The 288,358-nt window shown below is 39.0% G+C and overlaps 1 protein-coding gene across 1 annotated transcript; it reads left to right on the top strand.

The window, feature by feature from the left end:
* Window positions 1-12,437: 12,437 nt before the first annotated feature.
* On the top strand, window positions 12,438-202,020 carry MEI4 (meiotic double-stranded break formation protein 4; the record flags this gene model as incomplete). Its single annotated transcript, XM_082634364.1, has 4 exons — window positions 12,438-12,678; window positions 52,588-53,123; window positions 151,649-151,780; window positions 201,751-202,020. Exons 1-4 carry the CDS (start codon window positions 12,447-12,449, stop codon window positions 202,018-202,020), a joined length of 1,170 nt encoding a protein of 389 aa, XP_082490490.1. The 5' UTR covers window positions 12,438-12,446.
* Window positions 202,021-288,358: the final 86,338 nt, after the last annotated feature.

A 288,358-nucleotide genomic window follows, 5' to 3' on the forward strand; every position in this document is an offset into this window, starting at 1 on the left:
TTGACATATATTTATATTATCTCTTGGGTAAATAAATGAGTAGATTTCCTGGGCTATAGGGAGATTATATGTTCAGTTTTCTTAGAAACTGACTGTGAAACCTTTTCCAAAAATAGTTAAGCCATTTTACATTTCCACCAGCCATGTATGAGAGCCTCAATTACTTCATACACTTCTTAATTTTAGCTCTGATGGATGTGAAGTGGTATCTCGCTGTGATTTTAATTTGTGTTTCTCTAATAACTTATAACTTTGAATACCTTTTCATGTGGTTATTGACTATTTTTCTAGCTTCTTTTATGATATATGTTTATGTCTTTTGGCCATTTTTTAGTTGGGTTGCTTGTCTTTTTCCTTAAGGATTTTTAGCAGTTCTTTATAGAGTTGTATCCAAGTCTTTTGTCAGGTAAATGTATAGTGAATATTTCCTCCTAGTTTGTGGTTTTGCTCTTTCTTTTCTTAATGATGCCTTTGATGAGTAGCAGACTTAATTTTGATGATGTCTAATTTATCAAGGTTTTTTCAATGATCAGTGTTTTTTATGACTTTTATCAATCATCTTTCTCATTCCCTAATTCATTCTGTTTTCTTCTCATTTTAGTTTTTATGTTTAGGCCTGTGATTTAATTAGATGTGATTTTTGTTTAAGATCTGAATAGATGGCAGTGTTCCTTTTTTCCATATATTTAACTAATTGTTCTAGCACTGTGTGCTGAAAAGACTTTACTTTCCCAATTGCCATTGTCAAAAATGAATTGACTCTAAAAATGTGGATCTAGTTCTTTTTTTTTTTTTTTTTTTTTCTTTTTGCGGTACGCGGGCCTCTCACTGTTGTGGCCTCTCCCGTTGCGGAGCACAGGCTCCGGATGCGCAGGCCCAGCGGCCATGGCTCACGGGCCCAGCCGCTCCGCGGCATATGGGATCCTCCCAGACCGGGGCACGAACCCGTATCCCCTGCATCGGCAGGCGGACTCTCAACCACTGCGCCACCAGGGAGGCCCTTAAATGTGGATCTAGTTCTAAACTCGCTATTTTGTTCCATCGATATATTTGTCTATCATTATTCTAATACCACATTGTCTTGATTGCTTTGTCTGTATATTGTGTTGCAGTTAAAGCCGTTTGATTTGTCTGGCTTTGTTCTTTTTCAAGATTATTTTGGCTATTCTAGTTTTTTTTTTTTAATTTCAGTATAAAATTTAGAATTAACTTATCAAGTTCTACAAGGTAGTTGATTAGAATTTTGATTTAGGATTGTTTATATGGGTCAATTTGAGGAGAATTAAGATCCTAGTAATGTTAAGTCTTCTAGTCAATGAACATTGTACATATCTTGATTTATTAAGGTCTTCAATTTTACTGGACAATGTTTTACAGATTTCAAGGTAGAAGTCTTTCACATCTGCTGTTAAATTTATTCATCATCATCATCATCATTATTATTATTCTGACGTAAATGGATTTTTGCCTATTGACCTTGTGTCCTGAGACCTAGCTAAATTCATTCATAAATTCGAATAATTGTTCTCAGCTTCCTGAGGGTTTTCTGTAGACATTCATGCTCTATATTAATAAGTAGAATTTTACTTCTTTATTTCCAACCTATATATCTTCTTACTTTTTTCTGTATTCTACTCCCTGTTATATCCAGTAAAGTATTTAACAGAGTTGAGAAGAGTGGGTATCCTTGTTGTATTTCCAGTCTTAGTGGTAAGGCATTCATTGTTCATTCATTAAGTATAATATTTCCTGTGCACTTTTGTAGAACTTTATCACAGTGAGTAAGTTCTATTCTATTCTTTTGTTTGTTTTTGTTTGTTTATGAAGAAGTTTTTTTCTATCACGAATCAGTTTGCATTTTTTAAAAGTTACTTATGAAACTATTAAGATGATCATAAGTTGCTTTTAAAATAACTTATTTTGTTAATATGTTGAATTACAGTGATTGATTTTTGAATGTTAAAGTAATCTTGCAATCTTGGAAAAACTCTCCTTGGTGATGATGATTACTGTTTTTATAAATTGCTGTTTGATTTGCTAGTATTGCGTAAAGGATTTTTGAATCTTTGTTCATTACATATATTGGTTTGTAGTGTTTATTTTTTCCCCTGTAATATTTTTATAATATTAGTATCGGGGTTATACCAGTATACATATCAAATTATAAAACAATGTGTGGTGTTTTCTCTTTCTTCTGTTTTTCACAGAAAGAGTTTATGAAGTTTGTTCTACCCTACTTCCATTAGTTTTTTGTTTTTTTTTTTTTTGTGTGTGTGTGTGTGTGTGTGTGTGTGTGTGTGTGTGTGTGTGTGTGTTTTGGCCACACTACACGGTTTGTGGGATCTTAGTTACCTGACCTGGGATTGAACCTGTGCTCCCTGCAGTGGAAGTGCAGAGTCCTAACCACTGGACCTCCAGGGAATTCCCATAGCTTTTGAAAGAGATAAACTTAGTACAATTTATTCTTTCATTGTTAACTAGAATCTAGTAGTGAAACCATATGGGGATGGAATTATTGTATGAGTGTGAGTGAGGTTTTTAATAAACATTGAATTTCCTTAATAGGTATAGGGCTCCCCAGAGTTCTTTGTCTTCTTTTATCAGTGTTGGTCAGTATATTTTTTTCAACAGATGTATTTATTTCATCATAACTTCTCAAATTTATTAAAATAAATTGTTCATAATTTTGCTTTTTTAATGGTTGAAGGGATATATAGTGAAATCACTTCTGTTACTCCTGATCATGATATGATTGGTGTTATTTCTCTTTTTTCTTGATAATTCCTTCTACACATTTATCAATTTTAGTAATCTTTAAAAAATAGCTTTTGCCTTTAAAAAATTGTTTATTTTCTATTTAACTGCATTCTGATTATATCTTTATGACATCCTTCCTTCTATTTCCTCTGGTTTTAATTTGCTATTCTTTTTCTACTTGTCTAAGGTGGAAATGTAGGTCATTGAATTTAAACTCCTTTTCTTTTATAAAGATAAGTATTTATTTAAAATAAAATTTCCTTTACAGGCTCTTTTAGCTTCCTCCAAATATTGATATGCTGTGTTTTCATTATTATTCGGTTTGAAATATGCTTTCAAAGTACTCTAATTATATTTACAATTTTTTCTTTGTTCCCTATTTTATTTAGAAACGTATTGTTTATTTTCCAAATAGTTGAGAGATTTTCCAGAAAATTTCTAATTGTTTTTCTTATGGTTAGAGAACATATTGTGTAAGATTTCTGTCTTGAAATTTAAGGAGAATTATTTTGTCTCAGCATATGATTTGTCTTGTTGAACGTCCCATGTTAACTTGCAAAGAATATGCATACATCCACATTTATAAGTCGTAATGTTCTGTAAATACCAGTGAGTTCTAGATGGTTGGTAGTATTTTTCAAATCTTATATAATCATCATTTTATTCAAGGTCTACTTATTCTACCAATTACTGAAAGAAATGTGTAAAAATCTTCACATATGATTGTGGATTTGTCCTTCTCTTCCTTAAGTACTTTCAATTTTTGCTTCATATATTTGGAAGTTCTTTTATTGCTTTTATGTGCATACAGATTTAGGATTGTTAATCTTCATGATTAATTGACCTTTTTAAATTATTATGAAATGTTCCTCTACATCTCAGGTAATATTTTCTTGTCATGAAGTTTCTTTTGTCTGACATTAATATACCTGTTGCAGATTTCTTATGTTTACTGTTTGCATTTTCAGTTACTTTCAGCCCCTATTTGTTTGAAAAAAGTTAATTGCTTTAACCTACATATTTTCAATTTAGCCCTTTGGACACAAATCAAATAACTTTAGGTAGAGCATCCAGGTAAAAGTTTTACTTTGAGATAAATTGCCAAATATATGTGTAAATTAATGATCCTCCTTTATTTTCTTTATTTCAGAAAAATTAGGGAGTAAAACCCAAATCTTACAATTTTCTTATAGTAATTGAAAGGACAAATAGATACAGAAAGCATGATGAGTTAAAAATCTGAATTTATTTTACAGCCTGAGTTACTTTGGGAAATTCCTATGGCTTTAAACAAATGACTTTACTTGATTACCCTGGAGTAAAATTGAACTCCTGATACAGCTAAGTCTAGTTTTTGTTGGAGAATACCATTTAGAAGATGAAGTAGCTTGATATTATTTTCAATAAAAGGCCTCTTTCATGGCCACAGCATAGCATAATAAAAGAGGTTCTAGAAATTCTTAATACAAATGATATTACTAAAAGAAAAAAAAAAGATGCCTGTGCAGCTGCTGTTCTGCCTGTATTTTGCATGGGCACCAAGGTTCAGACCTGGCCATGGTGTCATCATGAGGCCAGTTCTTAGCTGTCATGACTTTGTTTGGGTTGGTAATCTCAGGTTGGTCAGGTCTACATTTTAAGGAGGAAGGCAAGTTCTGATGGTAGAAGAAATAGGGAGTTTGGAAAGTGTGGTATAGTTGCCTGGGCAAATTAGACAGCAGTCGTTAGGCCACAGGATCGCTGATGCCTTTGACCTTGAAAGGTTCCCGTTACATGGGTGGAGGTAGGTGTTGGTTACAATGATGGGAGGAAAGCCGGGAACCAATTCCTGCCCCATTCCCGCACCTGGTACCCAGAGACGTGTGCCTTATTCCGTCTTGTTCCCCTGGAGGGTCGCATGCTGATCTTGTGGAATGGCCTGCTGCTCCTTCTGGTATTGCTTAGTTGGTTAAGGGTCAGAGTCGTACTCAGAGGGGAAGAGGGGAAATAGTATGGATCCTGTGAATTGACAGGTTCTTGGTAGAGAAGAGCTTTATACTGACATAGATATTTGTCACTGTCTGATTTTGGAGGAACAGTAGGAGTAGGTTGAGAGTCTGGGCAGAAGCAGGTAGAAATGCACACTGTAGAGGAATGCATGGGGACCAGTCCTGAGTGACGGCTTCCCTACAGCAAGGGCTACATTGCCTCTGTTTTTGTTGTCTGCAGCAAGTTGAGGGGCTGAGTTTAAAGGGACAAAAGGGCAAAGAACATCAAGTGCTAGAGGATGTCTAGCATCAAAGTGCTCAGTATCTGTGAAACGGTCTCCCTTTTTTGTGGGCCATTCTAAGGCAAGTAAAAAAGTAGAACTCTAATCTATCAATATTTTAAATGCAAATCTAAGTAGAAAGTAAAAGAACTTTCTACTTAATAAAGACTTACTTGTGAAACGAGGCCCTGTGAGAGGCCATGAAGCGTTGTCAGTTGCTCTGTGAAATTTGTGGCGGTCTCCTTGGTGAGACTTACATGAGTGAGATAGATGGGAATCAGGGCACTTGTTCAGAGTTAAGATGAGCCTTAAAGAAAATGTTTCTGTGCTGCCGCTTGTGCTTCCTTGAGTTCACATTTCAAGTGCACAGGTGAAGTCTAAGATGGCGTGGTGAAAACACATCGTATTTCCTTATGTGTACCTTCTGCAGGGTACTCTGTGCACACCACCTTCCCTCTTTAGTCTTCTGTTTTCCTTGAAGCTCAGGCCCTGGCTCAGTGGTCCCAGCTGCTCCTCTCTCTCTCCTGGGATTGACTGATCCTCTCTCAGTTGCCTCTTCTGGTGGTTTCTTTGGTTTCTGGCTTCATTCTGCAGTCTTCCTCATTTTCTGACTAACAAAGATTCCAAATTTGTGCAGTTTGTGAATGTGAGTTATGTAGATTGTCAGACTTTTTAATAGAACAATATGATTGTTTTTGTGATAAGCATTATGTCTTTATCAATGTGTGAAGTAGCTAGGAACTAGGAAATACCTATAATTCTTCCAATTTATTTTCTAAATACGTGTCAACAGTACGTATCAGATCCCCATTCCTTCTGTGGATTTGCATAGTGGAAGATGATTACTAATTGTGATGAATATACATGACTCTACATTTCTGAATCAGTGTACTTTTTGCTGACTTATGAAATATGTGTGATGCACTTTTCCTGTGTGAAATTCTGCAGTATTTCTTGCCAAAATCCAGAGAAAATCTTTTCTAGGACAAAAAAGAGGCATTGAGGAATCAAAAGGTGAGAGTTGGGGGGTTACATGAAAAGAAAACCATGTTAAGACACTCTGTAGACAATTTAAATCTATGTTTAATTAATTCTTTCAACAAGAGGAAGATTACAGGTAGTTGGCCTGTTATGATGGGAATGAAACAGAAAGAAAAAAGGCACATATCCTTTTATCTTTCTAAGCCTCTTGTTATTCACAGACTCTTTGCTGAGAAGGCTTTAAAGACCCCCTTAATAATTAAAGTGGAGAGATTTGAAATCTTGAGGAACTCCTGATTCTTTTATGTAAAATTTCACATGATGTTAATCTGCAGAACAATTCACAGTACAGTATGTGCTGAAACTGTAACAGTAATTAGAGAATTTGTCAGCTGGATCTGATCTAAAAAGTGCATGTTAGGCCTTGTCCAAACTTTACTGAACCTATCGAAAAAGTTTTGTAATGTCTTACCATTCTGGCATTGCCATAGCTCAGCTGTCCCCAGACTGGTATTTGATAAATGCATATGGCGTATGGTCCTTGGGATCTCCTCCAACATCCGGGCTTATCTTATCGTAGTCAGCTCAGTCATTTAGGGAATGTTCAGCCAATGTTCTTCAGTTTCTTGCTTTACTGGGAAAACAAGTATTTATCATAGGGTTTACATGAGATAAAATCTGGTTTTCTTCCTTATAGCTTACCCTCTGACCTAAACCTGTGTATGAACTAGATTTTGTCTTGTATTTTCTTTACTCAGGAGTTATACTGGTGAAAGTTTAAGGGTGTACTCTAGAAAGGCATACGTTTAGAGGGGGTAGACTCATTGGAGGTAGTCAAGAAAGGAGGCTTTGTGAAGTGAAGAGAGACAGATGTGACCTTCAGGTTAACTAATTAAATTCCCCTCCTAATCCATTCTCCCTGCAGTGCCAGTCTCCCTGGTATGTAATTAACAAGGACTAGCGGAGCGCCGGGATAAGCGCTGGCCAAGCAGCCCTCTGTGACTGCCTGACCCACACCGATACAGTCACTCACTCATTCAGTCCTTCAGGTACTCAGTAGAATGCCTGCTATGAGCCAGTCAGCTATCATGGCACTGGGGATACTGTGACTAGTAGCTTGCTGCTTAGTCACACTGGAAAGTTTTTCTGCCCCCACTACCTCTAAAATCCACTGTGTATTTTGAATTAGAAGGAACACAAAACACATCTAACAAGAGGACATGCATCTCCTATGGACATGGAAAGATCTGAAGTCCACAGGCTAAGTGTTATTGAACCGAATTTGGGTCCACTCACCTGATGTGCAGCAAAGCCAATCTACTGACCCCAGGTTGTGAAGGAAAGCACAGCATTTATTGCAGGGCACCAGGCAAGGGAACGGGAGACAAGCCTCAGATCCACTTTAGCTTGGTCTTTGAGTTAGGGATGTTTTAAAGGCAAAGAACAAATGTGCAGGGATTAATCATTGTTTTGTGACATTTCTGTGATGTTTCTTAGTCCTTAATCATAGTTTCAGGGGTCAGGATGACTCTGCTTTATTACTCTCTGGCCAGATGGTCCACGGCTTAGGGGCCTGTTAGGAGAAACAACCTGAGTTTGTACGTTAATGATGATAACTGTTAGAGCAATTTTAGGACATTAACGCTGTTATTGGCAGCAGAAATCTCAGTCATCTGACTCTGGTTGATTAGTGTTCAGTTAGCACAGGACGGAGGTCAGAGGGGACAAGAAAGGGAATAAAGATTTGGATAGAGAGATTAGTAATAAACTCGGTAAGGGAACTCCGCTTTAGGGGGACTTGGTTTCATTAGTAGAATTTGGTGAAGGCTGATCAGGAAGGGAGACTAGAAAACCTAGGAGGCAGAATTCTCATTCCGTTGGCTGTGTTTCCTCAATTCTGAAAGAACTTGGACAGTTAAACATTTCTGAGCATGTTTAATGTGTGGTTATTTCTTTTTTTTCTGATTTTATTGCATTTACTCTTTTTTTATTTAACTTTTTAAAAATTTATTTATTTTTATACAGTTTTTAAACATTACACTCCATTTACAGTTACTACAAAATGTTGGCTCTCTTCCCTGTGTTGTACAATACATTCTTGAGCCGATCTTACACCCAATAGTTTGTACCTCCCAGTCTCCTACCCTTATACCGCCCCTCCCCCCAACTGGTAACCAGTAGTTTGTTCTCTATATCTGTGAATCTGCTTCTTTTTTGTTATATTTACTAGTTTGTTGTATTTTTTTAGATTACACATATGAGTGATGTCATGCAGTATTTGTCTTTCTCTGTCTGACTTAACTTCACTTAGCATAATACCCTCCAAGTCCATCCATGTTGCTGCAAATGGCAAAATTTCATTCTTTTTTATGGCTGAGTAGTATTCCATTGTATATATATGTACCACATCTTCATTATCCATTCATCTGTTGATGGACACGTAGGTCGCTTTCCATATATCTTGGCTATTGTAAACAATGCTGCTATAAACGTTGAGGTGCATGTATCTTTTTGAATTATTGTTTTTGTTTTTGGATATATACCCAGGAGTGGAATTGCTGGGTCATACGATAGTTCTATTTTTAGTTTTTCGAGAAACCTCCATACTGTTCCATAGTGGCTGCACCGATTTACAGTTCCACCAACAGTGTACAAGGATTCCCTTTTTTCCACATCCCTGCTAACATTTGTTGTGTTCTTTTTCATGATAGATGTTCTGACAGGTGTGAGGTGTTATCTCATTGTGGTTTTGCATTTAGTAGTTAACATTTGCAGCTGTAGTTAACATCATGTGGGAAATATTTTCCCATACTTTTAAATGTTTTCAAAAACATTTTCAATTAAATTGTATAATATGTGACAATTTAATTAATACGTTTCGATTGTTAGATGTTCAAGCTGGTGACAGGTTTTGTTTTGTTTTTGTTTTTTTTCGGTAGTTATAAATAATCCTGTAAGACCATCTGTGGGCATAAAGTTTTGTTGTAGTTCTGGTCATTTCTTTAAGATAAAATCTTAGGACTTGTATTGCTGGGCCAAAGGGGGATAAATGTTTTGAAGATGTTTGGTACATATTAGGAAAATATTTTCCTGAATGGTTATCTAATTTAAACTTCCATTATTCTTATATATGAGTGGTCTGGGGCTCTTCATAGAATTTTCATCAATGATCTTGGAGATGAACTAACTTCAGAATTCAGGATTATAATTTAAAACAATTTTGACAGTACAGAGAATTGGTTAGTTGATAACAAATTTAAGTTCAGTAGGGGAAAATGAGGATAGCAGAAGTAGGGTGGATAAAAATTGCTAAAATACTGTTTGCCAAGTAGCTGTTTCTGCACGTGTGCCTGAAGGAGAGTAGAGGACAGAGGGAAAATGACTAGATTTTTCCGTAGCCCAGCGGGGACTTTGTTATGGTGAGGACTGTTCCCAAATGCAGGAAAAAGAAAGCCCATTTGATCAAATGCACTATTCTAAAAAGACTGTTAAAATTTTATACTTTAAGCTATTAAGAATTCAAAGACACTAAATACCTTATTGAGGAACATTAAATGTTCATTTTAATTGTTTAGTATAATTATTTGAGCATAAATTGAATTTACAAAAGTCTTTCTGAAAGTTACTACTGATTTTTTTTCTCAGTTAAACAGAGGATATATCTAGGAAGCTCATCTTTTTCTCCATGAAATTTTAGGGGAAATAGAATTATCTTCACCTTGCAAATGGTACTTTGAGGATAGGAATGCTATCCTAAAATAAAGAATGTATATATTTATAATACACACATACAAAAAAACCCCCAAAGAAACACGAGGAAGGAGTTTAAAAGCTTGCTCTGTTTGGGTGTAGGTTGTGGTTCTGTGTGTGTTTTGAGTGTGATTTATACCATAGAGTCTGTACCAGAGATGTCTATTAGCAGTCGTATTCTGCTTATTTGTGATACATTTCTTTCTGATTAATGTTCAGAAAAGTGACCCTGGGATATTTATGATCCAGAAGCACTTTATAATTTGATCTTTTTTCCATTCACTGATACTCAGCATGGTTTTAAGACTATTAACAAATCACATATGATGACTTAAAAATCAGAACATTTAATTAATCAGCTTGCTTGAATCAATTAATTAAATATTTCTGCAAAGTGACAGGGAGTTTGCTGTGTTTTATTATCAGAGAAGTTTGTCCTCTTATGCTAATAAGCTGTTTTCTTTTTTTTTTTTTTTAGCCAAGATTCCCACCATTCATAATTGAATGTCAGATTCTTTTCTAACAGAAACACTTCAAATAGGTCACTTATTATTAATTACTATTACCGTTGTTATCTTCTGTCAGTACTGTTGTACATACGTGTTAACCTTCCTTAGGGAGAGGCATCCGTCCCTGTGCGCTTTCTGCACAGCGTGCCTTTGTGGAGCGCTGAGAGGTGGGTTCTCCTGCTTCCCGCGCCGACACAACAGATGGAGGATGAACCAGCCAAGTGAAAGGGGTGCTGTGACAGCTAAAATCAGTGGAGCTGTAACTCCTATTAGTCTGTCCATCTTAACAGTATCTAGTCCTTGGTGTATTCTCCAGCTGCGAAAGTTTGGAAAATGGCAGCTGTATTTTGCTTTTAGAAATCCATTTTTTATAAATTTTCTTCTGACTATAGTAGATACATATTCAATGCAGAAAATAAGGAAAATTTAGAGAAATATGAGAAAAAATCAGTAATAATTCTACAGTAGAGGGAAGTACTACTTAATTTTTGTACATAATTGGGTTTTACATATAATTTCATGAACTCACTGTTTTTCCCCTCAGCACATCATTAACACTTTCCCATGCTAATAAAAATTTCTCTGAAAATTCAGTATTTAATGGATATGTAATTATCATTTGTATGGTATATGATTATTTACTTAACTGGTTGTTGGTCCCAGTTTTAAATATTATAAATAATCCTGTAATGAACATATTGTACACACATTCTTGTGTTCATCTCTGATTATAATAAAACAGCATTATGCTACCTGTTAGATTGTATGTTTTCAGTGAAAATTTTTAGGATATCAGATAGATACTCATTGTAGAGGGCGGGAATACATCTGGTAAGATTGGATATGCAGCCTTTCAAGCTGTTCTTTGAAAGGTGTTGTACACAGGGCCTTGGCAGCTGTAAGACTGTCAGGGCGTCATAATTGGGGAAAATTCACGAGCAGAGAAGTGAATGGGAATGACCTTGGGCTGTGTACATCTATGTGTATGACTGTGATCCAACCATGGTGGAGAATAGCCTTGAGAAACTGAAGGAAATGAAGGTGGAAGTGTGGAATTTGAAATTATGTTAGTATGTAGATGTGGCAACTAAAAGTCCTGAATTTTCTGCACCATTGTACTTTTTAACCATTCATTAAAAATGTTTATGTAGCATGTTTTATGTGCAAAGCCCCTAAATTCAGTAAAGCATGGTGGAGGTCCACAGGGGTTTATGCTTCATTTGTATTAAACCAATGAATATTCATTCGTATTAAACCAATGAACTTAGTGTCATGTTGTCCTCATAATTGTCAGACTGTGGAACAGTGTTGGTTTGGAAAAGTATCCTCACGGTGGCAATTGCAAAGCTTTGGAGGTGTGGAGTCAGAGCAGAGTCATAGCTAAAATGATGCAAATATTTGGAAGATTGTTCTAAATATAGATCAGAGGGGCTTGGTGAGAAGCAGGAATAGTGGGTAAAGGTTCACTAAGGCCTTCAGGATTGCGGGGCACTGACTTCAAGACTTAGAGTGGGTTACAGGAGTAGAAGGGCTTACATTTAAACGAAGGATGTAATTTAGTGATTCTGATTACACAGTGAACTCTTTGTAAGATATAAAAGCCTCGGTCCTGCCCCAGATTTGCTGAATCAGAATTTTGGAGGGATGAGACCAGGTATATATATTAAAAAGCTCCCTCAGAGGGCTTCCCTGGTGGCGCAGTGGTTGAGAGTCCACCTGCCGATGCAGGGGATGCGGGTTCGTGCCCCGGTCTGGGAATATCCCACATGCCGCGGAGCGGCTGGGCCTGCGCGTCTGGAGCCTGTGCTCCGCAGAGGGAGAGGCCACAGCGGTGAGAGGCCCGCGTACTGCAAAAAAAAAAAAAAAAAAAAAAAGCTCCCTCAGAGATTTCAATGTGTGTCTCTGGTTAGAAACCACTAAATGAATTAATTTGTGTTTTTTGCATTCCAAGAAATTGTCAGATTATCCTCACCTACTGTTTTGAATCTTAATACACTTAATGTGCATGTGTTTGCATTTCTCTTCTGCGTGTTTTTTTCAAACTGTCTTCAGTTCCTGAGAAATTTTTCTGCTATTTGGTTTCAAGTTGTAACCTTATTAGTTAGTGTTATTCTGCGAAATCCATCTTGAGCAAATGAAATGTACTGCAAGGAATTTCTGTAACTTTTTTTTCTTATTACATGATAGGGACAAAAGCCAGGATGGATGATCAAGCATGGTATTTGAGAACTTCCAAGCTGGCTCTGGCCTTGGCAATTATCCACTCAAAACCAGCAGACAAAAGCAGCAGAGAACACACAGAGCATCTTGCAAGGATGGTGTCTGGGCAGGAATCAAAGTGGAGAGCAAAAGTCGAAGCCTTGGAAGCTGAAGTTCTGCAATTACGTCAAAAGCAACTTCTGAGCAGTATTTGTCCGGGATCATTTGAGAGTGGTGAGTGGATGAAACCTGGGGATGTATCAGTCTGTTTTATTTCAGCTTCACAGTTATTTAGAAATTTGTTACCAAGACACCATTGTTTAGTTTCCTAAAATTAGACTGCTTCTTCTTACCCTATAAAGATTTTTTACTTCTAATCATTCATGAAAAACTTATTGTCACTTTCTAATGGATGGGGCTGCATTACACCTGGGGATGAAGTTGGAGAATAAATTGTCTAGATGCAAAGGCAATAATACTTTAAGTTTAGTGGAGAAATTAATTTAAAAATCTCACTCATCCAGATTATTTTACTCTGTATTTTATGTTGCTTTTATATTACATAATTCATCCAGCAGCCCTGTATCAAGTACCAACTCTGGACCAGGCACACAGTGGGTGGTGAGGACCCAAAAACACATAGAGAGAGGTGCTGTCCTTACCATGAAGTACCTACCATTCCAGCAGGGAAAACAGACCTGTATATAGATAATTCACCCATAGAGTCAGTGACGAAGTGCGGAGCAGGAAGCCATTCATTCTGCCTGGTTTCTGGAAAGGCTTCCCAGGTTTGCCCCTCGCGGGTCTGTCCATCATAGGGAGGTGGTCAGAGCCTGCAGCAAGAGGCAGCAGTGTGAGCTGGGCAGCAGGGAGAATATCTGCCCCATTCACCATGGCCAGCGGGACAGCCCCGAGCCCAGAACGCCGTAAGGTAGAGATCTGACAGGTAGAGGCAGAGAGGGGAGTGGGGACCAGGCTCAGAAGGGCTGTGGATGTCAGCCTGAGGAATGTTCCTTATGAGTGAGCTGGCAAACGATGTGTGATCTCCATAGAACCCGTGAGAGAGAGCGAAAGGGGGACTGTGATAATGACACGAGGACAGCAGGGAAGACCAGGACCCGCTAGGACAAACCAGAGCACGTGGGCACCTCCTTCCTCAGGAGCCATTCACCTTTTTGACTCAGAGGACTGACCCTCACGTTGTGATTGTGAAATGTAACTCTGCCGATTTTTTGAAAATGTAAATCAGATCGTGTTACTCCTTTGCCTAAAAGCTTTCCCTGACTTCCCGTTGTGCCTGGCACTAGACTCCCCCTTATGGCTGTGGCTCTTGACGCCGTGGTGATCTCACTTCTGCTGCCCCGCACGCATGTACCCTCCCTGCTGTGCACACAGCTCCAGTCTCCCTGGGCTTCCTTCCAGCCTGGGCAGGCTCTCCTTGCCTCGGGTCTTTGCTATGCTCGTCTCTCTGACGTGTGGCTGCCTCATCCCTTCCTAGAGGTCTTATTCTAAGTGACCCCTGCTCAGTGATCACTACAGGTATAGCACCACGCACAGTTATTTTTTACCCCCCGCCACCGTGGGTTATGTATCTGTTTGCCTACTTGGTTGCTGCTTGATCTCTGTGACTTGAGTCTGGATTTGCTGAGGGAGAGGGTCTTTGATTTGCTCACCACTCTCTACTCAAGACCCACCCCAAAGCCTGCCTCACAGAAGGTGCTCAATCCATATTTGTCAAATGAAGTGGAGTGCAGAGGATGCTTTGGCTGTGGCAGTGCTTGGAGGCAAGGAGGCAGGTTCTAAAAGGGTTTACCAAGCCCACGTGAAGAGTGATGCGTTGGGGCTTCCCTGGTGGCGCAGTGGTTGAGAGTCCGCCTGTCTATGCAGGGGACGCGGGTTCGTGCCCCGGTCCGGGAAGATCCCACATGCCGCGGAGCGGCTGGGCCCGTGAGCCGTGGCCGCTGAGCCCACGCGTCCAGAGCCTGTGCTCCGCAATGGGAGAGGCCAAAACAGTGAGAGGCCCGCGAACCCCTCCCCCCCAAAAAAAGAGTGATGCGTTGAACTAGATCTGTAATAGAGAGAACCAAAATGCACAGTTTCAGAGTAGAAACTTCAGAAGTTTGTGAATGAGTTAAGAGGGGGTTTTAAGGGAGCTGGAGGCGTGTAGGATAATTGAGGTTTCTAATTCTTGTTCATTAAATTGATTGTGATGCTTTGAATCCAGATAGTGAACACAGAAGAAAGCTTATAGGATAACAGGTTGAGTCCAGGTCTGTCTGAGAGTGTTTTGAACATATCCCTGAGTATATAGGCATTACCTAGAAGGAAGGTGGAAGTATGGTCCTAAATCTCAAAGGGGATGAGCAGACTGGAAATATAGACTGACAGTAAGGATTTCCTGGCATTCAAGTGATAGTGAAGTTATCACCGTGGATGAGGCTACGGGGAGGCTGCAGGTTCCAACACTGCAGGGTGGGCAGAGGGCAAGGGGCCGTTGGAAAGAGCGTGACTGTCATATTAGGATGTGCAGGCGTAGTGGACTGGTGCCTGCCGTGGGTGCTAGTCGGGTACCTGCTAGACTCAGGCAAACCCTGCTAACCCAATACCCGTGGTGTCACTAAATCTCATCACTGTGTGAGCAGAAACAGTGTTACATGATTTATAGCCACATTTTAGTCTCTCTCGTCTTTCTAGGCAATGGCCTCTTTGAGAATATCTGTGAATGGCAAACATACTTATTTTTAACTTTTTTTGTGCAGTCATATGACTGATATAATGGCACACATGTAAAAATTCCCAGTAATATTGAACTGTATCATAAACATCCATGGTATCAGAACTGTTGTTTACCATCAAGGGTCTGTTTACAACACCAATACGGTGGGGTGTGTGATTTGTTCGGGACGTGAGTGGACCTAACGGTGAGAGCCTCCAGGGTGACTTGTTTTTACGCTGAAACCTTTCACTTACAGTGCCTGTGAGAGGAATTTTCAAATATCATGTAATTAAAATCTCTTTTACTCACAGCAAGAGTTGCAGGTAAAGTGTTTCAGTGCAGATGTTTGGAAGTAGTCTGACTCTCCATCTGTTAGCTTAACCTTGAAAAATGAGGAATAAAAGGATAGATTCAGACAAATAGAGTCAGTATTAAAGGGGAAAGGAAAAAAAAAACTAAGAAAGGGGGGGTATTAGATTGATAGGAAAATAAAGGAGGAACATAGTTGGTTTTTAAAGATGTATGACTTGAAAGACTGACATGCCTTGCTCTAAGAAAACTCCATCGCTGAAAATCAAACTATTTTATAGGTGTATTTATATTATGTATTTCTTTACACATGCATGTTCTCCAGTGTTCAGAGACCACAGGCCCTCAGAAAATGGTGAATGGAATCCTTCCTGACGGATTGAGAGGCTGGGGAACTTAATCTACAGCATCAGCTATCCATTGAAGCAACCGAACAACCCAGAATTAGATAAAGCAGAGCTGAAATGGCAAAGTAAACAAATAAGGAAGTATGATATGGTTTATACAGCATTTCAGGAACTCAGCTATTTCTTTATTCTGATTTACTTTTCTGTAGTTTCTTAAAGGGAAATATTCTTCTTTATTGTATTTATTAAGGGGCTAGACTATATAGAGAAGGGATACATAGAACTTGCTCTTGGAATTATGCCACATTTTAATTTTACCTAAATGCTTCTTATTAGAGGAAGGAGGGAAGGAGGATGGATGAAAGAAGCCCAGACATCCGGTGTCACATTTCTTAAAACCTTCTGGGTGACGTGTGACAGACAGGTTAGCTGTCTACTCGATAGCGAGCTTCCTTTGTCTTTACTAAAACAGTCCAATTTTGTTTTGACAGACATGTGCCCACGCCTAGTGGGTTAATCTATGAAAGGCTTAGACTTGTTTTGCCAGTATTGTTCTATGGTTGGGCAGTGGAAGCTAAAGAGGAATCTTTAGAGCTTTTGGTAAAGATTCACCTCATTGTATAAAGAGATTGAGGCCTGTGAAAGGTGGCAATTTAAAAATGTTTTTACCTCAACCACTTGCTTCCTGTATGGGCACTGCCACATGAAGATGTGATGCCTGGAACTGCGGTAGCTGTTTTACAACCATGTGGCAATATTGAAAAATGAATATCAATATGGTAAGGATGATAAGCAGGAGGGTGAGAAGAGCCTTGGTCCTTCTTGTCACTGCTGACCAGCCAAAGCAACTCTAGGATTACTTTATTAGGAATTTTGTTTTCAAAGATAAGTAATGGTTTAAGCCACTGTTATCCACATAATTCTCTTCCTTGTAACTGAACACATCCTAACTTAAAGAGTGGGGAAGTGGTGGGGATAATGAATAAATTAGAGAGCTGTTTTTTTCCCCAAGAATCTTCTTGATTTATAGGGGAGAAAACGAGAGAGAGAGAGAGAAGTGTTCTTTTATCTAGAACAGCTTCCTGTTAAGTGATGACCTTATAATGTTGCAAGGATTTAGGTAGGGTCTGAGTAGGTAGTTGAGGGAGACACAGAGCATAGAGACTGGCCAGGAAGACATTAGTGATTGTTCTTAAATGTTGACCAGGGTTTGAAAGGGATGTGACGACAGGCACAGGGCCTTGTTAGTGGGAAGATTGGCCTAGGACTTCAGTGAGCAGATTTAGATCTAAGCTTTGAGTGTGTGTGTGAATGTGCTGGCGGGACCTGGACGGTTGCTGTGAGACTTGCACAGTGCTTTGGCATTTACAGGAGGGACAGAGATGGATGTCCTGTCAGGCATATGCTTTTTCCCCTACAACATAGGCACTCAGTATCTTCATACATGTTACATAGGTTACTGGATGAGCAACGAGCTAAAGTAAAAAAGTACAAGAAAATCAAACCAAATTAACTCATCGATTTGTCTGTTTATTTAGTAAATACTCATTGAATCTGGGGCTCAGGTGTCACGGGCTTGGGGCTGGGAAGCGTGGTGGGCAGGGCAGCACCGTCGTTTTAGGTTGAACTCAGCTCTTCTCAGTTTGGGGTCCTGGGGAGCAGGACCAGCACAACCAGATGGCTGTGGAAGCTTCCCCATTCTTGCTGACACTGTTCAGGTTTGTCCAGCCTCCCCCGCAGTTCCCATTACTGCAGCACTGCCTACCCCAGACCCCACTTCTCATTCCCTGTAAGTCTGCGTTCAGGCAAAGGCTCTCAGCTGACTGGTGCTGGTGAGGTGTCGGAGCAGGGGCTGGATATCGCCACCACCCTGCTCGGAGCTTGTCGTGGCTGCCGGCTGCCACTCTTCTGGTCCCGCCTACTCAGCCTCTGTGCCCTCCCTTCCTTCTCACCCTGTTCCAGACCACATAATGGGGAGACACCACAAATAACAGACTTGCAGACACAGTTGTGGAGCTCAGCATTTATATGTTGGGGCCTTCCCTGTTTTACAGAGGCTGAAAGAGCATAGACTATGAAAGCATAGCATTTCCTTCTTCACATGAGCTCCTAGAGTATAAATTGTCAAATATAATAATAATGGGAATTTGCCTAAAATTGCAGTTGATTTAAAGCACACATGCATAATGTACATACACATCAGAGAATACGCCCTTAATTTAGTATGGATTCTAATGAAAGTCTGTAAAATAATTTAAAGTAAATTTATAATTGTACATTAGAAATGCTTTACTCATTATATATAAAAACTGAATTAAACTTTTGATATTAGAGACCACTGTCAACATGCAAAGAAATTAAAGTTAAGACTGAAAAAGCTCAGTATCAAATGGCTTTAACAGTAACAGCGATAATTTAGAAATGTGAACACCTTCCTTATCATCACAGGCGGTGGCTCTGGTGGGAATGGTGGAGATAGGGAATCAGGAGGGCCGCACAAGTCCTGGCACATGGATGAGGCCTGAGGGAGCCCCAGAGGCTGTGCCTGGGCAAGGCAGCCTGGCGTCTCACATGTGGAGTGTTCCAGGTAGAGGCCATCCGTCCTCCCATGCTCTTCCTGTACGAGGCTCCGAATGTCACTGTGTGATGCAGCCTAAGCTGGGTTTCAGGTAGGTATCTGGCATGGCCAGGCGATGCCCTAGTTGGGATGCATCTCTGGATTCCCTCCACTTCTCTGCATTCCCAGTACCACTGTCTTGGTCTTGTCTGAAAAATCCCAACTGGACTCCATGTCTGTGTTTGTAGCCTTGCTGTGTTCAAGTCCATATTGCAGCCTAGTCTCAGGTCCTCTCACTTACTTTAGGATGAAGTCCTCAACCCATAAAACGGGCTCCAAGCCTTTCCACAGTATGGCACTTGCTTCCCTCTCCAGCCCAGCCTCTCACCACTGTGTCCTCCACATTCTGCTTGGCAACAGGCGGAATTTCTTCCACTTACTTGAATCCACCTTGTTCTCTCTCAGCTCCAGGCTTTTGCACACGTGGTTTCTCTTTGGAGGATGTGTTCTCCCTCTCCTTTTGGTCTAGTTGTGCACTGCAGTATTCTTTTCTGCTGATGTAGTTTTAAAATCTCTTCTGCCTTCCTTGACTACCTCCCTAGACTAGATCAGATTCCCCTGCTAGGGGTCTCCATGATATTCTGTACTGTTTATGGCATTTTTGAGCTAAATTACAAGGGTTTAATAAGGTCTTCCCCGTAGGGCCTACACTCCATGCTTTCAGGGAGTGTGTCTTTTCTCATTACCACTGTACTCCTAGTTTAGCCCAGTACCTGGCAGGGAAGGGCTCCTTGGCGACATTTTTGAATGAATATGTTTAGGAAAGGTTTATGTGGGTGTTAATACCTCGAACAAAGTGGCCTGGCTGATCTGTCGTTTCTGGAGATCCACCAAACCCCTGTAACGATGGAAGGAGAATCAGAGAGTGAGGTCCAGCATCCTAGGAAAGGGAACCCACTCAGGTAGGGTGAGTATCGGGGCTCCTCCTCGGAGGGAGCTGTGCAGGCACACAGTCACATAATCAGAGCAGAATAAATGAAGGGTGACAATGTTGGGGGCCCCTCTGCGGAACAAAAGCTAAAACTGCTCAGAGTACTTGTGTATTCCTAGGTCTTTGCTCATTGTGATGTTTTTGGAATAGTTTACCCTGTAGCAAATTTTAATCTAGTCCTTTCATTTAGGATTATATTTAATTTTTTCAGGTTTTATTTGTGTTTTTTGAATGCCCTGCGGTTGGTTTTCAAATTTCAAGATTCTGTTAGAAATATGAAAGTACCTTGAGGATTTTGGATTCAATACTTGGATCCTAAACATCCTAAAATTTATTTTTCTGGATAAGTGCAGTGTGCAGTGAAGAGAATCCAGGTAGGTAGCTGTGGGCTACAGTTTGGAGTGGGAAAATTGATGGAATAATATCAATTCCATTATCAAAGCCAGGAGATCAGATGATGAAGGTAAATGGGAGTAGGCTTGAGCTTGTGCATTTCTGATGAGCTCCCAGGTGACGTCGTGCTGCTGCTCTGAAGACCACAGTGTAAGGAGCTGCGGGGCTGGGGAATCCCTGGTGGGGCGTTTGTCTGTGAAGGAAGGAGAAGTGATAGGTTGGCAGTTGGGGGCGGGGCGTGCACGGTGGAGGGAAAGTTTTCTCTTTAGGATGGAAAAGACATTAGCCCACTGGTACTTTGGTGGGAAGGAATTAGCAGAGAGAGGAAAGGGAAAGATACAAAAGGAAGATAATAAAGGAATCCCAGGTGGCTTGGGGCCCTAAACCTAGAAGAATTACAGAGCACACACGGAGAGACGGGCCCTGGGCCCCAAAAGGAGCCGCCCTCTCTTCTGAATGAGGGAGTCGCTGCCCCTTGATCTGTGTTTCTCTGAGTCATTCCTGGCAGCTCTTCAAGGAGTTCCTTCCCTTTAAAGCTCTCCCGTCCCACCCAGCGCCCCTGCTTCCTAATGACTTCTGGTTGTGTTGTTTCTTTTTTCAAACTGCCTTTGGAGTCTCATCCTCACATTTCTTTCCCTGCTGTTTCAACTCTGGTCTGAGTCCTCCCTACCTCTTTCCCTACCTCTTGCTTTGGTTGTATAGATAAAGGAATGAGGAAAGCAAGTTGGCTAACTTGCCTGAGGTTAAGTAAATGGAGTGGGATTCCTGTAGGATCCTTGAACCATGCCTTTCTAGTACTTGAAGGTGTTTTCTTAAAAGGTATTTCTCAAACTGTGGTCCCAGACCAGCTGTGTCAGCATCAGGTGGAGATATGACAGATTTACAGACCTCACCCCTGACTTGAATCAGAAACCTTGGCGGGAGAGCCAGCATCTGTGGCTTAACTAGCCCCCCTAGTGATTCTGATGAAAACTGAAGTTTGAGAACCACTGAAACCACTGAATTAAACACATAAACGTGAAATATATGTTCAGGGAGCATGACGAGACCTCTCCAAAAAAGGGCTCACACCATCTGAATGTCACACATCAAGGGATTTGTTGGCAAGACTCTGAAAGATTCCTTAATACCAGCTGATACCCTCAGTCACCAAAGAACTGACAAAGTGTTCATTTAGAGCCTGATTGAGCTGAGGCAGGTAGTAGAACTTAGAGAAAATGAATAAAAATATAAAATAGTAACATTAACACGACTCTAACAACCGTGTTTGATACTGTTCCATACCGTTCAGTGAAATATGTATGTAAGCATCATAGGAATACAAGGCATGAGTATTGTACGTTCTTGTTCTAGGAGAACGTCTCTCTTCCCTCTTTACCCCTCTCTCCTCTCCTCCTCCCTCCATCCTGCTTCCCTCATCTCTTCTTCATAAGCATCCTATGTGCAATCCTGAATATATGCCATGTTTTCTGTATATATGTACAGTTGTATAAGACAGCTCCCATTTTGGCAGGGGAAAATATTTCTTATATCTATTTCAAGTAATTTTGGAAATACATTGTAGGGGAAAATACTGCATAGGAGAAGCAATATACTCTATTCTAAAAACGAGTAGAAAACCTTAAATTCTGATAATATTTTACCAATCCTTCAAAAAGAATATAATGTAACATACCTAAAAAGAAATATATTGCCAACAATTCTAGCATGGTGCAGGCAACAAGACAGAAAACACTGAGTCATAAATAAAGTCTGTCACACATGTACAACTATAAACACAGGTACTTACTTACATTGTATTCCGGGTGATTCTGAGGGCCAAACCAGGTAACTTGGTTATCAAATGAATTTGAATGAATTCCTAAATGGAATATGGAGATACAGCCCTCATTCAGGAGGAAGGGCATTATTACGTATTTTTCATACTGCACCTAAATTGTGGTCTTTTCAATTGAATCTCCTGTTTTAGGGACCTCATTTCTGTGATTTTTAAAAATTAAATTTCTTGTAAGCCTTTCTTGGAGTTACTGTGAAAATTAAATCCATGGGCGAGTGCCTGGCTGGGGTGCGCGCTGTGAAGGGGACAACGAGGCTGGGAGCTGCTCTCAGCCGCCAGCAGATCCATCCTATCACATCGTCAGTTATTTCATGGTAAGCGTGTGATAATTTTTCTTGTTTTCGGTCTCTCCCATTTCTCTCAGAGTCAGAGAGGAATATTGCCTGTGTGTTCTTAATTCATTCAGACCACGTCTGCCAAGTTTTGTGCTTTGACGTAAACAAGAAAAAGATTGCTGCCAGAGCAAGCTAGTTCTTATGCTTTCAAAGCCCAGCTCTAAACATTCCTCGTTACTCTTTTAATTAATGTCACACGAAGAACAAAGACTAAGTTGCCTTTGTGTCCTCCCTTGGTGCTTCATTCAGTACCATCTTACAGTCGATTTTCAAAGACGCTCCTTGGCTTGATTTTTAAATTATTGACTCTGATTAGGCTTGTAAATATTTGTAGCAGAAATAATTTTCCAGCTAACGTGGGATTTTCTGTGTAAAATGTAATGTAATACAGACAAAATGTTAACATTTTGTATCAATTTGAAAAGTAACCACTTGGTGAAAAAGTAAAATGTTAACATTTTGTATCAATTTGAAAAGTAACCACTTGGTGAAAAAGAAACTGGTAAAAATTTAAGTAATGCCTCCTCTGATCCTTCTACTTCTACATACTTCTAATTGTATTTGGAGTTTTTCTAAATTATTAATAAAACAGAATATGCAGAATTTAAGCATCTTTCCTCCCTCCCTTGTTATTCTAGTAACAGACTATATCTACAACTTGCCCTTGAATTTAGTATAATTTGTCCATTCTTTTTTTTTTTGTTAGAGATATTTTCTTTGTTTTATTTTGTTGTTGTTGTTGTTGAATTTTTGAATTTTATTTTCTTTATTTTTTTATACAGCAGGTTCTTATTAGTTATCCATTTTATACATATTAGTGTATACATGTCAAACCCAGTCTCCCAATTCATCCCACCACCACACCCCCTCTGCTTTCCCCCCTTGGTGTCCATACGTTTGTTCTCTACATCTGTGTCTCAATTTCTACCCTGCAAACCAGTTCTTCTGTACCATTTTTCTAGGTTCCACATATATGCATTAATGTACGATATTTGTTTTTCTCTTTCTGACATACTTCACTCTGTATGACAGTCTCTAGGTCCATACATGTCTCTAAAAATGACCCAATTTCATTCCTTTTTATAGCTGAGTAATATTCCATTATATATATGTACCACATCTTCTTTATCCATTCGTCTCTTGATGAGCATTTAGGGTGCTTCCACGTCCTGGCTATTGTAAATAGTGCTGCAATGAACATTGGGGGTGCATGTGCCTTTTTGAATTATGGTTTTCTCTGGGTATATATGCAGTAGTGGGATTGATGGGTCATATGGTAATTCTATTTTTAGTTTTTTAAGGAACCTCCATACTGTTCTCCACAGTGGCTGTATCAATTTACATTCCCACCAACAGTGCAAGAGGGTTCCCTTTTCTCCACACCCTCTCCAGCATTTATTGTTCCTAGATTTTTTGATGATGGCCATTCTGACCAGTGTGAGATGATATCTCATTGTAGTTTTGATTTGCATTTCTCTAATGATTAATGATGTTGAGCATTCTTTCATGTGTTTGTTGGCAGTCTGTATATCTTCTGTGGAGAAATGTCTATTTAGGTCTTCTGCCCATTTTTGGATTGGGTTGTTTGTTTTTTTAATATTGAGCTGCATAAGCTGTTTATATATTTTGGAGATTAATCCTTTGTCCGTTGATTCGTTTGCAAATATTTACTCCCATTTTGAGGGTTGTCTTTTGGTCTTGTTTATGGTTTCCTTTGCTGTACAAAAGCTTTTAAGTTTCATTAGGTCCCATTTGTTTCTTTTTGTTTTTACTTCCGTTACTCTAGGAGGTGGACCAAAAAAGATCTTGCTGTGATTTATGTCAAAGAGTGTTCTTCCTATGTTTTCCTCTAAGAGTTTTATAGTGTCTTGTCTTACATTTAGGTGTCTAATCCATTTTGAGTTTATTTTTGTGTATGGTGTTAGGGAGTGTTCTAATTTCATTCTTTTACATGTACCTGTCCAATTCTCCCAGCACCACTTATTGAAGAGGCTGTCTTTTCTCCATTGTATATCCTTGCCTCCTTTGTCATAGATTAGTTGACCATAGGTGCATGGGTTTATCTCTGGGCTTAATATCCTGTTCCATTGATCTGTATTTCTGTTTTTGTGCCAGTACCATATTGTCTTGATACTGTAGCTTTGTAGTATAGTCTGAAGTCAGGGAGTCTGATTCCGCCAGCTCCATTTTTTTCTCTCCAGACCACTTTGGCTAGTCAGGGTCTTTTGTGTCTCCATACAAATTTTAAGATTTTTTCTTCTAGTTCTGTAAAAAATGCCATTGGTAATTTGATAGGGATTGCATTGAATCTGTAGATTGCTTTGGGTAATAGAGGCATTTTCACAATAGTGATTTTTCCAATCCAAGAACATGGTATATCTCTCCATCTGTTTGTATCATCTTTAATTTCTTTCATCAGTGTCTTATAGTTTTCTGCATACAGGTCTTTTGTCTCCCTAGGTAGGTTTATTCCTAGGTATTTTATTCTTTTCGTTGCAGAGGTAAATGGGAGTGTTTCATTAATTTCTCTTTCAGGTTTTTCATAATTAGTGTATAGGAATGCAAGTGATTTTGGTGCATTAATTTTGTATCCTGCAACTTTACCATATTAATTGATTAGCTCTAGTAGTTTTCTGGTGGCATCTTTAGGATGCTCTATGTATAGTATCATGTCATCTGCAAACAGTGACAGTTTTACTTCTTCTTTTCCAATTTGTATTCCTTTTATTTCTTTTTCTTCTCTGATTGCCATGGCTAGGACTTCCACAACTATGTTGAATAGTAGTGGTGAGAGTGGACATAGTTGTCTTGGTCCTGATCTTAGAGGAAATGCTTTCAGTTATTCATCATTGAGAATGATGTTTGCTGTGGGCTTGTCATATATGGCCTTTATTATGTTGAGGTAAGTTCCAACTTTGCCCACTTTCTGCAGAGTTTTTATCATAAATTGGTGTCGAATTTTGTCAAAAGCTTTTTCTGCATCAATTGAGATGATCATATGGTTTTTATTCTTCAATTTGTTAATATGGTTTATCACATTGATTGATTTGCGTATGTTGAAGAATCCTTGCATCCCTGGGATAAATCCCACTTGATCATGATGTATGGTCCTTTTAATGTGTTGTTGGATTCTGTTCGCTAATATTTTGTTGAGGATTTTTGCATCTATATTCATCAGTGAAATTGGCCTGTAATTTTCTTTTTTTGTAGTATCTTTGTCTGGTTTTTGTATCAGGGTGATGGTGGCCTTATAGAATGAGTTTGGGAGTATTCCTTCCTCTGCAATTTTTTGGAAGAGTTTGAGAAGGATGGGTGCTATTTCTTCTCTAAATGTTTGATAGAATTCATCTGTGAAGCCATCTGGTCCTGGACCTTTGTTGGAAGTTTCAATTTCATTACTTGTGATTGGTCTGTTCATATTTTCTATTTCTTCCTGGTTCAGTCTTGGAAGGTTATACCTTTCTAAGCATTTGTCCATTTCTTCCAGGCTATCCATTTTATTGGCATAGAGTTGCTTGTAGTGGTCTCTTAGGATGCTTTGTATTTCTGCGGTGTCTGTTGTAACGTCTCCTTTTTCATTTCTAATTTTACTGATTTGAGTCCTCTCCCTCTTTTTCTTGATGAGTCTGGCTAATGGATTATCAATTTTATCTTCTCAAAGAACCATCTTTTAGTTTTATTAATCTTTGCTATTGTTTTCTTTGTTTCTATTTCATTTATTTCTGCTCTGATCTTTATGGTTTCTTTCCTTCTACTAACTTTGGGTTTTGTTTGTTCTTCTTTCTCTAGTTCCTTTAGGTGTAAGGTTAGATTGTTTATTTGAGATGTTTGTTGTTTCTTGAGGTGGGATTGTTTTGCTATAAACTTCCCTCTTAGAACTGCTTTTGGTGCATCCCATAGGTTTTGGATCATTTTGTTTTCATTGTCATTTGTCTCTAGGTATTTTTTGATTTTCTCTTTGATTTCTTCAGTGATCTCTTGGTTATTTAGTAACATAATGTTTAGCCTCCATGTGTTTGTGATTTTTATGTTTTTTCCCCCTGTAATTGATTTCTAATCTCATAACGTTGTGGACAGAAAAGATGCTTGATATGATTTCAGTTTTCTTAAATTTACTGAGGCTTGATTTGTGACGCAAGATGTGATCTATCCTGGAGAATGTTCCGTGCGCACTTGAGGAGAAAGTGTAATCTGCTGTTTTTGGGTGGAATGTCCTATAAATATCAATTAAATCTATCTGATCTGTTGTGTCATTTAAAGCTTGTGTTTCCTTATTAATTTTCATTTTGGATGATCTGTCCATTGGTGTAAGTGAGATGTTAAAGTCCCCCACTATTATTGTGTTACTGTCGATTTCCTCTTTTATAGCTTTTGTATTTTACAGCTTTTATAGCTTATGTATTGAGGTGCCTCTATGTTGGGTGCATATATATTTATAATTGTTGTTTCTTCTTCTTGGACTGATCCCTTGATCATTATGTAGTGTCCTTTCATGTCTCTTGTAACATTCTTTATTTTAAAGTCTATTTTATCTGTTATGAGTATTGCTACTCCAGCTTTCTTTTGATTTCCATTTGCATGGAATATCTTTTTCCGTCCCCTCACTTTCAGTCTGTATGTATCCCTAGGTCTGAAATGGGTCTCTTTTAGACAGCATATATATGAGTCTTGTTATTGTATCCATTCAGCAAGCCTGTGTCTTTTGGTTGGAGCATTTAATCCATTCACATTTAAGGTAATTATCGATATGTATGTTCCTGTTACCATTTTCTTAATTGTTTTGGTTTGTTTTTGTAGGTCCTTTTCTTCTCTTGTGTTTCCCACTTAGAGAAGTTCCTTTAGCATTTGTTGTAGAGTTGGTTCAGTGGTGCTGAATTCTTTTAGCTTTTGCTTGTCTGTAAAGCGTTTGATTTCTCCAGCGAATCTGAATGAGATCCTTGCCGGGTAGAGTAATCTTGGTTTTAGGTTCTTCCCTTTCATCACTTTAAATATGTCATGCCACTCCCTTCTGGATTGTAGAGTTTCTGCTGAGAAATCAGCTGTTTAAACCTTATGGGATTTCCTTTGTATGTTGTTTGTCATTTTTCTCTTGCTGCTTTCAATAATTTTTCTTTGTCTTTAATTTTTGCCAATTTGATTACTAAGTGTCTTGGCGTGTTTCTCCTTGGGTTTGTCCTGTCTGGGAGTCTCTGCACTTCCTGGACTTGGTTGGTTATTTCCTTTCCCATGTTAGGGAAGTTTTTGACTATAATCTCTTCAAATATTTTCTCAGTTCCTTTCTCTCTCTCTTCTCCTTCTGGGACCCCTATAATGCGAATGTTGTTGCATTTAATGTTGTCCCAGAGGTCTCTTACGCTGTCTTCATTTCTTTTCACTCTTTTTCTTTATTCTCTTCCGCAGCAGTGAATTTCACCATTCTGTCTTCCAGGTCACTTATCTATTCTTCTGCCTCAGTTATACTGCTATTGATTCCTTCTAGTGTAGTTTTCATTTCAGTTATTGTACTGTTCATCTGTTTGTTTGTTCTTTAATTCTTCTACGTCTTTGTTAAACGTCCTTGCATCTTCTCGATCTTTGCCTCCATTCTTTTTCTGACATCTTGGATCATCTTCACTATCATTATTCTGAATTCTTTTTCTGGAAGGTTGCCTATCTCCATTTCATTTGGTTGTTTTTTTTTGGGGTTTTAACTTGTTCCTTCATCTGGTACATAGCTCTCTGTGTTTTCATCTTGTCTATCTTTCTGTGAATGTGGTTTTTGTTCCACAGGCTTCAGGTTTGTAGTTCTTCTTGCTTTTGCTGTCTGCCCTCTGGTGGATGAGGCTATCTAAGAGGCTTGTTCAGGTTTCCTGATGGGAGAGACTGGTGGTGGGTAGAGCTGGCTGGTGCTCTGGTGGGCAGAGCTCAGTAAAACTTTAATCCGCTTGTCTGCTGATGGGTGGGATTGGGTTCCCTCCCTGTTGGTTGTTTGGCTTGAGGCGACCCAACACTGGAGCCTAACTGGACTCTTTGGTGGGGCTAATGGCTGACCCAGGGAGGGCTCAGGCCAAGGAGTACTTCCCAGAACTTCTGCTGCCAGCGTCCTTGTCCTCACGGTGAGACAGAGCCACCCCCTGCCTCTGCAGGAGACCCTCCAACACTAGCAGGTAGGTCTGGTTCAGTCTCCCCTGGGGTCAGTGCTCCTTCCCCTGGGTCCCGATGCACACATTACTTTGTGTGTGCCCTCTAAGAGTGGAGTCTCAGTTTCTCCCGGTCCTGTCATAGTTCTGCAATCAAATCCTGCTAGCCTTCAGAGTCTGAATCTCTGGGAATTCCTCCTCCCGTTGCCAGACCCCCAGGTTGGGAAGCCTGATGTGGGGCTCAGAACCTTCACTCCAGTGGGTGGACTTCTGTGGTATAAGTGTTCTCCAGTCTGTGAGTCACCCACCCAGCAGTTATGGGATTTGATTTTATTGTGATTGCGCCCCTCCTACCGTCTCATTGTGGCTTCTCCTTTGTCTTTGGATGTGGGGTGTCTTTTTTGGTGAGTTTCAGTGTCTTCCTTTCGATGATTGTTCAACAGTAAGTTGTGATTCTGGTGCCCTCGCAAGAGGGAGTAATTTGTCCATTCTTTATCTAAAATAATATTTTTGTTAGAATGACCTTATTCTTCAACCCAGGTCATACAGATAAGATGGCATTTTGCATATTTAATATCTAATTTTGATGATCATTATGCCTTTACTAACTCTGCAGTTATTTCTATCTGTGTATTTTATGAAGTGTTTATCCTGACCTGATTAGTTTTGCCCCTGTGAACCACGGAGCGTCTCCTCATATCTGTAATTTCCAAGCAGGAGTTGGTCCAAAGTAGGCCAAGTCCATGCTGGTGGCTGTTCTGTGTGGTCACGCAGCTCTCTCATGTCTGATGGTGTGAGGGAGACAGAGGAGGTGGCCCGGAGGGCTCTGGGCCTCAGTGAGCTGTACTTTTCCAGGCCTTCTGAAGCTTTTCTTTAAAGAAGCACTTAGTCTATGCACAGGCATCTGTGACGGTGAACACAGTGGTGACAAACTTAGCTGCTCACTTCCCTTATAGACAGCAAATGCCACATGCACCTAGGCCTTTTGTACCCACAGGTCTGTGTAAAAAAGAAAAGTATGTTTAATCAGATGTGCAATGTACAGTTCTAAATTTTGTTTTTATTTTTAAGTGACTTTCTGAAAGGCTTTTCCTCTTCAGAGCTGGTAGACATCAGGCCAGAGTTCCTGGTAGTGGCTTAAATCTTGCCCCTGCATTCAAATCCCCTGGGAGCTGTGAAAATATCTTGATGCCTGGGTTGCATCCCAGACGGATGACATCAGAATCTCTAGGGGTTGGACTGAGGTATCCTTATTCTTTCACTATCCCTGTGTTATTCTAAAGTACAGCCAAGATTGAGAAACACTGCTTTAAGGCCAACTTTTATTTTCTGTGTTCAACCCAAATGCTCTTATTTCCAGTTTTCCTCACTAATCCCATGTAGTTTTAATGCCCCTGTTTTCTTGGCATATTCTCTGTGGAATGCTGCAGTTATTGACTGGAAAGAGTAGAACACGCTGATATTGGCCCTTTGGGGGAGTTACCTGGTGATAGATTTAGTCCACACTAATTTACTGTAATTATGGGATTTGGGAGCATGGGTGGTACCCGTGGAGGGGGTGGTGGGTGTGCATGCAACTGGGGAAGGGCTGTCCAGTTGTCTGTGTGTGTGTTTGGATGTGCTGGTGACCTAACTAGGATTGGAGCCAGCCCCTTGGTGGGGTTCGCAAGCTCTTTGGTGGGGACGGTGAGCAACTATTAAATGAAATGGCATTTTTTTTCAATCTCCTCTTCCTTTATTCTGTAAGGGCAGAGAGCAGTAGTAGTAGACAGCTTCTTCTAGCTCCAAAAGCAATATCACAGGCATATCATTTTTAAAATTAGGGAATACTTGTATTTCTGCTCTTTCTCCAGTATTATTTGTTCACTTTAGTATATGGCTTATTGAACAATCTGTGGTATGCTTTTAAAATGCTTCTTCTTAGGTTATTGCTGTAATTACTGTACTGTTCAGGGTCCTTGAATTAGCAGTAATACTCCGCAGTTCACGATGAGTTAAGGTACCTCTTAGGAAAGAATCAAGTATTATTCCTCCCTTTGACTAACATTTGCAGATGAAGTCTTAGCAATACTGTGGTATATTACTGAGAAACCCTATACCAGTTGGTGCAGAGATGTTTTCTATTGTATGATTCATAAATAACTATTTAATTAATAGAGTACTTAATATATATATGCACACAACTACATAATGCTTTAGTTAAAATTACACTAAAAACGTTGTGGCAGCATGGTCTTAATTCATATATTCTGCTTTTAATGCTGTGAACAATTTTACCAAGAATTCTCAGCTACGAAAATGAATTAATTAGGATGTTATCTTCCAGATAGTTCTGAAGTAAATGCTTTTTTCCCCCCAACTAGCTAAAATCTTCAATATTTACTGGAAGGTAGTAGATACTGACTTTTTGTGGCTTGACTATCATGGATTTATGTTTACCAGAAGGCATCTTATAAGCAAGTGGAAATGATGTGATTTTAACATCCATTCTGACATGTTTGAATAAGGAAAAGGGCAATGCCTAGAGCACCATGCTCGGTGTAAAACACCTGAATACACGAATGAGTGGTCATCATGCAAGTCTAGTACCCAGTAGGTGCTCAGTGATTAATTTAAGAATGAACATACATAAATGAATGAAAAAAGAACCAGCACAGGAAGAGGAGGTATTATTGATGGGGGGAAGGTTGCTGAGGACAAATTTTGGAGGTGGATAGCTTACTGGAAAGAGCATGGATTTGGGAATTAGAGGAATCTGGGTTGAATCTCAGTTCTGCCAACATTGGCTAAGTTCCTTTAGACAACTCACTTTCCTTCTATGAGTCTCACTTTCCTCCTCTGTAAAATGAGGAGGAGGAGGATAATGATGGGCAGTGGTGAGGTTTAATGGGGAATGCTTGGCCCCAAGCTTCTTGACACGTAGACAGAAAATAAATACTAGTTTTCTTCCTCGGCTTGATAGTCTGATGGGAATTGTCATTGATTCCTTAACAGCAGAACAACTTAAGTTTCTTGTTTTTTGTGTTTTGTTTTTTGACTTGAGAGTTTTATTGTTTAATTCTGTCTTGCAAAGAGCTGAATCTAGCTTTTTAGCAGGTTATTCTGGTGGGAAAGGAAAAAACAAAGGTTTAAGGGTGTGTGTAAGTTTTCTTTTTTCCAATAGTAAAATTGAATAATTGGCATCATTGCCATGCTTTCAGTTTGGTCCGGAAGCAAAAGTGGAAGCTCCTTGGTGTGCTCCAGGCCTGGAGGTCTGATTCTGTTAGGAGTAAGTAAACGCTTTAGAACACTCTGTAGGAATTAGCTGTTACCCTGTCTTATTAGTTTGGGAGTTACATTAATGGAACTGGACTTTCATTCTCTGCCCTGTCTCTGTATTGTTATTAAAAATTCTAATCTCGTTTCTATTCTTTTGTTCTCATTTCTCAATCATATAATTTTCAGTGTACTCCTTCCACAAGGAGCCCTGTGAGTTCTGTCTTTTCTGAAAACGTTATTTCTCCTTGAACATTGTAGGAGCACCCTGCAGGTCATCTACCACCCATTTTACCTCTGCGGTTTTTCCTAAGGCACAGTTAAGATCAGTTTTTAAGCAGTGATAGCATTCCATTGTGTCAGAACAGATGTAATTCAGGTCCTTTCCTGTCGTGAACCCAGAATTTTTTCTCAGCCCCACATGCACGTCTCTACGTGCCTCTTTGTTCCCTCTGCTCCAGCTCTACCTTCACACAGCCCTTGCCCACGCACCTGCCTCTGTGCCCTTCCTCCATGCTCCTTCCTTCTGCAAAAGACTCCCTGGGGAAAGCTCTGTGATCCCTTGACACTCATACCACATGAGGTCTTTCTGGCTTCTCCCTGGTCAGAACTGATTCCTTCAGGTTCCTGTAGCATCACAGGGACCTCAGTTGACAGTGATGCATTTTTGCCTGTGGTAGAGCTCGTTCTTGGCCTGCCTTTTTCTCATTCCCTGTTGGTAGGAGGCCTTGCCTTCTTTACCCTTTGAGTCCTCTCACCCCTTATTCTAGTGCCTTTACATTGTGGCACCCAACACATATCTGATGAATTAAATTGAATACAGTATAAGCTCTGTGAAATCCTCTGATCTGGCAAGGCAGGATATACTTAGTTTGGTTTATTTTCTCCCTGAAAAATGTGTGTTCATTTCATTTTTTTAATGGCAAAAGATTATGCTGCACTTTTGGTCAAGTTTATTTAATTTCCTAGACCACTGATTTTTACAATGAGTGATGGACGGATGAACTGTAATACTAAAGCTGTGCTGTACTGCTTTATAACCCAGCCTTGCAAGTTATGGAAACCAGAACTCCTGAGAGTGGACTTTATTTTCAGGAATATCACAATAGTAAAGAGCAGTGGAAAATGAGTTCTGCTTGGTTAGCAGTAAGGTGTCTGCAGAAAACTGACTTTGAGTTTTCCTTTTTACCAAAGAATAAATTTTAATCATAATTGACAGTGTAATAATTGACTATTTGAGCTCTCTCTGGTTATGCCTCTTTTATCAGAATTAAGACTATTTTTACTTTGTCTCCTTATACTAGGGAACAGACTCTACAGAATTAAGTATGTGACTTTTGGCCATATCCATATGTTCTTATAGAGTTGTCATTTGGGACTTTACTGGCAGATAGACTGTACTTAAAAAAAGAATGTTAGCTCTGAAAATGCATATGTCTCCAGACAGTGGCATGTGAATGACTCTTGGTCTTTGTAATAAGCCTATAATTAGTTCACATACTTAAGGCATATGATGAGCTATTATGTCATCCTTCAAATGTTTTATTCCACAGTGAAATGAAATTCAAAATTGGCCAATTACAGTTTTTTTTCTATTTCTGGATTGTCTGTCTGTCTAGGGCTGTTATTCATATTTTCAGATAGTCTTGTGAGTTGTTAAAGAAAAGAATAATTTATGTGATTCCATGATGAAATAATCTTTTCACCTCTGAGCTTTCCTAACCCTTTTCTTATAATGCTGTTATAATATCCATTTATCAGGGACCTCTGACCACCCACCGTGTGCCTGGCACTGTGTTGAGTGCTTAGGATATAGCGTAAGACTGATGTTTGGAGTTTACAGTCACAAAGAGAAGACAGTTAATGTGTAATAACAGGTCCTGTGGAGCCCATTTCAGAGGAATCTGATCTGATCTAAGCATCAGAGAAGGCATTTAAATTAAAATCTGAAGATTGAATAGTAGTCAGGATAGGTGAGTTTATAAGGGGTAGGAGAATGTTCTAGATAAAAACAAAACAAAACACAGAGGTGTGGAGGTAAATATAGTTAGAGGAGTGGTTTCTAAACTTGGGTGCACATTAGAATCACCTGAAGAGTTTGAAAAATGTCACTGCTTAGATCCCATTCTGAGAGACACTGTTGGATACTTGGAAAACCATTATTGAGGTATTTTCAGCAGGTGGGTGACACAGTCTGATTGTGGGAGGAGATCACTGGGCTTCAGCCTGAGACAGATTGCAGAGGGCTGAGGCTGGGTGGGCACAGACCCACTGAGAGGCACTGCCGTGAACTGGGCAACAGAGGGGAACAGCTCAGCATCAGCTGGGATGAAGAACAATGGTGAGAGTAAAAGTTGGTGTCTTAGACTTTTCAGGCTGTTATAACAAAAATACCACAGACTGGGTGGCTCATAAACAGCGGGCATTGATTTCTCACACTTCTGGAGGCTCAGAAGTCCCAAATTAAGGCACCAGCAGATTTGGTTTCTGGTGTGGGCTTGCTGCCTGGTTTATAGGCAGCACCTTCTTGCTGTGTCCTCACATGGTGGAAGGGCTGAGGGACCTCTCCGGGGCCTCTCTGTAAGGGCACTGATCCCACTCATGAGGGCTACACCCACATGACCTAATCACCTCCCAAAGGTCCCATTTCCTAAACCAGCACATTGGGGCTTAGGATTTCAACCTATGAATTTTGGAGGAGACATGAATATTCAAACCACAGCAGTTGGCAAACAGAAAAGAGAAAAGAGGCCAATTAGTTCTGAGAAAATCTGAAGTTAATATCACATAAACCAAATGAAGAGAGTAATTTGAGAATGAGGAAATGTATGAGGTGAGAGGTCAAGCAATGTGGAAACTGTTGACTGTCCATTTATTCAAGTGACCAGGAGGTCCTTTGTTCAGTCGCATCTTTGCCTAGAGAAGTAGAATATATATGAAAGACCCATCCACATTCAGTAGGCAATGAGTTCCTTGAATAATAATAGAAAAGTAACTGGTATAATGTGATCAGGAAACACTTAAAGGAAGAAAGAGCACGTGAGTGAGCCTTGAAGGACACGTAGAACTTCAGTAAATGGGAATACACAACGCAGGAAGAAAAGAACATCCTGTGGTGTGGGTGTGATGTGTCCAGGGCCAGAATATATGATTGCTTTTATCAAGTTCCGGCTTTATTTTCCAATAATGAGGAGACATTAAAAGTTATGCACTAGGACTGGTGTTAGTCCAGCAGCCAAGTATTGATTGCAGGAGAGGGGGAGAAGCTATACTGAGGGCAAGAAAGCCTGATAGGAGAAGATGGTAGATAAATGAGAAGAGCATGGCCTAGGATGCTGGAAGAGGGAATGAAAAGGGGCAAAGTGATGCATTTTGAAACAAAGATAATACAGCTTATCAAATAAGTGGCTGTAGGGAGAGAAGAAAAAGAGAGTGCTCAAAGTTGGATTCAACGTTTTGAAATTTGGTGGTTTGAAGAAAGAACTTTTTATTTAACAGTGATAACAGTGATACATGTATATGCTGTTTATTGATTTGGTTGATTATGAGGTCAAAAATATTTTGCATTTTGAGAGGGAAAGGAAACACGTATTTAAAGAACCAACATTGAAAAATGTCTTTTTGGTACCAGCAAGATCCATTGTCAGAGTCCTGGTGGAGTGACGTCTCCATGTGAAAGGGAGAGAGGATGTCTCGGATGTGAGTGCTGATTTCTGAGCCCTGCAGGGTCAGTGAGGGTCTTGGAGCAGAGTCCCCCCACCTGGGTCAACAGAATTTATGGGGACCCCCAGAACCTGGGGGACGATAAGTACATACGTCAAGGCTCTGGAAGGTACCAGTAGGAGGACTGGTGTGTTTTATGGCTCGTATTATAATCATCTGCCCTAGGGAGAAACATCATCTTTAGTCATCAGGACTGAAGATTAAAGGGGATTTTATGAATGTTTTGTGCATCCTAAGACTATGAGATTATGTCCTTGGAGAAGCCTGAGTTATTTGAAGATACATGTTTAGCAGTTATCTGGGGAAAGACTGAACTGTTACTGATTCTGAAGTAAATAAGAAGGGGGCATTGGAAGGCAGTATTGCCCATTATGGGCATAAATAAAATTATATTTTAAGTGATCTTAACAAAATTGCCTGAATTTTGTGGGTTTTTTCTTCCTTCTATTTCATCAAAAGCAGTTTCCTTAGTATCTGAGATTGTCAGCAAGGTTTTAGGGAAAAGAAATGATTATCTTCTTGCCCAATAAGTTTTTGATTGCTTCTTAATAAAGTCTAGATTTCACAGACTGGTTTTGATATGTCAGATGGAAACTAACAAATACAATAAAATCTTGAAACCAGAACCAATAGCCTATCTGAGGCAGGCTTTCAGAGATATCCTAGTCAGAGGAAGGCCTTATCTCCATAGATGCAGCTCGGACTTGGAGCATCCCTGTAGCAGTGTCCTGGCTGAGGTCTCTGTTTGATCTGAACAGGTGCATGTCAGTTAGACAGAAATGTGCTTGGCTCTGTATCAGGTAGATCAACGGCCACATCCAGGCAAAGCCTGCAATTGCAGACTCAGAAGTTGTTCAGCACCTAATAAGATAGATGTAATTTAGAGAGTGGGATTGAAGGTGGCAACATTGGAAGATGAATTAAAATAAGAGACTTTTTGCTCTGCTTGCTCAGGTGTGATACAGTAAACGTAACAATTCAGGTACATGTTCAGGGGTTGGAGGACTACAGGTAACTGAAATTTGGTTAAAAAAACACTTTTTTTTAAACATCTTTATTGGAGTATAACTGCTTTACAATGGTTAGTTTCTGCTGTATAACAAAGTGAATCAGTTATACATATACAGATAGATGTTCCCATATCTCTTCCCTCTTGCGTCTCTCCCTCCCACCCTCCCTATCCCACCCCTCTAGGTGGTCACAAAGCACCGAGCTGATCTCCCTGTGCTATGCGGCTGTTTCCCACTAGCTATCTGTTTTACATTTGGTAGTGTATATAAGTCAATGCCACTCTCTCACTTCGTCCCAGCTTACGCTTCCCCCTCCTCGTGTCCTCAAGTCTGTTCTCTATGTCTGCGTCTTTATTCCTGTCCTGCCCCTAGGTGCTTCAGAAGCAATTTTTTTTTTTAGATTCCATATATATGTTAGAATACGGTATTTGTTTTTCTCTTTTTGATTTACTTCACTCTGTATGACAGTCTCTAGGTCCATCCACCTCACTACAAATAACTCACTTTCGTTTCTTTTTATGGCTGAGTAGTATTCCATTGTATATATGTGCCACATCTTCTTTAACCATTCATCTGTCGATGGACACTTAGGTTGATTCCATGTCCTGGCTATTGTAAATAGAGCTGCAATGAACATTGTGGTACATGACTCTTTTTGAATTACCGCTTTCTCAGGGTATATGCCCAGTAGTGGGATTGCTGGGTCTTATGGTAGTTCTATTTTTAGTTTTATGAGGAACCTCCATACTGTCGTCCATAGTGGCTGTAACAATTTACGTTCCCACCAAGCGTGCAAGAGGGTACCCTTTTCTCCACATCCTCTCCAGCATTTGTTGTTTGTAGATTTTCTGATGATGCCCATTCTAACTGATGTGAAGTGATACCTCATTGTAGTTTTCCTTTGCATTTCTTTAGTATTTAGTGATGTTGAGCAACTTTTCATGTGCTTCTTGGCCATCTGTATGTCTTCTTTGGAGAAATGTCTTTTTAGGTCTTCTGCCCATTTTTGGATTGGGTTGTTTGTTTTTTTAATATTGAGCTGCATAAGCTGTTTATATATTTTGGAGATTAATCCTTTGTCCCTTGATTCGTTTGCAAATATTTTCTCCCATTCTGAGGGTTGTCTTTTGGTCTTGTTTATGGTTTCCTTTGCTGTGCAAAAGCTTTTAAGTTTCATTAGGTCCCATTTGTTTATTTTTGGTTTTATTTCCATTTCTCTAGGAGGTGGGTCAAAATGAATCTTGCTGTGATTTATGTCATAGAGTGTTCTGCCTGTGTTTTCCTCTAAGAGTTTTATGGTGTCTGTCCTTACACTGAGGTCTTTAATCCATTTTGAGTTTATTTTTATGTATGGTGTTAGGGAGTGTTCTAATTTCATTCTTTCACATGCACCTGTCCAATTTTCCCAGCACCACTTATTGAAGAGGCTGTCTTTTCTCCATTGTGTATTCTTGCCATCTTTATCAAAGATAAGGTGACCATATGTGCGTGGATTTATCTCTGGGCTTAATATCCTATTCCATTGATCTGTATTTCTGTTTCTGTGCAAGTACTGTACTGTCTTGATTACTGTAGCTTTGTAGTATAGTCTGAAGTCCAGGAGCCTGATTCCTCCAGCTCTGTTTTTCTTTCTCTAGATTGCTTTGGCTATTCGGGGTCTTTTGTGTTTCCATACAAGTTGTGAAATCTTTTGTTCTAGTTCTGTGAAAAATGCCATTGGTAGTTTGATAGGGATTGCATTGAATCTGTAGATTGCCTTGGGTAGTATAGTCATTTTAACAGTGTTGACTCTTCCAATCCAAGAACATGGTATATCTCTCCATCTGCTGGTATCATCTTTAATTCCTTTCATCAGTGTCTTATAGTTTTCTGCATACAGGTCTTTTGTCTCCTTAGGTAGGTTTATTCCTAGGTATTTTATTCTTTTTGTTGCAGTGGTAAATGTTATTTGTTCCTTAATTTCTCTTTCAGATTTTTCATCATTAGTATATAGAAATGCAAGAGATTTCTGTGTATTAATTTTGTACCCAGCTACTTTCCAAATTCTTTGATTTGCTCTAGTAGTTTTCTGGTAGCATCTTTAGGATTCTCTATGTATAGTATCATGTCATCTGCAAACAGTGACAGCTTTACTTCTTCTTTACCTATTCAGAATCCCTTAATTTCTTTTTCTTCTCTGATTGCTGTGGCTAAAACTTCCAAAACTATGTTGAATAATAGTGATGAGAGTGCACAACCTTGTCTTGTTCCTGATATTAGCGGAAATGATTTCGGTTTTCACCGTTGAGAGCGATGTTGGCTGTGGGTTTGTTATATATGGCCTTTATTTTGTTGAGATAAGTCCCCTCTATGCCTACTTTCTGGAGGGTTTTTATCATAAATGAGTGTTGAATTTTGTCAAAAGCTGTTTCTGCATCTATTGAGATGATCATATGGTTTTTCTCCTTCATTTTGTTAATATGGTTTATCACATTGATTCATTTGCATATATTGAAGAATCCTTGCATTCCTGGGATAAACCCCACTTGATCATGGTGTATGATCCTTTTAATGTGTTGTTGGATTCTCTTTGCTAGTATTTTGTTGAAGATTTTTGCATCTATATTCATCAGTGATATTGGCCTGTAGTTTTCTTTTTTTGTGGCATCTTTGTCTGATTTTGGTATCAGGGTGATGGTGGCCTCATAGAATGAGTGTGGCAGTATTCCTCCCTCTGCTATATTTTGGAAGACTTTGGGAAGGATAGGTGTTAGCTGTTGTTTAAATGTTTGATAGAATTCGCCTGTGAAGCCATCTGGTCCGGGGCTTTAGTTTGCTGAAAGATTTTTAATCACAGTGTCAATTTCAATGCTTGTGATTGGTCTGTTTATATTTTCTTTTTCTTCCTGGTTCAGTCTCAGAAGGTTCTGCTTTTCTAAGAATTTGTCCATTTCTTCCAGATTGTCCATTTTATTGGCATAGAGTTGCTTGTAGTAATCGCTCATGATCCTTTGTGTTTCTGCAGGGTCGGTTGTTACTGCTCCTTTTTCATTTCTAATTCTGTTGATTTCAGTCTTCTCCCTCTTTTTGTTGATGAGTCTGGCTAATGGTTTATCAATTTTGTTTATCTTCTCAAAGAACCAACTTTTAGTTTTATTGATCTTTGCTATCATTTCCTTCATTTCTTTTTTATTTATTTCTGCTCTGATCTTTATGGTTTCTTTCCTTCTGCTAACCTTTGGGGGTTTTTGTTCTTTTTTCTCCAACTGCTTTAGATGTAATGTTAGGTTGTTTATTTGAGTTGTTTCTTGTTTCTTGAGGTAGGATTGTATTGCTATAAACTTCCCTCTTAGAACTGCTTTTGCTGCATCCCATAGGTTTTGGGTTGTTATGTTTTCATTGTCATTTGTTTCTAGGTATTTTTTTAGTTTTTATTTGATTTCTTCAGTGATCTCTTGGTTATTTAGTAGTGTATCATTTAGCCTCTATGTGTTTGTATTTTTTACAGATTTTTTCCTGTAATTGATATCTAGTCTCAGAGTGTTGTGGTTGGAAAAGATACTTGATACAATTTCAATTTTCTTAAATTTACGGAGGCTTGATTTGTGATCCAAGATATGACCTAACCTGGAGAATGTTCCATGAGCACTTGAGAAGAAAGTGTAATATGCTGAAAAACACATATCTTTTTGAATACAGTACAGAGGATCTTCTAAAATAGCAAGAAATATCAACTTGTACATACTAAAGATGATATTTTCTCAGTACAGTGCTTGACTTTCAAGACTGGAAAAGGAGAAGAGGTTTACTTGGTGCCATTATGGGTTTATGGTATGATTAGAGAGGCAAGAGCTCTTGAGATAGTCACTTGTAAAGATACTACATGTGATGTATATAAATTTGTTTTAAGTTATATTTATTCATGTTTATTCATTCATTGATTAATTCATTAATTTATTTATTCCACAGAAACTTAATTTCTGGAGTGGTGATGAAAACAACAGAAGAAGTAGAATTTATATTCCTATGGAGTTGGGGGTGGGGGCAGACAATAGCAAGTAAAGCTATAAGCAAGAAAAATTCCGAGAGTGTTAAAAGCTGTGGAGATGCTAAACCAGGTTGAAGTGATGTCGTGTCTGGGGATGGTTCAGGGCTGCAGACTTAGACTGTGTTGCTAATGAGACCTCATGAGAAGGAGAGGCGATGGAGCTGACTCCTGAAGGAGCAGGGTCATCCAAGTGGCCCCGAGGCAGGAAGTGGCCTGTGTACTCAGTGAGCAGAAAGTGGATGGCATGGCTGGGGAGGAGAGTGAGGAATAGAGGGCGGGGGAGGAAGCCTGCGGCAGGGCAGGAGCACAGGTCATGTCGGGCTTGTTCCAGTGGGTAGCACTTTAAGGAGAGTGGAATCCTTTGGTAGGTATTGAGCAGGAGTTTTAAGCTTCTTGCACTGGCTGCTGTGTGGAGAACATGAGTGGGAGGAGAGGCAGGGCTGCTGGATAGAATCCAAGGCTGCGGTCCATAAGTCAGGTACCACTGTCTTTGGATAAGTCAGGAAGCAGACAGCTAGGCTCTATGAGGCTCTCCGATTACAAAAGAGAAAATTCTGTGGCAAAGGTGAATCCTGAAAAGGGAGCGGCATCCCAGCTGAACTCTGAAAGGTTCCACATGAATTAAACATGAACGTGTAGAGAGGAAGGAGAAAGGCCTTTCTAGGAGGTTGGAAGGCAGGGGTGGAGATGCCGTGAAGGGGGCACAGCCCACTCCCCTGCTCTCCTAAGAAGGCAGAACAAACATGAATTGATCTAAGGTCATGTTCCTGACACTGGAATCACTTGGGGAGTTTTAAAAAAAATATTAATATCTGGTCCCCAGCCCTGGAGATTCTGATGTACTTGGCATGGGGTGTGGTCTAGTATGCACGTCACTGTAATGTGCAGCAAGATTGAAAAACACTGCTGTAAGATAGTTCAGTGTAGCTTCTTAGACCCAGGCAGGAGGCTTTGAGCCTGGGAAAAAACTAACGAAGCGGGCTGAGTGCATGATTTAGGAGCACAGCAAAGCAGTGCTTTTGAAGCTTTCTCAATTATGGGACTCCTCTGAGATGTTCATGTAAAACCCAGGTTCCTAGAGTCCTCCCATGGAAACTCTGATTGCCGTACCTAGGAAGGCCTGTGTTTAGTGTGTTCCCTTTATGGTTGTGGAAACACTGAACTGGGTAACAGATCTCAGTGCTTTTGTTTTCTGATAAAGAGAGCGAAGAGGACACATCTGGTGGAAATGAATGTCAATTTCAGTTGTCTAGCAGGAAGGCTAGGGGACCAAGCCAGCTTCAAGGTGCCATCTCAGCAGTGTACCCTGTGAGCAGGGGGAGCCCTGAGGCCAAGAGCTGAAGTCAAAGCAGTGCTTTCAGCGGTTTGGTGGAAGACAAATTCAGGCAAATTCTCTTGGAAGAGGCTTGGTCAAGGAGAGATTGAAGGTATGTGGGATCTCAGCAGGAAAGGTAACAAACAAGGGCGAGATGGCAGAGAGCTGTGTGGTTTGGCTTCCACACTATTAGGAGGCCAGTGAATGTGGTGTATTGCTGACTTCAGTCATTTTATTGTTTTTCCCAGTTCCCCGTGGTGTTCATAGCACCCACCCACTGATGAGTGGAAGTTATGCCAGTAGAATCATCAGTTCCCTTGACAGTGAGTTGTCTTTTCATAGTTTTCATGTTATTCTCTGGGGCTGTGATACTGGCATCAGTAGAAGTATCCACCATCTCTCAGCCTCACACTTCCCATTTGTTAGGAATTAGGACAATACATATTCCCTATACTGCACGTCTCTGACCCCTAAATGATTGCATCCAAAGAGAAGGCACTTCTTATCAGCTCCTAATTTTATCCCAGTCATTCTTTTTCTTTGGAGAAATTCTCTTGTTCATTTAATCAGCCCCTTTTTATTCACTAGCTGTCAGTTACAAAGTGAAGATTACAGAGAGGGATAAGGTCTGAGCCCTGCTCAGTCTATTGGGAACAAAATCATATCACTTATTGTACCCAGTGAGACTCTGTGGTCCAGAGATTGATACTGATGTTCAGAGGAGAGAGAAAGTGATTTTTTTTCCTTAAAGAACTAGGACTCTTAAATGTCTTTTTGGAGGAAGTTGCTGACCTTGAAGGATGGGTAGGATTTAGAAAGCTATGGATACTAGAGTATTTCAGGCAAGAAGGAACAGTGTAAGTTAGGGACACAAGAATCTACTACTGGCAAATGGTTTAATTTGACTAGGGCATGTGGAGCATGAAGAAGTATTCTGGAAAATAAGATGAAAAAAAGGTTGGAGCCTGTTAAGAAGAGGTGTGACAGCCAGTGGGAAACATACTTTATTCTATAGGCAGTAAGGGGCCTTTGGAATTTTTCCAGCAGGAGAATAGAAGAGAAAAACCAACATTTATTGGGTGTGTGCCCTGCACGTGCCAAGCAGTATTCTTTCCGAAAGTGATTCCTCTAGGTGACCTGAGGGATAATATTATTCAGGCAATGTAATTGGGCTGCGTGTTTAGAATCGTTTGGGGAGGGAAGAGATTGGAGATGGGAACATCATTGTCACAGCCCACGTCTGGCATGTAATTATTTTGGCATAGAAATAAAGAGGTGATATAAAAAGATTTTTATTTACTGAATAATATTTATAGAACTCTTACTCAGTATTCCAGGCTCTGGGCTATGGCAGTAAACCAGGCAGTCCAAGACTCCTATAGAGCCCACATTCTTGTGGGTGAGACAGATTTTACCAGCAGGAAATGATCAGGCAGTGACAAGGAGATTCAGAGAATTAAAACGGGGAGATGTGACAGAGGCTGATCTGGTGACATCTTTAGATTGAGTGGTCGGGGAAGGCCTCCCTGAAGAAGTGACTTTAAACAGACACTTGAATGATAAGGAGGAACCAGCCTTGAGAAAATTAGGAATGGGTTGTGGGGAGAGCAACCAAGGCAGAGCGAATGTTTAGCACAAAGGCCCTACAAGGGGAACCAGCTTAGGGATTCCGAGGAGCAGAAGGGTGCGGCAGGGTCGTGTTATTTGTCAGTGGAGTGTAAAGGGGGGGTCAAGGAAGAAGACCGAGTTGACTCTTGGGGTTCAAACATTGGAGTCTGGAACGTCGTAGCATTGTTCAGAAGCTGGACCAAGTGTAGGTGAAGGTGACGATTTGTTTTGGACATTTGTGGTTTAATGTTGAGAGGGCAAGTCACATCAAGATATACCTAGGGGCTTGACCTTGGGAGAGGAGTAGGATTAGAGATAGAGATTTGAGACTCATCTGCCCAAAGGAATTCTTTGAGGCTGTAGGAAAGATGGGGATGTCCAGGAAGTTAGAGGGGGAAAGCCAAAGGCACAGCCATGAGGATGGCTTACTTTGGGAACTAGAGGATGACTTGGGAGAAAGAGTATGGGGATAACCAGGAAAGTCCAGAGTTTGAGCATCCGAAGGCAGGAGGAATCATACTGTCATATAGTCCTGAACCATCCAGGCACACAAGTATACTGTTTTGCTTTGTGAATCTCATGCAATGAAGACAGTCCAGCTAAGACAATTATTTCATTAGTTTATAATTTCATGCATTTGATATTACTGCCTGTCTTGGTGTATTCAAATTTAGAATTTTAATGCAGGCTTCGAGAGAGGAATTAAACAAAACTGCAGCCTTTTCTTGGTCAGAATTTCTTAAACATGCTTTGTCATATGCTAAAATATATCCTTCCAGAGGTAGAAGTCAAACAATTCCTTTAAACTGAAAATTGTCTATTAGAAGATGAATTCATTTTAAAATAACTTTTCCAAATTGGCCTCCAGGTAATGTAAACATTACTTTTAAGTTGTTCAATGTACAAGTGAGTGATTATTATTAAACTTAGAGATTGGTTCAAGATGGCGGAGTACAAGGATGTGCGCTCACTCCCTCTTGCAAGAGCACCCGCATCACAACTAACTGCTGAACAATCATCGACCGTAAGACACTGGAACACCAGAAAAGACACCCCGCATCCAAAGACAAAGGAGAAGCTGCAGTGACACGGTAGGAGGGGCGCAATCACAATAAAATCAAATCTGATAACCACTGGGTGGGTGACTCACAAACTGGAGAACACTTATACCACAGAAGTCCACCCACTGGAGTGAAGGTTCTGAACCCCACGTCAGGCTTCCCAACATGGGGGTCCAGCAGCGGGAGGAGGAATTCCCAGAGATACAGACTTTGAAGGCTAGTGGGATTTGATTGCAGAACTACGACAGGACTGGGGGAAACAGAGACTCCATTCTTGGAGGGCACACACAAAGTAGTGTGCGCATCAAGACCCAGGGGGAAGGAGCAGTGACCCCATAGGAGACTGAAGCAGACCTACCTGCTAGTGTTGGAGGGTCTCCTACAGAGGTGGGGCATGGCTGTGTCTCACCGTGAGGACAAAGACACTGGCAGCAGAAGTACTGGAATGTATTCCTTGGCGTGAGCCCTCCTCCTCCAGTCTGCCACTAGCCCCACCAAAGAGCCTGTAGGCTCCAGTGCAGGGTTGCCTCAGGCCAGACAACCAACAGGGAGGGAACTCAGCCCCACCCATCAGCAGACAAGTGGATTAAAGTTTTACTGAGCTCTGCCTACCAGAGCAACACCCAGCTCTACCCACCACCAGTCCCTCCCATCAGGAAGCTTGCACAAGCCTCTTAGATAGCCTCATCCACCAGAGGGCAGACAGCAGAAGCAAGAGCTACAATCCTGCAGACTGTTGAATGAAAATCACATTCACAGAAAGATAGACAAGATGAAAAGGCAGAGGACTATGTACCAGATGAAGGAACAAGAAAAAACCCCAGAAAAATGACTGAATGAAGTGGAGGTAGGCAACCTTCCAGAAAAAGAATTCAGAGTAATGATAATGAAGATGATTCAGGACCTCAGAAAAAGAATGGAGGCAAAGATCTAGAAGATGCAAGAAATGTTTAACAAAGACCTAGAAGAATTAAAGAACAAACAGAGATGAATAATACAATAACTGAAATGGAAAATACACTAGAAGGAATCAATAGCAGAATAACTGAGACAGAGGAATGAATAAGTGACTTGGAAGACAGAATGGTGGAAATCACTGCTGAATAAAGAAAAAAGAATGAAAAGAAATGAAGACAGCTTAAGAGACCTCTGGGACAACATTAAATGTACCAACATTTGCATTTTAGGGGTCCCAGAAGGAGAAGAGAGAGAGAAAGGAACTGAGAAAATATTTGAAGAGATTATAGTCGAAAACTTCCCTAACATGGGAAAGGAAATAGCCACCTAAGGCCAGGAAGTGCAGAGAGTCCCCTACAGGATAAACCCAAGGAGAAACACGCCAAGACACATAGTAATCAAATTGACAAAAATTAAAGACAAAGAAAAATTATTAAAAACAACAAGGGAAAAATGACAAATAATATATAAGGGATCTCCCATAAGGTTAACAGCTGATTTCTCAGCAGAAACTCTACAAGCCAGAAGGGAGTGGCACGATATATTTAAAGTGATGAAAGGGAAGAACCTACAACCAAGATTACTCTACCTAGCAAGGATCTCATTCAGATTCGCTAGAGGAATCAAACGCTTTACAGACAAGCAAAAGCTAAAAGAATTCAGCACCACCAAAACAACTCTACAACAAATGCTAAAGGAACTTCTCTAAGTGGGAAACAAAAGGGAAGAAAAGGACCTAAAGCAAACCCAAAACATTTAAGAAAATGGTAATAGGAACATACATATCGATACTTACCTTAAATGTGAGTGGATTATATGCTCCAACCAAAAGACATAGGCTCGCTAAATGGATACAAAAGCAAGACCCGTATGTGTGCTGTCTACAAGAGACCCACTTCAGACGTAGGGACACATACAGACTAAAAGTGAGGGGATGGAAAAAGATATTCCATGCAAATGGAAATCAAAAGAAAGCTGGAGTAGCAATACTCATATCAGATAAAGTAGACTTTAAAATAAAGAATGTTATAAGAGACAAGGAAGGATACTACATAATGATCAAGGGATCAATCCAAGAAGAAGATATAACAATTATAAATATATATGCACCCAACATAGGAGCACTTCCATACATAAGGCAAATGCTAACAGCTATAAAATAGGAAATCGTCAGTAATACAATAATAGTGAGGGACTTTAACACCACACTTACACCAATGGACAGATCATCCAGACAAAAAATTAATCAGGAAACACAAGCTTTACATGACACAATAGACCAGATAGATTTAATTGATATTTATAGGGCACTCCATCCAAAAACAGCAGATTACACTTTCTTCTCAAGTGCACATGGAACATTCTCCAGCATAGATCACATCTTGGGTCACACATATCAAGCCTCGGTAAATTTAAGAAAATTGAGAGAAAAGTCCTCCTGCCTGACTGGTTCTGAGCTGGGATGTCTGTATTTTCCTGCCTTTGGACTCAAACTGAACTGAAACCTTGGCTCTTCTTGGGTCTGGAACCTGCTGAATTTCAGACGGGAACTCACACCATCAGCTCTCCTGGGGCTCCAGCTTGCTGACTCTAGATCTAGGAATTTCTCAGTTTCCATAATCATGTGAGCCAATTCCTCATAATAAATTTACTTCTTTGTCTCTCTTTCTACCCTATTGGTTCTGTTTCTCTGGATTGTCCTGACTTACACACGTGCAGAAGGTAGAACCAACATAATGTGGCATTGCAGTGTGTGTGTAGGATAGGAAAAAGAGGGGGTGAGGCTGGTCCCTCTCCCCAGGCCTGGTGACTGGAGGTAGTCCTGCTGTCAGCTGACATAGATAGTACGTAGGAGAAACATAAATTGTGTTGTTTGTGTGTGCAGAGTGTGAAGATGACTTGTTCAGTTTTATAAACAGAGTTCATGGGGTTTGCAGGGTGTACAGATGCATTTTAAACAGCTGGTTCTTTTATAAATGAAGTAGGAACTGTGGAAATGGATGAGAAAAGGCATGAAAATTGATGTGGGTGTGAATATTTTGGGGGGGCAGCAGAATATATATTTACTGTTCAAGGGTGAGCATTTCTAGGGCAGGATGTCTGGCAAGAGGGCACTGGCTTTGTTTTGTTAAGTATGCTTGCGATCCACTCTGAAATGGTAAGTGGATTAAAGTGGAAGTTAACAACTGCAAGAAAATGGACGAGTTAAGGGTCCAGTAAAGTGGAATAGAAGGTCTGTGGGATCCAGTGTATGGCAGAGACTATAGAATATTTTAGGCAGAATCTGTAGTTTTAATTGCTATCTTATTTCATGTACTTTTGTATATGGTTTCACACTTCAGCATAATTTAGATTCTTGATGTCTATAATCATTTAACAATAATAGATAATATTTGCATTTCATATGTACTGGACTGTGCTTGATCAGTTTGTGTGTGTGTAGTTTATTATCTCTTTTAAATCTAATAACACACGTGTTAATTAGATCATATCCAGTGACTTGGAGGGAAATTACAGTCCTCAGTCCCTTCAGCCCAATAAGAAGTTAAAAAAGAAGCATCATTTGACTTCTGCTTTACCTTAATCCCTCCTGGAACGACAGGAATTACAAAAAGTTGCAGGAGCATGGCTTCATTTTCTCTCCTCTCCTTTGGCTATGATGCTTTGTTAGCCATGCTTTGCGATTTATGTTGAGAAAGGTCATCCAAGCAAATGAGTGAAATCTGATTGTGGTTATGTAAGATTCATTTAAAGAGACAGGGATCCTTTTCTGTTTCCATGCTCTGTGTTACCCAAATAAGGGTGGATATTTAAAAATCTTGTTTTATGAATAAATATTTCATTTATGACTATTGCAAGATTATAACCTGTTAATATATTCAGTATCACTGAAAATGGTTAATCCTCTCTAGGAAAGCTTTTTCCCCATTTGTCTTTTCCATTTTATAAGAATATATACAATAGGAACATTTGCCCACTATTATTTACTTTATTTAGTAGTCAGTGAGCGGTTTCCGCCCTGAAAGTGTTGGTTTCCAGTGCTAATGCTGTTTGCATTCTACACAGGTTCATCACTGAGGACAAATAGAAGAGGAAATTAATTGGTTATTGGTTACCAGAAGTAGTAGATACTATAAAAAGTAAATTATTGGCTTTTTGTTACGTGCTGTAGAACATTCAGTTATTATTGGAATAACCATATTTCTGTCTTTCTATCTGTTCTGTTTGATTTCTCTTATCCGTGTATGTAATTGTCGCGGGTTGGTGTAAGATCGTGGCGCGCCGTGAATATCGAGGGATGAGAGGGGGTCTGTCTCAGCCAGCAGCAGATTGTCGCCCTAAGCATTTCCCCTGATAAGGTGTCTTCTACAGATGAAAACATTACTCAGTGAGGGGACCACAAAGATGACAAGAGACAGGACTTCTGCCATTCAGGAGCCCAGAAACAAGTGGATAACATATAGAAATCGATGGGGGCTTCCCTGGTGGCACAGTGGTTAAGAATCCGCCTGCCAATGCAGGGGACACGGGTTCGAGCCCTGGTCCGAGAAGATCCCACATGCCGCAGAGCAACTAAGCCCGTACGCCACAACTACTAAGCCTGCGCTCTAGAGCCTGTGAGCCACAACTGCTGAGCCTGCGCACCACAACTACTGAAGCCCGCGTGCCCAGAGCCCGTGCTCCACAACAAGAGAAGCCACCGCAATGAGAAGCCTGCACACCGCAATGAAGAGTAGCCCCTGCTCACCACAACTAGAGAAAGCCCGTGTGCAGCAACGAAGGAAGACCCGATGCAGCCAAAAATAAGTAAATAAATAAATTTATTAAAAAAAAAAGAAATTGATGAATGCCATAGTGGAAATGTACAGAAGCTGTTTCCAGGTATGGAAACACACAGGCCTCTTTGCCGTGGTTGGAAGGCCTTGAAACAGAAGGCTTGGTTTTCCTTGCTCACTGTGTGGCTTTTCTCAGGCCTCTTCATCAAGTTGAGCCTGTGTTTATGTCCTTATTGGTAAATTAGGGATAACAGCATACTTTCCAGGGTTCCTCTGAACAATTGAATTATTCCCTGGAGCTACTTTGTAAAGTGAAATGTGAATATCGATTCCTTTCTTCGATTTGGTAGCATGACTTTAGTAATTGTCATCCTCAGCGTATGGCCTTATCACTCTTCTCTGAGGACACAGAAACAAACCAGAGAGGAAGAATCGTACTTGGTTTTGTGTATTCCTATCACCAGAGCCCATGCGTGATTAGAACTACTCCCTTCAAATTTGCACCTGTGAGCACCTGGAGATGAGATGGCATGATGATTACTTGCCCAAAGGCACCTCAGTAAGGAGTGAGTGAGAAGCAGAAACAAGAAAGTAGCTTTTGCTTCCCAACTTAGTTGTTGGGAGAATTCATTTCATGAGTCTTCCCTGAAATCATCACCTGTGAAGTTCAGCTTACTTTGCTGGAAAATTGAGTAGGTTAATAAAATATTTAAACTTATGTTCACTTTCTGAGTGGAGGACCTTTTTGAATTTTGTGAAAGAAATATGTAATCTACCTGAATAATGACCGTAGTACCCCCTGTTTTACTTGTGTGAAGAGTGAGATGAATGTCTTGAGAAGTTATTTCAAATGTTTTTCCTTGCTCCTAAGAAAAAGAAAGTGTCTGTTGGCTTAAAATGAACATGTTGTCTGCCTGTTTTAATATAGAAATAGCCACGTGTCGTTAAACATGTTGCTGACAGCCCACTGCTCTGGGTACCACCACATTTGGGAATTTGCTGCATCACCTCCCTAACTTGGAGTACAGATACTGTAGTGATAATTCCCAAGCACATATTTGCACATTTGTAGTGGTCATAGTAGACACTTGTTAAATGAATGCACGCTAAATTAAAGCTTAATCCTCTGATTCTGCCTCATCAGCTTCTCATTTTACTGAAGGAAAACAGAGCAGTAAATTAGATAGATCTCCAGTCTATGCTGGGTAGGGAGAGGGTGCTGCTTTTGCCACTGTTCTTATGTCCTGTTCAACCAGTGTCCCCCGTCTCCAACATAAGAAATTTTTTAAAAAGACTGTTGGGTGAGATCTCCTTTAACTTCCTATGTGCCAGGGGTATTTTTACATCCCTGTACATTCTTATCCTATTTCCTTCAGCCTGGGAGGGGGAAAAACTCCTTCCTCATCAGTAAGTGCAACCCACCCACTGGTCCTCGACTCAGTCTCCTTCCGCCTGCTCCTGAGTCACGCCCCACCTCTTTTCTCTCCTGCCTCCAGCTTTTGCTTCTCCAGCGTTTCTCTTCATAGTCTATATTTGCTCATGTTTCTCCCCGTGTGTCCGGCCATGTTTGCCTGCAGTTACTCTCTGTGTTAAACTGTCCCGATCCAGGTCCTCAGAAGGCTTCGCCACTCTTGACTGTCTTTGTGACTTGCCCCATCACTCTCCAGTCTGCTCACTGTGGCTTCTGCCCACCACCCCGACTGACCGAAGCTGCTCTGGACTTGATCGCTGGTGATTTTCTAGCCGGTAATTCCGACATGTATTTTTAGCTCTGTATTTTATTGGACTGCCCTCCTGCGTGTAATGCTCCTTGAAACTATTCCCTGGCCTTTCATGACACTGTTGTTTTTATTCTGCTTGTACCTCTTTAACTGTTCCTTCTCTGTCTCCCTGATGATTGTCTTTTCTCTACTCAGCCCTCAGATTGATGCTTCTCAGGGTCCCTCTTGGAGCCTCTGCTCTGGGCACTGCGCATCCTCTCCTGAGTGATCATTACCATTTTCATCCTTCCACATCCCACCTGCACACTGATGACTCCTAAAATGTAGTTTCAGTCTAGACCTCTTCCCCATCCTTCGGCTCATGTGGCCAATTTCCAGGTGAATATCTTCACCTAGATTTCCTCTGGTTGCTTCCAAGTTTACGTGACCAAGACTAGCTTCTTTTTGTTTCTCCTAAGCCATTTTTCTGTTTGTGTTTTTACTGATCAGTTGGTAGCACCGTCGTCCACCCGGTCACCTAATTCAGAATCACGGGATGCATTTATTCCTACTCTACTCTAATGCCTGTCAGTCAGCTGGCTTCCTTTTGTGTTTCCTTTCCAGTCTTCCACTGTAACTGCTTGTTTCATGTCTCTCATCACTTGGTATCAGGACTCATAGGAATGACTCTGAACTGATCTTCCAGTGTCTCATTGGGTCCTTCTCCAGTGTGCCATTCACAAAGCCCACAGAGTGATCTGTGAAATGAAAATACGACCATTTTCACTTTCCTACGTAGGAAAGTCGTTTACTGTCCTATTCCTGCTTCCACTGCTGACATCAGTATTTCTCAAACGTGGTTGCATAGGTATATGCATGTGTTGTAGAACATTCAGTGAGACTTTTGTGTGTACGTTTTACTGATAATCATTTTACAAACAACAGCCTTTTTTGTGTTTACGATGGCACCTCTGTCACAGAATGACCTAAAGTTACTAAGTTAAGCCTGAACTGCAGTATGTCTCAGCTGATGTCAGAAAATTCTGGTGGTTATATATATAGTTTCAAGGATCTGTGACATATGCACACACACACACACACACACACACACGTATATATACACATAGATATAAATAGATATACTTGAATAATTATAAATAAGTACACATACCTATATACATTGTATATTTATTTTTGTATATTAGGTATATGTATGGGTATATAGATAATTTTTCCAACTTAACTCACTCTACACTCTACGTATAAATCCTGAGGTCCTTCATATCTCTTCTAAGATCTTTTGTGACCGGCCTCTACGTATTTCTCCAACTTAATATCGTGCCGTATATTTTCTGTAAAAGGAACATGAAACTACTGGTGGGGCCTTATATATACAGTGCTTTCCTTTTCCTTCTTAGGTTGTGCTTTTGTGCGTACCCTTTGGTAGATGGAATTCTCTTCTCTTCCTCCATTCCCCCAACTTTTTAACTTGGAATTCTTGCTTATGTGTTATAAATTAGTTCTACCATCACTTCTTCCAGGAGGCACTGATCTAACTGGGGTGGGCTGTGCAGTGTTCCTCCTGCTTTCATAGTGCCCTGAGCATATCTCTATCTTACATACACCTGTTGTTTTGCAGGTACCTGTTGGAATCTATACCAGACAGTGACCTCCTTCAGGTTTCGTGGTCTCTCCTCTGTATCTTTCAAGCATGGCCTTGACTGGGAGATAGTGACTTGACAAAACATGGGTGAATCATCCGTGCTTTCTACCAGATAAAGACCTTGTCTGCAGTCAGTCTAAGCAATTTCATTCACAGTTTCTCCTCTATCAGTTTTTATACTACTGCTTTTCAAATGTTTAATACATATTTCATGCTTCATTTAGTATTTTAAGTTAGAAAAATCAATGTCTAGTTTTTATATGAAGAAATGTTAGGGACTTCCCTGGTGGCCCAATGGTTAAGACTGTGCTTCCAAAGCAGGGGACGCAGGTTTGATCCCTGGTCAGGGAACTAAGATCCCACATGCTGTGTGGTGCAGCAAAAAAAAAAAAAAAAAAAAAATTAGATACAGAAGGATAACACTTCTGTTGCTTTCTATTTCAGGAGGTTCATCTTCCCAGCTGCAAGCTCAGGAACCTAGAAGTTCTGAAAACACTTCGACTCCGCTGGAGGATTCTGGGTGCATTTTATCAAATGATCAGAGAACTGAACCTTCAGAAATGACCGAGCATTCTGGGGAGAGCTGCATCTCCACCCCCTTCCCACCACTGTCCATTGTGGACAGACCTTGTGCTCCTCTGGAAAAGCCTCTGTCTTCCCACATGGGGTTCTTGCAACATCTGCTTGGACTGAAGACCTTGACGGAGTCAGAGAGTCTGAAAACAGACTTACGCCACTTTGAAAACGCCTCTTCCACAGTATCCGATTCCGTTTTTCAGTTGCTGGATGGCTTGATCGCTTTTTACCGAGAACCCAGACTTCCTTGTTCAAGCTTTTGGATCGAAGCTGTGGATACTTTAGCTAGACTGATGAGTGATTGTAACTTATCTAATCATATTCTTAAAAAGTGTTCCAAGAAGTTGGAAGAATTTGAGAAGACCCTGCTACAGGTTATTTTAAGGAGCAGCCATATCAATCGGGTAAGTAATACATCTTTTCTGTGTATGAAATACCATGTCAGTAGTTTGGGTGAGCACGCCCACTGGGTAATGCCTGTTGTGGTCCCTTGGCCTCGTGGCTCAGTCACCAGTTGGACCTTGTTTTTCAGCCATCTGGAGTTCTGACCCAGCAACATCTGCTTGGGTCCTCATGACCCATCTGTGGCCTCTGATGCCACAGCTTTGTTCTCTCCATAGGTGCCTATGCTTTCAAGCTTATGCTTCTCCACTTTGAGTTACCTTCCCTGTTTTTTTATTGGTATCTTTGGATACTTCTCTTTTTTTTAATTAATTATTTATTTATTTTTGGCTGTGTTGGGTCTTGCTGCGCGTGGGCTTTCTCTTGTTGCAGCGAGCGGGGGCTACTCTTCATTGCAGTGTGTGGGCTTCTCATTGCCGTGGCTTCTCTCGTGGGGCACGGGCTCTAGGCACGCGGGCTTCGGTAGTTGTGGCACATGGGCTCAGTAGTTGTGGCTCACGGGCTCTAGAGCGCAGGCTCAGTAGTTGTGGCTCATGGGCTCTAGAGCGCAGGCTCAGTAGTTGTGGCACATGGGCTTAGTTGCTCCGCAGCATGTGGGATCTTCCTGGACCAGGGATTGAACCCATGTCCCCTGCATTGGCAGGCGGATTCTCAACCACTGCACCACCAAGGAAGCCCTGGATGCTTCTCTTCTGTTTTCCCCTGCCTACATTTACTTCCTATTGCTCAAAAAGTCTCAATGCTTTTCAGAACACCACTTATACTTATGGTTTTCCAATCTGTAACGTCTATGACCATTAAATTCCTCAGGATGGATTACCTGTACTGTATTGAGTTTGTTCTTTTTCTGGCATTGACTAGCAGATGCCTGAAGGTCAAGGACTGTTTTTCTCTTCTGTTAGAATTTCCCTTGTAAGTGACATAATATCCCATGGACCCACTGCAGATGTGGGTTAATAGAATACATTGGCTGAGGAACAGACACTATATGGCATTGTTTTTGTTTTTGTTTTTCTTATTTACTTAACATGGCTTAGAAAAGTTGACTCAGGGATTCTTTTCTTACAGGTGACATTGAGGCAACCTGAAGTTGTTTTGTTGTTTGGCTCTTGAGACATAATGGAGAGTTTCTTTTTGGTATTACTTTCTATCTTCTTCACTATCTGATCCTTCGGGATGGTTGTAAATGCCTTCATATTTTAATCTTTTTTAATTGACTACTAAAAATATCAGAGGAGACCAAAAGGTCCATTTAACTTATTTACTACATTTCATTGGGTAAAGGTTCACAAGGTTGTTGGACCTTGTTTTTTCTGATACCTCTCTGTCTCATGTTTGTTCCCAGCGTCATTATCTAATGCTCAGAGTTTTTGTACAATATCAGCTTTACCTGAATTTTCAAAACTGTGACAAAATTGAACTAATGAGCTAATTTGTTGCATGCCCATCTGTTCTTTCCTTCTCTATTAAGGTATGATTTGATCAATATTATAGAAAACTTTACAATTAAGCTGTTGGCATTTTGAAAGATCCTGAATTTTCTGTCTAGGGAACTGAAATTTTTTTCTACCTAATATGGTCAATCAAGAATCAAATATCAGATTTTCCACAGTATCTGTCTGAGATACATAATCAGCTTCTTAGCCATCAGTAAATACCTCGAACACTTAATATTCCTAAATCTGTTTTTTTGCATATGTTTGCTTTCTTCTTTTAAAACTACTTTAAACAGGTTTTGTGTGACTTGGAGCCTTCCAGATACTAGCATTCATATTCCTTATCAGTTACCAGATGATGCAAATATTTTTTTCAGTCTAGTCTTTCTCCCACTGAAGGATTAGCCTACACAAGAGTAGAGTTGGGAACTGTATGTATAGAGGAAACTTGTGATGGTACAGGTGGGTCAAAGTGTATTTTCATACCATTTATCATGGTACAAGCCCTTGCTGAATAGTTGGTCAGCAGTGGAAGAATGAGTGAACGAGCGGCTTTGTTGTTTAGCCAATATCTAATTGTTATCTTAGTCCTGTGTCTGTCTGGGAAGGTTAAGCTGTCCTCTGCTTGCAATTACCTCTACTTTTCTTGGAGAGGTCATTGTTGCCATGTAGAGAAAGTAGGATCATAAAATTGCTCACTGCATTCACAGTTAGGATGGTGGTTCATAAATAAGGTTTAATGACTGTATCTCTGGGGATTTTTCTTCTCCCCAGCAAAAGCATCTTAGACTAAAGCATTCAAACTTTTGTTGTTACTACTACCATCATTATTATTATCACCATTGTCATCTTGTTCCAGATATGTTCACAAAACTTCTTTAGCACAAAAAATGACTAACAAGGACTCTTTATAAATGCTTTTCTGTGGTTTTCTTCAGCTTTCCTTGAGTAATAAAATCTCAAGAAAGAATATATTCTGACATGAAATATAGGATAGCTCCTACTATTATGTTTTTTATTGATACTATTCTTGATTTATTAAAACAAAATATCCTAGTTTAGGGGAAGAAAGTACTTCTTTTGAAAAACCTTGTTTCCATAGATTGGAAGTGTTTAATTAAATTATACTGGTTAAAAACGTGAGCCCTGCTATTGATTTCATTAAAGTGAACCTATGTTTGTGCAATGTGATACGAAAAGGTGTGGTATGAATACTTTAATATTCTGACTGAGGGATTTCATGTATCTATAATTCATGTACAGTCAGGTTTTAAATAAAATCTAAATATTCAACAACATGTTCTCAACACATTCAGTAGTAAAATTATTCTGATCATAACTTAGTCTTTCTTTAATGATACCAGTAAGAACTTGGTATCTTTCAAAATCTTGAGGTCATCATGATGAATATCAGTTATATTAGAGCTGTGTATACATATATATATATATATATACACACACATATGTTCAAGAAATAGGAGATTGAAATGAGATATCTTAGAAATTATTTTGAGTAATTCTCTGATATTAGCTTGGTTGAAATTATTAATAAGTTTAGGGGAAAGTATATGATTTCTGATTTTTTTAGATTTGGATAAATCCTATTTATTTTTGTGCTTTTTTAAAAGGAACTTTATATTATGTTTATTTAATAACAAATTTTTTAGGAAGTGTTCTCTTAGTTCCATGTCTGTATTATATGTTTAGGATAACCATTAGGTAGGACTTGAAGGTATAACCTATAGTGTGACATTTGACAGGCATGGAAGATATATGTCTTGAAACCAGATGGCTTCCAGGGGTCTGCACTGGGCCTGTTCTAGGGGTCCTGGGATGCAATGGTGACTTAACTTGGGTTGAACTGTCTTCTACTTACAGGCTCCAGTATGGCACCTTCCTCATTCCTCTGGGTACTTGCTTCGGTTCAGGAAGGTTTCCCTTTGAGTTATTTAATGCCGTTTGTTTGACTGACAAACTGACCTTTCCTATACTTCCAGACTTTAAAATGTGCTTATTTCTATGATTAGAAACAGCATGAGCTAATCCTAGCAGTGTATGGCCAACTATTTCTACTATCATGGAAGTTTAACACTAGAACACTTATAGTTCTATTTAGATTTTGCAGTGGTATCTTTGTCTTAAATTTTCATTTGTTTTAAGGAGATGGGAATGATTATATTAAGTTAAATATCAAAACCTATAGTTATCATTGAGCTTTTTAGATATTTAGCATACATTGCTAAATCTTAGAGCCATAATAATGAGTTACTTAGAACACATATTCTTCAGATTTCTTATTTTTTTAAACCATAAAACAACTCTTAGACATATTAGTTGTGAAATAGAAAAAAAAACTGATTATCAAATAGACATTAAATTAGAATCTTTTGTATGTATTGTAAGCAGAATAATGGTCCCCCAGAGATGTCCACATCCTAATCCCTGGAGCTTGTGAATATGTTACCTTACATGACGGCAGGTGGGTGGGATTTCAGGTTGCTTATCAGCTGACCTTGGGATGAGGTTTTCCTGGATTACCCACCTGGGCCGAGTACCCACAAGGGTGCTTGTAAGTGAAAAAGAGTGGCAGGAGAGTCAGTGTCCAAATCAGAGAGAATTTTGAAGATGCTATGCTCCTTGCTGTAGAGATGGAGGACGGGGCCGAGAGCCAAGAAATGCAGGCTGGAGAAGGCAGGGAAATGGGCTCCACAAGGATCGCAGGCCTGCCAGCCCCTTCCCTTGGGCCCAGTGAGACCCCTTCAGACTTCTGACCCCCAGAACTGTAACGGAATAAATGTTTGTTCTTTTAAGCCACTACGTTTGTGGTAGTTTGATACAGCAGCAACAGGACGTAATAAGCTGTGTTGCCCATTTTCATACAGTAACTCTATGAGGTACGTGCGGTTGCCATTCTTATTTCCATTTGATAGATAGGAAAGATGAGGCTCAGAAAACTAATTAGTGGTGCTGTGCACACTAGCCCCTCGCATGAGGATGGCACGTGGCTGTGCTTGCTCGCTCCCTTCTCCTCACAATCCTCAAATCCGGAAGACAGACCCAGAGGTCTGCAGGTGTCGCCTACAGAGTCCTCTTCCCACCTGCTGCCGGCTCCCTGATGCTCATCCCTTCCTGCCAGAGTCCCGACTCGTCTGACCCCGTCTGATCCCCCGCCTCACGGCTGGGAGTGCGGCGGTGGCCCCGCTGGATCCGTGAGGAGCCACATTCCTCATCGCAGCCCGTGGGGCCCTTTCCTACGGCCTCGTCCAGCCTCTTTGGCCTTAGCTCTCTCCGTTCCATCCTGGACCTTCCTCACCCGGTCAGGCAGACGTGTTTGTGGTTGTCCGAGGACTTGCGGTTCCGTTCCTGCCCTCTGTGCTGCGGGACCTGCCAGGCCCTTCTGCGGTCCAGCCAGTTCCACCCGGCTTTCCAGACGGAGCTTGAGGCTCAGCTCGCTGGAGAAGCTTCCCTCATCCCCCGCCTCCGTCTCCCTTACCTTTGGCTGATTAAATACCCTTCCCATGAATTCACCGCAGCACACGTCTCACTGTGCAGGGGCTCCTGACTCGGATTTCTCCTCCATCAGAATCCAGGCTCTGGGCCAGTGCCAGGCTGTCCTCACTCTGTGTCCTCAGGGCTCCATGCGGTGCTTGGTGGGGTGGGTGTGGGGGTCTCATTGTAGCTGGTGCAGGTGGGGTCTAGGCTTCTCCTGTGGCCTTTGCTCCCACAGGGGGCTGGGCCACAGTCTTTTCCTGTGCAGTTTGGCAGCCTTAGGGGGTTGTCTTTTGAAGCTCTCCCTCTTGCTGGGATGCCCCTTTTCCGTCCTGTGGCTAGGAGGGCAGACTTCTATTGCTGTTGTTTTTGTCTGTAACCATTGGCATTTCTGGGTTGTTGCCTTTTTTAGTTCCAAATGTGGGATAAACAAGACAAAAAGGAAATCGGATCTATTTTTTGTTTTTTGAGGAACCTCCAAACTGTTTTCCGTAGTGGCTGCACCAATTTACATTCCCGCTTTTCTCCACACCCTCTCAATCCCACTCCTGGGCATATATCTGGAGAAAACCGTAACTCGAAAAGATACGTGCACCCCAGTGTTCATAGCAGCACTGTTTACAATAGCGAAGACATGGAAACAACCTAAATGACCATTGGCAGATGAATGGATAAAGAAGATGTGGTATATATACACAATGGAATATTACTCAGCCATAAAATGAATGAAATAATGCCATTTGCAGCAACATGGATGGACCTAGAGATTGTCATACTAAATGAAGTAAGTCAGACAGAAAAAGACAAATATCATATGATATCACTTATATGTGGAATCTAAAAAAAAATGGTGCAAATGAACTTATGTACAAAACAGAAATAGACCCACAAACATGGAAAGCAAGCTTATGGTTACCAAAGGGGAAAGGTGGGGAGGGATAAATTAGGAGTTTGGGGTTGACATATACACATTACTGTATATAAAATAACCAACAAGGAACTGCTGTACAGCACAGGGAGCTATACTCAGTATTTTGTAATAACCTACAAGGGAAAAGAATCAGAGAAAGAATATATATATATGTATATGTACATGTATATATATGTATAACGGAATCACTTTGCTGTACACTTGAAACTAACACAACATTGTAAATGGACTATACTTCAATTAAAACAAAAACAAAAACAAAACAAAACAAAACAAAAACTAAGTAATTACAGAAAAAAAAAAAAAGGAAAAGAAAACCGGAGAACTCACCACCTAGTCCTTCCTTTGGTCCTAAGGCTCATAGCCTGTCCACCTGTCAGTCTTCTTGGGTGTGTTTTAAATATAATGCCTAGGGTGTTTAGTACTTAGTGAGAGGATGAGAGATACACAAGTCCACTTCCCAGAAGTGGAAACCTGTATGTGTATTTTTAAAGCACGTACTGTTCCGTATTCTAATGACAGAGCTAGCACTCTGTCCTCCCCGAGACCACCATGGCCAGGTCTGTACTCCCGGTCTGCTCCCACTTACACCTGTGCTTTTAAACAAAAGGCTTATGCTGCTGTTTCTCAGGGTATTTTCTTTTTTATCTGTTCACTTTTTATCATAGAAGACAAAAATGTATGTCTTATGTGGCTGCTCTCTTCCAATCATACTCCTCAATCATAGCTTTGTCATAGTTTTGGTTAAATAAATATTACATATTTATATTATTATAAATATGTCATGACATATTTGTATTATTATAAACATGCCATGATGTATTTGTATTATTATAAACATGCCAAGACGTATTTGTACTATTATAAATATGCCATGACGTATATGTATTATTATAAATATGTTATTGTATATTTATATTATTATAAATATGTAATTTTTAACACCAACACATCAAATATACAATGGTTTCATTTCCTTTTTTTACAGCTTTTTTTTTCCTTAGGATTTTTTTTTCCACTTGCTTAGTTTTCTGCATACCTATAATTGATGCTTCTTTCAGATACTTTGACAGGGTTGTAAACATCCTCTCAGTATGGCCAAACAAATTAAGTCATTTATCAGTTCCATCTTTTATTTATTTTATGGCCAAACAAATTAAGTCATTTATCAGTTCCATCTTTTATTTATTTTAAGATACACCTTCTGGAGCCCTTCATCTTCCTGTTCTCATCTGGGCTGAGCTTCCTGTGTCTCTGATCAGCTTTACTCCATAGACTTCTTTTAATCACCACCCTGGGAATTCCCTTTGCTGCTTTTTTGTGCTGTGTCTCTGAGTCCCTAGATCTCATATATTCCTCTCCTTAGTTTATAACTTCATTTAGGTGATGCACATTGTTTACAAGCTCACTTAGAATGGATTCCTGGGATGTAAACTTTAAAAATATTTGTTTGCTTAAAATATTTTATTCCAACTTTTAACTTTATTAGTGGATTAAGATAGATTTTCTGGTTGGAAATCATTTTTTCTGTAGAATTTAAAACATTTTTCTACTAACTTCTGGATTCCAGTGTTTCTAATGAGATTTCCAGTGTAATTCTGATTGTAATTCCTTCAACATGATCTATCCCTCAACCTCGCACACCCACAGAAGCACTTAGGATCTCTCCTGTTTCCATTGTTTTGTAATTAGAGGATGGTGTACCTCAGTGTGGGTCTTTTTCTTGAGTCCTTGGTGGGTCTTTGAATTTGGGATTCCATCTTTCAGTTCTGAAAAATTTTTGAATAGTTTTCTCATATATTTCTGCCTTTTATCTTCTCTGTATTCTTTTTCTAGAACAGTTCTTGGTCTGATCCTCTAGATTTCTTATCTTTTTTTCTTGTACTGTTTATTCTTTTTCTTTTTCTTTTTCCTGGGAGATTTCCTCAACTTTTTCTTTTAGTCATTCTATTGAATTTTTATTTCTGCTGAAATATTTTTCGTTTCTATGAGTTCCTGTTCTCTTGATTGTTCCTTTTCATAGCTCCCAGTTCTTGTTTTATGTACAATAATGTGTAAAACTTTTATATTTTCCTTGTTCCCTGCTTTGCCTCTATTTTCTTCTGGTCTTGATTTCCCCATCTCAGTTGATCACTGTTTTTCATATTTGAGGCTTTCCAGTGCCTTGAACTAACCTGGAAAGATGGACAAGATTTAGAAGGGCCCCCTGAAAGATAACTTGGGGGAGGTATGCCAGCTGCTTGACGAGAGACACTGAGGCAGAGGGAAGCTTGGAGAGCCCTGGAACTGCTGCGGTCTGGGGGGTTCGGTTGGGAAGTAGTGGAGCTTTGGAAGACATGAACCTAATGTGATGAGAAGGTCCAGGTAGTGAAGGTTCTTGTATTGTTTTGTTAAATACTTGAGTTTCTTCTGCGACCCTGAGGTATAAGGTGTACAATTTAAAATCATGTGCACAATTTTGTGTGTAGGAGCATGTGCTTTTTTTCCTAGGAGGAAACTCATCCTTTTCATGTGATTCTGAAACGATGATGTGATCCCCAAAGTAAACAACATCTGGGAAAACCATTGAGACTGACTTGCACACCCCACCCAAATAAATACCTCAAAACATGACTCAAATCTTGCTTCACTCATAAATTCTTTCTTATCAATTTGATCCTGAAATGGGCTCCTCTTCTGAACTTCTGTAGTGACTGTTGTCTACATAATTCACTTTTCAGTTTGCCATATGCTATATTATTTCAGCTTATCTAGTATGGCTTGAATTTTTTTAATGTTTTATTAAACCTGTCAAATGTTTTTATCACAGAGATTAACAGCTTAGGTTAGCATGCCCAAACTTTTATTTACTGGTGCTGGCCTTAGATAACTGATATGGAGTTCCACATCTATAAAATGGGGACAGTAAATGTGATAACCTCATAGGGCTGTTGGGAATTTCAATGAGTAGATGCAAATGAAGTGCTTATTAGCTTAATATCAGATATCGTATGCTCTCCTGAGGAAGGGCCATATCCTATTTTCACTACTATTCCTGATATAATGCTGAGCTCATTCCAGGAGCAAAATGAAGTATTTTCTGAATTGAAAATAAGAGAATGAAAGTAAATGACAAGTTACACTTCATATACCCCTATATACTTAAATACCATCTTCTGTCTTTTGATCAAATTTTTCTGTGTATAAAACCTTCCCGAGGAGCAGCTCTGTCTTACTGACACTGTAATGACATTCCTGAAGCACCTCCATGTACTAGGCAGCAGCCTCATTTCGTGGTGTCACTAACTACCCTTCCAGTGGCCATGGCTTCCCGCTGACCGATGAGCTTATTGGCAGGTATCATGGATTTTTCTTCCTATTTTAATTATAGAAAATCCATTGTAGGGACTTCCCTGGTGGTCTCGTGGTTAAGACATTGCCTTCCAATGCAGGGGGTGCAGGATCAATCCCCGGTTGGGGAGCTAAGATCCCACATGCCTTGCGGCCAAAAATATGAAACATAAAACAGAAGCACTGTTGTAACAAATTCAATAAAAACTTTAAAAATGGTCCACATAGTGGGGAACTTCAAGGTGGCAGAGGAGTAAGATGTGGAGATCACCTTCCTCCCCACAAGTACATCAGAAATACACCTACATGTGGAACAACTCCTACAGAACACCTACTAAATGCTGGCAGAAGACCTCAGACCTCCCAAAAGACAAGAAACTCCCCACATACCTGGGTAGGGCAAAAGAAAAAAGAAAAAACAGAGACAAAAGAATAGGGCCGGGACCTGCACCAGTGGGAGGGAGCTGTGAAGGAGGAAAAGTTTCCACAAACTAGGAGCCCCTTCGCGGGCGGAGACTGTGGGTGGCGGAGGGGGGAAGCTTCGGAGTAGTGGAGGAGAGCACAGCAACAGGGGTGCAGAGGGCAAAGCGGAGAGATTCCTGCACAGAGGATTGGTGCCGACCAGCACTCACCAGCCTGAGAGGCTTCTCTGCTCACCTGCTGGGGCAGTGGGGGCTGGGAGCTGAGGCTCAGGCTTTGGAGGTCAGACCCCAGGGAGAGGACTGGGGTTGGCTGTGTGAACACAGCCTGGAGGGTCTAGTGCACCACAGCTAGCCAGGAGTGTGTCTGGGAAAAAGTCTGGAGCTCCCTAAGAGGCAAGAGACCATTGTTTTGGGGTGTGCGAGGAGAGGGGATTCAGAGGACTGCCTAAACGAGCTCCAGAGAGAGGTATGAGCCACGGCTATCAGCACAGACACCAGAGACCAGCATGAAATGCTAAGACTGCTGCTACAGCCACCAGGAATCCTGTGTGAAACCACAGGTCACTATCCACACCTCACCCCACCCCAGGAGGCTGTGCAGCCCTCCACTGCCAGAGTCCTGTGATACAGGGATAACTTCCCTGGGAGAACACACGGCATGCCTCAGGCTGTTGCAACATCACACCAGCCTCTGCTGCCACAGGCTCACCCCACATTCCGTACCCCTCCCTCCCCTGGCCTCAGTGAACCAGAGGCCCCTAATCAGCTGCTACTTTAACCTCATCCCGTCTGGGCAGGAACAGACGCTCTCAGGTGACCTACACGCAGAGGCGGGGCCAAATCCAAAGCTGAACCCTGGGAGCTGTGCGAACAAGGAAGAGAAAGGGAAATCTCTCCCAGCAGCCTCAGGAGCAGCAGATTAACTCTCCACAATCAGCTTGATGTACCCTACATCTGTGGAATACCTGAAGACACAACCATCCATCCCAAAATTGAGGCGGTAGACTTTGGAAGCAACTGTAGACATGGGGTTTGCTTTCTGCATCTAATTTGTTTCTGGTTTTGTTTATCTTAGTTTAGTAATTACAGTTTATTATCATTGGTAGATTTGTTTATTGATTTGGTTGCTCTTCCTTTTTTTAATATATATATATATTTTCCTTTTTCTCTTTTTGTGAATGTGTATGTGTATGCTTCATTGTGTGATTTTGTCTGTATAGCTTTGCTTTTACCATTTGTCCTAGGGTTCTTTCTGTCCATTTTTTTTTTCTTTTTTTAGTATAGTTTTTAGTGCTTGTTATCATTGGTTATTGGTTTGGTTGCTGTATTCTTTCATTCTTCTTTGTTTATTGCTTTTTAATTTTATTTTTAATACTATATTGTTTTTATTTTTTATTTTAATAACTTTATTTTATTTATTTATTTTTCTTTCTTTCTTTTTTTGTCCTCCCTTTTCTTCTGACCTGTGCATCTGACAGGGTCTTGGTGCTCTGGCTGGGTGTCAGGCCTGAGCTTCTTAGATGGGAGAGGTGAGTCCAGGACATTGGTCCACCAGAACCTCCCAGCCCCACATAATATCAAATAGTGAAAGCTCTCCCAGAGATCTCCATCTCAATGCTAAGACCCAGCTCCACTCAATGACCAGCAAGCTACAGTGGTGGACACTCCATGCCAAACAACAAGCAAGAAAGGAAAACGACCCCATGCATTTGCTGAGACGCTCCCTGGAATCATAATAAGTTCACAGAAACCTCAAAACACACCACTGGATGTGGCCCTGCCCACCAGAAAGGGAAGATCCAGCCTCATCCACCAGAACACAGGCACCAGTCCCCTCCACCAAGAAGCCTACACAACGCACTGACTGACCTTACGCACTGGGGTCAGACACCAAAAACAATGGGAACTACGAACCTGCAGCTGGTGAAAAGGAGACCCCCAAATGCAGTAAGTTAAGCAAAATGAGAAGACAGAGAAATACACAGAAGATCCAGGAGCAAAGTAGAAACCCCCACCAGACCAAACAGATGAAGAGGAAATAGGCAGTCTACCTGAAAAAGAATCCAGAGTAATGATAGTAAAGATAATCCAAAATCTTGGAACTAGAATAGAGAAACTACAAGAAACATTTAACTAGGACATAGAAGAACTGAAGAGCAAACCAACAATGATGAACAACATAATAAATAACATTAAAAATTCTCTAGAAGGAATCAATAGCAGAATAACTGAAGCAGAAGAACGGATAAGTGACCTGGAAGATAAAAGAGTGGAAATAACTACCACAGAGGAGAATAAAGAAAAAAGAATGAAAAGAATTGAGGACAGTCTCAGAGACCTCTGTGACAATGTTAAACCCACCATCATTCATATTATAGGGGTCTCAGAAGAAGAAGAGAAAATGAAAGGGACTGAGAAAATATTTGAAGAGCTTATAGTTGAAAACTTCCCTAATATGGAAAAGGGAATAGTCAGTCAAGTCCAGGAAGCTCAGAAAAACCCATACAGGATAAATCCAAGGAGAAACACACCAAGACGCATATTACTCCAACTATCAAAAATTAAATACAAAGAAAAAAGATTAAAAGCAGCAAGGGAAAAACAACAAATAACACACAAGCGAATCCCCATACGGTTAACAGCTAATCTTTCAGCAGAAACTCTGCAAGCCAGAAGGGAGTGGTGGGATATATTTAATGTGATAAGGGAGAAAAACCTACAACCAAGAATACTCTACCCAACAAAGATCTCATTCAGATTCAACAGAGAAATCAAAACCTTCACAGACAAGCAAAATCTAAGAGAATTCAGCACCACCAAACCAGCTTTACAGCAAATGCTAAAGGAACTTCTCTAGGTGGGAAACATAAGAGAAGGAACAGAGCTACAATAACAAACCCAAAATAGTTAAGAAAATGTTAACAGGAACATAAATACCGATAATGACCTTAAATGTAAATGGATTAAATGCTCCTACCAAAAGACAGACTGGCCGAATGGATACCAAATTAAGACCCATATATATGCTGTCTACAAGAGACCCACTTCACACCTAGGGACAGATACAGACTGAAACTGAGGGGATGGAAAAAGATATTCCATGCAAATGGAAATCAAAAGAAAGCTGGAGTAGCAATTCTCATATCACACAAAATAGACTTTAAAATAGACTGTTACAAGAGACAAAGAAGGACACTATATAATGATCAAGGGATCAATCCAAGAAGATATAACAATTGAAAATATTTATGCACCCAAGATAGGATCACCTCAATACATAAGGCAAATGCTAACAGCTATAAAAGGGGAACTCGGCAGTAATACAATAATAGTAGGGGAATTTAACACCACACTTTCACCAATGGACATATCATCCAAAATGAAAATAAATAAACACAAGCTTTAAATGATACATTAAACAAGATAGACTTACTTGGTACTTGTAGGACATTCCATCCAAAAACAACAGAATATACTTTCTTCTCAAGTGCTCATGGAACATTCTCCAGGATAGATCATATCGTGGGTCACAAATCAAGGCTTGGTAAATTTAAGAAACTTGAAATTGTATCAAGTATCTCTTCTGACCACAATGCTGTGAGACTAGATAACAATTACAGGAAAAAAATCTGTAAAATATACAAACACATGGAGGCTAAACAGTACACTACTAAATAACCAAGATATCACCGAAGAAACCAAAGAAGAAATCAAACAATACCTAGAATAAATGGCAATGAAAACACAATGACGCAAAACCTATGGGATGAAGCAAAAGCGGTTCTCAGAGGGAAGTTTATAGTATTACAGTCCTACCTCAAGAAACAAGAAACATCTCAAATAAACGACTTAACCTATGCCTAGCGCAAGTAGAGAAAACAAACAAAAAATCCCCAAAGTTAGCAGAAGGAAAGAAATCATAAAGATCATATCAGAAATAAAAAGAAATGAAGGAAATTATAGCAAAGATCCGTAAACTAAAGGCTGGTTCTTTGAGAAAATAAACAAAATTGATAAACCATTAGCCAGCTTCATCAAGAAAAAAGGGAGAAGACTCAAATCAATAGAATTAGAAATGAAAAAAGGAGAAGTAACAACTGACACTGCAGAAATACAAAGAATCATGAGAGATTACTACAAGCAACTATATGCCAATAAAATGATGACCTGGAAGAAATGGACAAATTCTCAGAAAAGCACAACCTTCCAAGACTGAATCTGGAGGAAGTAGAAAATATAAACAGACCAATCACAAGCGCTGAAGTTGAAACTATGATTAAAAATCTTCCAACAAATAAAAGCTCAGGACCAGATGGCTTCACAGGCGAATTCTATCAGACATTTAGAGAAGAGCTAACACCTATCCTTCTCAACCTCTTCCAAAATATAGCAGAGGTAGGAACACTCCCAAACTCATTCTACAAGGCCACCCTCACCCCCATACCAAAATGAGGCAAAGATGTCATAATAAAAGAAAACTACAGGCCAATATCACTGATGAACATACATGTAAAAAGCCTCAGCAAAATACTAGCAAACAGAATCCAACAGCACATCAAAAGGATCATACACCGGGATCAAGTGGGGTTTATCCAAGGAATGCAAGGATTCTTCTACATATGCAAATCAATCAATGGGATACACCATATTAACAAACTGGAGGACAAAAACATATGATCATCTCAATAGATGCAGAAAAAGCTTTCGAAAAAATTCAACACCCATTTTTGATAAAAACCCTCTAAAAGGTGGGCATAGATCAAACTTACCTCAAAATAATAAACTCCATATATGAGAAACCCACAGCCAACGTGTTCTCAATGGTGAAAAAATGAAACCATTTCCACTAAGGTCAGGAACAAGACATGGTTGCCCACTCTCACCACTATTATTCAACATAGTTTTAGAAGTTTTAGCCACAGCAGTCAGGGAAGTAAAAGAAATAAAAGAATCCAAATCAGAAAAGAAGAAGTAAAGCTGTCACTGTTTGCAGATGACATGATACTATACATAGAGAATCTTAAAGATGCTACCAGAAAACTACTAGAGCTAATCCATGAATTTGGTAAAGCAGCAGGATACAAAATTAAAGCACAGAAATCTCTTCCATTCCTATATGCTAATGCTGAAAAATCTGAAAGAGAAATTAAGGAAACACTCCCATTTACCATTTCAACAAGAAGTATAAAATACCTAGGAAAAAGCCCACCTAAGGAGACAAAAGACCTGTATGCAGAAAACTATAAGACACTGATGAAAGAAATTAAAGATGATACCAGCAGATGGAGAGATAAACCATGTTCTTGGATTGGAAGAATCAACATTGTTAAAATGACTACACTACCCAAAGCAATCTACAGATTCAGTGCAATCCCTATCAAACTACCTATGGTATTTTTTACAGAACTAAAACAAAAAATACCATAATTTTTATGGAAACACAAAAGACCCCGAATAGCCCAAGCAGTCTTGAGAAAGAAAAACTGAGCTGGAGGAAACAGGCTCCCTGGCTTCAGAGTATACTACAAAGCTACAGTAATCAAGGCAGTATGGTACTGGCACAAAAACAGAAATATAGATCAGTGGAACAGGATAGAAAGCCCAGAGATAAACCCACACACATACGGTCACCTTAGTTTTTATAAAGGAGGCAAGAACATACATTGGAGAAAAGACACCCTCTTCAATAAGTGGTGCTTGGAAAACTGGACAGCTACATGTAAAAGAATGAAATTAGAACACTCCCTAACACTATACACAAAAATAAACTTATAATGGATTAAAGACTTAAATGTAAGGCCAAACACTGTAAAACTCTTAGAGGAAAACATAGGCAGAACACTGACATAAATCACAGCAAGATCCTTTTTGACCCACCTCCTAGAGAAATGGAAACAAAAATAAACAAATGGGACCTAATGAAGCTTAAAAGCTTTTGCATAGCAAAGGAAAACATAAACAAGACGAAAAGCTCTCAGAATGGGAGAAAATATTTGCAAACGAATCAACGGACAAAGGATTAATCTCCAAAATATACAAGCAGCTCATGCAGCTCAATGTCAAAAAACAAACAACCCAGTCCACTAATTGGCAAAGATATAAGTAGACATTTCTCCAAAGAAGATATACAGATTGCCAGCAAACACATGAAAGCATGCTCATCATCACTAATCATTAGAGAAATGCAAATCAAAACTACAATGAGGTATCACCTCACACCGGTCAGCATGGTCATCATTAAAAAATCTACAAACAGTAAATGCTGGAGAGGGTGTAGAGAAAATGGCACCGTCTTGCACTGTTGGTGGGAATGTAAATTGATACAGCCACTATGGAGAACAGTATAGAAGGTCCTTAAAAAAGTAAAAATAGAACTACCATACGACCCAGCAATCCCACTGCTGGGCATATACCCTGAGAAAACTGTCATTCAAAAAGAGTCATGTACCACAGTGTTCATTGCAGCTCTATTTACAGTAGCCAGGACATGGAAGCAACCTAAGTGTCCATCAACAGATGAATGGATAAAGAAGATGTGGTGCATATATGCAATGGAATATTACTCTGCCTTAAAAAGAAAAGAAATTGAGTTTTTTGTAGTGAGGTGGATGGACCTAGAGTCTGTCATACAGAGTGAAGTAAGTCAGAAAGAGAAAAACAAATACCGTATGCTAACGCATATATATGGAATCTAAAAAAAAAAAAGTTCTGAAGAACCTAGGGGCAGGACAGGAATAAAGAGGCAGACGTAGAGAATGGACTTGAGGACAAGGGGAGGGGGAAGGGTAAGCTGGCACGAAATGAGAGAGTGGCCTGGACATATATACACTACCAAACGTAAAATAGATAGCTAGTGGGTAGCACTCGCACAGCACAGGGAGATCAGCTCGGTGCTTTGTGACCACCTAGAGGGGTGAGATAGGGAGGGTGGGAGGGAGACACAAGAGGGAAGAGATATGGGGATATATGTATATGTATAGCTGATTCACTTTGTTATAAAGCAGAAAGTTACACACCATTGTAAAGCAATTATATTCCGAGAAAGATACTATTTTTAAAAAGTGGTCCACATTAAAAAAAAAAAAATCTTAAAAGAAAATCCATTGTAAATTAACTATTTGAGTGTCATGGTTTCACTTACTCTTTGCACCCATCCCGTCCTGTCTGGGTTATGTTTCTGCTGTCAGATTTGCTAGCTGTTGATTCCCCTCAGCCTGTCCTTTTTGCTTAGATCACCAATGATGTGGCCTTCAGGCAGTTGTTAGGTAAATCTGAAGATGTGTTTCATGAAATCAGATGTGTTTTTTCACCAATGTGTGTTTCCTAGTTTTATCTGAAACTTAATCATGCCACAATCATATCAACCAATAAAACCTGTTAACTTTTTATTATAGTTCTGTCTAGGTAGCAGCATTTGTTTTACCTCTTTTTTGCTGTGAGTTAGGGCGTCATTGTGGTAATGACATAGGCTTTTGCTCCTTTGCTGACTTATCCTCTGTTTCTGTTTTTGTCATAGGTGTTCATCAGTTCCTTAAAGTTTGCCTCCCAGATTTTTAAGACTACTCACAGTCTGCTTTTTTTTTTTGGACACTCCTGGGTAAACAGAAGTTGTGTCTAAGGTTAAGCCTCCATGCCCCTTTGCATCTTTTTGCAGAGCTGTGTTTAAAAAAAAAAGAATTCTGAGCTAATGTTCCTGTGGTTGTAGTTTAACTTAATAAGCATTTACTGAAACAAGTTGTGTCATAAACTAAAATCTTAATACTCATTTGACCATTGCATCAATCAGACATTCCTTGGATTTTCTAAGTAGTGTTTAACTTGCAGCACTCATTCAGAGGAACCAGGAGTAGACAGAGCAGAACTTGGTTCAGTTTACCTTCAAGGTATAGTTTATCTCTTCCTAAGATAATTAACAGCAGTCTATCTTCATATTATACTTCATAGCTTGTGAAGCAGTTTCACATGGAGTTTATTATCTCTTCTGTCAGCAACTCTGTGTCGTGGCTGTTATTACTACCTTCAGTTTATAGTGGAAAAGATTGAGGATAGGTAGGTTAAAGGACTCAGTAAAGTTACTTAATTAACCAGTCATGGAAATGGAACACCTGCTTCTCAAACCTATAGATGTGACCACAAATTCTTCCCCTTTTCTACTGTATCTTATTTCCATCATTAATTTTAAAAATTATCCATATGTTTTTGTCCTAAATGCAAAAGAAGTAAACTGACTTCAATTTATGGGATAAAAAAATATTCATTGGAAATCAAAGACCTTAGCAATATTTCTTTCAATTTTATAAGAAGAATATGTATGGTTTGCTTCGGTGAGTTGCTGCATTTTATTCTGTACAAAGGTTTATGTTTATAGAAAGCAATAATGGAAAAAAAAACTGCTCTGCATTATAATATAGGGCCACTTGTTCCTTTTTTTCTTTATTGGCTATAAATAACAGTCTGTTGGAGACTTTATGATTGTATATTGAGTCGTATAGCACTAGTTTCTAATTGAGTATATAAACTGTGTGGTTTTGCTTGTGTCTACATAAAAATTAAAATATCTTCCTTCCTGTTTTAATAAGTTTTGTGAAATACATTTAAAGTTTGCTCTTTATAAATTTATAAATAGGAATTTGAAGCTATCATTTTTTTTTAGTTTATTTTTCCCACTGAGTTCAGAATCTGCTTAAAGTACCCACCCCACTTAGTTATCAGTACTCATAAGGGTTGGAAAAGCTTAAATCATAGCTATCAAATGTAAGACCTGGAAAAATCAAAGAATTCTGAGAACATTAAATTGTTTCCCCTTTATTTATAGGCAATGATGACTTTGAAGCAGAACATTTTACTCTGAGCATATAATTAACCATTAACTCATTTATTTGTTTTTCCCATGGTATTTTTTGAGTGTGAGGTCTCTAATGTGAAACACGGGACCCCTCTAATGGACTGGATTCTGCCAGAGATGCTGGATATACTGTGGTTGACTAATGAGACACAGTCACTGACTTAGGGAGCTAATAATCGAGATAGCCATAAACTGTAAACTAACGTAACAGGTATGCAAAAAAGAAATGAGCAGGGTACAATGGGAGAGGATGAAAGACAAGATCTAATTTAAATTGGTGGGACATGCAAGGCCTCATGGAGGAAGTAGCTTTTAAATAGAATGAGAGGGAGTTTGGAGTAAGGACTGTTGAGACAGTGGTCGCAGCATGTGCCCCTGAGACAGGATGGGTGAGTGATTGGAAGGTGGCGTGTGCTCACGTTGAGAGAGGGAAGGGCGGAGAGCTGCATAATGAGTTTGGGAAAATATGGACTGTAATGGATTGGTAGGATGCCTACTGTGTTTATTTCCTGGGGCCGCTGAAACAAATTGCCCTATTCTCGAAGGCTTAACAACAGAAATTTATTCTCTCACAGTTCTGGTGGCCAGAAATCTGAAATAAAGGTGTTTTTGTCTAGAGATGCTAGGGGAGAGTCTGTTCCTTGCCTCTGACAGCTCCTGGTGGCTTCTGGCATTGCTGGGTTGTGGCTGCATCCTGCTCTCTTTCATCTTCACGTTGCCTTCTTCACTGTGTGTCCAAGCACCCTGTGCCTCTTACTTATGAGGATACTGGTGATGGTATTTAGGGACTTCCTGAACAATCCAGGATTCTCTCTTCATTTCAAGATCCTTTACTTAATCACCTCCACAAGGACCCTTTTTCTAAATAAGATAGTGGCATTCACAGGTTAGAGGGACTTGATGTAGATATCTTTTGAGGGCCATGTTCTAGCCTACCGCACCTACCCACTATTCATTTCCACTCTTATTACCCTTTGATTTTATTAAAATGTCTATCCCTATCTATGTACAGGCCATGCACGTGTTCCTCTGGGCTTCTTGGGAAGTTTCTTCTCATTCTCTGAGAGATTCCTAGAAGCAATTCTCCATCTCTTCCTCTGGCTACTGTCTTGTGAAGATGTAAAGCTGGGACTCGCAGTCATCCTGCTGGCATTTGAAGGGCAGAGTAGCTACATAAAGGAGGGTCAAGTCCAGAAAATCACAGGAAATCCAACCAGAGCCGGTCAGCAGCCAGAGCAGCCTCCTCAGTCTCTGGATTTCCACTCACAGGAGTCAGTGCATTTCGTTAGCCTTTAAAGTGGTTTGAGTTGGGTTTTCTGCAACTTGCAGCCCGCAGCATCTTTTGGACAGGCTGCTGCAAGGAGTTTGGATTTTATTTGCTATGCAATGGAAGTCATTGCTTTAGGTTTCAAAACCTCACTCTGAATACCTCTGAGGTCATTGATTAGAAGGGGGACAAGAGGTGGAGGTAGAGAAACCATTTAGGCCGTGTTGCAGTCCAGGTGAGAGTGGATGACGGCTTACACTAGGTTGGTGGAGGTAGTAATGAAAAGAATTATACAGATTTAAAATAGATACTGGGGACAAATTATGTCCTGGAAGATTTTTCCTTAAAGTTGGTAGAGTGAGGACAGACATCTAACTTGGCTTCTACCTGATTAAAACAATAGTGAAGGACTTTTTAAAGGCATAAGCATATGGGGGGAATGGGAAACCAGACAATAGCAACAAACTGTTAGAAGCTGGAGAAGACTCAGACAATTGGTAAATGCCTTAGTGGATCCAAGAAAACAGAATTATAAAGGAGCATTTGAGAAAGCTATTATCCAAACTCGTTTACACGGTAGACTTGCCAAAGACCCAGAAATTAGCTCTGCTAGTTACCTTTGGAAGAGGAAATGGAGACCAGGTGACGGTAGGTAAAATAAGGAGGTTTGGTCAGAGGTGTGCTTTGGAAGCATTAGAGCCCTGGATCCCCTCCCCTACCACACATGGCAGGGATGTGCCACTCCCACAACCGGAAAAAGCCTGGGGATTTATCCTCTGGAAATAGTAGTAGTAATAATAATGATAAGGCATCTTATTCTGGAAATTAGACAGAGTTGAGGGTAAAGGTACTCTTTTTAAACGGGGATTAAATAAACCTACATGTACGGTTGCTGATACTTCCCCAACTTTCTTCTCCCGTTTGGCTCCAGAACCCTGGCAATAAGACCTTTACCTCTCAGACAGCAAAGGAGAAATCTTTTCTGGGGAAGTTGAACATCCCAAGAGGAAAAGCACGGACACACTGAAATCAAAGTTTCCCTAAAGGAAACAGCAGTAGATCCCGTACTAAAGCTTATAGTGCACTAGCCCCACCCACAAATGGGAGCATCCAGTCAGCTTTCAGTCGTGGCTCTTATGAAGCAGAATTAGCAGATTTCTGAGGAGAGTGTCTAATATGAAAGTCAGTGCCTGAAAACAATTTGGTGGATTCAGAGAGCAGGCAGAGAGGCAAAAGTTAAATTTAAAAATAAAAAATATATGTATATATGTTTGTGTACACACACATACACACACAAATATATGTATTTTATATATATATATATATATATATATATATATATATATATATATGTTTAATGGTCTCAGAAAGGTAAAAGCATGTTTTGTAACAAAAAAGAAAATGGTGCTTTAAAATAAAAATTTCAGGGAATAAATAAGACTTTTAAAATTAAAATTACTAAATGTTTGGGAGTTTAGGTAGGGAAATCTTCCAGAGTTTAAAGGAAGAAAGAAAATAGAAAATAATGGAGCAATAGAAAGGAAACTAGAGGGCCAATATTTGGAATCGAACATTTGAATTATAGAGTTCCGGAAAGAGGGAATAAGAAAATAAGAGGCAATCATTGAAGATACAATTTAAGAAATTTCCTAACAGTGAAAAACCTGTACTTTTAGGTTGTCAGACTACCAAGTACCCTGTACTTGGATGAAAATAGACTTAAACTAAGGCCATCACTGTGAAATTTCTAAATACTATCTCAAAGAAAAAAGCTGCTTCCAGAGAGAAGAGGAAACACATTTATAGTTTTGTGAGCCAAATGCCAGGAATACACATATTTCAGATTTTTCAAAAGCAAAAATAGTGGAAGAATTGAAGACAATGAAATCTTACCGAATATTTTCCAGGAAATTGATTTCCAACTCAGCATTTGGTACCTGATCAAACTATCAATCAAGTATAAGAGTAGGGCTTCCCTGGGGGCCGATGCAGGGGACACGGGTTCGTGCTCCGGTCCGGGAAGATCCCACATGCCGCGGAGCAGCTGGGCCCGTGAGCCATGGCCGCTGAGCCTGCGCGTCCAGAGCCTGTGTTCTGCAACGGGAGAGGCCACAACAGTGAGAGGCCCGCGTACCTCAAAAAAAAAAAAAGTATAAGAGTAAATGGAGATATTTTCAGGCATATTAGGTCTCGGATTATACCTCCCATGTATGTATTTTCTCTCAGGACACTATTGATGCTATTCTCTCACAAAATGAGCTAGTGAACCAGCAGTAGAAGGCAGGAAATACAGGAAACTGAAGAACAACACATGATGGAAGATGATGCTGAAGGCAATTTTAGGGTGGCAGCGTGGCACAAGGCCTAGAGAGCAACCTTGTGGAGTCGGTCAGAGGCTCCAGGCACAAGCCTTTAAGAAAGTAAGACTGACAGAGTGTGGAGTATGTAGGAACATCTTCAGAGCAGATTAAGACAATTGAAGAAGAGTGTGGGGGTGAATTTTCATTATGTGCATAAAAAATTAACCAATGAATAAAACTAGACAGTTATTAATTACAGGGAAAAATGTGCAGAAAAGGAAAAATGTATAGTAATCTACATGGTTTGGCTGTTCATGCATTTATGTAGTTACAATAATATAAACATAGAGTGGATATCTATCCAAAATGGATGGAAAGTGGATGTGTGTGTGAATATGTGTGTGTGTGTGTGTGTGTGTGTGTGTGTGTGAGAGAGAGAGAGAGAGAGAGAGAGAGAGAGAGAGAGAGGAGGAGAATGGAGATAAGTGCAGGGCAAAGAAAGATACTCCCTTCCATAGTGGAAAATCAGTGTTTTTTAAGGAAGTATGTTGTTTATAATCATGAAGGTAAATACCAAAAGAATCAGCTAGAATAGTTTCAAATGAGAATGATGGTGGAGAGGGGTAGGGTACCACTGTCTTTGGGATAAATGCTGTACAACGATTGGACAGTATCTGCTTGCAACACTTTAAAAAAATTAAAAACTGAACAAAAAGTATGTTAAAGAGAGAATCCACTGGATTTGGCTATTGACGACATGGAGGATGAGGGAGAAGTTGTCATTCAGCAGTATTCCTTGGTTTCTGGTCACTAACAACCAGGTGAATAGAAGTGCCATTTACAGATTCAAGGAGGACAGCCAGGAGGAGGGACAGGCTGAGACTGTGGGGTAGGAGTGGGACTGGGCAGACCAAGTGCCCTTTGGGACATACCGAGTTTTATGATGACTGTAAGGTGATGTGCTTAGCAAGGCAGTGGGCTTTATCAGCCTGGATCCCAAAGGAGAGAACTGGCCTGGAGATTATTGAGTCTTCATCAGCGTATAGAGGTTATTTAAAGCTGTGGGAGACAGATCATAAGCAGAAATTGCGCAGGGCCTAGGATGAGCCCTAGGAGCCCTGGGCGTTTGGTGTTGTAGGAGCGAGGAAGGATCCTGGAAAGGAGATAAAGAATCAGAGCGCTGAGCAGTAGCAGAAAAGTTAGCGAGTGTCATCATGGAAGTGAAGAGAAGAGCGTCTTTCAGAGAGAAGGGGTTGTTGTCTTGCTGCATGACGCTCAGAGCTTTGGGACGGGGAAGCTGAAAAGTGTCCATCATAAGCTCATGTTGTTCGTATGTAACTTGATAACGTAGTGCTGTTGCCATGCATTTACTGCGGATGCTCTCAAATCTTCATGTACTGGTGGTCACTTTATTACTTGTACACAAACACCTTGATTTTTGAGTTAATGCTGGGGAAACATACTATAGATAATTCAAAATAATAATTTAAAATTATGTATCCTTTTAAAATATGTTGTTATATTTGGATTTAACTTTTGGCGGGCTTTTGATTGGAACCTGTTGATTGCTCTTTCTGTGACTAGTGTGTAAGGAAAGATGTTACCCATTTACCACAGCTGTCTTTTTGTTGGTCACAATTTGCCGCTTTCCTGGGCTTCTATCAGTTCTCTCTGTCAAATGCTATTTTCACACACACACCCTTACTTCCACACTTTAATTCTTTGGTTCTACACTTTTATTCAGAAACTCTTAGAAACAAACAACAGAAGAACATGGCATTGAACTGGCTATAGTTGTTCATGTTCACAGGAAGGATTCTTAACACTTTCAAACAAAAAGTCTTATGTCTTAATGAAGAAACACCTATGACCGTTTTGGAATGGCATGGTAGCTACCTGAAGTTACTTGGGGACGTCTGGGCGTTAGAGTTTTAGGTAGTAGTCGCCTGATAGGGGTGTGTCCTGGAAGGTAACAGCCTTCTCGGGAGGTTGCGAGGAACGGAGACTCCTTAAAGCTCAACCTCAACCCCTTCGGCTCAAGGCAAGGTGCTTTCTGTGACCCTCTCAGGGTTGCTCTTTTCAGGCTATACAGGTGCACATCTGCTTCTCTAGCTCACTTGTAATTTTGGCTTACTGTTCATCTCTTCTCTACATATCATGACCTTTCCGTTCTGTGCTTGAAACTAAGTTGAGGGCTAAGCACAGTCCCTGGCATATTATAGTCTAATTGAATTAAATAGTTCTAATTCTAATATAGTCTTACTGAACTGAATAATGAATGAGTGAGGAGCTCATTTTCCTTCTGTTAAAAGTATATGTCAGGACCATCATGCCAGGATCATCAAATGTGCTCAAATAATCATCACATATGAAGATTAGTATTTATATGCAGAATGTACTCTTAAGGTAAATCATGGTAAAAATTATACTGATATTGTGTTGTGTGATAATTCGAGATTGTTTTTATAGAGCTGGACCGATATTGCCTTTCCTCTTCCGTGTTACTTTCCTAATGCCTTTGATCTGTTCACATCAGTGCAGTTAGATTTTCCAAATACTGTGTGCTGGTCTCCCCCATAGCACGTGAATGCTAAATACATTAAAGCCTTACTCCTCAAAGCCTGCTCCAGGGACCAGCCATGCTAACATCACCTGGGAGCTTGTTAGAAATACAGGCTCTCAACTCCCCTCCCAGATCTACAGAATCTGATTCTGCATGTTAACAAGATCCCCAGGTGATTCACACACATATGAAAGTGTGAGGTGCACTGAATTAAAAAATAAATTTTGATTCTAACTCCCCAGTAATGAAGTCCCGTATTTATTGAATTCTTGCTAAGTTCTTTGCATAGATCATTTCACGGAATCCTTATAACAACCCAGGAAAGGTGTTTTTATTATCCTTATTTTATAGATGGAGAAACTGAGGCATAAAGAGGTATAAGAGGGCTTCCCTGGTGGCGCAGTGGTTGGGAGTCCTCCTGCTGATGCAGGGGGCACGGGTTCGTGCCCCGGTCCGGGAAGATCCCACATGCCGCGGAGCGGCGGGGCCCATGAGCCATGGCCGCTGAGCCTGCGTGTCCGGAGCCTGTGCTCCGCAACGGGAGAGGCCGCAACAGTGAGAGGCCCATGTACCACAAAAAAAAAAAAAAAAAAGAGGTATAAGAACTTTTCCATAGACAGAGCTAGGCAGACCCTGGATCCGACCCAGGCAGTCCTACTCAGCAGGCTCTGTTCTTCATCAAGACAGTGGCCGCCTTCCCAAAGCTATAGTTTGCTTATGCCCAGCTCCTAGTAACCTGTGCTCCACTGGTGTGGTGTCTGTCCTCTAAGCTCAGAGAATCTCTTTCCTCCCCACACCCTAAGCACAGAAGTGTTTGAGGAGAATGTTCACCTTCCGTCTGCCCTGGGTCCTGAGGGTTTTGGAACCACATGCATGGATTGTGTACCTGCTGTGTGTTAGCCCTCAGGAGCAGGCAGAGTAGAGAGGGAGGAATGTTATGAATACGGTCTGGATTCTGGCATTTATAATTCCCTTAGGGAGTTGTTGGTTAGGCTTAAGGGAAAGATGAGAAACGAGGAGAGAGTCTGAGTCCCTTGTGGTCTAGATACCCTAAAACCATGGAAGTAGATGAATCTTCAGTATCAGCCTAAGACGTGATTTTACCATAAGGGAAAGGATTTCCACCTCAGAAAAATATCTTCATCTACTCAGGTTTTTAAAACAGCTTTACTGAGTTGTAAAGTAAACTACATGTGCTTAAAATATCCAACTTGATAAACTTTCATCTCTTCGGTTTTGTCTGCAATTCTTTTCACAGGAGGCAAACACTCTTATACCACAAAATTTAAAATTAGAATTATGTGGGAAAGTTTATACCACAGTAGTTGAGATCTTGGCCAAATGATATTGAATCTTTTTGTTTTGATAAGGGAAGAGGTCTAGAGGAGAGAAGTCACAGGCTGACTTCAAGGGGTGAGGAACAGGGTGCACCTGAAATTGGAATAAGGGAAGATTGGGGCCAGTTCTCTAATTTCACCGTTTTAGCCCATTTATTATCATGTGTATAAACAAAAGGGTTGTTGTATGTAGCTGTGGCTGAACTAGGAGCATGACCATTGCTCATCCATTGCTTTGCTAGTAAAAGTCACAAATTAATTATGAGTTTTGAATGAGTAACTTACTGAACACATGTAAACTTGCTTACTGTTTTTCACCAAAGGCCTAGCAACTTCAAAGTCGTATCAGTCTATTGCTGAGTTGGTATAGCACATATGGTAGGAAGCCTCCGTCTTAGTTGACTTTATTTCTCCTCAGGGCATGTACCTGAAGCTCAGAAGGAGTCATTATATTTCTGTGTAAATCTGTTGTTTTCTTGCACCCCTGTGTTGCTGTCCATGGCAGCTTTGCACTTTCAAGGGAAACCATGGGATGTATTTGTCTGGGAAACAGAAGATTTGAGCTTTCATGTACATTCCTAGGATCACTGTCTGCAAGATGGGGGCTTTCCTCCAACCTATTCCCTAGCAATCACAGAACAATGAATTTAGGCTCATCTAAGAGAAGGAGTTAGTTGGATGATTTGGAGTACAGGTGAACATATATGTAATAATATATCCTTAGTCTGTGATAGGTATATACCTAAGGGTATAAAAGGGGAAAATGGCAAAATAATTTTTAAAAAAACCCACGCCTTCCTTCATGATAAACAGCTTGGTTTACTTTTCAAATGCATTCAGTTTTTTCCATGAGTCTTGATAAAAGCCATGAAAAAATCTGATGAAGCTGATCTCTCAACATAAGGCAAACAGGAAATATAACAATAATATGTATTCAGATAATTGAAACCAGAAAAGGCTTAGAAAGGTCTCTTAATTTCCTTCACCAGGAGTTTTACCTTGTACTGTGGAAGAGAGTTATTCAGAAATATGACATAAATTTTTATCCAAAGTATTATTTTCTTTTATTTTAGCCATTTTCATGAATATCTGTTATTTTATGCAAAGCAATTATTTTTGAGAAAGAACACAAAATTGAGGAAAATACTAGAAAGTAAATATCACCAGTCTGATCTTCTTTTCATTGCTTCAGAGTAAAATCAAATAATAAAATAAGAACACTTGAACACTAATACATGCTACGTTTAAATGAAGATTTATACATAGTTACTTATAAATATGTTTACTAATGCCTAGTTTCAGTCTTTTGCTAAGAGATGAGTTCCCTAGAAACAGTACTGAAACTTCCTTTTTATAGCAAACTAATCTTAAATAATTGACGTGAGAGAAATCAAGTTGGACAGAATTATAGAGAACTTGAGTGTAGAATTCATCTTCACATAATTTCTACATGAAATTAACAATGGTCCTTGACCTGTTTCTTTAAAAAATACTGGTGCTTGAATCCCATGCCAGACCCACTGAAATGGAATTTTGGGCACCTGATGTCTTTACAAGTTTCACAGATGATCCTAACACTCTGTATGATGGAGAACCATTGAGCTAGAGGGGTGGTCCTTTTAAAAAACAAAATGCAGGCATGCGTGCACAGACATATACACACACACCCCATTTAGTAACTGATCAGATACATTTTTTTTTTAGATGATGGGGTGTGGGTCCTGAAGTTTTCAGATGCTGAAATGAACACTGATCTCTCAGTGCTGTGTTTGTGTGTCAGCTAGTTAAAGCTGTTACTAAGCAGCCACCGTGAGCCATCTCACGCTGGTTGGTTCTGGCAGCTACTGAGTTAACAAAACCTGAGTTAGCAACCAGGAGAGATTTTCTGTTCATGGACAAATGCTATTTAAAAATAGATTAATGTATGCCCTTGATGCATTTCAAGTTTATGAAGATGAGGCTTCATTCTCCATGAATTAATTAAATACCAAGGGATTTAATGCTGAAGAAACACTGTACATTCTTAGGTGCAAGAGTGTCAGTTAAAGCTGGCAGAGCAACAATTCAATCACAGGGGTTATTAAGAAGCTCTTTTAAACTCTGCCGTCTGGTAACTAACAGCAAACGGCTGGATACCGAGCACTGTTAAATGTAAATGTTGAATGAAATTGACTTGCCCTAGGTTGTTTTTTCAGAGTACCATATTTATATGCATTATTTCCTCCCTTTATACCCCATGATAAATAGAAGAGGAAATATAACTCACCATCTGGGTCCTCTTAAGTTTTCATTCTAGGCAACTCATAAATCCTACTTCTTCCTCTTACTTTCTAATGAGGTAATTATCCAGAATTTCCAAGAAATCAGTGGCAAGGCACATTGCTGACTCAGGATTGAGGCATATTAGAAATTGTCCATACTTTTTCCTTCTCTCCCAGTTACCTTTATGAATAACATCCTGGCTCTACAATTTCTCCAACAGATAGACATTTGGGTTAAGCTAGTATAGAATATAGGAAGTCACTAGGGATTTGGAGTGGGACGTGAGAGTTTTTCACGTCTCAGAAAGTCACGTAACCTCTGTGCCGTTGCATTTTGTCATTTGAAAATGGATTAGAGAAGGATAAGATGGTGTTTGTAGAGGCACTTGGTAAAGTTTTGAAGCTTTATGCAAATTCTGTTATTTTATTATTAATGCAGCTCTCTCTGGAGTGAGAGATGATACATAAAAGCCAATTCATCATTAAAATCCTTGTGAGGGTTTGTTTCAATGCACATCACAACTACGGATCATAGCTTGGGGATAATAGGCCTAAGTTGCTATCCAGAGGTATCATACTTTACATATTTGCAGTAAACTCTAAGGAATGAGGGAAGGCATAGAAGTAGAATAAGAGGTCATTGAGAAGGAAAACGGTAGGACACAGGCTAGAAATTTCTCACATTTCACTATTCCTTCATTCTTATCAGACAATGCTACATGATTCTATAAAGGAGTTAGGTAGAATGTGTCAGAGGTTGTGTATGCACGTACCACTGGACATCTGCTAGTTTTTTTTGTTTGTTTGTTTGTTTGTTCCTTTTTCGCAGTACACGGGCGGCTCCCACTGTTGTGGCCTCTCCCGTTGCGGAGCACAGGCTCCGGACGCACAGGCTCAGCGGCCATGGCTCGCGGGCCCAGCCGCTCCGCGGCATGTGGGATCCTCCCGGACCGGGGCACAAACCCCTGTCCCCTGCATCGGCAGGCGGACTCTCAACCACTGCGCCACCAGGGAAGCCCTGCTAGTTTATTTTTGTGAGAATATGGGAGAAATTACTAGTTTTGTATTTTGGGGGCAGGAGAGGTGAGTAGACTTTTCAGCTTTCTTTATAAGGAAGACCTTTGGCCCTAGGGTAAGAATAACCTAACAAATGTAGCTTGGAGGAAATGGATTAGGAGAAAGTGAAGAAATAAGCAGCTAGACAGAAAACAGGAAACTGAGCAAGGAGCTGTCATTCTTCCTGCAGTTGATGTAAGTCATCATCAGCTTTGTTGGTTTGCACAGACATCCCCAGTTCTCACTAAACCTCAGAATCGCCCTCATAGTTCCCATTACATATACAGTTTTAGGATCTTAGTACCTGGGGCATATTTACTTTTGAATGAGAGACACAAAAGCATCTGATGCATAGCCAGTATTTCATCCTGTTTCTGCCTTTGATGTCTCTTACTCAACAAACAGAAATGGCTCTTCAAGTATCCACTATTTCTGTTTCAAAGTAGAAAAAACAAACAAACAAAATTTACAGCTTGGGAACTATTTAGTTAAACTGTTTCCTTAATTTTTTTTAAAAGTTGGAACTGTGGGAGGAAATTCACTAAAGGGAGAAATAGTGGAGAGAGGAATTTTTTATGAGGAATATGTAAATTAACCAAATTTTGAGTGACTGTTATGGTGAGAAATGACAGTGAGTTCATGCATGATTACTTAATTATCAACAAACTCTTATTAAGAGAAAATTGTAATAGTGGTAAGCTTGATTGTAGAATATACAGAATAATATATGTTCAATAAATTATCAGCATCTTTCTTAAGAGGCAATCTTAATAAATCTTAACACATTAAGTTTTTTAAACATCTTTATTGGAGTATAATTGCTTTACAATGTTGTATTAGTTTCTGCTGTATAACAGAGTGAATCAGTTATACATATACATACATATATCCCCATATACCCTCCCTCTTGCGTCTCCCTTCCACCCTCCCTATCCCACTCCTCCAGGCGGTCACAAAGCACCGAGCTGCTCTCCCTGTGCTATGTGGCTGCTTCCCACTAGCTATCTATTTTACATTTGGTAGTGTATATATGTCAATGCTACTCTTTTACTTGGTCCCAGCTTACCCTTCCCCCTCCCCGTGTCCTCAAGTCCATCTCTATGTCTGTGTCTTTATTCCTGTCCTGCCCCTAGGTTCATCACAACCTTTTTTTCTTTTTTTTTTAGATTCCATATATATGTGTTAGCATGGTATTTGTTTTTCTCTTTCTGACTTACTTCACTCTGTATGACAGTCTCTAGGTCCATCCACCTCACTACAAATACTCAGTTTCATTTCTTGTTATGGCCGAGTAATATTCCGTTGTATATATATGCCACATCTTCTTTATCCATTCTTCTGTCGATGGACACTTAGGTTGCTTCCACGTCCTGCCTATTGTAAATAGTGCTGCAGTGAACATTATGGTGCATGTCTCTTTTTGAATAATGGTTTTCTCAGGGTATATGCCCAGTAGTGGGATTGCTGGGTCGTATAGTAGTTCTATCTTTAGTTTTTTAAGGATCCTCCATACTGTTCTCTATATTGGCTGTATCAATTTACATTCCCACCAACAGTGCAAGAGGGCTCCCTTTTCTCCACACCCTCTCCAGCATTTATTGTTTGTAGATTTTTTATTTTTTTTTATTTTTTTTTTAAAGAAGATGTTGCGAGTAGGAGTTTACCTATTCATCTATTTATTTTTGCTGTGTTGGGTCTTCGCCTCCGCGCCAGGGCCTTCTCTAGTTGTGGCAAGCGGGGGCCACTCTCCATCGCGGTGCGCGGGCCTCTCACTATCACGGCCTCTCGTTGCGGAGCACAGGCTCCAGACGCGCAGGCTCAGCAATTGTGGCTCACGGGCCTAGCTGCTCTGCGGCATGTGGGATCCTCCCAGATCAGGGCTCGAACCCGTGTCCCCTGAATTAGCAGGCAGATTCCCAACCACTGTGCCACCAGGGAAGCCCCTGTTTGTAGGTTTTTTGATGATGACCATGCTGACTGGCATGAGGTGATAATTCATTGTGGTTTTGATTTACATTTATCTAGTGATTAGTGATGTTGAGCATCCTTTCATGTGTTTGTTGGCAATCTATATATCTTCTTCGGAAAAATGTCTATTTAGATCTTCTGCCCATTTTTGGATTGGGTTGTTTGTTTTTTTGATATTGAGCTTCATGAGCTGCTTGTAATTTTGGAGATTAATCCATTGTCAGTTGCTTCATTTGCAAATATTTTATCCCATTCTCAGGGCTGTCTTTTTGTCTTGTTTATGTTTTCGTTTGCTGTGAAAAAGCTTTTAAATTTCATTATGTCCCATTTTTTTATTTTTGTTTTTATTTCCATTCCTCTAGGAGGTGGGTCAAGAAGGATCTTGCTGTGATTTTTGTCATAGTGTTCTGCCTATATTTTCCTCTAAGAGTTTTATAGTGTCTGGCTTTCCATTTAGGTCTTTAATCCATTTTGAGTTTCTTTTGGTGTTAGGAAGTATTCTAATTTCATTCTTTTACATGTAGCTGTGTAGTTTTCCCAGCACCACTTATTGAAGAGGCTGTCTTTTCTCCATTGTATATTCTTGCCTTTGTCAAAGATAAGGAGACCATATGTGTGTGGGTTTATCTCTGGGTTTTCTATCCTGTTCCATTGATCTATATTTTTGCTTTTGTGCCAGTACCATACGGTCTTGATTACTGTAGCTGTGTAGTATACTCTGAAGTAAGGGAGCCTGATTCCTCTAGCATTGTTTTTCTTTCTCAAGATTGCTTTGGCTATTCGGGGTCATTAGTATTTCCATATAAACTGAAATTTTTTGTTTTAGTTCTGTGAAAATTGCATTTGATATCTTGATAGGGATTGCACTGAATCTGTAGATTGATTTGGATAGGATAGTCATTTTCATAGTGTTGATTCTTCCAAATCAAGAACATGGTATATCTCTCCATCTGTTTGTATCATCTTTAATTTCTTTTATCAGTGTCTTATAGTTTTCTGCATACAGGTCTTTTGTCTCCCTAGGAAAGTTTATTCCTAGGTATTTTATTCTTTTTGTTGCAATGGTAAATGGGAGTATTTCCTTAATTTCTCTTTCAGATTGTTCATCATTAGTGTATAGGAATGCCAGAGATTTCTGTGCATTAATTTTGTATCCTGCTACTTTACCAAATTCATTGATTAGCTCTAGTAGTTTTCTGGTGGCATCTTTAGGATTCTCTATACATAGTATTATGTCATCTGCAAACAGTGACAGTTTTACTTTTTCATTTCCAATTCCTTTTATTTCCTTTTATTCCTTTTATTTCTTTTTCTTCTCTGATTGCTGTGGCTAAAACTTGCAAAACTGTGTTGAATAATAGTGGTGAGAGTGGGCAACCTTGTCTTGTTCCTGGTCTTAGAGGAGATGGTTTCAGTTTCCCACCATTGAAAAAGATGTTGGCTGTGGGTTTGTCATATATGGCCTTTATTATGTTGAGGTAAGTTCCCTCTATGCCTACTTTCTGGAGGGTTTTTATCCTAAATGAGTGTTGAATTTTGTCAAAAGTTTTTTCTGCATCTATTGAGATGATCATATGGTTTTCTCCTTCAATTTGTTAATATGGTTTATCATATTGATTGATTTGCATATACAGAAGAAACCTTGCATTCCTGGGATAAACCCCACTTGATCATGGTGTATGATCCTTTTAATGTGCTGTTGGATTCTGTTTGCTAGTATTTTGCTGAGGATTTTTGCATCTATGTTCATCAGTGATATTGGCCTGTAATTTTCTTTTTTTATGACATCTTTGTCTGGTTTTGGTATTATGGTGATGGTGGCCTTGTAAAATGAGTTTGGGAGTGTTCCTCCTTCTGCTATATTTTGGAAGAGTTTGAGAGGGATAGGCGTTAGCTCTTCTCTAAATGTTTGATAGAATTCACCTGTAAAGCCATCTAATCCTGGGCTTTTATTTCTTGGAAGATTTTTAATCACAGTTTCAATTTCAGTGCTTGTGTTTGGTCTGTTTATATTTTCTGTTTCTTCCTGGTTCAGTTTCAGAAGGTTGTACCTTTCTAGCATTTGTCCATTTCTTCCAGGTTGTCCATTTTATTGGCATATAGTTGCTTGTAGCAGTCTCTCATGATCCTTTGTATTTCTGCAGTGTCAGTTGTTACTTCTCCTTTTTCATTTCTAATACTGTTGATTTGAGTCTTTTCCCTTTTTTTCTTGATGAATCTGGCTAATGGTTTGTCAACTTCATCTTCTCAAAGAACCAGCTTTTAGTTTTATTGATCTTTTCTATCTTTTCCTTTACTTCTTTTTCATTTATTTCTGATCTGTTATTTATGCTCTTTCATTCTGCTAACTTTGTGGGGGTTTTTGTTTTTCTTTCTCTAATTGCTTTAGGTGTAAGGTTAGGTTGTTTATTTGAGATTTTTCTTGTTTCTTGAGGTAGGATTGTATTGCTATAAACTTCCCTCTTAGAACTGCATTTGCTGCATCCGATAGGTTTTGGGTCATCGTGTTTTCATTGTCATTTGTTTCTAGGTTTTTAAAAATTTTCTCTTTGATTTCTTCAGTGATCTCTTGGTTATTTAGTAGTATATTGTTTAACCTCCATGTGTTTGCAGTTTTTACAGATTTTTTCCTGTAATTGATATTTAGTCTTATAGGGTTGTGGTTGGAAAACATACTTGATGTGATTTCAATTTTCTTAAATTAACCAAGCCTTGATTTGTGACCCAAGATATGATCTATCCTGGAGAATGTTTTATGAGCACTTGAGAAGAAAGTGTATTCTGTTGTTTTGGGATGGGATGTCTTATAAATATCAATTAAGTCCATCTTGTGTAATGTGTCATTTAAAGCTTGTGTTTCCTTATTTATTTTCATTTTGGATGATCTGTCCATTGGTGAGAGTGGTGTGTTAAAATGCCCTACTATGACTGTGTTACTGTCGATTTCCCCTTTTATGGCTGTTAGCCTTTGCCTTATGTATTGAGGTGCTCCTATGTTGGGTGCATATATATTTACAGTTGTTATATCTTCTTCTTGGATTGATCCCTTGATCATTCTGTAGTGTCCTTCTTTGTCTCTTATAATAGTCTTTATTTTAAAGTCTATTTTGTCTGGTATGAGTATTGTTCTTCCAACTTTCTTTTGATTTCCATTTGCATGGAATATCTTTTTCCATTCCTTCACTTTTGGTCTGTATGTGTCCCTAGGTCTGAATTGGGTCTCTTGTAGACAGCGTATATACAGGTCTTGAGTTTGTATCCATTCAGACAGTCTTTGTCTACTGTTTGGAGCATTTAATCCATTTATATTTAAGGTAATTATCAATATGGATGTTCCTGTTACCATTTTGTTAACTGTTTTGGGTTTGTTTTTGTAGGTCTTTTCCTTCTCTTGTGTTTCCTGCCTAGATAAGTTCCTTTAGAATTTGTTGTAAAGTTGGTTTGGTGGTGATGAATTCTCTTAGCTTTTGCTTGTATGTGAAGGTTTTAATTTCTCCGTCGAATGAATGAGATCCTTTCTGGGTAGAGTAATTTTGGTTGTAGATTTTTCCCTTTCATCACTTTAAATATGTTCTGCCACTCCCTTCTGGCTTCAGCAGAGTTTCTGCTGAAAGATCAGCTGTCAACTTTATGTGGTTTCCCTTGTATGTTATTTGTTGCTTTTCCCTTGCTGCTTTTAATATTTTTTATTTTTATTTAAGTTTTGATAGTTTGATTAATATGTGTCTTGGTGTGTTTCTCCTCCTGTATGGGTGTCTCTGTGCTTCCTGGATTTGATTGGCTGTTTCCTGTCCCATGTTAGGAAGTTTTCAACTATAATCTCTTCAAATATTTTCTCAGACCATTTCTTTTTCTCTTCTTCTTCTGGGACCGCTATAATTCAAATGTTAGTATGTTTAATGTTGTCCCAGAGGTTTCTGAGACTGTCCTCAATTCTTTTCATTCTTTTTTCTTTATTCTGCTCTGTGGCAGTTATTTCCACTATTTTATCTTCTAGGTCACTTATCCATTCTTCTGCCTCAGTTATTCTGCTATCAGTTCCTTCTAGAGCATTTTTTATTTCATTATTTTTGTTTGCTCTTTAGTTTTTCTAGGTCCTTGAGAAATGTTTCTTGTATTTTCTGCATTCTGTGTCCTTGATTTTGTATCATCTTTACTATTATTACTCTGAATTCTTTTTCAGGTAGACTGCCTGTTTCCTCTTCATTTGTTTGTTGGTGGGTTTTTACATTGCTCCTTCCTCTGCTGCATAATTCTCTGTTTTCTCATTTTGTTTAACTTACTGTGTTTAGGATCTCCTTTTTGCAGGCTGCATGTTCGTAGTTCCCATTATTTTTGGTGTCTGCCCCCAGTGGGTGAAGTTCGTTCAGTGGCTTGTGTAGACTTCCTTCTAGAGGGGCCTGGTGCCTGTGTTCTAGTGGGTGGACTGGATATTGTCTTTCTGATGGGCAGTTCTGCACCCATTGGTATGTTTTGGAGTGTCTGTGAACTTAGTATGACTTTAGCCAGCCTCTCTGCTAATGGGTGGGGTTGTTTTCCTGTCTTGCTAGTTGTTTGGCATGGGGTATCTGGCACTGGAGCTTGCTGGCCTTTGGGTGGAGTTGGGTCTGTGTTGAGACGAAGATCTCTGGGAGAGCTCTAGCTGATTGATATTACGTGGGGCAGGGAGGTTTCTGCTGGTCCAGTGTCCAGGACTCGGCCCTCCCACCTCGAAGGCTCAAGCCCGACACCCAGCCAGAATACCAAGACCCTTCCAGCCACAAGGCTCAGAAGAAAAGGAAGAGAGAAAGAAAAAAACAACAAAAAGAGAAACAAAAAAAACGGACAGACAGAACCCTAGGACAAATTATAAAAGCAAACGTATACAGAGAAACTCACACAAAGAAACATACTCGTACACACTCACAAAAAGAGAAAAAGATGAATGGATAAAGAAGATGTGGCACATATATACAATGGAATATTACTCAGCCATAAAAAGAAACGAAACTGAGCTATTTGTAATGAGGTGGATAGACCTAGAGTGTGTCATACAGAGTGAAGTAAGTCAGAAAGAGAAAGACAAATACCGTATGCTAACACATATATATGGAATTTAAAAAAAAATGTCATGAAGAACCTAGAGGTAAAACGGGAATAAAGACACAGACCTACTTGAGAATGGACTTCAGGATATGGGGAGGGGGAAGGGTAAGCTGTGACAAAGCGAAAGAGAGGCGTGGACATATATACACTACCAAACGTAAGGTAGATAGATAGTGGGAAGCAGCCGCAGGGCACAGGGAGATCAGCTCGGTGCTTTGTGACCGCCTGGAGGGGTGGGATGGGGAGGGTGGGAGGGAGGGAGATGCATGAGGGAAGGGATGTGGGAACAGATGTATATGTATGACTGATTCACTTTGTTATAAAGCAGAAAGTAATAAAAAAAAAGAGAAAAAGGACAAAATATATATATATATATATAAAACAAAAGGAAAAAAACGGGAAGAGAGCAATGAAACCAATAAACAAATCCACCTGTGATATTAAGCACTAAATACTGAACTACGATAAACATAAAACCAGAAACAAGTTAGACGCATAAAGCAAACCCCAACTCTACAGTTGCTCCCAAAGTCCACCGCCTCAATTTGAGAACATTCGTTATCTGTTCAGGTATTCTTCAGATTCAGGATTTATCATGTTGATTGTGGGGATTTAATCTGCTGCTCCTGAGGCTGCACAGAGAAATTTCCCTTTCTCTTCTTTGTTTGCACAGCTCCTGAGGTTCAGCTTTGGTTTTGGCCCCGCTTCTGCATATGGGCCGCCCTCTGGAGTCTGTTACCCGCCCAGGGAGGAGGGGGTTAAAGCAGCAGCTTATTACGGCTCTCTTAGTCGCTCAGGCCGTTGGGGGGGAAGTGGTACTGCAGTCATCATTGGAACGTGGGGCGAGCCTGAGGCAGCAGAGGCCAGCATGAGGTTGCTCCAGCCTGCGGCACCCGTGTGTTCTCCCAGGGAAGTTGTCTGTGGATCTCAGGACCCTGGCAGTGGCATGATGCACAGGCCCCCACGGGGAGGGGTGGATAGTGACCTGCACTTGCACACAGGATTCTTGGTGGCAGCGGCAGTGGCGTTAGTTTTTCACGCCCATATCTGGCGTCCGTGCTGATAGCCGCAGCTCAAGCCCATCTCTGGAGCTCGCTTAGGCGGTGCTCTGCCTTCTGTGCACACACTGGGAAGGAGTCCCCTCGCCTCATGCACCCCCAAAACAAGGGTCTCTTGCCTCTCTGGCAGGTCCAGACTTTTTCCTGGACTCCCTGCCAGCTAACTCTGGTGCACTAGCCCCCTTCAGGCTGTGTTCACACAGCCAACCCCATTCCCCTCCCTGGCTTCTGACCTCTGAAGCCCGAGCCTCAGCTTCCAGCCCCCACCCACCCTGGTGGGTGAGCAGACAAGGCTCTCAGGCTGGTGAGTGCCGGTCGGCCCTGATCCTCTGTGCGGGAATCTCTCCACTTTGCCCTCTGCACCCCTGTTGCTGTGCTCTCCTTCGTGGCTCTGAAGCTTCCCCCGACAACACCCTGTCCCCGCCAGTGAAGGGGCTTCCTAGTGTGTGGAAACTTTCTTTTTTTTTTTTTGAATTTTATTTTATTTATTGTTTTATACAGCAGGTTCTTATTAGTTATCCATTTTATACATATTAGTGTATATATGTCAATCCCAATCTCCCAATTCATCCCACCACCACCCCCCACCACTTTCCCCCCTTGGTGTCCATACATTTGTTCTCTACATCTGTGTCTCTCTTTCTGCCCTGCAGACTGGTTCATCTGTATCATTTTTCTAAGTTCCATATATATGCGTTTGGAAACTTTCTTCCTTCACAGCTCCCTCCCACAGGTGTGGGTCCCATCCCTCTTCTTTTGTCTTTGTTTTCTCTTTTTTCTTTTGCCCTACCCATGTATGTGGGGATTTTCTTGCCTTTTGGGAAGTCTCAGGTCTTCTGCCAGTGTTCAGTAGGCGTTCTGTAGGAGTTGTTCCACGTGTAGATGTCTTTTTGATGTATTTGTGGGGAGGAAGGTGATCTCCACATCTTACTCCCCCGGCATCTTGAAGGTCTCCCTTAACATGTTATTGACTGGGGGATTTTTGCAGAAACTAATGCCTATGGCTGTAGTATGTCTCCAGTCAAAAATTTGTTAATAAACCTATATTAATAAACACTCTAACATTGTTATAAGTAGAAGTGTTTGATGATCAATTTCAAACATGCCTGTTTTAAAATAAGAAATAGTATCACTGCTTCTATACAGCATTTTAGTGGAGGTGCTAAGTAATGTAGTAAGACAAGAAAAGGAAATACGTACTAAGGATTAGAAGAGAAGAGGTAAAACTGTCCATATTTGTAGTTAATATGATTAATCTATGTAGTAAATACAAGAGAACGTACAGATTAGAAATATTAGAATTTGACAAGGTTTTCAGATGTAAAGTCAGAGTTTAAGAAGGTTCTTAGATGCAAAGTCATTATTCAGATTCAAAGGTTTTTATACTAGTAATGATTAATTAACAAATTGGATAGGAAAAAAGTCCACTTGCAATAGCAACAAAAAACAAACAGGAAGAAACACAGAAGATTTATGTAAGATCTCTGTGGAAAAAAGATTAACATTAACAAGGGAAGTAAAATAAATGGACAGCTACACCATATTCATGAATAATAAAACTCAATATGGTAAGGATGTCAATTCTCTCCAGTTGATTTGTAATTATGTGTATTTGTTCAAGATTTATGTTCTGGTTACTAGATTCATCAATTCATAAATGATTCCAGTTAAAATTTTGGGAACCACTTCTTACTTCTGCTAATGGAGGCTTTCTGTAGAAAACAATATAAATTTGATGAAAAAAACATTACCTTGCAGATTGAAGAAGCTCACTGAATGTCAAATAGGATAAATATAAATAAAAACACACATAGACTGAATATAGTCAAACTACTGTCAGCAAAGTCAAAGGGAAAAATACTTAAAGCAGCAAGAGAAGAAAGACACAATGACATGATGAACATCTGGCTTTTCATCAAAAATAAGAGGCAGGAAGGCAATGGAATGACATAGTCAAAGTGTTGAATGAAAAAAGCTGACAACAAAAATTCTATATCTAGGAGATAACAGAATTTTAAAAACGAGAGTAAAGATGTTTACAGATAAAGCAAAATGGAGAGAATTTGTTTTTAGCATACTTGCACTTCAGGAATTACTGAATGGACCCAAAAAGCTTTTGCACAGCAAAGGAAACCTCCACGAAAACAATAAGACAACCTACAGAATCGGAAAATATATTTGCAAATGATGCAACTGACAAGGGGTTAATATCCAAAATATATAAACAACTCATCCAATACACTATTGAAAAAAGAACCCAATCAAAAAATGGGAAGAAGATCTAAATAGACATTTTTCCAAAGAAGACATACAGATGGCCAACGGGCACATGAAAAGGAGCTCAACATCACTAATTATTAGAGAAATGCAAATCAAAATCACAGTGAGGTATCACCTTACACTTGTCAGAATGACTGGAGAGAGTATGAAAAAGAAAGAACCCTTTTACACTGTTGGTGGGAATGTAATTTGGTGCAGCCACTATTGGGAAACAGTATGGAAGTTCATTAAAAAACTAAAACTAAGGGCTTCCCTGGTGGCGCAATGGTTGAGAGTCCGCCTGCCGATGCAGGGGACTTGGGTTCATGCCCCGGTCCGGGAAGATCCCACATGCCGTGGAGCGGCTGGGCCCGTGAGCCATGGCCACTGAGCCTGCGCGTCCGGAGCCTGTGCTCCGCAACGGGAGAGGCCACAACAGTGAGAGGCCCGCGTACCGCAAAAAAAAAAAAAAACTAACTAAAAATAGAGCTATTATATGATCCAGCAATTCCACTCCTGGTTATATATACAGAAAAGACAAAAACTATAAACAACCCAAGTGCCCATCAACAGGCTTAAGAAGATGTGGTATATACATACAATGGAATATTACTCAGCCATTAAAAATAATGAAACATTGCCATTTGCAGCAGCATGGATGCACCTAGAGAATATTATGCTTAGTGAAGTAAGTCATACAGAGAAAGACAAATACTATATCATATCACTTATATGTGGAATCTAAAAATATAATACAAGTGCATCTATATACAAGACAGAAACAGACTCACAGACACAGAAAACAAACTTATGGTTACCAAAGGTAGGGCATAGTGAGAGACAAATTAGAATGTAGGATTAACAGATACAAACAATAGCTTAGCAACAAGGATTTACTGTATAGTACAGAAATTATATTGAATATCTTGTAATAACCTATAATGGAATATAAATTGAAGAAATAACTGAATCACTGTGCCGTACACCTGAAACTAACATGATATTATAAATCAACTGTATTTCAATTAAAAAAAAAAAGAGAATCACTAAAGGCAATTCTTCAGGCTGAAAGGATGTGACTACAGATGTAACTGGGATCCTAGGAGGAATTAAGAGTACTGGAAGTATCAAATGTGTGAGGAAATATATTTATAGTTTTCTTCTGTTAATTTCTTCTGTTAATGACTCAGTAAAGTAAAAATTATAAACACACACTTATGTACAAAATACTATAAATGTGTTTCTAATATAAGTAAATATGTATGTTTTAACAATAGTACAAGAAGGGGAAAATGGAGCTAAACTGGAGGAAACTTACTGTATTGTACTGGAAATGTCAGTAGTAACTTGAAGGAGATCATGGTGAGTTATAGAGGCATATTATAATTTTCAGTATAACACTAAAAACAAACACATAAATGCCACTAAAAAATTGACAGGTAAATAAAAAACTATACAATTTACACAAAGAAGGCAATAAAGAAGGAATAGTAGAACAAAAAAGAGATGAGACAGATATAAATCAAAAAGCAAGATGACAGTACTAAATCCCAACATCTGAATAGTTAATTAAATAATAATTTATTTTATATATTTAATATCATTTAACTATTATATTAAACATTGAACATAAATTCATTAAATATTATTAATAAATAACCTTAAATACATTAAATGTGAAGGACTAAACATCCTAATTAAGAGATTATCATTCTAGACAAAAATGTAAGATTCAGCTATATGGTATCTATAATATAAGTGAGGCACTTTAAATTCAAAGACATAAATAGTTTGTAAGTAAAGATTAAAAAAGATACACTATGCTAACTGTAAGCATAAAAGACCCGGAGTGGGTACGTTAATGTCAGACAAAATAGACTTTAAAGGAAGAATAATACTAGAGAGAAGAGGGACATTTCGTAATGTTAAAAGTGTCAGTACATCAGGAAGATATAACATTTATAAATGTATATGCACCGAATAACGGAACCACAAAACTTTCAGAATTAAAAAGAGTAAGACAAGTTAATACTCCTCCTGCAATAAATGATAGAACAAGTAGGTAGAAAATCAATAAGCCTATCAAACACCAACCCCAAGTGACTTATATATAGAAAACCCCATCCAACAACAGCAGACTCCACATTCTTTTTAAGTACACCTGATACATTCATGAACATAGGCTATATGCTAGACTATAATAGTGCTTGCTTGTGAATTTTCATAACAACCCCCAAATGGACACAGCACAGATGTACATTTGCTTGTGAATGAACAAATTGTGGTATATCCACACAATGAAATACTGTTAAACAATAAAAAGGTACAAACTACTTGTATGTTACAACATAGATAAATCTTAAAAACATCATGTTAAGTGAAAGATTCCATACAAAAACAGACTACATATTGTATGATTCCACTTATATGAAATTTCTAGAAAAAGGCCAAACTGTAGTGACAGAAAGAAGGCCAGTGGTTACCTCAGGATGGTGGTGAGGGAGTGTGGATTGAATACCTTATGTCTTTAACAGAACTCTTTGGGATAAAAATGATTATTTTGATACTAAGACAGTCATGAATTTTATAAAATTGTCTTTAATAGTCATTACTTGCAGGTTCAAATCAATGAGACTAGTCTTACTGATTTGCTCCAACCCCTCTCCTCAGTTTTAGATCAGTTTTTAAAAATTGTCTATGATTAACTTACCGTATGTATGTCTTTTTCTTTTAGTATCAGTTTTGTACAAATATTTCTTTACTGTTTTAGTAGTATTATTTTGTTTTTATTTCTGACATGGTTAATGGTGTTACCAAATTCAAAATAGGAAGATGTCACTCACATTGGTAAAAAAAAAAAATTCAGCTCAAAATATACTTCTTATATGTTTTAGAAGAAATTGCTTTAACTGTGAGTAACTAAATTCACTTACCTCTTAAGTCATTTCTTTTTACCTTTCAGAATATACAGGTTATGTGTTATCTTTTTCCATAATTTAAATTATTCACTAGGGATCTATAGATTTTTGACACTTTTATTCAGAGTGATCCCATTTACCTATTATTGATGAAACCAAGTTGGCAAGTTTCTGAACATTATTCTGGATTTAAGAAGGGGGAGGGGTAAAATATAGGTAGGGGATTAAGAGGTACAGATTACTATGTATAAAATAAATAAGTTGCAAGGATATATTGTACAGCACAAGGAATATAGCCAATATTTTATAATAAATTTAAGTGGAGTATAATCTATAAAAGTACTAAATCACTATGTTGTACAGATGAAACTAATGTAACACTGTAAATCAACTATACTTCAATAATTAAAACAAGAAATATGTAGGTGGTAAAAATTCCATGCAGTATTTCCAAGCTACAAACCAACTTGAAAGTGGGAAATTAACATCTTTTATATATTACATTTGAGATATGTAAAAAGAAAACTTCTGGTTTTTAGTGTAGACTTAGAATAGTATGACATTTGCATTCTAGTTTCAGAAAGGTAGCCATGACTTGTGACACTTTGGGAAGAATATATGGTGAGTATTGAAAAGACTGTTAAATAATATGACTGCTTATTTCCTAGCTATTATTTTAGATGTTGTGTTTTTGCTTAAAGCTTTCTTTAAAAATGTTTTTATTTAAAGCTTCCAAACACGAGGAAGCTATAGTTTTTTAGGAAACAATTTTAAACCAAGATATGAGATAGTCAGGTTGGTCACATGTTCTATTGGAAACAGTGCTGATGAATTGGACAGCTTTTTGGGCAAAGCTCTCAGAATATCCACACACAAAAAAACAGGAGTTGGGTTTCCCTGGTGGTGCAGTGGTTGAGAATCTGCCTGCCAATGCAGGGGACACAGGTTCGAGCCCTGGTCTGGGAAGATCCCACATGCCACAGAGCAACTAGGCCCGTGAGCCACAACTACTGAGCCTGCGCGTCTGGAGCCTGTGCTCCACAACAAGAGAGGTCGCGACAGTGAGAGGCCCGTGCACCACGATGAAGAGTGGCCCCCGCTCGCCGCAACTAGAGAAAGCCCTCGCACAGAAACGAAGACCCAATACAGCCAAAATAAATAAACAAATTAATTAATTTAAAAAAATCAGGAGTTGATCATATCTGGACCAAGCATTTGAAACATTTTGTATTTTCATTATGTTCTGGTACGGTAACCAAAACTAAAATTGAAGAAAATAATTTTGGATACCTACATACAGCATAGAAAACCTATAATACAGTAAAATACTGATGCCTGGATAATAGAACAGGATTCCAGCACTGTCCAATAGAACTTTCTGCAGTGATGGAAATATTCTGTTATCTGCGCTGTCAATGTGACTACTTGAGCATTAGTCCACCTGGTGTACCAAAATTACAGCCATTCAGGTTTCATTCCAGCTTTATTGGACTAGATTTTATGCAGTTAGTAGGAGTGTAATGACTGAGAATATAAGCAGAAGAAATAAAAGCCAAAGAATCAAGCTAGAGGCAGTTGACCCTTGGGAATGCTGAACTATGGATGGACCAGTTGGGAACATTGCAGTTTGAGCTTGCAAAATTCAAGGTGATCATACATATTGTGCACTCTATGAGTTTTAGAGTCAGCCATAAATAGCAAAGTTTGGCAAAGTGGACAAACCTATTCAGGCTAAACCTGAATATATATAATATACTATTATATATATATATATATAATATACAATAATATGTTATACATAATATATATAATAATAAAATATATAATAATGTATATAATAATATATTCAGAATGGAAAACAGTCCTTATATTCTAGTTCATCTCTCTAACATCATTTAAGAAAAGCTTCCCCTATCCACAGATCATGGTGATGGATAGGTGTAGGTGGCCATGTTTGTACCTGCTTCGTTCTTGGTTACAACTAATAAATTGACCAGGAGAGAATGCTTAATTCAAGTGAGTAAAGACAGGTTTGCTCTCCAGGAATTTAGAACTGGAACAAGATACTGAAGTCAGCTGATGGTGAACACTAGAACTTTAGGGTTATACAATCCAAGGGTTGATCAGAATGTTGAGTTGTGGGAAAATGGTAGCAACCAGATTTTACAGAGGAGAATGGAGTAAACAGAAAAGCAGAAACAATAAAGGCAGTGGTTCCCAGCAGAGACAGAGAAACTAGCCATTGACAACTTCATTTCTCATTGGCCTGTCTATTCAATTCAGCACACTGCCCCTTTCTACCAGACCATTTCTTTCTCTTTTTTTTTTTCTCTCCTTCTTTCCTTCCTTTCTATTTCCATTTTTTAATATAGTGCTTTCTCTGTTATGTAGCTCCATCAGTGGTTCACATCCCTTGCTGTGTATTCGAATTATTTGGCCAATTTTTAAACATATTGATGTCCAGGATGCATCTCAGAGAAATCAAAATATCTGGGTGATGTGGTTCAGGTATCAATCTGCTTTTAAAAGCTTCCCAAGTGATTCTGAAGTATATCCAGGCTTGAGAGGCAATGATCTACACATGATAGTTTTCTAGTCTCCTATGATAGAATCATCTGTCAATTTTATTTCATAAAGATCCTATAAGATCCTATAGATCTTAATACTGGTATAATATGCCAATCAAATATATTTTATGGGTAATCGATCAGCAGGCTTTATCTGTACTTTCAGCATCACTATTAGGCATATGACATTTTAATGATAAAACACTTTGAAATCCTGTTGAGCAGTGTGTTATTTGTAACTTTTGTTATTATACAATAAAGTAGAATAAAATAATAGAAGATATTTTGATCTTGCATGAGAAAGATAAAGAAAATGTCTTCAGGCTGGAAAAGTAAAGTATAAGTAGTGAAGAATGATAAGACTTAGACACAAATAAGAATTCCTTCCCTCTGTCATCCCTTTAGCTTTCTGATTAACTCAGACAATGGTGTCTTGAATACGAATGAAATAGTATCTGCAAACTATCTCAATACCGCTATATGTTTTTTTTATTCAAGGTGAATCGTTATAACGTCATGTGCTTTCAGACCTCCTACTTTAGATAATGCCATGTTCATTTATTTTCAGTTAGATATTATTATATAAAAATGGAGAGCTTCCCTGGTGGCACAGTGGTTGAGAGTCCGCCTGCCGATGCAGGGGACATGGGTTCGTGCCCCGGTCCGGGAGGATCCCACATGCCGCGGAGAGGCTAGGCCCGTGAGCCATGGCCGAGCCTGCGCATCTGGAGACTGTGTTCCCCAACGGGAGAGGCCACAGCAGTGAGAGGCCCGTGTACCACAAGAAAAAAAAAAAGGATATTTGAAGAATCTTCTCAAGTTAAAAAAAAAACTTTGCTGGGGGAACATTATTGCTCAGGGGCTAAGCAAAAGATAGGAGGTGAATTTTAAATTCTAATTTTTAAAATTTCTCTTAAATAATAATTAGAACTTTACAGTCTGATGAATAATTCTTATTTTTATAAAATGTAGGGAAAGAAAGCCAGTATAAGCTGTTACTTAGTACTAGTACGTTAGACAAGAAAAATAAATATTTGGAATTAAGTTTCAAATACCTTGCAGTTTGGAACCAGGATTATTGCTTCAAGAAATGAAAAATTCTATAAGGATGAGGGCAGATAGGTTAGGGATAATTTCATACAGGTTTTAAACATATTCAGGTCTCTTACACAGGTAATACAAGCTGTTTTCCATTTCCCCCAAGAACAGAGCAAGAAAAAATCATTTTATTCTGTAGCATAAGGGACTTACGAAGATTGTTTTCTGACAGCAAAACGTGTTAAGCATTAGAACAGATTACCAGAGGAGTTTGTAAAATCGCTTTCTCTTGAGATCCCTAAAAATAGAATGATTTCTCCTTTTCCTGGTATGTTAGGAATGCTTCTTCCTAAGAGAAGAGGGATGAATAACCTGACTGTAACTGTCCCTTTCACCTGGCCTGTTTCAGGTTACTGAGTGTGAGGAAAAAACATGCTCAGAAACCTCATTAGGGTCTTGGCAAAAAAAAAAAAAAAAAAAAGAGGACTAAAGGAATAAGTTTAGAAAGCACATACATAAAGTGCACATGAGTCATGCTGTTAATTTCCATGAAGTCCTATTTCTGCATATATATATTGCTTTGGCCTTTAAGAAAGAGAAATAAAGTTCAATTTTATCAGTACTGTTTGGTTGTCTTTTCCTAGAAGAAGTGCAGTATCTAATCTGAGAGGCTGAAGTGGTACTGTCCATGATTCTATATTTATTGATGTTTTTAAACACCCAGAAATTCCCTTCAGAAACCCTATGATTACAGATTAACCAGGTCAGTGAGGGTGGAGAGAAGAACTTAAAGAATCTGTCATATGTAATAAGTACTTTCACAGCATTTTACATATCCATTTATGGGGTGCTGTTCACTCTACCAACATTCAAGGAATGTTTGGAATAGGGGGCAGGATTCACCTACAGAGTTATATTTGTTCTGGGTATTAGAGTCTTAACATGTGCTCAACCACAGAGTTACCCACATCTGTGGCAACATAAACACTGTGAGCTTCCAGACATGGGGTAGTAGTGGGAAGTACACCGGTCAGGGTGGTTTGGGGTAGTCAGGAGGCACCTTAGATCACTATTGTAAAGAAATGTGTTTGGTTTAATACAGGTCAGGGTTAGAAAACTGCCAGTGGGTCAGAGTCAGCCTGCCACCTTGTGTTATTGAAACACATCAACGCATGTGTTTATATATCATCTATGGCTGCTTTTGCATTATAATGGCAGAATGGGTCGTTGCAAGAGAGCTCTGACGGCCCACAAAGCCTAATATATTTATTATCTGACCCTTTACAGTAAAGGTTTGCCCACCTCTTTCACAGATGATAGTTTTGTTTTCTTTTCCCTGGGAAATGGCTTCATCGGATTTATGACTTATCACGTTGGCAGCCTTAAAAGGATAGTAGCTTCTTGTCATATCCTAGTTGTTTGCAAATAGATATGCTGCTTCATAAAGGCATTTTGAAGAATGAATGAGAAAATGAATGACTCTATTCATTATGGGATATTAGAGTGAGTTAAAAAGTAAATTCAGGTGCTTCCCTGGTGGCGCAGTGGTTGAGAGTCCGCCTGCCGATGCAGGGGACACGGGTTCGTGCCCCGGTCCGGGAAGATCCCACATGCCACGGAGCGGTTGGGCCCGTGAGCCATGGCCTCTGAGCCTGCGCGTCCGGAGCCTGTGCTCCGTAACGGGAGAGGCCAGAACAGTGAGAGGCCTGCGTACCGCAAAAAACAAAAAGTAAATTCAGATTTCAGGTGAGAGTTAATAAAAGCCTTAAATAAGGATAGTGGAAAGAGAGGTAGTAAAGAGAGGGTCTAAATTAAAGTTATTTGAGAAATAGAAATAGCTGGACTTCGCTTGTTCATTTTAGTAAATCAGTCATTTGTTTGTTTTTACCAATGGATCTTATTTTTTAAGCACTTAGTTATCAAAAGTTTTAAGTATATGCAAAAGTACAGTAAGTCCCCTATATAAGAAGGAGTTTTGTTCCAAGAGCATGTTCATAAGTCCAGTTTATAAGTCCAACAAAGTTAGCCTAGGTACCCAACTAACACAATTGGCTATATAGTACTGTACTGTGATAGGTTCATAATACTTTTCACACAAATAATACATAAAAAACAAACAATCACAAAAAATAAAGAACACATTTTTAATCTTACAGTGCAGTGCCTTGAAAAGTACAGTAGTACCAGCCTCATCACCGCTGCTTCTGGACATCCTGGGCTTGAAATAAAGATACTGTACTACTGTACTCTATACAGTCCTGTGCAGTAAAGTACACAAAAGCACAACCCCTTGTAGAGGATGCACACACGTGAAAATATACACCAGACACGTGAACTAACTTATGTGATTGGACATGTGTTTGCATCTTTGAAAGCTCACAACTTGAAGGTTCATATGTAGGGGACTTACTGTAAGGGTGGGCAGCCATGTAATGAGCCCCTGGTTTCAACAGTAATCAACATTTGCCAGTCATGTTTTATCTCTCTTCACTCCTAAAAAAATACTATTATTGCTGGAGTATTCTAAAGCAAAACCAAGCACTAGTCTAAGCATAATCAGTACTGCTAAGTCTGGTAATACTCTCACTGCAGATAAGGGTTCACAATCAATTTTAGTGTATTTGCTTTTAACTTAAAAAGTGGCTGAAGCAGTCATAGAGTTGTGCAGTGGTTCTCACCCTGGAAAGGTTTTCCAGAATGCACATGCCTGGCCCTATCCCCAGACATTTTGATTTTGTGGTTCTGGAAAGATCCTACGGTCATACATTTTGAAAATGTCCCAGCAGTGATGTTGAAGAGCACCAAAGGCTGTGAAGCACCAGCTCAGTTAAACACCGTGTCTCCCCGAGACATCTTGTCTTTATGGTTTCACACACAAAATGTATGTAGCTACTGCATTTGGGACCTAAATCAGTACTAAGAGCTGTGAACATTAGGACACTAGAACTAGCTGTAGGCATTCTCTAACTTCAGAAAGTTTGAAAACAATGTAGTGGACATCTTATACATAGACTGAACATACGTCTCCGATCGCCTGGGCTTGTTCTGCTTATTGTCTGTTGTCTTGGAGTAATTGTTAATAGCACTCTGTTACTCTCTAAAGCATCCCAGTTTGGGTAATTATTAATCTGATTGAATATGAAGAGCAAATGTTCACTGATATGAAAAGTATTCAGCTTCTTTTTTTTTTTTTTTTTTTTTTTTTGCGTACGCGGGCCTCTCACTGTTGTGGCCTCTCCCGTTGCGGAGCACAGGCTCCGGACGCACAGGCTCAGCGGCCATGGCTCACAGGCCCAACCGCTCCGCAGCACGTGGGATCTTCCCAGACCGGGGCACGAACCCGCGTCCCCTGCATCGGCAGGCAGACTCCCAACCACTGCGCCACCAGGGAAGCCCTCAGCTTCCTTTTAGGTCATGAAAATAATTTGAATTTTTATCTAAAAATACAATGGAAAGCCACTGAAGTAGAAGAAAAATGTGGTTTGATTTGTTTTTCAAAGATCAGTGGTTGGCATGTGAAGAATTAATTGAAAGGCAGCAAGGGTGTCCCTGCTTCCAGATGACAGTGCCAAATGGGGATGCCATTCAGATGAAGTGTACAAATGTGAACTTCAGAAGAGCAGTGTGGATTAGAGAACAGTGTGGGAACCCTTAACATCAAGAAATATAGAAATGGTTGAGATCGACTAAAGAGAGAATGTAAAACAATTTAAAAAATAAAATAAAAAGCAAGAGAACCAGGAGGACTGGCTCTGGTAATTCTGGCACCTTCATGTTTGTAAGAGGGGAAAAGAGAACTGGCGAAAGATGAAAATCTTGGGCGGCGCTTGTTTCTAAGAGGGAGTTTCATCTCTGTTAGAAGCTATTGTGAGACTATCGCAGGTTGAATTCTCTGGGAAGCAAATTCTGAGAAGTGTAACGTGCAGGATGTCTATCCAGGAGGTCTTTAGGATCAGAATCTGTGGAAGAGAAGATCAGGAAGGAGGGTTACAGGAGAAGTGGAGCCCCTGTGTAGGCCCGATAGTAACCTCGGCTGACCCCTCAGTGGAGCTCCGCAGCTGGGATGGTCCTTCAGAGCTCTCCCAGGCTGGGCCAAAAGGCCAGGTCATCGTATTCCCACTGGAGTGTGGGCACCCAGAGAAGGGCTGATACTTTGGGTGAGGTAGCTCCCTGTAGCCGAGGCAGTGTCTGAAGACACTGTCCATTGAAGGCTATCTGCCAAGAGCATTCCTCACAGCTGGGGCAACAGCTGTTTCATTGGACGGGGATCTGGGGACCCATCTTAGTGTCGACTACAAGGGACAAGCTAGATGAGGACCAATTAGTGACCTTTGTTTACTTACTTAGCATATTTATTGAACATCTCTAGTATGCCAGGCAGTGGGCTTCGTGCTGGTGGATAAATACGTAAAACAATTTCACACATTGTAATAAGTTGTAGTGAACAAAGGGAACAGAGATAAGTAATGGAGACTTCTGGGTTAGGATTTACTTAGCTTAGTTAAGGAGGCCCTTGTGACCTTTACAATAGTAGTTGGATGGCATGGTTTGGAGAGAAACAGACTGAAGTAGTTTGAGCAATTAAAGGGATAGTTTTATTTTCAAACAGGTAAGTTATGAATTGTTTCTATGTGGAAAGATAATATGTCAACTATTCTTATTAAAAACATACTGATTAATAATGACTCACAGATAAGGTTGTCTTATATTCAATTTTTAGAATTCTTTCACTTCTGTTCATTTAGTTGATTTTCTGCCCTGTAAGACTGACAGGAAAAGCATCATTCAGCCTATTTTATAAGGAAGACTGGAGTTCACAGAGGGAGGGGATAAACTGAGAGTTAGCATATGGGAAGAGGTGGAATGAGGCTGAGAAACCCATCTTTTGACATATTGTCCACTAATCTGTTAAATCAAGCTGACCTACTAACCAGGGCTTAAACATCTTTGATCAAATTCAGATAATCATGATGCCTGTAGAGTTACCAAATGAAAGGCAATATTTGGGACATGCTTATACTAAAAAACTATTCCTTGTTTACCTGAAATTCAAAGTAACTGGATTTCCTCTATTAATTTGCTAAGTCTGGCAGCTCTGGTTGTATGACACGATGGTATTTGCTGCCTTTACAGTCTGTGCCAAAAAAAAAAAGAGGGAGGGAGGGAGGAAGGAAGGAAGGAAGGAAGGAAGGAAGGAAGGAAGGAAGGAATTCCCTCACAGCATATGCAGTTGCAATGGGTGACATTAGAAATGTAACACCTGCCAAGTAGAAGAGCCATGTTGCTGGGCATGCATACATGAATGTAAGTTAGAGTGAGCTAAATCAGTGCCTGCTGAGCAAGTCCAGCTTGTATATGTTGCCTGCGATCAGATGTGGAATCTCATTAATGTCCACCGAACCTTCCCAGGTGAGGAGAGACATGACAAAATGGTTTTCATGAGTGTGGAGGTGTGCCTGGCAGATGGTCTAGCATTTTTAGTGCCAAGCAGTGAAACTCTGTGGTTAACATTTGAGTGGATCTCCAAATCTTCCTTCCGCCACCTGTTCGGGACTCTGGCAGCCTTGTTTTGACCTCAGAACGGTAACTGTCCTGGAAAGAAGGGAATGGGAGCGGTGTGTCTTGGTACACCATGATTGGACACTGATCTCTAGGCCAGCTGCTGCCAGGGAAGGCATCTTGAGGAGTATGATCATAGGAATACAGCTGTTTATGAGCTTGGCAAGAGGTAAAGAAGGCATTTGCCTAGTGCCAGCAAATAAAAAGTAAAGGCAAGTTATTCAATACATTTTGCAAGCATTTGTTTGAACATCATTGTTAATGTAAAGCTTATACGAAGCTCCTAGGCTCTTATTTTTGTAATGTAAAAAGTAATTAAAACTCAGATTTTGGGGGGCCATTTTAGTTTTGGCCCCATTAGTAGAGTCTTACTGCTATCAAAGGGAAAATACAAGTCATAGACACCCTGAATTCTTAATCATCAAAGGTCAATACATAAATAGGTCACAAAATATAGAAGGAAGGGTCCAGAAATGAAATACATTTTTTTTCTAGTGCACAAGCAGCAGAATCTATCCTTGTTTGTCCTTTGGATGTGACAAATGGTTTCCTTTTATATCGTAACAATCCATGATCTGTCTCCAAATTAATGCATTTGGATATATCTTCTTGATTAGATCTCTTGCTGTGAGCAGGAAGAGAAGGGAAAAAATCTATCTACTTAAAATCAGAACTGCTTATATTGAAATTGATTGCATGATTGGATATTCAAGAGTGTTTAATTAAAGCTCAGTTGTACTCTAATTTTCTTTTAACAATTGATTAAAGCTGTGTAAATAGGCATCAGAGACATCATTCCATTGTTTATAGATGCATCTCCAGTATTGGAAAACAAATTTATTCAAGCATACATATGTATTTGGTAGGTCGGCATGTAGTTAAGAAAAGAGACTCTTGTATCAGACGTCAGATGGTCTGGGTTTGAATCCTGGCTTCACCGTTTGTTCACTGTGTGACCTTGGGAAAGTCACTTCACCCCCTGAACTTCAATTCCTTAATCTTGTAAAAGAGGGAAAATCATCATATCTACTTCATAAGGTTGCTGTGAGGATTGAATGAGTTAATCTACAGAGGATACTCAAAATGCTATCTAGCATAATGAATTCTATACAGTGTATTTTGATGCTATTGTTTATGATAAGCTTATTGCTTTAGAGATGGTGAAGTAATTTCAAAATATTCTCTAGAAGGGCATTTAAAATAAGTCACCTTAGGAGTAAATCTTAATAATGTATTTTGGCAGTATGAAGATATATTTGGTAAAAATGCCTATGTAATATCTTTAAAACAGTATTTATGTATACAAGTAAGGATATGCAACACTTAGCTAATTTTTGCTACTTTTGGACATTCACAATAACTATTTAATGTGTGTACTTGATTTCTCAGATCTTTTTGAAGGCAGTTAATAAACTCTTACACTCTATGAAATTGTGCATTTTAGAATCCTGGGAGGTGTGTATGGAAATATATCTCATTCTTGTTCAAAAGGGGGTATTACATAATAACAAACAACCTTTTTCTGTGAAGTTAGAGCTAAAACATATTACTTATAGTTTTCTTTTCTTTATGTTTTCCCTGAGTAGTTGCTTTTCAGTTCCCGGTTAATATTTATGAATGATTTGGAAAGCACAGCAATGGAATATATAACAGCTGCTGTTAACCCATACAATAACTATTCTTTGGGGAATCCACAAAGAAACATTTCCTATATTCCTTAATTATCAAAAGTTTAAATATGCAAGGTACTAAGTATTATTTTGATTATATAATCCATGCTGATCACTGATTATTAATGAATTAATTTGGGTGAGAAAAAAATGTAAGCAGATAGAACTTTTGAAGGAGAAAATTAAAAGATATATTAAACAATGTGCCTAAGGTTTACACTCTTAGTAACTTTAAAATATGCAATACAGTATAAACTGTAGTTGCCATGCTGTACATTGCATCCCTATAATTTATTTATTTTATAACTGGATGTTTGTACCTTTTGAATCCCTACACCCATTTCACCCACTCCCCACCCTTCACCTCTGGCAACCATCAATATGTTCTTTGTATCTGAACTTGGGTTTTATTTTATTTTCAGATGCCGCATATAAGTGAGATTATACAGTATTTGTCTTTCTCTATGACTCATTTCAAATTTAGCACCCTTAAGGTTCAACCATGTTGTTATAAGTGGCAGGATTTCCTTCTTTTTTAATAGCTGAATAATATTCCTGTGTGTGTGTGTGTGTGTGTGTGTGTGTGTGTATCACATTTTCTTTATCCATTCACTTAGGTTGTTTCCATAAATTGGCTATTGTAAATAATGCTGCAGTGAGCGTAGAAGTGCATATATCTTCTTGAGTTAGTGTTTTTGTTTCTTTGGATAAATACCCAAAACTGGAATTGCTGGATCATACGGTATTTAAAACTTTTTGAGGAAACTCCTTACTCTTTTCCATAGAGGCTATACCAATTTACATTCCCACCTACAGTGCACAAAATAGTTCCCTTTTCTCCACATTCTCACCAACACCTGTCATTTCTTGTTTTTTTGATGATAGCTATTCTGACTAGGTGTGAGGTGATATATCAGCGTGGTTTTGCTCTGCATTTCTCTGATGATTAGTGATATTGAGCATCTTTTCATGTACCTGCTGGCCTTCTGTATGTCTTATTTGGAATAATTTCTGTTAAAATCCTCTGCCTATTTTTCAATTGATTTATTTTTTGGTGTTGAGTTCTTAATATATTTTGGATATTAACCTCTAATACATACTTTGCAAATGTCTTCTCCCATTCAATAAGTTGCCTTTTCTTTTTTTTTTTGATAGTTTCCTTTTTTGTGCAGAAGCTTTTTAGTTTGATGTAATCTGCTTGTTGAATTTTGCCTTTGCTTTTGATGTCAAATTTTAAAAAAATCATCTAAAAGACCAGTGTCAAGGAGCTTATCAATTATGTTTCTTTGTAGGAGTTTCATGATTTCAGATCTTACTTTTAAATATTTAATCCATTTTGAGCCAAATTTTACATATAGTGTAAGACAGTAGTCCAGTTTCATTCTTTCGCATGTGACTGTACAGTTTTTCCAACACATTTATTGAAGAGACTGTCCTTTTCCCATTATATAGTCTTAGCTTCTTTGTTATGAATTAATTGACAACATATGCATGAGTTTCTTTCTGGGCTCTCTCTTCTGTTTCATTGATCTGTGTGTTTGTTTTTATGCCAGTACCATACTGTTTTGATTACTATAGCTTTGCAATATAGGTTGAGATCAGGGAGTGTGATACCTCCAACTTTCTTCTTCTTTATCATGATTACTTTGGCTATTCATGGTCTTTTCTGTCCATACAAATTTTAGTACTGTTTGTTTATTTCTGTGTAAAATGCCATTGGAATTTTGATAAGGATTACATTGAATCTGTAGATTGCTTTGAGTAGTATGGACATTTTAGCAGTATTAATTCTTCTAATCCATGAGCATGGACTGTCTTTCCATTTATTTGTGTCATCTTCAATTTCTTTTATCAGTGTCTTACAGTTTTTAGTGTTCAGTTTTTTTCACCCTCCTTGGTCAAATTTATTCCTAGGTATTTTATTCTTTTTGATATAAGTGTAAATGGAATTGTCTTCTTTATTTCTCTTTCTGGTAGTTTGTTATTAGTGAATAAAAACACAAAAGATTTTTAAATATTGATTTCGTGCCCTGGAACTTTACCTAATTCATTTATTAGTTCCAACAGTTTTTTTTTTTTGTAGATTCATTAGGGTTTTCTATATATATCATGTCATCCACAAATAGTGGCAGTTTTACTTATTCTTTTCCAATTTAGATGTCTTTTATTTATTTTTTTGCTCAGACTAGGAATTCCAATACTATGTTGAATAAAAGTGCCAAGAGTGGTCATCCTTGTCTTGTTTCTGATCTTTGAGGAAAAGCTTTCAGCTTTTAACTGTTGAATATAATGTTAGCTGTGGTCTTGTCAAATGACCTTTATTATGTTGAGGTACATTCCCTTATACCAACTTTGTTGATAGTTATTATGATAAATGGATGTTGAATTTTGACAAATCCTTTTTTTTCATCTATTGAGAGGATCATATGACTTTTTAAAAAAATTTCTTTTTGAATTTTATTTAATTTTTTTTATACAGCAGGTTCTTATTAGTTATCCATTTAATACATATTAGTGTATACATGTCAATCCCAATCTCCCAATTCATCACACACCCACCCCATGCCACTTTCCCTCCCCCCTTGGTGTCCATACATTTGATCATATGACTTTTATCCTTCATTTTGTTAATGTGATGTATCCCATTGAATTGTATATTTTGAACCATCCTTGCATCCCTAGAATAAATCCCACTTGGTCATGGTGTATGATCCTTTTAAAATATCATTGAATTTAGTTCACTAGTATTTTTTGGAGGAATTTTACATTTATGTTCATCAGGAATATTGGCCTGTAGTTTTCTTTTCTGGTGGGTGTCCTTGTCTCATTTTGGTAGTGGGGTAATACTAACCTCATAAAATGAGTTTGGAAGTATTCCCTTCCCTAATGCTTTTTAGAAGAATTTGAGAAGGATTTGTATTAATTCTTCTTTGGATGTTTGGTAGAATTTGAAGCCATCTGGTCCTGGACCTTTGTTTGTTGGGAGAGTGTTAATTACTGATTCAGTTTCCTTACTAGCAATCAGTCTGTTCAGATATTCTACTTCATCATGATTTAGTCTTGGAAGATTGTCTATTTCTAGGATATTTTTTCATTCTTTAGGTTGTCCAGTTTGTTGGTATATAATTGTTTATACTATCTTACCATTGTTGATACCAAAGTACCATCTTATGATCCCTTGTATTTGTGTGGTATCAGTGTAATGTCTCATCATCTGTTTCTGATTTTATTTATTTGAGTCCTCTCTCTTTTTTTTCTTGGTGAATCTAGCTAAGTGTTTGTCAATTTTATATTTTCAAAGAACCAACTCTTGTTTTCAGTGATCTTTTCTATTTTTTTTCAGTCTTTATTTTTGTTCTAATTTTTGTAATTCTCTTCCTTCTGCTAACATTGTGCTTTGCTTGTTCTTCTTCCAGTTCCTTGAGGTGTAAAGTTAGGTTTTTCATTTGAGATTTTTCTTGTTAATTGAGGTAAGCATTTATCACTATGAATGTCCCTCCTAGGACTACTTTTGCTGCATCCCATAAGTTTTTGTATATTGTGTTTCAATTTTTATTTGTCTCAGATTTTTTTTTATTTTGATTTTGGTTTCTTTGTTGATCCATTGATTGTTCAGTAGAATGTTTTTTAATCTCTGCATATCTATGAATTTTCCAGCTTTTTCTTCTAATTGATTTCTAGTTTCATACCATCTTTACCACAATGGTAAAGATGCTTGATATGATTTCATTCCTTTTAAATTTGTTAAGACTTGTATTTTGGACTATCGTATGATCTATCCTAAAGAATGTTCCAGGGCACTTGAGAAGAATTTGTATTCTGTTGCTTTCGGATGGAATTTTCTGTATATATGTGTTAAGGTAATCTGTTCTAATGCGTTATTTATTATGTGATGTTTCCTTATTGATTTAATGTCTTGATGATCTATTCATTGATGTAAGTGGGGTGTTAAAGTCCCCTACTATTATTGTATCGCTGTTTATTTCTCCCCTAGATTTGTTAATATTTGCTTTGTATATTTAGGTGCTCCTGTATGGGACGCATAAATATTTACAGATGTTACATTCTGTAGTTGGATTGACCCCTTTGTTATTATGTAATGCCATTCTTTGTTATTACAGTCTTTGTTTTGAAGTCTGTTTTATCTGATATTAGTGTAGCTATCCCAGCTTTCCTTTGGTTTGCATTTGCATGGAATATTTTTCCATTCCTTTACTTTCAGTCTGTGTGTGTTCTTACATATGAAGTAAGTCTCTTATAGGCAGCATATAGATGGGTCTTGTTTTTTTTTATCCATTCTGCCACTCTGTCTCTTGTTTGGAGAATCTAGTTCATTTACATTTAAAGTAATTACTGATAGGTATGTACTTATTGCCATTTTGCTCATTGTTTTCTGTCTGTTTTGCAGTTTCTCTGTTCCTTCTCTTGTTTTCTTCCTTTGTGGTTTGATTACTTTCTTTAGTGGTATGCTTAGATTTCTTTCTCATTGTCTCTTGTTTATCCATTGTTTTACCTTTGTGGTTAATGTGAGGCTTCTATATGAAAACTAATATTTATAAAAGTCTATTTTAAGTTCATAAAAAACTTAAATTTGAACACATTCTAAAGTTCTACATTTTTCCTCTCTCCCCAACCATGCTTTATATTTTTTTAATAAATCTATATTGGAGTATAATCGCTTCACAATACTGTGTTAGTTTCTGTTGTACAACAAAGTAAATCATCCATATGCGTACCTATATCCCTATATCCCCTCCCTCTTAAGCCTCCCTCCCACACTCCCTATCCTACCCCTCTAGGTCATCACAAAGCACCAAGCTGATCTCCCTGTGCTATGCTGATGCTTCCCACTAGCTAACTATTTTACATTTGGTAGTGTATATATGCCAATGCTAGTCTCACTTTGCCCCTTTCACCTTGTATATCCCTTAACTGTGTAATTACAGTTTTACTAATTTTGTCTTTTAACCTTCATACTAGCCTTATAAGTGATTAATACACTATATATACTATATATTTAACCTTATCAGTGAGATTTACACTTTATATATTTTCTTGTTACTTATTAGCTAGTCACCTTAAGGAAATCCCTTTAACATTCCTTGTAAGGCTGGCTTAGTGGTGATGAACTCCTTTAGCGTTTGCTTGTCTGGAAAACTGTTATCTTTGCTGGGTAGAATATTCTTGGTTGGAATTCTTTTCTTTTAGCACTTTGAATATATTGTGTCACTCCCTTCTGGCCTGCAAAGTTTCTCTTGAGAAATCTGCCCATAGTTTTATGGGCATTCCCTTTTATGTAACAAGATGTTTTTTTCCTTTCTGCTTCTGTTCTTGTCCTTAAATTTTGACTTTTTCATTATAATGTATCTTGTTGTGGGCCTCCTTGGATTTATTTTTTGGGGGACTTGCTGAGCTTACTGGATCTGGATGTCTTTTTCTTTCTCCAGGTTATGGGAGTTTTCAGCCATTATTTCTTTAAATAAGTTTTCTGCCCCTTTCTCTTTTCACCTTAAGGGACTCCTGTAATTTGACAGTTAGTCCTCTTGATGTTGTTCCATAAGTCCCTTAGGCTGTCTTCACTTCTTTTCTTCCTCCCCGCCTTCTCTCTCCCTCCCTCCCTTCCTTCCTTTTCTTTCTTTCCCTTCTTCTCCCTCCCTCTCTTCCTCCTTCCCTCTCTTTCTTTATTTCCTTGCTCTGATTGGGTGAGTTCCTCTGCCTTCATGATCCTTTCCTGGTTCATGTAGTCTGCTGTTCATATAGTCTACTGGTTCATATACTCCTCTAGTGTATTTTTCAATTCAGTTATTGTATTCTTCAGGTCTGTGACTTCTGTTATGAACTTTCTCATATTTTCTCCTTGTTGAAGTTCTTAGTGATTGACAATAGTTCTGTACCCATATAACCATTCTGTTTTTCACTTTCAGTAGAGTATTCAATAAACTACATGAGATATTCAACACTGTATTGTAAAACAGGCTTTGTGTTAAATGATTTTGCCCAACTGTAAACTAATGCAAATGTTCTGTGCACGTTTGAGGTGGGCTAGCATAAGCTATGATGTTTGGTTGGTTTGGTGTATTAAATGCATGTTTGACATAATGATATTTTCAACTACAATGGATTTATTGGGATGTAACCCTATTGTAAGTCAAGGAAGATCTGTAATAATGCACAGAATTATAATGGTGCCTGGGAGTTTATGTTGAATAACAAAGTTAATGTTTATTTTTTATTCTCTGTAGTCTCTAACCAGGTAATAAGTAGAGTCTTTGATTTTTTGTGAAAAAGAGCAGTTATATGAATTATAGCCTGAAGGAGTAAGCAAATGTAGTCTTTAAAAGATAAATATGATGATGACAGTATTCAGATGATGGTGAGAATTTCATTAGGACAAGTTGGAATTGAACATTAAACACTAGAGTATTCCAAGCATTGGTATTCACAATTGCAATAAGTTTACAGCTCAAAACATCACTTAGGGAATAAACTGTTTAAATGCTTACTTGAAGTCATGTTAGAGTACTTGTATTGACAATCCATCTTTGGCTCTTATTTGATGTAAAGCTTTGATTTAGTATTCTAAATAACAAAATCAAATTGGATTGGATTGAATTGGATATGGGTTATTTAATTATGAAATGATAAATTTTAGGCTCAAAATTTGCCAACAGTAGTTTAAATATTTACTATTAATAATTTAAAATATCTACTTACAAGAGAATGAATAAAAAGCCAAAGTCAGGTTGACAGTGTATTAAAACATCTAGGCAAGGTAGTATTTTAGCTTAGTTCAGCTACTTATATTATTTAGGAAGTTAATTGTATTTACAGTTAAGTGCCTACAGAAGGGAGAATAACAATGCACATTGCTATGTATGGGTAAGGAGGAAACAATAAAACTGAAGCTACCTAATGAAGGCAGCAAGATAGTATACAGAAATTTTGAGAATGGAAAGGAGTAAGTGATGAGTTGCTACACTAGAATAAATGGAAATCAAGGGCTTCCCTGGTGGCGCAGTGGTTGGGAGTCCTCCTGCCGATGCAGGGGACACGGGTTTGTGCCCCGGTCTGGGAGGGTCCCACATGTCGCGGAGCGGCTGGGCCCGTGAGCCATGGCTGCTGAGCCTGGGTGTCTGGAGCCTGTGCTCTGCAACGGGAGAGGCCACAGCAGTGAGAGGCCCGCGTACTGCAAAAAAAAAAAAAAAAAAGGAAATCAAGAGCAAAACAAAGCAAACTTTTATAAATAAGAAAGGGAGTTTCATAGTCTAAATTACCACTAAGAAAAAGAAGCAGTAACACTTTTTGTTAATAAAAATGTCTTGGTCATAAAATATTAGCTCCATACTTAAAGTGTTCAAAGATGTGACCTAAAAGGTATTATGGGGACACCCTACAGGGCTCTGAGCAGTCCTGTACATAGTGAGGGCACATTTGGATATTAGTTTTGGCCTCTGATGGACAGTGAATCTCCTTCAGCTCAGTAGAAATCAGCCCACAGACCAAATTAAAGTGGAGACCCAGATGAGGAGAAACAAAATCATATCAAGCCCCAGGAGTCAGAGGAAATCATCCCAGGCATTCCCAAGCTCCTCTCCTGACACAACCTCCCAGACTGTTACTGCTGTTACCTTTGACCCCAAACTCTGACTTTGCTGCATCCTGGATACATAAAAGAAGTTATCAGTACCTTAGAGAAGCCAACATCGCTTCCGTTTCTTATAATCACTATCAGTTTATCTTTTGTTTTCTCATCTATAGAAGAACAAGGGGCCAATTACAGGGAATGCTGATTAAAAGGTGGGTGGAGTCTTAAAAAGAGCTAGACCGTGTTCCAGCTGTGAACAGATTCCTAGTTGCTCCCTTTCCCTGTGTGGTGGCGGAGGGACAGTGGAGTGGCTAAGTGAAACAACACCATGTCGGCCAAAATTCTAGATTCAGACCATGGGCAAAATCTGTCAGAAGTATCCAGAAGAGTGTACACCCAAACATCAAATCTGTACATGCTTTTCCCATATGGTTTTCTACTTGAGTTCACTAGACAGGACTCCTATTTTATTCTCCTCATTAAAATGGTGCTCAGTGTCATCTCACAAGAAGACTCACTGTCGAATGTGCTAAAGGCCCGGGTCTTCTACCAAGCTTCTTAGTGGCTGGCCCTTTATACTGACCCGCACATTCCTGGGCTCAGTTTCTGTCATGTTCTCTTGAATTTGCAAGAGTATGATGACGGCATTATTCAATTTTAGGCCTCTTCTTTCCAACTAACTTATATACAGAAAAGTGCTTTGTTATACACACACACACACACGCACATTCACACTTTAACAGATGGTTAGAAAATGAACACCCATGTAACCACCACCCCAGGTCAAGAAATAAAATTTAACTGGCACCCCCTCTCCACCAGACATAGACACTTTTCTGACTTTTACACCAATAACTTTCTTTTTTGAAATAGTTATATTACCTATGCATGTGTTTCTAAAAATATAGTTTAGCTTTGTCTGTTTTTGAACTTTTTGCAAATAAAATACCGTAAATATTCTTTAATGTGTTGAGAAAAATGTTATGTGTGTAAGATCCGATCATGTTATTGAGTGAAGCTGTAATTCATCCTGTATTTGTTGCTGGATGACACTGGGGTGTGTGTGTGTGTATGTGTGTGTGTGTGTGTGTGTGTGTTTGCTTGTTTATTTTACTTTTTAAAATATTCCTGCTTTCCAGCATTTTATCTGTAGCTCAGTTTTATTATTACTCTATGTACATTATCCTTGGTATAACTCAGGTACTGAAAAAGATATAGGCAATAAAGGCAACACTTTCTCGCACCCTGTGGGGTAAGTTGTCCTTCACGGTCTCCTGCATCCTTCTGAAAGATGTCTCCCTTGTGTGAGGATTGAATGCTAAAGTTCCCTGAGGGGCGAGGAGCATCCATGAGCTTAGGATCCCTAGATTTCAGTTCTTACCTCCAGGGTAACCTTAGCCACCTGATACTGAATCCTCATCAGAGTTGCCTTTCTGTTTACACCTCTGCAGACCTGAGTTCTGATTGTCATTAATGGCCAGTTGGGTTGTCTCTGGACTTGGCCTGCTCTCTGTTCATTCCCCATGAATCTGTACCATCTTGAAGGAAATTTGCCATATGCCGTATTCAAAGCAATAATTAGCTTAGCCTTTGTAGGCTCTACAACCTCTTCTTATTTCTCTAGTCTTACTCTTAACTACTCTGACAATGTTTTGGTTCTTCTTGAAAAACCATTTTACTTTTTCACTCTTTTTCTTTTCTTTTCCTCCCTGAAATAGGCCAGAATAATGCAAGCAGACTGGCTTTTAGGGCCCAGAGCTCAGGTAACATGGGAAGAGATCTCACATATCCCGTGGCTTACCGTGCTCTTAAGGGCTGCACTAGGCAGTGCTCCTGTCCCTCACTCGGGCAGCGCCGTCTTCCTGCTGCTCACTGGCCTTGTCGTCTTGATAATGACTTGAGCCTCATTGCTCACGGGCTGCAGAGCCCTTAGCCAGTGTGTAAGAACCGGCTCATCACAATCTATAAACCAAGTCATTGAAGCCAACAGAACAAGGCTTTTTCAAAGTTTTATTCAATTAGAGCTTGTCTTGTTTTTTTTTTAAATATGATTTCTGCCACCTACCCACTAGTCTGGAAAATTTACTTTGCTGCATAGCCTATGTTTCAGGACTTTCATTATGTTTTGGTGCTTTGTATGTTTAGTACCTTAAGTTTTCATTTGAAACTAGTGTTTATAATCAGTGTCCCTGGAAAAGTTTATTTTATATCTAATTTTCCTTTATATCGTATTTGGAAAGCATTAGAGGATCTGTCAAAATAGGAGTCTTATCTTTCATATCTTTTCATAAGGTAAACATTTGTATGTCTCAGATGTACAGCAGTATATGAGTTACATTTATATCAATCTAATTGGTTTCTTAAATTCACGATTTCTTGAGCTTTTTAAACAGAAATGTCAACATCAATACAACTCTCAAATTACACTGAATTAATTTTCACAATCCTTCTTCTTTAGAAACTTAAAATTTCCTTCCTGGTCATTTTAATATACACACATTTTAAAAATTTATTTTAAAAACCATCAGTTAGTTTTTTACACCATTATTTTTCATACTTTTCTGCTGTGTATTAGTATTCTGTGTTATTATATAATTTTAATATTTATGGTACTTATTTAGTGGATACAACCTAATCTTACTGTTCCTACATTGTTGGTTATTTAGCTGTTTAAAAAATACAGTTTCAGTGTAAATATACAGTATTTTCATTCATTCACATTAAATATTATATTCCAATTTAATGAGTGTGATACCTTGTTTTAATTTAAATTTGGTTACTTTGAGGTGTAGAACATTTTTTATATATATTTACTGTATTTACTATTTCTGTTTCTTCTTTTCTATTTTTATTGGCATATAGTTGATTTACAATCTTGTGTTAGTTTCAAGTGTACAGCAAAGTGAATCAGCTATATGTATACATATATCCACTCTTTTTAGATTCTTTTCCCACATAGGCCATTACAGAGTACTAAGTAGAGTTCCCCCTGCTATACAGTAGGTCCTTATTAGTTATCTATATATAGTAGGGTGTATTATCTCTGTTTACTTCTGTATGAATTATCTAGTGACATTTTGCTGTTAATCATTGGGTAATCAATAATGTTTTAACTGGTTTAAGTGCTTTTTGACTAGCACCATTAACTCTTTTGTCATATTTAGTAGATTTTTTTTTCTCACAATTGTTTTTCACTTTTAGTTTACTTAAAGTTGTGGTACTGTAGTTTAAACATTTTATATAGGTGATTTTTTTGTCTTAATCATATTACTGCTCAAAACTTAGAAAAATTATTACCTGATCAGAACTCTAATGGATATTAGTATTACATTCTGGTATTATTCCTAGGATTAAAACATTAACTCCTTAATCTACTCTTAATTCAATGTGATGGGGATATTATGATTAACCTTTTTTTTGATAATGGCACTTTTATTTTTTTTTACTTTATTTTTTAAATTTTTTATTATTTTTAACATCTTTATTGGAGCATAGTCACCTTACAATGTTGTGTTAGCCTCTGCTGTAAAACAAGTGGATCAGCTATATGTATATATATATATATCCCATATCCCCTCCCTCCTGTGCCCCACTCCCACCCTCCCTATCCCACCCCTCTAGGTGGTCACAGACCACCAAGCTGATCTCCATATTCTATGCAGCTGCTTCCCACTAGCTATTTTACATTTAGTAGTGTATATATGTCCATGCTACTCTTTCACTTCGTCCCACTTTACCGTTCCCCCTCCCCGTGTCCTCAAGTCCCTTCTCTACCTCTGCATATTTATTCCTGTCCTGCCCCTAGATTCATTAAAATCGTTTTTTTTAGATTACATATGTGTTAGCATATGGTATTTGTCTTTCTCTTTCTGACTTACTTCACTCTGTATGACAGACTCTAGGTCCATCCACATCACTACAAATAACTCAATTTCATTTCTTTCTATGGCTGAGTAATATCCCACTGTATATATGTACCACATCTTCTTTATCCATTCATCTGTCGATGGGCACTTAGGTTGCTTCCATGTCCTGGCTACTGTAAATAGTGCTGCAGTGAGCAAAGTGGTACATGACTCGTTTTGAATTACGGTTTTCTCAGGGTATATGCCAAGTAGTGGGATTGCTGGGTCATATGGTAGTTCTGTTTTTAGTTTTTTAAGGAACCTCCATACTGTTCTCCATAGTGGCTGTATCAATTTACATTCCCACCAACAGTGCAAGAGGGTTCCCTTTTCTCCACACCCTTTCCAGCATTTATTGTTTGTAGACTTTTTGACGATGGCCATGCTGACTGGTGTGAGATGGTATCTCATTGTAGTTTTGATTTGCATTTCTCTAATGATTAATGATGTTGAGCATTCTTTCTTGTGTTTGTTGGCAATCTATATATCTTCTTTGTACAAATGTCTATTTAGGTCTTCTGCCCATTTTTGGATTGGGTTGTTTGTTTTTTTTTGATATTGAGCTGCATGAGCTGCTTGTATATTTTGGAGATTAATCCATTGTCCGTTGATTCATTTGCGAATATTTTCTCGTTTTCTGAGGTGTGTCTTTTCATCTTGTTTATGGTTTCCTTTGCTGTGCAAAAGCTTTTAAGATTCATTAGGTCCCATTCATTTATTTCTGTTTTTATTTCCATTTCTCTAGGAAGTGGGTGAAAAAGGATCTTGCTATGATTTATGTCATAGAGTGTTTTGGCTATGTTCTCCTCTAAGAGTTTCATAGTTTCTGACCTTACATTTAGGTCTTTAATCCTTTTGAGGGTTTTTTTTTGTGTGTGTATGGTGTTAGGAAGTGTTTTAATTACATTCGTTTACATGTAGCTGTCCAGTTTTCCCAGCACCACTTATTGAAGAGGCTGTCTCTTCTCCCTTGTATATTCTTGCTTCCTTTATCAAAGATATGGTGACCACATGCATGTGGGTTTAGCTCTGAGCTTTCTATCCTGTTCCATTGATCTATATTTCTGTTTTTGTGCCAGTACCATACTGTCTTGATTACCATAGCTTTGTGGTATAGTTCGAAGTGAGGGAGCCTGATTCCTCCTGCTCTGTTTTTCTTTCTCAAGATGGCTTTGGCTATTTGGGGTCTTCTGTGATTCTATACAAATTGTGAACTTTTTTGTTCTTGTTCTCTGAAAAATGCCATTGGTAGTTTGATAGGGATTGCATTGAATCTGTAGATTGCTTTGGGTAGTATAGTCACTTTCATAATGTTAATTATTCTAAACCAAGAACATGGTGTATCTCTCCATCTGTTTATATTATCTTTAATTTCTTTCATCAGTGTCTTACAGTTTTCTGCATACAGGTCTCTTGTCTCTGTAGGTAGTTTTATTCCTAGGTATTTTATTCTTTTTGTTACAGTGTTGAATGGGATTGTTTCCTTAATTTCTCTTTCTGATCTTTCATTGTTAGTGTATAGGAAGGCAAGAGATTTCTGTGCATAAATTTTGTATCCTGCAACTTTACCAAATTCATTAATTAGCTCTATTAGTTTTCTGGTGACACCTTTAGGATTCTCTATGTATAGTATCATGTCATCTGCAAACAATGACAGTTTTACTTCTTCTTTTGCAATCTGTATTACTTTTATTTCATTTTCTTCTCTGGTTGCCATGGGTAGGACTCCAAAACTGTGTTGAATAATAGCAGTGAGAGTGGACATCCTTGTCTTTTTCCTGATCTTAGTGGAAATGGTTTCAGTTTTTCACCATTGAGAATGATGTTTGCTGTGGGTTTGTCGTATATGGCCTTTAATATGTTGAGGTAGGTTCCCTGTAGGCCCACTTCCTAGAGAGTTTTTATCATAAATGGGTGTTGAATTTTGTCAAAAGTTTTTCCTGCATCTATTGAGATGATCATATGGTTTTTATTCTTCAATTTGTTAAAATGATGTATCACATTGATTGATTTGCATATATTGGAGAATCCTTGCATCCCTGGAATAAATCCCACTTGATCATGGTGTATGATCCTTTTAATGTGTTATTGGATTCTTTGTGCTACTATTTTGCTGAGGATTTTTGCATCTATATTCATCAGTGATATTGGCTTATAATTTTCTTTTTTTGCAGTATCTTTGTCTGGTTTTGATATCAGGGTGATGATGGCCTCATAGAATGAGTTTTGGAGTGTTCCTCCCACTGCTATATTTTGGAAGAGCTTGAGAAGGATAGGTGTTAACTCTTCTCTAAATGTTTGATAGAATTCACCTGTGAAGCCATCTGGTCCTGGACTTTTGTTTGTTGGAAGATTTTTAATCACACTTTCAATTTCATAACTTGCGATTGGTCTGTTCATATTTTCTATTTCTTCCTGGTTCAGTCTTGGAAGGTTATACCTTTCTAAGAATTTGTTCATTTCTTCCAGGTTGTCCATTTTATTGGCATAGAGTTGCCTGTAGTAGTCTCTTAGGATGCATTGTATTTCTGCAGTGTCTGTTTGACTTTTTCATTTCTAATTTTATTGATTGGAGTCCTCTCCCTCTTTTTCTTGATGAGTCTGGCTAAAGTTTTATCAAATTTGTTTGTCTTCTCAAAGAACCAGCTTATAGTTTTATTGATCTTTGCTATTGTTTTCTTTGTTTCTATTTCATTTATTTCTGCTCTGATCTTTATGATTTCTTTCCTTCTACTAACTTTGGGTTTTGTTTGTTCTTCTTTCTCTAGGTCCTTTAGGTGTAAGGTTAGATTATTTATTTTATTTTATTTTTTATTTGATAAGGTTAGATTTAGTTTATTTGCTCTAAACTTCCCTCTTAGAACTGCTTTTGCTGCATCCCATAGATTTTGGATCATTGTGTTTTCATTGTAATTTGTCTCTCGGTATTTTTTGATTTCCTCTTTGATTTCTTCAATGATCTCTTGATTTTTTAGTAGTGTATTGTTTAGCCTCCATGTTTTTGTGTTTTTTTATGTTTTTTTCCCTGTAATTGATTTCTAATCTCATAGTGTTGTGGTTGGAAAAGATGCTTGATATTATTTCAATTTTCTTAAGTTTACCAAGGCTTGTTTTGTGACCCAAGATGTTATCAATCCTGGTGAATGTTTCATGTGCACTTGAGAAGATAGTGTAATCAGCTGTTTTTGGATGGAATGTCCTATAAATATCATTTAAATCTATCTGGTCTATTGTGTCATTTAATGCTGTGTTTCCTTATTAATTTTCTGTCTGGATGATATGTCCATTGGTGAAAGTGGGGTGTTAAACTCCCCCACTATTACTGTGTTACTGTCAGTTTCCTCTTTTATAGCTGTTAGCATTTGCCTTATGTATTGAGGTGCTCCTATGTTGAGTGCATAAATATTTACTGTTGTTATATCTTCTTCTTGGATTGATCCCTTGATCATTATATAGTGTCCTCCTTTTTCTCTTGTAACATTCTTTATTTTAAATTCTGTTTTGTCTGGTATGTGTATTGCTACTCCAGCTTTCTTTTGATTTCCATTTGCATGGAATATCTTTTTCCATCCCCTCACTTTCAGTCTGTGTGTGTCTCTAGGTCTGAAGTGGGTCTCTTGTAGACAGCATATATACTGGTCTTGTTTTTGTATTCATTCAGCCAGTTTGTGTCTTTTGATGGGAGCATTTAATCCATTTACATTTAAGGTAATTATCGATGTGTATGTTCCTAGTACCATTTTCTTAATTGTTTTGGGTTTGTTATTGTAGGTCTTTTCCTTCTCTTGTGTTTCCTGCCTAGAGAAGTTCCTTGAGCATTTGTTGTAAAGCTGGTTTGGTGGTGCTGAATTCTCTTAGCTTTTGTTTGTTTGTAAAGGTTTTAATTTCTCCATTGAATCTGAATGAGATCCTTGCTGCGTCATCTTGGTTGTAGGTTTTTCCCTTTCATCACTTTAAGTATGTCCTGCCACTCCTTTCTGGCTTACAGAGTTTCTGCTGAGAGATCAGCTCTTATCCTTATGGGGTTTCCCTTGTGTGTTGTTTGTTGCTTTTCCCTTGCTGCTTTTAATATTTTTTCTTTGAAGTTAAATTTTGATAGTTTGATTAATATGTGTCTTGGCCTGTTTCTCCTTGGGTTTATCCAGTATGGGACTCTCTGTGCTTCCTGGGCTTGAATGACTATTTCCTTTCCCATATTAGGGAAGTATGGTCAACTATAATCTCTTCACATATTTTCTCAGATCCTTTCTTTTTCTCTTCTTCTTCTGGGACCCCTATACTTCAAATGTTGGTGCATTTAATGTTGTCCCAGAGGTCTCTGAGACTGTCCTAAATTCTTTTCATTCTTTTTTCTTTATTCTACTCTGTGACAGTTATTTCCACTATTTTATCTTCCAGGTCACTTCTCCGTTCTTCTGCCTCAGTTATTCTGCTATTGATTTCTTCTAGAGTATTTTTAATTTCACTTATTGTGTTGTTCATCATTGTGTGTTTGCTCTTTAGTTCTTCTAGGTCCTTTTTAAACGTTTCTTGTAGTTTCTCCATTCTGTTTCCAAGGTTTTGCATCATCCTTATTATCATTACTCTGAATTCTTTTTCAGGTAGACTGACTATTTCCTCTTCATTTGTTTGATCTATTGGGTTTTTACCTTGCTCCTTCATCTGCTGCATATATATCTGTCTTCTCATTTTGTTTAACTTACTGTTTTTGGTGTCTCCTTTCGGTAGGCTGCAAGTTCTTAGTCCCCGTTATGTTTGGTGTCTGCCCCCAGTGGGTTTGTGCCTGTGTTCTGCTGGGTGGACTTTAGCTTGTTCTTCTGGTGGTCAGGGCCATGTCCAGTGATGTGTTTTGGAGTTTCTTTGAATTTAGTATGACTTTAGGCAGCCTCTCTGCTAATGAGTGTGGTTGTATTCCTGTCTTGTTAGTTGTTTTGCATGGGGCGTTCATCACTGGAGCTTGCTGGCCCTTGGGTGCAGCTGGGTCTTTGTGTTTAGATGAAGATCTCTGGGAGAGCTCTCACCAATTGATATTACGTGGGGCCGGGAGGTTTCTGGTGGTCCAGTGTCCTGGATGTGGCCCTCCCACCTCGAAGTCTCTGGCCCGACACCTGGCTGGAGCACCAAGGACCCTGCCAGCTACATTGCTCTGAAGAAAAGGAAGAGGGAAAAGAAACAAACCAACAAAAGAGAACAGACAGAACCCTAGGACAACCCTAGGTTTGTAAAAGCAAACCTCTACAGACAAAATCACACAAAGAAGCTTACACATAGACACTCAAAAAAAGAGAAAAAGGAAAAACACTATATATATATATATATATATATGTGTGTGTGTGTGTGTGTGTGTGTGTATACATATATATATATATATATATATATATATATATATAAAGGAAGAGAGCAACCAAATCAATAAACAAATCCACCAATGATAAAAAGCACTGAATACTATACTAAGATAAATAAAAAGCCAGAAACAAATCAGATACATAAGGCAACCCCAACTCTACAGTTGCTCCCAAAGTCTACCACCTCAGTTTTGGCAACATTCGTTGTTTATTCAGGTATTCTTCAGATTCAGGGTTTATCAAATTGATTGTGGGGATTTAATCTGCTGCTCCTGAGTCTGCATGGAGGCTGCATGGAGAGATTTCCCTTTCTCTTCTTTGTTCGCACAGTTCCTGGGGTTCAGCTTTGGATTTGGCCCCGCCTCTGTGTGTAGGCTGCCTGCAGGAGTCTTACCCGCCCAGACGGTAGGAGGTTAGAGCAGCAGCTGATTAGGGGGCTCTTGCTCACTCAGGCCAGGGAGAGGGAGGGGTACAGTTGTCCAGTTGAACTGCAGAGCAAGCCTGAGGCAGCAGAGGCCAGAGTGACGTTGCAGCAGCCCGAGGCGTGCTGTGTGTTCTCCCGGGGAAGTTGTCCCTGGTTCCTAGGACCCTTGCAGTGGCGGGCTGCACAGACTCCTGGGATGTTTGGATATTGACCTGTGCTTGCATACAGGATTCTTGGTGGCAGCGGCAGCAGCCTTGGCATTTCATGCCCATCTCTGGGGTCTAATCTGATGGCCGCGGCTCGCACCCATCTCTGGAGCTCACTTAGTTGATGCTCTGCTTCTGTGGGCACACTGGGGAGGAATCCCCTCTCCTCGTGCACCCCCAAAACAAAGGTCTTTTGCTTCTCCACAGGTCCAGTCTTTTTCCCAAACACACTCCTGGCTAGCTGTGGCGCACTAGCCCCCTTCAGGCTGTGTTCATGCCGCCAACCCCAGTCCTCTCCCTGGGGTCTGACCTCCAAAGCCTGAGCCTCAGCTCCCACCCCCCACCTGCCCTGGCTGGTGAGCAGACAAGCCTCTCAGACTTGTGAGTGATGGTCGGCCCCAATCCTCTGTGCAGGAATCTCTCCACTTTGCCCTCTGCACCCCTGTTGCTGCATTTCCTTTGTGGCTCTGAAGCTTCCCCCCATCCCCGCCAGTGAAGGGGTTTCCTAGTGTGTGGAATCTTTTCCTCCTTCACAGCTCCCTCCCAGAGGTGCGGGTCCTGTCCCTATTCTTTTCTCTCTGTTTTTTCCTTTTGCCCTGCCCAGGTACGTGGGGATTTTCTTGCCTCTGAGGAAGTCTGAGGTCTTCTGCCAGCGTTCAGTAAGTGTTTTGTAGGAGTTGTTCCACATGTAGATGTATCTTTGATGTATTTATGGGGAGCAAGGTGATCTCCACATCTTACTCCTCCGCCATCTTGAAGGTCTCTCCCCTGTAGTGGCTCTTTTAAAGAGCTAGTGAAGATTAAAGCCAAAAACAAGTACTTTTGGTGCTCATGCTTGTTACGAGATCTTCTCTGAAGGGAAAAACAAACTTGAGAAAAATAAATGCAGTAGTCTAATGGGATCCTCTTGAGTTGGTCCTTCTGTCTGGTGTTGCTTGCGTCAGTAGAGTGAGACCAAGTTCAGTTCAGAAGCAAAGGAAAGCTTTACTCATGGATCAAAGAATGAAGAGGTGCGAGCTCCTGCTCTAGACTCCAGGCTCTTCCCCAAAAGGCTGTCTATATTTATCCATTGATCACCCCAAGTTCTTTCCATCCAAAGTTTTCTTCACTTTGCCCTTGTCTTCCCCCTATGAACACATTAACCTGCGATGTGGGAAATACTTTTAAGTGATGCTTGAGAACTGGAAATTGGCTGGTAGCTTTCCTCCATTAAAGAGATCCAACAACTGCCTTAGGAAGGAAATAATAAGAGCCTTTCTTTTTAACTGGGATTTAATATTTCCTACATATATCTTGGTGTTGGTTTCAGTGTATCGATTTTGTTTGCAAGAAGAGGTCCTTCAGTTTCCTATATCTGATCTTTTGTTTTTTTCTAGGAAGATTTACTTACTTTGAGCTTTGAGAATTTATTCTGATTCATTTGTTCTATTTTCTTCTTCAAGAAAGTCTGATTTTCACAATATCTAACCTTTATATGTACCTGCTTTTCTTATTTTCTTTTCTTCATTTATTTCCTCCATGTATTATTTAAGTTTGTGTTTGCTTTTTACTGAGCTTTCTGAGAACATAAGCCTTATTTATTTTTTTTACCATGTTATCCCTTTTCTCACTATGCAGTGTGTGGCTTTACTTAACACATCCACCGAATGTCAGTATTGGGATAAGCTTTCTTTTGATGCAGGTTAAAATGAATATAAAAGTATGTCTAAAAAAATAACTTTTAAATAAATAGACATAAGAAAATGGAAACAGACCTCTTCAGAATACTAAACAAAAAGAGACTCCTGGGACCATTTTCCTTTTTCTTTAAGTCCAACCTTCAGAGGTGCCTTCAGTACAGTTAAGTGTTGAAATCATGTTTTAGTCATTAAAATTGTCTTATTTTCTCTTTGTTCTTGAAGAATAGTTCTGCTAGGTACACAGTTATTTCTAGGTATCTTGAAGATAATATACCAAAGACTTATGGCTTTAATTGTTGCTATTGAGGAATTACGTTGTCAGTCTGTTCTTTTCTGTTAGTATACGTTATGCTTCCCTTATCTATAAATTCTTGTTGTTCCTTATGCCTGGAAAACTTTCTTCCTTTATATTTTCCTATATTGTTTCCTGTCCAGATTTCTCTCTTTAAAAGAAAAAGCAGGGGCTTCCCTGGTGACGCAGTGGTTGAGAGTCCGCCTGCCAATGCAGGGGATGCGGGTTCATGCCCTGGTCTGGGAGGATCCCACATGCCGCGGAGTGGCTATGCCCGTGAGCCTTGGCCACTGAGCCTGCGCGTCCGGAGCCTGTGCTCTGCAACGGGAGAGGCCACAACAGTGAGAGGCCCGTGTACCACAAAAAAAAAAAAAGCAAAACTCTATAAACATATATCTTGTCATTCTATTCTCTATGTCTCTTAACCTCTATTCACATATTAAACATCCTTTCTTGGGAATACCCTGGTGGTCCACTGGTTAGGACTCAGTTCTTTCACTGCTGTGGCCCAGGTTCAATCCCTGGTCAGGCAAATAAGATCCCACAAGCCATGTCATGGCCAAAAAATGTCTTCTATTTTTTATATTTCTATATTCTGGATGATTTCTTTATATCCATTTCTAACTTACTACCTTTCACTTTAACTGTGACTAAACTGCTATTTCTCTCATTAACTGTGTATAATTTTAATATTTTATTTTTCAGCTTCAGTTACTTTTATTTTTTCAAATCTCATCATTTCATTCATAGTTATTTTATAGCCTATATTTCATAAATCTAGTTATGTCTGAAGTCGTCAGAGATCCAAATTTGTTACGTTGTTATTGCTGTTTAATGGATGATGGCTTATTTTCAAGTTTATTTGGTCAGTTTTTATTATAAGCCCATATTTGAATTTAATCTGTGTTTATCCTGAAGAACTAAGTTGGGAATGTTTTCCTCAAGAGTGGTTTTGTAGTAGTTTCTCTGGTGAATTCTACCAAGTGTTTAAGGAATTAATGCCAATCTGTCTCAAAGTCTTCCAAATAATTGAAGAGGCTGGAGCACTCCCAAATGTATTATACATTAAAATACTTTGGGGCTTCCCTGGTGGCGCAGTGGTTGAGAGTCCGCCTGCCGATGCAGGGGACATGGGTTCGTGCCCCGGTCTGGGAGGATTCCACATGCCGCGGAGCGGCTGGGCCTGTGAGCCATGGCCGCTGAGCCTGCGCGTCCGGAGCCTGTACTCCGCAACGGGAGAGGCCACAGCAGTGAGAGGCCCGTGTACCGCAAAAAAATAAAATAAAATAAAATACTTTGGAGACTTCCCTGGTGGCACAGTGGTTAAGAATCTGCCTGCCAATGTTAGGGACACGGGTTTGAGCCCTGGTCTGGGAAGATCCCACCTGCCACGGAGCAGGTGCACCACAACTACTGAACCTGTGCTCTAGAGCCTGCAAGCCATAACTACTGAGCCTGTACACCACAACTACTGAAGCCTATGTGCCTAAACCCCATGCTCCACAATGAGAGAATCCACCACAATGAGAAGCCCGTGCACCACAATGAAGAGTAGCCCCTGCTCACCACAACTAGAGAAAGCCCTTGCACAGCAACAGAGACCCAACACAGCCAGAAATAAATTAAACAAAAAAATAGTTTGGAATAAGTATAACCAAGGAAGTGAAAAATCTGTACACTGAAAACTTAAAGATGTTGGAGAAAGAAGTTAAGATACAAATAAATAGAAAAATATTCTATATTCATTGCTCAGAAAAAATTAATGTTAAAATGTCCATACTACCCAAAACCATCTATAGATTGAATGGCATCCCTATTAAAATTCAAATGGCATTTTTCACAGAAATAGAAACCCCAATCCTAAAATTCTTATGGAACCACAAAAGACCACAAATAACCAAAACAATCCTAAGAAAGAAGTACAAAGCTGGAGGCATCACACATTTCCAAACCATGCTACAAAGCTATAGTAATTAAAACAGTATGGTTCTGACATAAAAATAGACACATAGACCAATGGAACAGAATACAGAGCTGAAATAAATCCTCCACATATATGGTCAACTAATATTTGACAAGGGAGGCAAGAGCACTCAATGGGGAAGGGATAGTCTCTTCAACAAATTGTATTGGGAAAACTGTATAACCACATGCAGAAAAATGAAATCAGACTCCTAGTCCTATCTTATACCACTCACAAATATTAATTTGAAATGGATTAAAGGTTTAAACATAAGAGCTAACACTATAAAATTCCTGGGAGAAAACAGGGAAGAAGCTCTTTAACATTGGTCTTGGCAGTGAATTTTTTGGATATGACACCAAAGCACATGCAACGAAAGCAAAATTCAACAAGTGGGACTACATCAAACTTCAAAGCTTCTACACAGCAAAAGAAAGAATCACCAAAATGAAAAGGCAACCTACAGAATGGGAGAAAATAAAGAACTTGTACAACTGAATAACAAAAAAACATACAATCTGTTTAAAACTGGGCAGAGGAACTGAACAGGCATTTTTCCAAAGAAGGCATAAACATGACCAACAGGTACATGAAAGAACGCTCAATATCACAAATCAACAGGCAAATGCAAAACAAAACCACAAGGAGATATCACCTTACACGTGTTAGAACAGCTGTCATAAAAAAGTCAAGAGATAAATGTTGATGAGGATGTAGAGAAAGGGGCCCTGGTGCACTGTTGGTGGGAATGTAAAATGTACAGCCAGTAGGGAAAATAGTATGGAGGTTCCTCAAAAAATTAAAATTGGAACTACTATATGATCCAGCAATTCCACTTCTGGTTATATATCCAAAGGAAATGAAATCAGGATCTCAAAGAGATATCCTTATTCCCATGTTCATTGTAGCATTATTCATAATGGCCAAGATAAGGAAGGAAACAACATAAGTGTCTATCTATAGATGAATGGGTAAAGATGATGTGGCATATATACATATAATGGAATATTATTCAGTCACAAGAAAGAAGGAAATCCTGCCATTTTTGACAACATGGGTGGAGCTTGAGGGCAGTATGCAAAGTGAAATAAGTCAGACAGAGAGAGACAAATGCCATATGATATCACTTAGAAGTGAATTCTAAAAAAGCTGAACTCATAGAAAGAGAGTAGAATGGTGTTTATGAAGGGCTGTTGGGTGGAAGAAACTGGGAGATGTTGGTCAAGGGGTACAGACTTTCAGCTATAAGATGAACAAGTCCTAGGGACCTAATGTACAGCATGGTGATTATAGTTAATCATATTGTATTATATACTTGAAAGATGCTAAGAGTGTAGATCTTAAACTTTTACTACAGAAAAAGAAACAGTGATTATGTGAGGTGATGGAGGTGTTCACTAACCCTACAGTAGTAATCATTTCACAATATGTAAGTGCATCCAATCATCAAATTATATATCTGAAACATACACAAGATTATATATCAATTATATCTCAGTAAAGCTAGAAAAAAAGTGTTTTTATATTTGCATCTTCTAGTTGCCAGAAGAAATTAGCTGACTTTCTCAGCTTGGGGTCCTGGAATATGCAGTAGTATAAATTTGAACTGCAGACCCCATGTAGACATAGCTGACTTTTCACGTCCTTAGAGGTGATTATTACTAGTTCTTCCACTGGTATTATTATTACTAATTTGGAAGTTTCTTTTGCTAGTAGATGTTTCCCAGGACGCCTTTCATTAGTACTTTAGCCCTTTAGACTTAATCTGGGGAATCTCAGGATTTCGCTTGCGTCAGAAGAGCCCAGTCATTAGTTGAGAATTCTGTGCTGTTACTACTTGTTTACTGACAAGGCAGCCCCAGCTTATCCATTTCTAAAAGTTAATTGTCTGATTTCATCTTTTTTCCCTTTATTTCCTCTTTGTCTTTTGGCCTCTGAGGATCCCTCCTTCTTTCTTAAGAATTCAACAATGCATTAAAATATACTGCTTTATCTAGTGTTAAGATACATTATCAAGAGCTAGAAATAAGATAAGAGGTCGACTAGTCATCCTCTCAGTGACATACTAGGGCCTTATCTAATAGGCTAACCCAAGGAGTATTGAAATGTCTGGGAATGTACTTCATCAGAGCCCTGACTCTGTAATGTTCCGTATTAACACATTGATTCTTGTCTAGTATAGATGCAAATGATTCTGTACAGTTGAAAAGATAAGCCCTACTAGGCACAACCATTTGTGTTAATGCATAAATGCATAAACTCTCTCAAAGCTTATAAAAAGAAAAGAAAAAGATTAGCCTGGAGGTTACGTTAGGGATTTATTCTGTAAGGTATTAAGCAGTTTTTTTTAAATTTTTTTTATTAGTTTCTGCTTTATAACAAAGTGAATCAGTTATACATATACATCTGTTCCCACATCCCTTCCCTCATGCATCTCCCTCCCTCCCACCCTCCCCATCCCACCCCTCCAGGCGGTCACAAAGCACCGAGCTGATCTCCCTGTGCTCTGCGGCTGCTTCCCACTAGCTATCTACCTTATGTTTGGTAGTGTATATATGTCCATGCCTCTCTTTCGCTTTGTCACAGCTTACCCTTCCCCCTCCCCATATCCTCAAGTGCATTCTCAAGTACGTCTGTGTCTTTATTCCCAATTTACCCCTAGGTTCTTCATGACATTTCTTTTTAATTCCATATATATGTGTTAGCATACGGTATTTGTCTTTCTCTTTCTGACTTACTTCACTCTGTATGACAGACTCTCGGTCCATCCACCTCATTACACATAACTCAGTTTCATTTCTTTTTATGGCTGAGTAATATTCCATTGTATATATGTGCCACATCTTCTTTCTCCATTCATCCGATGATGGACACTTAGGTTGTTTCCATCTCCAGGCTATTGTGAATAGAGCTGCAATGAACATTTTGGTACATGTCTCTTTTTGAATTATGGTTTTCTCAGGGTATATGCCTAGTAGTGGGATTGCTGGGTCATATGGTAGTTCTATTTGTAGTTTTTTAAGGAACCTCCATACTGTTCTCCATAGTGGCTGTACCAATTCACATTCCCACCAGCAGTGCAAGAGTGTTCCCTTTTCTCCACACCCTCTCCAGCATTTATTGTTTCTAGATTTCTCGATGATGGCCATCCTGACTGGTGTGAGATGATATCTCATTGTAGTTTTGATTTGCATTTCTCTAATGATTAGTGTTGTTGAGCATTCTTTCATGAGTTTGTTGGCAATCTGTATATCTTCTTTGGAGAAATGCCTATTTAGGTCTTCTGCCCATTTTTGGATTCGGTTGTTTGTTTTTTTGCTATTGAGCTGCATGAGCTGTTTATAAATTTTGGAGATTAATCCTTTGTCAGTTGCTTCATTTGCAAATATTTTCTCCCATTCTGAGGGTTGTCTTTTGGTCTTGTTTATGGTTTCCTTTGCTGTGCAAAAGCTTTGAAGTTTCATTAGATCCCATTTGTTTATCTTTGTTTTTATTTCCATTTCTCTAGGAGGTGGGTCCAAAAGGATCTTGCTGTGATTTATGTCATAGAGTGCTCTGCCTATGTTTTCCTCTAAGAGTTTGATAGTTTCTGGCCTTACATTTAGGTCTTTAATCCATTTTGAGCTTATTTTTGTGTATGGTGTTAAGGAGTGATCTAATCTCATACTTTTACATGTCCCTGTCCAGTTTTCCCAGCACCACTTATTGAAGAGGCTGTCCTTTCTCCACTATACATTCCTGCCTCCTTTATCAAAGATAAGTTGACCATATGTGCGTGTGTTTATCTCTGGGCTTTCTATCCAGTTCCATTGATCTATCTTTGTTTTTGTGCCAGTACCACACTGTCTTGATTACTGTAGCTTTGTAGTATAGTCTGAAGTCAGGGAGCCTGATTCCTCCAGCTCCGTTTTCCGTTCTCAAGATTGCTTTGGCTATTCGGGGCCTTTTGTTTTTCCAAACAAATTTTGAAATTTTTTGTTCTAGTTCTGTGAAAAATGCCAGTGGTAGTTTGATAGGGATTGCATTGAATCTGTAGATTGCTTTGGGTAGTAGAGTCATTTTCACAATATTGATTCTTCCAATCCAGGAGCATGGTATATCTCTCCATCTATTTGTATCATCTTTAATTTCTTTCATCAGTGTCTTATAATTTTCTGCATACAGGTCTTTTGTCTCCTTAGGTAGGTTTATTCCTAGATATTTTATTCTTTTTGTTGCAATGGTAAATGGGAGTGTTTTCTTCATTTCACTTTCAGATTTTTCATCATTAGTGTACAGAAATGCCAGAGATTTCTGTGCATTAATTTTGTATCCTGCTACTTTACCAAATTCATTGATTAGCTCTAGTAGTTTTCTGGTAGCATCTTTAGGATTCTCTATGTATAGTATCATGTCCTCTGCAAACAGTGACAGCTTTACTTCTTCTTTTCCAATTTGGATTCCTTTTATTTCCTTTTCTTCTCTGATTGCTGTGGCTAAAATTTCCAAAACTAGGTTGAATAAGAGTGGTGAGAGTGGACAGCCTTGTCTTGTTCCTGATCTTAGTGGAAATGGTTTCAGTTTTTCACCATTGAGGACAATGCTGGCTGTGGGTTTGTCATATATGGCCTTTATTATGTTGAGGAAAGTTCCCTCTATGCCTACTTTCTGCAGGGTTTTTATCATAAATGGGTGTTGAATTTTGTCGAAAGCTTTCTCTGCTTATGATTTTCTCCTTCAATTTGTTAATATGGTGTATCACGTTGATTGATTTGTGTATATTGAAGAACCCTTGCATTCCTGGAATAAACCCCACTTGATCATGGTGTATGATCCTTTTAATGTGCTGTTGGATTCTGTTTGCTAGTATTTTGTTGAGGATTTTTGCATCTATGTTCATCAGTGATATTGGCCTGTAGTTTTCTTTCTTTGTGACATCCTTGCCTGGTTTTGGTATCAAGGTGATGGTGGCCTCGTAGAATGAGTTTGGGAGTGTTCCTTCCTCTGAAATTGTTTGGAAGAGTTTGAGAAGGATGGGTGTTAGCTCTTCTCTAAATGTTTGATAGAATTCGCCTGTGAAGCCATCTGGTCCTGGGCTTTTGTTTGTTGGAATATTTTTAATCACAGTTTCAATTTCAGTGCTTGTGATTGGTCTGTTCATATTTTCTATTTCTTCCTCATTCAGTCTTGGTAGGTTGTGCATTTCTAAGAATTTGTCCATTTCTTCCAGGTCATCATTTTATTGGCTTGTAGTAATCTCATGATCTTTTGTATTTCTGCAGTGTCAGTTGTTACTTCTCCTTTATCATTTCTAATTCTATTGATTTGAGTCTTCTCCCTTTTTTTCTTGATGAGTCTGGATAATGGTTTGTCAATTTTGTTTATCTTCTCAAAGAACCAGCTTTTAGTTTTATTGATCTTTGCTATCATTTCCTTCATTTCTTTTTCATTTATTTCTGATCTGATCTTTATGATTTCTTTCCTTCTACTAACTTTGGGGGTTTTTTGTTCTTCTTTCTCTAATTGCTTTAGGTGCAGGGTCAGGTTGTTTACTCGAGATGTTTCCTGTTTCTTAAGGTGGGATTGTATTGCTATAAACTTCCCCCTTAGAACTGCTTTTGCTGTGTCCCATAAGTTTTGGGTCATCGTATCTCCATTGTCATTTGTTTCTAGGTATTTTTTGATTTCCTCTTTGATTTCTTCAGTGATCACTTCGTTATTAAGTAGTGTATTGTTTAGCCTCCATGTGTTTGTATTTTTTACAGATCTTTTCCTGTAATTGATATCTAGTCTCATAGCATTGTGGTCAGAAAAGATACTTGATACAATTTCAATTTTCTTAAATTTACCAAGGCTTGATTTGTGACCCAAGATATGATCTATCCTGGAGAATGTTCCATGAGCACTTGAGAAAAATATGTATTCTGTTGTTTTTGGATGGAATGTCCTATAAATATCAATTAAGTCCATCTTGTTAAGTGTATCATTTAAAGCTTGTGTCTCCTTATTTATTTTCATTTTGGATGATCTGTCCATTGGTGAAAGTGGGGTGTTCAAGTCCCCTACTATGAGTGTGTTACTGTCGATTTCCCCTTTTATGGCTGTTAGGATTTGCCTTATGTATTGAGGTGCTCCTATGTTGGGTGCATAAATATTTATAATTGTTATATCTTCTTCTTGGATCGATCCCTTGTTCATTATGTAGTGTCCTTCTTTGTCTCTTCTAATAGTCTTTATTTTAAAGTCTATTTTGTCTGATATAAGAATTGCTACTCCAGCTTTCTTTTGATTTCCATTTGCATGGAATATCTTTTTCCATCCCCTTACTTTCAATCTGTATGTGTCTCTAGGTCTGAAGTGGGTCTCTTGTAGACAGCATATATATGGGTCTTGTTTTTGTATCCATTCAGCCACTCTGTGTCTTTTGGTGGGAGCATTTAGTCCATTTACATTTAAGGTAATTATTGATATGTATGTTCCTATTCCCATTTCCTTAATTGCTTTGGGTTCGTTATTGTAGGTATATTCCTTCTGTTGTGTTTCTTGCCTAGAGAAGTTCCTTTAGCATTTGTTGTAAAGCTGGTTTGGTGGTGCTGAACTCTCTCAGCTTTTGCTTGTCTGTAAACGTTTTAATTTCTCCATCAAATCTGAATGAGATCCTTGCTGGGTAGAGTAATCTTGGTTGCAGGTTTTTCTCCTTCATCACTTTAATTATGTCCTGCCACTCCCTTCTGGCTTGTAGAGTTTCTGCTGAGAGATCAGCTGTTATCCTGATGGGGATTCCCTTGTGTGTTATTTGTTGTTTTTCCCTTGCTGCTTTTAATATGATTTCTTTGTGTTTAATTTTTGACAGTTTGATTAATATGTGTCTTGGCGTATTTCTCCTTGGATTTATTCTGTATGGGACTCTCTGTGCCTCCTGGACTTGATTAACTATTTCCTTTCCCATATTAGGGAAGTTTTCAACTATAATCTCTTCAAATATTTTCTCAGTCCCTTTCTTTTTCTCTTCTTCTTCTGGAACCCCTATAATTCGAATGTTGGTGCGTTTAATGTTGTCCCAGAGGTCTCTGAGACTGTCCTCTGTTCTTTTCATTCTTTTCTCTTTATTTTGCTCTGCAGCAGTTATTTCCACTCTTTTATCTTCCACCTCACTTATCCGTTCTTCTGCCTCAGTTATTCTGCTATTGATCCCATCTAGAGTATTTTTCATTTCATTTATTGTGTTTTTAATCAATGCTTGATTCATCTTTAGTTCTTCTAGGTCCTTGTTAACTGTTTCTTGCATTTTGTCTATTCTATTTCCAAGATTTTGGATGTTGGAAATAGAATCTTGGATCATCTTTACTATCATTATGCTGAATTCTTTTTCAGGTAGACTGCCTATTACCTCTTCATTTGTTAGGTCTGGTAGGTTTTTATCTTGCTCCTTCACCTGCTGTGTGTTTTTCTGTCTTCTCATTTTGCTTATGTTACTGTGTTTGGGGTCTCCTTTTTGCAGGCTGCAGATTCGTAGTCCCCGTTGTTTTTGGTGTCTGTCCCCAGTGGCTAAGGTTGTTTCAGTAGGTTGTGTAGGCTTCCTGGTGGGGGGGGGACTAGTGCCTGTGTTCTGGTGGTTGAGGCTCAATCTTGTCTTTCTGGTGGACAGGTCCGTGTCTGGTGGTGTGTTTTGGGGTGCCTGTGGCCTTATTATGTTTTTAGGCAGCCTCTCTGCTAATGGGTGGGGTTGTGTTCCTGTCTTGCTAGTTGCTTGGCATAGGGTGACCAGCACTGTAGCTTGCTGGTCGTTGACTGAAGCTGGGTGCTGGTGTTGAGATGGAGATCTCTGGGAGATTTTCGCTGCTTGATATTATGTGGAGCTGGGAGGTCTCTTGTGGACCCGAGGTATTAACCAGTTTTGTATCTAACCTAGCAGTCTTATTACAGTATTCTTTGTTTAAAGGCAATGCTCAATTCCTCAAATGTTCTTTACCCTCATTAATGATACAAATACACCACTGATGTGTTCACTCCAAATTTGTAGGAGTCACGTCTTAAACTTTTTGAAAAGAATCCTTTCACATCAGGATCAAGTCGGATTGCATTTTGAAAGCTTTTTAAATTATCTTGCCCACCATAGGCAGAAGTAACCACTAAAGCAAAAGTAATCTTATTTTATTCTTTATTGAATTCTAAGTGACAGTGGGGACTAGCTCAGTCATTTGCACAAGGTCTACACTCAGTCAAAGTTTGCTATAAAGAATGAATGAATGTACGACCATTTACTTTTGACTATTATAGCTTTAATTTTGTTGTGTCCTATTCTTTAGAATCATGGCATTTTCATTAATAATCTCCTACCTCATAGGAAATCTTAACACATGCAGTTGTTTAAAAAAAATCATTTTATGTAATTAATTGCAGCAGTAACTTTTACTCTAAACTGTATAACATATTTACTTTTGTAGTATATATTTTTTCATGAGTGAGAGCCTTGAAATTTTTTTACTGTGATTTACTTTTGATTGAGTTTGGATTGCTTACCATCACTCTTGTTGTGCTGAAGTTCTAAGATCTTTGTAAAACAGCTTCTCTTCCACAGATCGGCACTGCTCAGATCCTGGAGGGCTAGGGCGGTGGCAGGGCCCTTCATATGGTTTGTGTAAAGCCGTGGTTAGTTCCAGAGGTCAATTCTGTGGACATTTCTACCTCTAAATTGCTTGACTACTGTGGTCACCTCCATTCTGATAATCCAGATTTATATTAATAGCTACAGTTTATATTGCTGAATATTTTGGTTATTTCAGAAGTTTCATAGGTGTGCTTGTAACATTTATGGGAAGAGGGTTTTCATACCTGTTTATTTCCCCAGCTTTCCTGGAGTAACATTCCCTAGAATATATATTTTTTGTTCTACGTAGACTTTGGTTTTCTTGTTTTATATAATTAATGCATGTTAACTATAGAATACTAGGGAAATAAAGGGGTAAAATATAATGTTAGATGTTTCAGGAAGTAGGAAACAATTATCAGTGCATTGTCCACCCAGATTTAGGGCTGATACCATCTGTACCTGTGTATTTGAGTCTCTTTTCCCTTACAGTTCAGCTTGTTTCCAGTGTTGGTCTAGTAACAGAAGTCAATACTTTATAGTCCAGCAATTGTATCTTTAATTCAAAGTGGTAATAACATTCTTACCAAAATATGGCAAGTGGTTAAACATTCTCCATGAATGCTCTTGGAGGCGTTCAGATTAATTATGCCTCCATGAGAGATTGGGATATGATAGCTTTAGGTATGCAATGGTTAAGAGCACAAGACAATTCTGATTCTAATGTGTATTTGATCTAACTTTGAACAGACTACTCTCTCTCAACTGAATTCCTATTATTTAGATTGAGATTACACCTCCTCCTAGGATTGTTTTGAGGAGTAAATGATATAATATATAGACACTAAGCATTGTGCATAATGCAACATAAAAGCTTAATAAATTGCAGTGTATTTTTACTGATATTATTTTCTGCTACTCTGTTGCCATGTTATCCTGTAAGTTTTACTTTACTGGCAGCAGAGATAATAGGCATTCAAGTTGAAAAAAAAAATCTAAATCTAGTACTAGACTCTACCACTCACCATGTAACCTTAACATTTTTGAGTCTTAATTGCCTCATTTTTCAAATTCTTTTAAAAATGGGGAATGCCATTATCAGTGTTGTCAGGATACTAAATGGAGTATCCCAACTCTTTTGCCTAAATTCTTAGGCAGAAGAAACTAGCATAGTTCTTGTTGTTCTAACAGACATTTTTAGTTGGTTTAACTTAGTTTCCTTCATTAGTAGAGTTATACAAATAGATATCATAGAAATAGAAGGCGTGGTTCAGCATCCTAATGCCTATCCAAGGCAGTCCTTCCATATAACCAATCTCTACTACTTGTTTGGTTATTCAGTGATAATTATGTACCTTTGATCTCAAACTGTTTTCTTCAGATTGTTTCCCAGAATTCAGTGTGAACTTGCTAGCACTCACATGTTTGCTGTTATTCTTTTGTGAAGTGTGATATGATGTATCTCTTACTAGCATGTACATCTTTAAACACATGTCAGTGACTCAAGGATAGGAACCATTTGAATAAATGACAAAGCATAGAATTTCTACAACCCGCTCAGATCCTTTTGAGCATATAAAATGCCATGTTATTATTATTATTTACTTCTGACTTCCATTCAAATGTCACACAGTCCCCAGTGATAAGGAAATGAAATTTTGTTCAGTTAATCTGCTGCCTTTGAGAAGTTTCATAAATAAGCAAGATCCACTCTGCATATAGGCAGATGGCTGTTTTAAAGTTTATTGGGTAGGGTGCCACATCCTTCCAGATTCTCAGTCACATTGGCTTGAACAAAATGACAAAGTCTAACAGAAATCACTGCCTAGCCCATGTCTGAGCCTATGTGAGAAATCTTATAGGAAATATGAAGACCTTTATGAAGGTACCACTATTCCCTTTTGGGACCTTTTGGATTCTTCTGGATGTTAATTGTCCTTAGCACCAACCTGAGTAGGTACTTAGCATATTAAAAAAAGATATTTCCAATATCTATAGTTACAATTATTGTTTTCACCAGTTATAGGAATTTAAATAAACACAACTTTTCACATATCCCTATTAAATTTCACTTAATTAGGGCTAGTTATTGTAGCTGAGGGAGTTCATTTGAATCTTGATTTTGCTACCACAGCACTAACTGTCTGTTCCAGTATTACATAGTTTAAATTTTGATTTGCAAGATTTTGTTCAAATTATTCATTAAAAATGTTACCAGGGCTTCCCTGGTGGCGCAGTGGTTGAGAGTCTGCCTGCCGATGCAGGGGACACGGGTTTGTGCCCCAGTCCGGGAAGATCCCACATGCTGCAGAGCGGCTGGGCCCGTGAGCCATGGCCGCTGAGCCTGCACCTCCGGAGCCTGTGCTCCGCAGCGGGAGAGGCCACAACGGTGAGAGGCCCGCGTACCGCAAAAAAAAAAAAAATTTCAGCATAGTAATGTCTAGAATTGTCCCAGTATCCACATATATATTATTCTATGAATCAAGACGTCTACTCTCATATTTTTTTAAATCCGTGTGTCACTTGCCCATTTCTATTCCTTAGCACCTTTTTTCTGATTTCTCAACAGTTATCATGAATATATTATCAGTCATATTTACAAGTACCTTGTGTACTTTAGGATAAAATTCTTTAAACTTTGAGCTCAGTTCAAGTAGTTCAGTTCTCACAGTATGTCTTTTTTAATCACATCTGAAGCTTTACAAAGCACTTACATCTGCTCTACCCAGTAATCACTGAATTTGAACTTCTAATTCTGCATTATATTATCTTCTATTTATACTATTTTTTATTATCTCCAGATTGAAGATCATCCCTTTGAATGGGAAAAATGGGAAGTAAATGCATAGGGTTTTTTTTGGTCATCTGTTAGCCCTGTACCACCATTTTTTACTCCTTGCCCTAAACTTAATCAAACGTTTGCCTACCTTTTGATTGTTTTTAAAGCCTTGCTTTATTTTGAAGCTCCATGACACACGAAGTATTTGAGTGTCTTCACATAGTGGGACGTTGCCCCTTCTACCTATTTCCCCAGCAGTCAGTTGACCCATATCTGTGTGCTTAACTCTTCCTCAAGCCCTGGGCTCTCAGCTGTTCCATGGCGAGGATTTGAGGAGACCTGGATAATTTCATCTCAAATCAGTAGTGCTTCTAGAACTGCAGACCTCATATTCTAATCCCAGTAAGCATATTTTGTGCTTTGCCCGTGTCTGGCAGGCATGGGAACTGAGTTCCTGTCTTATTTCTCTCTGCTTGGTTCCCTGCATTGTCAGCCTTCCCAATTTCTTACTTTATCCTCAAAACTGAGATCCTGCAGTGTACAGCTGATCATGGATTTTCAAACATGACCTCTTCTCAGACCCTTCTTTCTTGTATTGAACTTGATTGCCAGGGTGCCTGTCACTTCTTGCTGTTCTTCTGACAAGGTCTGAACTTGTCTACTATTACTGTCTTTCTAAACACACTTGGTTGGAGTTATTCCTCCCGCCGATCAGTGTTATCCAACACTAGGTTTCTCCTTTGGAAACCTGCTAAGCTCTAGTTTGTAGATTTCTCCTTAGTGGCGCCTCTGAGGAGAAGATTTCCAGAATTCTGCCCACAGACCTATGCACTGTCTTTAGAGCAAAAGCCCTACTATAATGAAGGCCTACCTGTAACATTGCCTTAAAGGACTGGGATGTACCTGTGTCAGGCATATGTGCATATCTCTGGCCAACAATAGTGCTTGATCTAGGCATTCTTGGCCATACCTTGTTCCTCCTCATTGTCACCCTTTTTCCCTCTTTTTTTTTTTTTTTTTTGCACGGGCCTCTCACTGTTGTGGCTTTTCCCGTTGCGGAGCTCAGGCTCCGGACACGCAGGCTCAGCGGCCATGGCTCACGGGCCCAGCCGCTCCGCAGCATGTGGGATCTTCCCGGACCGGGGCACGAACCCGCGTCCCCTACATCGGCAGGCGGACTCTCAACGACTGCGCCACCAGGGAAGCCCTCTTTTTTTTTTTTTTTAACTGGGGTGTACTCTTAGTCAGGAGATAGGCACCCTCTGAGAGTCTCTTATCACTGCAGTCACAAAGACATGATGTTCCCTGAGAGCTAAAGCCAAAGGCACAGATCCTGTTATTTCTTCACCCAGCCTGTTCCTTCTTTGGCACTTCAGTCCAGAGCCCAGTCATTCCTGCACTTCTCCTTGAGAGAAGAAATAGGGTAGAGGAGATGTAAGCGCTTCATAAAGCTACATGTGGGATGAAAGAAAGACATTTCCATACTTCCATTTTGTTATCTTCTTTTCTTGGAGTTGAAAATAGCTGACATTTATTGGGCATTTCTACGTGCCAAGCACTATTACAAGTACCTATGTGTATTAACTCATCTATTTTTCAAAACAAGCCTATGAAACTTTAACTCTTCTTAACCCCCTTTTACAAGTGAGAAAACTGAGATGCAGAGAAGTGTGGTAACTTCCCAATGGTCACATAGGGAGTACTTTGCAGAGTCAAGTTTTGAACAGGCGTCTGGCTTCAGAGTCTGAACTCCTAGTGACCAGATTATCTCACCTCTCAGAGGTGGGGATAGTAGTAGAAATAGCTATAAGTATCCTAGTAGTGGCTATAGCAGCAGCAGAGGGATAGGCAAGTTACACCCCAAGTTACGGGAGCCTCCTGAGAGGTTAGGTGATGGACATTTTAGAGAATATAGAGATGATTACAGAATCCATAGTGTTGTATATCCCAAATATTCATGAGAATGCTACACAGCAGTACCACTTGGATGATACAATTCTGTTACAAATTTCATTTCCTATCTTTAATGGCTGAAGTTAATTTTTTTTGAAGCAAAAAGGGAACCAAAGGAGATGCTGTATGTAATTTTTTTTTTGCTTCCCACCCACAATTCTTAGGTTTATTGATGTATCTTATATACTATAGGAAGAATGTATTGATAATTTAGTTGTTTCTAACCCAAGTTTCTTGCACATGTTTAAGAAAAATATATATTAAGGGAAGTTATATATAAAATACATATTCAAAAAGTGATTTGATTCTAAAATGAAATGAAGATAATTCTGTTTATATTAGCATGAAAATAACAAAATACTTAGGAATGAATTATCAAGAGAAGTACAAGATATCCTTGCTAAAAACTACCAGACATTGTTGAAATAAATCAAAGAGAAAAATATTTCATGTTCAGGGATTATATTTTTAAGATGGTAATATTCCTCAAATTGATCTAGAGATCCCACACAATCCCTACTAAAATCCCAGCCACATTTGTTTTCAGAAATTGACAAGCTGACACTAAAGTTCACATGGAAATAAAAAGGACCCAGAGGCCTTCCCTGGTGGCGCAGTGGTTGAGAGTCCGCCTGCTGATGCAGGGGACACGGGTTCGTGCCCTGGTCTGGGAGGATCCCACGTGCCGCGGAGCGGCTGGGCCCGTGAGCCATGGCGGCTGGGCCTGAGCGTCCGGAGCCTGTGCTCCACAACGGGAGAGGCTGCAACAGTGAGAGGCCTGTGTACCGCAAAAAAAAAAAAAGGGGGGGGGGCCCAGAATAACCAAAATAATCTTCAAAAAGGAGAACAAAGTTGGAGGATTCACATGTCCTAAATACAAAACTTGCTACAAATCTATAGCAAAGAGTAAGGGTTAAGGATACGTATATATATTAATGTAATAGAATTGAGGATCTGTCAGTAAACCCTTAAATTTGTAGACAGTTGATTTCAGCAAGGGTACTAAAGCAATTCAGTGTGGTAAAGATAGTTTTTTCAACAAATGGTCCTGGAACAACTGCATATCCACATGCAAATGGACCATATACCAAAACTAACTCAAAATGGATTGTAAGTTAAAGAACTAAAACTGTAAATTCTGAGGAGCAAACATAGGAGTAATTATTTCTGACCTAGGGCTAGGCATTTGTTTCTTAGATGTGAAACCAAACACAGAGATGCCAAAAGACAAAAAATAAATAAACGTTTGTGCTATTAATGATAACAGGAAAATAGACAGACATCCCACAGAATGGGAGAAAATTTTTGCAAGTCATATATCTGATACGGGACCTATATCCAGACTATATAAGGAACTCTTAAAACTCAATAATAAAAAAAGATACATAAACCAATAAAGATAGGCAAATGAGTTGAGTAGATATTTCTGCAAAGGAAATATACAGATGGCCAATAAACAACATGAAAAGATGCTCAGAAGCATTAGTCCTTCAGGGAAGTAGAAACCAAAAGCACAGTGAGATACCAGTTCGCATCCAGTAGGATGGCTAAAATAAAAAAGATGGCAGGTGTTGATGAGGATGGAACAAGGATGTGGAGAAACTCATCATTGTCCATGGCTGGTGGGCATATAAAATGGTGTAGTCACTTTGAAACACAGTTTGGCATTTCCTCAAAAAGTTAAATATAGAGTTATCATGTTACTGAGCAGTTCCACTCCTAGGTTTGTGTTCAAGAGAGTTGAAACATGTATCTATCCAAAAACATGCACATGAATGTTCATAGCATCAATATTCCTAATAGCCAAAAAATGGAAACAACCCAAATGTCCGTCAGTTGATGGGTGGATAAACAAAAATAGTATATTCATAAATACAATGGACTATGATTTGGCCGTTAAAAAGAATGGCATACTGATACATGCTACAGAATTTATGAACTTCGAAAACATATTCCCAATGGCACAAGTCAGACAGGAACACCACCTGCAGTATCATTCTGTGACATGAAATGTCCAGATAGGTAAACCTATAGAGACAGAGTAGAGACAGGATGTAGATTAGTGGTTGCCAGGGGCTGTTGGGGGAGGGGTGGCAAATGGAGAGCTGTTATCCAAAATAAAAAGATCAAATTGCAAAAGTCAGTGTTGGCTGATGAGAGGTGGGCAATGTAACCTCTAAGGCCCTCAAAGGCAGCTTAGCTTCTGCTTTCCAGATGAATGAAGTTAAGAAATAGTGAACGGTCAGTTACTTTGATTTAGGCTTTTCTTCCCGTGCTTCCCCGCTAAATTTGCCTCCAAGAGCATCTTCAGCTGTATTACACAAGGGTCTATATGTTGTATTTTCATGCAGCAGGATTCAGGTGGTCAGCAATTAGTGGAGTGAGTGTCCACAGGGAGTGGGGGCTCAGAGGAAACCCTCCAGGTCACAGGAAAGCCACAGAGGAAGGGTCAGCTTGGCAGGAACCTTCTGGGCTGCAGACAAGCCACCCTGATGCCTGCAGAAGGCACCCAGGGCAGGAGGACTTCAGGCTGCTGGTTTCTGCGGAGAGAGGGTTGTGGGAGGATTATCGCCAGGCTAGGGTGAGCTTGCAAGGTCTTCAGGGGGCCTCATGTTCTGGATGGGCAGCTGGGGCTGATCTCCACCAGATGTGCTCCCATTGGCGCCGCAGGCCCGCTGTGCAGCAGCCAGAAACAGCAGGAAACCTTCTTTCTCCTGCAGTTAATCCTTTCTCAGCATCCTGTGCTGAGAAACCTACTGTGTTGCTCGTGTAAAGGAGAGATATTTAAAAGAATGGTGTCTGCTATCGCTGATCATATGTTGAAGGGTGAATTTGGAGCTGAGAGGTGATAAATTGATCATTGGCTCATGCCCTTATTTCTTATGCTATAATTGTCCCATATATTACATCCACATCCAAGACAATATTGTATATATTTTTACTTGTATTTTGAAGAAATTAAGGGGGAAATAAACTTTTATATTTATCCAAATAGTTACCATTTTAGATGGACTTCATTTCTTCATGAAGATTCAAATTTTCCACTAGTATCATTTCTACTAAGCATAAAAATAATTTATCTTAGCATTTCTTATACTGTGGCTCTGTGGGTTACCTATTTTCTTACTTTTACTTCTTATCTGAAAATATCTATTTTACCTGAAAATATCTATTTTACCTTCATTCTTGAAGGATTTTTTGCTGGATATAGAATACTAGGTTGACATTTCTTTTTTTCCCAGCAATTTAAAGATAATAATCTAGTCTTTTCAAACCACCCTAGTTTCTGATGGGAAGTCCACAGTTATTTGTATTATGTGCCCTGTAAGGTGTCATTTTTCTCTGATTGCTCTCAACTTTGTCTCTTTATCCACAGTTTTAAGGGTTTGGCTCTGATATGCCTAGGCTTTACTTTTTCTTTTTATATTTGTTGCTTGGGTTCAATGAGATTCTTTAATGTATGTCTTTGGCCAAATTCAGGGAGTTTTCAGCCATTATTTGTTCAAACATTTTCTGCCTGTTCTGACCCATTTCTCCTTCTGGATCCCAGTTACACTTGATAGACCTGTGTGTATTGTCCCATGAGCCCCTGAGATTCTGTTCATTCCTCAGGGTGCATAAATTCTACTGACTTGTATTCAAGTTCATAGACTCTTTCCTCAGTCATCTTCATTCTGCTCCTGAGCTCATCTGCCTTGAGTTTTTATTTCACACGTTCTTGAATCTCTGCTTGGTTCTCTTTACTCTTTTCTCTTTCTCTGCTGAACTTGTATCTTTGGGATCAGTGCTCACATTAAGCACAGTTCTGAAATTCGTCTTAAAATCTCTTCTTGTAAACCACACCACAGAATCAGGGTTGCTGCTGCTTCTGCCACGATCGAGGCAGCACAGAGATAGAAGTTTCCAGAGCTGCCAGTCCCAGATCGAAAGCACTTCTGTCATCATCAGGAATCTCCTGAATCAGGAACACTTCTGCCATCTGTTCCAGAATCCTGCTGCATCTTCTAGGAACCGTATCATCATTCAAAAGGGATGCCCTGCAACCTGCCTTTCACCTCAAGTAATTCTGACTATGTCTTACATAAGGTCGACTTACTACAAACATTTACGTTATATCCAGAACCCTCTCTGAAAGAGAGTTTTAGCCTCTTCAGCACTGGAAGCATGCTTGAAGAATATTTGAGTGGTGATCCCAGTCTACCTGCTGTGGACTGCTCCTCTAATTATTCAGTGTTCATAGACTCCCTTTTTCCCGTATTCAAACTTCCACCAAATCTCAATAGCAACAGCAGTGTGCTGTGAAAACGTAATGCACCAGTGCTCTATAGAAACAAACATCTGTAGACCTCTTATCAAAAGGAAGGATTCAATCTCGATCTTTTCGTGTGATATAGTGTGATGTGATGATCATCCCTATGCTAGTTCAGTCACAGTTCTAGTTTGATACTTTGTAATTCATGGACTAAATTATAAAATACACAAACACGCACACATACCCACAAAGAAGGAATAAAGTAACCCATCATGGCCTTCGGTTCTACAACTGGTTATAAGTCCATAGTTTGTATTGATTTTCTCCCTCCACTGCCAGTTACATTCTCCCTTTGTCCTCAGCCAGAACCTCACTTAGTTGATCTACCCAGAGTTTCATCCCTGAAGGATCTGACCTTTTGGTCATCTTGCCTCATGAGGTTGCTGTAGTAATCTATTTATTTCTGCCACTGGGACGTGTCAGAAATAGAGGGCAATCCCTGGCTTCCAGATGTAATCTTCCCTGCTGACACGGCACTGTAAATGCCTGTTTTCCTCCACCATAGCGGTCAATTGCACCAGCCAACACAGGAACTTCTTTTTTGCCATTGGTACAGTGGCATGAAGAAATCCATGTAGCCAGGTGGCAATCTCAGCTTCCAGTCCACGGAGCCATTGTTTGGTCCTTTGGTCGGAACCCTTTTCATGTGGTTATGTAGACCTCTAAGACAAAATCCAATGCCACAAGGATGGCAATAACACTTTGCCAATAAACCATTAGATGTAATATCGAGAGTTCCCAGTCTGACCTTCATACCTTGGCTCCTGAACCTGTATATTCTGGATGTGGGAGAAAGAGCATCGGATATTGGTCACTGGTTTAGAACATAAGTTTCCTATCCCTCAACCTTATAAGAAGTGGTATTCCAGTTGGAACTAACTGTTCAAGGAAAATTTACTTCTGTTTTTAGTTCCCCCTTGATCCCAATTTTGTATCTAGTACAACTACTTGATGATGGAGTATCACTGTGTATACCTAACCTTAGGTGATACCCAGTTCAGATGAGCAGCTCTGGGCGTATAGTCACGTGGTGTCCCACTATCAGGCACGCATTCAGTCATTACTGGGGCCAAATAGCATAAGCAAGGAGTTTTTCTTTTTTTCTATAAAGGGTAATATTTACTTGTCAAGAAAGTTATGACTTTCTTCCCAAACCCAAGTGCCCCCCACCCCGTGATTGTCTCATTAGGGTCAGCTACAGGTGTACTGATTAGTTCCAGGAATAGTGGCTCTTACTGGTCATAAGGTCCATGGGGCAGAGCCTCTTGTTCCCCAACGTAGACCAGCTAGAGATCTTAATATGCTCCTCTGGACCCTGCTCAAAGTTCACAGCCTTGTGGTTTCTCAATATGTGCATCTGAGTAGAAAACCAAAGAAATATATGTTGCCTCAAATATCCAGAGACCCATCAAGCATTGTATCTGTTTATTAGTGATAGTAAGTACATCTAAAGCAACATGTTTTTCACTTTAGGGGTGTATTCCAACATGCCTAAGACCCAGAAACTGCCCAAGTGTATCAGGCACCTGAATTCTGGGGTTCCCTCTCTGGAATTCATGTGATTTACCAGGGCCCTCAAAACCCCTGCCATATCAGCATGATGTCATCAGTACAGTGCACTGGCACGATGTCCTGTGGAACATTTCCATGATCAGAATCCTATGAACTATTAAGTAATGGCCCGGAGCCAGCAAGTTGACATAGCCTTAATAGGACAGGAAAAGTGCCCTGCTATCTCCTAGGTGAACGCAGACCCCCAGATCAAGACCTGTCTAATATGTGTCAGAGGCTGGGAGCTACAGCTGGAACAGTAATTAGCACTGTGTAATTACAAACACCACCCGATTAATTTTGTGATAACTCACTGTTATTCTCCAAGATCCTTCAATGTCCTGAACAGGTCAAATAGGCACATTTATTGGGCATGTGGTAGGCATTTCCACCCCTGAATATTTCAAGACTTCAGCGTGGCACTGACCTCTGTGAATCTTCCAGGTGGATATATAGATCCAAGCACCTTTGGGAAGACTGAGTTTACAGCAATGACTCCCTAAACCAGTGGGTCACCAAGATAGCATCCCGCTGCTTCTACTAGGATTGAGAACCTGGAAGCGCAGGAAGCCTCTGGACCAGCTGCACGATAAGCCAGAACTGTGCCGCCTCTGCTACAGTCCGAACCAGCAAAACGCATGCCCTGAGCCCCCTCCTCTTCTTCCATAACGCACGGCTAAATCTGGTTCCCAAATGAGTGCTCTGATTGGCAGAACTCAAACCTCCTCCAAAATCCTAACTGCAGAGGAATCTGGGGAAATCTGTCCCTGAAATGCAGAAAGATGTGCTAGAGTAGAAAATGATGGCGTGGGTGTTGGCAGGTCCTCCCGCGGTTTCCGCTGCAGTTGCCTCATGCGTAATGTGAGCCCAGGCCTCCACGTCAGCCTCCCTCAAAGTTCCACTGCATTTACAAAAGGGCAAGTGACAATTAAAATGTAAGGAAGGGATTCCCTGGTGGTGCAGTGGTTGAGAGTCCTCCTGCCGATGCAGGGGACGCGGGTTCGTGCCCCGGTCCGGGAGGATCCCACATGCCATGCAGCGGCTGTGCCTGTGAGCCATGGCCGCTGAGCCTGCGCGTCCGGAGCCTGTGCTCTGCAACGGGAGAGGCCACAACAGTGAGAGGCCTATTTATTTATAAATAAATAAATAAAATATAAGGAAGAAAAGAGGCCATTTTATAATAATATTCACAGAATTTTAAATCACCTTAATGGCTCTATACTTAGTCTTTGCTCTCGTTTGAACCTCAGTCATACTGGGGAGACAGTCACAGTTCATAGCTGTATTGTGGAAAATTTCTTTGTGGTGAGCTTTCCTTCTCAGCAATGTCCTCTAAAAGGACTGTATTAACTCTAGACAAATGGATTTTACTTCTAGTATTTAACTTCTTAAGGGTCAATGAATTACACGTATAACCTTCAATGCTTTTACATTATTATCCTACATTATAACGTTTAACACTTATTGGGCACTTGCTAGGGCCTTGACACTATGTTAATCACTTTTGCTGTCTAACTTAATATGCACGACTCTAGGTATTGGGTGCTGTCCCAGTCACTGATTTGCAGATGTGTAAGCTGAGACATAAAAGGTTAAGTAAGTTGCTAGTACAAGTTAGTAAGCATGGAGTTGGGATTTGACTCAGGCAGTGTTGGGCTCCAGAGTCTGTAGCCTACCCTGTCACACTTTCATTTCATCCCCATTCTGTAAAGTCCCTTTCAGTTTATGGTGAAATTTTTCTTCTCTTTAAGTTATCTCCTAAAGATTAAATATTGAGGAAAAAAGATAAATAAACAATTAAAGCATCAGTGAAATACTCAACCGAAGTTTTTAGGGCTTAGGTAAAAGTACTCTTTTTTCAGGTACAAATTAAAATGTTGTAAAACATGTGACATCTAATAAGTCATACTGGAGAGTTACAAAAGATGGGAGTCTTAGCTGATTACATTGTTAGGAAATAACAATAATAAATAACTATGATTTTCTATGATAATAAATTGATGTGGTTTTAGTTTTAAATTTGATAAGTCGATTTCAAAAATTATTATTAACAGCTAGTTATGCATGTCCAGATTTATATTAGAAATTTCTTTTGAAGTCTATAATCCATTCACTTTCTTAGTGTCACTGATTAACTTTTTTTTTTTTTTTTTTTTTTTTTGGCGGTATGCGGACCTCTCGCTGCTGTGGCCTCTCCTGTTGCGGAGCACAGCCTCCGGACGCGCAGGCCCAGCGGCCGTGGCTCATGGGCTCAGCCGCTCCGTGGCATGTGGGATCTTCCCAGACCGGGGCACGAACCCGTGTCCCCTGCATCGGCAGGCGGACTCTCAACCACTGTGCCACCAAGGAAGCCCCACTGATTAACTTTGAAAGTTAAAGTATATTATTAAAATATCAGTTTGAGAAATATCTATATTAAGTATACATCGTAAAGGACACAGATGGCATTTCCTAGTTTCATATGGCATTAGTTATTTAAGCATTGTCATTTAAACATTTTACATATAAAAGCAGTGTCTCCTCAATCTGATTTTAAGCCCATAGAGAACAGTGGCAAGGCAGATGCTGTTTCTGTGTTTTGAGATACCCCATGGAGCCTCCTTTCTCCCAGATATATTAAAGGAAAGATTTAATGAAATTCCAGATAGAGTTATATGCAACTTAATGTGAATTATAGTCAAATGGCCTTTCTCCTACTAACTATAGGGGATATAGTTTATTGTCTCCCACAATCCTTTGAAATTTATTTAATGACGAGTTCTTTTGCTGCCTCTAGATGAAAATTCAGAGTCCCACATTTCTTTCTCCTCATTCTAAAACATTGTGACTTTAGACTTTTGACTAGTGGAAAATAAACGCCCACGCCCACACCCACACCTGTCCCTCTGCAACGTGGAGGTGGGACTCTCCTCAAAAACGTCTTCAAACTTTTTCCTCTTACCCTGTTTATCCACCTCTACCTCTATATCTCCATATCTATTGGGTGGGCCAAAAGGTTTGTTTGATTTTTTCTCCGTTAGATGGCTTTAGTAGCACTTAGTTGTCTTTAACTTCATTCCAAACAATTTTGTTAAGACTGTATGTGACAGCTGTCATATCAACGTGCTTTTAAAAAAAAGACATCAAAATTGGTGAATTTTTGTGTATCTATTTTAATATTGAAGCTGGAAGAAAAAAAGCAACAGTTTGGCATATTATGCTTTATTATTTCAAGAAAGGTAAAAATGCAACAGAAACACACAAAAAGATTTGTGCAGTGTGTGGAGAAGGTGCTGTGACTGATTGAACGTGTCTGAAGTGGTTTGCGAAGTTTCTTGCTGGAGATTTCTCGCTGGATGATGCTCCACAGTCGGGTAGACCAGTTGAAGTTGATAACGATCAAATTGAAACAATAATTGAGATGTTATACCACACGGGAGATAGCCGACATACTCAAATCCAACTTATCCAAATCAAGCGTGAAAAGCATTTGCACAAGCTTGGTTATGTGAATCGCTTTGATGTTTGGGTTCCACATAAGTTAAGTGAACAAAACCTTCTTGACCATATTTCCACATGAGATTCTCTGCTGAAATGTAATGAAAACGTTCCATTTTAAAAACAAATTGTGACGGGCAATGAAAAGTGGATACTGTACAACTGTGTGGCACAGAAGAGATTTTGGAGCAAGTGAAACGAATCACTACCAACTATACCAAAGGCAGGTCTTCATCCAGAGAAGGTGATGTTGTGTATATGGTGGGATTGGAAGGGAATGCTCTATTATGAGCTCCTTCCAGAAAACCAAACGATTAATTCCAACAAGTACTGCTCCCAGTTAGACCAACTGAAAGCTGCACTCAATGAAAAGTGTTCAGAATTAGTCAACAGAAAACGCATAATCTTCCATCAAGATAACGCAAGACTACACGTTTCTTTGATGACCAGGCAAAAATTGCTACAGCTTGGCTGGGAAGTTCTGATTCATCTGCCATATTCACCAGATGTTGCACCTTCAGATTTCCATTGATTTAGGTCTTTACAAAATTCTCTTAATGGAAAAAATTTCCATTCCCTGGAAGACTGTAAAAGGTACCTGGAACAGTTCTTTGCTCAAAAAGATAAAAAGTTTTGGATAGATGGAATTATGAAGTTGCCTGAAAAATGGCAGAAGGTAGTGGAGCAAAAGGGTGAATACGTTGTTCAATAAAGTTCTTGGTGAAAAGGAAAGCTGTGTCTTTTATTTTTACTTAAAAAAATGAAGGCACTTTTTGGCCCACCCAATATATTTAGTGGGTAAGGGCTTGAGAGTCTTGTTTTATCATCTTGATTCATTCTGTATGTACTTTCTCTAAATGATATGATCTTTTGGTTCTTCAGCTAAGACTTCCATTTTAGCACCTTGTCACACATTTCAAAATATTAACTGCTATAAAATTTCATTACTTGTATTATGATAGTCTGTCTGTTTCACAGTTTTGCTTGAGACTGACCCAGAATTATGTTGACACTTTTTGTACTCCCTGCAGCATGGAGCTCAACAGTAAATTTTAGAAAGTGCCCATTAAATATATTTTGAGCTAACTTGATAGAAAATAGAAATCACCTCATTTTGATCTTTAGTTTCAGGTGCAGCGTTACGTCTCTCAGAGTCTGGTAACCCTGGGAAGTTGCAGCTTGTTGAGAAAATCTATAATATCCCTGCTTCTGTCAGAAGTAAACAGCTTCGCTGATGATCTGGGCGCCATCAATCAGGTACATATAACTTGACACTGTAACTTTCACTTACAGTTAATGCAGCTGTAGACTTTTCTTTCCCTTTCTCCTCCCCTCTCTTTTTGCCAGGCTGATATTTTAGTCGTTACCTTATTTCTAATGTACATGAATACTGTTGCTGCCTGCTGAAATTACAGAAGGATATTTTCAGAAAATAGTTTTCAGAGTAATGCCATTTTATCATCCTTACTGGTATATCTGTGCCAAAGGTGTCACTAGTGATAGCAAAGGAATGGCCTTAAACCTCTCCAAGAAGGCAGTGTGTTCCTAAAGCAAAGCAGTGAGAGCAAAGTGAACAGGAGAGGATGATAAATGGAGAACAGCCTCTGACCAGTGGTTCTTACTCCTAATTGCTCATGACACTCACGTGGCTAACTTTATAAATATTCCATTGCCAAGCCATATGCCAATCCAATTAAATGGAGGTCTCGGGGTTAAGACGCAGGTATTGGTATTGTTAAAGTTCTCCAGATGATTCCAGTGTGTAACCAAGGTTGAAAACAGTGCTCTTTTATCTGTGCAAAATCTTATGTCACTGCTGACAAATGTGTCTAAGGAACAGAAGTCATTCCCATGTTTTAATGTTGACAGTGACATATTACGTGTTCACTTTCTCAGCTCACTTAATATTATTCTTTCTGTGGTTAGAATTAAACACAAATAAAGGAAATCAGAGACAGAAATGTTTTGGTAAAGAGAATAAATTAATAAGAGAAATATATATATATATTTATATAATATTAAATGCTTTAAACCAAGTTCTTACATCTAAATTCTCTACATTTAATAACATATTCCAAAATATTATATAATCTACTTGAATTCAATCAATGTCATGGTAAATCATCTAGTCAGCAGTTTTTCAAGTGACTGTTAAATGGTGACCCCTTGTAAGAGCTCTGTTAGATATATATATATATTTGTGTGTGTCTGTGTGTGTGGTATGCGGGCCTCTCACTGTTGTGGCCTCTCCCATTGTGGAGCACAGGCTATGGACGCGCAGGTTCAGCGGCCATGACTCACGGGCCCAGCTGCTCTGCGGCATGTGGGATCTTCCCGGACCGGGGCACGAACCCGTGTCCCCTGCATCGGCAGGCGGACTCTCAACCACTGTGCCACCAGGAAAGCCCCTGTTAGATATATTTTTAAAAAGTAGTTGTTACTGATCTCAAGGAGCTAAAAATCCATTTGAGAAAGAAATAAGGCACATTACTAGTGGAAAAAAAAACAGTGAAGTGTTAAAATGCATGGTGCCATTTGTAGGAGCTCCAAGATCAAGGAAGTGATCAAGGTAGGTTGCAAGTTCTGAAAAGATTTCATGAAAAAGGAACAGATACAGAGAACAAATGGGTGGTTGCCAAGGCAGCTGGGAAATAGGTGAACGAGATTAAGAGGTACAAACCTCCAGTTATAAAATAAATAAGCCACTGACTGCCCACCTTAGTTCTTTGTATTTCACTGACAGTTTTTATTTTAACTTGTCTTCATCTGATATGTATACTGTCTCACCTATTTTTATAGAGGTAAAATTATAGTAGATAATATATTTGTGTCAATTTTAATATATCCTTCATCTGTAATCTGTGAACCAGATTTATGATAAAGTGGGCTTGTATCCTTTTATTTTGTTACCCTTTTCTATAGCTGTGCTTATTTGAATGCAGTTTTCATAGGTCTTGAAAAAATTGTTTACATGATGCTGAGCATAAAACTGTCCTAATATCTTGACAAATTATGTTTTTTGTATTCTCCTGTTGGAGTCTTTTCTTTATCAATTGATTAAAATTAAGAATTTGTGTCTGTCATTCATTTTTGGAGTGACAGAATCTTCTCACCACAGTTATTGTATATTCACCACCTTGTGACATAATCACCTTTATTTTCTATTTGTTTTTAAAATAACTTTGAAAAGGTGGCTCCCATAGGATTCCATAGTCTGCTGACATATTGATTTTCTAAGGGCCTGCATTGTTTGGCTGTTCAAAACAGAGAACAAAATCAAGACATTGATTTTAATTTTTTTATCCTTATGCCATTGGGACTTTGTGTTGGAAAATTCTGTAACTCCTTCTTTGAATAGCTTTCCTCCTCTTTTCAGATAGAATTCAAGCAGCTGCCATCTAGGAAAAGCCAGCCAGTACACAAATAGTTACAGAGAATGTATGGGGTGGATATCTCTATAAAAAACAATACACATGTTTTAAGTAAGTTTCCTGTTTTATTTATTAGAATTTTATTAATAAGTTTATAGGTTTGTCTAGATCTAGATGGTACCTGATTTTCACAGAATCATCCTTTTGATCAGGCATTACAAAAATATTATACTACTGAAAGCTTGTTTATCAGTATATTTTATTTTTAAATTTTAACAAAAGTGGAGTGTTTTGTTAATGCAGAAAGGCAATATGGAAAAAGAGGCATAACTGTTTAGTTTATACTTTATATGAATGTTGAAGAATCCTAACTCCAATCCTGGCTCCAATTTGGGCCTCATTAACAAACCAGTTGCCTTGAGGCGAGAATAAGTAGGAAGGTGGCAAAGATAGTATTTTTTGAAGAAACTGAAATCAATAGAAAGACCATTTCTATGTTGTTTCAAGTAAAATCAGATAGGCAGAAATGGAGTCCAGAAACAAGGCAGAAAGTAGACAATACAGAGGTTCAGAGAGCGTCAGGCTTATCCAGGCAAAATCGCTGCCCATACGTGTGAGCACACTCGTGATTGGATTGTCAGATTGGATCCTATGAATCAGAGAGACCTTATTCAATACGAGCTTAACTAATTATTTCAAAGAGACAGAAAATCACAGGGCAAAGGTGAATCAGAACGAAATGTGGGACATTCTCTGTGTTTCCCAGGGTCCTTGTTGAGAGATGTGTCTCTCTATCCTCGAATAGTAGATGAGGTCCCCAAGTGAGATTTTGTGGGGTGTCTCACACAGAGGGAGCTTTAAGTTGTTAAGCATCTCCATTTTATAACCCGGAGAATTTTACAGCTTGTATGACCATCTTCAAGGAGCTATGTCTCATAGATTCTGGGTCCATTTAAATAAGTAATTCTTTTGCTAGGAATGTCCAACTAAGAATGTTCCATAGATAAAACTTCCTCCTACTAGCAAATACCAGGAGGTCCACCTGAGGAGGAGATAGGCCTAGTCATCAGCTTCTTGTCTTTCTCCCGGGGGGCATATTCCCAGTAAGTACCAGCAGCTTTGTCTTCTTCCTCCCAAGTGGCTGTCAAGTTCCCAAGGCCTCGGTGTGCTAGAATTGTTTATGGAACCAAGACAGCTGAGAAAGAAAATGTTTTTATAAAGGTATATTTCAGTTGTTCACATGGTAAGTAGGGTTATGGTATTTCCCTCAAAAAATCTGTAAAATTTATCATTATAATTATATAATATTATATATTATACAATGAACTGCATACCAATAAGAAGAGGTAAACAATCCAATAGAAAAGTGAGGTAACAATATGAAAAGGCACTTTAATAGAAGGGAAAACACAGAAGGAAAATTAACCTGAATGATGATCAACCTCAGCAGTTCCATGAAATGCAAGTCTAGAAAACAATGAGATGTTTCATACCGATTCTATTGATATTAACTTTAAAAAAAAGATAACGTAGCAACAATATCAGGTGTTAGTGATTGTGTGGGGAAATGGAGTTTATCACTGGGTAAAGTTAAAGATATATATGCTCTAAGATACTTTGTATACTGTACAAAGGACACCTGTACAGGGATGTGCATGTTAACATTTCTGAAGTAGCTAAAACTTGGAAATAACATTGTCCCTTTTCAAAAGATGGCTGGATGTGGTATGGTAAAAATGAATATTCTGTAGCAGTTAAAATGAATAAATTAGGTCTTCATGTGTCAACAGTGATAAATTTTGAAAGCATAAATGTTGACTTATAGGGAAGAAGGCAGTATCCAAGGAGGAGAGATACTCAAACCAGTTTTGAAAATTATATACACAAAGCAACTCTAACAAACACACAAACACATGAAACAGTTCTCCAGTATATTCATATTTCTAAAGTTTCTTTTAAAAATATGGAATATGAAGTAGATATAAGAAAAATATCAATGAGTGTTGAAAATATATAGTTTGTGTACTCAAGAGCTATGCTTTTCATATTGTGAAATATTTTTATGTTGAAAAAATATTTCAGAATTAAAAATACAAAATAGATTCTAAAAGAAAAAGTCTCTGAGCATCAGAACTATATTCATTTAAAATGAAACTTCAGTTTTTAATGGCTTTTTTACAGAAATATTTTCTCCTTATTTACAGTTCATACCTCTCAGCATGTTTTGGGTATAGTAGCCAAGCTATTAGAAATGGCAATGCTTTTGGAATATTGATAAGGTTGGGGTGAAATCTGAATTTAGAGTATTATATGCCTACTCATGTTAAATACTTTATAAGCCTAATGTTTACAAAGTAAATGAAATTTCTACATGAAAACAGATTTTTTTAATTGGAAGTAAAGCATATTAGCAAAAGAAAGCAGAAAAACTCGCCTGCTTACATCAGGAAGCATTTTTACTTTTCAAATGTCGGTTTAACTTGTTAATTAAAATAAAAGCTAAGCAACTCATTTATAAAAATAGAACATGCAAATTAAAGATTCTGAATCTGGAATGAGTTTATGCATACTTTCTCCAAAGTAAACTAATTTTTTACATCAGGGCAAAATGTGGCAACAAAATAATCATTTTTAGTAAGATAAAGAGAAAAGTAATCATAGCTCAGAGCAAGAAACAGCTGACCTATTTCAGCTGAGAGAGAAACCATATTGTTTTCTCAAATGATGCATATTTTGATCATCTCTAAGATCTGGGAAGCCTGGTGCAGTCAGCAGTCAATCCATCGGTGAGAATAGAGTTTGCATCAAACTGTGCTCAAGTGGACAATATAGGGATTAGGGGTCTTCAGTCTGGCTTTTCCCTTTTTATTTTGAATTTTTTAACAAGGACTCAGAAATTCCCAATAATGAGCTCTATTTTAGATTAGCACAATTTTTCCTTTACCAGTGTTTTTGATGCAAATAATAATTTATTAGGTAAGGATGAAATAAGGCTTAAAATTTGTCAAAATATACTATTGGCCTAAACGTTTCCACATCACTGAATGCCTTTTTGTAGCTACTGCTTGTTAAGAAAAAACTTCTATCTATCAGCTCAACTGGCAACAAAGATGAACGTTATCTGGGGCATTTGCCACATGGAGGCTAGATCTTTTTAAGAGATGGCTCCAAGGGGAAGTGAAATTATTTTGGCTCAGAGCATGAGCTTTGGAATCAGATGCCTGGTTAAAATGCCACGTGACTTCTGAAGTAGTCTGTCTTGTCAACACATCAAACTTGAAGGCTCTAGAATGAGTTACAAACTTACAGGCAAGGCAGAGGAACGTGTTAAATTAACCATGAGGAAACCTTTGGTAAAATCCAGCCTATATAGGAAAAACAACTTATTTTCCCAACAAATAGATTGTATTATAGAGAGAAGAAGTGGAAGGGGGGGAAAGAGAGGAATAAGGAGGCTATATTTTAAGACAGTGTCTGCCCAAAAGCTTGGGCAGAAACATCTCTGGCAAGCAGACGGGGAGCAGGGCCTTGATGAGCTGGAAAGTGTGGCAGGAATCCTATAGCTGTTTGGTTTTGTATCTGCTTTCTCTCCAGTGCCTTCTGTAATGGTCACAGTCATGTCAATGTGCACCAGTAGCATGAATGGTTAAAACTGAGAGACACCTAGTGTCTCTGGCAAAAAGCAGTGAGAAATGAGAGCAGGAGAGGGTAGGGGGGAGATGGGAGGAGCAAACATAAATTCTGATTGTCTTTGAGAGACATTAGGTAGCATGTGTTTTGTTTTTGTTTTTGTTTTTTTCTATTTCCAAGATTGGTTTCACAGGTTTGACTATTATAAGTTTCTGCGGTGGTGGGATGTAAAAATAATTAGCCTTTTAGAAACCTGCTAAAGTTTTGGACACTGTGCTTACTTCAAATAAATGCTTTATGGTAGAATGGCATGCAGATGGTAAGTATTTAAAATAAAACACCATTACAGCATTTCTATGGAGTATGGCTTCCACTTAGATAATATTACTGAGAAATTAACACTGGGTAAATAAGTGGATGTTTTCTTTTATTTTTATCTAAAAGTAAAATTTCTTAAGATCTGTTTAAGATGCCTTATTTTGCATAATCTTCTCTGTTACCATAATATCCTCATTAAATGTTTGGTAACTTTAATTACCCATTTTTTCTGTTTAAATTCAAAGCCAGGGCTTCCCTGGTGGCGCAGTGGTTGAGAGTCCGCCTGCCGATGCAGGGGATACGGGTTCGTGCCCCGGTCTGGGAGGATCCCATATGCCGCGGAGCGGCTGGGCCCGTGAGCCATGGCCGCTGAGCCTGCGCGTCCGGAGCCTGTGCTCCGCAACGGGAGAGGCCACAACAGTGAGAGGCCCGCGTACCGCAAAAAAAAAAAAAAAAAAAAAAAAAAAAAAATTCAAAGCCATAGGCCTGTTGAGAAAAAAAAAAACCAAGGAGAAAGCTATAAAAAGATAGGCAGACTTTTTTATTTAAAAAAACCTACTAAAGAACAAGTAGTTCAAAATAACCATTTGAATCCCTGTCTAGTTCATGCTAGAGGGCATAATCAATTTGTAAGAAAGATAAAGGCTAGGGTGATTTATCACTAAAGGCCATACATTACTATACTTGTGAGTATTTTGATGGCCTCTATGTTCTAATTTCAGAAGCCATATCTGAAGAGGCTGTGACAAGGCAACTCAAAGTATGAAAATGAGTTATTCTTAAAAATGACATTTTCAAGTAATTATTAATTTACTCATGATTTGATCATAATGAAGACAGAGATGTAATAGAATTGGGGAAATGTGGGGACATAGAGCAGAGTGCCAGCTGGGAGCCCTGGGTTCTGGTCTGGCTCCATCATTAACTAGTTTAGTGGCTTTGGAAAATCCACTCCTCTGAGCTTAATTCTAAAATCAGATGCAGTTGCTGTTTGGTGAGAAGTATGTTTTTTGTGTTCAGGCAGTTGAATCAAAGACTTAGAGTGGCAGCCAATCCAACATGTGGTTTATGGGTATTCTTCAAACAGATTGCATCATGGTTACTCCACTTTTCTGGCCATTTTACCATTTTAGTTTGGAGAACATCTCAAGGGTTGTATAGAGCAGATGCCCACACAAAGCATAGCGACATTACTGATGCTTGTTAGAATGGATCATGAATCTGTTTCTGTTTGTTTTTCTCTTGACACAAACATTGTTCATAACTTTTTGAATCATGATATGAATAATTCTTTTAAAAGTAGAGTTCGTGATCACAAAGCCATGTCCTAAAATTTAAATGTGGAATTTCTGAGTATTTTCACACCTGCTAACCAAATCTCTCTGTCTACCTTGAAAGGTCACCATCTTTCAAACCCTGAAAACCTAACAGAAGCCTTGTAGCAATACATGAACACATTGGGGTTAATTTCCTCTGTCTTGAAGATCTAGGCTAGTCATTTCTCCATGATTGATCAAGCTTTCTCAGCTCTCTAAATTTTTGCTTATTAATTCAGAAGTGTGTATTGAAAATTGAAATCTTTATGTTAAAGAATGATGGGACAAATACAAAACACTAAATAATTACACAGAAATCAGTAATTTGGTAAAAATTTTGAGGCAGAAATTTAAAATATGCAGTGAATATATCAGAGTATATTTATTGTTATATTTACAACACTTACCATGCCTGAATCCATCCCCCACTCCTTGCCACACGTTGAGGAAGGAAGTTAAAGGCAATGGTTTTATATTTTATTATATAGATTTATATTATGTGGATTTAATATAATCCATAAATATATTTATATTATATGGATAGTAAAAAATGAAAGGGAAGCCAAGATCTCCACACCCTTTCCTAGACTCCTGGACAAAGCAATACATGCAAGTGGCTTTAGGACCTAGGACTACTTAACCTTCAAGGAATAAGACAGTCCATATAAATGTTAAAATAGATGCGAACTTGGTCTCCAACCTGGGTGAGGGTTGGTTTACAACTCCGAATTTTCAGAAATTCTTTTTCCTTTTGTCTTATCCACTGGGAACCAAGTGAAGCAGAGAAGATTTCACACTCTCCTTTTGTTTTTTTTCCCTAGTTCACCTACTTACGGTGACTTTTGATGGCTTCGGCCTCGTGTGGTTGCCTCAGTTCCAAAATCTCACCCTGTACAGGCAGCAGCCTTTGTCTTCCGTCCTGTGTGGAGGTAGCCAGGCAAAACCCAAAATGTTTGTCAGCAAGGAATTGGTAAATTCCCCGGTAGCACAGCTTCAGCAGTGTCAGGCAGACCAGCTCTTCGTGTTTGCTCTTTCTTGTTATTTCAGACTCCCACAGTGATCCTTATTTTCTAGACAGTTCAGACCCTCTCCTCTTCCTGTTAATTCTAGGTTTCTGTGGCTGTATGGGTCTGTGAGGGGGAATGTATCTATTTAATACTCTTAGGTATTCTGTAGCATGAGGGTTAATTTGGTAGCCTGGTTCATCATATAGCTAAAAATTGATTCATCTCATATCTTACTTTTCTACCTTTATTTAATATATTTGGAAAATATATTGATGCATAGAGTGAACTGAGGCTCCAAGTGGAAAAAGAAATCAACTTCCCAGTTATTTGTTGAATCACTCTAATGACTTTCCTTTGGTTTGTGATGCTTCCTTTAGTTTATACTTTGTTTTCACATACGGCATTTGTTTATTAATCTTACCTGTAGGTTCCTACGCTACCACCACATTAACTTAGTTACCTTAGTTTTATTAGATATTTTAATACCCAATTGTTATAACTACTTTTTATTAGGTGTTCTTCCTGTTGATACTTCTAAATGGCCTTGAGAATAATTTTTTTCAAGTTCAAAAATAAAACTATATAGAATTTCATTGAGAATTTTTTCGAGGAAACATTTTTAAAAATTATGTCTTCAAAAAGACCAGTCATTGTAGTTTACAGTTGACATTCTCTATATGTATCATATTTTCTTATTATTTTAATTTCTTTGTCCTTACCCATTATATGTCAAGTAGAACTTTTCAAGTTCTTCCTTCATTGTTTATTTGACTTTCTGTAGTATTGCTTCTTCAGTTTATTATCTTCAATGGTGGATTTCAGTTTTCCTTTTGGAATTTTAGTTCTCATAAATTTTCATCATTTCACCGCATTCCATTTTTATTTCAATTTTTACATGCTTTCCGTAATTAAATACGCTTGCCTTTTTATCTTCTCTTGGCTTCCCCCTCTCATAATGGTACACATCCTTGCCTACCGCCGAGCTTACCACATCCGCTTCCCTCTGTTTACTCTGGTCTCCTTGGTAAGTCTTTTCCGTCGTGCTCTTCCTCCTTGTATTTAGGATGCTATCCCTTTTCTTGTGTCATCTCAGTGTTTCTCATGGGATCTATATTTTCGTTTGTTTAATTGCCTTTTTCCTTTTCCCTTATAAGGAGAAAATTATCATTGGATCTGACCAGAATTTTCCCACAATTGCCTGTGTCCTTTCTCCCTGGTCAGTGCACTCGATGACAGGAGAAACACCCCTCCCACTCCTGTCCTGGAGAGCAGATTGTGGCACCTGTGGTCAGCGCGTTTCTGTTGACCCGACATGGACTCCGGTAGCCTTGACCATAGTGTTTTGATGAGTTAACCAGAAACAGTAGGACTAGAGTGCCAAGCACTGACGGTTTCCAGAGCTTCTGCCACATCTTGCCATGTACATGGCACCAGTGCCCCCAATCCCCCAGCCTGTTGTTTGGCAAGTACAGGAGAATTTAGGGGGAGGTTATGGATTATGTTTCTCTATTCTGCTCAGTCGGCTTCTTGCTTAGAGTTTCTTTTGCCATCACAGATTCTTTAGTGTGAAACCGGAGGACTCTTGGGGAAGTCATTTTTAACAAGAATTCCTATCACCTTTAAAGGTTCTGTGCCCTTATAAGGAGTTGAAAGGAGTGAGGGAACATTTCCTTATTCATTTATTTTGGAAAGTTAATAAAAAAAATTTAAATGTGCTTAAATAAAAGAATCATTGGGGCTCTTTCTACAAGTTCTGAGGCGGTATATGGAGTCATTCGTTATGCAGGAGCAAAATGTTGTGGGGAGACCAGGTGACCAGTGGCTGTCACAACAATTCTGTGCCTTACAGTACAATTAATATAAGAGAAGTTTTGAGTAAGTACAGAAAATAAAACCAGTTATTTCCACTGTACTTGGCTAGGCTAGCAATAAAATATCAATTAAATATGATTCTTTCTTTTTTCCATAAGCGGGAGAATGTATTGCTGCAGTTTTAACGGCTGTCAGATTGAGATCTATCAGTACTGAAAAGAAATTATCAGAGTCACTTCAGTGTCATGAGAAAATCCAAATGTATTTCAATAATGTATCCTTTCCTGATTGTTTTGCTTTTGCTCCCCGTGGCAAGTAAAATTATATTTGTTCTGAACGATTTTCTGATGTACTTGAAACCTAATGCCTTCTTGGAAATCTTCTCTAATCACCAAGGGCAAGAGCACCCAAATCCTTCCCACTCCTGTCTCTGTATGATAGATATTAATGCATTTTATTGGAAATCATTAGAATCCAGTATCATTTACATGCTTTTTTTTTTTAATGTACTGAGGTTAGCGAAAACGTCTTATCCATTGTTCTCTCTCTGTAACTCACCTATGAAAGAAAGAAATGTGTTGATCAAATCAGGATTTTTCACTTTAAGTAGAAAGGAATCAACCCATAATCAGCAACTCTCACTGACCCTGAAACACACACCACTTGTTTTCTAAGCTGTGATTCACTCAAAATTAAAAAGGAAAAAAAGAAAGAAAAGGATGTTGGAATCTAAATCTCACCATGTTCACTTTGTGTAGAAATCCTCTGAGGACCTAAAAAGAATGATTTCAGGTGAAAGGCTGATCTATGGCTCTCTGTATTTTTCTGAGAAGGTACATATTTGGTACTTTAAAAAGTACTTATTGAAGAAATAGAAAGAAATGAATTTGACACCAAAAGCAAAGGCAACAAAATTAAAAATAAACTGGGACTACACCAAACTAAAAAGCTTCCTGCATAGGAAACATCAACATAACGAAAAGGCAACATATGGAATGGGAGAAAATATTTGCGAATCATATTCCTGATAAAGGGTTAATATCCAAAATACATAAAGAATTCATGCAATGCAATAGCAAAAAAAAAAGATCTGATTTGAAAAATGGGCAGAGGATCTGACTAGACATTTTTCCAAAGACGACGTACAGATGGCCAATGCGTACATGAGAAGGTGCTCAACATCACTAATCATCATAGAAATGGAAAACAAAACTGCAGTGAGACATCACCTCACACCTCTTAGAATGGCCATCATCCAAAGACAGGAGATAAGAAGTGCTGGCAAGGATGTGAAGAAAATGTATGCTGTTGATGGGAATGTAAATCAATGCAGCCACTGTGGAGAACAGTATGGAGGGTCCTCAAAAAACTAAAAATAGAGCTACCATACGATCCAGCAATCCCACTTATGGTATATATTCAAAGAAAATGAAATCAGGATCTCGAACGGGAATCTGCATTCCTATGTTTTTTACAGCATTATTCACAGTAGCCAAGACATAGAAACAAGGTGTCTATCCGTGGATGAGTGGATAAAGAAAACGGGGTATAAATATATATAGATATAGTGTACATGTACATATAATACACACACAATGTAATATTATTCAGCCATTAAAAAAGAATGAAATCTTGCCATTTTTGACAACATGGTTGCATCCTGAGGGCATTATACCAAGTGAAATAAGTCAGAGAAGGACAAATACCATACTGTCACATAGGGGCTGGGTGATCAAAAGACGCAGACTTCCAGTTACAGGATAAATAAGTTCTCGGGTGTAAGATACAATATAGTTACTATAGTAAGCAATACTCTATTGTATATTTGAAAGTTGCTAGGAGAGTAGACCTTAAAAGTTCTTATCATAAAAAGAAAAACTGGGACTTCCCTGGTGGTGCAGTGGTTAAGAATCCGCCTGCCAATGCAGGGGACACGGGTTCAAGCCCTGGTCGGGGAAGATCCCACACGCCGCGGAGCAACTAAGCCCATGTGCCACAACTACTGAGCCTGCGCTCTAGGGCCCGCCAGCCACAACTACTGAGCCCACGTGTCACAACTACTGAAGCCCGTGCACCTAGAGCCTGTGCTCTGCAACAAGAGAAGCCACTGCAGTGAGAAACCCATGCACCACAATGAAGAGTAGCCCCCACTCGCTGCAACTAGAGAAAGCCCGAGCACAACAATGAAGACCCAATGCAGCCAAAAATATAAATAAATAAATAAATAAATAGAAAAAAGAAGAAGAAAAAAAACTTTCTAACTGTGTGAGGTGGTGGATGTTAACTAAACTTACTGTGGTAATCATTTCATGATAAAAATATATATCAAATCATTAGGCAAAACACCTAAACTAATGCAAAGTTATAAGTCAATTATATCACAGTAAAACAGGGAAAAAACAAAAGCAACTAAAAGGTACAGTGATAAAGAGAGGTGTTTTGGATGGCCTGGGGTGTCAAGTGTCAAGTCTAGTGAATAAAAGAAAGAAACAAAAAGAAGGAAAGCTGTGTCCTGTGTCCTGGAAGTTTAGAGTTTTAAGATTTTAGAATTGGGGCACCCACTTGTAGCTTTTGGTTATGGTGAAGGTGGTGAAGTTTATCGCAATTGACAAGGCCGAGAAATCATTCGAGGTATGGTTCATTATTCTTAGATAGTTCATTCAGTGGGCATAGGAATCAGTCAAATGACAGTAAAGCAGAAGGAAAGGGGCCTGAGAGACAGGTGCCTGACTCTTCGATCAGTGCCTGCGAGAGTGCTGGGTACATCTAAGCTCAGAAAATGAATGAAAGAATGAAAAATCTTTGGATGAGAAGTAGAGAAGAGAGGGTGGTGAGTGAGCGCTATGAAGGTCGCTGCTGTGGGCGTTGGGCTCAGCTCTGCTAGGATGTCTGGGAAGGTGAGCTTGGTGGCCATGACACAGCACGTCCAGATCTGCTATGTTATCCCACCCCCTTCTCTTTGCCTAAGCTCCTCTCTCAAGGAAACTCTGGAGGTGCCACTGTTAGTTCAGAGCCAGGTTTCTTTGGGGTCACAGAGGAGGAGGTACATATATTCCTGGACTTACGATGGGTTGTCATAAGTTGAACATGTTGTATGTTGAAAATGCATTTCAGACACCTACCCTACGGAGCCTCAGAGCTTAGACCAGCCCACCTTAAATGTGCTCAGAACACTTAAACTAGCCTACAGTTGGCAGAATCGTCTAACACAAAGCCTGTTTTATAATATACTGTTGAACGTCTCATGCATAATTTGTTGAATACTATACTGAAAGTGAAAAACAGAATGGTCATATGGACACAGAATGGTTTTAAGTGTACTGATTGTTTTCCCTTGTGATGGTGTGGCCAACTGAATGGGAGTAGCAGCCACTACACAGCATCATGAGAGTGTTGTAGCACGTGTCCCTACCCGGGAAAAAGTCGAAGTTCACAATTCAAAGTATGTGTAAAGCATATATATGTAACAATTTGGTATGCTTTGATTCCTTTTTGAATCAAGATGCGATACAAATAAATGCAAAAACTTTTACAGAAAGACAGCAACTAAGTAATTGAAAAGTCTTCACGTCTAAACTGTGGACAAGGAGCAAGTGAATTTTTCATTGCACTAGAACCAGTCAAGCAAGCGTTCAAAGGGCTTGGTCTTCCCGAGCAGTGAAGTGTATGCCACCATATATTAACATACAGACATAGACATAGAACTCAGAGGCTTCAAGTGATTGCTGCCCAAGATGTGGAGTAAGAGACCGCAGGGGACTGGGCTGCTGTGGGAGGTTCCCAGGTAGGGAGTGTGCAGGAAGCATGTCTGTCCTGCAGGGAGAACGTGTATTACATGCACCTCTGAATCCCCAATTCCTTATGGGAAATGGGCAGTAAGTACTTGTTTTTCTTGAGTGAGGTGAGATTTGAAAGATTTGGCTTGTTGGGTATTTGTGTTATAATTTAACACAAATTAATACATGCTTCTTTAGCGCTTCCTATATGCAAGATTTGATAGACCTTAAAGAATGCGAATATAGAGACACAGTGAAAAATGGGAACTGTAGGAATGGAGAAGCTCACAAGAAAAAAGATGAGAAACACCAGACGTGTTTGCTCTGGGCATCAACTGATTTGAAATCACAACAGTGAACTTTTCATACTGTGTTACCTTCAAATCCTTTGGTCTAGCTTGCACTTTGAATGGACCTTGTACCCATGCATTAATTATTTGGAAAATACTGGTTCACTGAGTTACATAAAGTTTGTAAATGTTGACACATTTCATTATACAATACTAAAAAAATTATTTCTGTTAATATTACCATTGATCTCATTAGGAAAGTCTCTAAATATTAGAAAACTTACCAGCCCATTGTGGTGGATACAAATCTTTCAAATGTCTAATTTTTGCTTGAGAGCTAGAATTTAGCATCAGCAGCAAATACTGTAATTTGTTTTCTTTGAAATGGTGGTTTCACGTCATTCATAGTTTTCTAATAGCTATTTTTCCAAGTAAAAATGTTGTTCCATCTAAAAAGAAGTTAGTCCAGCTTACAACTCAGACAATCACCCAAGTCATTTTTCTTGTGAAAACCATTATACTTAGGCACGCAGCAGAAGTGCTTTATGCATGCTTCCAATTTTGTCATATAGATGATTAAAAAGATGTGTACTCAAGAATGGCTGTTTAATAAGATGAATAATTTTTACTGCTCCATGAAGGACATTCTTGAATCTAGCATATGTTGTTGTTGTTTTGTTTTGTTTTTTACTTTTGTTTGTACTGCTAGATGATGAAGAAAACAATACCTGCTTAGATAGTTTGGTACCACTGCTTTGATTTGGTGCTTAGGTGCTCACAATTTGACCCATTATCACTTTTGTATAATCTTAACAGATATTAACACAGTGAAAAAGATAATTTCTTACTTTTATTCTGATAGTTTTAACTCACAGACACTATTAAGGGGTCTTCAGGCCCCAGGAATTTGTGAACCACACTTTTGAGAGGAAAAGGGATCAATAAAGTCAGTAAGAAAGGTTATTTCCAGCAAAATAAGGTTTCCTACTACCTAACTGTTAGGGCCCAGGAGCATTGTGCTCTAGAGGGTGATAGCTCATAGAATCATCCCGCTGGGTGGGAAAGAAAAGGTCATCTAGCCTGATCCCTGCATTTTACTAGTGAAAGAAGAACTCCTAGGAGATTCTGTGACATGCCCAAGGTTGCTCATTTTCACAGTAGGAAAAACAAGAAGGCTGTGCTAACTCTGCAATTTCAGTGTTTTGTGCCCATAGGAAAAAAGCCATTTAATATCTCTGAATCTGTGTCTTTGTTGTAAGTGAAAGATAACAATATCTTCACTACATAACTTAAATGGCTGTGAAAAGCACATGAGACAGTGTGTATCTGGGTGCTTTGAAAACTATACTGAAACTCTGTGACAGATCAAGGTCTGCAGAATTCTTATTCTCTGTCAAAGTACTAAAGCTCGGTCTCTTCCAGAAGAGTTAAATCCGAAGGTTGGCCTGAATCCTTGAATGTACGTCTCAGGAATTTTCTATTTCAGGGTCTAAATTAGGTTCTGTTAGGGAATTTCCTAGTGGTCCAGTGGTTAGGACTCCTGCTTCCACTGGGAGGGGCATGGGTTCAATCCCTGGTCAGGGCACTAAGATCCCGCAAGCTGCACGGCACACAGACAAAAATAAATAAATAGGTTCTCTTAGAAGATTAGCAAATGAAATAATGAGAGTCTTAGAAAGTACAATCTAAAAGGTAGCTATGTTAAAGAAGATCCATTTTTAATGACTCTCATTCTTCAAAGACTATGTAATATTTTATTGGAATATCCAAGTAATGGGCTATTCTGGTTAATTGGATTTTATGTTTAACTACGAATCAATTCAACATAATTAAATATTTTCTAGATAATCTTGAAAAGTGTGATGCTGGTGAATATCACTTGTCCTTGGACTTAGCTGAACTAAAGAGACTGCGTTAATAGTGATTCTTTGTGACAGTGAACTTCCTCTTAAAAAATAAATCATGTGTTCTCTTCTTATTCTTATTGTAATATTTCTCCTAAAAGCACAGCATGGAGGCAGGGGGGAGCAAGTTAAATGAGGATTCTAAATCCTTTGGATTCTAGTTAAGGTTTTTGTTTGAGAATTTGCTCTATTAAAGACATGCTATTAAATTTACCCTTTAAATGTAAACGAGAGATGGTATCACTCACCCCAACTGTTTGCTTCAGTGTTTGAGATGAAAGCCTTGGCCATCGTGCTCAATATAAGACTTTTGTCTAGAAATAATCTTTTTTTTTTTTTTTTTTTTTTTTTGAAGTACGCGGGCCTCTCACTGTTGTGGCCTCTCCTGTTGCAGAGCACAGGCTCCGGACGCGCAGGCTCAGCGGCCATGGCTCACGGGCCCAGCCGCTCCGCGGCATTGTGGGATCCTCCTGGACCGGGGCACGAACCTGTGTCCCCTGCATCGGCAGGCGGACACTCAGACACTGCGCCACCAGGGAAGCCCTAGAAATAATCTTTTTTTTTAAATAAGAAAAAAAACAGAAACAAATGTAAAAATGAGTGAACTAATGTACAATACAATGTTAATGTCAGCAGTAATTGTAGAGTGATGGATTATGACTGATTTTTATTTATTCTTTGTTAATCTGCATTCTCTAAGTTTCCATTATACTATGCATGCCTTTTTTTAATATGCTTTACTTTTAGAGCAGTTATACAGTCACTGCAAAACTGAGGTGAAGGTACAGAGATTTCCCATGTACCCCCTTGTTTCCACTCATGCACAGCCTCCCCCGTGATCAGTGCCCCCAGCAGAGCAGTACATGAACCTACACTAGCCCGTCTTTATTAGCCAGAGTCCCGAGTTTACATGACGATGTCCTCTTGGTGGTGTGCGTTCTGTGCGTTTAGACAAACGTCTCCTGACAGGTCCCCACTCCGGTAGCATCGCGCAGTGTAGTTTCATGATCTACATAGTGTCTGTGCTCTACCTCTGCATCTCTTCCCCTCCCCAAACCACTGATCTCTTTACTGTCTCCATAGCTTGGCCCTGTCCAGAATGTCATATACCTGGAATTACACCGTATGTAGCCTTTTCAGATTGACTTCTTTCACTTAGTAATGTGCATTTACGTTCCTCCATGTCTTTTCGAAGCTTGATAGCTAATTTCTTTTTAGTGCTGAATAACATTCCATGTTCTGGATGTTCCACAGTTTATGTATCCACTCACTTCCTAAAGGACACCTTGGTTGCCTCCAAGTTTGGGCATTTATGAATAAAGCTGCAGTAAACATCTGTGTACAGGTTTTTGTGTAGACATGTTTTTAACTCCGTTGGATAAATGCCAAGGAGCACAATTGCTGGATCATGTGATCAGGATATGTTTAGTTTTGTAAGAAACCACCAAACTGTCTTTCAAAGTAGCTGTACCACTGTGCACTCCCCCCAGCAGTGAATGAGAATTCCTTCCTCATCAGCACTTAGTGTTGTCAACGTTCTGGATTTTAACCATTTTAGTAGGTGCATAACGATCTCCTGTTGTTTTAATTTGCATTTCTCTGATGATATGTGATGTTGAGCATCTTTTCACGTGCTTATTTGCCATCTGTGTGTCTTTTGTGAGGTGTCTATTCAGATCTTTGGCCCATTTTTTAATTGGGTTGATTTCTACTTGTTGAGTTTTAAGAGTTCTTTGTATATTTTGGTTAACAGTCCTTTATCAGATGTGTCTGTTGTAAATATTTTCTCCCGGCCTCTGGCTTGCTGTCTTTTCTTGACATTGTCTTTCATAGAGCAGAGGGGTTTTTTTTTATTTTATTTTTTTTTTTTTTTGCGGTACGCAGGCCTCTCCGTTGTGGCTTCTCCCGTTGCGGAGCACAGGCTCCGGACGCTCAGGCTCAGCGGCCATGGCTCACGGGCCCAGCCGCTCCGCGGCATGTGGGATCCTCCCAGACCGGGGCACGAACCCGTGTCCCCTGCATCGGCAGGTGGACTCTCAACCACTGCGCCACCAGGGAAGCCCTGAGAGCAGAGGTTTTAATTTTAATAAACTCCAGCTCACCAATTATTTCTTTCATGGATCATGTGGTATGTCTTTTTTAATAAGGAAAAAATATTATTTTTCTTTAAAGACTAAAACACATGGTTATAAACAAAGATAAGGAGGAAAGAAAGGAAGTAATTTTGGCCAAAATATATGTTTGCCCCAGTAATAGCCATATTGCAGTAGCTTATGTAAAGAGCTTATGTGAAGACGTTTGTGTCTGGCCTGTTAGACTCATGACTGAGCCGGGAAGAGGTTACTAATGACAGGGGTCGTGGTAGTGGTGGAGCACATGGTAGTGTAAACATGCCCTGACTGCTCGCTGTGTGCCAGCCCAGAGATGCGCTGGACTTACATTGTCTCATTTAATCTTCAAAACGACCCTCTGGTGTAGGTATAATTTTTTTTCCAATTTGCAGATGAGATGATAAATAACTTTTGAGATCAGAAACTTGGGTGTCTGAGCTGGAATTCAAACCTTACTAATTTCAAAGCCTCATGATTTTAGGTATCAACCTATGCTACCTCAATATAATAATAATAATAGCTGCTGTTATTTTTTGAGCCCTTCCTATGTATGGGACTTGTGCTAAGTACTTAAGAAAATTACTGCTTTTAAACATTACAAGCCCCCCAAGATATATATTATTTTCGCATTACTGCTCAGGAGCTGAGGTTCAGAGAGGGGGGATAAACTGCTTTAGGTCACATGGATACTAAGGCTCAGGCCTATCTGACTCCAAACTCAGGGCCCTTAACTAGTAAGCTTTCTTCTTGGGAGAGGTCAAAGCAGATAAATTTAAAAAGACTTTCTGTTTTGCTAAGATAAAATGGAGAAAAACTCTGCGATCACTAAAAAGGTACTTTCAAAAAAGTCTCCTCCCCACTCTCCCTTTGGAAAGAAATCACACTGTCAAGGAAACATAACTGTAATGGTTTACTCATCTCAGTAGAATCAGGAGTTGGTAATTGAGACAGCTGGCTTAACTCTAACTTTAACAAAGAATTAGAATTCAAAATAGGCGCTTTGTATTCTTGGGAGAAGAAGTTGCTATTTCTCTCCTAATAGGATTTCCTTACTCTCATCATTTTACCCTGGGTGTCAGTTCCTCACCCAGCTCCCACAGGGCTCCATCAACAGCGCTTCTCTTGCGCCTGCATCCATTCCCCGGCACCTCATTAGTCCCCTTGTTAAGCCCAAGCTCCCTTGCATGATAGACAAGCCGCTGTGTGAACTGGCCTTTCCAGCCAGTCCGGCACAGTGTGTACCGACAGGCCGTGTTCTCTTTCTTACATCCTTGCCTTGGTTACTCCCTCGCTGCTAGAATGTCATTCCCTAACCCCAGCCTTCCTTCTCTTTGCTGACTCCTCATCCTTCAAATTCAACTCAGGTGCCTACCTGACTCTCCCCAGACTCTGTTGCGTATCCCTGTCTTATGTTCCCATGAAACCCCATCTGTTTATGCCATTGTACACATGAAGGGTTACCCAGATGTATAAAGGACAGGCTTCATGAAATTAACATTGGTAACTATTTGAGAGATGGAGAGGGGAAACAGACTGATGATAACCCGTTTAGAGACAGAGCCCAGGAGCATGGCATGTGGTTTGGGGAATGCCCTTTGATCTCCAACCGTACATCAAGATCTTCTGCATTGGCCCCTCAGGGCTTCAGAGTGTGGAGTGCAAGAGCTAGGCTTAGACCTGTGTCACTCACAGCTACATAGATTTGGGCAAACTAAACTTTGGGGCTGTTTGTTTATTTATAAAGCAGGATAATCTTAATGTACCTATTGCACGCAGATGCTAAAATCAGGTATGTGAAAGGACACTGGACACCCTACAGTAAGATTCAAATGAAGGTCATTAAGTGTAAAGGAGAAAATATCTGGCAAATAATGAAAATTCAAGAAATTAATAGACACATTACTTAATCAGGTTACATAGAATTCAAAGAGAGTACTAATTTTCATATTTTTCGAATATTTTAAAATTTTAAATCTTACAACCAATTGGTGTTACTGTTATTGCTTTTATAGAGGGAATCAAAGGTGTCTCAAAATGAATCCTAAATGGTGTGTGGCCTTTTGAATACAGCTGATTTGCCATGTATCTGATGGACAGCATGAGACTTTGTAGAACTCTGCTGTTATGTGAACAGGGTTCTTTTTTTTAAATTTCACTCATCTATTTACTGATAAGTTTAATTTTCTCTTCCTAGTGAACTTTACAGCCAGCTTGGTGAGGTCATTAAAGTATATTCTTAGGATTTTCACTGGTACTGCAGTGATTCTTTAGTTTGATATAAGGATAATTCATTCTTACAGTATTGTCTTTTCTTCCAGCTACACGCTGTGTATCTTTATTTCCAAGTGGTTTGAATTGGTTATGGGCATTGTTGCTATCCTTTTCTTTTTAAATTCCAATTTAATTGTATTATGGTTTAGCAAGACCTTTATGACTTACACTTTTTGGTGTGTTTTGGAATTTCTTTGTAACCTAATACATGACTTAAAAAAAAGAACAAAACTGTTCCAGGGTTATTTCAAAAGAATACACAGTCATCCCTCAATATCTGGGGGGGACTGGTTCCAGGACCTCTCTCCCCCTCCCCAGATACTAATATCTGAGGACACTCAAGTCCCTCATAGAAAAAGATGTAGTACAGTCGGCCGTCCACATCTGCCAGTTCTGCATCCAGCAGATTCAACCAACAGCTGGTTGAATCCACAGATGTGGAACCTACAGATATGGAGGGCTGACTGTATTCTCTTTGTCTGGTAACAAGTTCTGTGTTATAATTATCTGGTTATATTATTTATAGGCTTACTTATGTTTTGTCTTCTTCATCTATCACAACCTTAGAAATGTTAAATTATTCTGATTGTAGGCACATCTGTTGCTTCTGTTTTTGACAGGTTTTTATTGCATGTTCATTTTTTGCAGCTATATTGATAAATGACCAATATATCTTTGTGGTGAATTATAATTTTGCTCAATACAAAATAAGCCTTTTTTGTCTTATTCAGTACTTTTCATCTTGACTGTGTTTTGTCTATTATATGTCCATGCTTGCTTGATTTTTATTAGCATTTTCCTGTTGTATCTGTGTTCCAACCAATTATTTTGTACTTTTCTTTGTTAGTTTTATTTAATATTTGTCTGGTGTAAACAGCATATAGCACTGTGCAAGTTACTAAGAATATATTAGTGAATAAAAAGGTGATAATCCCTTCCCTTGTGATGCTTACATTCTAGTGGAACAGGGAGACCCTGAACAAGAAAGAATAAAATAATTACACATTTTGATAAGCCTTATTAAGAAAGCAATTGGGGACCTAAATGGAGGTCAGGTTAAATAAGGTAAACAGTGATGTGCTGTTTTGTGTCTTACCATTAGGGACAGGCAGACCTCAGAGATATTGCGGGTTCAATTCCAGACAACTGCAGTAAAGCCAGCCACACAATGTTTTTGATTTCCCAGTGCATATAAAAGTTATGTTTACACTATACTGTAGTCTGTTAAGTGTGTAATTGCATTATTTCTAAAAAACAATGTACATACCTTAATTAAAAATACTTTATTGCTGAAAAATAGTCATCAGAGCCTTCCTTAGTGTGTATTCCATTTTTATATCCACATTTTTTTTAGAATCCTTTTTTCATTTGCTGAAGCAAATCCTCAAGCAGTTCTTTTAGAGAAGGTTCATGAGCAGAAATTTCAGATTATGCTGTGATAATCTGGAACATCTCTATATCTCAAAATTACAATACAATGAGTCGTCTTCAGGACAGAATTTCTCATTTTGGTAATCACGGACTTCTTAAAAGACCTATTTTTGAGGGCTTCCCTGGTGGCGCAGTGGTTGGGAGTCCGCCTGCCGATGTAGGGGACGCGGGTTCGTGCCCTGGTCCGGGAAGATCCCACATGCCACAGAGCAGCTGGGCCCGTGAGCCATGGCTGCTGAGCCTGCGCGTCCAGAGCCTGTGCTCCGCAACGGGAGCGGTCACAGCAGTGAGAGGCCCGCGTACCACAAAAAAAAAAAAAAAAAAAAAAGACCTATTTTTAAAATATGGATACATTTTCGTTTTGGTTGCTATTCAGCAAATCGTTGGAAGAAAGGGATAGGAAGTTGTTACTGACGAATTGATTAGAGAAAGCATTGTTCACAGGAGTGGAACATTGACTTCATCATAGAAGAATGATTCCTATTGCTTTGATACAGATTCTCCAATTACACAGATAATAATTTGAAGGTACTCCTAATGATTCCTTAGAACTGACAGTTTCAAAGATTCTGTGGCACAGTTTGTTGCCTATTCTTTTCCATTCCACCAAACAACATTCTGGTCAGTGTACTTTACTAGGAGATCTGTTCCCACTCAGAGAGGTGTTAACAGGGGTCATCATGATGTATTAAAATGCTGTAGAATGATTTTATTTCATAAAGAAGCATCTTTTCATTAATAAACCACATCTCTCAGTCTAAACTCAGAGTTTCTTTTATTACATTTCATATCATTATATCAGACCACTTATAGAAAAATATTTTTTTGCATTTCATTATGCCTCCCTGACCATGTTCAGAGTAAAAGAAATATACGTGTGTGTATATATACATATACAATATATATAACATATTACACATGTATATTGAATGTCAGCATTTCCAAAATACAATTCACAACTTTCCCATCTCACCGTCTCCCCGTTACCACCCTCTGTCACTTGGATGACTGAATTGCCTCTCCAGAAGGATCTCACCCCTCCTCCCTCTTCACTGTTAATATTTTTGTTGTCCTTTCTTCTATCTCCTGTCCGTGTTCCCTACATTCCTGCCGCAGGGTGTTTTTCCTTGTTATTCTCTCTGTTATTCCCTTGAATGCCGCTTTCTGCCTATCTTGTCATGTCCAGCCGCTTCTCGGAGAGGGCTGTACTGGCAGTAGCGTCTGAAGCAGAATTCCTCTCAACCCCATCGCCTTCACAGAACTTATCTAAAGTTGCTTCATTGTAATGGCTACTTTATTATCTGCCTCACCCTCTGTAATGCCATCTTCATTTGTCTGTCTTGTTCCCTAGTGCCCTTTTGATGGGTTGCAAAGATTTACATAGTAATGGAATTATCTGCCTCTTAAAGCTTCATAAAATTTACATATAAAACGACCTAGGCAGGGTTCTTTTATTGAAAGGTTTTTGTTTTGTTTTATTTTAAAACAGCACCTCCCATTTTTTTATGGTTATGCATTTTTAAACTCCTTCTTAAATCAGCTTGAGTCAATACCATTTTCCTGGTAAAAATCAGTCATTTAATAGAGGTTTTGACTTCTGTGCCACACAATTTTTTTTCCTAGTATTCTCTAATAAATTTTAATATTCTTCACTTACTTTGTTACATGTACTTTCTTGTTCGTAATTTTAGATATTTGTTTTCTCTGAGTAGCTACATGTATAATCATATGAGATTGGGTTCCGGAATCAAAAGGACATGAATTCAAAACCTGATGCAGGCACTTAGTAATTGGGTGAACTTAAGCAAGTTAATTAACTTCTCTGAGACTCAGTTTCCTCATCTGTAAAATGAGTTTTTTTAGAGTGTTTATCATGAAGGTTTATTGTGAGGATTAATTGATGTAGTACAAATTGAAGCACTTAGCTCAGTGCCTGGCACATAGTAAATTCTGTGTAACAGTTGGCTCTCATATTGTCATTACTCTTACTAGTAGAAGCAATGCTGCTAATTATTTTTTCTATAATTAGAGTATGTGGTCATTTGTTATTATTGTGCACATCTCAAAAAAAAAACCATGTTGAATCTTTAGTATGTATATTGGTTTTCAGTCTTTAGTTCATTAACTTCTGCTTTTGACTTTATTTTTTCTTCTTTCTTGAATTGCATTTCTTTTGTTTAAAAAAAAACTATTTTAACTTAAAGTTTCATTCTGAGAAAGAAAATTTCATTTCCAAGAGTTTGAGAGGCAGTGTAGAATAGTGGTTAAACAAAGTTTTGACATAAGACTTCTTGAATTTCAGTGCTGTCTTCACCTCTAATTAGCTGGACAAGTCATTCATCTTTTTTAAGCTTCATCTGTAAAATGCAGACAATAGTAATAAATACTTCAAGGGGTGTTTGGTAGCATTAAATTAACAAAAACATATAAAATGCCCAAAGCAGTATGTGTAGTATTTAGTTAATCTTAACTATTATTTTTGGTTATTTATATTTTTATTATTAATTACTATTTCTATTGTGTTCTGGTTAGATCATGCGGCCTATGTATTTCTTTTTGTGTTTACTTTATATATTGAATCACATATAATATATATGATCACCTTTTGTGAATACTTCATAGACAGTTGAATAAATACTATATTTTCTATGAGGTTGACATTTTATAATGATTAAAACAGCCACAAAGTTTTATAATATTCATATTCTCTATAGCTTTCTTTGGTTTAGACCCTTTGATGCTGGGTCCTGCAGCCTGCCATACCATCTACTGGCCTGACCTCTCCAGGCCTCCCACAATCTCTCTATACCATGCTACTCATTCACTGTTCACCTAGAAGCGCATTTGGGCGAAGTTTTGAGCTATGTACATGTTTTTGTGTTGCCATATTGGCATCCCAAGATGTTTGCTTTAAGAAAGACTAAGCATATGCCTAGGGTATGCTAACAGCTATACTTTGTAGGTGAAACTTCTCTTTATAGTTGGTGTGTTTGGTGGCTACACATAGAACAGAAAGGGGAGAAATTCCATGAATTCCCAGGAAGTACGTGTCAGTCATAAGGTTTTTTTTCCGTGAACACTTAATGAGTTTTCATTCTATATCAGGCATTAGACTAAATGATTCTTAACCATTACCTCATTTGTCTTATCTTCATCCCCATTTTACAGATCTTAAAGCTGAGGCTTAAAGAGAATAAATAACTCATCCAAAAGTAAACAGTTGTATGTATTAGGTAGGAATTAGAAACCAGGTCTGTTTGCTTCCAACCTCATGCCCCTACCCTGGGTACCAGACAGCCCTTAGAGAAAGGTTTTGACAAAAAGGGTCAGATTTGAGATAATACTCTCCTGCTCTCTTTCCTTATTAGAGAGCTCTGTTCCTGCTGCTGTCAGTCCTCCCTTGACCAGCTTGGAAAGCAAGGGCTCCAGTGTCTACCACAAATGTTTCGTTTGCTTCCTATTTATTCTTGCACCAAATGTTTCTTGGATGGCTTCTGCGTGCCAGGGATTCTCGGGGTTAAACATCATTCTGTAATCATAGACATCTTTTGTTTTCCTTTAAAGTAATATCTCTGAAATATAAATCTGATCATGTTTCATACTTATCAAAATCTTTCAATAGCTTTCAAAGTTTCCAAGGCATCCAACAGCGGTTTCAACTCTGGCTGCATATTAAATCACCTGTGAAGTTTAAAAAACAAAACAGAAAAACAGGCCCTACTCCAGACAGTGATATAACGTGCTTTTGGCAGTCAGACTGCAGGGCCTCTGTGAACAGAGCAGCGATACAGATACTTAAAAGCAAAGGAAAAACTTGGGTATGTTAAGCCCTTATATACCAACAATAATATACATGTAAATAAAATAAATCTTCCGTGCCCAAAAAGATACATAGAACCTTATTTTTTTTAACTTTGCGAAGTTAAACAAACTGTTAAAGACAAAATCTAGAGCGTTATGCAGTAGACTGTCCTCTCGACGCCCCCTGAATTGATGCCGGCTGCATGAATAAGCATTTCTTAAAAGCTCCAGGTAATGCAAAAGCGGAGTCTAGGTTGAGAACCTCTGGTTTAGAGGATAAATTCAATATGCCTAACATGCAGAGCCCTCTGTGACCACAGTCATTCTTACCTCTCCATCATTCTCCTTCACAGCCCACCTCCCTACTTTCTCCCTAGAGAGAGTTCTAGAGAGGGCAGGGAAATCCGCAGATTCTTGTAGGTCAAGCTACTTTTGCACATACTGTGTCATGTGCACCAAGTAACCCTCCCCCAGTTACTCCTCTGCACACACATACGGTCCTGTCCCCTTTCACCTGGATCACTTCCCTAATTCATCCTTGTTCAGCCCAGTTATCAGCTCAGCTTGGGTTCCGTGTTGCTCCACATCCGCAGGACTCCTCAAGGGTAATCAGTCTGTTGATCTTACATCGTGGGAGCCAAGCACAGAGCCTGGCACACAGTAGATGTGGGGAAAATAGTTATTGGAAGGAGGGCAGAGAGGGTGGAGGAAGGGACGCAGGGTAATCCCCAGGAGAGTGTTTGCAGTGGGCTCTAAGTGATGGGTAGTGTCATGGCAGGTGCAACGACCTGGGAGAAGGAAAAAGGGGAAGGATAACAGAAAGAAGAGTATGATCCAAAAGGCTTGGAGACTAGCATTTCCCAAATCAATACCCCTCAGATCATTGTCTCACTAGATCTTGTTGTTCTGTGAATAAGGCATTCAAAATAAAAGTATAGGAAACATTGGTTTAAAGAAAGTTATTCGTATGTATTTGCTGAAGAACTTATCGGAGCCTTTACTATGAATATTACCAAGCTTATTGACCATGAAATCTTTTTATCTTCTTGGGATGAAGCATCTTTTAATCAAACACAGTTTGGGAAACACTACTCTAGGACATGTTTTGTGGCCAGTGAGTTTCAGAAGCCTAGGCACATGTGCAGGAAAAATTTAAAAAGAAAAGTTGCCAATAGCAGGAAAGATACGCAATTGATGAGTAGAAGTAGCATTTTTCTGGTTACAAATATTATACTAATTTCATTAATTACGCAAGTAAGTACAGTAGTTTTAATTTTTTAGATTATATAAGAAAACTCAGGATACAGAACATTTATCCGTTTGCCTTGCTTTCCCTAGTAGCAGTGTATGTTCAGACACTGATATTACGTGCTTTTGGCAATCAGACTCTAGGGCCTCTGTGAACAGATCAGCACTACACATACTTGAAGAAAAGGGAAACTTCGGTAGGTTAAACCATTACACACCAGCAGTAATATATATGTAAATGAAGTCTTCCATGTCCATACGTGTGTGTGTGTGTATATATTTAAAACTATTTTTACTTTGCAAAATTGAACAAACAAGCTATTAAAGGCACAATCTAGAGCACTGTGCAATAAATTCTTCTCTCCATGCCCCCTTGTTTCTCCAAAAGAACAGCTACGTGATTTCTACTCAAAAGTGGAAAAAGTATAGGTGTTGAAGGTAATGAGAAAGAAAGGAAGGTAAGAACCCACCTCTAAAGTTCTTGTCCCCTGCCTTTTAAGTCAAAAGACAGAGCTCTTGAGCAAACTCTCTAGAGAAAGAGTCTAAGACTGGATTAACGTCTAGGCTACGTATGAAGTAGGTGTTCACGTTTGCCCGGATTCTGGGGTCATCCCAAGATCCCCACCAGCAGTGCCCAGATGAAGCACAGTGTGGCCCCCGCTGTGGAAGAGCAGGGACGGGCAACTGAAGAGGAGCCCTGTGCTTGGTGCAGCCCGTCCTTGTTGGGTTCTGCTCCCCTGCTGTTGGGATGTGGCCTCCTCTTGGCTGCATCCCCCACTTGGCCCAGTCCAGTGTCTTAGGCCAGCGGTTCCCAGACTTTTCTGCACCAGGGACTGGTTTTGTGGAAGATAACTTTTCCCACGGGAAGGGGCCGGTGAGGGGACTGGGATATGGCTCAGGTGGTGATGCGAGTGATGGGGAGCCACAGGTGAAGCTTCGGTCCTCGCCTGCGTTCACCTCCTGCTGTGCGGCCCGGTTCCTAAGAGGCCACAACCCGGAGGTTGGGGACCCCTGCCTTAGGCAGCGGAGGTCCTCAGAAAAGTCACTCCCCCATTCAGCTTTTATATTCTGAATGGCGACTCCATACTGGAGACCAGTTTACATGCTGGGAATACTGTGCAGTGAGCCAAAGTATTTCCTGGACCTTAAATGAAAAAAAGCTACATATAAATAATGTCCCCTAGTAAGTGCTGTGAAGAAAAGTCAGCTGCAGTGAGGAGGAGATGGAACGGAATGGGGCGCTGTCATTATGAAGGGTGGACCTCCCTGCAGAGGTGACATTTGAACACCAGCCTGGGTGAAGCAAGGGCATGGACTCTTGTGACTGTTCAGTGAGGGGACCATCAAGGAGAGGGGGCAGCAAGCACAGATGTCCTGAGGCTGCAGAGTGCTGGGGGCGGATACCTGGTGAGCACGTGAATGGCAGAGTGGAGGGGGGACGTGGGTCTGCAGTGGGTACCTGCCGAATCGGGATTTATGGGGCTGCCGGACACTCCACCTGGCGAGGGCTCCGAGGCCAGGCTGGGCACGATGTGGAACTGCTCCGCGGGGAGGCTTCTGAGGGCCATCCTGCCACCCCCGGAGGGGCAACGGGCAGGGGCTGCAGGCGGAAGAGCAGATGGGGCAAGGAGAGACAGAAGGGACATGGGTAAATTGGTTCCCTTCCAATGTAAACATTCTAATGATGCGTGTTAAACCCACGTTTTAAACGTCATGGGGGATGAACAAAAGAATCGCCAATAAAGTGTAGAGTGAGTTATGCAACACTGCGCAACATCACTTTACTTCCTAAAGCGAGGTGCCCAAACTGTAAAGTTAAACGGATGTCGCTTCAATTTGACTGCCTTTAATTTTGGAACGCCTTTTTTTTTTTTGACATTAACAGAGAGGTTCAGGGAGAGTTTTAGGAGAAAACATAATTACACGCCAATCAAACAGTTTACAAACATGACTGTTACAGAGCCAGCAAAACTGTAATTACACTGAGCGAAGCCGTGATGTGCTGGTTTTCATCAGGTAGCTGCATTATTAAAAGTTCTTTTTTTACAGCAGGGCAGTGTAGTTTCTAAAACATGTCCTGAATTTGTAGTGAATATCTGGTTAGCGTAATGCTTTCTGATAATAAATTATTGAAACTAGTTCTTCCTTTTAAATTAACTACTGAAATACCATTTTAGATTAGGTTCAAAACTGTAGGTTTCCTTTGAGGGAGATTTCATCAGTTAATTAAGCATTTTTTTGGCAAATGCCTATGAATTATGTTTAAACAAGACTTCTATAGTAAATAACACACCTCCTACACATATTTTCATATTTGTAGACTTAGCACCATGAGTTGGATTCCTTAACATTCAGACAGAGCCTTACCTCGTTTTTGATCATCATAGAATTTACAGCTGGAGATGGCTTAAAGTACTTACATACCTCACAGCCAATCCTTCTTTTTACAAATGAAGAGACAAAACTCAAGGGAGAGAAAGGACTTCATCGAGCAAGTTGCAAAGTCAGAGCTAGGATTGGAAGCTTTTGACATCTGGTGCTCTTTTGTCCTACTAGAAAAAAAAAAAAAAAAGACCAGAAAGAACCCTAAGTCCGTTGAAAAAAACCTTGAGAAATTATAATCATGCTGTAGAATATACTCATTTTAATTTCAGTTTAATTTTGTAGACTTAGATACAGATGTTACACCGTAACATAAAAAGTTACGTTCAGGAGAAATGTTTACACAGGAAGGCAAAATTGTCTTCTGTGAGCCCTGAAGAAGGCAGGGAGGTGGAAGGTCTTGCCTGTTAGCATTTGGTTCCTTTAAAAGCTGAAGGGTCTGGCTTCCCTGGTGGCACAGTGGTTGAGAGTCCGCCTGCCGATGCAGGGGACACGGGTTCGTGTCCCGGTCCGGGAAGATCCCACATGCCGCGGAGCGGCTGGGCCCGTGAGCCATGGCCACTGAGCCTGCGCGTCCGGAGCCTGTGCTCCACAACGGGAGTGGCCACAACAGTGAGAGGCCCGCGTACCAAAAAAAAAAAAAAGCTGAAGGGTCGTGGCTGAAGGATGGGGTTCAGCCTGTCCAGGTGTGTACATGGACCCAGGTACCCAGCCCAGCTCATGTTACTGGCGTGCTCGGCCCACGTCCTTCACAAAGGTGGCCCCTCCACAGGCCCCCCCTCCCCTGCTGGGCCCACCATGGGTAGCTCCCCATCTCCTAAGCCGATCTGTCACGGCGTTCCATGTTTTCTTCATGGTGCTCATCACTGTGTGTGTGTGTGTGTGTGCGTGCACGTTTAGTTGTTTCTTTTCTTTCTCCTTAATTAGACTGTAAACTCCACGAGGCACAGTCTACATCTTTTCGGTTCACTACTACATAGAGGCCCTGAATTTTATGTGGCCCATAGGCAGTTAGGAAACGTTATGTGAATGAATGACTCCTTGAATAACTGACTGTATGATAAGTATGAACAAAGTGTAGTTTAACAATAGCTTTAGTTTTTTGCTCTATTTGACATGACTGCAGAAGATCTAGGAGCCTTTAAACCCCATTATACATCTCTGAAATTGTGAAACAAGCTTTGCAAATGGTCTGCAAACTGGACAAAGAGTAGTTTTAACCATTGGGCTTCAAAATTCAGAAATTCAGAATCTTGGAAAGGAATTTCTATACTAAATGACAAGCACTGGATTAATACTCATCCATATAGTTTTATACTAAATAAATGTTGTAATACTGTTCTGTGGCAACAGAATTTAACAGATCTTAAGACTGCTCAAAGAATTAAGAGTTGCGTTGAATTATGTATTTCATGATAAAATGCCAATCATGCAGCATAAGAGACGCATGTACCACTTAACCTGGGCACTTTGGGAGCACTAGTCCATGTGGAAGTGATCAAACCACAGTATTCAAGGGATAGTTGAATGGAAATCCTCATTTTTTTGACAAAGAAGCTGTAATCCAGAGAGATTAAGTAATTTATCTACTTCAAATCCTTTTTCTGCAATGTGATGATGTAAATCAAGGTCTCACCACCAGATACTGGAGTTTAGGATATAAAAGAACACAGGCTTCAGAGCCATAGAGACCTGGGGAGGATCACAGCTATACCATGACCCAGGTCAGTTGCACTGTTTCTTGGTCTATAAAATAACAATGATAATACTAACTGCCTAACCCAGTGTGGTTTAAATAAGAGTTCATATGTCAGGTCCCTGGCGTGACAATAAATATCAGTTTCCTCTGCCTTCTCCTAAATATTACCTCTCCTCATACCAGTAATAGCAACCCCACAATGTTGCTGCCAAGACAAGCTGTTTACTGATCATTTAAAGCCATTAAAAATATAAAACATAATGACTTAGCAAAATATGAGACAAAATACCATAACAACTTCAATGACAAAATGTCTCAGGCAGTGCTTCTCAAATTAGGAAGAGAAATAGAAAAAGTGTGAAGTGGGGGGGAAGAGGAGAGAAAGAAGGAAGAGAAAGAAAAGAAAACAAAAATGCACAGTGAAATTGTCAAATGTTAGGGTCATGCCCATTAGTACGAGGACTCTGTTAATCTTTTGTAGAATGCATACTACTTATGAAGCAGCACTGATTTAAGGCTCAGGATGGAATTGGAACATTTAAGAAAAAATGGAGTTTTAAAGTACATTTCGATGGAAATCCTAGAAATACCCACTTTGCTTTTAACTGCTTATTTATTCATGTTGTTCATATATATTATATATTCATATATATAATATATAATTTTACATATATATATATATATAATATATATACTTATTTTTTGTCTGAAGCAAATAAAATGGAATCACACTTAACTCTTAGTGCTACTAGCTACAAACAGAAGATATATATAGCTTTCCTTCTAAGTTTCTTACGATTCTTCCAGGTTGTATTGATAAGAGCCCATGAGCAGATGGCGTTGCTCAGATTTCCTTGGCCAAATATTTAGGAAGATAATCTTTCGACGGTTGAAATGCCCGTATTCAAAAGGAAAGAAGTTATGCCGTTTTCCCTGAATGTCATACAGTTGATGGCTGACAAGGGAAGATTTCCTCACACGCTTAGGTTTGCTAACCTTTTCAATTCACATACATACTCAAGTAGATGGCTTATAGTTCAGGACGTGAATAACCATCTTAAGCACTGATTATCAGAAATGGCAAATCTAGCCATTTGAAAAATGAGTGTTTTGAAAATATCAGTTGCTGTGACTGAGGGAAGCACTGACTCAAGTCTGTCCCCCTGCTGGTTTTGATTTGGAGAGCTGAAAATGCTGTGCTCCAGAAACCGAGTAGTCAACCCCCTTTTCTGGAAAACTCACTGGGTAAGGAGCATTGGAAAAGGCACTGGAGAATGTGAGAATGATTCTCGCTCCTCTCAAAAATCTCTTATTCTTATTGAAACACCATTTAAAAAAATAAAAGATGTGAGAATCAGAAGATTGCTTGGAAAAGATAATCCATGGTATGGCTTTTGTGAAAACCACGTTACTACTTCCACTGTGAAATAGAGGTGAAGTCATAATATGTTGAACCTGATGTAAGTAAGTGGAAAGAGAGCATTTAATGATACTCAGTCTTTAATAATTAAAATTTAATATAGAAAATTAGCAATAAAATGCATCAAATAATTAATTCCTTTGCTGTGACCACTTTTTTTTTTTTTTTTTTTTTTTTTTTTTTTTTTTTTTTTTTTGCGGTACGCGGGCCTCTCACTGTTGTGGCCTCTCCCGCTGCGGAGCACAGGCTCCGGACGCGCAGGCTCAGCGGCCATGGCTCACGGGCCCAGCTGCTCCACGGCACGTGGGATCCTCCCGGACCGGGGCACGAACCCGTATCCCTTGCATCGGCAGGCGGACTCCCAACCACTGCGCCCCCAGGGAGGCCCGCTGTGACCACTTTTGAAAGACTGCTTTGCACTGGGCCCTGAGCGGTCATCATGGGCAGCACTGCTGTGTCACTGGGTGGAGAAGAGCTGGTTCCATGGGCTTCTGCCTGCGTTTTGTCATTTATAGCTCTCTTGCTCACGCGCACTTTCTCTCCCCAGCCCCAACCGACACACACACACACACACCCTACTAGAATAAGTAAGTAACCCCCTGATGCGAAAGCCTGACTACCTGTAGGTGACAAATAAAAAGGAATTAATTAGTAAATTAAGTACCATTGATTGTCGGTATTCCAAACTTGAAGTGTTCAACAATAAATAATCATCATAGGACTCCTCCTAATGAATACTGGAAATGATTTGGAATAGATTTCTAAAATGCACAATTAATAGATAGGAGATGAGCATAGAAGTCTTCAGAAAAGGTAAGCATAATAATACATTGTAAAGGGACATGGTAGAATCTTTAGATGGCAGTCTTTTTAGAAGTTAGTTTCATGCAATTAATTGTTGACCATTAGCTAGCTAAGTCAGAAATAGTCACTTTATAGTGGATGTTTTAATTTCAGATGACCTACAGATATTTGATCAGAGGTTTGTTATTTTATTTTTTCTATTTCATTTTTTATTGAAGTATAGTTGGTTTACAATGTTGTTTTAATTTCTGCTGTACAGCAAAGTGATTCAGTTATACATATATATATACTATTTCATGTTCTTTTTTGTTATGGTTTATCAGAGGATATTGAATATAGTTCCCTGTGCTATTCAGTAGGACCCTGTTGTTTATCCATTCTGTATATAATAGTTTGCATCTGCTAATCCCAAACTCCCAATCCATCCCTCCCCCACCCCCTCCCCCTTGGCAACCACAAGTCTGTTCACTATGTCTGTCAGTCTGTTTCATAGACGTGCATTTGTTTCATATTTTAGATTCCACATATAAGTGATATAATATGGCATTTGTCTTTCTTCTTCTGACTTACTTCGCTTAGTATGATAATCTCTAGGTCCATCCATGTTGCTGTAAATGGCATTATTTCGTTCATTTTTATGGCTGAGTAATATTCCATTGTATATACATACCATTTCTTCCTTCTCCATTCATCTGTCAGTGGACATTCAGGTTGTTTCCATGTCTTGGCTATTGTAAATAGTGCTGCTATGAACATAGGGGTGCATGCATTTTTTCGAATTATAGTTTTGTCTGGATATATGCCCAGGAGTGGGACTGCTGAATCATATGGCAACTCTATTTTTACTTTTTGAGGAACCTCCATACTGTTCTCCATAGTGGCTGCACTGATTTACATTCCCACCAACAGTGCAGGAGTGTTCCCTGTTCTCCACACCTTCTTGAGCATTTGTTATTGGTAGACTTTTTAATGATGGCCATTCTGACCAGTGTGAGTCAATACCTCATTGTAGTTTTGATTTGCATTTCTCTAATAATTAGTGATGTTGAGCATCTTTTTATGTGCCTATAGGCCATCTGTATATCTTTTTTAGAGAAATGTCAATTTAGGTCTTCTGCTTATTTTTCAGTTGGGCTGTTTGTTTTTTTGATATTGAGCTGTATGAGCTATTTGTATATTTTGGAAATTAAGCCCTTATCAGCCGCATCATTTGCAAATATTTTCTCCCAGTCCGTAGGTTGTCTTTTCATTTTGTTTTCATTTTTTTCTTAATCAAATGAACCATTAAAGTAAATTTTATTTACTGGTATAGGGATACATACATATAGTATTACATTGAACCATATAAAACTGCTGTTTTTGTAGGTCACAACTGTCAAATATAGAAAATTTGATATGGCTTAACCTAATACAACAAGGATATAGGTCTAGGTCTGGATCTCCTAAATGTTAGGTTACACTCCAGGTTTTTGTGTAAGAATCTGTATGATGTGGCAACATATAGACATTTAAGGTGGAAAACGTTTGAAATCTCATGAGGATCCCACAGTCAGTGACCTAAATATCTGTTCTACAATTGTCAACATTTAAAAACAATCAGAATCCAAATTTATTCAGTGATACTGAGGATAGAATTGTTCAGGATACCGGATATTCCTTTGGCATGACAAGGCTATCATGTCTCTTGAAACCTGAGTAACCTGGGAAAACAAATTAACCAAAACAAATAAACACACACAAAAAACATTTTACTTCTTTTGGATTCAAAATAAAATATGTATATAATATTTCCTCATATTAAGTAAATGTATTAAGCAAAATGTGATGCTGTTTTATATTTATAGGCTATCAAATTTTTAAAGTTTCAATATCAACTGCCTGTTTTTGTGTCTCTAAAACTGAGTCAAACATTTAGAATTAGAAAATGATGACATGAAAAGTACATGTAGGGATTATCTTGTATTATGTAGAGAAAACACCATGCACATCAACGACACTTAAAACACCAAATCACAAGGCTTAAATTCAACCAAACTCGAAATTAATCATAAGTGTTTTATTCCCCCTTTAAATCAAGCTTCTGAGTATTCTCTGAAACTGTGCCAAGGCTGAATTTAGAACACATAGGCCATGCAAACTTACATCTTTGATTTCATAGCATCCTCACAGCATTTCACAGTAAACAGCATCCTTGTCTCATATAAAGGTTGAGAAGTTCCTCTCTACATGCTGCAGTTGCCCTGTTAGTGGTTGAAGAGAGAAGAACGCCCTCCTACCAGTGACCTTTGTAGCCATCTTCAGTGTAGACTTGTGCTGCTGCTTTAGAAGTTGTCTTGGATTCTGTCTGTACAACGAGGACATGCCATGCTAGGAATGATCTGTGGAAGTTCATGAGAACAAGGGCCTCAGGGTCTGTTTTAAGGACTGCTCTTCCCTGAGTAGGTGAGGCTCACATTCGATCCCTCAGAATCCATATTTGGACCCTGAAAGTGTCTAGAGCAAACCCAGAGCAAAGAGAACAGACACTGTTCGATGCACTTCCACTATCCCAGAAAAGCTATTCTGGTGGGGCAGCTGTGCCTTAGAATGACATATTTTATTATTGATGAAAAACAGAAAAGCTCCAGAGAAGCAGAACAACAAGCAGACATAAATATTGTGGGAATATTTACCTTTGTTAGTTATAAATACTTAGTTACCTTTTGGACTGTTTGTGCCATCTAATTGAAAGATTTTCAGCTGGAGGAATAGACATCTAAGTGATGGTGTGAAAGGGTTTTAAATAGCAAGGGGCACCTAATTAAACAGTACCATGTGAGGTCACTAGAGTATGAAATATGAGGTGAAAACTTTGCAAATTTTATTTGTATTCTTGTCACTTAGTTAGAGCAATATCAGGCCAATATCCCTGATGAACACTGATGCAGAAATTCTCAACAAAATATTAGCAAACTGAATCCAGCAATACATTAAAAGGCTCATACAACATGATCAGGTGGAATTTACTCCAGAGACACAAGGGTGGTTCAACATCTGCAAAGCAATCATCATGATCCATCAAATTAACAAAATGAAGAGTAAAAATCATCTCATTAGATGCAGAAAAAGCATATGATAAAATTCAACATCCATTTATCATAACAACTGTCAACAAACTGAGTATAGAGGGAATGTACCTCAACGAAATAAAGACCATATATGAAAAACCAATAGCTAACATCATACTCAAAGGTGAAAGGCTGAAAGCTTTTCCTCTAAGATCAGAAACAAGACAAGGATGCCCACTCTCATCACTTTTGTTCAATATGGTTTTGGAATTCTTATTAGCTACACTAATTATGTAAGAAAAAGAATTAAATGTCATCCAAATCAGAAAGGAAGAAGTAAAACTGCCACTATTTGTAGGTGACATGATACTACATATAGAAAACCCTGAAGACTCCACCAAAAAATCCGTTAGAACTAATAAATGAATTCAGGAAAGTCACAGGATATGAAATCAATGTACAGAAATCATGTTGTTTCTATATACTAATAATGAGCTATCAGAATGGGAAATTAAGAAAATCTCATTTATAATGGCATCAAATAGAACAAAATACCTACAAATAAGTTTAACCAAAGAGGTGAAAGAACTGTATCCTGAAAATGATAAGATACTAATGAAAGAAAGTGAAGAAGGCACAAGTAGATGGAAAGGTATTCCACGTTCTTGGGTTAGAAGAATTAATATTGTTAAAATGTTGCCCATACTACCCAAAGCAATCCACAGATTCAGTGCAATCCCTATCAAAATTCCAATGGCATATTTCACAGAACTAGTGCAAATAATCCTAAAATTCATATGGAACCACAAAAGACCCTGAATAAGCGAAACAGTTTGAGAAAAAAGAACAAAGCTGGAGATATAATACTCCGTGTTTTTCAAACTGTAATACAAAGCTACAGTAATAAAAACAGCATTGTACTGGTGCAACAAAAAAGACACACAGATCAATGGAACAGAATAGAGAGCCCAGAAATAAACCCACACATGTATGGACGATTAATTTACAACAAAAGAGCAAAGAACATGCAGTGGAGAAAGGACAATCTCATCAGTAAATGGTGTTGGGAAAACTGGACAGCCACATGTGAAAGAATGAGACTAGACCACTATCTTACAGTATACACAAAAATTAAAATGGATTAGAGACTTGAATGTAAGACCAGAAACCGTAAAATTTCTAGAAGTAAACATAGGCAGAAACTCATTTACATTGGTCTTAGCGATGTTGTTGTGAATCTAGCTCCAAAAGTAAGGGAAATAAAAGCAAAAATAAACATGAAGTTCCATTAAAGTACAAAGCTTCTGCACAGTGAAGGAAACCATGATTAAAATTAAAAAGCCACCAACTGAATCAGAAATATTTTCAAATCATATTTGTTAAGGGGTTAATATCCAAAATATATAGAATTTATACAACACAGCAACAACAACAAAACAATCTGATTAAAAATGGGCAAAGGATCTGAGTAGACTTTTTTTTCAAAGAAGATATACACATGGCCAACAGGTGCATGAAAAAAATGTCCAACATCACCAATTATTAGGGAAATGCAAATCAAAACAACAATGAGATCACCTCACATTTGTTAGAATGACTATTATCAAAAAGACAAGAAATTACAAATGTTGGTAGGCTGTGGAGCAAAAGGAATGCTGTACATTTTGGAAGGACTGTAAATTGGTACAGCCACAATGGAAAACAGTATGGAGATTCCTCAAAAAATAAAGAATGACCCAGTTATTCCACTTCTGGGTGTTTATCCAAAGAACACAAAACACTAATTCAAAGAGATACATGCATGCCAATGTCATTGTGGCATTATTCATGAGAGCCAAGATATGGAAACAACCTAGGTGTTCACTGATGGATGATGAATGGATAAAGATGTGGTATATGAATACAATGGAATACTACTCAGCCATTAAAAAGAATGAAGCCCTGCCATATTCCACAATGTGGATGGACCTCGAAGGTATTATATTAAGTGAAATGTGTATGATTTCACTCATATGTGGAATCTAAAAGAACAAAACAAACAAACAAACTCATAGAAACAGAGATCAGATTAGTGGTTATCAGAGGGGAAGGAGGTTAAGAGTGGGCAAAATGGGTGAAAGGGGTCAACTGTATGGTGATGGCTGGTAACAAAATAAGCAAACCAAAAACAAGCTCATAGATAAAACAGGCTGGGGGGGGGATGGGTGAAATTGATTAAGGTGGTCAAAAGGTACAGACTCCTAGTTATAAAATACATGTCATGAGGATGTAATGTACAGCATGGTAACTATGGTTAATAATACTGTATTACATATTGGAAAATTGCTAAGACAGTAAATCTTTTTTTTTAACATAAACTCCATATAATTTTTTTGTTTGTTTGTTTTTATTTATTTATTAGTTTCTGCTTTATAACAAATTGAATCAGTCATACATATACATCTGTTCCCACATCCCTTCCCTCTTGCGAAGACAGTAAATCTTAAAAGTCCTCATCAGAAGAAAAAAACATTTGTAACTGTTTGGTGGTGATGGATGTTAACTAGACTTATTGTGGCGACCATTTCACATATATACAGATATTGAATTATTATGTTGTACACCTGAAACTAATATAACATTATATGTTATACCTCAGTAAAAACAAGTGTGAAAGATGAGGAAGAAATCTTGGGAAATTTATTTTACATTCTTGTGACTTCTTAGAACTTTTGAATACCTTCGTGTAACTTGCCTCAACTTCAAGGCAGACTGGTGTATTCCAGATCAGTTCAGTTCTGATGCTAGTCACCTGGACTTAGTGCAGACTTCACAGGGCAAAGACATAGTCCCCAACAAGACTGCCCTCATTTCAGATGCCAGCCACTGGTTCAGGGGTCTGCACTTCTGACCAACTGGCCAATTTTCTTTTTGCAACATGTATCTAAAAAAGACTTTTATAACCTGTGTATTAATATACGTATACTGAGTTGTTCTCCCACTTGTTTTATTTTCAGTGCATTTAAGTTAACTTAATTCCCCATAACGTATTTAATTTTCCTTGTACGCCACTGCTAGTTTAAAACAGAGGCATTTAGCATTCTCCACTGAGAATATGTGCTGAGCGCATTCTTCATGTTTTTGACTGTAACTCATCCAGGAGCAATGCAAATAGAATAACACTCTTACAATATACATCCCATTGTATTATGCTTATTCCCATATGTAATTCTACCTTGAACCGTGATGCCTAAAGGATATGAAGCCATACTTCTAGTCATCTTTCTATAATTTCCATCTCAGCATGCGGTTGGCTGTAGCTACTGAGGAGATGTTCTTTGAAGGAGAGACAGAACCTCTGGTTCTATATTCCTTTCTTTACATTTGTCATCAGGTAGTGACTTTCACCAGCACTAACATACCAAAGCTTTCTGTAGAACCACTTAGCACTTTTGTAACAGATAAATTTCCCCAGCAGCCTCTCAGCACAAAGGTAATGAAAATAGTCAAACCAGATAACTGTCTCATAGTTTGAAGTCTAGTGCCTTGTCCTAAACTTTCTGCATTGCATATGGATCTTTACTTTAAAAAAAATTCTCTAGAGTATCTTCAAGTAACAAATTAGAGTTATTATAATCATGGTTATAGAAGTATTTCATATAATAGTAAAAAAACACTAAATGTTTTATATATCTTTTAATAAATCAACTAGAAGGTAGCAAAACATTTCAAATGTTGTTAAACAATATCACATGGCTATAGCATGATTGCTTTTTCTTTTATTCAAAGATTATTTCTATTATGACATTTCTTTGTTCTTAAAAGTAACTTATCAAATTCACGATACCAAACACTTAAAAAGGGTAAATTTTACTGTATGTCAATTATATCTCAAAAAATCTGATTTTTAAAAAAAGAGAAATGGTTGTCAGTTGATTTTTAAAAAAGAACAAAAGAACAAGAAATGCAGTACTCACTTTGCTATAGACACAGTCTCTATGTCAATAAATGTTCATGAGAACACATTCAGTTTTTTCTCTTTTGTGTTTCCAGACTTTCCTGGGTGTTGTGCAGTTCCACTTAGCCTTTGAAAGCAAGTTCTGATAAAATGATTTCATTGAATCAGTGGTGACACATGTTTAAAATAAGAAGAAAAAGGGACAAATGTGTTGGCTTTTAATTTCTATAAATACAATCCCGTTCAGTTGTGCTTTGGGAGATAATTAGTAGATTTATCTGAGGCCAAAGTTAGCTTTCAGTTTCCAAACAAAAGTATTGGAAAAGATCTGGTCACTATGAGTCCACCCCCTTGTTACCACTAATCTTAGGCTTTGGATCCAGTGCTCTTAAAAATATATCTACATTTCTTGCTTACTTTGGCACATTTATCAGTGCTTAGCTAAGCAGCCTCTAGGAGATTCTTTTTTAGTCTGGGTGGTCATCGATTCTACTCCAGCAAATCTGGTTCCTGCCTGGTTGCACAGGTTTTGATGCTATCTTGGATAGTATTTATTTAGAGTCCTAAAGAAGAAAGTATCTTGTTGATTTTATCCCCACTGGCTATTTGGACATGTGTTTGCCGTAAATAATAGCCATCTGGATCTCTGGTTCTAATATACATCAGACATTTCACCAGCTCTGATTTCTTCTACTCACGCGGTGTCTGAACTGCATGGCGGTGGTGGCTTAACTTAGTGAAGCAGGGCATTCTCTCTGCTATAAAGTATAATAATGACAAATTATACTTTCGTCATTTCTCTTGTTCTCCGTGCCTTCCTTCAGGAAGATAAGTGTGTCAGGCATGAAAGTGACTATAGACCTCATGGAACCAAACGCACAGTCTTTAAGATTTTCTTAACGTATAGACCTGACTTGGCCTCTGACTGCATGCACCGGTCAGATGGGTCTGGTTCCACTGCCTTAAAGAAGGCTGAGAGGTGGGGTCTGTGCCGAGTGAGCTGTTGCAGAGAATGCTGACAGCCCCCAACTCCCCCTTTAAGCTCTCTGCTGCTCCCTTGCCTCAGTGCTTCCGGAATGACCAGAGACTGAGAGCCCTGTGGTGGAAGCCAAACAGGCGTTGGCCTGTGCTGACAATAACTTTCAAGTCATCTCTCCAAAAGAATCCTGCCAGCCCATCCAGAAGGAGCTGAGCCTACAGGGTGATCACTCGTGACTAACTCGGCGTTGGCCTGTGCTGACAATAACTTTCAAGTCATCTCTCCAAAAGAATCCTGCCAGCCCATCCAGAAGGAGCTGAGCCTACAGGGTGATCACTCGTGACTAACTCGTTTCCTGCCCTTCAGTGTCTTCTCACACATGTGACTCAGCTATCTTTAGCGTTCCTCCGTAGCCCTTAGAGCATGCACGCACTTTGCGTTGCCATTATTTTCTACTTCTCTGTCTCCCTAGATGCATACGAGGAGCTCTCCTACAGGTAGGGATCCTGTCCTGTTCACCTCTGCGTTCTCAGCTTTCACCGTGGGGTCTGGCATTCGAAGGTACCCAGTCAGTGTTTGTAACAGGACTGAAGCAAGAGAGGAGGCGCGTGAGGCAGGCAGAAACATAACATCATTAAGTGCTAAGTATTCGCAGCTAAATTCATCCTTAATGAATTCAGCTACTTTTATTCCAGTCTGTGAGCCCTGTTCTTTCACTTAATAGACTCTTATAATAATAACAAAGTCATCTGGTTTGTACTGCTTTGTCAAGAACTGCTGTGATGGAAGTCCAGACAAATAAATGATCTGTTTGCTTCTCAAAATGCTTGAAAGGCATTTCCAGCCTGAGACTAAGTTTAATATTGTGGTATAAAGTAGTGAAAAAGTTTCTCTGAGTGGGGTTGATGACCCCATAATTAAGGGCGCAGATCCTAAGAAAGCAGTGGGGATGCAGGGTAAAGCTACTTCAAGTTGACTCAGGGGATCTCATAGAACAAAGAAATGCTTTGTCCCTGTATCAGGAACTCTCTGTTCTCTACACGAAGAGATTTGAGAATTAAAAATGATGTGGGATCTATCTTATTATTATGTCCAACAATCTGCTATTCTGATGACCAAGAAAGGGATGAATTGGAGTCAAACCACAGGAGATTTCCCCAGAGAAATGTGCAAATATAAAATTTTAAGCACTTGGGGTTTAATCTGTGATGTTATTGAGTTAGTCACCAAAAGGGCATACTGCTTAGAAGGTCATTTTTACCAACCTACCACTAGAATAGATGAACAAGTTGATTCATCTCACACTAGTCAAATAACTGGACCTTTTTCTATTTCCTATAAGATGCCATCTTTAACCCACACCTATGCCTACTTCAGGGCCTTCTAATATCAGAAAGACGATCATCTCACACTTAGGTTCCTTGTTACCACCCTTCTATGCAAAAAGGAGTTGTCTGCTAGATGAGTGCTATTCATGAAGGATTTTCTTGGTAGAGGAAAGTAGATGAAGGTGCATTGTCAGGTTCTCACACATCTCTACAGGAACAGTTCACAGTGAACATGAAATGCCCCCAACAGTTGACCATAGTACAGTACTTGAATAATACCAGTAGCTTTCCTCTAGGTTCAAAGTACCTTATGGATAGGGATAGGGATGATATCTTTTTCACTTTGGGTAAAAACATAACGATGATGATGATGATAAATGATAATAGATAATACTTATTTGAAAATTTGTGATCCTGTGCTGTGTTTTTAATATTCAGCCTCAAGAAACAGATTTGAGAAAAGTAGGTAAAATTGGTTAATGAGAAAACCATCATCTTTAAACAAGGCTAATTATGACAGATTTTTTAAAAATTCTGTTATGTATTTCTTTCATTGACACTTTTATGTATAAATCTTCCCACTGGAAACATGGCAAAATATCAAGATCCTAAATGCTAGTCATTGTAATAGTTTAATAGTTTAGAATTTTTCATCTAAGTTACCTACAAATTAGACATAAGCCCCTTAGAACCAGTCTCTAGGATGCAACATTTTAGGGAGATGACTATACCATTATCTGTTAAAGCAAAATGGATTAATATCCATTGAATCCTTTTTATTCTTTTTGACCTGACACTTTGATCAAAAGGTGATTCACCAGTCTATACCCCTCGCTCCCTTTGGGCCTTGGCTCACAAATCATCTCTAGGAAATCTTCCCTAATTAGCTAACTACACTCTGCTCTGATCAGCCTTTTGCCTTATACTCCCTCGGTATGGGTCTGGCACCCAGGTTGCCAGGGTTCTGTTGCAGCCATAAGTTCCTTGATTTTGTGTGTGTGTGTGTGTGTGTGTGTGTGTGTGTGTGATTTATATTTTATACAGATGATATATAAGATGCATGTGGCTCTGCTACTCTGTTCTCAGGCACTGTTGCTAGCATGGTCACGTGCAGTATTGCACTGGGCTCTTTCAGTACCTTTCGTGTGCTTCAGAAGCTGCAATCTGCTTAGTAAACAGCTGCTAGAGAGTTAACTTTCATCCTCCTCAGCTCCTTGACTGAAATCTACTGCCTTCTAGTAGATAAGTTATTAAAACTTAGGGGTAAGTTTTTCACTTAATTATCAGGTAGACAACTGACCTTTTCCTTTAAGGTACTGTGTTGAATTCATTCTTTTAGAAACTGCTTGTTTTAATTGTATCTTACTTATTGCTTCTAATAAAATCTGGCATGTGGGATACTGAGCCAGTGGCATATTATATTCCGTGAACATTTAATTTAACATTTAGGCCATGCACCTGTACTCTTTGACTTGGTTTTCTACCCTTTAACAATCCAGTTTTCTCCTTCATCTCTTACATTTGGAGCAATAAGAAAAATGTCATGTTGTGTTTTTACCCTTTCTGTAGCAGCATGCTTATTTCTGAAAGAGTCAGACTGCACTTCTGCATGGCCTTGGTTAGCACACTTAAATTGTTGAATTTAGTGAACTATTTACATTTTCATATTTTTCAGCATTAAATATAAGCATCCAAACTGCAAGCCACACCTTAAATGTACAGTACATTTTGCTACATGATCAGCTGCCAAGGAGTGTGACGGTTTTTGTCCCTTTAGCCATCTCTGTCCCTTCTGTGTCAGAGACAGCAGCAAGCAGCACCTTTCCAAGACAAAGGAAACTTAAGAGTTTCCTTCCTGCCTAGATCAAGTCTCAAGCTTCCGATTTTAAAAGACCAAAATGGAAGAAGGGAGCCCCAGCACAGTGCAGGAAGGTACGGCCATCCTGCGTGGGTATATTGAGCTGCACAATTCCATCCAGAATCTGGCCGTTTCTACTTATCCATGGGCAGCCTTCATCCTCAGCCTCACAACAAGGCTGCTGGACCTCCAAGCATTACATCTGTATTTCCAAGCAGGACCAGTGGTGAAGAGAGAAGGCAGACGTGCATTCCACCAGATTTTGCCTGCTATTAAAGCACTTTCCCAGAAGCTCCACCCAATTACTTATATTTCCATTTCTTTGACCAGAATTAGCCTTAAGAGAGACTGGAAAATATACAGTTTTTGTTCATCCGTTGTCATTCTGAACAAAACTGGGGTTCTGTTGATGAAAAATGAGGGAGAAGTGGGTATAGAGTAAGCAAGTAGATATGTCTGCTTCAAGGATAATAAGTCTTTATAAAAATATCAAGTTAACCTTGACTGAATTTCAACTGAAACAACAATTAGGAAACTGGCACCATTTGTCTATAGCCTTAATTTCATAATCTAAGTTTTGAAGTAAAATTTTGCAGCATGTAAAGAAATATTATTTTTTTACTATTTAAATAAATATTTGGATACTTTGACTTTCTCAAGCCCAACTCAGAAAAAGAAAAATAATCAAAGAAATATTTAATTCTAAAAGTGACCTACAAAAATACATGGTGATTTTCCTACCAGGAAAGTATTTCCTCTTCTGAAGGTCCCCTACTGTATAAAATGGGATTAGGTATAAGAAGTAGTCATGGGACTATCGAAGCTGCCTCTCAGGGGTCCTTCAGTTCGGAAAGACCCAGATAGAGAGACAAATTGATAGCCTTCTGTTGGATGTATAGAGCCATCATGCTTGTATATCGGGCTTCATTCAGTCTTCCTGGTAGGTGTTCAGGCAAAAACACGTGGGCATTTTCCAGGTGAGTATGTTTCATCTGTTTTGCGGATTTTCCAGCACTGGTGTGGTTCAGTCTAATTTGACAGTGAGAATGTAAAAATTACACCAAAATATAGTAGAAGGGTATCAGCTGTCATCTTAATTCCATTTATTTTAGTTTTTATTCAGCTTATGCACTATTTCAGAAAGTGTCTGAACATATGATTAGGCAGAGCAGGCAGCTGCCAGTGTGATAAAATTTGGGAACTACAGGAAAGACCTCCCCCACAGACATGCCATCTGAGTCACATTGAGCAGGAGGGCTGCTAAGGCGTGTAAGTTAAATGTATACTGTCTCTAAATGGAGGAGTTAGTTTCAAGTTAATGTTCTATGAGATGTAAATATCTTGGAGCAAAAAGAGTTTATCCAATTAATATTATGAGAATAGGCATTTGGGATAAAGGTGGAACTCAAGACAGATAAATTCTGGTAAAATCAAAGTCCCAAACAGTGTAGAGAAATGCAATACTACAGGGAACCCCAGCCCACCTGGAAGCAGAGCTAAATATGCCCAAAGTGAGATTCTCCAAGCAAATGGAAAGGGACCAAGACATACTCTGCCTGCTTTACACCCATAAAACTCCTGGAAGAAACATAGGCAGTGAGTGCCTTGACACAGGTCTTGGCAATTATTTTTTGGATTGACACCAAAAGCAAAAATCAACCTGGGGCTACTTCAAACTTTTTAAAAGCTTCAGCAAAGCAAAGAAAGTCAACAAAATGAAAAGGCAACTTACTGAATGTGAGAAAATGTTTGCAAATCATATACTTGTTAAGAGGTTAATATCCAAAATATATAAAGAGCTCATATATCTCAATAGCAAACAACCATCCAATTAAAAAATGGGCAGAGGAGCTGGATAGATGTTTTTCCAAAGAAGATGTACACATGGCCAATAGGTACATGAAAAGATTCCCAACATCACTAGTCATCAGGGAAATGCAAATTAAAACCACAATGAGATATCATATTACACCTGTTAGGATGGTTATTATCAAAAAGACAAGAAATAACAAATGATGGTGAAGATGTAGAGAAAAAGGGAACCCTTGTGCACCTGCTGGTGGGAATGAAAACTGGTGCAGCCACTATGGAAAACAGTATGGAGATCCCTCAAAAAATTAAAAATAGAACTACTGTATGATCCAACAATTCCACTTCTGAGTATTAGTCTTAACTAATTTGAAACACTAATTAGAAAAGATGTATGCACTGCGCCCCTGTGTTCATTGCAGCATTATTTACAACAGCCAAATAGCCAAGACATGGAAACAACCTAAATGTCGTCGATGGATGAATAAAGAAAAGGTGGGGTATATATACACATGCACATATACATATATACACACACACACACATATACATATATATGTATGTAAAATGGACTATTATTCAGCTGTAAAAAAAGAATGAAGTCATTCCATTTGCAACACATGGAGGGACCTTGAGGCATTATGCTAAGTCAAATAGTAAGGAATCGGGCTCCCTGACTTCAGACTATACTACAAAGCTACAGTAATCAAGACAGTATGGTACTGGCACAAAAACAGAAAGATAGATCAATGGAACAGGATAGAAAGCCCAGAGATAAACCCACACACATATGGTCACCTTATCTTTGATAAAGGAGGCAGGAAAGTACAGTGGAGAAAGGACAGCCTCTTCAATAAGTGGTGCTGGGAAAACTGGACAGGGACATGTAAAAGTATGAGATTAGACCACTCCCTAACACCATACACAAAAATAAGCTCAAAATGGATTAAAGACCTGAATGTAAGGCCAAAAATTATAAAACTCTTAGAGGAAAACATAGGCAGAACACTCTATGACATAAATCACAGCAAGATCCTTTTGGACCCACCTCCTAGAGAAATGGAAATAAAAACAAAAATAAACAAATGGGACCTAATGAAACTTCAAAGCTTTTGCACAGCAAAGGAAACCATAAACAAGACCAAAAGACAACCCTCAGAATGGGAGAAAGTATTTGCAAATGAAGCAACTGACAAAGGATTAATCTCCAAAATTTATAAGCAGCTCATGCAGCTCAATAACAAAAAAACAACCCAATCCAAAAATGGGCAGAAGACCTAAATAGACACTTCTCCAAAGAAGATATACAGACTGCCAACAAACACATGAAAGAATGCTCAACATCATTAATCATTAGAGAAATGCAATGAAAACTACAATGAGATATCATCTCACACCAGTCAGAACGGCCATCATCAAAAAATCCAGAAACAATAAATGCTGGAGAGGGTGTGGAGAAAACGGAACACTTTTCCACTGCTGGTGGGAGTGTGAATTGGTACACCCACTATGGAGAACAGTATGGAGGTTCCTTTAAAAACTACAAATAGAACTACCATTTAACCCAGCAATCCCACTACAGGGCATATACCCTGAGAAAACTATAATTCAAAAAGAGTCATGTAGCAAAATGTTCATTGCAGTTCTATTTACAATAGCCCAGAGATGGAAACAACCTAAGTGTCCATCATCAGATGAATGGATAAAGAAGATGTGGCACATATATACAATGGAATATTACTCAGCCATAAAAAGAAACGAAATTCAGCTATTTGTAATGAGGTGGATAGACCTAGAGTCTGTCATACAGAGTGAAGTAAGAAAGAGAAAGACAAATACCGTATGCTCACACATATATATGGAATTTAAGAAAAAAATATGTCATGAAGAACCTAAGTGTAAAACAGGAATAAAGGCACAGACCTACTTGAGAATGGACTTGAGGATATGGGGAGGGGGAAGGGTAAGCTGTGACAAAGCGAGAGAGAGGCATGGACATATATACACTACCAAACATAAGGTAGATAGCTAGTGGGAAGCGGCCGCATAGCACAGGGAGGTCAGCTCGGTGCTTTGTGACCGCCTGGAGGGGTGGGATAGGGAGGGTGGGAGGGAGGGAGACGCAAGAGGGAAGAGATATGGGAACAGATGTATATGTATAACTGATTCACTTTGTTATAAAGCAGAAACTAACACCATTGTAAAGCAATTATACTCCAATAAAGTTGTAAAAAAATAATAATCACTGTGTGATCTCTTTTATATGTGAAACCGAAAAGCAAACAACTGAGCTCCTGGATATGGAAAACAGATTGGGGGTTGCCTGGGGTGAGGGTAGGGGGCAAAATGGGTTAAGGGAGTCACAAGGTGCAGATTTCATTATAAAATGAATAAGTCATTGGGATGTAATGTACAACATGATGACTATAGTTAATAATACTGTATTGCATGTTTGAAAGTGCCTAGGAGAGTCAACCTTAAAATATCACAAGAAAAAAATTTGTAACTATGTAGGCTGATGGATTTTAAATGGACTTACTGTGATGATCATTTTGCAGCATATACAAATATTGAATCGTTACATTGTACACATGAAACTAATATAATGTGATGTCAATTATATACCTCAATCAAGAAAAAGAAAGTATCAGTTATCTGTATATGTTTGATTCTTTTATCAGACAACCTTGTTGAAGATAATTCCTCTGGGCTCTAACAAAATGTTTCTTTATATATGTGTTATTACAGTGGATAAATTTGTTGGAATGTTTCCAACATATTTCTTAATAAGCAAATGATAAAGCCAGTTTATATCTTTACATGCTTCCTGTATCCCCTCATGTTCTGCTTTCCATTGTGCACTTTTTAGGCCTTCCTTTGATTTTTTCTCACTTTCAGCCATCTAGGCCAAATAATTTCTACAAGAAACATCTACATTTCTTCTCATGACCATCTGTCTGATTCCACACAGTCTAATCCTCCTCCTCCCCAGTTTGTGTAGTCTCAGGATGAGATCACATCCAGTCGCTTACAGGTCATAACCCTAACTGCTTTAGGACTGAGTTATACTTCGAAACATGTTCCTAAAATCCTACCACCAAAGATCCTTTTGTTATCATTGACAGGAGTATCAGGCATTGGAAGTCTTTGGTGAAACATTGAATTCAACACACAAGATTTGTTGTGTGTTAGACTCTCTGCCACGTATTCGCAGATTCATCTCAGTAACGAATTATAGCAGCACCGTAGAGAAAGGATTCAGAACTTTGTAAACCGTGAGAAGGAAAAGTCATTCACCAAGATTGGAAGAGGAAATGTTCTCTTTTGTTCTCTCTCCCCCCACTCCAATCAGCGGAATGAGAAGATAGAAGGTGTTAAATAAGCCAAATATTTTACTTTTTGTTGAAAAATTTGATCTCTTTATTTGGCTTTTGCTGATCTGAGCTACAACCAGTATTTTTTTAAAGGAGTTTTTTTTTTCTTTTAATTGGAGTACAGTTGCTTTACATTATTGTGCAACATTGTGTTAGTTGATACTGTAAAGCAAAGTGAATCAGCTATACATATACATATATCCCCTCTTTTTTGGATTTCCTTCTCATTTAGGTCATGCAGAGCACCGAGTAGAGTTCCCTGTGCTATACAGTAGGTTCTCATTAGTTTGTTGTTTATCTGTAGGTGCAATCCAGTTACGATGTGACACGCTATGAAAATATTTTCTCTGTGTTCTGCATTCTGGAACAACTTCTTCAGAAGGAAACTGAAGAAGGCAATGCTTCAAGAATAGGGCATGAGGACCAAGAAATCAAGAAATTTCTTCAGAAGCATGATGAAACTATTTTGCAACTCTCTGATGCATTTCCTTTATTTACTTTTTATTTATGGAGACTGGGCACTCTCTTGAACTCAGTAGAGATAGGAACTGTTGAAAATAACTCACTTCCTTAGCAATTTACCAAATATCAGAAGCATACTAAAGTTGAATATATGAAGATCTTGTGCTTAACAGATTTTCAAGAATATTTTTAAATGAGCATTTTAAATGCATCTCTAAATATAATCATTAAATCAATTTAATAGTCTTAAATTGTGTATAAAAGAAGATTATGAGTCATATTTCTATACTAAAATCAGCCAGTTTTAGTTGAGAATGCCCTCCTTATTCTTACGGAATGGTATCTTACAATATGTTACTCAATACAGTCTAGTTCTGTTATTCTCTAAAATGGACCATTAATTGCCTTTTATTAAAAAATTACATTTTAAAAGATTTTCATGTAATAGATGCTAAAAGGTAACAGAAGAGATCTTATGTTTTGTTACTTTATCAACAGAGCATTTAAAATAAGTGGTTATAAATAAGATTTTTTTTAACTTTTCTTTCTTAAATAGTTTCACTTATATAATTTTCTGTTGTCTTAGAGGGGACTCATGTAGGAGAAAAGTTTTTAACATTTGTAAAACTAACGGCCTGTAATTTCACATAATCAACATATTTTTCAAGTCCTTTTCAAAGTACTAGTTAAAAATGTTGCTTGTTTTTCAAATTGTTTGTTTTGATTCTGTTGATTATATAAAATATTCCTGTTGTTAAAATGTAGTTGTTATGTGAAATTAAGTCTAACATCTGTCTAGAAATATACTTTATATTTATTAAAAGTATAATTATACTTATGAACGTATTGGTTTAATTTTCAAGTCACAATTTCATTGACTTTCATTCAATTATTAAAATCATAACCAGAAGATGGGTGACTTCCGGGGAAGGTGGCGGAAGAGTAAGATGTGGAGATCACCTGCCTCCGCACAGATACATCAGAAATACATCTACACGAGGAACAACTCCTACAGAACACCTACTGAACACTGGCAGAAGACCTCAGACCTCCCGAAAGGCAAGAAACTCCCCCACGTACATGGGTAGGGCAAAAAAAAATAGAATAAACAGAGACAAAAGGATAGGGATGGGACCTGCACCAGGGGGAGGGAGCCGTGAAGGAGGAAAGGTTTGCACACATTAGGAAGCCCCTTCGCGGGCGGAGACTGCGGGTGGCAGAGGGGGGAAGCTTCGGGGTCGTGGAGGAGAGCACAGCCACAGGGGTGTGGAGGGCAAAGCAGAGAGATTCCCGCACAGAGGACCTGTGCCGACCGGCACTCACCAGCCCGAGAGGCTTGTCTGCTCACCCGCCGGGTGGGCAGGGCTGGGAGCTGAGGCTCGGGCACAGGGAGAGGACTGGGTTTGCCAGTGTGAACACAGCCTGCAGGCGCTAGTGCACCACGGCTAGCCGGGAGGGAGTCCGGGAAAAGTCGGGAGCTGCCGAAGAGGCAAGAGACTTTTTCTTACCTCTTTGTTTCCTGGTGCGCGAGGAGAGGGGATTCAGAGTGCTGCTTAAAGGAGCTCCAGAGATGGGCACGAGCCATGGCTAAAAGCACGGACCACAAGGAGGGGCGTGGGATGCTGGGGCTGCTACTGCCGCTGCCAAGAGGCCTGTGTGCGAGCGCAGGTCACTGTCCATACCTCCCCTCCCAGGAGCCTGTGCAGCCCGCCACTTCTGGGGTCCTGTGATCCAGGGACGGCTTCCCCGGGAGAGTGCACGGCGCGCCTCGGGCTGGTGCAACATCACGCCGGCCTCTGCAGCCGCAGGCTCGCCCCGCACTCCGTACCCCTCCCTCCTCCCTGCCCTGAGTGACCCAGAGTCCCCGAAGCAGCTGCTCCTTTAACCCCATCCTGTCTGAGCGAAGAACAGACGCCCTCCGGTGACCTACACGCAGAGGTGGGGCCAAATCCAAAGCTGAGACCCGGGAGTTGTGAGAACAAAGAAGAGAAAGGGAAATCTCTCCCAGCAGCCTCAGAAGCAGCGGATTAAAGCTCCACACTCAACTTGATGTACCCTACATCTGTGGAATACATGAATAGACAATGAATCATCCCAAATTGAGGAGGTGGACTTTGAGAGCAAGATTTATGATTTTTTCCCTTTTCCTCTTTCTGTGAGTGTGTATGTGTATGCTTCTGTGTGAGATTTTGTCTGTATAGCTTTGCTTCCACCATTTGTCCCAGGGCTCTATCCATCCGTTTTTTTGTTTTGTTTAAAATTTTTATTCTTAATAATTATTTTTTATTTTAATAACTTTATTATATTTTAACATACTTCTATTTTACTTTACCTTCTTGCTTTCTTTTTTCCTACCTTCCCTCCTTCCTTCCTCCCTCCCTCCCTCCATCCTTTCTTTCTTCTTTCCTTCCTTCCTTTATTTCTACTTCTACTAATTCTTTCTTTCTACTTTTTCTCCTTTTTATTCTGAGCCGTGTGGATAAAAGGTTCTTGGTGCTGCAGCCAGGAGTCAGTGCTGTGCCTCTGAGGTGGGAGAGCCAAATTCAGGACACGGGTCCACAAGAGACCTCCCAGCTCCATGTAATTTCAAATGGCAAAAATCTCCCAGAGATCTCCATCTCAACACCAGCACCCAGTTTCACTCAACGACCAGCAAGCTACAGTGCTGGACACCCTATGCCAAACAAGTAGCAAGACAGGAACACAACCCCACCCATGAGCAGAGAGGCTACCTAAAAACATAATAAGGCCATAGGCACCCCAAAACACACCACCAGACGTGGACCTGCCCACCAGACAGACAAGATCCAGCCTCATCCACCAGAACACAGGCACTAGTCCCCTCCACCAGGAAGCCTACACAACTCACTGAACCAACCTTAGCCACTGGGGTCAGACACCAAAAACAATGGGAACTACGAATCTGCAGCCTGCAAAAAGGAGACCCCAAACACAGTAACATAAGCAAAATGAGAAGACAGAAAAACACACAGCAGGTGAAGGAGCAAGATAAAAACCCACCAGGCCTAACAAATGAAGAGCAAATAGGCATCTACCTGAAAAAGAATTCAGAATAATGATAGTAAAGATAATACAAAATCTTGGAAATAGAATAGAGAAAATGCAAGAAACATTTAACAAGGGTCTAGAAGAACTGCAGATGAAACAAGCAATGATGAACAACACAATAAATGAAATTAAAAGCACGCTAGATGGGATCAATAGCAGAATAACTGAGGCAGAGAAGATATAATAGTGGAAATAACTACTGCAGAGCACAATAAAGAAAAAAGAATGAAAAGCACTGAGGACAGTCTCAGAGACCTCTGGGACAACATTAAACACACCAACATTCGAATTATAGGGGTTCCAGAAGAAGAAGAGACAAATAAAGGGACTGAGAAAATATTTGAAGAGATTATAGTTGAAAACTTCCCCAATATGGGAAAGGAAATAGTTAATCAAGTCCAGGAGGCACAGAGAGTCCCATACAGAATAAATCCAAGGAGAAATACGCCAAGACACATATTAATCAAACTGTCAAAAATTAAACACAAAGAAATCATACTAAAAGCAGCAAGGGAAAAACAACAAATAACACACAAGGGAATCCCCATCAGGTTAACAGCTGATCTCTCAGCAGAAACTCTACAAGCCAGAAGGGAGTGGCAGGACATAATTAAAGTGATGAAGGAGAGAAACCTGCAACCAAGATTACTCTACCCAGCAAGGATCTCATTCAGATTTGATGGAGAAATTAAAACCTTTACAGACAAGCAAAAGCTGAGAGAGTTCAGCACCACCAAACCAGCTTTACAACAAATGCTAAAGGAACTTCTCTAGGCAAGAAACACAACAGAAGGAATATACCTACAATAACGAACCCAAAGCAATTAAGGAAATGGGAATAGGAACATACATATCGATAATTACCTTAAATGTAAATGGACTAAATGCTCCCACCAAAAGACACAGAGTGGCTGAATGGATACAAAAACAAGACCCATATATATGCTGTCTACAAGAGACCCACTTCAGACCTAGAGACACATACAGATTGAAAGTAAGGGGATGGAAAAAGATATTCCATGCAAATGGAAACCAAAAGAAAGCTGGAGTAGCAATTCTTATATCAGACAAAATAGACTTTAAAATAAAGACTATTACAAGAGACAAAGAAGGACACTACATAACGATAAAGGGATCGATCCAAGAAGAAGATATAACAATTGTAAATATTTATGCACCCAACTTAGGAGCACCTCAATACATAAGGCAAATACTAACAGCCATAAAAGGGGAAATCGACAGTAACACACTCATAGTAGGGGACTTGAACACCCCACTTTCACCAATGGACAGATCATCCAAAATGAAAATAAATAAATAAGGAGACACAAGCTTTAAATGATACACTTAACAAGATGGACTTAGTTGATATTTATAGGACATTCCATCCAAAAACAACAGAATACACATTTTTCTCAAGTGCTCATGGAACATTCTCCAGGATAGATCATATCTTGGGTCACAAATCAAGCCTTGGTAAATTTAAGAAAATTGAAATTGTATCAAGTATCTTTTCCGACCACAATGCTATGAGACTAGACATCAATTACAGGAAAAGATCTGTAAAAAATACAAACACATGGAGGCTACACAATACACTACTCAATAACGAAGTGATCACTGAAGAAATCAAAGAGGAAATTAAAAAATACCTAGAAACAAATGACAATGGAGACACGACGCCCCAAAACCTATGGGACGCAGCAAAAGCAGTTCTAAGGGGGAAGTTTATAGCAATACAATCCCACCTTAAGAAACAGGAAACATTTCGAGTAAACAACCTGACCCTGCACCTAAAGCAATTAGAGAAAGAAGAACAAAAAACCCCCAAAGCTAGCAGAAGGAAAGAAATCATAAAGATCAGATCAGAAATAAATGAAAAAGAAATGAAGGAAACGATAGCAAAGATCAACCAAACTAAAAGCTGGTTCTTTGAGAAGATAAACAAAATTGACAAACCATTAGCCAGACTCATCAAGAAAAGAAGGGAGAAGACTCAAATCAATAGAATTAGAAATGAAAAAGGAGAAGTAACAACTGACACTGCAGAAATACAAAAGATCATGAGAGAGTACTATAAGCAACTCTATGCCCATAAAATGGACAACCTGGAAAAATTGGACAAATTCTTAGAAATGCACAACCTGCCAAGACTGACTCAGGAAGAAATAGAAAATATGAATAGACCAATCACAAGCACTGAAATTGAAACTGTGATTAAAAATCTTCCATCAAACAAAAGCCCAGGACCAGATGGCTTCACAGGCGAATTCTATCAAACATTTAGAGAAGAGCTAACACCCATCCTTCTCAAACTCTTCCAAACAATATCAGAGGAAGGAACACTCCCAAACTCATTCTACGAGGCCACCATCACCTTGATACCAAAACCAGACAAGGATGTCACAAAGAAAGAAAACTACAGGCCAATATCACTGATGAACATAGATGCAAAAATCCTCAACAAAATACTAGCAAACAGAATCCAACAGCACATTAAAAGGATCATACACCATGATCAAGTGGGGTTTATTCCAGGAATGCAAGGATTCTTCAATATACACAAATCAATCAATGTGATATACCATATTAACAAGTTGAAGGAGAAAAACCATATGATCATCTCAATAGATGCAGAGAAAGCGTTCGACAAAATTCAACACCCATTTATGATAAAAACCCTGCAGAAAGTAGGCATAGAGGGATCTTTCCTCAACATAATAAAGGCCATATATGACAAACCCACAGCCAACATTGTCCTCAATGGTGAAAAACTGAAACCATTTCCACTAAGATCAGGAACAAGACAAGGTTGCCCACTCTCACCACTCTTATTCAACCTAGTTTTGGAAGTTTTAGCCACAGCAATTAGAGAAGAAAAGGAAATAAAAGGAATCCAAATTGGAAAAGAAGAAGTAAAGCTGTCACTGTTTGCAGATGACATGATACTATACATAGAGAATCCTAAAGATGCAACCGAAAAACTACTAGAGCTAATCAATGAATTTGGTAAAGTAGCAGGATACAAAATTAATGTACAGAAATCTCTGGCATTCCTGTACACTAATGATGAAAAATCTGAAAATGAAATCAAGGAAACACTCCCATTTACCATTGCAACAAAAAGAATAAAATATCTAGGAATAAACCTACCTAAGGAGACAAAAGACCTGTATGCAGAAAATTATAAGACACTGATGAAAGAAATTAAAGATGATACAAATAGATGGAGAGATATACCATGCTCCTGGATTGGAAGAATCAATATTGTGAAAATGACTCTACTACCCAAAGCAATCTACAGATTCAATGCAATCCCTATCAAACTACCACTGGCATTTTTCACAGAACTAGAACAAAAAATTTCAAAATTTGTTTGGAAAAACAAAAGGCCCCGAATAGCCAAAGCAATCTTGAGAACGAAAAACGGAGCTGGAGGAATCAGGCTCCCTGACTTCAGACTATACTACAAAGCTACAGTAATTAAGACAGTCTGGTACTGGCATAAAAACAGAAAGATAGATCAGTGGATCAGGATAGAAAGCCCAGAGATAAACCCATGCACATATGGCCAACTTATCTTTGATAAAGGAGGCAGGAATGTACAATGGAGAAAGGACAGCCTCTTCAATAAGTGGTGCTGGGAAAATTGGACAGGGACATGTAAAAGTTTGAGATTAGATCATTCCCTAACACCATACACAAAAATAAGCTCAAAATGGATTAAAGACTTAAATATAAGGCCAGAAACTATCAAACTCTTAGAGGAAAACATAGGTAGAACACTCTATGACATAAATCACAGCAAGATCCTTTTGGACCCACCTCCTAGAGAAATGGAAATAAAAACAAAGATAAACAAATGGGACCTAATGAAACTTCAAAGCTTTTGCACAGCAAAGGAAACCATAAACAAGACCAAAAGACAACCCTCAGAATGGGAGAAAATATTTGCAAATGAAGCAACTGACAAAGGATTAATCTCCAAAATTTATAAACAGCTCATGCAGCTCAATAGCAAAAAAACAAACAACCCAATCCAAAAATGGGCAGAAGACTTAAATAGGCATTTCTCCAAAGAAGATATACAGACTGCCAACAAACACATGAAAGAATGCTCAACATCATTAATCATTAGAGAAATGCAAATCAAAACTGCAATGAGATATCATCTCACACCAGTCAGAATGGCCATCGTCATGAAATCTAGAAACAATAAATGCTGGAGAGGGTGTGGAGAAAAGGGAACACTCTTGCACTGCTGGTGGGAATGTGAATTGGTACAGCCACTATGGAGAACAGTATGGAGGTTCCTTAAAAAACTAAAAATAGAACTGCCATATGACCCAGCAATCCCACTACTGGGCATATACCCTGAGAAAACCATAATTCAAAAAGAGACATTTACCAAAATGTTCATTGCAGCTCTATTCACAATAGCCTGGAGATGGAAACAACCTAAGTGTCCATCATCGGATGAATGGATAAAGAAGATGTGGCACATATATACAATGGAATATTAATCAGCCATAAAAAGAAACGAAACTGAGCTATTTGTAATGAGGTGGATAGACCTAGAGTCTGTCATACAGAGTGAAGTAAGTCAGAAAGAGAAAGACAAATACCGTATGCTAACACATATATACGGAATTAAAAAAAAAATGTCATGAAGAACCTAGGGGTAAAACGGGAATAAAGACACAGACCTACTTGAGAATGGACTTGAGGATATGGGGAGGGGGAAGGGTAAGCTGTGACAAAGCGAAGGAGAGGCGTGGACATATATACACTACCAAGCGTGGAGTGGATAGATAGTGGGAAGCAGCCGCAGAGCACAGGGAGGTCAGCTCGGTGCTTTGTGACTGCCTGGAGGGGTGGGATGGGGAGGGTGGGAGGGAGGGAGATGCATGAGGGAAGGGATGTGGGAGCAGATGTGTATGTATGACTGATTCACTTTGTTGTAGAGCAGAAACTAATTAAAAAAAATAAGCTCAAAATGGATTAAAGACCTAAATGTAAGGCCAAAAACTATCAAACTCTTAGAGGAAAAACATAGGCAGAACACTCTATGACATAAATCTCAGCAAGATCTTTTTGGACTTACCTCCTAGAGAAATGGAAATAAAAACAAACAAATGGGACCTAATGAAACTTCAAAGCTTTTGCACAGCGAAGGAAACCATAAACAAGACAAAAAGACAACACTCAGAATGGGAGAAAGTATTTGCAAATGAAGCAACTGACAAAGGATTAATCTCCAAAATTTATAAGCAGCTCATGCAGCTCAATAACAAAAAAACAAACAACCCAATCCAAAAATGGGCAGAAGACTTAAATAGACATTTCTCCAAAGAAGATATACAGACTGCCAACAAACGCATGAAAGAATGCTCAACATCATTAATCATTAGAGAAATGCAAATCAAAACTACAATGAGATATCATCTCACAGCAGTCAGAATGGCCATTATCAAAAACTCTAGAAACAATAAATGCTGGAGAGGGTGTGGAGAAAACGGAACACTCTTGCACTGCTGGTGGGAATGTGAATTGGTACAGCCACTATGAAGAACAGTATGGAGGTTCCTTAAAAAACTACAAATATAACTACCATATGACCCAGCAATCCCACTATGGGGCATATACCCTGAGAAAACTATAATTCAAAAAGAGTCATGTACCCAAATGTTCACTGCAGCTCTATTTACAATAGCCAGGACATGGAACCAACCTAAATGTCCATCATCAGATGAATGGATAAAGAAGATGTGGCACATATATACAGTGGAATATTACTCAGCCATAAAAAGAAACGAAACTGAGCTATTTGTAATGAGGTGGATAGACCTAGAGTCTGTCATACAGAGTGAAGTAAGTCAGAAAGAGAAAAACAACTACCATATGCTAACACATATATATGGAATCTAAGAAAAAGAAATGGTCATGAAGAACCTGGGGTAAAACAGGAATAAAGACACAGACCTACTTGAGAAGGGACTTGAGGATATGGGGAGGGGGAAGGGTAAGCTGTGACAAAGCGAGAGAGAGGCATGGGCATATATACACTACCAAACGTAAGGTAGATAGCTAGTGGGAAGCAGCCGCATAGCACAGGGAGATCAGCTCGGTGCTTTGTGACCGCCTGGAGGGGTGGGATGTGGAGGGTGGGAGGGAGAGAGACGCAAGAGGGAAGGGATATGGGGACAGATGTATATGTATAACTGATTCATTTTGTTATAAAGCAGAAACTAATACACCATTGTGAAGGAATTATACTCCAATGAAGTTGTAAAAAAAAAAAAATAGCAGAAAGTAACACACCATTTTGAAGCAATTATTCTCCAATAAAGTTTTTTAAAAAATGATAACCAACTAACTTAATGAGAAAACATTATTTACTTTCCTATAGTGCAATTTAGGGCACAACAAATACAAATTTGCTTTATTAATTGTATGTGATATTTTTTATAATTTAATTACCATTCCTGAATGTCATTGATATTAAAAAACAATTTATATAAAATCGTATCATTATTTGACACACATTTGTGGAGTTATTTCTAGCTTTCTATCACTAGAAAAGATAAAGCCTTTTTTATAATACTGAAACAAAATATATCAGTCAGCTATTGTTATGTAACAAAGAACCTCAAAATCTTAGTGGTATACGGCAATAAGTGTTTCTTCTCAGATATCTGTGGGTTGCTTCAGGGTCAGTTCATCTGGGCTCTGCTGGAAAATTCTCCTCACTTGGCAGCTCCCCCTGGGCAAGTTTCCTTTTTATAGATTGGGCTTTGTTCTCTTCCACATGTGCTTACCCTGGGCAAGAGCAAAAGGGCTAGGCTGAGAAATCACACATTGTTACTCCTGCCCACATGCCTGGGCCGAGTACTTCAAAGGATCAAGCCCAGAGGAAAGAGACAGGGAAGTACCCTCCACCTTGAGTGGGAAGACTTGCAAATTTAGTTACATGTCAAAGGGTATGGATACACGAGAGGCTAAAGAGTTGGGGCAGATAATTTGCTGCACCACACTTCCTAGTTGAACACACGAAAGATATCCCCGATCCTGAATTAGAAGGATTTTTTTCTATTATTTGATTCCTGGGAACACCTCTGAAGATTTTTACAAATTCACTACCCACAACATCACCCTATCATCTCTCTGCCGTAATGATTAGACAAGGTGGATAAATATACAAGCAACAGCAGTGGCCCTTTTTCCACTGCAGTCAGACAATGTAGTGACCCTAAGAATAATTCCGGTAATCTTCAAAGCTTCATGGTCTGAAAATTAGCCTAGAAAATGTATTTTTTACAGAAGAAGAGACAAGGTGTTGGGGGTCATCCTTAAGGTACAATATGGAGATACATTTTATTTCTATTTGGTATTAGGTTTATGTAAACACTTAACTTCAGTCATTTCTACAATACCTAACCCTTCATTTCCTGTGTTTAGGTCTACAACACTGTTAACTGTGCAGTGTATGTATTGGGCTGGCTGAAAAGTTGACCCAAGTAACTACTTGGTGAACCCAATAGTATTGAGGTCTAAATTGCCTTCTGGTGAAAAAGATCAAATGAGACATTTGTATCTCTGTGTTTCAGTAAAATGGTGAAAGATAGAGAATGAATGAATGAATGATTTAAACGAGAATTAACAATCTCTAAGAATGGTGTAGCAATTAAGACTTGGGGGATAATAATAATGGAGACATTAGCATTTAGGCAGCGATGAAATTGGATGTAGGATAGGATGGGAAATAATGACCATAGAACACTCCTAAAAATGGAGGAAATAATAAAAATGTTAAGTGCTTACACTCATATAGTATTTATTATATGTAGTATACATATATATGTAATAAACAGATGCACTGGTCTAAGCATTTTACATATATTTACTCATTCGATTCCCTCAACAACTCTGTGTGATAGGTAACATTGTTATCTCCATTTTAGAGATGAGGAACTCAGGCAAACCAGGAAGGGAAGACTTGGGTTTCACCCCCAGGAATTCTGTCTTTGCAGTCGACTCCCCTAATCAGCTGTCCTGGCACTTCATGAAACTTTCAAAAATACCACTTCTTTGTGATTGTCATCAAAGCTTTATAAGCCCTCAACTACAACTCTTATAGCGTGGCAGTTCATTTTTAGCTTATTTTGGATTCTTCAACCTATGCTGAGCAGCTGTCCTTTTCTGGACTGTAGCATTTTACCATAGTCAAGACTCTTTAGATATGTTATAGAGCATCTTCCAACAATAATGTTCTAAAAAGTGCAAAGCTCTCTCTAAAGGTAGGGTAGGTGGGCTGTCAGGGTGCAGTGCTCAGAGGAAACAAATCTGATTATTTTGTTCTTGGATCTATAAATAGATGCAATTCTTTCACAGCCTGTTGTACTGATTAATCATGTCTGTTGTCCTATAAATAAGGGCAGGATATTCCTAAAGAGGCAAGCAAAAAAAGCCTTTCACGTTTCCATACTTTTATGTACATTTGTAGATTTTTAAAAAATATTGATGGCTCTGGTTTGTGATAACGTAGTTTCATTTATTCATCAACTATTAAGCACCAACTTTGTGCAAATGAATTATTTGTACATATGAAAAATAATCATACTAAACTTTATCTTTTATCATGATTATAAAACAGAAATTTTCTTTTAACAGCCAATATAACAACCCAACAGTCAATATAACACCAAATAAAAAATCAGTTTGTATTTGCTGAAGGAGATTATTAGGGTGATGATATTTACCTAATACTGAAAAATATATATATAGGATTTTTATTATTTTTTAAAGTCCATTTATTCTTTTAAAGTATTTATAGAATTGGACAGAACTAAATTTATCTGGCCAAAGAATGGGCTACTCTTTTAAGAATTGTCTAAATATTATAGAATATGATTGACACATAGGAAATGATGTTGGCCTCTTATTTGTCTTTCATTTAATATGAAAGTGCTCTAAGTTGTTTTAAGAATCGACTACAAATAGGAAGTAAAGCTTGTGAAAAGAAAATATGAATCTAACATTCAAGACATCAAACTCCATTTTATAATTCATAGGTGTACATTCTGAATTTGTAATATTTTCTTTTGATATTTTAATCTAATTTCTCTTGTGGCTGCTTAACTGGTTGGTGAACTTCTGTTGTATTTTATTCCGTAGTTGTTAAGTGTTCCATAGCCAATCCATTCGAGCAACCAGATTTACAGTGATAACATTAACCTCAATTGTCTCTGATGTAAAGCAGTGGTTCTCAGATGTGGGCCCCAGGCCATCAGCATCAGCAACTCTTAGGAAGCTGTTAGAAATACATGTTCTAGGGTCCCACACCAGACCTACGTTAGAATCAGAAAGGCTGGGGTAGAGCCCAGAAATCTGTGTTGGATCGAGCCCTCCACCAACGTTTAAGAACCACTGCCACGTATACGTATAACAGATTCACTTTGTTGTACAGCAGAAACTAACACAACATTGTAAAGCAACTATACGCCAATAAAAATTAAAAAATAAAAAATAAGAAGAACCACTGTCATAATCATTGTTTTTTACTGAACAGGAGGGCTTACCACATATAATATCATTCAGAAAGTAGAAATTCAGTCATCCCAAATTACTGAATTTTTAAACTTCCCCAGTGAGTGCCTTAAAATTCCAAAGGAGGATTTGGGGAACCTAAATTATTCATGATTTACTTAAAATGAGTAGCAAATTTATAAACATATCAACCTTAATAGTACTTTAAAAATGAGCATGTTTACACTTAGCTTTTAGTTCCTTCACTAAAATACTCTCTGTTGATGGTACTTTTAAAAATTATTATAATCTGAGTTTAAGAGATATAAACTAATTACAGCTTTCTGCATTAGTCCCAGTATGGAGCATGCAGAGAGATGCAGACAGGATGTTACATGTTTTTTTGTTTGTTTTTTGTTTTTGTGGTACGCGGGCCTCTCACTGCCGTGGCCTCTCCCGTTGTGGAGCACAGGCTCCGGACGCGCAGGCTCAGCAGCCATGGCTCACGGGCCCAGCCACTCCGCGGCATGTGGGATCTTCCCGGACTGGGGCACGAACCCATGTCCCCTGCATCGGCAGGCGGACTCCCAACCACTGTGCCACCAGGGAAGCCCCCAGGATGTTACTTTTAAGTCGAGATATTGGGCATCCCAAATAGTATCAGAATATTTCTCTTATTCCAGTTCTGTTTTTATACATACAGTAAATATAGTTTAGTTATAAATATATGATTCTATTTCTCAACCCTAGAGATGAAATTCTATCTTCTTTCAATCCTGGAATATGGTGAGATGTATAATAAACAATGGCCTGTTCTCAGCTCTTGTGCTTAATTTATTTTCACCATTTTGAGGCTTTACCATGTTACTATAATCTCCAGAGTGACCTAAAGACAGCACCCCCGATGATGTGATGACGTGGTGACGGAACAGAACCATCACTCCTTTTAGCTTTAATGACTTGCTAAGACATTTTCATGAATGATTAATCATTTCAGGAACACTAGAAACACCAGACACTCCACCAGCCTGGAAAAGGATGTATTTGTTCTTATTTCTCTTTCAAACTCACACTCGACTTCAACATTCATTTTGTAAAAAGAGATCCAAACCTCTTGAAACTAAGTCTATTGTTTGGAAAACAAATTATCCTTTCTTATATTTTACCTCGTGATCCTTAAGTGTTGATAGCTAACTTGCACTGAGGACGGGGTGCAGGTCCTGGAACTACCCTGACATGATCTTCCCCTCTGCGAGGACTCCAGAGCTAGGGCACTCTCCTGGGAGGAGTGACCACGGTCCATTAAAATGTGTGGTTTGTCCCCTTCCACAGTGGCTCATGACCAAGAAGTGTAGCTCGCCACAGCTGGCTAGGCATCTTACCTCACAACTTGATAAAATCTAGGAGGGAGTTCCAGAGACTGGGCTGAGAAAATATAGCAACTCCAATTATACAACCAACAAACCAAAAAAACAGAGCTAGAAGTTACTATAGAAATGTGAGGATGTCTCCAACTCCAAATGAATATACTGATATTATTTCCATGTGAAAAGTTAAAAATAATTTCTAAGGTTAGTATGAGCTTGGCTCATGACACACTTTCCTTTTAATTAGAGTCTCCTCCATACGTACCATCTAATCCATGTGCCTTTGCACCATCACTTTATTAAGGCAGGTTGTAATACCCAGCGTTTAGTGAACCCCTGGTATGTGCTAGGCACTCCACTCAATTCTTGACATTTATTATTTTGCTTGATCCTTCTAACAACCTTATGAGGTAAGTATATTATCATCCCCAGTTGGATGATAATATATTTAGGAATGCATTACTTACATGCTATATTACAAGGAGAAACTGAGAATATTGTAAGTAATGCATGCATTGCTTACATGCTCTGTGTATATTGTAAGTAATGCATGTATTACTTACATGCTCTGTGCTTGCTTCAGGAAGCAAGCACAGAGCATGTAAGTAATTAGCTCATAATCACAAGGCTGGGAAAAAAAAAAATCAGAGCCAATATTCAAAGAGGCAACGAGCCACTGAGTCAAGAGCCTGCATTCTGAGCACTCAGCTGCCCTCAGCTGCCATGTGCTCTGCAAAAGTGGAAACTAAGTGTACAGAATAAAGTTACCCTGACAGTAAAACTCCAGTGTGCACTCTTTTTAGGAGTTCATTTTAGACATACAGAGCATGTGCCTGTGATAATTACAATGGTGGGCAATTTACACTCCATTAAGTAAAACTGGGATGATTGAAACATTCCTTTATATTTGGAAGAATAAAAGAAGTTCAGAAAGACACCAGCGATATCCAATTGGTGGCATTTATTTAAATGAAATAGATATAAATTCTGCTCTAGTATCTGATTGTTTTGTAAGCCAGTATGAGTAACACTTTCCGAGGATAAAGGAGGTTAAATCTTTCAAAATGCGAGGATCAAGATCAGACAACCGTACATGGATTATAGTTAATTCCTAAGTCTTAGGCATGGAAATAAATAATACATGTGAAGCACAGTTTCTCTATATTGGCTCCAAAATCATACTTTTCTGTTGTAAGTGTAAAGAAAAATATCTCCATTTCATGATTGAAATTGATGAGTATGAGCCTGTTGACAGTATTTGACATTTCTCAACAATCCTATGAAGTAGACAGAAAATGTCTTTATAACTCTATACATCACAGGAAAAAGATGTATAAATAAATAAATAAAGCATTTCAGTGACATGTTCCCCCCAAAAGTTTAGGCAGTTCTTGTTGACTCATTTTCCTTTGATCCGGGAAAAGAGATATGGGGACTTGACTGGCCATCTGCCTTGTCCATCAGCTCTCACTGCACCCCGTTTCATTTGAGAGCTTTTCTATTTTTCCCACAGGGAGACAACAGTGAAGCCCAGAAAGGAACAGGCTGTGGAAGGCACAGATGCAGGGGAATGTGTTGTGGAGTGGACGGAAGAACAGAGAACGGAGGGCCATCACGGGCCCAGCCATCGTGTGACTTAGGACAAGTAAATTAATACTCTTGGTTTCACCTTGTAATATAGAGCATCTGTGTTTCAGTTTTCAAGTGGAAAGAAAAAAAAGTATCTGTATCTCTGCTTGGAAAATGTGTTTCTCTGAATGTATGCATAAATGATTAGACTAAAATTGTTCACGGTACCTACCCCTTATTACTAAATGTGACTGCCCAGCATTGGAAGTTTTGTCTCTTTTCTGTCTTCATGGAAGTCTTCCCTTGATATGTGTTTTTACACACGTAACAGGTTCTAGTACTTGGAGTTAAAAGATGAGGGTATCATTCTATCCCTGTCATATAAATAAAAACTCCACTTCTTCATTGTTAATTTTTTTTTTTTACAAGGACAATCTCACCATAGGATTGCGTGAATGAAATGGAATGAGGTCTGTGAAAACTACTTTGTGAACTCTACAGGTAAAATAATGATACTAAGGGGCTTCCCTGGTGGCGCAGTGGTTGAGAGTCCGCCTGCCAATGCAGGGGATGCGGGTTCGGGCCCCGGTCCAGGAGGATCCCACGTGCCGCGGAGCGGCTGGGCCTGTGAGCCATGGCCGCTGAGCCTGCACGTCCGGAGCCTGTGCTCCGCAACGGGAGAGGCCACAACAGTGAGAGGCCCGCGTACCCCAAAAAATAATAATAATAATAATAAAAATAATGATACTAAGAAGCAGATGAGTGAACACTTAGTGTTTATTATGCACCAGGCACTTTACATGTACTTCCTCCTTCAACCCTCATAACAACTCTCTAACATAGGCCAGTACTATTATTTCTATTAGTCCTTTTTTACAGATGAGGAAACAGGCACAGAGAGTTTAAGAACTTTCCAGAGTCACAAAGAATGTGACAGAGATCGTATTAAACAAGTTTTATTCATTCCTATCTCCTTTGATTCCAAATGTTCTACATGAATTCTAAGTGGACTCATAGCTGAGCCGTAATGAAACTCAATCTCTGGCTGAATCTTTCCCATTATATTTATGATAATCAACAAATGTCAGCCATAATTTATGTGTGCTAGAAACTGCAACATGCTTCACTATATTCTGTAGTTTAATTTGCTGACCTGCCGTAGACAAACCAGTCATGCAGAAGTCTAGAACCAGTGACATTCTGAAATAGCAGTAAATGTAGGAGACCTCTTCCTGCCAGCCAGGGACTCTGGCTTTCACATGCCTGCAGCCTAGACAGACAGTTTTTTTGTGTGTGGTTCACATGCCAGGCTTCCTGCACTGACTCCTGATTCCCATTCTGATTTCCTGTTGAATTTGGGTCCTTCTCCTAAATGGGATCTGGAGAGGGGATGTTAGTTCCTCATCTTTTGGAAAGAGCATCTTAATTTTCTTTTGTGAATTTCCTTGTCCCATTGTGTACAGTCTTTTTTAACACTAAAAAAAATCAAGATGCCTTTTTATCTAGCTGAAAGGTGTTCGCATGACACAAGCTGAACCATTTGGAAACTCCCTCTCTAACATTTGACTCCTGTGCAGAATCACTGAAACCAGCTGTAGCTCATTGATCCCAGCCACAGCACGCTGATGAGATTGTTGCACAATTCCTGCTCCTAGATTCCCACTGCTGCCTGCTTTCTGCCTTTTTCTAAACCTGATCCTCAGCTTTCCAGTTCGGTCTGTGAGCCACCAGATTTTTTTTTTTTTTTGCGGTACGCAGGCCTCTCACTGTTGTGGTCTCTCACGTTGCGGAGCACAGGCTCCGGACGCGCAGGCTCAGGGGCCATGGCTCACGGGCCCAGCCGCTCCGCGGCATGTGGGATCTTCCCAGACCGGGGCACGAACCCGTGTCCCCTGCATAGGCAGGCGGACTCTCAACCACTGTGCCACCAGGGAAGCCTTTACTTCTATTTTGAATGATATAATAATTTACATAATATTTGTTGGAAAGAAATGTTAATCCTACATGCAATTCTATAATATTTGAGAAGTCAAGAAACTTTTTAACATTTTACATTTAAAGTCCATTAATTTTCTGATACAACACTCATTAAGTATTCCCTAAATACTAACAATGAAAGTGATCTATTCTCACTGTTAAAAAAAAAAGAAAATAAAGCAAGTGTGAAAATATAGGATTGGACTTCCCTGGTGGTGCAGTGGTTAAGAATCTGCCTGCCAATGCCAGGGACACGGGTTCTAGCCTTGGTCCAGGAAGATCCCACATGCTGTGGAGCAACTAAGCCCATGTGCCACAACTACTGAGCCTGTGCTCTACAGCCCACGTGCCACAACTACTGAAGCCCGCACGCCTAGAACCCGTGCTCCGCAATAGGAGAAGCCACTGCAATGAGAAGCCCGCGCACCACAATGAAGAGTAGCCCCTGCTCTCCACAACTAGAGAAAGCCCGTGTGCAACAACGAAGACCCAACACAGCCAAAACCAAAAAATTAATTTATTTTAAAAAATATATAGTATACATTAGAAACAACATATATGGAAATACCTCAGACATTCAGACATGTACTCACAGCCTTTGACTATTTCAGCAAATTTAACTTAATATCCATAGACTATTTTACTTTCTCTGTGTTACCTCCATCACTTTAAATTATAGACTACTTTCCAGATACCATACCTGGTACCTTTTACCATAGTGCCTTTGGATATGAGAGACATCATATGAAACTAAGTTACTGATACACTCGTCACTAACCTAGCACTAGAAAGTAAAATCTTAGCATGTGTTGAGAAACACAGTTTTGTTTGTTCATTTGTTGGTTTTGTTTGCAATCATCTAAGGTTAAATGCTGGTTGATGGGTTTGTTATGCAGTGGGTCACTATTGTCCACCTGGAGCTTCATAGGCACAGTGAAATATCATTTATTGATACTAGCTACACACCTGAATGTAGCAGTAACGTCTTGTGTAAGCTGGCCTAGTCTCTCCAGTTGGTCCCAGTATCAATGACAAGATGGCAATACAATATTACTAAATCACTGGAATTGGATGTGCAACCCCAGTTTAATATTTATTTTGTGAGAAATATTTATGACCTATTCCCCTACATTACTCAGAATGCACAGGGAGTCGATTATCAAAACCAAGACGTTTTCATACAAGTTTACCTTTGCCCTGAGTACACTCCTCACGTCACACATAGCCCATCCTCAAGTCTTCCAAGCACCCAGTCGAGGGGCACCTTATCTATGAAGTGGTCCCCCAGTGGGGTTGATCACTTCCTGCTCTGTGCCACCACTATGGCCCATACTGAGTTTCATCATAGGGTGTGCATATCTCTGTCCTACTGACAAAGACGGTGGCGGGTATCTTACATCTCCATTTCTCCAACTCTGGATGAGGACTGTGATCCATCTTCTGTGTCCTATACCCACCTGCTGAGTGTTCCTGGAGAAAACCACAAAGGAAGACCTAATCGTGCTGCTATATTTTCACTGTTACCAATTTCAGCGTAGCTGCACCCTGAACCTCTTCTTTTTTTCTCATTTTGTCCTCAACTCTCGTCCTCAAGAAATTTCTCAAAGCACCTCTTCTTTCCTCAGAATTTTGAACAAATTCTCCTCATTCTCAGCAAATAACTTTATCTTGTACTTTACATAGAAATTAGAAAAAAGAAAAAGAAAAAAACAGGAATTCTCTTTAATTCCTGCTATCAAACGTAAGCCTGTCCATCTACAACCATCTTCTCTTTATCAATTTTATAATAATGAAGTTATGTTGGCCTCCTCCTATCAAAGGTAATGAGGTTATTTACATTTTGTATCACATTCTCTCTATGTCATTCTATGTCCTCTCTCCAGTGTCTTTAAATTTTTCCAAATTTCCACACCACAAACAAACAGCCTCCCAGTGTGCCACATCTTCCTCTGACTAACACTCTATTTCTCATTAATTTAAATAATTTTCTGTGGTATCTACTATTATTTCCCTATCATCCTCATTCTCAATTCGTATTAGGAAATATTGCCTCTCTGATAGGGTTCTTGTGATGACGAAATGTGGTAGTCGGGTAAACAGCACAATAAAAGATGATTGTTATTCCCTATTACTCTTTCAGGACAACCACTCTCCTCTGGAAACACTCTCCTTTCTGGACACAGTGATCCACGCTCTTTGCGTGGTGTCCCCACATCCCTGACATCTCTATATCCTTCTCCCTTATTGGCTTCTCTTCCTCTACCTGATGAGTCACCATGAAGGTCCTCAGGATTCTACTCTCAGGCCTTCTTTTCGCTTCATACAGTCTCTCTCTCTGTAGGAGAAATATTTGTCCCCATGGTTTTAGTGACCATAATTTTGCCCTATGGGTCAGAGTGCCTAGTTGAAAACACCTGCATATCAACTAGCTTAAGCAGAAAAGGAATTTATTCATATTCGAGTGCTCACAAAATCTGGAGAAGGGTGAGAGAGACAGTCTGTAAAGCTAATCCCAGAAATAGGACCCATGCTAGGAAGACGTGTTAGTGAAAATGCTAGTGGTGCCTCTGAAGAATGGGAGGGCTCTGCCACTATGCTTCCCCCTACACAGCAAGCTCCTCACATTTCTCACGTATGCATCCAAGTCTCTCAAAATTGTGTCTGGGGCTTCCCTGGTGGTGCAGTGGTTGAGAATCTGCCTGCTAATGCAGGGGACACGGGTTCGAGCCCTGGTCTGGGAAGATCCCATGTGCCGCAGTGCAGCTGGGCCCGTGAACCACAACTACTGAGCCTGCGTGTCTGGAGCCTGTGCTCCACAACAAGAGAGGCCACGACAGTGAGAGGCCCACGCACCGCGATGAAGAGTGGCTCCCGCTTGCCACAACTAGAGAAAGCCCTTGCACAGAAACGAAGACCCAACACAGCCAAAAATAAAAATAAATTAATTAAAAGAAGGCTCAACATTTTTTAAAAAAAATTGTGTCTAATTAGGGGAACTTAGGTCACATGTCTGCATCTGTCCTCACTCAGACAGCAAAGAGTCAACAAATGTGAGTTTTCTGATTCCTAGCTGGATAGGATTCATAATATAGAGATTATAAAAAATAGGGAGAGTATTCTAAGACATCAGGTGACCAAAAATGGCAAAGATCCACACCAGTCCACTCTTACTGACCCAACATTAATATCCTTCTTTCAAAATTAATCTTCCAAATAGCCACAGGCCACCACCCATCCCATTGCAACTACCTATAAACAAATATATCATCACCTTCTCGAGAAGGAAGCAAGCGTTTCGTCAATCATAGTATCCATAGGACCAGTGATTTTCATGACAGTTGGCCCACTGATTTATTTCTTTTACTGAAAAATGAGTTCTCAAAAAGGCAGAACTGTTGTGTGCAAAGTCTTAACACTAAATATGATATTTCATAAAGTCTGTGAATGACGGTGCTGGAGGAAGGAGAATGAGCATGGATGCAAAAATAAATCCAAATTAAGCATTTATCCTACTAAGGACAAATTTCTATTCCATAATGGAAGCAGCCTTACATAATTAATTTACCACCCCAAACTGGATAGCTTCCCTGGGGTATAGAACCCTACTGGGGCCTTAGGATTGTTTCCTGATGCAGAAAAATCAGGTAATCAGCAGCTGTGGTGTCCAGGTCAGCCTTGTTGTGGGGAAATCCATCGAAATCCACTGTCCTTGGCACCATGGTCACTTTATTCCTGAGTGTACTGGGCAGATTCTGGGGTGACTGGGAAGGGATCAGACCTTCATCCATCAGGAAGGTCATTTTGTCCAACTGATTACTGAGAGCCTCTTCCACGGTGGGGACCTTTTACAGAGTATTCACTTGGAATACATTTGAGAAATAAGTCCATAAATCTAACCCCAAACTTCCTTTTCACCAACACTTCAAGTTTCTTCCATCAAGTGCCAGACCAGCTAGTCAAACTGTTGCTTATTACTCATGAGTCAGCATAGAGCCAGCCTTCAGCCATATCTCTCTCTAAGCAGAACACAAAATATGAACTTGAACTTGAACACTTGAACTTCTGTATTTTGAGAGGATATTCTTTTTCTACTGTCTTTATGGCCACCTCTGAATGGGTTTAATGTGACAGCTCTCCAGTTCTGATTAGTGCCACCATGTGGTGCTAAGTGAACTAGGCTCAGATTATTTCCTTCTCAATCTGTTTGTTATAGGACCTCCTCCTGAGTTATGAAAGCAAGTTGATGGGGAATGATAGTAGAAAACCAGTGGGACACTGGGATTATGACATTACAAAAGTTCTCTCCTTGAACCAAACTCTAGTCAGTCTCCTCTGATCCCTCTCTTTGACAAAGCCTCAACTTTGGCCAAAAGGACTGCAGACTCTGAGCGCAAATTATTTAGTTCCTCACCTACACACACACACACACACACACACACACACACGTGGGCGCGCACACCCCACATTAAAAGACTTGAACAGCACTAGCATAATTTCTAACAGCTCAAGGCTGCATCCCTAGGATGACCCTAACCCCCTAGGATGAAAGAAAACTCAAGGCTGCTCAAAGAATATACTGTGTGTTCTAGCCAATACCTCATCAGGTAGGCCTCTGACTTTCTTAGAGCATTTGCTAAAAAGAGCTTACAACTGTGAACCCTTCCCCTACTCCTTTGAGATATACAGGTATGTCCTTGAACTCAGGAATGTCTTCTCAAGGTCCTGTAAGTTCATTCCTTTGAAATGTAATCACCATTAGGAAGGACAGTGCCTCTGTCTCCAGGTCACGGTGGTAGGAAAGAATCCTAACTTCAATAATTGCCAGCTGACAGACTCAGCTGGGCTCAATGCATTTATATTGACCAACCCTTTGCAATGTTTTCACTTCCCGGGCTCTGCTCAAGCCTCCTCCAGGCCCCTACCTCACTCCCTCATTCTGCTCTTCTGCCCAGTCACGTTTGTAAAAATTGAAGTTGAGTTTAATTTACCCTGAACCCCCTTCCCTATTGCAATAATTATGCTGTATTATATAGTATATTGATTTAAAACTGTTTATCACTTTATTGTCCAGTTTTGTTTATTTTTTACTTGTCTTTTTGTGGCTACATGTGATGCCCTTTTTAAAATAAAAGAATAACTGACTTAATTTTTTTTTCTAGTTCTGTGAAAAATGCCATTGGTATTTTGATAGGGATTGCTCTCCAGTATGCAAGTCCCTCTGGCCTTCAAAGCCAGGCATTCTGGGGACTCATCTTCCTGGTGCAGCCCCCCAGGCTGGGGAGCTCAAACCCCTCACTCCTTGGAGAGAACCTCTGCAATTGTGATTATCCTACCATTATCCTTCCCTGGGGCTGTGGGTCTTGATTATATCGCATCTCCACCTCTCCTACCCATCCTGTTGTTGTTCCTTCTTTGTATCTTTAGTTGTGGAAAATCTTTTCTGCTAGTCTCCAGGTCATTCTCATAGATAGTTGCTCTGTAAATAGTTGTAATTTTGGTGTGCCCATGGGAGGGGGTAAGGTCAGGGACACCCTACTCTGCCATCTTGGCCACACTCCAATTTCCAGCTTCTTTTATTTTTGATTGACGAATGTGTTTATGCAACTTATTTGTCCTTCAGGACCTGTTTGAGGTCAAACATGTATATATGATTTCTAATTGATGGGTTATTGCCCGGCGTAATCAGTTCTAGAGCTTGGACTATTAGGTAACACCGAGTTTATGAATATAAGATCAGGTCATTTGGTGCTCTATTGCTAGCTGTCCAGTGCCTATCATGATCTTGTTTCTACGAGAAAACCAAAAACTGTTAATCAAAAGGAAAGAGTTACTGGCAAAGAGGTTGAAATTTTGCTTCAAAACCTTGGGTACCTATACTATGATTCTCCTATTAAGACTTGACACACGCTTTATACAACATCTCCTCTGCCACAGATACTTTGGGCACAATCGGATTGGTTGTCATAGGGCCCATTGGAGAGTTGCTTTCATGGCATGTGGTCCAACTAAAAAGCCTTCTCTTGCTGAGACTCCCTTTAAAAAAGGCATCCTTGGAGTCCCTTGGCAAATCAATCAAGCAGCCAACACAAATGTGGTGATAATTTTCTCCAATATCCATAGAAATTCACTGGACTTCTTTTTTAGAGAATTATGGGGCAAGGTACAGCAACTTGCCTTTCACTTCAAATAGTATATCGTACCATGTCCTATACCACAGGATAATCAGAAACTTTTCTAAGGTGGCAGACCTCTGTATTTTCATGGTATTTATTACCCAGACTTTAGCATGCATACAAAATTTGTCCACCTAAAATCTAGAGTACTTGCTTTCAAATTCCTTTCCTCATGATGTTGTTAATATAGTGAACTTGGTTGATGCTCCCTGACATTGTGAGAAGATCAAGGTCCCCCTAGAATAAATTATGGTACAGAGGCATAGATGTAATGCAGTTCTGAAGACAAGATAGTAAAGATGTACTGCTGTTTGTATCAGGTAAAAGCAAACTGTTACTGTTGTTCTCTAGTATTCCTATTAGGATAGGAAATGGTATTTACTATATCAACAGCTGCATTCCAAGTGCTATTCCAAGCCTGTTTTTTAAAATTTTCCTCATGAAATAAGACTGAATCTAAAACAGTACTTGAAATTAGAATTAATACCTAATTAAATGTAGGGAAGTCTACTTTGGTGGGAATATAAATCCCTATAATTCCACCTGAGATATGATAACACTTTGACTTTTAATTTTAAAATTTAAACTTAAAGGCAAAGAATAGGTCCAGGAACTTCTACTTAGCCAGCCATAATAGAGTTTGCTCCATGAGTTATGAATCCAATCTGCAAATCATTCCAGTTACTGATTATATTTATTCCAACTATCACAAGGAACTAGGGAAATAGCAACAGGATGTTTGCAAACTCACAGGGCCTACTTTGAAATATATTCGCACCCAACCTCCCTTGCTATGGACTGAATGTTTGTGTCCCTCCCCAAATTACTATGTTGGAGCCCTAAACCCCAATGCAACAATATTGGAAGGTGGAGCCTTTGGGAGGTAATTACGTTTAGATGAGTCTTGAAGGTGGGCTGACTCTACTGGCATCTTGGTCTCAAATATCCCAGCCTCCAGAACTGTGAGAAAAAAATCTGTTGTTCAAGCCACCCAGCTGTGGTATTTTGTTGTAGTAGACCAAGCTGGCTGAGACATCCATTAATCACCTGACCCCCAATAAACCCAGCATTTTTAGTGAATTACATAAGTGGCTCAGCCAGTAGTATAAATTCAGAGTTGGTGTCCAAAACTCAACAAAGTGTCTGGGTATTTCTCTTCCTTTAGGGCCCTCCCAAATGCCTTCTTTTTGATTCTAGTGTCCACATCTTTTCCATGCACCATGTTATTACTAAGGAGTCTGACAAAGAGGTGAATTCAAGCTAATCTGAATTTCAGCAACCCAGAGCATCAGGCCTGATGTTTTATTCTTAACTATGTCAATCTTGCTGTTGCAACAAATACTTTTGACAGACACAGCAAGTCCCTGATTCTCTTAACATCTGCCTTGAGCCAAGAATTTAAACTTTGATCTAATCATTTTCTGTCCCTAAGCTCCCCAGTCCAGCTAGAAGCAGCTGGTCTTCCTTCTCTTCCTGGTAATCCTCAGTCCTCCCTACTCATTCTTTATCAACAGCTACATGCTTTTCCGAAGTCTTGTCTTCAATAGCCATTTCATTGTAGAGGATGATTTAAGTAACTTTTTAACTTGCTCTGCCATTAACCACCAGAGTCCCCAGTTCTGGACTAGCTAGATCTTCAATACCTGAAAGCTCAACCAGGTTAAATAACCCACTCACTGATTTCCATTTCTTTGAGGGCTTGTTGCCTTTCCTGGAATCAAATACCATATTGGTCAGGCTTGTAACTGCAAATACTATAAAATATTCTGATTTATTTAAAGAGAAAATGGATTTTTAAAGGGAACTTATGAGCTAGTGTAAATTAGGGAAGAGTCAGAGGATCAGATTCTGAAGCTACCCATCCAGGAGCAATGACACTGCACCAAAGGGGCGGCTCTGGAAAAGATACCACGGCCATATCCCACTTGGGACTGACTGCCCTCAGGGTTGGAAGCCTGATGCTCCACTCCCTTCCTTTCCTCCACACCCAGAAAGAGCCAGAGTCTCTGTCATCACATGTGCTAGAGTGTGTATTCTTCCTTTCATGGTCACCTCTTCACAATTCTAACTTTCTAATGCAAATCTCAAGTGGGTTCAAATGACTGGAAAAATCTAAGTCGCATGCCTGCATCTAAAACTGCAAGAGGGTCTGGAATATAAATATTCTGTCCTCTGTCTTGTGAAGATAGATTAATAATATGAGGAGTTACCAAAGTTTAGGCAAAATACTGGGGCATCACACGTGATAAGTATTCACTACATGCGCCATATGTTAAGATCACCTAAAATGACATCCTCAATTCTGTGGTAGCCATTACTAGCACTCACAAAAACATTTATGGATCTCTTCCTCTTCCTAGAAGATAATTGGAAACTGCAGCAGAGGTCATATAACTTCCCTTGGCTCATGTAATGTAAATGGAAGTGACAAGTGTCATGTCAGGACAGGACATATTTGAGCTGATATGCCTTCTATGTACTCTCTCGCCTTGCCACGGTCAACACTGAAGCCCCCAATAGAGGTAGCAGCATCATAACAAAGTAAGTCTTCAATCAGCCTCGGTGTCTACATGATCTGAACAACTCCCTTCTTGATCTACCATGGACATGTAGCAAAAGCAAGAAATAAAACTTGTTCTGGGCTTCCCTGGTGGCGCAGTGGTTGAGAGTCCGCCTGCCGATGCAGGGGACACGGGTTCGTGCCCCGGTCTGGGAGGATCCCACATGCCGTGGAGCGGCTGGGCCCGTGAGCCATGGCCGCTGAGCCTGCGCGTCCGGAGCCTGTGCTCCACAACGGGAGAGGCCACGGCAGTGAGAGGCCCGCGTACCGCAAAAAAACAACAACAAAAACTTGTTCTAATTTCCTGAAATTTTGCTGTGACATAATCCAGCCCATGCTGACGGACAGAAGCCCAGACCTCTCTTCTGACTGCACCTTTTATACTATACATAGCTAACAGCTTGCAAGTCATGACACAGGACTATTGTACAACACGTCAAGTTCAACATGTCCAAAACAGAACTCATGAACTCTTCCATAAATTATTCTTCCTCCAGTGTTACCTACCTCAATAAATCCTCCAACAACTGTACGTTTGATCAATTTAAAAACTTAAGAATCTTTCCTGATTCTTCCTATTTTCTATTACATGCTGTCAATGTCCAGGTGCTATGGTTTTTCACTTCCTCTATGTTTCTCTAGTCCTGGACCCTACTTCCAATAGCCTAGTCCACAAAAACCCCATCATCTCTTACATAATTTAATGAAACAGCCTCATACCTAGTTACCCCCCATTTATCACTGCCTTACAAGCCAGCCCCCATGCTACTGCCAACATGGTTCTTCAGGTGATTGTTTAGTTTTAAGTATAGATTTAAAACTTCTTCATTAAAGCCACCAATGGCTTCTCATTTCTCTTAGCGTAAGTTGGAATTCCTGACTGAGACCTTTAAGGTTCTACGTGGTCTAGCCTTTTGCTCACCAGATCTTCATACTGTTCTCTGCAAGTGCTGACTGGCATTCAGTTCTGAAGACTTGCTATCCTTTTCCTCAGCTCAGAGCTTCTGTTCTGCTGTTGTGTCCTTTATCTGCAGTCACTTCCCCAACCACCCAATACATCCACTACCACCACCACCACCTCTGTCTTACGACATCACTCAGTCTCTGATGCCAGGGCCTCATCTACATCTCTGTTCAATGCTGTTGCCTCAGGAAACAAGTCTTCATCCTTGGTCCTCTGGACCAGTGATATGCTCCCAAAGTATTTCATACTTAATGTTCAGTCATGCCGTCCTTTTGTTGCATCTTATCTTTGTTTTCTCAAAATAGTCTTTACATTCCATGATGAAGAAAACATTGGCAAGATTGCCACTGTTTCTTCAATGTCTAACATGACAAAGGCCATCAATAGTATTGTTCTGAATGAGGGTTTGTCTTTGAATAAATGAATGACACTTAGAAGATGCTTTTACACATTTATCGTCTTCCAGTTTTTCAGTTGTTCTGCCTACTTAAGTCTATGTACAGCTATTTTATTTTAAAAGGAAGGAAATTCTTTTTTAAAAAAATAAATGTATTTATTTATTTATTTTTGGCTGCGTTGGGTCTTCATCACTGCGTGTGGTCGTTCTCTAGTTGCAGCGAGCGGGGGCTACTCTTTGTTGTGGTGCACAGGCTTCTCACTGCAGTGGCTTCTCTTGCTATGAAGCACGGGCTCTAGGCATGCAGGCTTCAGTAGTTGTGGCATGTACACTCAGTAGTTGTGGTTCACGGGCTCTAGAGCGCAGGCTCAGTAGTTGTGGCACATGGGCTTAGTTGCTCCGCGGCATGTGGGATCTTCCTGGACCAGGGATCGAACCTGTGTCCCCTGCATTGGCAGGTGGACTCCTAACCACTGTGCCACCAGGGAAGCCCATATCCAGCTATTTTTTAACTTCATAGTTTTAAAAATTACCATTGTTTTTTGTTTACATGATGTTGTTTGCCCATCTGTTCTTTATTTTGTTTTATTTTTCTATGTCCAGTTTACTGCTAGCATGGAATAATTTTAGTTTCAATTTTCTAAACTGTTTGGAAACCAGGGGTTGGTTTCTTTAATTCTCATACCTCATGCACAGAATGCTGACAATTTTTTGGATTCAAGCTTTTGCAGAAACTATTAAATATCCTTCATATCTGGGGAGGTAGAGAAAATTCTGATACTTTGATTTTTTTTCTCCTCCAAATTAAAGAAAGCCTATTTAGAATAAAAATATCCGTAGCTTGATCTGTGTGAATGCCCTAACCCCTACATCCAGAAAGCATTTTAGCAAATCAGTCAAATATTAAAACCTAGATTTGAAATAACATCTCTCTGAAAATCGTTTTTAGAATTTAATAGGACTGATAATATCTTGTTAACAAAAACTCTGTTGTTTAAATATATTCCATATTCCAGCTACATAATCTTTTTATATAACAATTTAAGTAATGAGATAGGAAGAACGGATAAATTTTCACATAGATTAAGTCAGTTGCAAATGTATCTGAAGCATAATCCATTGGTGGGATGTAGGAGGGATGTTTAAAAGCCCATTTAAAGAGTAATTTATGAGTCTTCTAGGATATTTGGTCTCTAATCAATAAATCGTGAGCCAGTGGGACTTCTTAATGAGCATCGTGTCTGCGATAGCTCGCAGCAATTTGGCAGGTCCCGCAGCTGATTTTTTCAAGTGAATCCAAATCCTCCACAGACCTCTCTTACTTTCCAACACAGTGTTCCTTTAGGGGTGCATGGCAGCTGTCATAATGTTTTCCTCCGTACTGTGTTAAAGAATTGAGAAAACTGCTATACAAATGCAAATTTAGGGGCCTTAATGGATTTTCTCTTGAAGCTGCCTGGATATTGTTCAGAGAAATAAAGAAATAACAAGCTTCTCAGCAAACATCAAGGGGGAGAAGTTAAAATGCAGTTGCATTTGCCACATTTTTACAGAACACTTTAGTGTAATTGAAGTATTGTCTGCAATGAATTTTTCTATATTTTTAGAGGACACATAACTCTTATGTGCAAGTATGAGTCAGAAACTACTTAGACTTCTATTGTGGACAAGACTGTTTGTCTACCATCATGAGGAGGTCAAAGATCCTTTCAAGGATTTTATTACAAGTAGAGAGGTTTACAGCCTGGCAGGTTCCATAATAGTATAATTATAATCTGAAACCTCTGAAAAATCTCTCTTGTAGTGAAATTTAGAGGAAATTTAAAACCTCATCAGGGGAATTCCCTGGCGATCCAGTGGTTAGGACTCCACGCTATCACTGCAAGGGACCCGGGTTCGATCACTGCAAGGGACCCGGGTTCGATCCCTGGTCAGGGAACTGAGATCCCACAAGCCGTGTGGCACAGCCCAAAATAAATACATAAAACCTCATCAGTACATCTGCTTTGCTTATCATGGTTCACACTCAGGGAAGATCCACTTTATGTTTTCTTCTGTTGAGAGTTCTCGGATGTGTGTCATTATGCCCAGGAGACATGAAATCTTCTGAAGTCAGGACGTACGCATCAATGTCTATATTTACCATGTCTCTGAATCTTTGACATCTGGGCCCTTGCTGATCCTGGAGAGACTGTCCCTGCCAGGGCTAGCCAATTCCTAAAGGTAGGGAACTACTGGGCTGAGAGCACAGCTTTCATATGCAAACCATCCAATCCAAAAGCCATACCCCAACTCTCCTGTAGGGGCTTTCACAGACCTCTTACATTCTGGGTACCCTCCACCTGCCCGAATCACTCCAGGGCCAGGTGCCAGATAACTAGGGACAGTCCCTAGACCCCAGAGCCTGCTGAAATGATCCAAACTAACCAATCCTGAACATGCTTACACTGCTTGCCCATACTGTCCTATGGAAACCACAGGAAAGACTATCGCCCTTGTGTTCCCTGCTCCGTCAGCCTCTTACCTAACCCTGTGGCTTCCACACATGGCCCCTCATGGGATGGTACACCCCTCTCCTCTTGGCATCTGTGACTTTAATCATCTGTCTTTTCAAGAACAATCATCCTCTGATCTGTTGGCCTCCTCATACCTGAATAATAATTTTAAAATAATATCCTAGGTTGCACAGTATTCCCGGGGATGCTAATGGTCATTAATTTGGTCCGAGTGGGTGTCTCCTTTCTAGGTGATTTGAAAGGTGTCAACAAGTTTTCTAAATCAAAACTACCTGCGACCAACCTGCTCAGATATATACTAGTCATTTTAACTAGATTAAGGAATGACATTGTTTGAGAGTGGTAAGGTAGTCATTTTCCTTTAGCTGTATCTCATGAGAAAATGATCTTAACTCTTAGGCACCTAGCAGAGCACAAGACGTAAAGAGGGGGCTGTAATGTGTGGATTTACGTAAGAGTGAAGAAGGTGCAGATATCCAGGCGTGCGAGCCCTGAGCAGCCAGGAGCCTAACTGCAGAAGGGATAGCAAGAAAAAAGAGGGAACAGGAGCTCCAGGTAAATGTCGACAGTTTCACATTTTAGATAAGGCCCAACCTTGGCATTAGGTTATCTTCAGACACTTCTTCATTCACAATTGGATATTTTTCTAAAATCATTCTTTTTTTTTAATAACATAACCGTCTGTTTTTCTTAGGAGAGATAATGTACAATTAGTACATTTTAATTTGCTAATCCAATGTGCCTTGCCCACACTCAAAGGAAACAAATGTAAAGTAAAAAATGTCTTAGATGTTTGCAGCCAATTAAGTTGACTGCACTCTTTTCCCCACGAGGGCCCGGTGTGCAATGTCTGCAAACAGCAGCCTCCTGGGTATAGTGTACGCAGCCTATTGCCTGCATGGTTTGCCCTAAGGGACCTTGGAGACAGCCCTTTCCAGTGGACATTAGTGACCGGCATGCTGTCCCTAATCTAGGCTCCAGACAGGTATGTGCGGTGCCCTTGGAAAGCCCCAGGGCACAGTGGCCAGGGTCCACATTGGCCAAGTCATAATGTCCATCCACCCCAAGCTGCAGAACAAGGAGCATGTGATTGAGGCCCTCCGCAGGGCCAAGTTCAAGTCCCCTGGCCGCCAGAAGATCCACATCTCCAAGAAGTGGGGATTTACTAAGTTTAATGCAGACGAGTTTGAAAACATGGTGGCAGAAAAGCGGCTCATCCCCGATGGCTGTGGGGTCGGATACATCCCTAATCGTGACCCTCTGGACACATGACAGGTCCTGCGCTCGTGAGAGCCTTGGCACTGTCCGCTCCTTACTCTTGCCCACCAATAAATCCTACTTTCCTGTCAAAAAAAAAAAAAAAAAAAAAGATGTCTTAGACGTATGAGGTAAAACTTGCCAGAATTCAGCTTTCAGGACAGAAAGCTCAGGATAGGTTAGAGGTTCTGGCGATTTGAAAGGGCAGGCAGCTCAGTGTCCAGAGACTACAGTTAAGAGAGTTCTGGAACTCAGGAGCCCATAACGAAGCCTGCTCGCGTGCACAAGCCGTCTCCCATCTCTGGTGGAGGTCTGGCTTGATCAGCATCCCATGAGCACTTACGATTCTCAGTCCTGCCTCACCCACCTACACTTGATCCTCAGCACAGAAGTCCGAGTAATCCTGGAAGTCAGATGATGTCACTCCCCTGCTCAAAATCCTCCGGTGACCCAGACAGACTCTAAGAAGAGCCAGAATCCTTGCGTCACCCACAAGATGCTCTACTTTCTGAACACCCATTGTCTCTGACCTATTTCCTTTCCTTCTCCTCCTCACTTCTTCTGCTGCAGCCCTCCTTATTGTTCAAGAACATTCCAGGCACACCCTCACCTCAAGTCTTCTCTACTTGTTGCTTTCCATATCTGGAGATTTCTCTTCCTAAATATCCATCTGTACCCAGGCAACTGAAAATGGCTAAAGATAAACATACAATCTCACATTCTTGAGGTCCGTTCACAAATGCTGTCTTCTCTGTGAGGTCGCTCAGACCATCCTATGTTAACTTGCAAGCTTCCTCCTGACCACATCACCAACTTTCTTCCCTGCTCTAGTGTTCTTAACATTTATCGACTTCTTACACACCACATATGTTATTTATTTATTTTTTATTTCCTATCTATTCCCATTAGAATATAAGACACTGGAGGTAAGGGGTTTTGGTTTTTTGTTCATTGTCTTATGCCCCATATAAAACACAGTAAATAGTGCCTAACTTATACAGACCTCAGAAATATGTGTTCATTGAATAAATGAAAGACATTCCGTTAGATGCTTGACACAGAGTTAAGCATCAATAATTATTCCCATCCCTGGGGAATGCCATACACAGGTGGGTGGCAGAACCAATATTTACAACACAAACTTGTAAATCTAAGTTGTTAGAAAAAGGTGGGGTGACTTGTACCAAAGTAGTGGTGCTGAGGACTCTTAAAGCTCTACGGTGGTGCTGAGGACTCCTAAAGCTCTTGAGAACAGAATGTCCCTCTCAGAGGAGATGGCCCCTCTCCTGGTCACTAAAGGATGGCAATGACACAAAGCCATTGCAAACATGATGAACGGACATTCTGACCAGTCCGAAACAGCCCCATTTTAAATACTCACGGCAATTGATAATTCAGATGGATAAATGAAGATGGTTAATCCTTTTACAAAAATGCCGTAGAGATGCTCAACATAGTGCTCCTGATTCATCTAAAATATTTACATTTGAAATAAAAAATTTTAAACTTCTGCTCTAGTCATTATCTACTGAGCTCCTAACCATGTGTCAGGCATTGTGCTTGGAGCTAGGAGAGAAGGAAAGATAAAGAGGATGTAACCTCAAGACTGTAGGAGCAGAGAGTATACCTGTCTGCTTATAGATAATTTTAATAATAGAATGGCAGAAGGCTTATTCCTTAAAACTGCTAATTACCATAAACTCATTAGAGATGAATGCAAATTCTTCATGGAGATACTTGTCATCAATAAGAAGGTTAGGGGAAAGGACAGACTGTCTTAAAGCAAATGTATTATCCGGAGTTAGAATCTCTCTTGGTTTTCCCTGATGCTTAACCTCAAAGAAACTCCACTGTTCTCAGTCACTTCTCTAACAGTAATGAATGCCATATCTGTATCTTCTGGATACACAATTTCCCCCAAGCACACCATGCTCTGAGTTCATTTAATTCATCACCTTATTGGGTACCTGCTTTGTATGCATATATTGTTCATGACATTCCCTTTCTTTCCTTCCCCATCAATCAAATCTCTGCTCATCTTTTATACCCTATTCACATGCTACTTCAGTGAATTATCCCCTGAATTCCCTAGCTTGCCACTCAATCCACTTACCCATCTGTGCTTCCATAACTTGTGACACCACTTAACTAGTATTAGTTGAGTACTTCCTCTATGTCAGGCCTATCTCTAAAGTAAGGGATTGTAAATATAAACAAAACAGAAAGAAAATTCCTTCCTGCATGACACTTAAAATCTGGAACATGGTTTATGCCATAAGGAAATAAATATGTTGTCAAGTGGTGATAAATGGTATTTAAAATAAAGTGGTGTAACATCATCAGAGTCCTTCCCTGATTTCCTCATTATATACAAAGGAATGGGATAATCAAGGAAGGATGCTGAGGAGATGGCATTTGAGCAGATACTTGAAGGGATGCTTTGCATGCAGAAGCACATGCAAAGGCCCTGAGGCAGGAACATGTTTGGGAGCTCTAAGAAGAGTAAGTAGGTTAATGTGTCCTGGGCACATTGGTGGGGGAGGCGTTCAGAGAGATGGTTGAGCCAAGTCATACTGTGACCTTACCAAGGACTTCAGAATTTAAGTGTGATGAGAGGCCATAGGAAGGTTTTGGACATGAGAATTACACCATCTAAAAGATTACTCTGGCCGCTATGTAGAGAAGAGACTGGAGGGGGACAGGAGTGGAAGCAGCAAGTTCAGAGGGAGATTATCCCTGCTGAGAAATACTGGTGTCACTTATTTTGTATTTAGTTGCTTATGTTTTTTTACTGTAAATTGCTTAAAGGTGGACCTTGATTTGTTCATTTTTTATTGTCAGTATCCAGCAAATGCCTGTCACTTAGTAGATGTTTAATAAGTGCTTACGGGAGAAATACAGCTACACGTGGAACAACTCCTACAGAACACCTACTGAACGCTGGCAGAAGACCCCAGACCTCCCAAAAGGCAAGAAACTCCCCACATACCTGGGTAGGGCAAAACGGAGAGATCCGCACACAGAGGATCGGTGCCGAGCGGCACTCACCAGCCCGAAAGGCTTGTCTGCTCGCCCGCCGGGGCGTGCAGCGCTGGAAGCTGAGGCTCGGGCTTCGGTCAGAGGGCAGGGAGAGGACTGGGGCTGGAGGCGAGAACTCAGCCTGAAGGGGGCTAATGTGCCACAGCTAGCCGGGAGGGAGTCCGGGAAAACTCTGGAGCTGCCAAAGAGGCAAGAGACTTTTTCTTCCCTCTTGGTTTCCTGGTGCGCGAGGAGAGGGGATTAAGAGCGCTGCTTAAAGGGGCTCCACGGACGGGCGCGAGTCGCGATTGAAAGCGCGGAGCCCAGTGACAGGCGTGGGACGCTGGGCCTGCTGCTGCCGCCGCCAAGAAGCCTGTGTGCGAGCGCAGGTCACTGCCCACACCGCCCTTCCGGGAGCCTGTGCAGCCCGCCACTGCCGGGGTCCCGGGATCCAGGGGCGGCTTCCCTGGGAGAACGCACGGCGCGCCTCGGGCTGGTGCAATGTCACGCCGACCTCTGCCGCTGCAGGCTCGCCACGCACTCCGCGCCCCTCCCTCCCTCCCGGCCTGAGTGAGCCAGAGTCCCCGAAGAGGCTGCTCCTTTAACCCTGTCCTATCTGAGCGAAGAACAGACGCCCTCCGGCGACCTACACGCAGAGGCGGGGCCAAATCCAAAGCTGAGACCCAGGAGCTGTGAGAACAAAGAAGAGAAAGGGAAACCTCTCCCAGCAGCCTCAGAAGCAGCGGATTAAAGCTCCACAATCAACTTGATGTACCCTGCATCTGTGGAATACATGAATAGACAACACATCATCCCAAATTGAGGAGCCCGGAGTCAGTGCTGTGCCTCTGAGGTGGGAGAGCCAACTTCAGGACACTGGTCCACAAGAGACCTCCCAGCTCCACATAATATCAAACGGCGAAAATCTTCCAGAGATCTCCATCTCAACACCAGCACCCAGCTTCACTCAACGACCAGCAGGCTACAGTGCTGGACACCCTGAGCCAAACAACTAGCAAGACAGGAACACAACGCCACCCATTAGCAGAGAGGTGGCCTAAACTCATAAAAAGTCCACAGACACCCCAAAACACACCACCACACGTGGACCTGCCCACCAGAAAGACAAGATCCAGCCTCATCCACCAGAACACAGGCACTAGTCCCCTCCACCAGGAAGCCTACACAACCCACTAAACCAACCTTAGCCACTGGGGACAGACACCAAAAACAACAGGAACTACGAACCTGCAGCCTGCAAAAAGGAGACCCCAAACACAGTAACATAAGCAAAATGAGAAGACAGAAAAACACACAGCAGGAGAAGGAGCAAGATAAAAACCCACCAGACCTAACAAATGAAGAGGTAATAAGCAGTCTACCTGAAAAAGAATTCAGAATAATGATGGTAAAGATGATCCAAGATTCTATTTCCCAGATCCAAAATCTTGGAAATAGAATAGACAAAATGCAAGAAACAGTTAACAAGGACCTAGAAGAACTAAAGATGAATCAAGCATCGATTAAAAACACAATACATGAAATAAAAAATACTCTAGATGGGATCAATAGCAGAATAACTGAGGCAGAAGAACGGATAAGTGAGGTGGAAGATAAAATAGTGGAAATAACTGCTGCAGAGCAAAATAAAGAAAAAAGAATGAAACGAACAGAGGACAGTCTCAGAGACCTCTGGGACAACATTAAACGCACCAACATTCGAATTATAGGGGTTCCAGAAGAAGAAGAGAAAAAGAAAGGGACTGAGAAAATATTTGAAGAGATTATAGTTGAAAACTTCCCTAATATGGGAAAGGAAATAGTTAATCAAGTCCAGGAGGCACAGAGAGTCCCATACAGAATAAACCCAAGGAGAAATACGCCAAGACACATATTAATCAAACTGTCAAAAATTAAACACAAAGAAATCATATCAAAAGCAGCAAGGCAAAAACAACAAATAACACACAAGGGAATCCCCATCAGGATAACAGCTGATCTCTCAGCAGAAACTCTACAAGCCAGAAGGGAGTGGCAGGACATACTTAAAGTGATGAAGGAGAAAAACCTGCAACCAAGATTACTCTACCCAGCAAGGATCTCATTCAGATTTGATGGAGAAATTAAAACGTTTACAGACAAGCAAAAGCTAAGAGAGTTCAGCACCACCAAACCAGCTTTACAACAAATGCTAAAGGAACTTCTCTAGGCAAGAAACACAACAGAAGTAAAAGACCTACAATAATGAACCCAAAACAATTAAGAAAATGGGAATAGGAACATACATATCGATAATTACCTTAAATGTAAATGGACTAAATGCTCCCACCAAAAGACACAGAGTGGCTGAATGGATACAAAAACAAGACCCATATATATGCTGTCTACAAGAGACCCACTTCAGACCTAGAGACACATACAGACTGAAAGTAAGGGGATGGAAAAAGATATTCCATGCAAATGGAAACCAAAAGAAAGCTGGAGTAGCAATTCTCATATCAGACAAAATAGACTTTAAAATAAGGACTACTAGAAGAGACAAAGAAGGACACTACATAATGATCAAGGGATCGATCCAAGAAGAAGATATAACAATTGTAAATATTTATGCACCCAACATAGGAGCACCTCAATACATAAGGCAAATACTAACAGCCATAAAAGGAGAAATCGACAGTAACACAATCATAGTAGGGGACTTTAACACCCCACTTTCACCAATGGACAGATCATCCAAAATGAAAATAAATAAGGAAACACAAGCTTTAAATGTTACATTAAACAAGATGGACTTAATTGATATTTATAGGACATTCCATCCAAAAACAACAGAATACACATTTTTCTCAAGTGCTCATGGAACATTCTCCAGGATAGATCATATCTTGGGTCACAAATCAAGCCTTGGTAAATTTAAGAAAATTGAAATTGTATCAAGTATCTTTTCCGACCACAATGCTATGAGACTAGATATCAATTACAGGAAAAGAGCTGTAAAAAATACAAACACATGGAGGCTAAACAATACACTACTTAATAACGAAGTGATCACTGAAGAAATCAAAGAGGAAATTAAAAAATACCTAGAAACAAATGACAATGGAGACACGACGACCCAAAACCTATGGGATGCAGCAAAAGCAGTTCTAAGAGGGAAGTTTATAGCAATACAATCCCACCTTAAGAAACAGGAAACATCTCGAATAAACAACCTAATCTTGCACCTAAAGCAATTAGAGAAAGAAGAACAAAAACATCCCAAAGTTAGCAGAAGGAAAGAAATCATAAAAATCAGATCAGAAATAAATGAAAAAGAAATGAAGGAAACGATAGCAAAGATCAATAAAACTAAAAGCTGGTTCTTTGAGAAGATAAACAAAATTGATAAACCATTAGCCAGACTCATAAAGAAAAAAAGGGAGAAGACTCAAATCAATAGAATTAGAAATGAAAAAGGAGAAGTAACAACTGACACTACAGAAATACAAAAGATCATGAGAGATTACTATAAGCAACTCTATGCCAATAAAATGGACAACCTGGAAGAAATGGACAAATTCTTAGAAATGCACAACCTGCCAAGACTGAATCAGGAAGAAATAGAAAATATGAACAGACCAATCACAAGCACTGAAATTGAAACTGTGATAAAAAGTCTTCCAACAAACAAAAGCCCAGGACCAGATGGCTTCACAGGCGAATTCTATCAAGCATTTAGAGAAGAGCTAACACCTATCCTTCTGAAACTCTTCCAAAATATAGCAGAGGGAGGAACACTCCCAAACTCATTCTACGAGGCCACCATCACCTTGATACCAAAACCAGGCAAGGATGTCACAAAGAAAGAAAACTACAGGCCAATATCACTGATGAACATAGATGCAAAAATCCTCAACAAAATACTAGCAAACAGAATCCAACAGCACATTAAAAGGATCATACACCATGATCAAGTGGGGTTTATTCCAGGAATGCAAGGATTCTTCAATATACGCAAATCAATCAACGTGATACACCATATTAACAAATTGAAGGAGAAAAACCATATGATCATCTCAATAGATGCAGAGAAAGCTTTCGACAAAATTCAACACCCATTTATGATAAAAACCCTGCAGAAAGTAGGCATAGAGGGAAATTTCCTCAACATAATAAAGGCCATATATGACAAACCCACAGCCAGCATCGTCCTCAATGGTGAAAAACTGAAACCATTTCCACTAAGATCAGGAACTAGACAAGGTTGCCCACTTTCACCACTCTTATTCAACCTAGTTTTGGAAGTTTTAGCCACAGCAATCAGAGAAGAAAAGGAAATAAAAGGAATCCAAATTGGAAAAGAAGAAGTAAAGCTGTCACTGTTTGCAGATGACATGATACTATACATAGAGAATCCTAAAGATGCTACCAGAAAACTAGTAGAGTTAATCAATGAATTTGGTAAAGTTGCAGGATACAAAATTAATGCACAGAAATCTCTGGCATTCCTATATACTGATGATGAAAAATCTGAAAGTGAAATCAAGGAAACACTCCCATTTACCATTGCAACAAAAAGAATAAAATATCTAGGAATAAACCTACCTAAGGAGACAAAAGACCTGTATGCAGAAAATTATAAGACACTGATGAAAGAAATTAAAGATGATACAAATAGATGGAGAGATGTACCATGTTCTTGGATTGGAAGAATCAACATTGTGAAAATGACTCTACTACCCAAAGCAATCTACAGGTTCAATGCAATCCCTATCAAACTACCACTGGCATTTTTCACAGAACTAGAACAAAAAATTTCACAATTTGTATGGAAACACAAAAGACCCCGAATAGCCAAAGCAATCTTGAGAACGAAAAATGGAGCTGGAGGAATCAGGCTCCCTGACTTCAGACTATACTACAAAGCTACAGTAATCAAGACAGTATGGTACTGGCACAAAAACAGAAAGATAGATCAATGGAACAGGATAGAAAGCCCAGAGTTAAACCCACGGACATATGGTCACCTTATCTTTGATAAAGGAGGCAGGAATGTACAGTGGAGAAAGGACAGTCTCTTCAATAAGTGGTGCTGGGAAAACTGGATAGGGACATGTAAAAGTATGAGATTAGATCACTCCCTAACACCATACACAAAAATAAGCTCAAAATGGATTAAAGACCTAAATGTAAGGCCAGACACTATCAAACTCTTAGAGGAAAACATAGGCAGAACACTCTATGACATAAATCACAGCAAGATCCTTTTTGACCCACCTCCTAGAGAAATGGAAATAAAGACAAAAATAAACACATGGGACCTAATGAAACTTAAAAGCTTTTGCACAGCAAAGGAAACCATAAACAAGACCAAAAGACAACCCTCAGAATGGGAGAAAATATTTGCAAATGAAGCAACTGACAAAGGATTAATCTCCAAAATTTATAAGCAGCTCATGCAGCTCAATAACAAAAAAACAAAGAACCCAATCCAAAAATGGGCAGAAGACCTAAATAGACATTTCTCCACAGAAGATATACAGACTGCCAACAAACACATGAAAGGATGCTCAACATCTTTACTCATTAGAGAAATGCAAATCAAAACTACAATGAGATATCATCTCACACCAGTCAGAATGGCCATCATCAAAAAATCTAGAAACAATAAATGCTGGAGAGGGTGTGGAAAAAAGGGAACACTCTTGCACTGCTGGTGGGAATGTGAATTGGTACAGCCGCTATGGAGAACGGTATGGAGGTTCCTTAAAAAACTACAAATAGAACTACCATATGACCCAGCAATCCCACTACTGGGCATATACCCTGAGAAAACCATAATTCAAAAAGAGACATGTACCAAAATGTTCATAGCAGCCCTATTTACAATAGCCCGGAGATGGAAACAACCTAAGTGTCCATCATCGGATGAATGGATAAAGAAGATGTGGCACATATATACAATGGAATATTACTCAGCCATAAAAAGAAATGAAATTGAGCTATTTGTAATGAGGTGGATAGACCTAGAGTCTGTCATACAGAGTGAAGTAAGTCAGAAAGAGAAAGACAAATACTGTATGCTAACACATATATATGGAATTTAAGAAAAAAAAATGTCATGAAGAACATAGGGGTAAGACAGGAATAAAGACACAGACCTACTAGAGAATGGACTTGAGGATATGGGGAGGGGGAAGGGTAAGCTGTGACAAAGTGAAAGAGCGGCATGGACATATATACACTACCAAACGTGAGGTAGATAGCTAGTGGGAAGCAGCCGCATAGCACAGGGAGATCAGCTCGGTACTTTGTGACCGCCTGGAGGGGTGGGATAGGGAGGGTGGGAGGGAGACGCAAAAGGGAGGGGATATGGAAACATATGTATATGTATAACTGATTAAATTTGTTATAAAGCAAAAAAATAAAATAAAATAAATTAAAAAAAAAAAAAAAAAAAAGAAAATAACTGTCTCCAGGCTCTGCCCATCCTTAAGTGATGGATGGCCTGCAGAGGGCACTGCTCTGAATAAACAGGTCCTATGTCCTGCAATAAAAAAAAAAAAAAAAAAAAAAAAAATAAGTGCTTACGGAAGGAAGGAGGGAAGCATTGAGTAAATAATTAATGAATATGATGATTCTTGAATCTAGTCAGAAGCAACTCAGATGGGAAAGTGTGGCTCTTTCCAAACAACAATACAAAAAGAAAAGTCTTCCTTATTTTTCAGTGAAAGGAACAAATTTGGGTTTTTGTCAGAAAATTGGAAAAGTGGGGTCCTACTCGTGTTCCAACACCAAAAATGAATGTACAGCCATGAAGATGGCTTCATTCTGCAAAAACTGACCAATTGGTTTTAAGAGTTATTGGAAACAGAAAGAAAGAATGGCTCACATTTATTGGAAGTGGGCGATGTTTCTAAACCAGAGAGAAATACTTCTTCCTTCTCTCTTAATGGGTGGTACTGTGCTCTTTTGGGCTTACAGAAAGCCAAGGCCATTGAGCAGATGGTCCATTATTGGGGTAGAGGAAAACAAATCTCTCATCTGAAATTAATTTAATTTGAGAAGAAAATTTTCACTTTCACAGACGTACTTGAAGTTGGCACAAAAATGAGAACATGTTGAATTTAAATCAATTTCTCTGATTCCTTATGTTTTCTGTTATCTATTAGTCAAATGCTTTTCTGCTATATTTGGCAAAATAACAATAAAGAATAAACTTTCGTCCTAAATACATTGATTAATCACCCAAGAAGCACTTGTAACAAGAATGTGCTTAGGACTTCATTTAAAAATTCCAATTCAGTCCCGGCCACAAGAAATTTAACATTTGAACAATCAGTTTCACTCATAAACCAAGCCTTTGGATAGGAAAATCAGGAAAAAATGGGCAGTCTCACTGTGCCTGAGTCACAAGCATGCAATTCACCTTGTCTGGAAAGACGGTTAAGGATGTCCTGATGAGTAACTGTAGATGGTTATAATGTCTCTGAGAATTTGGGGTAAAAATATACCCACATTCAGACACAGGTTTACAGTACACACTCAGTGATGTCTGAGCACATGACAGACACTAAAGAAACTCCTTCTTGGAATATTCTTAATCCCTGGCACCCTACATCACAGTCTTATTTTTACATTTTACATTGTCTATGGAATCTGCTTCAACCTTAGGGGATTTGTTGGTAAATGGCTGTTCTATTTTTGAGTTGTTTGGGTGGAAACACTGGAGGTCTCCTTAACTCCTCTTTGTCTCACATACTCTGCGTCTAATTCATCAATAAATCCTGTCAGCTCCATCTTTCAAATACACCCAGAATCTTCCTGCTTCTCACTGCTCTGCTGCCATCATTATCTTTCTTCTGGAATATTGCAAGTTCCCTAGCTTGTCTCCCTGCTTCTGACTTCAGCAGCCACAGGGAGGCAGGTAAAAATACATCTCTCCTCTCCTCAGTCCCCACAATGGTTTTGCATCAGGGTAACAGACAAAGTCAGTAGAATATAAGGCACTATGTGACCTGTGTCTCCTAGACTCCTTTACTTTTCTAACCTCATTTCCTATGATTTTCCCCTTTATTCACTCTGCACCAGCCATGTCTCTGGCAAAAACCAGATATGGTGTTGCCTCAGGGCCTTTGCATATGCTATTCTCTCTTTCTGGTTTGCTTGTCTCCAGGTATTTGCATAGCTCGTTACTTTATTTCTTTGAGGATTTATTGAAAAGTCATCTTCTAAGTGAGGCCACCCTCTCTAAAATTGCCATACCACACCACACGTGCCTATCTCCCTTCCTGCTGTATTTTACTTCCTGGTATTCACTCCAATGTAGTAGACTGTATATTTTATATACATTTCATAATTATCTTTTCCTCTACTAGAATAGAAACTCCAAGAGGACAGAGATTTATCTATATTCACCACTGTATCCCCTAGACACTAGAAGAGTGCCTGGTACACGCTAAAGATGTAATAAATAATTTTGAATTAATTGATTAATTTATAATTTTGAATTCTCCCTATCCAAATACATTTTATTTACAAATAATAATCTATGAGACTTAATTTTGGGTTTTTTCTAGATAGAGTGTTTATGAAAATCCTTGGTTCTTTTGCTTCAGTCATAAAGTGAAAGCAATAAAAAAATTAAGAACTATGAAAAATGAGAAATTTAGCATGAGGAGAAGGAATCATAATATGTGGACCAAGAGTCTGTGCTGTGTTCCATAAGTCTTTGTTGTAACCTGGGTAAACCACAGGAACTAGAATGGAACACTCAGCAAAAGTAAGAACCAAGCTCTCATCCCTCATCTCTACTTCTTGTAGATGTTAGAATTAACTCAAAAACTTAAAGTCAGTTTCTTCATATGCAATGAAGGAGCTGAACTAGCTGACTCCTTGAAGCCTTTCCTAAGCTCTAATGTCATGATTACTTACTTAGTAAAGAATTTTTTTTAATAATAGATACAGCATGAGAAATCTTCACTATTAAAAGGAAATTTATGGTAAGAAAAAATTTTTAAATATTGAAGAAGCAACTCCTAAGAAAAGATGAAACTGGATCTAGGGCTCATAGCATCAAGAGTTTGTGAGTCTTTCCCTAGAGCACTGCCATTAAGGGGACTCAGCATCCAAGGCCCAGGCTTTGTCCCTCGGTTCACATTCCTGAGGTTATATGACTAACCAAGGTGAGTCAGGGCCAACCTGATGTTGCCAGAGAACCAGGGTGATGTGAGAAAACTATGGTCCCTGTGGACCAACCATTATGGATGGGAGACTGTTCTCAGAGAAAAGGACCAAGAATAACTTCCTCAGAGTGTCTACTGAAACCTTCCATCCCAGGGAATCTAAAACAGTAGGTTTGACATCAGCACCAGTTTGACATCACACAATGGAGAGCATTCTAGGTAGATAATACTTTTTTGACTCTTTGATCACCAATATTAAGATCAGTAATTCTTTTTTTTTTAAATTCAAATGGCATGTTACTGACATGATAATTAATCTTAGATGACCCTCAAAATACTATCTGTTCGGGGCTTCCCTGGTGGCGCAGTGGTTGAGAGCCTGCCTGCCGATGCAGGGGACATGGGTTTGTGCCCCGGTCCGGGAAGATCCCACATGCCGCGGAGCGGCTGGGCCCATGAGCCATGGCCGCTGAGCCTGCGCATCTGGAGCCTGTGCTCCGCAACGGGAGAGGCCACAACAGTGAGAGGCCCACGTACCACAAAAAAAAAAAAAAAAAGAAAAAAAAAATACTATCTGTTCAGTCAATACTGATCTCAGTAACTTTTACAACTTAATTTTATAGGTCATAAAAATCAGTTTGTATGCTTTCCCCCATGCAACCCAGACCCCACATTAAATAAAATCCTCTTCCAGTTCAATCTGCCTCAAAGGGCACAACTAAAATTTCCTCGACAGAAATAGATACGGACTAATTTAAAACTTTTTCTTATTATGTGCTCAATAACATTTCTTTGTAATTAGTTATTTTAAAATTAACTGTGAAAAATATTACTGTGATTCTTCGATCTACTTTGTCTCACCACCCAGTCTCTGAAAGTTCGATTTTAGGGCTGATCTAAAAAATAAACAAAGTTTATTTCTAAGTTTATAGTGTGCATGCTCACAGGTAGGAATTCTTATTTGATCTCTTGCCTAAAACCTAACATATAGTAAGTTTTAACTGCCATTTATGTGGCATCTTAAAATATCATCCACTCTTTATTTTAGGATAAGTCTCTTTACCCCTTCATAGTACAGGGCTTGTCCAGTTTACATAGTGCTATGCTGATTTTGGAGCAGATTTTGAATTCCCAAGAGCTATGTGTCCTTGCCAATCTTCTGTCAAATTAAGTTTAATTTGTAAAGAAAGGCCAAAAATTCAATCAAGGCTGTATTGAGAAGATTTCTTTTCTGATTTCCCTGAACCAGAATTGTTGGAGTCTCTGAAGGCTGAGTGCATATTCTGGTTTCTAAGTTTCTTCTATTGATATTTTTTCCCTCAGATTACATTGGTAGAAATTAAATGGTTCATTGCTTTGGGGGAAATTTTACTCTTTGTTCAATAGTTGAAATTTAAGATACTTTTCCCACCTAGCTTTTACTTCCATTTGACAAGCTTCAGGCAGAATTTAAAGCAGGAATACAGTACACCTAAACGTTGCTATAATAAGATAGAAATGGGCTTTCCATAGAATCTTTCCTTGAGACTTATTGCTCAACAGTGCCTTCTCTTATCCCCCCAAATTTAATGAAATGTATAAGTCGTCTCTTCTCAACAGAAGGCTTCAAAATACTAAGAAAATCTCTAACATAAGTTTTGGGAAAAACTGAATTATATCAGATACCAATAGACAATAACTACTTCAAAAATAGAAACTATTGATACACTCTAAGAATGTTTTGACCAGGGAATAATGGTGTGAGTTGGTAATAAATTTTACCACTATAATTATAGTAAAGCCTATTTTTTCCCTAAACTTTTGTCTTTTGCCTTCCAAGAGATTTAAAGTTGCAAGAATTCCTCGTGAGACTTACAAAAATAATGAAAAGGATAGAAAGGCTTCTAAGACGTGAGGTGAAGGCACTAGGTTGATTTAGCTCAGGGAAGTGCCTGAGGGGTGGATTTACTTTCAAACATTTGGAGAACTGTTCTAGGATGCCAGTGGCCAGATGTCCTTCATTGCCACAAAGGGCAAACCAAGAGACAATGGGCTAAAATTCCAGTAGAAACATGGGAACACGTTTCTAAGTGTGTAAGCCAGTAGATTACAATCCTAGGTGTATATTGGTTCAACTGGGAGCTTTAAAAAATTACCATTGCCTTACGGTTACCAAGGGGGAAAGGGGGAGTGGGATGAATTGGGAGATTGGGATTGACATGTATACACTAATATGAATAAAATAGATAACTAATGAGAACCTACTGTATAGCACAGGGAACTCTACTCAATGCTCTGTGGTGACCTAAATGGGAAGGAAATCTAAAAACGAGGGGACATATGTGTACATATGACTGATTCATTTTGCTGTACAGCAAGAAACTAACACGACATTGTAAAGCAACTATACTCCAATAAAAATTAAATTTAAAAAATTACCAATGCCTCAGAAAAATTAAATCAGCTTAAGCACTGGTATTTTTAAAGTCTCTCAGGATATGCTAATATACAGGTAAGGCTGAGAGCAAGTGTGAGACAAGAATGTTCTATGAAATGATGTCATTAAAGCATATTAAGAATTGAGCAAATAAGTTAGAGACAAAGAAAACATGCCCGTCGTTCTCTAAAGATGTTTGTTTTCAAGTCTCAGCCCTAGAGAAAGCTCTCAAATTTTTTCCATATCTGTGACTTCAGAAGGATACAAGTGCCATTTGCAGATCCAGAATTTAGACATGGAGTCGAGGTAATGTTCCTGCTTCCCGTAGGGGATTAATCATTATAAAACCAAACACAGTCTCCTAAACCTACCAGAAACAGAGTAATCTTTAGGTTACTAAGTAGCTCTGACTCTGCCACCCTGAGATTCACCTGCTTATTAGAGTTGTATCATTTTTTACTATGATGCCAACACCATCTGTCTGGGACATAGAAGGACGCTGCCCTGATCCCATTTCCAGCACTTTGGCCCAAATCTGTGTCCTTTCTCTTTGGAAGCAAGCTGGAACTCCCAGAATGAATAAGAATAAGGCAGTAAGATCTAAAGAGTGTAATCCCAGACATGTTGGCAAACTTCAAAAATCTATTTATGCCTTGTCAGCTTATTTGCCAAGACTGTTCCAATCCACCCGCTGCCTTGAGACAACTACACTCCCACCCTCCAATCCAGGCACAAGTTGTAAATATCTGGCTAATTTCTTTCCTTTGCTTTTACCCTACCTATCCCCTATATGGTAACTGCATAGTCTGGCCACATGGGATCTCCTTCTATTCTACACAATATCTCTCTGGTTAAATCCCAGATAAGAAGATTCAGTGCTTTAGGTTACAGGAGAAGAAAGAACAGGAGGATAAGGAAAAGAAGGAACAGGAAGAGGAAAAAGGGGGAAGAGGAAGGAGGAGGAGAGGGAAGAGATGAAGAGGAAGAAGGAGAGAAAGAGGAGGAATTGAATGAAGAGGCAGGGGGGAAGAGAAACCTAAATTTTTTAATCAATACTATGTGTCAGCTGCTTTATTTCCAGTATGTCTATATAGTATTATGATCTTCAGAATAAACATGGGTGTTGAGTATTATTTTCCAGACAATGAGACACAGTTTTCAGAGGTGAAATAACTCTCCCAAGGATACACAGATATAAGAATCAGGCTGAGATTAAATGGGAGCCTATCCTACTCGACAGCTCATGATCTTTCCACTCTCTTTGCTTTTCTTCCTCAGTCCTATTTCTGGGAAAAATGAGTCATATCTCCCCAGATTTGTCACAAGTCCAGGACACGTCAATCCCATAGCATTTTGCATGAGTGAGACCTGCAAGAATTGTACAATGTAGTTTCCATAAATCCATCTCTCTTCAAGTATTTATCCTACAGATGACCTACTCTTCAAATGAGAGACTCTATATTCCTTCCTTCAGTTCTGATCATTACATTTAGGTATGTCATATTCAAATCACAGGAAATTAAAAAAAGAAGAAAAATCATAAAAAGAAAAGGGGGGGAAAAACATTTACTTAAGAGGAACAAGGATAAGAATTATAGTGGACCTCTCATCAGAGAACAGGAAATCAAGAAGAGAGTGAGTTAGTGTTGAAAAAAAACAAAAAAAACCCAAAACCTAAAATTCTGTATCTATCAAAATTATCCTCTGAAAGTGAATTAGAAATTTACAAAAAACCAAAAAACTGGAATTCATCACCAGCCAACCTACTCTGCAGGAAATATTAAGAGAATTTCTTCAGAGAGAAGGAAAATGATAAAGGTCAGGAACTTGATTCTACATAAAGAAAGGAAAGCATTGAAGAAGGAACATATAAAGGTAAAATAAAATCTTTTTTTCTTAATTCTTATTTGATCTAAAAGATACCTTTAAGAACAATAATAATAACAATGTATTAGGTGATTATAAATGAGTGAAATGAGTGACAGCAATGTCACAGGGAAAGCAGGGAGAAATTGAGAATAATTTTTTATAAGTACCTAAACTACTTGGTAAGAGTAAAGTATTATTTGTTTTTGTTTGTCTTTGTTTTTTTTTAAATTAATTTTTATTGGAGTATAGTTGCTTTTTTTAAAATTAAATTTTATTGGAGTATACTTGCTTTGAGCATAGTATTACTGGAAATTGGACTTAAAGTAGATAAAAATGTAAATTGTAAATTGTAGGGCAATCTGAACTTTTAATATAATCAATATGCTAAGATAGGAGACAAAATGATATAAATTGATCAATTAAAACTAGAGAAGTCAGAGAGAAAGGGGGAAAATAAATGCAATGAATAAAAAAGAATTTCAAATATGGTAGGTATTAATCCAGTTAAAATTCACATAAAATGTGCATAGTCTAAATAAACCAATTGAAAAACAGAGGTTGTTAGTGTTTTTGGTGGTTTTTTTTTTTTTTTTACATCTTATTGGAGTATAATTGCTTTACAATGGTGTGTTAGTTTCTGCTGTATAACAAAGTGAATCAGCTATATGTATACATATATCCCCATATCCCTTCCCTCTTGCATCTCCCTCCCACCCTCCCTATCCCACCCCTCTAAGTGGTCACAAAGCACCAAGCTGACCTCCCTGTGATATGCAGCTGCTTCCCACTGGCTATCTATTTTGCATTTGGTAGTGTATATATGTCAATGCTACTCTCTCACTTCATCCCTGTTAGGGTGGTTTTAAAAGTAAAAATGATCCAGTTCATGTTGTCTGTAAAAGCCTACTTTATTATTTTTTAATTTTTATTTTATACTGGAGTATAGTTGATTAACAATGTTGTGTTAGTTTGCAGTGTAGAGCAAAGTGATTCAGTTATAGATATACATGTATCTATTCTTTTTCAAATTCTTTTCCCATTTAGGTTAAGCTTACTTAAAATACAAATATTTTAATAGTTTAAGAGTAAAGGAATAGAAAAAGCTACATCATACTAATACTAACAAAAAGAAAGCAATATTGATTTCAGACAAAAAGGACTTCAGGACAAGGAAAAGATTCAGAGATAAATAGAAGCATTACGTGATGATGAAGAGTCAATTCTCTAAGAAGACATAGTAATCCTAGTTGTGTATGCACCTAACAAAAGAGCATGAAAATACACGAGGCAAAAACTGATAGAACTAAATGGGGAAATAGACAAATCCATTCTCAATGGCGATTTCAACACCCCTTTCACTGTTTGATAGATCAAGCAGGCAACAAATCACTAAGGATACAGATGACTTAAACAGCATTATCAATCAACTTGATCTAATTGACATGTATGGAATACTTCATTCAATAGCAGAATATACATTTTTCTCAAGATTACATGCAATAGTATCCAAAATATACCAAATCCCAGGCCATTAAAACACATCTTAGCAAATCTGAAAGAACATAACAAAGCATGTTTTCAAACCACAGTGGAAAAAAATGATAGGGAGATAGCTGGAAAATCCACAAATATTTGGAAATTAAATAACATACTTCTAAAGAGCCTATGAGTAAAAATGAAGTCCCCCCAAAATTTTTTAAATATTTTGAACCAAATATAAGCAAAAACACAACATGAACACTAGAGAGATGCAGCAAAAGTAGTGTATAGAAGGAAGTTTATAGCATTAAATGCTTATATTAGAAAATAAGAAAGATCTGAAATGAACAACCTAGATTTCACTTTAGAAAATTAGAGAAAGAATAGCAATTTAAGCTTTAGGTAGCAGGAAAAAGCAAGAAGTAATGCAAATTAGAACAGAAAGCAATGAAATTGAAAAAAGGAAACCAACAGAGAACACTGCTTTTATAAATATGGTTCTTTGAAAAAATCAACAAAGTTGATAAACTTCTAATCAAGCCAACCAAGAAAAAAATGAGGGAAGATGGAAATTACCAATACCAGAAATGAAAAAGGGAACAACACTAATGATAATAAGGAAGTACTACAAAAATCTCTATTTGTACAAATTTGATAATGTAGAAAAACTGAACCAGTTCCTTGAAAGATACAAACTACTAAAATTCATACAAAGAGAAATAGATAACCTGAATAACTCTATGCTTATTAAAATTGAAATAATATTTTAAAACCTTCTAAAAATAATTACCAGACCCAGATGTTTTCACTGATGATTCCACCAAGTATTTAAGGAAGAAACAATACCTATTCTCTGTAATCTCTTCCAAAAAGATACAAGCAGAGGGAATACTTCCTAACTTATTCTCTGAAAACAGAATTACCTTAACATGTAAAGCAGATAATATTACAAGGAAAGAAAAAAAGCAGATCAGTATCTTCCATGAACATAGATGCAAAAACTTCAATAAAACATCAATAAATAGAATCTAACAATGTATTAAAAGAATTATACACTAGGAACAAGTGGGATTTATTCCAGGTATCTAAAGCTAGTATAACATTTGAAAAATCTACCTGTGTAAGCCAACACATAAGTGGGCAAAAGAAGAAAAAGAAGATGCTGAAAAGCATTTGACACAATTCAACATCCATTCATGATAAAAACTCTCAATACTCTGGAATAGAGGGGAACTTCCTCAACTTGATAAAGGATATCTACACAAAACCTACACCTAACATGGTAGCTCATGATAGGAGACTGGATACTTCCCCACTAAGACTGGGAAAAAGGCAGAGATTCTTTTACCACTTCTGTTCAGCATTATACTGAAAGATCTAGCTAGTGCAATAAAGCAAGAAAAGATTGGAAAGGAAGAAATAAAACTCTTTGATGAGGACATGACTGTATAGAAATCTCCACTGAATCTGCAGAAAAACACTCCTGGAACTAATAAGCAAATACAGCAAGATCACAACATACACATCAATACAAAACTCAATTGCTTTACTGTATACCAGCAATGAATAATTGAAGTTTGAAATTAAAAAATATTTACAATAGCACCAAAAATGAAGTACTTAGGTGTAAATGTAACAGCATGTACAAAATTATATGCAGAAATCTAAAACATTGATGGAAGAAATCAAATATCTAAATAAATGGAGAGATATTCCATGTTCCTGCACTGAAAGACTCAACAGTCTTATGATGAAACTTCTTCCCAAATTAATCTGTTTATTCAACCCAATCACTCTCAAAATCTGATATCAGCATAGTGTCTAAAATTTATATGGAAAGGCAAAGGATCTAGAAGGCTCAACAAAATACTGAAGAACCACAACACATTCTCTGATTTCAAGACTTATTAAGAAGTTACAGTCATCAAGAGAGTATAAAGGATGGCAGATGTTAGGGGCCAGGTTTCTTACTGTTGGAGGGGGAGTTACGGACAAGCAAGGGGAGAAGTCTAGAATGACCCATGTGGTAAGAGATTAGAGTTGAGCGTGTTAGCATGAACTCATGTTTAGCTTAATATAAAGACTTATAGATATGTGTGTATACAGTGTCACTACACACACACATATTTCCTTGCTCTGTCCGCTGAGAGGGCCTAGTGGTACTGACACTCCAGTCGCAATGAGCACAACTGGGACACAGATCTTGGATTCTAATACAATTCTCAGTAAAAGGAAGTAGGGCCCCTTAGAGAAATGACTTCCTGGAGGACTGGGTCAGTGGATATATAAGATACACTTGGAGCATCTTGTAGTGTTAAAAAACCCCTAAAAAACAAAACCAGTCAAACAAACCAAAAACCCCCAATGATGTTATGTCAAAGGGATACAGGAATTAGCTGAAAGAGCTCCCAATGGCCAAAGCTAGAACACTTGAACAACAAATAAACTTGAATTGGATAATAGTCCAAAATGTAAAATAAATATCCATGAGTCCACATTGATACACACGAGTGATTGAATAAATAAATCAGTAGAACAGATACATCTCCCATCCAGAAGAATTCCAGTAATTTATATAATACCATTCACGGAGGTGGAACATAATTCCCCATTCCTTAGGAAAAGGGGGAAAAAAGAGCATGTAACAATGGAGAAACATGACAAATACTACCTCAGCCAGGAGTTCAAGGTTAACATCAAGAGTGATAGTCATATTGATAGGACATTACCTTAATATGCTGTGATGAGAACGGTGCTTTAACTCTGTGGCTTTCTTACCGGAAGGCAAGCGAGACAAGGTGACAGCCTTGGTTCTGGAAGGGAAGGAGAAATTACCAGTTATAGGGGAACTGGTGTCAGGTGGGCTCATTAGTTACCAGGGAAACCAGTAGAGGGGCACGCCCTCACCAGCCCCTTGGATAAGAACAGTCACCAGCTGGGGCCTGGGACAAGTGGGTAGGAAGGTCAGTCATGTGCATAGGGTATCGGTGAAGCAGGCATTGGTCGGGCAGGGGGTGTAGAGAGAGCAAGAGAACAGCCATCTTGAGTGGCCTGACCATGAACTCCACGCTCACACACCCTGCACGACCGACCCTTATGATCTTGGTCCGCCTCTCTTCCGCAATATCCCTGGGGTCAGTTTTGTAGGGGCACAGCAACCAGACACCACAAATACACTACAGACGGCAGCAGCCAGAGAGCATCAAGAGTAAGATACCTAGCACGCTCAGAACAGTAATTTGCCAGGATGTGGGCAAATTTTGGAGCCAAGTGCTTACCGGGTCAATGGAAAGGGGGTCAATAGCAGCAGTGCCCCGTCCAGCTATAAGGAAGGCAAGGCCACCCCTGTTTTTCACAAACCCAGAGGCACCTGCATGGGGAGGGCTGGGCAGACCCAGCAATTCGACTCATTTTGCAATGAGGCCAGTGTTGCTGCTCAGACTTCAAATAGATTTCCTCCTCTTGGGCTAGGGATGAAATGTGGGACATCTAACAGGTACGGCACAGGGGACATCATGACAATTAAGCAAAATACAAGCAGTAACTGCATTCAGAGATAATGCCACACCTGCCTGTGGTTTTTGTCCTGGTTTGCAATACAGTTCAGAAAACTTAAGTTTTCAGTCATACAATAACATGTCCAAAACCATGTATACAATGGCCACCTAGTTTTACCTTGGATGTCTGAACCACAGCAACCCCATTTTGACTTTCAAATGCATTCTCCTCCTCAATGGCCAAAGCAGATGCACAACGCCCGTCTGAACGACCACAGAACAGGCTGCTCTGGTCAGTAAATTGAAGTTAAACCATGTATTGAATATAAGCCAGAATGACTTCCCCACACCTCAATGTGTACAGATTTTTCCATCATTTCCCTTTTTGACTGTAAAACTTCCAATAGAAAGTATTGATGATCAAAATATCCATCCCTCAATGCTGGGGTGCTGGCTCCTACCCCAGGTTCAGATCATGTCCCTTGGTGCTAGGCCTCCTTTACATTTGCCTAGTCATTCACGTTGGGGGAAAACTAATCAGATCTCCTGAACAGGCTCAAGGTATGTTAATGGGGAAACACTTTATAGGCTACACATTTTATCCCTTATACCCAACTGTCACACAAGCATTGTACATGTGTTTTTAGCAGCAGACTTAAAGCAAGCAGTGTCACATTTCATGAGTAGTTATATTGCAGGAACGTGACCCCTTCCAGGGCCCGAGAGTGAGCTCTTGTCTAACATTCAGAAATGAATTGTCCAAGGGGACACACGTGCTGACAAAGCAAGAGACTTTATTGGGAAGGGGCGCCTGGGTGGAGAGCAGGGGGGTGAGGGAAGCTAGGAGAATGGCTCTGCCACGTGGCTCGCAGTCTCAGGTTTTATGAGAATTGGGTTAGTTTCCAGGTTGTCTCTGGCCAATCATTCTGACTCAGGGTCCTTCCTGGTGGCGCACACATCACTCAGCCAAGATGGATTCCAGCGAGGAGGATTCTGGGATGTTGGTAGGACATACAGACTGGCATCTCCTCTCTCCTTTTAACCTTTCCCAAATTCTTCCAGCTGGTGGTAGCTTGTTAGTTCCACAATCTTTATGAGGACCTCCTGCTGTGAGTTAACTTATGCAAGTGGCTACTACTGGGCCTGGCCAGGGCGGGCAGCTTCGGACAGTGATTCCCCTAACAGCTATACTCTGTGACAATGCCACTAGATAATTTTCTTTCCATCCAGAGCATCATGGCAAAAGTATGGCTAACACAATAACTTTCATAGCTACAGACCTCAATTAACAGAACTAGAATTTAACATCCACTGAAACATAATATTGTGCTAAAATTACCCTCATCTCCACCAAACACAGCCAAATCAAAACTAATTTGTTTGCAAAATAAGTTTTGTCAATTGACCACATAGGCTTCTCCAAACTGGCTGAGGGGCAACTCCTCAGGCGTCTCAGACTGAATTCCCCAAAGGCCTCTCAAGGCCAGGAAGGACATGCCAAAGGCCCGCTATCAGGCTCTGCCTTTGTGGATTTTTCTCTTCTAGACGTTCCCAAAGTATTGAGATTCCTGAGTTAATGAATTTTCTTTATTTAACTTGGCTTAGTTTCAAGTTACCGAAATCTAGAGAGACTAATTTAGACAGACATTCCCAAAGCATAATTATTTCTATAGAGTTTACCTAAAAGCTCTTTTTTCTCCTTTCCACTTAAGATTAAAGTTCCAAAGAACTCATGTAGATCATTTACATCTCAAAGGCACAATACCAATTCCTTCTATAAATAGAAAGCTAGCTTAACCAACTGCAAACGTCTCACGTGGATTCAATATCTGAGCCATTAAGGCCATTGATCTCCAGATCTCTTGGCAGCTCCCGTTCATCAAGGAAAGCCACCACAAGGCCGCACATACTAGTGGACAGCCACCCCAGGATTTCCCCCGCAACTTTCGGGATCACTCCTGGAACTTTTGGGCCCCATATTTTAGTGGACAGCCACCCCGGCATTACCCCTGAAACCTCTCGGATTACCCCCTGGAATTTTTGGGCCCCCTGTGTTAGTGGACAGCCTCGGCAACTTTCCATTGCCCGTCCTGTATTTCCCAACATTTCCGTGCTCACGGGAGTTTCCTTGGTCTCCTGGCTTCTCTGCCAATTGTTGGGTTGCACCCCGAAGGCCTACAAGGCCTATGCTTACCCAGCTTCAAGACCAAAGAAAGAGCTGAGTCAGCGACAGAGACCTCAATGGTTTAATGGATGGGGGAGCTTACCTGTCTGAAGCAAGGTCCTAGAGCAACACCCCACCGTGTGCAGTGGAGAGCGGACAGGACATGGCAGCAGGCTTAACTCAGGGGAGGAAGGGGGTTTTATAGGGGAATTGATGTCAGGTGGGCTCATCAGTTACCAGGGAAACCAGTAGAGCGGCACGCCCTTCACAGCCCCTTTGAGAAAAATAGCAGCAGCTGGGACATGGGGTAAGTACGTAGGAAGGTCAGTCGTGTGCATAGGGTGTAGGTGAAGCAGGCACTGGTTGGGCCGAGGATGTACAGAGAGCAAGAGAACAGCCGTCTTGAGTGGCCTGACCATACACCTCCCTAAAACCCATCACCGCAGTCCAAATCTGAGAGGAAAAGTGAGAAACTTAGCACAGCCAAAAGGAGGTGTGGAGACATCACAACAAAATGTAATGTGGTAGCCTGAATGGGATCCTGAAGATCCCCCAAAAAAGATCCCTTTTTCCCATAGAAAAAGGAAATCTGAAAAATGTGTGGACTCTAGTTAATAATAATGTAATGATATCAGTTCATTAGTTGTGACAAATAACTCACTACAGTAATATGAGATGTTAACAACAGAGAAACCCAGGTGTAGGGTATATGGGAACCCCCGTACTCTCTTCACAAGCTTTCTGTAAATCTAAAAGTATTCTAAAATAAAAAGTCTATTTTGAATAAACACTGAGAAAGCATTTTCTGCAATCCCTATTTTCCCCTTTAACCTCTTTTCTTCTGTATTTGTGTTATTTATTGATTTTTGTGTGTGTGTGTGTGGTACGCGGGCCTCTCACTGTTGTGGCCTCTCCCATTGCGGAGCACAGGCTCCGGACGCGCAGGCTCAGCGGCCATGGTTCACGGGCCCAGCTGTTCCACGGCACGTGGGATCTTCCCAGACCGGGGCACGAACGCATGTCCCCTGCATCGGCAGGCGGACTCTCAACCACTGCACCACCAGGGAAGCCCAATTTAATGATGTTTTACTAAAGTAAGTCTTCAGTTTTATGACTGAAAAAGAATTCAATTTAAAATGGCATAAGTCATAAGATCAAACACATACATGTAGGGACTGCGTCTAATAATGCTTATATTTATTTCTGCATATATAAATGCTCAATGCCTTGGGAAAATAGTTTGATTAAATAACAAGGAACATAGCTACAGATGAACAAAAGGCAGTGTGAACAGGACTCTAGAGGATTTTATCTACAAAGAGGACTCTGGCCAAATTGTTGGAATAACTGGTAACACCACAGCTCTCAAAACCAATGAAATGATCATGTCAAGAATAAATGAAAAATTATGAGCATCAACTTGCCAATATTTAGGTTGCTTCCATATCTTGGCTATTGTAAACTGTGCTGCAATGAACACTGAGGTGCATGTACCCTTTCAAATCATGTTTTTCTCCAGATATATGCCCGGGAGTGGGATTGCTGGATCATATGGTAGTTCTACTTTTAGTTTTTTGAGGAGCCTCTATACTGCTTTCCATAGTGGCTGCACCAATTTACATTCCCATGTAGGAGGGTTCCCTTTCCTCCACACCCTGTCCAGCATTTGTTATTTGTGGACTTTCTGATGATGACCATTCTGACTGGTGTGAGGTGATACCTCATTGTAGTTTTGATTTGCATTTCTCTAATGATTAGTGATGTTGAGCACCTTTTCATGTACCTCTTGGCCATCTGTATGTCTTCTTTGGAGAATGTCTATTTAGAACAGACTTATGGTTATCAAGGGAGAAGGGGTGTGTGGGGGGGAATGGATTGAGAGTTTTGGATTAACAGATGCAAACTATTATATATAGAATAGATAAACAATAAGGTCCTACTGTAGAGCATAGGGAACTATATTCAATACCCTGTAATAAACCATAATGGAAAAGAATATGAAAAAAAAAAAAATATATATATATATAACTGAATCACTTTACTGTACTCCAGAAACTACACAACATTGTAAATCAACTATACTTCAAAGAAAAATACATTGAAAAATAAATAAATAAATAGAATTTCTGTTTATTTTTGCCCTATTCTGCCTCTCCTCTCTCTGTTTTGTCCCTAGAAAATTTCTCATATTTCTCTACTGCATAGAAGTAGAACTGCCTTGCTTTTCATTAGTGCAAGCCATTTACATGAGAAAGCACAATTCTATAAGCAGAAAAGATACTCACTGACCATAAATCTACTTCCAAAGGGAAAGTATCCTGTGGAAGCAAATGGCAAAACAGCACATGCCAGAATTTTAAATGGAAAAAGAAGCAAATGTAGAATTTTAAAAATGCATAACTTAACAGATCTAATCTCACTTAGTGATAATATTTATGGGGAATACTAATGAACTACTTCCACTGAAACGGGGTTTTTCTCTCAACTGGGATTTGAGGCTATATGTTTCCTTGCCTTTTTCCTTGAAATAGCCTAGCCTTTAACCATATTTGTATGGGAAAGCAGCAAAAAATACCTTTTTAAAGTCAATTTAGGCAAAACAATCCTTTTTCTCATGTGAGTTCTATAAAGATAATATAATAACCAAGCAGGAAATGAAAATACAAGATGGCCCTGCCCCCCAGAGAAAACCTGATCAAAATGGAAAGGTTAAACTTACTTATGATATCAAATGTTTTCATCGTGGGAATGGAAGTGCAAATAAATGAAAGCTGTACAAATAACTTCACTTTACATAACTAACATTTACTGAGGATTTCTCATGTATCTCCTTGACCTTAGCATATATTATGGTATGAACTATTTTCATGAATTATTCAACAACTTGAATTATTTTTGAATGAGCTGAATGTAATATTTGGCTACAATAAATGTACAGATTATTTTCAGTCTTTAAAAAAATCCTTGAAAATAGCACTGCTCATTCCTTTAAATCCTATCTCATTGCGTTTAGAGCCATCTCTGACAGAGAGAGAGCAGGGTGGGCGATCAAGGCAGAGTGTGGAATTTTTGAGCTGGGTGAAACCTGCCTCTTTCCAAGTCCCAGTGAGCAGTGAGGTGGAAATTCCAAAGAGGGCTAGATAAGGTGTCTGGCCTACTTTAACCACCACATACCCTTTTTCTATTCATATTTGAAATTTCCTCTGTCCTTTCAAGTTTGCATGCAATAAAATTGAGGGATGGATAACAAAACGTCAGAGGATTTTGAAAATGAATTTGGGACTGAATAAAGTGGCTTATGAAGAATGAGAGCAAAGGAAGATTCCTTGGCATGACTTTCACATGTGAAAAAACATTTTGAGAACAGATGTTTATTTCCTCTACAAAGTAGATACTGCATATCAAAATCTGTTTTAAAAAACCAAACCACCCGACTTTCTTTCTTTGGAAAGAAATTTCCATTCTGAACGATCATTTCATGGGTGTTCATTCATCCACAGTTTGACAAACTGCGAAACATCTGTCCATGCGCTAGCCCATAGCATGTGCCTTGTCAAGAACACACCATCTGCCTGGTAACAGAATACATCCAGACAGAAGCAACTCAAGGGTCGACACCCAGGTTGTGGAGATCCTACCCACAATACACACAAACATACATGTATACATTTGTGAGTATACACACAAGGTCATACACACACACATACACACAGAGAACTCATTATGAGGAAGAAATATGGCATAGAAAAGAAATAGATTTTTGAGGAAAGTGCTTTAATTTAGATAGTAAGCTGTGAAAGAGCAAAAATCAACCCTGGTGCATTGAACTTTATGGTTTTTAAACCTTTATGAAACCAAGTGCGGAGGTTTAGAGCATACTTTTTGGACAGGAAAGTTGGACTTCACATACCAGCCCTATGTTTCATTTCCTATGAAACCATAGGAAAATCATGTAATCTCTGTCCTTTATCTTCTTGTCTATGACCTGAAGAGTGTGCACGGCAAATGACAAAAGCTTTAAAAAGTTTAATAACCATTGTGTCTCTATTTCCATAGGCGGAAATGCTGTTTCCTTTACTTCTCCACCTGTTTTTATTGTTCTAATCCTTCAAGGCCCACTTCAAATACAAGAGTAATAATCGTAATAGAATTTAGAAATTCCTCTGAGTTCTCCAACTCCACTCTGCACAGAACTAATTGCCCCCTCTTCTCTGCTCCCAGAACACCTTGGAAACACCATCAATTCATTACAAGTAGGTGAGAATCGTGGCAAGTTTGGAGTATACTGGAAGGACGCAGGTCTTGGAAAACTTCTTCAGGAAGACCACTCCAAATTTTGATACATCCTCAGATTGAGGTGAGAAAGGAGAAAATCCAAGCTTCTGGATATTTTGATACAAATCCCCGGAAAGATTTATAAGGCCCCCTTCTCCCAGACCTCTCCAACCCCCAACAGTTCCCCTAACATATTACATTGTTTTAGAAGAAAGAACAATGACTTAACCATCTGCTGTCCCTAGCTCTAACCACAGGCCTAAAAACATTACAAGTATTCAATAAATTCTTCTTGACTAACTAAATGAAAAATAGCGCTCATTGTTCCTCTCCAGAATGTATTTCTAACTTAAAATGGATTTATAGGATGTAGGCAAGGAGACCTTCTCTTTTTAGGTTCCAGAACTAATACTGCTGTTAGCCTCACTCAACACTCAAAAGTTTGGCTTACTATAGTAATATATATGTATTTTATTATGGAAAATATATATGTGTTTTATTATAATATATATATATATATATATATATATATATATATATATATCTGTGGCACACTGAAACTTTCTATTTTGTGATGAATCAACTTTTGTGAAAATGTTATGTAAAAATTAAACAATTTAAGAATTGACAGCATAAGTTCCAAATTAATACATTAGTTCAATAATGTAAATGTATTTAATTAACACTAATCCCTCCTTTGCAATGTTTCGTCTATTTGAACCTTCCCATGAAGAGGACCTGTAATATCTAACATGCATTGGACAATTTGATAACTAGAATTTCATAATGTAGGAAAAATGAAAAACTGTTTAATTTTAATTTGATTAAAAAATAGAATTTGGTATTTGAGGATGCCCACTATGTGGCCTAAGAATAAAAGTAAAAAGAAAGAAAGAAAGGATGAGGAGTGAAGAAAGATGGGAAGTGAGTCAGGAGAAAGCAAGGAATAGGAAATGTGGGAAGGAAAGGAAGATTTGTTTTTTCCATCTGCTTCTTTAAATCTGTTTACTTGCCGTATGTCAATATCATGAAACAGGTTTTCGGAAAGTGTTAAGAGAATTAAAAATCATGAAGATAATAAGAAGTAGTTCAGGCTAAGGATTTTTAATAACCAAGTGAAAACACTAATCCCTGGCATTTCTGTCAATCCTTACCAAGGCAGCCATTAGAGCAAGATCACCAAGAACCACATTTTTAATTATTCAAGATAAAGCACATGTTTTGAGATTCAAGAATGTAAAACATGATCTTGCTTTGTTGAATACATTAGAGAGTAAATTAGGAGGAGGCTGACAATTTTAAAGCATGTTTCTAAATGTAAGGCACACTACGAGACTGCTGACTGGCAGTTTAGTAATTAAATTCCTCATAGAAACACTTTCATCATCTGTACAATTAGGACACTTTCATTTGCAGGTGTCAGAAAGCCAATTTTAACTGAAGAAATGGAATTTAATGACTTATGTAATTGAGAAATCCCATAGGTGATGCTGGCTTAAGGCACAGATAGTTTTGGGAGCTTAATGATAGATATTTCTTCCCTCTTTCTTCCCTCTTCCTTCTTCCCTTCTGCTATCTTCCCCTTTCTTTCTTTCACTTCCCTCTTCCCTTCTCCTCTTTCTCTTTTGTCTAGCCCATTGCTCCTTCCTCATCTCCTGGCTTTAATTTCTTCTGTGTTGGCTTCATTCTTGGGTGGGCTCTCCCTTTATAATGAAATGTTGGCCATCAGGATTATGGAACTTAATTCTGAAAGCTGAGCAACCTTAATAGAAAGAGAGCTGCTTTTGAGAGCCCTGGCAAAGGTTTCCTGGGAGATGCCGATTTGCATAGGCTGGGTGGCCTAAGCATCTCTGAATCAAGCAAGGAGTTCTTACAATTGTGGAGCTCTGATTGGCCAAGGCTGGGTCACATGCCATCTTTGTGGTGCCAGGAAAAAACATGATCAACTCTACCCAAAACCAAGGAGCTCTTCAGGTATAGGTGAGTAGTGGTATAGCAGCAGCACTGCATCTCACACTTTAATGTATATTTAATCAAACTGAGGACCTTGTTAAAAATGTGGATACTCATTTAGTCAGGGTGAGGCCAGAAATTCTGAACTTATAACAAGATAACAGGTGGTATTGATATTGTTGGTTTGGGAACCACTTTGAAAACCACTGTTATTTAGTCAAAGATACAGATCAGGCAAAGGAAACAGACACCAATCAAACTACCCAAACAGGTTTAGACATATTCCATTATCATGGTTTTAGAAACACATTCTTGAAAGAAATATAAATTTTGAATCAAAACAGGAGCAGTCCTTCACAAGTACACATATAACAAGAGAAATTTTAAAAGAATTATAGAAAACTTGGTATGAGAGGGAGCTTCAAGATGGCGGAGAAGACATGGAGATCACCTTCCTCCCCAAAAGTACATCAGAAATACATCTACATGTGCAACAACTCCTACAGAACACCTACTGAACGCTGGCAGAAGACCTCAGACCTCCCAAAAGGCAAGAAACTCCCCACGTACCTGGGTAGGACAAAAGAAAAAAGAATAAACAGAGACAAAAGTATAGGGACGGGACCTGCACCAGTGGGAGGGAGCCGTGAAGGAGGAAAGGTTTCCACACACTAGGAGCCCCTTCGCGGGCGGAGACTGTGGGTGGCGGAGGGGGGAAGCTTCGGAGTAGCAGAGGAGAGCACAGCCACAGGGGTGCAGAGGGCAAAGCGGAGAGATTCCCGCACAGAGGATCGGTGCCGACCCGGCACTCACCAGCCCGAGAGGCTTGTCTGCTCGGCCGCCGGGGCGGGCGGGGCTGGGAGCTGAGCCTCGGGCTTCGGTCGGAGCGCAGGGAGAGGACTGGGGTTGGCGGCGTGAACACAGCCTGAAGGGGTTAGTGCGCCACGGCTGGCCGGGAGGGAGTCCGGGAAAAGGTCTGGAGCTGTTGAAGAGGCAAGAGACTTTTTCTTCCCTCTTTGTTTCCCGGTGCGCGAGGAGAGAGGATTAAGAGCGCTGCTTAAAGGAGCTTCAGAGACAGGCGCGAGCCGCGGCTAAAAGCGCGGACCCCAGAGACGGGTGTGAGATGCTAAGGCTGCTGCTTCCACCACCAAGAAGCCTGTGTGTGAGCACAGCTCACTCTCCACACTTCCCCTCCCGGGAGCCTGTGCAGCCCACCACTGCCAGGGTCCCGGGATCCAGGGACAACTTCCCCGTGAGAACGCACGGCGCCTCAGGCTGGTGCAACGTCACGCCGGCCTCTGCCGCCGCAGGCTCGCCCCGCCTCCGTGCCCCTCCCTCCCCGCAGCCTGAGTGAGCCAGAGCCCCCGAATCAGCGGCTCCTTTAACCCCGTCCTGTCTGGGAGGGGAACAGACGCCGTCCGGCACCTACACACAGAGGCGGGGCCAAATCCAAAGCTGAACCCAGGGAGCTGTGCGAACAAAGAAGAGAAAGGGAAATCTCTCCCAGCAGCGGATTAAAGCTCCACAATCAACGTGATATACACTGCATCTCTGAAATACCTGAATAGACAACAAATCATCCCAAATTGAGGAGGTGGACTTTAGGAGCAAAGATATATATATTTTTTTTTCCCTTTTTCTCTTTTTGGGAGTGTGTATACTTCTGTTCTGTATAGCTTTGTTTTTACCACTTGTCCTAGGGATCAGTCTGTCCGTTTTCTTTTTTAGTATAGTTTTTATCACTTGTTATCATTGGTGGATTTGTTTTTTGGTTTGGTTGCTCTCTGCTTTCTTTTTTAAAAAAAATTTTTATTAATGAAAAAATTTTAATGATTATTGTAATAACTTTATTTTATTTTACTTTATTTTATTTTATCTTCTTTCTTTCTTTCTTTCTTTCTTTCTTTCTTTCTTTCTTTCTTTCTTTCTTTCTTTTCTCCCTTTTATTCTGAGCCATGTGGATGACAGGCTCTTGGTGCTCCAGCCAGGCATCAGGGCTGTGCCACTGAGGTGGGAGACCCAACTTCAGGGCACTGGTCCACAAGAGACCTCCCAGCTCCACGTAATAACAAATGGCGAAAATCTCCCAGAGATCTCCATCTCAACGCCAAGACCCAGCTCCACTCAACAACCAGCAAGCTACAGTGCTGGACACCCTATGCCAAACAACTAGCAAGACAGGAACACAGCCCCATCCATTAACAGAGAGGCTTCCTAAAATCATAACACCACAGACATCCCAAAACACACCACCAGATGTGGACCTGCCCACGAGAAAGACAAGATCCAGCCTCATCCACCAGAACACAGGCACTAGTCCCCTCCACCAGGAAGCCTACACAACCCACTGAAAGAACCTTAGCCACTGGGGACAGACACCAAAAACAATGCAAAATGCGAACCTGCAGCCTGCAAAAAGAAGACCCCAAACATAGAAAGTTAAGCAAAATGAGAAGACAGAGAAACACACATCAGATGAAGAGGCAAGGCAAAAACCCACCAGACCAAACAAATGAAGAGGAAATAGTCAGTCTACCTGAAAAAGAATTCAGGATGATAGTAAAGATGATCCAAAATCATGGAAATAGAATAGAGAAAATGCAAGAAACATTTAACAAGGACTTAGAGGAAATAAAGATGAAACAAGCAACAATGAACAACACAATAATTGAAATTAAAAAATACTCTAGATGGGATCAATAGCAGAAAAACTGAGGCAGAAGAATGGATAAGTGACCTGGAAGATAAACGAGTGGAAATAACTACTGCAGAGCAGAATAAAGAAAAAAGAATGAAAAGAATTGAGGACAGTCACAGAGACTTCTGGAACAACATTAAATGCACCAATATTCGAATTATAGGGGTCCCAGAAGAAGAAGAGAAAAAGAAAGGGACTGAGAAAATATTTGAAGAGATTATAGTTGAAAACTTCCCTAATATGGGAAAGGAAATTGTTAATCACGTCCAGGAAGCACAGAGAGTCCCATACAGATAAATCCAAGGAGAAACGGGCCAAGACACATATTAATCAAACTATCAAAAATTAAATACAAAGAAAAAATATTAAAAGCAGCAAGGGAAAACCAAGAAATAACACACAAGGGAATCCCCATAAGGTTAACAGTTGATCTTTCAGCAGAAGCTCTGCAAGCCAGAAGGGAGTGGCAGGACATATTTAAAGTGATGAAGGAGAAAAACCTACAACCAAGATTGCTGTATCCAACAAGGATCTCATTCAGATTTCACAGAGAAATTAAAACCTTTACAGACAAGCAAAAGCTAAGAGAATTCAGCACCACCAAACCAGCTTTATAATAAATGTTAAAGGAACTTATCTAGGCAGGAAACACAAGAGAAGGAAAAGACCTACAATAACAAACCCAAAACAATTAAGAAAATGGGAATAGGAACATACATATCAATAATTACCTTAAATTTAAATGCATTAAATGCTCAACCAAAGACACAGACTGGCTGAATGGATACAAAAACAATACCCATATATATGCTGTATACAAGAGACCCACTTCAGACCTAGGGACACACACAGACTGAAAGTGGAAAAACCCTATGGAAAACCCATGGGAAAAGATATTCCATGCAAATAGAGATCAAAAGAAAGCTAGAGTAGCAATTCTCATCTCAGAAAAAATAGACTTTAAAACAAAGACTATTACAAGAAACAAAGAAGGACACTACATAATGATCAAGGGATCAATCCAAGAAGGAGATATAACAATTGTAAATATTTATGCACCCAACATAGGAGCACCTCAATACATAAGGCAAATACTAACAGCCATAAAAGAGGAAATCAACAGTAACACAATCATAGTAGGGGACTTTAACACCCCACTTTCACCAATGAACAAATCATCCAAAATGAAAATAAATAAGGAAACACAAGCTTTAAATAATACATTAAACAAGATGGACTTAATTGATATTTATAGGGCATTCCATCCAAAAACAACAGAATACACATTTTTCTCAAGTACTCATGGAACATTCTCCAGGATACATCATATCTTGGATCACAAATCTAGCCTTGGTAAATTTAAGAAAATTGAAATCGTATCAAGTATCTTTTCTGACCACAATGCTATGAGACTAGATATCAATTACAGGAAAAGATCTGTAAAAAATACAAACACATGGAGGCTAAACAATACACTACTTAATAACGAAGTGATCACTGAAGAAATCAAAGTGGAAATTAAAAATTACCTAGAAACAAATGACAATGGAGACACGAGGACCCAAAACCTGTGCGATGCAGCAACAGCAGTTCTAAGAGGGAAGTTTATAGCAATACAATCCCACCTTAAGAAACAGGAAACATCTCGAATAAACAACCTCACCTTGCACCTAAAGAAAGTAGAGAAAGAAGAACAAAAAATCCTCAAAGTTAGCAGAAGGAAAGAAATCATAAAAATCAGATCAGAAATAAATGAAAAAGAAATGAAGGAAATGATAGAAAAGATCAATAAAACTAAAAGCTGGCTCTTTGAGAAGATAAACAAAATTGATAAACCATTAGCCAGACTCATCAAGAAAAAAAGGGAGAAGACTCAAATCAATAGAATTAGAAATGAAAAAGGAGAAGTAACAACTGACACTGCAGAAATACAAAAGATCATGAGAGATTACTACAAGAAACTCTATGCCAATAAAATGGACAACCTGGAAGAAATGGACAAATTCTTAGAAATGCACAACCTGCCAAGACTGAATCAGGAAGAAGTAGAAAATATGAACAGACCAATCACAAGCACTGAAATTGAAACTGTGATTAAAAATCTTCCAACAAACAAAAGCCCAGGACCAGATGGCTTCACAGGCGAATTCTATCCAACATTTAGAGAAGAGCTAACACCTATCCTTCTCAAACTCTTCCAAAATATAGCAGAGGGAGGAATACTCCCAAACTCATTCTACAAGGCCACCATCTCCCTGATACCAAAACCAGACAAAGATGTCACAAAGAAAGAAAACTACAGGCCAATATCACTGATGAACATAGATGTAAAAATCCTCAACAAAATACTAGCAAACAGAATCCAACCACACATTAAAAGGATCATACACCATGATCAAGTGGGGTTTATCCTAGGAATGCAAGGATTCTTCAATATATGCAAATCAATCAATGTGATACACCATATTAACATATTGAAAGAGAAAAACCATATGATCATCTCAATAGATGCAGAGAAAGCTTTCGACAAAATTCAACACCCATTTATGATAAAAACCCTGCAGAGGGCTTCCCTGGTGGCGCAGTGGTTGAGAGTCCGCCTGCCGATGCAGGGGACACGGGTTCGTGCCCCGGTCCCGGAGGGTCCCACATGCCGCGGAGCGGCTGGGCCCGCGAGCCATGGCCGCGGAGCCTGTGTGTCCGGAGCCTGTGCTCCGCAACGGGAGAGGCCACAGCAGTGAGAGGCCCGCGTACAGCAAAAAAAAAAAAAAAAAAAAAAAAAAAACCCTGCAGAAAGTAGGCATAGAGGGAAATTTCCTCAACATAATAAAGGCCATATATGACAAACCCACAGCCAACATAGTCCTCAATGGTGAAAAACTGAAACCATTTCCACTAAGATCAGGAACAAGACAAGGTTGCCCACTCTCACCACTCTTATTCAACCTAGTTTTGGAAGTTTTAGCCACAGCAATCAGAGAAGAAAAGGAAATAAAAGGAATCCAAATTGGAAAAGAAGAAGTAAAGCTGTCACTGTTTGCAGATGACAGGATACTATACATAGAGAATCCTAAAGATGCTACCAGAAAACTACTAGAGCTAATCAATGAATTTGGTAAAGTTGCAGGATACAAAATTAATGCACAGAAATCTCTGGCATTCCTATACACTAATGATGAAAAATCTGAAAGTGAAATCAAGAAAACACTCCCATTTACCACTGCAACAAAAAGAATAAAATATCTAGGAATAAACCTACCTAAGGAGACAAAAGACCTGTATGCAGAAAACTATAAGACACTGATGAAAGAAATTAAAGATGATACAAATAGATGGAGGGATATACCATGTTCTTGGATTGGAAGAATCAACATTGTGAAAATGACTATACTAATCAAAGCAAATGACATATTCAATGCAATCCCTATCAAACTACCAATGGGATTTTTCATTGAACTAGAACTAAAAATTTCACAATTTGTATGGAAACACAAAAGACTACGAATAGCCAAAGCAATCTTGAGAAAGAAAATGGAGCTGGAGGAATCAGGCTCCCAGACTTCAGACTATACTACTAAGCTACAGTAATCAAGACAATATGGTACTGGCTCAAAAACAGAAATATAGATCAATGGAACAGGATAGAAAGCCCAGAGATAAACCCAACACATATGGTCACCTTATCTTTGATAAAGGAGACAAGACTATACAATGGAGAAAAGACAGCCTCTTGTGGAAGTGGTGCTCAGAAAACTGGACAGCTGCATGCAAAAGAACGAAATTAGAACACTGCCTAACACCATACACAAAAATAAACTAAAAATGAATTAAAGACCTAAATGTAAGGCCAGACACTATCAAACTCTTAGAGGAAAACATAGGCAGAACACTCTGTGACAAAAATCACAGCAAGATCCTTTTTGACCCACGTCCTAGAGAAATGGAAATAAAAACAAAAATAATCAAATGGGACTTAATGAAACTTAAAAGCTTTTGCAAAACAAAGGAAACCATAAACAAGGTGAAAAGACAACCCTCAGAATGGGAGAAAATATTTGCAAATGAAGCAACTGACAAAGGATTAATCTCCAAAATTTACAAGCAGCTCATGCAGCTCAACATTAAAAAAACAAACAACCCAATCCAAAAATGGGCAGAAGACCTAAATAGACATTTCTCCAAAGAAGATATACAGATTGCCAACAGAGACATGAAAGAATGCTGAACATCATTAATCATTAGAGAAATGCAAATCAAAACTACAATGAGATATTATCTCACAGTGGTCAGAATGGCCATCATCAAAAAATCTAGAAACAATAAATGCTGGAGAGGGTGTGGAGAAAAGGGAACCCTCTTGAACTATTGGTCGGAATGTAAATTGATATAGCCACTATGGAGAACAGTTCTTAAAAAACTAAAAATAGAATTACCATACAACCCAGCAATCCCACTACTGGGCATATACCCTGAGAAAACCAAAATTCAAAAAGAGTCATGTACCACAATGGTCACTGCAGCTCTATTTACAATAGCCAGGACATGGAAGCAACCTAAGTGTCCATCGACAGATGAATGGATAAAGAGGATGTGGCATATATATACAATGCAATATTACTCAGCCATAAAAGAAACGAAATTGAGGTATTTGTAGTGAGGTGGTTGGACCTAGAGTCTGTCATACAGAGTGAAGTAGGTCAGAAAGAGAAAAACAAATACCGTATGCTAACACATATATATGGAATCCAAAAAGAGAAAAAAAAAAGTGGTCATGAAGAACCTAATGTCAAGACGGGAATAAAGACACAGACCTACTAGAGGATGAACTTGGACTGAGGATACGGGGAGGGGGAATGGTAAGCTGTGATAAAGTGCAAGAGTGGCATGGACAATCTATACACTACCAGATGTAAAATAGATAGCTAGTGGGAAGCAGCCGCATAGCACAGGGAGATCAGGTTGGTACTTCGTGGCCACCTAGAAGGGTGGGATATGGAGGGTGGGAGGGAGGGAGATGCAAGAGGGAAGAGATATGGGGACATATGTATATGTATGACTGATTCACCTGTTATAGAGCAGAAACTAACAAACCATTGTAAAGCAATTATTCTCCAATAAAGATGTTTTAAAAAACAAAAACAAACAAACAAACAAAAGAATTTTAAAAAGAGATCAGAGTGATTCAGATCTGGGTGTGCATCAAAGAATGTTTTGTGTACAACTACTATAGATTATGAAATGTCCTACATTATGCTATAAGATGAACTCTACTGTGGTTGCAAATATACTACATTCATAAGGAAAAATATAGCTTTAGTTTTTCTACATATATTTTTACATGTCACTAGATAATACTGATCCTATATCTATAGTTTAGTTTCTGTTGAAATAATTCCATACCACATTATACCAATGTAGAACCAAAATTTCCAGGTCACAACTGATTCTCCTGTTATTTTAAATCATAATTCATAAAAATATTCCTATACACACAACAAAAAGTTAAATCGCGGGCTTCCCTGGTGGCGCAGTGGTTGAGAGTCCGCCTGCCGATGCAGGGGACACGGGTTCGTGCCCCGGTCTGGGAAGATCCCACGTGCTGCAGAGCGGCTGGGCCCGTGAGCCATGGCCGCTGAGCCTGCGCCTCCGGAGCCTGTGGTCCGCAACGGGAGAGGCCACAACAGTGAGAGGCCCGTGTACCGCAAAAAAAAAAAAAAAAAAAGTTAAATCGCCTAATACCAAATGATAGGATTCGACTTAAGAAAGTCCACTAAGATCTGTGCAGTGTCAGAGCGCCCTCCTGTGGCTCCTTTTGCCAGAGTTGTTTGCATCGACTGGGTTACTTGTTAGTTAATGAACCCATTGCTTAGGCCCACATGACCCAGATACAATAAATGTCTTGGTCATTGTTAAAACTGTAGAAGAACTACAATCAAGAACCTCTGTTGTAAGCCATGTGTAAAATTTTATGTCTATTGTTATTTCTCCTGACTCCAAACAACCAGAAAGCTCAACTAATGAAATGCAATTGTCTTGGTCTACCTTCGGCTTACTACCTTTATAAGAAAGAGATAAATCATAAACAAATGAGTTGATATAAAGATTTTGTTTGTAGAAATATGTAGACTATGACTTATTAGGGACTGGAAGAATTCAACCAAATGGTACATCTTTTGTCTAGATCGTTGATTGTTGATTTGACAGTATATAAACAAATAAATATATTTACATTGCAAGTCACTATATTTATCTGGTAATTAAGTGTACCAAGAAGTAAATGCATTATACCTCTGTAGCTTATCTGTATATCCTTTTCCTTTTTTGCTTATACGTATTTCTTTTTTTAAATTGAAGTATAGCTGATATATAATATTATATGCCTCAGGTGTACAATATTCAAAAATTTTAAAGGTTATATGCCATTTATAGTTATTACAAAATATTGGCTATATTCCCTGTGTTGTACTGTATATCCTTGCAGCTTATCTGTTTTCTGCACAGTGGTTTGTATCTCTTAATCCATACCCCTATCTTTCCCTTCCCCCCTTCCTTCTCCCCACTAGTAACCACTAGTTTGTTTTCTGTATCTGTGAGTCTGTTTCTGTTTTACTATATACATTCATTTAATTTTTAGATTCCACATGTAAGTGGAATATCATACAGTATATGTCTTTCTTTGTCTGACTTATACTGTATAGCACAGGGAATTATAGCCTTTACCTTGTGATAACTTTTAATGGAGTAAATGTGTAAAAACACAGAATCACTATACTGTACTCCTGAGACTAATATAATATTGTAAATCAACCATACTTCAATAAAAAAAAGAGACGTAAATGCATGCTTATAAATGTTCCGAAAATTTTATAAGAAATGATGAACAAGTGTTCTTCTGGGGGATTCACCTGGGTGATAGAAGCCTGGTAGGAAGTACGTTATACTTTTTTGTGTTGCTTGAATTTTACCATTAGCCTGTATTAATTTATTTAAATACTATTAATGAGTTTCAGTACCTTGTCCATCAATTCATTTAACAGGTATTATTAATAGCCAACATAATGAGGAAGAAACTTGTGCCAGAGGCAGAGATGTTGATGACTAACCCTGACTTGGGTGCTGTCCTCATGCAGCTTACAGTCTATCTGGGCATGCAGATAATAGACAAATAATTACAAGTATAATATCAAGAACTAATGTAAGTAGGAAATAAAGGTGTTGGCCAAAGGGAGTTATTCTCAAGACTGTAATGACAATTCTTAGTTTTCCAAAAATTGAATTTTGACAGGTATCATTTTCATGTTGTATCTTTATTTTACTCTAAATCCTTTTTAAAACTTAACTTTTGAAATTGTGCTGTGCTTTCAGGAAAGCTCTCTTATGCGAATGAACATATTAATTGAACCTCATTTCTACCTCCTTAAACAGGTTTATTCTAAAAATTATCTTATACCTTTGTACTACTACATATGGGCAATCAAAGGGCACCTTCTAAAACACAACCTTTTCAATGTTTCAGGTACTTTAGCAGTCAATTCAAGCCTCAGCACCAAAAATTTAATTGCATGTACGACAGTCAGTGATCGCTCCAGTATGCCTAAAATCTCCCACGAATAGAACCACATACCAGATTAGCTGCATGTTCTCTGAAATTCATGAGAATAAAGTAGGAGTGTGGGAAAGGGAGTGGCCTGGAATGAGACATTCCTCAATCTGAATGCCAACTCTGTCCCTTATTTACTCAGTTACTTATATTCTCATCTGTGAAATAGGTAATATGTGCTGACAGTACGTACTGCCAAGGATTATTTGATTATTCCTTGAGCTAACATTATGTAAAGCACCTACTACTGGAATGGAAACCATTGCTATTGTATTCGTTTGCATATGGCAATGACTATCTGGAATATTTTTTTCTCTTCTCTTGAAGAGTTTTACACTCTTCATTTTTTAATAGATTTTGTTGAATAGCAAGAAAAGAGATGAACAGTAAAAACACTTCCCACAAAAATCCATTATTAGTTTTAATCCTCATAGCCAATGGCACTCTAATTCATTGTAGCCTACAACACAGAGACTCAGAGGTAGCCATAGAGTAGACCCGAGGGCTCCACCACAGCAGCTCTAGACAGCCTTAAGCTGTCTAAGATGCCAGCTGTATTCAGAGCAAGCACAGGGCTGGAAGAGCTAATTCTCAGATCTTATTTTGCCATAGGCGGCATGATCATGGGCGACAGCTTGAATCTCTAGTTTTGGTTTCCCTAACTGTAAAACACAATGCATTCATTCAGTAGTTAATAACTATATACCGTGAGAACTAAGCTATGTTTTTCTATGAATGAATATACTCTACTGATTTCCCTTTCCTTTCTTGAAAATGTACATTAGCTTATTGTTCTGAAAAAACAGATTGATAACTAGAAAAGATATTTTTTAGAATTATTTTTTAGAGAAGGATATATTATATAAACAAGGTTAGCAATACATATTTACTTCATGGACTTCAAATCACGCTTACTACAGGTAAGGGTACATGAAAGTAGTATCATACATCATACTATTTTGTGCAGGTGACTCCACTGTGACTGCATTGATCATAACCAGTGTAAGCCTGTGTAAGTTTATACTTTATGTGTAGTATAATGAATCAGTGTTTCTACAGAATGATTTACAGGCTCATTCACAATATTTCATAAGAATAAAATGAATAGATTATTAAAGTATTGAGAGGTCTCTAAAGGTGGCTTGAGAAGTAATTGCTAAGAGTGGGGAATAAGGCAGGGACAGCTCTTCCATCAATAAGTCATAACCCAACTCAGTAATTTGAAGTTATTTTTGAGAAGTGACTGCGCCATCATGGATTCTACTCACCAGTCACCCTTACACATCACTAGGGCCTTGAAATTAATTCCTGCCAATGGAATATGAGCAGATGTAGTATATGACACTTTGGGGTCGAGGCAGTTTTGAAGTGAGAATAGTTTTTGTATTTTTGCTTTCCCTCTCTGCCAGCTGAATATCAACCCAGGATGATCTTAGAAGACGTGTGTTGATGATTGTAAAATCTCCAATATTCTGGGTCCCTGAATGACTGTATGGAGTAGAATTCTCTACCCCACCAACTGAAAGCACCTGCATAGGACTTTATATCAGTGAAAAAATAAATATTTATTGTTTTAGGGCACTGAAATGCAGACGTTGGTTTGTTAGAACAACAGACATTATCCTACTTTGTTACCTTTGCTAACACAGCAAAGACACATTTTACCCAAACCTCCAGAAAAAGATGAGACTGTTTCACAAGTCAATGATAATCTGAGGCATGCAGAGGGTACAGAAAACTTGAGCACTGGCCTTTAATTAAAACAGTTAAATCAACCCATGCAGACAAACCCCCAATAAACCAGTTGTCTCAGGTCTAAATAAAAAACATGAAAGTTACTATAGAATTTTCCTAAATGTTTTAAAGGTCTGTTTCCTACAGCTAGATAGACTGATGTATATTTACCATTATCTTTAAATATTATCACCCTTAAAAATCATAGTGATGTTTTGGTGCAAGTAAAATAATCTTTACATGATCATAGAAGGCACCTGTTATTATAGTTACAAACCTAAAAAAGGCAATTGCTGTTAGAAGTATCATTTTTCTAATACATCTAGGATTATGAAAGACAGGGTTGAAGAAGGATATCAGTTTCATTAGCCATAAAAAAAAAAGAGTGGCATTTATTACTTGGTTTCCAGGGAACTGCTATGGTTCAACAGAATAGCTCTTTTAAAGAGCTGCTTTCCTATCACCATATTAGATCCATGCTGGCAGCTTATGCTTAATGGGGGAAATATTCAGGGCCTTATTAGAGAAGGAAGGTGGGATAGATGAGCTTTTCAGGGGAAGATGGGTCTTGTTAGCAGATTAGTCAGTCCTAAATGCTCCCAGAGCGTGTAATACAGAGTAAGACACCCAAAGCAGAGTCACAGAGTCTGTGTGTCTCTGTTAGACCAAGATGTCATTCCTTAAGCCCTTTGTTTGTTATATTCCCCTCTTATGTTCCCCTCTATTTGCCCTTTCCACTGTTTGGTAGGGATTTAAAACAGTGATAAAGGTATTATCAGTAAGTGAATTTTGCTACTTTTGGAACCTTGAAAAAGATCAGAAAGGAGGCACAATATATCTGTGTATCAGAAAGCAGGAAAGAACCTATGAAGGGTCTGAGGGTTTACCTCATTTGTAAGCTAATAAGTTAGCCTCTTACAGTTTTATTGATGCTGGCAAAAGACACAAGACACCTGGCTCAGAGGCAACGGGACTTATTTGTACCAATATCAGTAGTGAGAGTATCGGCATGATATTTAATTTCCACAATGATGTGAAGGGTCTGAGGTAATACTTGCACACGTAACGGACTGCCTTACAGGAGAGGAACCCTGAGCTTAGCGAATATGCATCTTTCATAATGGATAGCATGCTAGTCCTTTGCTCTGGAGGATAACACTATCTTTATCTTCCAAGGCTGTAAGCCAGCCTACCTTTGGTCCAGACAAAGACACTATTTCTACTGTCAAAGGCTGTTTACTATACAGACATCCTTGAAAAGAAAAGAGTTCAGAATAAAAGGGGCAAATTTGCAAGATGTGTAAAATGCAAGACACTCGTGGACATGAGAATTCTCTCCCTCTCCTTAGTATATAGTATATATAAATATTTATATATATCTTTATATATTCTCTACTTAGTGTGTGTGTGTATGTGTATACACACACACACACACACACAAAGGCACAGCAAGGTTATTTAACTATGTAGAATAGAGTTTAATAAATACTAATTTTTCACTGATTGAATTAACTATTTAGCAACTAGAGATCTAATTAAATATAGAGAAATATATAACATAATATGTGAGTATATATTAACATATAATATATAAATATATAAAACATAAGTAATATATAATGTAAATGTACACTTCAAATAGAATATAAATATATAAGTACATGCTTAAATAAACCTGTTTGGTAAAGAGTTAATTCGATCAATCAAAAATGAGTATTTATTAAACCCTATTCTACATAATTAATTAACTTTTCTGTGTCTTGTTCCCTCACCTGTAAGGCTAAGATAATAAAAATATCCACTAATTGCATTAATTTGAAGTTTAAATGAAACTATGCATATAAAGCACCCAAAATTGTAGTTGGTTTATATGTATCAGTTCAAAATGTTAGCTCTTATTCTTTTATTATTATATTAATGTTTATATTTTATCATGTTTTCAAAATCAACTGTTGGTTATAACTTACTTTACTAGGTAATTATTAATAGCTACCTATCTATACAGATATATGTTTGCATATATGTGTATATAACGCTTTGCACATTATAAACATATTCTAGCTATAATTTTATTCACCTTTCAGAGAACTTAACTGGAATGATTTTCTTCAGAATGTAGAAGTCTGTTTATTTTATTATTGTTGATTCAAGGAGACTCAAGTTGAAGTGTAGAATCAAGTTAAAATAGAAGAAAGATACTAGTTTATGACATTCTTGCCCCCTCCAGAAACAGGTCCTGAAGTAGCCTTATAATTCTCTCAACCTTTGTAGACAGGATCCTTTTAATAAACTGTGATCCATCAGGCAATAGGAAAAGCAACAGAGGCAGTTTGGGAAGGAAACTGAAAGGACTTTTATTAAAAGCACTATGATTTTCTCTTTAAAGAGTATTCATAGACAGCCTGTTAAAAGGGAGTGAAATCTTCCATTCTTGTGAGAGAACACATCAGGAGAAAGATTCTTTTTTTGTTGAGACTTGCATCTACCAAGAACCTCCTTTTCAATAGCAGGACCAGGTCATGCTACAAAACATATGCTCCTATTTATGGCGCTTTCCTTGTTTCTCAGTGGTCTCAGATCATCTTTCACTTCTTAGGGTATGAAAGCTTAAGGGGAAAGGGAAGCTCAGGTTATAATGAGCTGGAGCTATCAGTAGTTTGTGTACAGGGTGGAGGCAGGGGCGAGGCAGGAGTAAATTAGAAACGGGGATAGCAACAGGATAAAGTTTGTTGGTTTTATTCTTTTGTTAAATATTCTGTATGAAAATTTTCTCTCCTTGATCTTTAAAATCACCCTCAGTATTCTGACCTCAACTGAAATTAAACAGTAAAACTAACTTGCTGAATTGAGGTAGGCAAAGTCAAAAAGGCTACTAATTTCCCCAGGTTATTTACCCTGTCTTTTCTGCAAAAAGCACTGGACAACCAAAATAAATGAACATGCACCTGCCTGTTTATAATGAAGAGCAGGCCACCACTGGTGCCTACTAATTACCAGCCCAGGAGCTTAATTAAGATCTAATTATTCATTTTAGTACCATATTGCCTTAATTCTCCTGCAAAAGAGGTCAATCCATAGATACAGTCAGTAGTGGGTCAGTCATCCACCTGGCGGGGGAATGTAGCTTTTGAGGCACTTTCAGAGCACACATGATGGATTTAATAATTTTCCTTTTATCTTTCAAAAATAACATTTTTTTGTTGGAATAAGAAGTCCTCATGTCTCCAAAAGCTTCCATTCACTTCTCATTTAAATGAATAAAACACTTTTTTAGAATGACATTTATTTGTACATTTGAAGGCATGGAAATGTGCATATAAGTACAGTTAGCTGTTGACTTTTTTATTTAATTCATGGCTTAGTCTAAAAGGCTTGAGATGGTTACTTTTTCCTGACATTCACAGCAAAAAGAAAAACCTGCAACAGACGTTAACTTCTGGGATTATAATACAAGTATATATTGTTCCAGTCCTTGTAATATGCCATCAGTAGAAAAAAAGATGCTGGGGGCTCTAGAAGAATTCTGGAAGCAAAGGGATAGTCCCCTCCCACACCTCACCCTGATTCCCGCTCATAATGTCTACACGAAGCAGCAGGGGATGCCCTTTAAAATTGGCACCTGCCTATTTGATAATATAACTTCTTGAAAACAGTGTTAAATTGTGTATATGATAATTTAACAGTATTATAAGGGTGTGTAGGAGTGAGGGACTTCCATTACCTATAGGACAGACTATTCTTCTTCCTGCTTGGGAGAATTTAGTCTGAGATATATATTCATCTAACCAAGAGATCTTGGAAGGAAAAGTATATACAGCTCTGACCTACTTATCTTTAACCAGTGGAGGTTACCAATATTTACTAAGGGAGCCTGTACAACATGTAGTTATCATTGCTTTGAGGTACATGTGCAGTTTGATGCCCAAAAGACCTTAGGGTTGCAAGTTATTTTGGTAAATATTAGTAATCTTCACTGGTTAGAAGTGGGTAGGTGTGGGTCATATGTCTCTTTTCTATCCAGATATCTAATGGGTGATGTTTCAATGCAGATACAAAAATTTATCAAAGGGGTTCAGTCACTTAAATGGCCCACAGGGCTTAGGAACAATGACCATAGTCTATAGTTCTCATATAATCCCATGAAAAAGGAGAATGATTTTTTATGGTTGGGTCAGGGATTTGGTGATTTTCCCAAATCCATCCTATTAGGTTCATCAAAGTTAAAAAAACTTTTATGTGAGTTTAAATTTTGGTTGTGCTAAAAATACCATCCAGCCATGCCAGATTATGAAGTTTACTATATAGTATTTATAAATATCCAGAAGAAAATTTTGATATCAAGAAATTTATGATTTCTATTCTTTCCCAGACAACTTTTAAAAAGTGGCAGAAAATCACTTAATGAGGGTTAAGAAAAGTATAAGAGGAATTTGCAATCACAGACCTTCCTGTCAGTAAAATTGAATATAATTATTACTAATATAACCATGCCCAGAATCACAAGAATATTTTTCTTTTTAACAGTAAGTAAAATATCAAAAAGCATCAAAGAGAGTGCAGTTTGTAAAAAGCAAATTTACCTAATGGCTGCCTACTTTGTAGCTTTCGATTTTTTTTTTTTTTTTTTTTTTTTTGCGGTATGCGGGCCTCTCACTGTTGTGGCCTCCCCCGTTGCGGAGCACAGGCTCCGGATGCGCAGGCCCAGCGGCCATGGCTCACGGGCCCAGCCGCTCCGCGGCATATGGGATCCTCCCAGACCGGGGCACGAACCCGTATCCCCTGCATTGGCAGGCGGACTCTCAACCACTGCGCCACCAGGGAGACCCAGTAGCTTTCGATTTTGATTCACATCTATTAAGGGCTAACTTCAGCAAATCCCAAACAGCTTAGAAATATTAGACATATTAAGATACGTTTATACTGTGGCTATACTCCATCCCCAAATCTTGATGACTTGAAATATAAAGTTTATTTTTCACTCATGTAAAATGCACTGTAGGGCCTTAGAACTCTGCAGTGTACAAACTAAATGTGGTGACTCAGAAATCCAGGCTGTTTAAAACTTGTAGCTCTGCTATTAATAACACGTGACTTTTCTTCTTACCCTCAAGGTATAAGAACAGAACTGGAGAATCATGAGGGCTTTTTTTCCTGCCTCGGATAAGAAATGACACTTATTGCTTCAGCTCACATCTCATTGACCAGGACTAGTTGCATGGTCCCTTCTCATTGCAGGGGACTGGAAAATGGGGGTACAGATAAAATGTTTGCTGAGCATCTGTGTCTTTGTTAAATTAGATTATTAGACATTTTAAGAGCCAGCTCTGAGAAAGAGCACAGGTTCCCAATATTCTCTTTCCAAAAGGTTAATTCCTAGAGTTTACATGCAAAAAGTTCTATGAGATAGGGTAAGATTTTGATTATGTGGAACTTATTGGTGGAGAAAGAATCAAAAAGGAGGGTAGTCAGACTTATAAACAAATGACGCTCATCAATTCTGTGTTCTAGTCTTTACTTCCTTCTTCCCTTTTAGCTAGTTTTCCTTCTTGGGGAGGAGAAACACAAGTATTTCCTACTAGGCTACAAGAGGAGCAGCAAACATAACATTGCTGAATGTGACAGAAAGCATTCTCCCGCATTCCCTGCCCCATCTCTCTGCTCTCTTTCTGTCTCTCTGTCTGTCTTCCTACCTCCATAATTTTCCCTCTTTCTTTCCCCCTCCTCTTACTCTTTTGCACTTGAAGACTCTATGCTCTCTTAAAGACACAAATGACACATGCAATCATTTTCTCCTTTCTGTTACTCTTTTATTTAAAATTTTCTTCTGCCTCATCACATTAGGAATGAGATGTCTTCCTTTTATTCATGAGTTGGTAATTTTTGTTTAGGTTTCCTATTTGGAAAATATAAAAAAGAATCTTCAAATTGAAGGGAACAATTTTTTCTCTTCAATTTCCTTTTTATATTATAGAAAATTTCCACTTATTTTAAAATTCCCTGGTTGTATTTCATATTCACAGGTCACTGATCTCACAATTGACTGAACCCCAATGAGAACAATGTAAAAACATTGAATAATAATAATATAGCTATGACTCAGTATGAAAACATTAAGCTAAATTCTTTTATAAAAATACCTCTGACATTTTCTGACTTTGCTTTAATTTTTAGGGTACACGATTATTCCCTCAATATCCCAGTATAAGAAACTGATTTTCACAATTCTGAAGTATCAATTTTCTCTAAAACAAAATTTGTTTCATGCTAATAAAATTGTATTTACTTATACTGTGACTAGGAATCAACCCAAGATGTAAATGTCTCCTTTCATTAAATATCATGGGTTGATAAGTTTTTATGTTTTTAATTATGATATTGAAAGAGTACAGTATCATTTTTCTCACTAATAGATTTTTAAGTATATGAAAAAACATTTCTTACTTATCTATAGATCAGCTTCCATAATGGGTTATGGAAGATAAGTCACCCCCAACCTCCCAATATGACTTTGTTTGTAGATATAATCAAATTAAGAATCTGGAGATAAGATCATCCTAGATCTTAATCCAATGATAGGTGTCTTTATAGGAAGAAAGGACACAGAGACACACACACAGAAAAAGAGAATGTGAAGATGGAGGCAGAAATTGAAGTAATGCTGCCACAAGTCAAGGAATGCTTGGGCCACCAGAAGCTGGAAGAGGTGAGGAAAGATTCTCCCTAGAGCCTTCAGAGGGAGTGCAGCCTACTAACACTTTAAGTTCAGATTTTGGGCTTCCAGAACTGTGAGAGAATAAATTTCTGTTGTCTTAAGCCATAAAGTACATGGTCATAGGTTATGGCAGCCCTAGGAAACTAATAGAGTCGCCTAGCGGTTCTGCCCTTCAGGACAAATCTTTAAAACTAAATATGTGAGAAAAGCCATCCTGTATTAGAATCACATATTTTGGGAGGCTCAACCAGAGCCCTGTAATTAAAGACACCAGCTCCTAGCCTGGACACTTACTCACTAGATGATTTTTAAATATTTTTTCAGTCATGTATTTTTAATTAAAATAGTGAAGACAATTTTAAAATTCTATGCTAACATACCTTCTTTTTTTCTTACTGAACAAATGAATCCTCTTTGGGAAAGTGAAAAAATAAAGTTCCATCACAACTATGGCTTGAAAATGAATTTAACTTATAAATAAGAAGATTTTAAACTGCAACAGTGTGTATGTGCAGAAAGAAGAGGATATGGCCAAGAATCACTTTCCTCATGATATGAGGTCCACTTTATGGGAAACTACAGGGAAAATTCTTCACATTACAGCAAAATATCATTGCATCACATTTTTATCTCTCTGAATATCTTTAAAGCCTTTTAAAAAATATGAGACAAACTATGGAATTTTTTAAAAAGAAGTTTCTTTTTCTACTTTTTGAAAAATAAAACCCACCCAAATATGATCTATATTTATATAGTTAGAAAAAAACTGATATTTTTCTATGTTCTCAAACTCAGATCAGCTAAGTAGAATGGATTTTCTGGTACAGCCTAGACACCACCTCCCCTGGTTTTTGGAGGAGCACCTGTACTGCAATTTCTTGACACCCCTACCATGAAGGTAGAGAGTAGCTTCATGCTTAATATTCAGGACGAGACCCACCACTGACATTTGCAAGGCCCAGGGCAATAATTCAAATGCGAGCCCACGGATCTTGTGTTTAATTATTTTAGAGATGTAAATCAAGCTAACAAACTCAACTTGAATTCTCCTCCCAGTACTTTCTCTTCAGTATAGGACCGTCAATTGCAAGTAGCTCCATTTGGCTAGTTCTGTGAGTTGGAAGGGTCCAGACCCACCAACATCATTAGGTCTTCCTGCAGACCCTTTCCCCTCACTTTAGAATTGGAGCCTGCAAAGTCCCCTCCCAGTTTCCACCTCTGTTCATAGATTGTCCAATCTAAACTTCCGTTGCTTATGTCGGGCCATGTTTTTTTTTTTTTTTTTTTTTTTTTGCTGCATTCCAACGCACAGTCTCTAGTATCATATGGATCCAGTTGCTAATAGTAGTTGGTCCTCTCCCATTCATATTCCAGGTTCATGAGAATTTCTTATCATATTTTGTAGTAGATGTTGTCCATGGATGTTTTACTTATTTGTTTGTCTATATAGTTGTTCTATCCATTTTTGAGGGAGGATTCATAAAGAACAAAAGATTTCACACAAAATTCTTGCTTATATGAGAATGACCTATCCAAGCCTCATTTAATTCATCTATAAAATAGGGGGAATGATAGTATCTATCTTATAGGATTGAGATAAGAATCAGATAACATGAGACATGTGCATTTTTAAACACTGGCCCAAAAGTAGAACTTGAACATATTAGCTCGTTTTTTTAGCCAGTAGGATCAAGAATGTTCAGAAACTTCTAGATTCTTTTTACCATGAAATTCCAAAGAAGATTTTCTTATGTGTTTTTGGAACACAGACCAGATAAGAAACAGAAAACTACAGGTGGTAGGAGGTGCCATTACTCACAATTGCAATTACACTAGAAAGGTTCTTGACAGCCTGCTACTTGAGGGAAGGCACAGAAGTACAAAGCAATAAAGAACTATTCCTCTCCAGTACAATAATGAACCCTTACAATGTTCACATAGAGATTATAGTGTTGTTAGGTAATAGCGTGAAAAACATTTAAAGTATCTTTAAATAAAACCTCGGAAGCTAACTCCATTAAAAGTTTCAAAAAAACTTGGCCATAAAACATATTTTATTAAGATCATAGTAAACTTGTCATCCTTCCTTTGCTTAAATAAATGGCTATAGGGCATATATATATATATATATATATATATATATATATATATATATATATATATATATACACCAAGAGATTCAGTAAAGTTCAACTCTAAAATCTATTTTTATTCTACTCTATGACATTATGACATATTGGCACTGTAATAATCTCTCAGTGTAATCTTGGGATTGTTTGTCTTTGACCTCTTTTTTTTTAACCTCTCTTTTAATTTCCTTAGAGTATAAATAACTGAATGGTTGAGGTTGACATCTGAGCCACTAAGTTTTGAAGTCGTTTGCTATGCAGCAATAGATAACTTGAACAGAATGTGAGTGAAAAGGGTAGAAAAATCCAAGTGGAAAATTTATTTTACAGTAATCAAGATAAGGTAAAAACAGGGTCTCATACCTAAATAATAAAAAATCATCACTTTTTGGAAGATGACTCATTCATTTATTTCAACAAACATACTCTTTTCTTAGTAACAAACATATTTTCAACTCTCTGTTAGACACTTCCACCTGGATATCCCGTTGGATTTTTTTAACTTAACCTGTCCAAAATGAACACATCCCTTTTCCCTGAAACTGGCTCCTTCTCCTAAATTAATAATTCTGTTAATGTCAGGGTAAGCCTAACTCATATTCAAACTCCAATAGGTACATTCATAAAATAGATATAAAGTCATATACATTCTGGCTTTCAGCTAGTCATCCAATCATCCATTCCTTCAAAACATAATCAGTCCCTGCTAAGTTCCAGACATAAAACTCAAGGCTGAGCTACAGAGACGACCAACCAGTCCTTCTTCCTGCCATCATGGGACTTCCTACAATATTCTAGCAGCAGCCTTTGCCATTTCATTTCCATTATCTCTGCTCTCTTTCTAGGCATTATTTCTTCTCACTTGAACTAATGGTCAGTTTCTTTACTAAGAGAACTGGTTTTTCTGCCTCCTGTTTTCACTGGTCTGGCTTAACCATGCTGCTAGATTGATCCTTCTATGCTGATTACTGGATTCCTTGGCAAAAGTGATTCACTGATTTGGGACTAATCTGCTTCCTTTCCTCAGAACTTTAATTCAGCATTTAATGTAACATTCACATAGCATCATCCCTCTTTATTGAATCCTACTCATCTTCAAGGCACATCTCAAATGCCACCTCTTCCACGAAATCTTTCCTGTGTGTGAGATATCTTTTTGTTCATTTCAAAATCAGTTTATTGAGGGAAGGGGCACCATATAGTCTAACATGTATTATAGTTATATAGGGTGAATAACTGTCCTCTCCAAACCAATGGATTTAATCATCTTCCACCTGGAATAGCCTTTCTCTCAATTGTTTAACTTTTTTGACCCTAATTCACCATAGTCCATTTTCGTAGTTTATTTTCAATTTGGTTGGCTTTACAACTGGATAATGCATTTCATCAAAGTTAAAGTTCTGTCTCTGCAAGGTAATACACTTACCATTGCAGCAGCTATGAAGAGAGAAGTGAAAAGGATCAGATGTCTCAGAAACTTCTATGTGAGTTTATATTAATGATTCTGAAAATCGATAAAGAAGATAAAAGTTAATTCAAATATCCATTTTCAATTTGTCCTAGAAGAAAGATGACAAAGCTAAAGAACATAGTCTTTTACTGCCTCACAGACATGCAGAAGAATATATCGGACTTAAAAAAAAAAAAGTAAGCCTCTTATTGCTCTGGAAACTTTTTCTTTAAATGTTTCCCACATAATCAGTTTAATGAACTACTGTTTAGTTACAACATTTTCTGCAATATTTTTCTGTTCTTATTTTCATGCAGTATTCATTCTTATTTTCAGAATATTTTTTTGTTTAAACCCTTGTATATAATTCTGTCTTAGAAAAAGAAATTCCTGAGTATTTGACTGAATTTTCAGCCACACTAATCTTTTCCAGTACTGTCTTTCTAACATTAAAAGGTGTGCATATTTTCATCTGGAAGTCTTTTTTACAGAATTTTTGTTTAAACTTTTGTATGCAACGATGCTTTAAAAATGTAATTGCCCACAATTTGACTGATTTTTTTTCAACCACACACACCTAGTAAATGCACCTGAGGAAGTCAGTTGGCGAAGCAAAGCCCACTTGCCTTAAAGACATCCAGAAGATGTGGTACCCCAAAACAAACAGACAAGAAAAAAGATTCTCTCCATCTTAAGAAATCTGCATTTAATGTTTCCATAGCTTGAAGAGCAGAAGCAATCTCTTAAAACATATCTTTACCTTAGTTCTAAGCAACCATAATTCTTTATAAAACATGAGTATCTAGATGTCATTAAGTGTGTAGTAAGAGGCAGCCTGACACAGAGGTATGGATGTAGGGCTTAAAAGAGGGGCATCTAGACTCCACTACAGACATTGGGAACCTGGGGGCAGATGACTTCCCCACTGTGAGGCTGCCTCAGCTTCTCCTCCCCAACCTGCAAAATGGGAATAATAGCCCCTCACCTTCAGGATTCAGATAAGAATTAACAATATAATCAATGGAGGGGCAGCTGATCTTGGTGTAGCAGTTGCAGCAATAGTAACAGAACAAACGATTCCTGCTGCAGGAAGGGATGGGGTGTGATTAGTCATGGGAAGTGGATGTCGTCTTGGTTAGAAAATTTGTATTCTACTGATATTTTCTTACTGAGAAGTGCATTAGGAAAGGGAACCATACTTGTGTGTCTTAAAGCTGTAAGGAATGTGATGTCTGCGAAGGAAACAACAACAGAACTGCTGCACATCCACACCAAAGAATCCTATTCTTGAAGCCATGTCTTTCAGTTTATCCTGATGGGTCATGGCTTCACTGAATGTGTCCCTCTCCAGATGGCACATCAACAGGGTTGAACTAAATTATCTTCCCTGTTATCGTCTGGTTGCTCCACTGAGTAGGAACATGGCGGAAGACTTGATTTCCAGAGCACAGTTAGAGACGTCTGTTAGCTAGCTTGTGTGTTGTGCTTTCCACCTTTCTAACTTTACCCTGATGGAGGTCCGCGGTGGTCCTAATGTGCAAGTTGGTCTTCTGACTTGGGTAAATGGAGGGTGCCCGGATAACTGAAAGCCATCCCCTCAGATAACTGTGCTCTGGGAACCAAGTGGGAATGCGAGTGGTAACTAAAACTGAAATGTTTCTACTTGATATATTATTCTGGTCTAGTGGTTTCAGCTTAACTTTCTTTTTGATGAAATGAAGCCACTAAGTCCCCAAATACCCACTTCGCTTGGTATTTTGTGGGCAGAGAATGTGTTGCTGTAAGAACTGTAGAGGTGGTGTTGCACTAATGTGAAAAGTCTCTGTCACCCCCCGGCCTGGAGTCTGTAAGCCATTTGTCTCAGAGCAGCCACTTTTAGATTATGAGCACCCTGACATGTACCAAGAAAGATTGACTGTTCCCTGGAATTTGGGGTTTTGGAAGGGACACCCCACCTGGAGCCACAGCTCAAGAATCTATAGGAAAGACAGCTGTCACTGTGGTGCTGCAATTGTGTCAGGGGCTTTTAGAGAATTTCCTTACCGTTAAGAAAACAGAATTCTTTTGGATGGGGAGGAATTAGCATGTATAAAAAGCTGCCTGGCTTTTGTTATTTCCATAAATTATAGTAATGACCAAATTTTGGAGTGTGACAGGCTTGTTATTTGATAAGAAGATGAGGAGGACGTATTAGAGCAGGAATGAATATGGTGTTGATGGTAATGACACCATCATTATCATTATACTTGCCTGTATTGGTAAATAGTTATGGTCAAATTCTAAGAAAAACATGCATACATCTTCTGGAGGTAGAGAGGGAGGGAGTAATTAGGGGACATTTCATAAAGGAGGTGGCAGCTGACCCACGATGCAAGGAAGCAAAGCCACTATAATTTTGATCAATCCTAAAATAAATGTTCTTGCTCCTTGCTCTCTATGTCCCCAGCCAGGCTGGTGTAAAAGCCCACTTGTTCTTTTCACAAGCGTTTATATCTCTCTTATTTCCTCTCCAGCCTTAAGACAGTAATTACTAGCAGCAGGATCAGTTAGTAACTAAATCATTTTGCTGCCTCTCTGCAACTCTTCCTACTTCAGGCACTATTTCTGCTAACTAGACTTTGGTAAACAGCACTTTGATAAATAGGAAGCCCCTGCCTGGCCCCTTTCTTCTCTCTGCATATCCCTAAAATTCTAACACCCTTCTTACATCAAGTTGGAAGAGTGCGCTGAAACACCCCTTTTCCAAGTGTCTCCCTCCTATTTTCCTGCAAACCCCCAGAGGGCACAGAGTTGCCCACTGTAGATGGTACATCCATGTTGAAAGAAACGAACTGAAATTCCAAATGGAAAAGCTGATGCTTCCTTCCCTTCTATTCACCCCTGTTAGAAATATGTAATCTTTAGTTATCACTTAGTCT

This window comes from Mesoplodon mirus (genome assembly GCF_964341445.2).
Source record: "Mesoplodon mirus genome assembly, chromosome: 10".
NCBI classification, from domain to species: Eukaryota; Metazoa; Chordata; class Mammalia; order Artiodactyla; family Ziphiidae; genus Mesoplodon; species Mesoplodon mirus.